General features: G+C 44.9%; 6 protein-coding genes across 12 annotated transcripts; 1 reads left to right on the top strand and 5 right to left on the bottom strand.

Annotated features, from left to right (window-relative positions):
• Positions 1 to 35,404: 35,404 nt before the first annotated feature.
• EOGT (EGF domain specific O-linked N-acetylglucosamine transferase) lies at positions 35,405 to 53,668 on the bottom strand. Of its 5 annotated transcripts, none has more exons than XM_053954043.1 (18): positions 53,508 to 53,668; positions 53,024 to 53,069; positions 51,958 to 52,187; positions 51,514 to 51,614; positions 50,866 to 50,974; positions 50,685 to 50,779; positions 49,495 to 49,599; positions 48,294 to 48,400; positions 46,983 to 47,086; positions 44,357 to 44,449; positions 43,585 to 43,656; positions 43,014 to 43,100; positions 41,850 to 41,918; positions 40,964 to 41,025; positions 39,843 to 39,962; positions 38,773 to 38,875; positions 38,277 to 38,402; positions 35,405 to 36,132 (listed from the first exon to the last, which is right to left on the bottom strand). In XM_053954043.1, exons 3-18 carry the CDS (start codon positions 52,165 to 52,167, stop codon positions 36,079 to 36,081), a joined length of 1,617 nt encoding a protein of 538 aa, XP_053810018.1. In that variant the 5' UTR covers positions 52,168 to 52,187; positions 53,024 to 53,069; positions 53,508 to 53,668; the 3' UTR covers positions 35,405 to 36,078. The 5 variants fall into 5 exon arrangements, with proteins under 5 accessions (XP_053810018.1, XP_053810020.1, XP_053810019.1 ...); XM_053954045.1 differs by having other exon boundaries at positions 51,958 to 52,182; XM_053954044.1 differs by having other exon boundaries at positions 53,520 to 53,668.
• Positions 53,669 to 54,675: 1,007 nt separating this feature from the next.
• TMF1 (TATA element modulatory factor 1) lies at positions 54,676 to 71,760 on the bottom strand. The gene is made up of 17 exons (XM_053953710.1): positions 71,549 to 71,760; positions 68,305 to 69,542; positions 67,341 to 67,444; positions 66,344 to 66,470; positions 65,342 to 65,447; positions 64,559 to 64,701; positions 63,699 to 63,865; positions 63,391 to 63,547; positions 62,844 to 62,936; positions 62,079 to 62,235; positions 61,190 to 61,382; positions 60,873 to 60,942; positions 60,697 to 60,789; positions 59,626 to 59,736; positions 58,941 to 59,087; positions 58,506 to 58,631; positions 54,676 to 57,671 (listed from the first exon to the last, which is right to left on the bottom strand). The coding sequence occupies exons 1-17, from the start codon at positions 71,688 to 71,690 to the stop codon at positions 57,528 to 57,530; spliced, it is 3,318 nt and encodes a 1,105-aa protein (XP_053809685.1). The 5' UTR covers positions 71,691 to 71,760; the 3' UTR covers positions 54,676 to 57,527.
• A 637-nt stretch (positions 71,761 to 72,397) lies between these two features.
• Positions 72,398 to 85,262, bottom strand: UBA3 (ubiquitin like modifier activating enzyme 3). 3 transcript variants are annotated; one of them, XM_053953987.1, is made up of 18 exons: positions 85,179 to 85,262; positions 85,020 to 85,061; positions 82,162 to 82,282; positions 81,138 to 81,218; positions 79,481 to 79,563; positions 78,868 to 78,948; positions 78,224 to 78,267; positions 77,859 to 77,923; positions 76,884 to 77,039; positions 76,663 to 76,765; positions 76,083 to 76,196; positions 75,225 to 75,278; positions 74,762 to 74,798; positions 74,601 to 74,682; positions 73,983 to 74,083; positions 73,773 to 73,836; positions 73,618 to 73,672; positions 72,398 to 73,168 (listed from the first exon to the last, which is right to left on the bottom strand). In XM_053953987.1, exons 1-18 carry the CDS (start codon positions 85,196 to 85,198, stop codon positions 73,080 to 73,082), a joined length of 1,392 nt encoding a protein of 463 aa, XP_053809962.1. In that variant the 5' UTR covers positions 85,199 to 85,262; the 3' UTR covers positions 72,398 to 73,079. The 3 variants fall into 3 exon arrangements, with proteins under 3 accessions (XP_053809962.1, XP_053809965.1, XP_053809964.1); XM_053953990.1 differs by having other exon boundaries at positions 85,168 to 85,186; XM_053953989.1 differs by lacking the exon at positions 85,020 to 85,061 and having other exon boundaries at positions 85,179 to 85,216.
• Positions 85,263 to 87,028: 1,766 nt separating this feature from the next.
• Positions 87,029 to 97,189, top strand: ARL6IP5 (ADP ribosylation factor like GTPase 6 interacting protein 5). The gene is made up of 3 exons (XM_053954088.1): positions 87,029 to 87,390; positions 94,960 to 95,177; positions 95,496 to 97,189. Exons 1-3 carry the CDS (start codon positions 87,215 to 87,217, stop codon positions 95,666 to 95,668), a joined length of 567 nt encoding a protein of 188 aa, XP_053810063.1. The 5' UTR covers positions 87,029 to 87,214; the 3' UTR covers positions 95,669 to 97,189.
• A 1,950-nt stretch (positions 97,190 to 99,139) lies between these two features.
• Positions 99,140 to 105,693, bottom strand: LMOD3 (leiomodin 3). Its single transcript, XM_053953912.1, has 4 exons — positions 105,640 to 105,693; positions 104,944 to 105,271; positions 101,700 to 103,082; positions 99,140 to 99,528 (listed from the first exon to the last, which is right to left on the bottom strand). Exons 2-4 carry the CDS (start codon positions 105,238 to 105,240, stop codon positions 99,502 to 99,504), a joined length of 1,707 nt encoding a protein of 568 aa, XP_053809887.1. The 5' UTR covers positions 105,241 to 105,271; positions 105,640 to 105,693; the 3' UTR covers positions 99,140 to 99,501.
• An 8,661-nt stretch (positions 105,694 to 114,354) lies between these two features.
• FRMD4B (FERM domain containing 4B) lies at positions 114,355 to 239,142 on the bottom strand. Its single transcript, XM_053954024.1, has 23 exons — positions 239,063 to 239,142; positions 172,591 to 172,656; positions 171,828 to 171,922; positions 170,268 to 170,360; positions 167,002 to 167,086; positions 155,551 to 155,607; positions 154,577 to 154,599; positions 141,011 to 141,094; positions 139,753 to 139,818; positions 138,665 to 138,722; positions 137,673 to 137,759; positions 128,331 to 128,407; positions 127,784 to 127,922; positions 127,144 to 127,285; positions 126,884 to 127,017; positions 126,674 to 126,793; positions 125,202 to 125,430; positions 122,506 to 122,562; positions 120,881 to 121,028; positions 119,618 to 119,743; positions 118,144 to 118,949; positions 117,450 to 117,582; positions 114,355 to 115,926 (listed from the first exon to the last, which is right to left on the bottom strand). Exons 2-23 carry the CDS (start codon positions 172,654 to 172,656, stop codon positions 115,806 to 115,808), a joined length of 2,946 nt encoding a protein of 981 aa, XP_053809999.1. The 5' UTR covers positions 239,063 to 239,142; the 3' UTR covers positions 114,355 to 115,805.
• Positions 239,143 to 254,622: the final 15,480 nt, after the last annotated feature.

Raw genomic sequence — 254,622 nt, 5'->3', positions numbered from 1 at the left:
CAGAAAAAAAAAAAAAAGTTAACATAGTGGCACATTAAATTCTCTCTTTTAGCAATAAGAATGAGATATTGTTTGCCAGAAGTTGGATTGTGCTTCCTGAGTTTGTATGAGGTTATGGATATTGGCACCTGAATAAGAAGCAGTATTTTCAGTCACCTGGGCAGACACTCAGATATTTCTGCTGAACATTTTTGTTTAAGGAAATGGATTGCACGAGTCTTCCATTTCTCTGATTTCTGACAGTTCACAGAACCCTGGCTTTCGGATTCCCACAGCACACATTTTTTTCCATTTTTGAGCAAATAGTCTGTGAATTTATGTCCTGGGGGAAACAGTACTCAAACTTAACTCCAATAAAGAGAGCAACCTCCACATTTCAATTATCCTGGAATTAGCAACAAGTATGAAACATCTCAGATACCACTTTTTGTGATTTCAGATGGGCAACTGAATAGCCATTTCAGCTCATGTACAACTTTCCAGAAGCTTTCCCTACCAAAATTGCCATTAAAATATCCCCTCAATGTGCCTCATTTACTATTACCACACAGTTTTAATAGTGCACTGTTTGTAACTCAAATGTAACTCAAATAAAATCAACCATGAGCACTTTGCAGGGTCCTGCTGCTGTCCTGGCCAGCAGGTATTTGCCTTTCAGGTGATGGCCAGGCAATTCCTGGGTGTTCCTGGGGGACAGTTACACAACAAGGAGCCTTTAGTAAGAGACTGGGGGACAGAAAGGTTTTGTCACTGTCACATTGCAGGGAACCTGCCCTCCGAAAATGTAATGAACTGCAAATCCCTTATGGACTCCAAGGGAGAGCTCTCTAAAGAGTGTGTGAGTGCTCAGCTAATTAAGTTCTCCCCCACCAGGACCCCAGTGTCTGTGTCTTTTCATTTTACTTTCTCTATTGCCCATTGGAGGTGAATTGTGATTAGTTTAAAAAGGGATTCTTCTTGGCCATTGATCAGTGTTGTACCCACTTGACCTACTAGTGTCTCTTTAAAGATTGATGAACTGGAACACAAAAGTGGAGCTCTCTCAGTTTAACTGTTCCCACCTGAGTTTCCTGCCCTGTGAGATACGTTTTTAAAGAGGCCCATGGAGTGCTTGCACCATTGGTTCAAATTCCAGGGTTATTGCACACAGAATTTCCATGGCCTGGCAACAGGCAAGACAGCAAAGACAGTCACAGGACTGGTTTACATTAAAAACTGCTTTAAAAATGTGCTACATGTCAGGACCAGAGCAGGAATTTAAGTCTTCTGCTTCATTACTGGTCATTAATTAGATGAGAAACAGCAACACTCATTTAAAGAAAAATATGGGAAAAATTACTTACTGGATTTATATTTTCCCCTCACCAACTGAAACCCCTCCTTGCAAATGACAATTTTTTTTTGGCTAAGATTAGCAAGAGAGGCTGCAGGCAGCCAAACCTTCTCTCACCAAAGGCTACCACCACATCCAAAAAGGAAGATATATTTTTTTAATTTAGAGCTGTGCCTTGCACTAAGCAAACCCCACATGTTTTCACATAATTGTGTACTGCCAATTTAGTCTAATATATACTTTTCAAACCATGGATGAAGTCCTGTCCACCTCTATCCTCCCTTAAAATTGACAGACAATGGCAAAAAATTCACTTTTCTGCTCACAGAAATTGTTTGGTGAGCCAAACCCAAAGGACATTTTCCAGATAGTGCAACCACCCTTATTTTACCTTCCTGGTCCTTTTTCTTTTTCTAGGCTGATGGCTTTGGGCAAATAGAATAGCTACTTGGGTATTTATTTGTTCACCTTCATTCAGATTGTATGGTTTTGAGGAGTACTTGTGAGTACAAAGTGTCTTGTAGCAGCTGTGTGTCAGAAAGACAGAAGAACCCACTTGGAACACTGATATTGCTGCATAAACCAGAATAAATGGCCAGTGGAGTGTATGGTTTATCATTTTAAATTATTTTTACTCTCCAGCCAAAGACAGTTGGTTTCTTAAGCCATGATTTTATCCTTTCTAATTTGACTTCTCAATTGTACTAGAATTCTTAATTATTTCGCTGCTTGCAATAGCACCATCCAATTTATCACCTGAGAACAGCAGCATAGCATAAATAATCTATTGACTTTTTAACCTGAAGGTCTCAGCATTTAGTCTTCAAGAACATGAAAAATTTCTAATTCAATAATGGAAAGTTCCTGTGACGGTCACCCTAAGTGGAAAGTGTTGCTTTCTGAAGTTTCCTGTTCTCTCAGGAGAAGTCAGCAGAGCTCTCTGAAGCTCAAGCCCAGCTTAAGCTCCATTCCAACAGCCTGGAAATAGCTGGAGGTTATCTGGGAGTTATCTGGGTTATCTCCCCTGGAGATCTCACCTTCCAGAGACCCCTGGCCACTCACGTCCTGAGCTGCATGTCCCAAAACACAGAACCACAGCCAGGTCCTGGCTGTGTGTTGAACAGTGTTGAGCAAAAACCATGAGTGAAAGGGAGAATCCAGAGGTTGCTCCCCTGCACATAGGACCAGGAATAACCTGTGCTGTGAGTGGGTAAATTAAAAAATAATAATTATTATTATGACTTTTAATTTTAAAAAAATTATTAGTAGTATTTCTTTAATTATCTCTAAGATCTGCCATGTAATAAAAATACAGACAATTAATTTTCCTTGTCTCATATTTACATTTTTGATTCTGAAAGTCTTGTTCTGGGCAAGAAACACTGACTCCCATCCATTACTCCTAAAAGAGCAAGACTGACAGTGTTTGTTACTCATCTCAGAGACACAAATATTATGTTTAACCAAGAGCTGAAGTAAGATTAAATTAATAAAACAAGGTAAAACAAAATAAAGTCTGAAGCACCAGAGCATCCCCAGCACTTTGCAGTTTGGGAGAGCATTGCTGGGTAGAGCAGAAAGAGTAAAATTTGCTGCCCAAATTGCACTTTACTGTCAAACCATCCTGTGGGAGTTCTACAGAGACATCCTGCTCAAATCATGTCCTGTCTGCCAAGCAATGCTTTACCCAGAGATCTTACAAAGCCTCCCCAGCCCCTTCCATTGCAGGTATGGCCCCCCTGCAAGCTGCCCCTTTTTTCTCAGCACCCAGCTGAGTCTCTTCACACAGGACAGCCCTGAGTTAGCAGAAGGCAAAATCTGCAGATCTTTGTGAAGCATCTCTGTCCCGCCCTAGAAACCAAACAGAGATGTCTAAAAAAGACAGGAATAACTGAACTCCAACCCAGCCATTGGACAATGCATTTGCCACAGAAAGGCAGTGACCCAAGGGCCTGAGGCAGAAGCTCAGCCATGCTTGTCAAATGATGCATTTGTAGCTGCACTGAGATTTGAGAGTCAAGCTTGAAAACCAGCAGGACTCATGAGTCCCTTAGAGTCAAAGCACGAGGACTGTGAAAGTTTTATTCCAGGTGCAGAGCCATACACATCACTGCTCCCACCAGAGATTCACGTGGGACTGCTGTGGGTGCCTGCTCCATTAATATGAGACTGGAAAAAGCCCCGAGTGTGAGACACAGAGGAGCCCTTCCAGCACCAGGCTGCTTGTCTCCTCCTTTAATAACACCAGCTACCACATCTTAATCGAGCAGCTCCTCCTCCCAGCTCCTCCTCTACCCTGTGCACCCTGATGATGCCTCCTCGATATTAAAAGCAGCGTCGGATGAGAGACGGAGGCCCCGAGCCGTCCCTTTTCTCATCATGTATAATTTGTAAAGCTAGACAAAAAATAGCAAGCAATTTAGCCTGGAATTTCGCCAGCTGGGATATTCATAGCACATGTGATCAAACAGCAGAATTTGCCAGTCACTGGGAAAACAATCAGGCTCCGTAACCTGACTTCACCGCCGAGGACAGAGCCTGTAAACATCACTATTGATCAGGGCAGAGCTATTTTCATCAGGCTGCACTGCTCTGGACATGAAACATCTGCAGAGTCAACACCTACACAGCTGAAGTTAGGGCAGATAGCTCCAAGAATTTAACATTCTGAGACATGAGCAATTTCCAAAAGAATTAGCAGCCAAAGACACTATGAAATTACACTGAAAATTGGAGAAAAAGATATCATAAATGGATTTTATGTAAAACTCTGGGTTATGGTACAACTTATTGATATATACAACAAATTAAAACAGCTAATTCATCTTACTACCTTCCACTGATAATTTTTTAATTAAGTTACTTATCTTTATCTACATATTTAAGAATGTAGGTCTTTCATTATTCATCTCTTAAAGAAAATCAATGTTGTCCTGATTTGCTACAGCTCAAACAAGGGAGCAGTATTATCTCTGCTAGGACTGACTAATAGAAAAAAAAAAATTCATTAACTTTATTAGCAAGCCCTAAGAAAATGCTATTGAGCACATTTTCATACTCTTAAAAGTCTGAATTATGAACCAAAAGCTTAATAGTGTTCAGTATGACTAAAAAAGGCATCATGATTTTTTTTTTAATGTTTATAAATAAAAAGGAAAAGGTACAAAATTATTGAAACAGTCTAATGAAATGTTTTGGAAAGTAAAGCCTTAATTGTGGATTGTATTATAAAAACCACTAGCAAAAAAGCTTTATATTCTTGGTTTTATTATTTATCAATTATTATTCTGCATTTTCTTTATTACTCAGACTGGAAGCTCATTTGTAGCACTCGTTAGATGTGAGTGTCTAAGTGCCTATCCACTACACAGTTTTGAAATATTTGCACATCAAAACAGAATCTGGTTTTATACTTGGGATTCTAAAGCTTTATAAAAGACACTGAAAAGAGTAAACTTTGAATCTCAATTTCTGGAGGAAACAGACTTTTTCTAGTCATCTGGAGTGTCCTTTTCTTTTCAAGGTGACCTTAAGTTTCAGATTTGTGAAATGGTTTCCTCTTGTGTTCAATGCTACGGTGTAATAAGTTTTAAAAATGACTATTTATCTTCTTTAATATATTAGTCATATACAGCAGGAGAAGCCTCTGTGGGAATTTTTGCTATCGGGTTTGCACAAGCCTAAGTCAATGCTGATTTACAAAACATAACTTACCCTTAGTAACAAACAATCATGGATATATTTATTGGAATAACATCTTCCCATTCTCCTCCAGCAGCATGTTTCGTTTATCAGTTGCAGTGCTGCAGACTGGGGGATATTTACAGTGACCAAGGCAATTTGAAAGTAATGCTTTTATGTTGCCCATCTTATTACAATTTTGCAAGCCTGAATCGCTGGCATTTGGCAAAACAAATAGATGGATCTGAAAAATGTTAATGAAATGCAAATTAGCCGGGCAGGTGTAAGTTATATTTATGTCAGAGAAGTGAGAATTGGTGCATTGCTCAGAAACTGCCCATTGCAGAAGTTATATTTAATGAAGTTTAAATTTTTTTAGATTTTGCCTTGCTAATCATGACCTCGGCTGCCTGCACCATGTAATGACAATAATGAATAAACATGCTGTGCTTATGAAGAACTAGAACCTAACAAGCTGATCAATTGTTAATTCTATAAAGTGACTAAAACGTGTCTCCACTATCAATAAGTAAATCAGCTTCTATTTGCAGTACTAATGCACCTTGTACATATCCTCCAGCTATCCTGCCCTTCTCTGTAATAATGTAATTATCAGTTTGGTCATATTTAAGTACAACCTGAATGGGATTTGATGTTATTTTTGTCTTGAGGGTGGAAAAATAGAAGGAAAAATTGTTTGGGTATTTAAAGAGACACAATACATTTATGTGGAGGATGCAGATTTTCCACTTGCCCTCCAATTAGTTATAGAAAATTATTCGTTTGAAAGCCAATTATTTTACAGCATTATTCTTAAATCATACAGGCTATTATCAGACAGATATTCCAGAGAAGAAGGCCTTTTTATTATTAAAGCCCTTTTGCTCTAAGCCTCTGTAACAAAGACTTTAAACAAAAGACAACAGTGCTCATTAACTGTAACAGAAGATGTTTCTTCTGTTGGGGGAAAAAAAACATTTAAAATAAGACTAATTTGGCTTTAATCAGGCTTTATTTTTCCTCTTACATTAGGAAAGCACAGAAGGTAGATCAGATCTTTAGCCATAATACAATTATGTATATTCCAAATATGCTCATTGCAAAGAGCTGACTGTCTCCACTACATTTCCAAGCAAGATTTAGCAGCAATAGTTCATCCATTGCTGAAGAACATGTTCAAGAAAAAGGATGTTTAACACATGCAAAACCCAGGAGTTTTGCTTGAATTATCTGTTTTCCTTCTCATTCCTAGAGCTGCCTGCAAAGACACTGTGAGGGAGCAGCTCCCTGTTCATCCACCCAAAACCACCACCCACCTTAGTCTGGGGTGGAACCAGTGAGGAAACCTCACCTGGAGCATTTCACAGATGAATGATACACACTGGAGGGTGAGAAATTATATTTAAACTGGCTGCACTAATTGTATTTGAAGGGGCTGCCCCTTTTTCAGAGTTATAAACAGTAATTATTCTTAATGTTTACAGATTCTGTAACTATTCTTCTGTTGTTAAACTGAAATACATGTCACAAAAATACATTAGAAACGTGGCAAGTAGGAAATGTTCTGGAGGAAAATGCTCTTAAGAGTGTGGATAAGCTCACTATACCAATTAATTTCTAACACTTAACCAAGTGTCATTTCTCAGGTGGCAGGTTGCACTCATTCTGCCAGAAGTTGTCCCACTTCACCTCAGATCCACCTCTCCATGACAATTTGGTGTAGACAGGAGGGATAGTCCCTTTTACCTGCTCCTCTCTTTAATACAATCAGCAGTTTTTTTAAAAGGTATTTGGTCTAACAAAGTTTTGTTGTTCCAGTTCAGTCCCTGAACAGAAACAAATCTATTAGTAAACAAAAACAGAATTAATAATTTCAGCAGCACACCAGAAATACAGGGATAGTTCAGTACTAAAATAATGATTTTGCTTTTTCCTCCTTCAGCCCCAGTTAAGCCCATACTCCACATGACTGGCAGGTATTTCCACAGTTAAACTCTTACTCCAGTAGTACTTTGCAGTTAAATAACCCAATTTCAATTACTCTGTGATGTGCTTCCAAACAATGGAGATTAACTCAGAGGTTCAGAGGCACTGTTTAAGTGAGTAGTGTAACAGGAATACACACACATGACAATCTCTCTGTATTCCACAAAATAACTATTCCTTTTTGAGACTCAGTGGCCTGGTTTATGTGCAGGTCCTCTCGCTGCTGTAGATCTGTGTTTGGGGAAATTTTCATAGCACTTGACTTCTAACCATGGTGCTTCAGAGCCACTAAACTGGCAGTGCTCAGCACAAACAGTGACACAGCCAACACCAGACAGCCAGGATCAGGCTTTGACACCAGCCTGGATCCAAGCTGAGCAATTCCAGTTCCATCCCAGTTTTCCCTGGGGAGGAAGCAATGCCCCAGAGCAAGGCAGCCACAACGCTTCTGTCATTAAGATTACAAAGATTTCCTTCACACTCTCTTACCTTTTCTAGGAGTAAAGCAAATGGGTGTCCTGAGTACAGCCCTGGCATTGCCACAGACCCTGGCACTGGCCAGAGGAGAAGATAACAGCAAAAGAGGAAGAGGTGAACCCTCCTTCCTCCCTAGTAACCCTGCCTGCTGAGCATTTGCCAGGAAATGGGAAGGAAACCAGCAAGGAACATGGGCTCCCAAATGCCCAGTGGAGAGACCATCACCAGCAACCAGAGCTTGTCTATTTTCTTTTCAGAATTGTCCTGGAATCATGGAATGGTGTGGGCTGAAAGAGACCTTAGAGTTCCAAACCCCATCCCAGCATGGGCAGGGACACCTTCCACTATCCCAGGGTGCTCCAAGCCCCATCCAGCCTGGTCTCTGGGCAACCTGTGCCAGGGCTTCACCACCCTTACTGTGAAGAATTTCTTCTCAATATTCAAACTGAACCTGTTCTCTTTCATTTTAAAGCCATTCCCTCTTTCCCTGTCACTACAAGTCCCTGTAAATTATAGGGAACAGAGTCCCAAAGATTAATTTAAGCAGGGCACATTCACCCCCTTACTTGTGTCATAGATCCATACTTCTATTAAAGAACTCAACCACACCTGTTTAATAGTTTAAACATAACCAGAAGTTTCATTTAGGAGTCCAAGCTAAGTTAATTTTGTCAGGAAATTGTGATATGGATTCATTACATTAAATTCTGAAACATGGCATTTCTCTTCCTGTCTCCAACATTATTAGCATCTTACAGTGGCTTGAATTAAAAAAGAAACATTTATTTTATCACCCTGATATCAGCCCGCTGCAATATAACATTTTTGAAACAGGGAAATATCACAGCTTGGCATCATAAATTCAACACTGCAACAAGATAAATCCTTCCCATTAATGTAAACCACTGTACTTCCCAATATATCTGCATCTGCAACACACTTGTGTTTGCTGATCAGACTATCACAAACACACATAACTCTCAGTGAATAATGGAGGCAGCAGGAAAATCCGAGGGTAACTGCTCTCCAGACTAAAGCAGCCACAGCCTGGTCCTTCAAACAGATTCACTCATGCAGGGGTGTTCCTGCTTGTGCTCAACAGCATAAAATACCATCATCCTCACCCCTGGAATCCACATAGCAAGCAAAGGACATCGAGGTACTGTCACTCCTCAATTGCACATGCACAGAATGGATGCTGGAAGCTTTGTTAACTTACATTATATATAAATCCCAGAGATGCACAAAGGAGAGGTTGGGTACCCTGTCAGTTAAGAATTTCTGGATTTCTCACTGAATACTTAAGGTGACAATGAATTGACACAGCAAAAAAAAAAAAAAAAAAAAAAAAAAGAAGCTCACTAAAATTTGTTGAAAAGAAAAATCACGTAGTGCTTCCTACAACAACTCAATTTCCACCTTTTTCCCTTTGCACTGAGATCAACATTCTGAAACTTGTACCAAATGGGAATTTGGCACACAGTTTAGGAAATGCAAACACATGAATTAATAACCTGAATTATGCAAATACAAACCTGAAATTTGCAATTTGTTTTAAAAAGCTGAAAGAACTCCTCTTAATTGGTTTATCCATGTCTAGGCATTACTCAAATGATTCTGGTTTAGCAGTTCTGAGCCTCTTGCAGGCTCAGAAAAACAGCCTGCAAATGCTTTAAGAGCTAAAGCACTGAGTTCTGCTCTCTCCTCTATAAGGAAGAGTTTTGCTGCTTCCAGAACCAGAAAGTCCAAGCTGATTCCATGTTCTTCAGCTCAAAGGGATGTAGCACATGACTGAGTCATGCTTGGCAAGAGGCTGGAGAACAAAAAAGGGGCAAGAGCTCTGCACTGGGGGTTGGGGAGTAAATTCTTTAACCACCTTTTACCATCTTGTAGCACCAAGGGTGGGATTGCTGTCCCTTGATGTATAACCCTTGTTATACTTCACAGCCCATGTAGCACAACTGCTGTGCAAGGAGGGAGAAAACTTGTACTGGTGCTGTGCAGAGGGAAATATCCTTCTAGGAAAAAGACCTGACCCCACCAGGGTTTTTATTCACAGATGTTCCCTGTGAAGTGTAACTGAAATTGAAACACCGCAGAAAGGGGAATAAAAACAACGGGTCACCTTTGGAGTCACGGAGATACCCGGTGCTACTTTCTCTCATTTGAGCTTTACTCTGGCACAGTTGTACCAAGTCTGAGAAAATCAGCCTTTCAGCTCATAGCCTTTCCAAAATAACTGCTGGAAAATATAAAGTAGAGCAAAACGGGTGAAATCCGCAGTCCTTTGTTCCTCCTTACAAGCCTCTTCAGAATAGCAAAGAGGCTTCGGTGCCAGAGTCTGACAGAATCCCCGTCCTTGCAAGCACTCAGGATGCTCTGGCACTGCAAAGCAGCTCAGCCCGAGCTCCTGACCCCAGGTGAAAGTGTGCTGTGATCTCCTGATCTGCAGGGCTGGCACCGGCTTCAAAGCAGCCGCCTGCGTGATGGTTATCACATTTTCAAAGGGGAAAAGAGATGCTGAAGGAGTTCTACCAGACCTTGAGAAAAGGAGTCCCAGGGCCATAAACTCTGAGAGGGAGACAAGGAAAATCCAATAGCTCGGGTGAAAAGTATTTGTATAGGAGAGATCTTTATTCTGAGTGTGCTTCCAAAATCCAGGACAAAACATTGTGCTCAAGATTTTCCTCCAGAGGCTGGAATGAGACTTAGGACTCAAAGGTATCTTGCTGCTCCATATTCATATTGATAGTGAGTTTAAAAGAATAAAAGATTGGTCTTAAAGAGTTATAAAATATTGGTAGTCCAAAGAAAATAATTTTTTGCACTCACAAATTCAAGTTTAGTTCTAGATTTAGAGCTCATTTTTTTAATGGCCAACTGAGGTAGGTGGAATTACAAAACCACAATAATTTAAAGATGTCATAAAAAACTTAATTTTACACAAGGCTGAGAATTAATTCCTTTCTGTTAAGTATTTTACTGTTTACTTCTCCATGTACAATTTTTTCCTAACACTGGAGGAGTACTGGCCAAATTCTGCCCTTTTCACTCTCAGCCCAGTCCTTAATTGGGAAGCTTTCCCTGAGAGAGGACAGCAGGTGCTGGCCTTCAATTAATAAAAGATTGGCATGGGGAGATCAGGGGCTGCTCCCAAGTACCACCAACCAGTTGCCAATTCAGATCCAATCCAGAGCAATCACATCTGGAAGGCAGCACCAGCTAACACCTGCACCTGAGCTGCGAGACCAGGAGAACTGGTGGATCCTTTGCAATTTATCTAAAACTCAGAGAAGTCAACGTGAATTTTTTTATGCAATTTAAATAATATTCCCCAATCACCAGAGCTGGAGCAGCCTTCTAAACTGCTGAAGAAAAGGGCCATGGAATAAGTGGCATGAACCCAGACAATCTCTGCACCCTGGAAAGGCAGAAAGCTCTTTGGTGTTGGACTAAAATCTATCACCAAGTCTCTTGTTCCCTTTTGCCTGTGTTTTTCTTCAATAATTGGGAGATTTTAGCTATCAGAGTATGTCAAACCTGTACCTTCCACAAGCACTGAAGTCACTCAGACAAATATATCAAACATCAATATGAAACTAGAATGGAACAAAGAAAAAAAAAAGTCTGCTACAGCATCATCTAAACATAAGACAGTAAGTAATAGCATTTTAAAAAAATCTATTTCACACAGATGAAAATCATTACAGTTCTCTAGAGACCCTCTCTCTCTCTGCAGCTCCCCATGTCATTTCCTAGCTGGTAAAAATGTGCCACAGGATATCAAAGACGTTACGTTCTTCTAATTTTAATATTCCTCTAATCCAATAATGGCTTGTTTACTGCTTTCTAATTTAAAGGTAATTCATTAGATGTATCCTGTCACGTCTTATTGGCAATGAAGGCATAAGGATCTTGCACTGAGCTCTGAGGCATGTCAGTCATATTGCTAATATTCTGTGTGGGTCCCTCAATGCAAAGGGCTATCGATGCAATGGCACTGATAAGGGACTGTGTGTGTGTAGCTACATGCAAATCACAACCAAAAATATTAAAAGACTTCAGGGGCGAAGTCTGGACCCAAAAATTTATGGTTTAGCGTTGAGAATTCTAGCAAACAGAAATAGAAGTGATTTGAGTGCAAATATTTGTGATAGTCACAAAAGGGTCTTGCACAGCCTGTGGGGAAGCCCCTGCCTGACCTGCAGGGGAATTGGATGAGTCTGCAGCAAATGATGAAGGTTAAGGAAACATTAGACAGAAGAGGCAGCCTGAACTCCAAAATGAACATTTCAGGAGCCAGACCATGCCAGGCAACATCTGTTGTGATTCTCCAAAAGCTACCCCGAGTTTTTGAGTAACCCTAAGGCAAAGGGACAGGAACTGAGGCCAAGGGCTTCAGACCTGCTGGACATGGCAGCACGGAGGCACCAAGGTGAGGGTGAGAGCACAGCGGGAGCCATCGGCACAGTGGGACAAAGCTCTTTTCTGCCTCACCAGCCACGGCAGCATCCCCCTGGCTGCAGGGTGTCCCTCCTCACTCCCACGGAGTCTGTGCCCTCCCCGGGAGCAGCTCTTCTCCCAGCAAAGGAAAGCAATTCACTACAGGTGAGAGCACTGTGTGCCCAAACACGCTGCCCAGGCAGCTCTCCTGCCACAAGGGCTGGGAACTCTCTGGCTGTTTCCACTCTGCCAGCAACCAGCTCAGCCACATCAGCTCTCTCTGTGCCAGGGCACCGATATGCCCATTTTCAATAATCACTTCCCAATAAGTGAAGCCTTTAACCAACCAGACCAGCCACACACGTGTGGTTGCTCAATGAATTGTTGACTATCTCAGAGGAGGACACAAGGCTGAGAAACACAGTGACAGCGTGCCAGGAAACCTCGCCGTTTGCACAGACTGGTGTTACTCCCCAGGAGCACGGCAGGATCACTAGTTTGGAAGCCACTTTGGGTCAGTACGTGTCCAAACCCATCCCCTCATTGGCTGTCGGTGATGTCATGCCCGTGCATTAATCCCCGGTGACTGCAGGTTTAACACCACACGTATCACCCCATCTCTGCTAACGACAGTGACCACGCGCCTTGGAGGAAATTACTCGAGCAGAGAACAAAGCAACTTGTTGAAACAGGCAAAGTCGCATCTCTTAAGTGATTATTTCCAGCTTTTCTTTTGTCAGAGTGAAGTTGCTGGGGTCAGGAGATGACACGTGCCTCGCTGAAAGGAGTGAGTATTGTTAGAGCTCTGTTTTAAAGAAAGTAAATCCTCCCACTCAAAAAGGAGGAAGTGCCAGTGGTGGGAAACCAACTGCTCTGGGGAATGAAAGTATCTCAGGAGCTATAAAATCGGTAGCTGAAATTATAAACACTTTTTAAAAGAAAAAGAAGGGGGAAAAAAGAGTGGCATTTAAAGAGCAAGCTTGACCCTTTGCTAGACCCTCATCCCTGGAGGAACGGGGGCAGTAAATGAATTTCGCGTACACACCCCAGTGCAGAGACAGACCGAACTCGAGGACCAGTCCTTGGAGTGCTCCGGACTGACACTCTCGCAGCCTGCCCAGCCCCAGGGCTCGCTGCAGACGTTCTGGGCAGCGCGAACACCGCAGGCACTGCCGGCACGGGGGTACCCGCTGTGGGCATCCCTCTGCCCGGGGCCGGGCAGCCCCGGCGCCTCGTGGGGAACAGATAAATCACTGTTAGCCCCACACTCGCGGTGATTGCGCTCCGAAACACAAGTTACCTCGCAGCTGAAGCGATGCTTCTCTCCCAGCTGCCTCCCCCCGGCGCGCATCACGCACCCCCCGCCCGGGACGCGCAGCGCCGGCCCCGACAGCCGGGGGGAACCCCGGCTCCAACCCGGTCGGCACCTCCCGGAGGGCAGCCTCAGCTCCTGGCCCGGCCCGCAGATCCCAGCATCGAGCACCAGCCCGGGCAGCCGGAGGGAGCCCCGGCCGCAGCCCAGCCCGGCCCCGCTGCCCGCGGAGCCCCAGCCCCGCTGCCCGCTCCCGCTCACCTGGCCGCCGCCTCGCCCGGGAGCGGCTGCGGAGGCAGGAGCAGCGTGCGGGGAAGGGGAATCACCCACGCGGGAGCGAGGAGAGCAGCCGGCGTTCAGGCTGCCAGGAGGATGCTCCGCACAGACTCCCGCACGTAGCGGCGCAGCGCCCAAAGTGGCTTTGGAACTCCCCTCCCACTCCTCCTTCTCCTCAGAGCCTGCGGAGGAAGCACGGTGTTACGGCTTCGGCGTCTCTCCCATCTCCGCGGAGCATCCTCCCTTGGCTCTCCGCGGTCCCTGACCCCACCGCGCACCGGGAGCGCAGAGCCAGAGCTGCTCGGGCGAGCTGCCCCCTCCTCCCTCCCTCCCTCTGCACCGGGCAGCCGGGCTGCTGCCGCCGGCGAAGATCGCGCTGCCTTCCCGAGACAGAGCCTTCGCTCAGCCCGGGCTTTCAATCGCCTGACGGAGTCCTGACCTTATTTCAGCATCCGAGTGGTCGCTGCTCAGCCGAGGGAAGACGCGGGAGATGTTTCCTAGCTCGCAGCCGGGCCGGAGTTCGCAGCATCTTTCGGAAACACCTGCAACTTGAGAAGGCAGCGGGGGCTCAGGCCGTAACCTCCCCACTCCTCTTACCGCATGTCCACAGTCCTGCGGGTTATCAAAAAATCATCATCTTCACAAATTTGGTTTAAATGTTCAAAATGAAAGCTGGTGTTTCCCTGGCTACAAAGTCAGGGTCACTTTGCCTTTCCAGCAGCCACCGGGAAACGAAGTCTCCTCCTTGCTCTGCCACTGACACTCTACAACCTTTATCCCTCCACTTTATGCCCTCAGATTCTCCCGTAGCTCTGCTGCTCACCTAAATAGTGACGTCCAGATAAATGCTTCGGGGGCTGTCAGGCATTTAAATATGTGTAGAAAATCGAGTCTCATTTCTGTGAGAGAGGGCAGTGTCTCACCGTAGGTAACCACAGGGCTCAGTGCAACAGTAGGTTGATCTCAGCTATATTACCTAAATCCTGTTGTGATACAAATAGTCATCCTCCTGGACAAACATTCCTTTAATTGGAAGAATCACTGAAAAAATGCCTTGTGGAGCAGAGCAAGCTACTTTTATCACAGGAAAACCCTCGCTGGCTACTGTTGTGGAATGGCAAATTGCCTTTCGAGTTGTCTTTGTGCAAGTTCTCTAGTCCGCATGTGAAAAGCAGTAAAAATCCCAGCAGCTTCCACACCACCGGTCACAGAAAAATAATCCAGAAGCAGACTCTCACATCCTGGAAAAATTCACTGAGCCTGAAAGAAAGGGTCCAGATCCCCAGCCTTAGCCCTCCCTCATCTCATGTTAGCACAATTCAGCTATGATCTTTTAATCAGCAGGACTTGCAATATAGTCAAAATTGGAGGGAACAAGCCCACTGCATGAGACCACATCTCTCCATCTCATTCCTTACCTGAGGAGCTTCTTTACCTGTCACCTCCTTGCCTACTGTTCCTGACACTTAACACCCCTCCAGACCTCTAGTGAGCCTAGAAAAGGGGAGAGAGAAAAGCCAGAAGCAGGAAGGAGCTCCAAGGTTGCATAAAGAAATGTGAGATGCAGATGTGGGAGGGAACTGGATGTACTGATGGGAAATGGAAAGATTTAGAGGACAGGAGACACAAATTAGCAGGAAGAAAGGTCTTGTCTTGCTGTCTGGGGTACAATTTGTTGAAAGTAGGCTGGTCAGGACATCAGACAGGAATTATGTAGGATCAACAACCCCCTGATATGTGGATGGAGCAGTTTACCAGCTGTGGGTGCTTTTACTGGGCTGCTGAGCCACAGGAGACAGCAGTTCACAGCTCTCCCTGGCCTGGTGCCGTCCTGCGCTCATAATTCCTCCCCCTCTCTTAGCCTCAGTTTTCCCATCCAGACAGCAGAGACAGCCCCATTTCTAGCACTGAGTTGCTGTCAAAACGAATTAAGAGGTCTAAAGAGTACTTTGAAATGCAGATATTATGCTCACTAGTTTTAATGTCTCCAAAGCGGCCCCCAGATATCTCTAAATCCTCAACATATCCCTGATCAATTCCTGTTTTGCATAGGAGGAAGCCAGGCAGAGGGACAGAGGCTTTAGTCCATCTCTTTTATGTTGTGTTCTGAGGGTCCCCCTGACCTTGCCACAGCTCAGGTTCTCAGTTTTTGTCCCACAGGGTCTGATCCCACCCAAAGCCACATTTTACTGGTGTCACAGAACAAGCTCCATACATGCAGAGCCTCCACACCTGATTATTAATTACTACCCAATTAGTAATAAAGTACTACCCCCCAGAAAGCTATTTCCTCTGGCAAGTCGAGCTTCCATCCCCTCCCTCACCCTGGAGTTGCACCATAATTCTGGCATCCACTGTGCCCTGCAGGGCCCTCCAGAAAGCTTGGGCACTGTGGGGCTGGACTAACCCCCCCTGTATTTTCCTTGCCTTTGCAGGTGCACTGGGAAGGAGCAGGACACAGGAGCTTCTGGTCCCCAGGCCTGTGATCAAATTATCTCTCCCTCTGTCACACATCCTAATCATCACAGCTGGCAGCCATGCCAACAATATTAACGCTGCTGAGTAGCTTTCAGTTTTGCAATTAGCAAGGTTTTCTGCTTCCCTCGAATAAAAAATGGGCTGGTGCTTCTTAGCACTGCATAAATGATACAGAGACATTCAGGGCCTGCCTTGTTGAGATGAACCAACATTAGAAGTGCTGGAGATATTTTAAGTCTTCTGAAGATTAAAATGGTTACAAAGCTTATTATTTCTAAACATGTTTATCCCGCCTCTCTTTTTTTGTTTGCAAAATTAGGCAAAGCACAGTTTAAACAAACAACTATTGTACTATTAAACATTGATTAAAGAAAAGGGTTCCATTTAAATTATTAAGTGGTAAGATAAAAAAGCATCCCTTCTCTTTTGTACGCTACTTTATTCAGAAGTCAAACTTCTGTAGTCTCACTGAATGCTAATGAGCAGCATAATAATGCACAAGGGCAAGAGGGGGCTGAGTAATTAAAAACAGAGGCCAGAAATCAAAGGGCTTGAAATACACTTAAGAAAATAATTCAATTATACATTAGAAACCTGGGATAATCAAGACACATCCCACAGTTTCATTCATCATTATGCCCCAATTTTATATCTCTACTGCTTTGCAGTACACAGGAAGCAGCAATTGGGACTTTCATGTGTGATGCCTCAGCTGGAGAGACAAAGGCAACGTGCACTCAAGTCCCTTCCTCATCTCTGCTCCTTGAAAAAGGCTTCACTTGAGTGAGTAGATTGTCACTTATCTGATTTAGGGAAATATTTTTGGTCACAAGATAATTCTGTATTAGTTCTACATTCCTTTTCTTTGCAGCTTTGCAATTAATTAACGCAAATCTCTGCACCCACCATTTTATCTTCCCTACAAATCCATCTCCCACCACTCTCCTTGGCTCCTTCACCTCTTCCCATGGCTTCAGGCTTGCCTGGTTATCCACAAAAACCTCTGCCAAGCAAAGCAGTGGGCAGCTTTGTCCAGCAATCTGTGTATTTAGCTGGGGTGGCATCATGAGACTCTGAGGTTTTCACGCAACACAAGCTGGGTCAAGAAGTCCCGATGTAGCTTTGCAATGTCATTTTTATGGGTCAAGGAGTCCCAGCACAGCTCCTGGTCTCCAAGACAGCAAAGCAGACTGTAACATTTGTAAGGAATTCCAGTGTCATGTAATGAAACAAGGAAAAATGAGACAGTTTAGTCTTGTTCAGTGACTTTGGAGGATTTAAGTGATTTTGCCTTGTGCAATTTGGATGCAATAAGCAATTATCAAACTTAGACTCATTGCATTGACTCCAGCTTAAAGGAGGCAACTGTAAGTGATGCATTGTCATGGAAAAAAAACAGAAAAAGTGAAAACTAGAGTTTCAATCTGACAAAGAAGAGCACTGTGTTCACAAGCTTTGCAGATGCACAAATTGTTACCTCCTTTTAGTACATAATTAAGGCAATGACAGGAAAAAAACCTTGGAATCAACCCAGAAAAGAAAAAAAATTCAGGAATATTAGCAAAACCAACAGTGACTTGCATATCAGCTTCCTGAGAAATCAGAGTCTGTTTGTCTCATTAGAATTTTTAAAAGTTTAAGCATAGAGACTATGAGTTGTCTCTAATGAGCAGTGGAGTCAAACCAGAAACTGCTGTGCTCCACAAAGCCAGAGGAGCTCCAAGTGCAGCACAGGTCACAGCTTTGAACAGTGAGAAAGGGAAACAAGAACCTCAGGTCGAGTTTTCCAAAACTAGGGGTCTCAAAATGAAAGTTCTGACTCAGCAGATGGGGACTGTTTAGTGTAGTTCCAGCTATTACTGAGCTTTGCTGTGTCTTCCATTCAGGAAGAAAAAAAAAGGCTGCATGAGGAGGGCTAATTTCAACCAGTGTATGACAGCAACTAATGTGGTTGTCTCAAGATTTCCCCAGCCTCATCAGCCACATCTTCCTCAATCAGAAATAAAGCTCTTTTTGAGATTATTCAGCTGCTCCACCAAAAAAGATGCACACTCACTTGTTAAATAGGAGATCATTAAGACAAACAAACCAGCTCATGTCCAACACAGTGGAGCAGTGTTTGCCAAAGGTGGAGAGGGAAATGTGCAAGTTAAGACAGACGTTAAATTTCAATCTACAGTGAATTAGAGAGCAAAATATGCATTTTCCCCCATTTTTTCTAATGAGGAATTAATTTTTTGAAGAGAAGACACAGTCAGACACCTTGCTTGATTTGCAGAGGGAGTGACTGGAAGCGGGGAGCTGCACCCAAGGCAGATCCTGAGCCACAGAGGAGCCCCAGTGCTCAATATTCGTTTCTCAAGTTTGTGGTTGAAATACTCTAACAGATATCTTAGTGACATCCTTTTCCAAGAAACAGTCTGGGGCAGTAATTCTGACAGGACAAGTCAGCTGTAATGAATCTCTTTCCTCAGCACAGATGGGGCCTCGCTTTACTCACATGCATTGCTCCTTCCACTCCCTAAGACTACGTGGAGACAAGAGAAAGCAGCTCTGGCCTCTTATCTTACCTGCCTGAAACAATATAGTGGCAATCAATAAATGAACTACATTTTCTTTAAATATGCAATTACATGGAATAGATTATAGAAGTGACAACACCCCAAACAACTCCACAAACACAGAGCTGGGCTCTGATTTCTATCAATACGAGATGAAAGTCGTGTAGTTGCTCATTTACAGCTCAAAGCTGCATTATTTTCCCTAACTCAGGCTCTATTGGTAGTCAGCTGAACACTCTAAAGCAGAAATACCAACTCATCTTGATATTCCTTCCACAGTAAATAATGATTTACAAAGGAGGGGGGGAAATCTCCCTTCCCCTCCCTCTTTCAATTCATTAAGCTCAACTGTGATAACCAGTGAGGCATACAGGAAAGGGTGAGGTATCTGTGCCTCTGAATATTTAATTCGGGACTAAATGTAATGCACAGCATCCTTGCACCCTTGGGAGTTCAGCAGCCAATATGCCAATGAATATATCCTGACAATAGTGATTTTTTTCTGCACTTTGGAGGCATGAGTGACATTTGCTCACCACATATGTTACATCGGATGCTGAGGTCTACACTTGTGAGAAATTAATCAGAATCCATCTGTTTCCTTCTCATCCTGGACAATTTCATTACAACTTAACCAAAGATTATAGGATTCCCATGTCTGTGTCCCCAGCCCCCAGCCCAGTCTTGGTGTTTCTATACCGAATGATTAAAGCTGCTTAGTTTAAGTAAGGTCAGAATCAATCTTCCTTCCTGTAGGGAAAGGCATAATGCTCATGGGCAGGGTCCAAAATCTGCTCTTAATTACATGTAGGTAAATCCAGAATATCCCTGCTGAACCAAAGGGTGTTCAGATTTATCACGGAGCAGGTTGTGGACCTTGATCTAGCAATACATTTTTCTGGTGGCTGATTTTGGTGGATATCAGGCTCAAAAGGGCACAAAGTCAGTCACTGCAGGTCCTCTGTGACATTTTCATTTACCTGCCCAGGTGGTGAAGGGGGATGGCTCAGCCCATCTGTGGGGCTTAGAGACACCATGACACTCTTGGGAAAGGAAAGTGCTCTGCTTAAAATACTGCCTGCACTTAGGTGGCTTAGAAAATTCTTTGCTTATTTCATATTTACTGGTACCTCTTTAACTCATTGGAGTAGCAAGGGAGAAGTGGACAAAAAGGTTGCTGACTTATAATGCTGACACTTGCACAATGATGGATGAAGAGCTTAAAAGCGGGGGATTCTAGGAGTTCTTTGAACAAGGCACAAATGGCTAAACAAGCCCAGAAGCAGAAATATCCATGAGATTCTAGTACCAAATTACTCCATGACAGTTCCAAACATGAGGCTTCCTGAATGACAGAGAAGCCAAAGCTGTGAAACAAAAAGAGAGGTTTCCATGACAGAAACTGGGCAGAGAGACACAGAGTGGGAGGCCTGGGAAAACCCAGTAAAGAGTAAAAAATGCTCCAGGGATAAGGAGCTGAGAGACAGCTGTAGCACCAGGGGTCTGCAGGTCAGGGAGGCCAAACTTGACTTGAGGGATGAAGGATGCTGGCTGCACACAGTCCCAAAACCCTTTTGCCACTTACCTGTGACTGTGGCAGAGAGACTTCAAGCAAAGGAATTCACCCAGCAGTGGGAGGTGGATGCTGAAGGCAGGTGAGATGTGCAAAACAAAACATCATCAGCAGCCTGAGAGGGAAGCTGGAGAAGCTCCCTGAGCTGCTGCCTCCTCCACTGCTCCCAGCCATTATTCCAGCCGACTTGCAGATACCTGATAGTTATTTTTGAAATGAAGGTGTGTTCAGATCACACTGTCACAGCCTGTCTGTTCAACCAGGAGTTACTTGATCAGGTGTTTTTTTGCTGTAACACAATCACAGGATGCCAGGGCTGGAAACAGGACCTCCATTCCAGCTCCAGGGCTGGATTCTTCCTTGCCAATGAGATATTGACACACTGGGAGATAGCTGTAAAAGAAAAGGAAGATCTTGCATAAATTAACTTATGCTATTTATAGACATGGAGAGCAGCCTATCCATGGGACCATCTGCTAATCTATGTCCCATGGCAATTAAAGTCAACATTTCACTATATCTTCTCCATCAAGGGCTGAGATTATGCACTGAACTCCTTTTTTAGTATAACACTAACCTTGTATCTGTGCTGTTTAGTGTCTCTTTCCTACTTTCCATGGCACTTTCCATGTCCATTCTCTGAGTGCCTGCTGCAAGAAAGAAAAAACTCAGGATGATTTTTATTAATTTATAATGGAGGAGGGAATAGGTTTCTCATGTTTCTTAAGAACTTCTCTGTTTTGATAACAACAAAACAGACATTATGTACTAAATTAATGGATTTATATATTTGATACAAAGTGATCTTCACACAATCAAATTTTATCAATAATTCTTGTTACAAACAAACCACATAGATTTTCAGAAGTAATTTATGATTTTGGACATTATGTTTTTAATGTTCCTACCCAAGATGCTTCCAAAAATTATCAAAAACCTGAGAGCAGACCTCTTTTCTTCAGACCATCTCATCTTCTTCAAGGAAAGCTGAAAGCATGAAAAGTATGGCATCCAAACATTCTGCTTTAGAAAATCCAACTGCAGTTACTGTGCCACTTGTCCAGATTATAGATATAGATAATTTTCTGAAGTAACTTGAAAGCTTGAGTCCTACTGCCTTATTCTCTATCTTTTTATACACAACACATTTTTATTACTCCATGTACTTTTAATAATTTATACTGGGACCATCACTTCAGCAGTTGCATTCACTACATTTAGCAATAGGAGTTTCTATAACAGCAAGGAAGAAAATGCATAAGATTCGATTAGCAGGAGGGTTTGCAGCAAGGCAACCTTACAGCAAGACTGAAGGGCTCCTGCTCAGGCCAAAGATATTATTTTACAGAAATAATTACAGAAATGCATGTTTCATGGACACTAATACATTTGGTTAATTAAAAAAAATAATAATAAAGGCTTTCTTAGCTAGTGAATTGATCAATTACACAAATAAAAACTCGAGTAATGCTCCACCTCTGTCACAGCTGATATTACAGAAAGCTTCTCTTTTCCAGCTGTGTGGGGATGTGTGTGAGGGAGAGAAAGAAATGGAAACATTAAGCAGAGACATAACCAAACCTTATCCCACATTGGTCTGAAGCCTCACTGCAATTAGACAGTTAGACAATTAGACAATTAGAATGATGTGAGCACAGAGCTTTCCCCAGTTTATGCTGAGGAATGGGGAATGATCACCTCACAAATATCCCTTCCCTCCCTCTCTCTGGCTTCCACTTTCCATCACAGGATACAAAACCTGAGCTGTACATCCACAACTGTCCTCCCAAAGGTCCAAACTCTCTGCTCAAAGCCTAAAGGTTATTTTGCAAAGTCGTAGAGAGGAAATCTGGTGTGATACCTTCCCTCAGCACCTAAAAGACATAACAGACCATTACTGGCTACGGATATAACATACACAGAGTATGCCAGGGCAGAGATGTAAGTATTTGTGGAGAGGCTTTAAAGCCATTGTTGTCCATTTTTGCACATTAAAACCCACAAAGAGTTTTATTTAGAGCACTAAATCCTTTCATTTCTCTCTGGCTAGATTTTTTGCTGTTAAAATATTCATCATGCACTCCAAGAATCTCAATGCCAAGTATTTGTTTTATTTTTTATAACCTTTTAAAATAGTTTCTTTAAAATATCTTCAGGTGTACATATTGCTCTTAAAAAAAACACTAAAAATGATTAATTGTAAAACAGAAAAGAGAGAAATGAAGCATCAGGCACTGCTGAGACCTCAGTACAACAAAGGGTGGATTCCACAAAGTTCAGTGCAAAGGGCAAACAGAATGGGCATTTTTTCAAAGTCGGAACCTTTCAAAGTTAAATTTTTTTTTCAGGTTTCACATGAGTAAATGTAACTTTCTATTGCCAATGGGGGTGGGGGACGGAGGAAGGCTTCTTTAAAGGGGATATTTGTGTCAAAGGCTTACATTTACATTTCCCTTCAGATGAACAATATTTTTTCTGAGGTATGTGGCTGGCACAGAGAAAAATCAGTATTTCCTGCCTGAAAATTCCCCTCTAATCTTGATAGCCTGAGGCTGAGCCCAACTCATCCTATAGCTTTTGGGATGGTGGCAGATCAGGCACCTTCTGCCTGGGAAGACCCTTTGGGTGGAGCCTGTGACAGAGCTCAGCTCGCCCCTGGTGCTGTGCTGCTCCTCACCCTGCAGCCTCCTCAGCCAGGGCTGCTGCATGTGATCAAATGCAATCTGGCAGCTGTGAAGCTCGGTTACAAATGCCTGGGAAGAGATTACCTTCAGCTTCCAGAACATTTCTTTTAATCTGAAGAGATGCAGACACCTCCCCTCTTCTCCCCATGAGCCTCTGCTTTATGCATGGAGTCAACCTCATTCTCAACACCACAATTTGAACCATTATGTTTCCTTCTCTAATCCCATCTGGGATTTGACTCCTTCCACAGAAAAAAAAAAAAAATAAAACTAACTTTCATTCTTTCTGTTTCTTCTCACAGAGGAAGGAGTCAGAGTGAGGCACAAATCTGAAAAATTACCCCACACTTTCACCAACTGCTTTGGCACCTCCTCCGGGAGCTCTCTGGCCACTGGTGCTCCTTGGAGGACACAACAGCATCTCCATGTGACTTCATAGAGCATTTGTGCCATTGCTTCTCTGTCCAAAGGGCTGCCATTCTGCATCTATATAAACATAGAAAGCAGAAGTTAATATTTACCAGTGATCGTCTCCCAGGAGCAAGGGATGTGCTTGTACATTGTTATTCCACCTGTTTTGTTTTCTCTCCCAGACACTGAGATTAATGAAAAAAAAGGAAAGGCTGCATTTGTAGACATTGACTACACTATTACTGAACAGAACTTAACACTGAATGTCTGGGTGGCCTGCGTTTGTGAGAGAAAGCATTTGGTTTATTTATGGACAACAGAGAGACACACAGGATTCACTACATCATAGGCTTCCCTAGCAAAATGATGCAGTTAAGGCAAAGTAAAGACATCCCACAACTGGGGAGGGAGCTTATTCTTTTTCAGCAGATTGCTGGTTCTATGGCATATTAGGTATCATTAATGGATTAAATAACTTTTATGAAACATGACCTGCTATTTCCAGAAACAAGTCTCTTAACTTTACCACAAATATTTCCTCCAAACTCTTTGATTTTCATTTAGTGTCTATCTAAAAGGCTAAAGACCCAGGCACTCCACTCAGTTGCACTGACATTATCTTTTAATTAGCAGAGGTCACTTAATGCTTTTAGTGCAATCAACAGTTGCTTTCTTTCCATGATCAACTACAAGAGCACCACAGTTAATGCAGACTGATTAAAACTTGAAAATCCTTTAGTGCAGAAGTATTTCAGGACAAATATAATCAAGCTACTGCCTGTAGATCATTTTCCTTGACAGCTTTGATTGCAGCACCACCAGGAAGAACAATCCAGGAGCTGTGCAAGGCCTCTCTTGTCCCATGGGTCTCACTGAGCCCTGATAAAGCCATGGGTGAGATTAATCCCCAGGGTTATCTCCACCTGCATGTGTTGGACAGCCATTGAGTGCTCCCAAAACCTTGTCTCAGTAGGGGGAACACTAAAATTAGTGCTCACACGTGGTTGATAAATGATAAGTAAAGCTCGCACTGGAGAGATTTGCACAACTCGCTGCGTGGCACTGCAGCTGAAAGCACACATGAAAAATCAGGACTGACCATATTATGTCTTGCAAATGTAAGTCAGACTCCCTCATATGAAGATGAAGCTGGGATCTTTGTCTGATTTCAGTGGACAAAGATCTATTGGGTATTTGGTAGTGAGGAATTGGTCTGAAGTGAACAAGTTTTTTTTGGGAGTCGGGACCATGTTCAGTTCCAGAGAGTGGCAAGTCTTCTATTTCAGTCACCTGCCCTGTTAAGGGACAGATTTTAAAAGCTAAAGGCAGACAGATTGGGCTATTGTCTCCAATATCTAATAATTTTGTTAATCTTTATTATTTTGACCCATTCACAAAGAAAATTATGCCAGGAAACCAATAGTAACCATTCCTTTTTAATCTCAGCATTATATCTGCTACGGAGGTTGCAAAGTCAGTAAAATGAGAAGAACTCTTCCTGTGCCAGTTATAAACTAATGAAGGTTTTTAATCTTGGTAGCTTTTCATTGCTAGACAAGGAGCATATGTCAGAAGACATATCACAAACAACAAAACCAGGATGAACCAGACCAAAAAAAAAAAATAGAGCAAGCATGTCCATTTAAAAAACAATTACACAGAGCTCCCCTGGAATGGCCATATACATCCCCAGACCAGCCGCTTTCATCTCCTCTGCTGCATTTAGGTTATGAAAGGATTTAGTTTCCCAAGAAAAGAATTTGAGACACAAGGAAGGCAGGGCAATTTTAAATTAAACAGCATGACTATGGTAACATCTGCAATAGATTGGATGCCCTAAACACAGTGCAGGAGAGATCTGTCGTCTTATCTACGGTTTGGTAAATAATTTCTCCTACTTCAAGGGTCATTACATCTTCAGCTCTTTCTGTCATCTGTGATTCCACTGAGGGGCTGGAGAATAAAGTCTCTACAGGTGCTTGTGGTGCAAGTGAGCAGCTATAAATAACATCCTGGAGTTCTCTGTGCAGGGTATAAAAACCTCATTCCCAGCCTGACGTGCCTTCATTAGGCACTGACTCCCAGCCTCTGCTGACATTGGATTTGGCAGGTGGTCACTAAGCAGCAATATGAGCCATTAGGGAAAAGGCTTCTCTGTTCCCCCACATCCCCAAAGCTCCATAGGGCTCTCCAGAGAGAAATGGGGATTTGGGGTGGGAGGAAATCCCACCAAGTGGCGTGTTCCCAAAAGGGTGATTCAGCACAAAAACCTCCCTCTCCAGTCCTAAAGCCTGAGCTCCTTAGGTGGGGGATGACAGAGTGTGGGGTGGCAGCAGATCCCCACCGTGGGGTTGCTCTCCCACATCTCTCCCCAGCTGTCCCCAGGCATTGGCTGCAGCCAAGTGGAGCTTGAGGCTCCCTGGGAACCACCCAGAGCCACACACCACGGCTCCAGTGCAGGCTGAGGTGAGCTAAAATAAACCCCTCAGTCTGCCTGGAGACTGCTTCCATCACTGGGGAAGAGATTCAAGGCTGGGGATGGTGCAGCAGCATCTCCCTGCTGATCCCTGGAGAGACACAAGCTTGGTGCTGTACCAACACAAAAAGGAGTCATGAAGAACATAAAGGCTGTGGAGGGGTTCTCATTGTAGGGGAGCTGGTTTTTGGAGAGTGCCAAAAATAAGAGAGACGCCCTAATTAAAGAAAAGTGGGGGGGGAAATCCCAACCAGATTTTGTGTACAAGGCATTAAAACTAAAAGAGCTGAGGAGAAGGTGAAGGGGCAGGCAGAGCTAGACACGTAAGTGGTGCTCAGAGACCTCATGGGACAAGGTTAGGACAGAAGTGACAGCTGGTCTGAAGAAATAGCATTTTAAGATCCAAAACTCTGTCAGGAAAATCCAACCCGTGCGGCCGATAGAGAAGTTCAATAAAAAATGGGCAGGCAGAGAAAGGACACAAGGTACATAAATACATGCTTATTCAATAAAGCAAGAAATGGAACAGCAAAATTGAGCAAACAAGGCTGCCTGGTGGTGGGAGACAGCCTGATTTATTTGCCTTGCTGAGACACAGCAGCGTGGAAAACACAGCAGGGAAACTGTGTTGTCTCGGTAGGAATTATTCAGCAAAGGAGGGTTAGGTCATGGCTAGAGCATCACAAAAAGCCTCTGCAAGCCAAGTTTCCACAGGAAGAAAAATCACACAGACGATGCATAATTGATGCAGATGTACCAGGAGTGCTGAACGCTCTGGGGACAGGGAGGAAAATTATTTAAAAGGGAAAAAAAAGTCAACAAATAGTTAATAATAAAGCAGGAGTGACTTCTAATTACCTGTACAGAACTGCCTACAGCCCTTGCCACAGTGACAAGCTGTTTCTTAGCAACTCGGAGGCAGCTTTTGGAAGGGCTCCTTCCAAGGAGGGAAGCTCCCACCTTCTGGGGACCAAAGTTCAGCAGTGAACTCTGAGTGCACCATTAGGTTTTAGGGGCTGTGGTACATTGTAGGGATGTGTTTTACCTCCTGTAGGAGGAAAGCAGGCATCAAAAATAAAAGATCTGGGAATGTGGACAGGAATCAAGCAGCTCTGTAAAGGAGGATACTGAAGTAATGGATTTGGCATGAGGGACACCCAGGAGTTTCTGGCAGAGGGGGGTGCAGCATCACCTGAGTCAGCAGCACACAGAAAAGTGCAGATTCTCAGGGCCAGATGGTTTCACCCAAAAGCTCTGCAAGGAGACAGCAACAGAGCTGCTAGTGCAGAGATCCTTTCCCATTAAACCCCCTTCTTTGAGAAATGCTCAAGACAAATCCATTTCCCAGCCACGATTTTTTTTTTCCTTGCCAAAAAAGCTGATTATTTTGAGAAGTCAGCAAAAGTTACACACACCTTGCTGAACAACACATTTTTACAGAGCAAAACTGCACCTTTCTACAAGCAAATCTGAAAATAATATGGGAAACTCAAAAAAAAAAAAAAATCACATGATCTTTAAAATCATCTCAGGCACAGGCACTGTGTTGTTGATGAGCCAAAATATCCAGGAGAGAGGGAATATTGCCATGGCTCAAGAACTGGTTAGGAGACAGTCATAGGTGGTTAATTTTTAAATGGATCAAAGACCTGCATCACCATTGATGTTTAATAAATTAATGAGATGGAAAAGTACACAAAGAATAAATGTCAAAGAGCAGAGAGGAGCTAGGAAAATTGCAGGGGTTCAGGAAATCTGCATGAGCAGACATATAGAAAAATAAACACCCTCAGAGCAGCCCTACTCCTCCATAGACATGAGGATTTTAATTCACTGCTTCCAGTGATAATTAATGGTGAAAAAGAACAAAATTAAATGGAGCTGCTTACAACAGACCTGCCTGAACTTTTCTCTGTGGAGTGCTGGCTGGGAGAGTGGTGAGCAGAAGTGTCCCCATCTCCAGTGCCACCAGACCCCTCCTCTCATGCAATCTCAGAGCCACTGAAGTCCCAGGAGGGACGAATTGTGTCTGTGTGGGCAGTGCCAGCCACCACCCCTCATCTCAGACTGAAGGCAAGAGTCCAAAGGATAACCAAAAAATAACATCAAAAACAAGCAGTTGGGGACTGGTTAACTCCAAGAGTAACAGAATATACTGAAGGTTAATTGACACTTGCCCCCAAAGGGGAGAAATTTGGGATTTCTTCTCAGTAATGAGAAAAAGGAAAATAAAAAAAAAAATAAAACAAATAATTTGGGTATCAGGAATTTACAAATGATGGAAAGATATTCTGGAGGACAAAAAAGCTGCATGGAATGTGCTGTACTTACTCCACAACATGTCAGTGTCCAGCAAGACCTTGCCCATGGTGGGATATGCTCAAGGATCTACACAGGATCTGCAGTCACATTCATTTTTATCCTCTTTCACCCAAATGTTCCAAGCACAAAATTTGATACCAGGAAGTAATGCACTGTACTGGTGCATTCAGGAGAAGCCCTTCTCACACAGCAATGCTCTGATGTGTATTGCAGTGCAAATATTCTCCTGAAAGACAGTTTAATAAAGCACTCTCTTAAAAATAATCTGCCAGCAGAAGAGTATTGACTGTGTAAATACGATATTGGAGAGCTGGGAGAAAGTAAATATGGGAACAAGCAAACACTGTTTTGTCAGGAGGGGGCAAACCCCCAAAGCCACAGAAATAAGCAAAATTGTTTATTATTTGCAAAAGATGAGGTAAAAGTGTTTAGCCAAGCACTGAGTCAGTGGGGTCTGGGATGTCCTCAGCCAAGTCCCTCCTGCTGAAAACAAGCTCCTGCCTTGCAGGGATTGTGCTTCCTCCTGCTGTCCCCAAAGTGACAGCAGCATCTTCAGCTGATGTCATTGCACAAAGCTAATACTAAATGCTTTCAAATCTGATCAAACGCTTTCAAATAAAATGGAACTTGCATTAAATGGCCAGAAAGCTGTCAGTTCTGGTTTTTAGTCCTAGACTCTCTCCTGAGGTCCTGACTCAAAAAGAAAACATTGTGGCTATTAAGTAAGTAAAGCTTGATTTATCACACAGCGTTTGAAAATGTTTTCTTTGGAGCATGCACTAACAGGTCAAATATTCCCAACTTTTTCTTTGGCTGGAATGTTAAAAACATGGAATAGACAATGTCCAGGGTTTTTTTGCCACCAAGGCCGTAAGAAGGAGGTTTGGAACATCTGTGTTCCTCTCAATTTACTTAACCTTTATTTCTTTTTTCTTAAGGGAGTGTTGTGATAGTCTGAACTGAACTATCTACCCAGTTTTCTTTTGTTAGGGAAAGGCAGTGCTAGGAATACATTGGTTCTGATGCAGGCATTACCCATGGAATCTGGGGGGAATGACAAGTTTGGCAGCCTTTCAAACACCTCGCCCAGGGAGCAAACAGATTGCTGCAAGAATTCCAATCAAAGCCTCGCTCACACTTCACAATGTACAGACTCGTTTTTCAGCTGCAAATGTTCCTGTTGACAGCTATCCAACTTTGTAATTAGTGACAAGACAGGGAATACTTGGCACTCCAGGTGCACCTCCATCAAAGGGGTCCCCTGGCTCTCACCAGCGCTAGCTCAGACACTTCTGCAGGGTGGGATGTGCTGCCCAAATGGATTTTCACGGAGTCCCAGGAGGGGAACTCCAGGTCTCAGCAGGAGCAAGGGTTCCACCGCACCAAGAGTTGCAGTGTCCCATTCTCCCACCCTCCCTAAAGTGCCACTGAGCCACTTTCTCTCTCAGGGGAACTCTGAGGCCTCAAAACAGCACATGGGGCATCATTTCAGCACGTCCTTGTGCTTTGCTGGAGCTGCAGCACTCGAGCTCTGGCTGCTCAGCTCCTTTCACTGCCCAGCCCCTCTCCCTGCCGAGCCCTCTGCTCCTCCCCAAGCAGGGGATGAGTGCAGGAGATGAGGCCTGGGGGATCAGCATCCCACCCTGCCCCTTCCCTTTCCCTGCTGGAAAGATGCTGACACGGATCCACAAATAACTGACAGCATTAAGGTACCAGGGAGGAGGGTGTTTTGTAAAGCAGAACACAGGCTACTTAAATAATGAATTAAGAGGCATCAAAAATGCGTATGTAAAAGGACAGAGAGGGAAGGGCTGATAGTTTAGACTATGCTACACCACAATGAATAAATTATAAGAAAGGCTGAATACTTTATTAAGTATAAAGATGTCTAGCAAAAGAAACCACTCTTTTCATCCCCCACTGGGTCCCAAACGAAGACAGAGCTGAGCGGGCTCAGCTGGTCCATGAGGTTTTCTTTCCATGTACATTTTCATCTGGACTGAGGCATTTTTATTTAACAGCATCCACCCTGTCTTTAAGCCTTTCACACCAGAGACAGGCTTGCTTATTTTTCTGACGCTGCTGAAGTTCTCCCAGTCATAACAAACTAAGAACACCCAGGCAGTGTGACAGAGATGAAGTGATGGGTAGGAGGCACATTTCATTGTGCTATCAAGGCCTGGGCACAGTAATTGGTGAGGAAACAATTGGGAGCTGTCAGCTCGGAACACACGCCCTGCTGCTGACTGCTGTGCAGAGCCCTGCATGGGTAGTGACTGATAGCCACTGTGGTCACCACTGCCCTCTTACTGGTGCCAGGCTCCTCCCAGAGCCCTGACCAGCACAGCCATCCCTCCCTGTCCCTCACAGCCCCCTCAGTCCCCTCCTGCCTGTCCCAAGGGCTGGGACAGGTTCCTGCACCTGACACATGAACATGATGAGGATTTTAATTACCTGCAAGATGCTCAACATATCAAATGCCAAACATGCAGAGCTGCCCACACCTCACTGCACGTTCAGGGTCTGTCCATGATCCTCACCTGACACAGATCTGTGGAGAATGGCCGAGGGATGATGAATTGTACCAGTCATTTACTGACCTTCGCTGTCCATGGCAGCCTTCCTCTTCTCACAGGATCTGCCCACCAGACAGTTCTGACCTGGTGTTGGTCAGCATGGAGCTCTTTGGGTTAGAAAAGACCTTTTACATCATTGAGTCCAACCATTAACCCAGCAGTGCATCAGTGAAAGCAAAATGAGAGTTTAGGTGTTTCCTCACACATGGGGATGCCAACAAGCCCTGACTCAACTACCAAAGCTGACGAGGGACGCCTTGCTCCTGCACCACATCAGCCTTATTTCAGTGCTTCCATCATATTACAAACCTCACCTGCTTTCCACCCTTCTTGCATGGCAATTCAAACAATTTCAACCCTGTATTAATCTTTACAGCTTGTTTTTGTTTTGCTCAGCTGCTGAAAGCTGTGGATCAGATGTCAGGCAGACAAATCATCTTCCCTGGCTTTAGCCAATGCAAAGGGATAATGCTGGACACCAAGCCCTCCCTGGGCAGCCAGAGCCCTGTGTCAGCTCAAAGCTTCCCAGAGCTGGAAAGAAAAGTCAACCAATCCCATCTTTAGTGACCAGCTGGGGGATAAATTTGGAAAGGTGGCAATCTGCAAAGCTCAAATATTTTTTTAAAAAAACTCTTTGTGGTGATTGCTTTTAAAAAATATACAGAATAACAACTCCATCACTTTTCAATATTTTCTTACTATTTTTCAGGTGTCTGTGGCTCATATTTCCAGGACACCAGGTGCATGTGCACACAACCAGCCTTCCTAGTGAGCTGCACTGGAGAAGTGATGAGGTAGTGGAAGGTGCAGGATATACTGCACGCCTGGGTGATGTGCTGCATAAGTGAAAATCAAGACTTTGCAGCAAAACAGGAATTGCATTAACTACTAAAAGGTGACAATCTGGCACAAAGTGGTTTTAGAACAAAACATGAAGCAGGATTTTGTTACAAAAGATTACCTGAAAATTATTTTCCAAAACCAACTAAGTTGCTTAAAGAAAAAATGAAGAAAATTTAGCAATATTATAGCATCTGAATAATCCTAGACTAAAAGCTAAAATCTCCATGGATTAATTTTTTGCTTCTACAAACAGGAAGGAGGAAAAACAAAACCATGACTGCAGGAGCAGTTGCTTTGTCGTCGGTGAGCAGATTCTGAATCTGAAATGAGATTCCCTTTGAGCGTTGGGAAGGGCTCTAGTGACACCTACTGCACTCTGGTACAATAGGTAGAGAAAGCTCTCCTGCCTTACCTGGAACAGGGTGTCCCTGCAAGGCAAGGGGCATTTCCAGCCTGCAGAGACCCCCGAGGCGAGGCTGGACCCTGCCAGCACGGCACTGGGGCCGGGGTGACCTTCTGCGAGCACCGAGACACAAACACAGCCCCAGCAGTGCCAGGGAGGGAGTAGGCAGTGCCAGCAGATTTCAGCTTCTGAAATGGGGATGATCAGCGTGGAATCGTGGAGTCTGTAAGTCAGAAAGGAGATTCTACATCGAGTCCAACCTTTACCCCAGCATTGCCAAGACCACAACCAAGCCATGTCCCCACGTGTCACGCCTGTGTGTCTGTTCAACACCCCCAGGGATGGGGACTCCATCACTTCCCTGCACGGCCCCTTCCAACATTTGACAACTTTTGGTGAAAATAATTTCCCTAATATCCATTCTAATCCTCCACTGGCACAACTTAAAGCTGCTCCTTCTCTTCCTGTCCCTGTTCCCTGGGAGCAGAGCCTGACCATCCCTGGCTGTCCCCTCCTGTCAGGGAGCTGTGCAGAGCCAGAAGGGTCCCCCGAGCCTCCTTTGTTCCAGGCTTTATCAGTGATGATTGATTTGGTAAAATTGCCCTTTTTTTCTGTATGTTTTCTTTACTGAGACTATTTCTATTCGACTTTGACTTTATTATCAGCTCAGTCTAGAAAATAACTGATGCATTCTCAACTTTCTCTTTTAAAACCCTGGTTGAACGTCATCTTTTGTTCAGTTTTCAACAAACCCAACCCTCAAACACCTGGCAACCAAAATTAACATTCCTGACACTCTTTTGTTCCCAGGTGATGGGGGAACTGAGCTCTAGACAATTGATTTCTCACCCACTACTCAAAAGCTCTATGCACTTTGCATACTACATTAATAAGTACTTTTCTAAAGGCCAAAACAAGGTCTGATTTGAAAAAAAAAGTCAAAAGAACAATGCCACTGTAGAAGTTATACATATTCAAAACAAATTTATTCTCAGTAATAGTGCAATTTACCCTTTTTTTTTCTACTTCTTCTCCTTTTTGATTTGCCATGGAATGATTGGAAAGGGAAGGGAAATCAAGAAAACATAAAGGAAATTAAGATATAGTTTGCTGAGTTTTATTCACCTATCCAAAAGATAATGGTAATAAAAAATACTTAATGTTATATCATATATATTTATTTATTATTTATTCTGTTATATTAATGTACAAAGGTTATTTTTGTACTTTTTGTATTTTTGTACTCTACATTATATTTTTATATTATAAAAATATTTCAGTGTTCCAAAAGAGGACAGCAGCCAGTAAAAAATTACATTTGTGAATGGGCTGTCAGCTCTACTCAACCCTGGCAACACCCCCTTCCATCCTGCCCTGCCCTTTCCTTCATCTCTCCAGCACAACTCCCAGGTCACAGCCCAGTTTTCCAGCCCTGTCCCTTCTCCTCACAGCCCCCCGGTCAGGGATTCTGCTCCCCTCTCCTGGCTCAGACTCAAGGCAATTCAAGACCTTTCCTTTCCCCCTCCTGTACCTCCCTGTGGTTTGTGACATGAATATTTTCACTCCCCTCATTTTTGGCTCTGTCCCAACAAGGTTTCCACACATTTCACTTGATTTATAACCACGTTCCCAGAAGGCTCCTGAGCTCCAAGCTTGAGAATGACTCTCTGCCTGTTTTACCCATCTGAAACCTTACACTTGCTCCTCTCTCATCCCCTGTGTGCATTTCTCTCCCCTCAAACACAAAATGCTGTTTTCAGCTGCACCTGGCACAGTTCAAACTGCAGGGTTTGGGTGAGGCAGCTGGACTGGGCTGGGATGAGCTGAGCCCTGGCACTGACCCAGGAGGAATCTGACCCATTCTGAACAGGGCTTGGAGTGGTGTCTTGGTTTGAAAAGACAGGTGTCTGCTAAGGGCTAAGGAAGGCAGCAGCCTCTCTTGAAATGCAAAATGTAAACCCCCTCCCTGCAAATTATTATAATTTTGACATTAAGGGGCTCTCAGGCAAAGAAATGGGAGTAGGAATAACAGTTGTTTATTAGGAAAAATAGAAATGCAGCAATACAAAACACTGACAGAGTCAGAATATGACCTGACACGCTGTGGGTCAGGGTGGTGGCAGCAGTCCCATTCCATGGGGGCTCAGCCCTCCTGCAGTACCAGCTGGGCTTCTGCTGGAGCAGGATCCTGGACAAGGCTGGAGTTTTCCTCTGAAGCTCCAGGGCTGCTGGAGATGGGCCTGGGCTTCCTCTGGGAATGCAGTGGGCAAAGGCTGCTGTGGTGTTCCAACTCCCAGATTGTATCCAGGTAGGAATGCTTGGCTCCTTCTCTTGGGCGGAGCATCTCCCCATGGGATGATGGAATTTTCTCAGCCATGCAGGGACGCTCACTGGCCCATTAACAGGAGATATCTCCTGGAGGAAGGATTGGTTGTGGAAGAGATTAAAAACCTGCCCCACCTGGTTTTGACAGGTGGCCCAGTGCACAGAAGAGAACTGCCCCACCTCTAACAGGTGGCAATGGAATACACACCCCCAACCACACCTTGCATTTGCAACCTAAGACAAGTGGCTCCCTAGAGCAGAGGCTAGACAAGATTAAGAGCAGGTATTTACTAAAGGCCTTCAACAGGTGCACCTTGGGCAGTCCAAAGCCACAGACAGGGGCTACACCCAAGACTGTTTTTCAGACAATTGTAAGTTTGGTCCATTCACATATCAGGAGTTAATCCTCCACTTACAGCTTCAGGTAATGAAGTCTTCTACCTCCAGTTTACTTCTCCCCAGTTCATTTTTGTTGGTACTTTTCAGGGTCTGAGGCTGAAGGGTGTCCTTGAGTTTCAGGCCTAGAGGGATTGTTTTGTCTGACCAAAAGGTGAAGACAATTAACCAACACTTTATAAGGAGTTCAGAGTTATATGTCAATGCAGTACAGGATTTGAAAAATATAAAAGCTAAAATCCTAAGGCATCAGTAGTACCCTCACACCCAGGCCTGAGTGAAGACTTGAAATGCAAGAATGAGGAGAATTCATGACTGAGCAACAAAACCCAATCTTCTGTGGCCATTTTGGAGTCAAAGCCAGCGGAGATTCAATAGCAGTTCATTTATGTCAGGCAAAAAGCCCAATCCATGATAAACGCGTGTTCGGAAGTGGAAGAGCTCAACTTAAGGCAAACACTGCAAATTGAAACAATTATTCAGTGTCGAAATCAAACATTTTACCCTTCTGAGCACATAAAAAGAGCTCTCAAGGAGAATGCTTTCTTCAGTTTTTCTCCTTAAAAAAAATTCAGGATTAAGAGATAGCTAAAGCCTGAGTTATCTCATTAATGGTACTGGTAAGATTAACAGCAAGAATTAAACAGTTCCATTATTACTTAATGGCTTTTAAAAATGTATTGCCTTAATATTTATAATCAGACTCTTAAGATTAATAATGCTGATTTGCCACCTCCCCATCACAAACCATTTCTCACACTTACCAACTTCCACAGAACTCTCCAAAGGAAAAAAAAGAAGTTACATCTTGAAAAATTCTGAAGTAAAAAGGAAAGAAACCACATGCATCCATAAATTATTTTTTATTCCAAATCCAGCACTTGGTTTACATTGTACAGGAAACACAGGCAATCCCAAAAGCATTCAGGACTTGCAACATTACACAAAGTCCCAAAACTGAATTCATCACACTGATGCCAAGGTGCCCCTTAGACTCTAAACTTGGGTAAACTGGAGAGACCAAAAAAAAATTTTTAAAAAATCAGAAGTAGCAAGGAACAAGATTCCCATGGTCTGTTAGGAAAACTTAACCCAGAGCTATATCCTGCCTTAAGATAAAGTGGCCCAAAAGTCTCATGGATTCCCTCAAATTCCAGCTTTCAGACAGACCCAAGATGGTCCAGATGCTCTTCAAGTCACAATCCAGACCTCTGCTGTTGCCAGACTCCCTCAGGATTTACTGACAAAACCCAAAAATCCAACCAAACCTTCTTCTGCTGCCAAGAAAATTCTGTGCTATTTGAAAAGTTAATCAACACAAACAGTCTTTTCATCTTAGCAATATTAAGGGATAAAGGCTGAATAACATGTTGGCCATCAACTGTTGACCCTGCACTCAAATTTGCTGAAACTGGTGAATGTTGGCAGGATATTTTGCCCTTGGATGAAGTCCCTGGAGCCTCTCCTCCACACATATGTTCAACCATTTGTTTTAGTGATGACTTGAAAGAGCAGCTCCTCATTAGCTGCTCCTGTGCAGACTCCAGCACTCACCCACTGCCTTCAGCATCATCACCTGCACCACAGGAAGTTAAATATATACAAAGATTTTCACAAACCAATCTTCAAATGCCCAGCACTAAAGCCAGCAGTGCATCACCTCTCAATGACTCTTAAGTAAATAGACCTGAATGTCACTTTGGACCTCAGAACATCAGCCTGTCATGGCAGGAGAAAGCAGAGACATGTGGCTCCATGCAATTAATAGTATTTAAAACATTTGCCTCAAAAACCTGGCAAACTACCAAAAATTTTACTCTTTTTTTTTTGAAATTAAAAAGCTTTTTATTAAAAAAATTATGTGCACAGTTCATAATTAAATGTCATCTTTGCTTTGACTTGGTTTCATTCAAACACAGATATTTTACTGGCTTAAGTTTTATACATTTCTTTTACTTTAAAAATCCCACAAGGTAAAAACCCCAACAGACACATACAAATACAGGAAATGGTATTGCTGAAGGGCTTTTTGTTCCCCCACCCCCTCATATTAAGAAGTGCAATTTTGCTTCTATGGTGCTTTAAAGTGAAACAGTTTTCTCCCTCAGTAAAACAACACTCTGCAGGAAGAATTGCACCACATACACAAAATCCATGAAGGTCTCAGCTCTACCCAGCTTCACCTATGCACTGATTAAGGTCTGAGAGATCTATATGAAAATTGTGCTTACAGTAACTCATCCCTACCTGTACAGACAGGTCAGTAAATGCACCCACACTCTGTGAAATTGCTGGGGAAGGGAAGTCAATACCATCTACAATTAGAGCAGTGGAATGTTCGTATTTACCAGAACTCTCCTGCATTTCCATACAAATGTGTGCCTGCCCCAAGCCACCTGAACTGTATGGCTGAACTGCAAGTCCAGCACAGGAATACATTCCCCCAAAAGCCATAACTTAACACAGAACTGTAGGGTTTTATCTCACTGAACTCGATTCTTCTACACATCCTTCTGGCTCCACTTAAGATAAAAGAACTACTACCTGTATTTTCCTCACTAGAACATCTCAGCTCCAGGGGGAATTTCAAAAAGAACTCAGCTTTGGTTTAATATTCCCTTCACTGAAAACAGTGAACTGTGCTACTGGCTTTGGAAAGATTTCATTTTAAAAGCTTTCTGGATTAACTCTTCAATATTTTGAGGAAACAAGAATATTAAAAATTAGGCTTTTAGTGACTCCAAGAATAAGGTTCCTCATCAGTTCCTTTCCTTTCAGCTGCAACTAAAAGACGCTCTATACATTTTATCACTTGTCCTTAAAAAAAACTAGAAGGCCATTCCCTTTAGAATCCTCAAAAAAATCAAGTTTTATTCCAATTTGCTCAAGTTTTCCAATGCAGAGTGCTAGTTTTTGTGAAAAAGTATGAAATACCGAGATTACCTGAAATTTTAAGTACTCAGGAAAATATTTACTTGCTCTGAGACAGAAAACTGACTGAACCTACTGTGCAGACCTCTTGTATTGGAGCATTTATAACTAAAGGGACAAGAGTCAAAGTTTATATTTAAATGCAAAATCATAAAACTGTGCTCTCTAATGTGAAAATGTTTCTAAATTTAAAGCAGAAGCTTGCAGTGTATGTTGAACCTGGATCTATCCCAGAAAACCTTACATGAAATGGGTGGACATATCTTTGTATAAAAAATATTTCAGAATCTGGAATGTAGAAATACAGTGCAAAAAGCCAGAAATAGACTGAAAAATAGTTTGTACATATCAAAACCTTCCAGATTAGAAAGGAATTATAAAGACAAGGTATGGTGCTAAGAAGTTGTCTGACAAATTAACAATGGGTTATTTCCCTCACGGGGGAATTTATTTTTTTATGGGCATGTAGTGACAGAACAGGGGGGAATGGCTTCAAACTGACAGGGAGTGAGTTTAGATTGGGTACAAGGGATAAATTCTTTGCTGTGAGGGTGGTGAGGCCCTGGCACAGGGTGCCCAGAGAAGCTGTGGCTGCCCCTGGATCCCTGGAAGTGTCCAAGGCCAGGTTGGACAGGGCTTGGAGCAACCTGGGATAGCAGAAGGTGTCCCTGCCATGGCAGGGGGTGGAATGAGATGGTCTTTAAAATCCCTTCCAACCCAGGCCATTCTGTGATTAATTAAAAACAGTATTTCAGCCAGAAGTCTAATTTAGAATTCATCATGTTTTACCCTAAATGGCCACTTTGAATGCTGTGAAACATGATTTGCAGCCAGAAGCACCAAATACATAAATTCTTCCACATCAAAGGAGTAGTTTGTAAATTTTGGATGTTCTCCCAGTGTTGGGTGGTGTCCCTAGAAAAACAAGATAAGGACTTTTAGACAGAAAAGATCAATACATCTTCCATTTAAAAAAGCAAGAAAAAAATTGAGGATCTGCCATTTAAATGTATTACTTCTAATCCACTGATCTGCTCTGAGGCAAAAAAATCAGCAAAGGAACTGCATAACAGCCATGCTATGAATGGTTCATGGCCAATTAATTTCATTTCTCTTCTTCCCTCAACCATTAATATCAAATGATTTCTTAATCTTAACAGGGAAGTTAATTTGGCCTCAAGAATGAATATCATATTTCAAATACCAGAACATAGGCATGTAAAGCAGGATAACTGTGAAGTCCTTCAGTTACAGCACCTCACCCTTCCAGTGTGACCATCATTACCTGATCTTGGGGGAATACTTTATTCCTTTTCCTCCAAGTGATGTAATGAATGCCCCTCAGCCTTGCCAAATCCAGGTAACAACGTTCATCTTCACAATTGTATCTAGGGACAAGCAGAAAAAACATATTTACCTACAGAGGTTATGCTGAAGTTACCAGGGTGAAAGAGGAAAAAATTGAAATGTCTGTTGTCCAGTTCTAAGGCATCAAAACCATGGACAAATTCAGAAACAACAGCAAGGGCTGCCTTCTGCTCTCCAGATGTGGCCTTGGAGGCAGTTTGAGGCACATCTGCATGTCAGATATGTCCCTGTCCAGCTGCAGCAGCTCTTGGACATGTGAAAAACAACCCCTGAGTTTCTGAACTTATTTGGAGACTGGACAAAACATTCTGAAGCCAAGACTATGCTGCAAAACACCAGTTCTGCAGCCTTCTCACAGCAGAATTTCCCAGGACAGAGAATTCAGAGCTCTTCTAACAAGCATTCTGGATTTCTGCTTTGTTCTGTAGATTGGAGTGTCTGCTAACACCCCTACTTTGTGATAAAATATGTTTTTAAAGGAAGCTACAAGAGAAATGTAGGCAAAACACAACAACAGAAAACTGACTTTGGCCAGCAAGCTGGTGCTCATGTCCTGAGCTGAAAAAGGAGGATATAAAAACCTCCAGGGGGTTGCTAGCACATAATCAATTCATATCAATAATAGCCCTGGACATGCATAATCAGTTCACCTGGATCACTAAAACATCCTTAGACCTCAGACTCACCAGGGCAGAACCTGAGCAATGAGGTTTTCTCACTGTTTGCCATTTTTCCATTATATTTATACCATGGAAGATCAAGAAATCATAGGCTAAGCCTGTATGATATAATTACACTGTATTTTATAATGAAAGCTTTCTCTGTTTTGGTCCCCAGGAGAAGAGGCTGCCAAATATAAAGTCTAAACAAGGCTGCAAGACAAACATTGATGGTCAAATACCAGGAAGGTATTTGATCATTAACACACAGCAACAAACAGGAGCAGATGTGTGTGCAAGAGAGGGAAGGAGAGACAAACAGACTTACAGCTCAAACACAACAGCCCAGTCTGGCAGAAAGAGCAGGTGGGTCAGGCCAGCTCCATGTATCCCAATGAATATATCAGAGTTGTGGGTAATTCTCAATTGCTCCGAAAATTCAAGCTCCCTGCAGACAACACAACAAAAGTGGTGATGATGTGGCAGCTCTATCCACCCCAGCAGAACATGGGGAAAGCACAAAATTGGCTGAAGGGAACACAGGAAGAGAGAACTGATTTTTCAAGGAACAATACTAAGGATCACAAGTGCTGCAGCCAGCAGTAACTCAGCATGGAAAGAAAAGAAATGCAGGCAGGTTTCAAAACTTCACAAGAATTTCTTTCAAAAATATTTTGGTCAACTTAAAGTTTTTGCAAATTTAAGGGTTTTTCTTCTTGCTTGCCTTTTAAAAAAATGCATCACCTTAAAAAAAACACCAAAAACTAAGAACAAAATACCCCAAACAAAACTTAAAAATCCACCATAAAAGACCTGTTTCTGAACTGCATTCAGTGCAATGTAAAATACACAAATAAACATCCTCCCACTGTCTCTGTTTGGTCAGAAATGGATGCCTCAGCGCTGTTTCAATTTCTCACTCTTCCTACATGATTCATGACAGCTCCAGGTGCAGCAGCTGCTATTTGGGACAGGCATACATTGTTTGGGAACTTTTCCTTCAGCTCATTTCTTCCTGGCACAGTGCCTACTACACCTGGCACACAAACTGACCTCAAGTGGTGTCTTCAGGGACCACCAGAGCAGCAAATAATCAGATTTATTACTGATCACTACACTAAGGCTCATATAAAGTAAGACACTGACATAACAGAAGAGAAACCCCTGTTCACACAGTTATTGCAGAGCAATATGCAGAAAGGTGATGGGAAGACAGCTGGCTTTGGGAGAGGGAACAAAAGGGATTTCAAACCTTGTTCATTGTTCATTCAGCTTTAACCTGAGCCTACTAACCCTAACTAGTGCATTATGGAATGGGTGTGCTCAACCACCTCACCCAACATTTTGCTTCCCAGTCCTTGGATTTTGCCAGGTCAGCCCTGGGGACAGACACAGCTGGCAGCAGCCACAGGCAGCAGCAGCTCACACCAGTTTCTTCCACCAACTCACTTGTACTTGTAGTCCACCACTCTGACCTCCAGCGTTGACACTGTTTTCAAAGCATTCACAAGCTGGGGAGAATAATAAAAAGACAAGGATTTGGTGTCCTCCTTCAGCTAATTGCTCCCTTGCACTCCTGACCTGGTGAAGATAAAACCAACTTCTGTCTTTGCCATTTTACCAGAACACAAACTATGTGCAGCAGTGGAGTAATCAACTGAGGACAGCCCAGCAAAAAAAGCACAAATCCTTTGCTTTTTCTGCTCTGCCACTGAGCTGCTGCATCACATGAGCCTCAGTTTCTCCCTACATAAGGTGGGGATGATAATCCAAATTCATTTTTGTCAGGCTCTAACAGTAAAGAATGAAAGCAGGTATGAAAACATTAAATATCATTTTTCCATGAAAGAAGCTTTTACACAAGTCCACGAAGTTGCATGATTCAAAAACATAAATCAGTATGAAAATTCATTATGTTCTGAGTTCGCAAACTCTGATACAAGGGCTTGTACTTTTCAATCTGCAGGCATTACAAAGGGTTTTGTCAGACTTCAACACTGGAGATGCTATAAATAAAAGGAATAATTTGGAAGTGAAATAATTTAATTTTATCAGAAGATCGGCAGTGTCTGTTTGCTCAGAGGAAATACTTTTAGTATTACATTTGTAGTCTTCTACTGGATATTTAGAAAGGGCAGCAAGGTTTAGTGTCTGGGGTACAGAAATGGAGACTGCCTAGAAGACATTTCAGAACAAATTAATATAAACATTGGACATATTTGTCCAAGATTTGCCAGAAAATAGATGTCTTGGCTGTACCTGGATTAAAAAAATCAATCCAATAAGCAAAATTTAACCGCTAAGAAATATTTTTTAAAGATATAAAGGACCACACCTCATTCTGGTTTAATATTTTCCGGTAATCTGTGCTGCGTGCGAGGATGGTGACTCGAATTTTCCCATCCTAAAAAGAAAGAAGCAGCACTGTATTAGCTAAGAGGCAGCCCTCACAAAAAAAACAATCCCAAACTCTTCCATATTTACTTCTGACAATTATTTGAGCAACTAAATATGTTCCTTCCACATGTAATAAATAGATGGTGTAACTACCTTAAAATGCATATCATATTTTCTGACAGATTCAAAGCATCAAAAACTTTGTGAAAGTCTGACTATTAACCAAGAACTAAATATTTTCTGAAAGATTTACTTTATTCAGTACAAAAGAGCCTTTGTATTACACATTATCTGGCAGTTTTTGAAAGGAGGAGAGCAGCTTTCTGGATGGCTTGTGCACAAGTTCCTTGGGAAAAAAAAATATTTTACTTCTATAACAGCTCCTCCTTTTACCTCTTTTAATGAATTGGACTCACAGGGGTGAGCGTTCCAAGTGAAATAAAGAGATTTAACTGCATGGCTCCCATTAGTGTCAGCAGGAGAAGCATAACTAAATGCCTGTGCAGAGCTCTGAATGTGCCCCTCAGCAATAATATGTGGCTACTCTCCAGCAGACACTTCAACCTCAACTAGCCCAGAGCTGCCCTGGCCACCAAGGCAACGTGCAAAAACCATCAGTGTGAGCAAGAGAGAAGCCCAGAGCAGACAGATGGTGCTGGGCAAGCATGCAAGGACCAGACTGCTCTGTTTTTTCCAGCTCTGATCCGAGCTCAGCAGTATCCAAGGGGATTGATAAAGGGCAAGCTCTGCTCTGCTCTGTGGGATCCCCACTGCTGCTCCATGGAACTCGTGTCTGACTCAACTGGGAAGGACACCAAGGCCTCCAGCACAGAAAATGGACACAGGGATGAGAGCCTAAGGTCAGAAGGAGAATGCTCTAAAGTCTGTCCTACAGAAATAAGACATAAGGGCAACTTCCACAAACATACACAAATGTTCTCTGAAGGCCTTTGCAGGGAAAAAAACAAACCCTAAACATCACAGGAAAGGACAAAAAGTACACAGGTACACCCCCATTCCCCACTGGGTTCAGTTTCCCACTGCTGTTCTCTGGCAAGAACCACCAGCTCCATGTTGCAGCTGCATTGTGCAGTTATCACACCTTGGGTCCTTCCTGGGTGATATTTAATCTGTGTAGCACATGCTGAGAAAAGGCTCGGAACAGCCCCGTGCCGTGACAGCCAGAGATCTGAAATTTAAAAAGGAACTGTTAATATACAAAGTTATTTCGCTCAGAAAACTGAGCTTTGTGATCAGGTTTTTACCATTCTTGTGGAACAAAAGCCCAGTATCATGCACTGTGCTATTCACTGCAACACAAGTGGCACTTTCATTTAGAAAGAAATATAACTCTAGTGCTAGAGCCTGAGTGTGTGAGCTAATACCCTCAGGGAAGTCTGACTGTGTTTAAGCTCTTGTGCTCTGCAAAAATACCAGTTAGTTCACAGTGCCCACCCATTAAAGAGGAATAATTTGCACCTCCTGAGCTTTGACACAGGAGTCTGCACACAACCAGCTGGAATAACTTTAAAATCCCAATCTTTAGGGAAGATCATTCCATTTGGAGATGGAACCTTCACTGCAGCGTATTTCATGATATTGGAGGGACTCCCCAGCTCAGATTCCACCCTGCCACACCCTCCTGGTGGGAATGGATGGACAAAGGGACTCACCAGAGGTGTGTTATAGAACAATCCATATCGCATCCGAGGCAGCAAAGAGAACACGGCTTCTTTAAAGCACACCTGCGAGGGGATCACGAGGAGTTACACCCCACTGCTCCTTCCCCCGGCCCATTCACTGCCAGCCCTGCTCCTAATGAGCCAGCAATTACTGCTCCTGCCAAGGACAGCCCGACTTCCTCGACTTCCTCGGCTGTGCAAATGAATAGAACAAAGATCCCAAAAGAGCTCTCATTTGGGACATGCAAGTGTGGGAAGAGGTGATGAAAACGCCCCAAAGCAGAACAAACAGGGACTAAAGAGAAGGAAACCAGTCAGGGAGTTTACGACTAGATTGAAGAGGCTGAAATGAGCTCTGAATAGATGCATTTTTTGGTGTAATTTTTTTTAAATGATAAGCAGCAGGAATGCCAAGAGTTACAGGGGGAAATAAACACCTCAGGAGGAATCAGAAGACTTCAGAAAGACCATTTGAAAACGCTTAACTTCAGCTGGGAGTCCTGCAGAAGGAAAACCCATTCATAAATACCACCTCTCAGGACACAAAAGTTAGGTCCATCTATATAAAGGATAGACACATCACAGAATCAGGTTACAGTTCTGTCTCTTGTTTCTAAGGTAGAATACTCATATTACACAAATTAAACATGAATGGAAGGTATTAATGCTTTCCTCTGGACACCCCTAACTGCAAGAAGCTTGGGAAGTTGTCATATTTGCTCCCTAGTGACCATGAATTAAAACAAAATATAGAATTCCATACCCTTTTAGAGTCAAAAGTTTTCAAGTGAATTATTTCATAGTCAGTAAATGCCTTCCATGTCTCACTGAACAGGTCACCGTAGCCATATGAACTCTAGGAGGAAAGCAAAAAAAACCAAGGGTGTAACAATTACAAAAATGCATACTAGAACCTCTCTTCATGATTTACAGGTTCTGTATTTGAGTTTTAATACAGTTCATATGTGCAATACCACCACAGGACCCAAGGCAGCCTAGCACAGACATTACACAGCACCAAACTCTGTGTTCGCACTGGCAGGTAACTCAAATTACCTCTCAGGTGGTTAATTTTTAATAAAAACTTCTATAAATTAGCAAACTAGACAATTTCTTCAGCAGCAGATTATAATTTCTGAGTTAGGAGTGAGAATTTCTTACTACTTTTCCCAGAGTCAACAGAACACAAGTTAAATTTGAAGTAACACAAACATAGGGATGGTAGGAGGCCTGAATCTCAACTCCTGAGATTAAAAAAAAAAAAAAAAAACCAAAACCACCAAACACCTGGGAATTCAAATGCAGCACTGAAGTTTGAGGTAAAAAGTCACAACAAGCTTGTTTTGCACTTCCCTGTTTTGGGATTGTCACTTGCATATGGCACATGTATCACAAACTGAAGGCAATGATCTCGTTTGATGGAAGAAACACCTAGGGGGCTTCTGTACAGAGCAGTAAAAAACTTTCCTCTTTGCAGACACGTTCTGTGAGGAGCTTTTAAAGAGCAATCTACTTACTCCCTACAAGGCTTTCCCAGCAGCAGGGGCTCCTGCCTGCAGTCTGTCACCTTTCCTACACATCCCGGGGCTGAGCCACCACCTCTGGCTCTTTGAATGCAATTAAATGTGCCCTCAGTAGCCCTGGTGCAGATTCTCACTAAAGCTTCCTTTCAACTCTGAGGCTAGATCAGGCTGCTTGGAAGGTTGTGTGGGAACATTCTAAATAAGAAATTTGAAAATAGGACTACGAATGATAGCAGGAGAGAAGAGATATCTGGTGAAATGTAAAAGAATCTAAAGGGCACCAGATTTCCTTCGGTTCAAGAAGCCTTCCCTTGCTCTGCCATTAGGTATTAATAAATTTTACAATCCACACTCCCTTCTGGCCATGTATTACAAGAACTGCTCTCCCAGATTAGAAGTGGAGAACTGATGAAAGCACCACTTTCTAACCCTCTCTGCTCCCCTTAAAAGTGCTTTATAAACATTTCTTCCCTGCATTCACAGATGATCTGCACACCAACACCCAGTGGAATTCCTACTCATCTTCTGCTTTGTTTAACCTACATCTAAGGGCATTACTCTTTAATAAGAACAGTAGACAGGAAGTATGGCCAAATCTAATTACATCAAGGAAGAAAAAAAAAAAGAGAATGAATAATAAGCTCAAGTCCACCTTTTGATGAGCACAGTTCATCAGTAGTTGACTGGTGCCATCACCTGGTTTTACATAGCAATGAACTCCAGCTGCCTGAGCAGGTAATGCTCATTTAAATTGATAACAGTGTGGCACTACTTTGAATGGTACATCTGAAAGAGTTATTTGATTCTGCGATATAAGGCAAAGAGTTGCTTTTCAAAGTAATTTACAACGCTGTCTGACACCTGAGCTTTTCAGAAAACCATCAGAGCTAGATTAACAGGTCCTGTGCAGCACCTAGAGAGCTCACTTACCTGACAGATGGCACTGATTTTAGTTTTAAAATACAATAGAATTAGAAAAAAGAGTCTCTTCTAGCCAAACAGGTTTCTCATTAAATAGCAAGCAGAGGGTATTTGCAGTTCTCTATTGAATTTTAGTTATCCTAGCACTAAATGCTCAGGGAAAAAACTCAGCAATTTATGATCACAAAACAGGTGTGGGACAGTGACATATTCAAGAACTGTTATTTCTGGATCTAATTATGCACGTTATCTGGCATATTACAAATTGCCCAGTTGTTTTTTATTTAGTTATTTAGTTTAATACCCTCCTACACACCTTAGACACTGTCCAATAAAACTAGTATTACTCAAACACATGGTTTCGACTCAGCTGTACAGCAAAAACAGCCCCAGTTAAAAACTTGTTTTATGTTATCATGGCAATGTGAGAGGTGACTGAGGGAAGTAACTGCAAGAAGGCTACTTAAAGGAATTAAATATGAAACTCTGCTTTGAGATATTTAAGATTTAATTTAGTTGTTTTCTTTACTACAGGCTGCACATTACTGATTTACAAATATGCAAGACTGCATTTCTTTTTAAATATAGAGCAAACAGTTGAGCAGACCTACTTCAATTTTCCAAGAGAAAAAAACCTACAAAAACCAGTTAAAACTTCAAATGCTACAGGTTAGAAATACTGATCAGATTATTTTTGAGGTCACACCAAAAAAAGGCATAACTATGTGCTAGCAAAGCTGAGCATTCCAACAGCACATGGTTTATCACAGAAAATCTGTTCTTTAACAATTACTCATGCACCTGTATTAAAAGGATCCAGAAATTTACCAGTTCCACATGGCTATGGCCACATGACAGCTAAGGATTGGCTACTAAAACCTTCAGAGCAGCTATAAAGCAGAAATATAACCCATCACAAATATGTTAAAAGCAGAGCAGACTTACAGTGTCCCACATGACTATGTTGACATCAGTACTGAAGGAATTATTGATATGCTGGGTAATGTAAAGATTGACAAAATCACAGAAGTGATGGTACATATTAACACCTGAGAAAGAAAGAATTGTTAGCAAAACACTGCATTACGTGCTCCACTGTCACTGGTTTATGCATTTTTCCTGATTAGTATCCTGCATTTTATATTAAGTCCTTGAATCCTCCTTATACACCCTAAAAAAGGAACCTCTAAAAGGAAGGAATCAAGGAACGAAATCTAAGGTAAAACGTCTTAAAAAAAAAAAAAAACCAAAACAGAGTGGCCCAAAAAAAGAATAATATGAGCTTCATGTGCTATTTCTCTTTACAGTCTGCAGCTGCTTTCTGAAGGATATGAAAGGATCTCCTGCTTTAACACAGCCCAGTCAGACACAAGGAAACATGAGAATTGGCCTTCAGCACAGGTCTGGGCTCTGCTTTAGTGGGGCTGAGGGAAGCTCTGTCCGTGGGACCACAAGACACAACTTGTACTTTCACACAAGCCAAAGCCCAAGTCATCCCTCGGGTCTTCTCTCTTGTTCATTCTTGGTGCACAAAAATCTCCCATGAAACAAAGGAGGGAACACAAAGGAGGGAACACAGCCCAGTTCCAAATGTCAGGCAGTGGCAGGGGGAGAGCAGGAACTGGGGTCACAGCTGCTGTGTGCCACAGGGACAGAGCCCAGCACAGGAGCACCCAAACACAGCTCCCCCCTCTGCAGCTGCTGCTTGTCCACATCCTCAGCACTCTCCCCCACCAACACTGCCCTGCAAACGGTGCTGCACCAGCAGAAAGGCTGGTGAAGCTCCAAAAATGTCAGATTCCTGCCTGGGTGCTGCTCCTCTTGCAACACCACTTCTCTTCCCTATCCTCCAAAGCACGCAGACCCTGCTGCTGAGCACGTACTGCAGGACACAGACACCCGTACTTGGTGTGTCATGGTATGGAACCTGTCATGCAGAAACACAGTCAGAACAGCCTCTGGCACAAAGTCAAACCCCTGCCAAACCACAGTCCAGAGAACAACTGTGCAAGGCAAACTACAGGAAATCGTTCTGATTTTTTTTCTAAATCAACTGTGGGAAATTACAAGATTTTCAAATCTCGGTTTCCAATTTTGTCACTGGAACTACACCAAAAAAGTAACTAAAAATTCACATAATTTTTCATATTACAAGTGAACTGTCATAAAGGCATAATGTAGATGGGCAAGTTGAATATGAGCTTTTTTTACTGCAGTACAAAAAAAAAAAAAAAAAAAACTAAAGATACCAGTTACCTGCATCTAATTTCATGAAGTATGTTGGTTTTTCAATAACAATGTCACACTTCCCATCTTCTAGAGGTCTGAAGTCTAATGCAGTGAATGTCTGGAGTTCTGCAAACCTAGAAAGATTCAATCACACAGAATATGCTTTGACATCAACACATTTAAACAACTGTACTTCATATGTCTCAGATTTAGTAACTGTCCTTCCAGTCCATTTCAGTTAACAGGACTGCTAAAAACTGATAGAGTCTGACAATTAAAATTATTTGAAATTATAATGGAAAGTTCTTCAGGGCTTCTAGAGGTTAAACACTGCCTTTGATCTCAGGAGTGAACAGCACCTTTGATCTCCAAATCAAGGCAGCAGGGATGTAACAAAGAGCTTCAGAGCCTGGATCTGTGGCTCCACACAACTTGATCTGCCTTGCCAGAGACACTTCAGTGAGATTTCCATGCTTTGTTTGGAATAATGAATGTAGAGGCAGTATTTATTGTTCCTGCATCTAAACAAGGATGAGCAGCTGTGATGACAACAGCAGGTAGAGGAGAAAAGTCTTCTTCCTCTGCAACAGTTCTTGACTTAAATTAAACATCAATGAAAAATGGGGGAAAAAAAAGAAAACACAAGCAAAGCATAAGAATGAATTGTGATATGGACCTAAATGGCCCCAGTTCCTTCATCAATTAACTGGCAAGGCAGCTTTGAAGTGCTAGCATGCAAACTGTGATGCTCTGCACTTCCTACTCAGCCTGTGGACTTGGCCCTCCTCACATTCCCAGCCCAGCTTCCCTGGGAATGCTGTGTGAGACATCCACATCATCCTCACCAAGGGCTGTGGGAACTCACACACAAGGGCCAGCCTCAAGGCATCTCACCACAAAACAATCTCCCCTTCCACACACAGATTAGAGGCACAGCACCAGCACCTTGCCCAGAAAACACCTGAAGGTTACAACTTCCAATTGCAAGGTGTTTTCACATCTTTTGCTGCTGCAAATGAGGCAGGACACAATTACACACAGTGTGGTTCAGACTTTCTGCAGAGATGTAATTACCAGAGGTTTCTAATATCAAATCTCAAATTGACCTTAAAAGGAGCAAGTCTTTCCTCAGTATGAAATCCCCTACACACAGCTGGCAATGCCAATGACAAAAATAAAAAGTAATTAGCAAGTGAACTTGGAAGCAGCCTTGAGAAGAGATTCTTACCAAGACTGCAGAGGGCTCTTGCGTTGACCTTCAGCCAAAAATGCTTGAACATCGAGGCTACAATGACCACCAATTTCTCCCTTCTGGAAAAAGTCTTCTTTGAATCTAATGCAAATTAGAAAAAGTCTATCAGCTTTTGTGCAGTCCTGCAATCTCATTTACATACTCAAGCCAGTGCTGCTTAGTCTCAGTTCAGCAAGGCACTTCATACATATTTAAAACCTGAGTATTTTCCTCAGTGTAAATCAAGAATTTCCCACAATTCCCAAATAAAGATAGTGGTGTCCTTGAAGGTCTAGGCATCATCTTAGAAAGCAGCAATAATCCACCCAGGATGTTATTAAGAATTATTTACACATACTCACATAAGTAATTTAATCAAATTTTGCTTCATGACAGTGATGCATCACTGCCATGACAGGACCATCACTGGTTGGAGTTCTTGTTTGTTTCTAACAATTTCTTACTGAAATTTACCTCAGATCTCACAACCCACTTCGCTACCCAAGGATTTTATATGACACATGAAGAGTGAGATGCAAGAACAAATTTCCTGAAAACAAGTTGCCAGCTAAAAGCACTGTCTAAATCAGCTTTCAGGACAGGCTGTGATGATGACAAAACCCATTCTGAAGGGTCATATCACTTTCAGTCATGAACCAGATCAAGACACTGACTTCAAAGACAAGTCAGAGGGTCATGCCAGCACCACTGGTATGGTTTTTTCATCCAGTTTCCAGTATTTAGCTTTTTAATTCAGGATGTAGAAGATCCAGGTTCAGATCTCTCCTCAGTCACTCAGTACCTAAAAATGCAGCTCCTGGATCTGGTATAAAGGCACAGGAAAGGTCTTGGTTCCTGAGACAAAAGCAATTGTATTTTGCACATCATCTGGTCAAGGAAGGACATGACTGAAGACACAAAAACGTCTTCCTCTCTTCCATCAGGGAGGATTTCAATCACCCATCACCATTCCATAAAAGTGAGAACTTGGGTTTTTACACCACCAGCAGCAGCCAGCAATGAAGAGGGGTAAACCTTTACAGGGCTTCAGCAACAAGCCTCTGATCAGCAGTAAAAAGCAAAAAAAGGAAAATCCATAGCAACAAGCAAACCAGCTTTGTTAAACAAATTCTCAAATCCTTTTCCCTGACATCCCTTTTTTGCTATAACCCAGGCAAATCAGAGACCTGTCGTGGTTTCTCTTTACAGCTCGTAAATCAATGTACAAGTTCGTTGCTCTGCAATGCTGAAGGTACTGGGAGCAGGTCAGAGATGAATCCCCCTGTTAAGAGCAAGTGGAATTCCGTCAATAACAAAAATTAGTTTTAAAAACAAGTGCAAAGTATCACATCTATCAGAAATACCTACTGTTGCTGCAGGCTTGCAATGGGTTTTCACTTCACTGAGCCTCTCTTGAACATATCCGAAGTCTGCTTGTTTCCAAAATATCCGCTGGGCTGTCTCGATGTCATTTGCCCTGATGTGTGAAGGAGAGAGGAAACAAATCAAGGTTCTGCTGCTCAATCCTAGTAATAACTTCAACAGATCACATTTTCCCACTGAAAGTGGAACAGAAGAAGCAGCCAGTTATTTTATTGGCATTTAGGATGCCAAAACAGGAAGCACTTATCAGCTGCATGTAAGTGACAATTTAAAGTTATTCTCCCCTAAAAGGGTACACATTTTTTTTCTACATTTTTCCTCTGTTTTTAAAGCTAAGAAAGGAAATACAGCTATTTTAGGAATCTGAATTCAAGGCTAAATCAGAATAATGAAAACATTCTGGCAGGAAGTGCTTTTAGCAGTATTTTCTTCCTTAAAATTTAAATTTTTTAATCATGTTGAAAGGCTCATTATGCATAAATACACACATTATATATATACACAGGTGTCCACAAAAAATCACACTTTAAATTCTAAATATCACAATAATATTTACTTCACACCTATATCAAAGTGAGCACTACACTATTTTTTTTACCACAATGTACAGTAGACATTTAAAATTAAACTTACCACCCAGTTTCAACATAATCACACACTGGGTAACTGAATCTGTTCTCTGATCTGCAAGATTTCTCATAACCCCAGCAGGATTTTAGTTTCTTCAAGTGTTTCTGCAACACAGAATCACGTTTTGCAACAGGAAAATGGGAAATGACTGAAGTTGTCAGCTTTTAAACGACATCTAGCTCATAAATCTTGCATAAAAGGCTTTTGGTTTGGTCTGTTTTCAAACCGAGTTTGAGAAACAACATCCAGATTCCTCATGCACAGCAGAGGCTCCAAGGTGGACACACATGCACAGCAATGTTACTCTTGCCTTTTATAGGTTCTGAGACAAATCCTTTCCCTGACTAATTGGCAAGGAGACCAATTAATCACCATCTTCAACTGCTACAACTCCCAAGAACAAATCACCCCAATTTGAACAAACAAACAGGAAAAAAGCAAACTTACTTTATATGGGCAAAGAGCATCCTGCTTACAGATGTCAGCAATATGCTGGTTATTGTGCAGAAAGTAGGGGATATGCTCATCTGGCAAGTTGATGGCTTTGTAGCTGTAGAATGGCTCTTCTGGAATGTTTGGGAATTCAGTAGGATTTTCAGCTTGGGAATTAGCCAGAATTTCTTGCAGTAGCAATCCAAACACAAGCAACATAAACATGGCAACCTGTGAGTTCTGTGCTTTATAAATAAAATAGGAAAAAAAAAAAAAAAAAGAAATTAACATATCTGCAGCATTTCAGGCACACCGGACAAAATTCAGTCAGAGTCAGACATGTAGTCAAAAAATTTGTACTTGCTTTTCTGGGGTGGTTTCTTTTTCCTGTGAAGACCAAACTTTCACTGAGAGGCCAGACTGCACAACCTCAGGATTATCTTTGAATCATTAGTCATTGAGTGTTATTACGCACTACAAACTCCCAGTCAAGCTAAAATGGGTGTGTTTACTTTAGCTAAATGCCAAGGGATCCTGAGAGTTCAGTGTGGAAACCAAGTATAGAGCATGAAATATCCAGTGAGAAGGGAAAAAAAGTAGAAGAACTGGGGGGGAGGGGTGAGAAAAGAAGGCTTTTTAGTTTTAAAATAAGTATGAAAACAACACATTCTCCATTTTGAACTAATAATTGGCTGAGGGAAAATAGGCAGACAAATAGAGGGTCACAGCTAAGTCTTACAGGATGCCTATTTTTAGTGCTTAACATCATGTTGAAGAAACTTGACTACTGAGTATATTCTATATATAATTTTATATATAATATTAGTGTATTTATATATATACACATGTACACACACACAGGCCCACACATCTGTATACCCTAAAGCTGACTGCATACCTTCCTGCTAATACAACCTTCTCATCTAACACCCCTGCTTTGAACCATTAAACTTCCTGAGGAAAAGAAATGTATGGCCTGTATCTAAACTCCACCTTTTTTGGCGTTATAATTTGCTAAAATTTGCATTCTTGCTTTCAACTGAAGCCTTTAGCAAAATTCCTACGATACAAGTAGTTTTACCTGTTTGGTTTGAGAGGAACCACTTCAATTTCCCAGGTACAGAAACCTAGAGCGGGGGAGGAAGGTGGAGTTAGGTACGTCCTGCAAAAGGAGATTTCCTCAGGGCACTGTCCTGCTCCTAGGGACACGTTCCCAGCAGCGAGAGCAGCTGCCCCAGCCCGGGCACTGCGCTGAGCGGTCACTCGGGTCCCTTTCCCGGCGCACAGCCCGGGGCACGGGTTATTTCACACGGACCACACCTCTCCCGCCACGAACCCGGCGGCGGCCCCAAAACACGCGGTCCTTTCCCCGCCCCTGGGCGCTGGCTGAGGCGCTGTCACTTCGGGAAGGTGCCCGGCATGCTGTGCCAGGCCGTGCATGACAGACCCAGACCCGGACGCAGCCTCGGGCCCAGTCGGACCTGGTGCCGGACCCACGCTCGTCATCCCCGGCACCGCCACCCCGCCCTTGCGCTCCCCTGCCCCGGCACAGCATCGCATCTCACCGCGTGTCTCACCGCGTATCTCAGCCCCGCCGGCCCCGAGGAGCCCCGCAGCCCACGGGACCGGCCGCTCCTCCTGCTCGGCGCTCGCCGCCGGCCTCAATCCTCATGTCCGGGGGCAGCGCTCGGCCCGGCCCCGCCGGGCTCCGGGGAAGCGCCCGCGCGGGTGTGAGGGAGGGGCGGGCGGCACCGCCGCCGGCAGCGGCCGCGGCCGCCGGGACCGCCCCGCGCGGGGCAGCGGGAGCCGGGGAAGGAGGCAGCGAAGGAAGGCAGGGAAGGAAAGCAGGGAAGGAGGAGCCGGCCGGGCCGGGGCGGTGGCGCAGCGCCCGGGCGCGGGTCGGGCTCCGGCGGCGCGGCGCGGCTCAGGTGGGGCCCGCAGCGAAGGGCACCTGCCCGCGGGGGAGCGGCGGCGGAGCGGCCGCGTCTTCCTTCTGCTGCCGGAAATTAAGCGCTGCCGCCCCGGGAGCGGCGAGCGCAGGATGCGGAGGAAAAGGGCCTTTTCCTGCCGCGGCCCGGCAGGAAGCGCAGGCTCCGGCACCCCATTGTTCCAGGCGTCCCCCCGAGCCCAGGCCGGCAGCAGCGGGGCCGGGGCCGGCCCGGGACCGCCGCGCTCACCAACACCCCCAGGCGCACGGGCAGAGGTTCAGCGATGCCCGCCCTGCTCTCCCTGACACACGGCAGCGCTCCCGCCTGTGCACCCTCCTTCGGTCTGACCCAATTCCCGCAGTGACGAGCGCCGGGGGAGGCACAGGCGCCAACACTCCAGAGCTTTGAATCCTCTCGCACAGCCCAGACCTGTTCTCACCTCGTTCCCAGGTGGGAAACGAGGAACAAACGCTCAGCCCGAGTCAGGAAACCCGAGAGAGAACGCGGGCGCCGGCAGAGGTGCTGACCCTGCAGGGACACCGCTTACCTGAGTAAAGGAAATTAGTCTGAATTTCACAATTATCCACAACCCCATCTCTGCTGTGCATTCAGAAATAAACCAGCTCCTCGTACATAAATACCCACGGTACCGCAAGACTTCAACTGGCATCTGTACCTGTATTCCAACTATATCTGGTATCTTCGACCTTAAGTACTATTTTCCTTTCACAGCACTAGGTTCACACCTACCCACCCACCCTCCCCAGAATTATTTTTAAGTCTTTTCTCAAAGAGAACCAGAGCACACTGTTAGCGGAAAATTTTATTTTTCGCTGACCCGTGCTTTTTACAGTTTATACATATTTTACAACTAGAAACCAAGGGGTTTAATTTCACTGTGATAACCATTTCACCTCTTATTAAGGATCATTATAGCCCTTAGTAAAATGTAAGCACATAAATTACAACAAATGTGTAGCAGGAAAACAAAATAGAACTAACCCTTCTCTCACGTGAATTTGACATGGGATTTTGAACATGGGCTCTTGAGTTCCTGAAGGAAGTGAGTACAGAGTGATCTATTCCTCATCCAAACCCACTTACATCCACAGAGGCCTTTCCATCAGCAATTTAGCTCCCTCAGAACACTGCACTGAGTAACCTTTAAATAACATTTCTTCATACTTGCATATGCAGTGAAATGAGAGCTAAATTAAGTTGCTTTCAGGAGGAATGTTGTAAAATAATAGATTTAGACAAAAGTGAGTACTAGAATTCCAACCTAATTCCTTTCATTTTGCACGTTACTCTTCTAGGCAATCTCAGTAAGAGCAATGAATTGTGTTCAAGCAGACATTAATGTTTCTTCAAAACAAGCATACAGCTAGATCAAAGATGAGCAAACCAGGATATTTTAAAGTCTATGTTACCTTCCAACAGCCACTTTGTTTTCTAAGGCTTAGATGATTAAGACACAGAAGGCCACCTGATTCTCAGGTAATATTAAAGGTTGCACTACAAGGGAATATAGAATCCAAAAATAATCAATACAAATATCTACTTTAGTAAAATTTAAAAATCTAATACCTTTTGTGTTATTACATCTAAAACAGTAAATGCTGATTGCATGTTAAAATTTCCCTTTTACCTAAGCTTTTCCTGAAAAACAAGATAGCCCAAGGCATTCTCTGAACTGTCTGTCAGTCCTTCAGGACTATAAAATAATTTATTTTTCTTTGCTGCTGCATTTGTTGGCCAAGATTGTAAAAAAAAAGTGAAAATCAGGAAGTTATCGATTCACTGTAGCAGATAAAAGCTGAACAGAATTTCTGATCTTTGACCATCAAAAAGAGTTGTTTTCTTAAGAAAAGGCTCAACTAACCATTGTACATCATAATTCTAAATCAGTAAAATTCCAGCAAGTGTTTTAATATGGACTGATTTTTGCTTAGGTTTGATTGGTCTGGGGTTTTCCAGAAACTTAGAGCAACCAACCATGCTTTAATATGAAGGTGAAGTGTTAAATCCTAAGGTTTTTAGAAGAAAAATCGTACCACCAAGGTTTCCAAAACTGAAATGAAAACAAGACAGTAATTCCCTCCCACCTCCCAATGAAAAAAAAAAAGGAAGAGAAAAAAGTATTTTTATTAAAGCAGTTAGAAATTTCTATGACAGATGGGGAGTTACAGCAAATTTAAGTGTTCTGGCTCTATGGCTTTGATGAAATCTTCACAGATTAATTGCCTGAATCTCAAATCAGACTAGGATTTTCCATGAACATCCCCTTGCCTGTGTAACTTCAGTGAGGAATAAATCCTGTTCTCCCAGTGAGGAATAAATCCTTAACACCCATAGTCAAGTCATATTACCAAGAGGTATTTCTCCAGAAGCAAGTCCTCATCCTTCACATCCTCTGTGTGTCAGGCCACCAAATACCCAAGCAGGAAAAGAGTTCCCAAATTACAACGTGCACTGGGGAAAAAAAACCTCTCCCAACAGAGGCACTGGTGTGATAAGCAAAGAATTTCAACTGCCCAGTATTTCACACGAGTAGGTTCTGAGATGCAGCAAAATATTTGCTCTCTGGAATGCAGAGAGGAAGACGACAGCTTCTTCTCAGCATTCCCAAGGGTCCCATTCAAACATTTCCTCTGACATTACCAAAAAGGCAGCTCAACTCCAAGTCACGTGAGTGCTGTTTGACCAATACCTTGCTTAAGGGATGGCATGAGAAATACTCTCCAGCCACTGGAGACTTGCTCTATTATTAAGCCACAGTTCAGTTTTACAAGAAGTCTAACCCTTGCTGCTCATATAAAAGGAGCCATGAGATATGCAGCAACTTATTTTTAAAAAATCAGTTTCCTGCATTCTTCTGAACTGTTCTAGCTACTGTTAAAAATCAGCTACTAAATCTAGAACAGATATTTAACAGCTCCGATTTGTGGTGTTAAAAGTTGAACACATCTATCATTACAAGCAGAGCTGCTGTCTCCAGACTGCTCATGAGAGCACAAGCAATATACAAGATGAAGCTGTAATTTGAAGTCTCATCTGAGTCTCACACTCTGCTTTAGAGGACTTAGTGTTAAGTAGTCAGACTAATCTGATTTGTCTAAGAATAATCACCCTGACATGTTCAGATTTTGTAAGCACAAATCTAAGATTTTCATGTCATAAAATATTCACCAGAAATGCTTCAGACAGCAAGTCCCTGCTACTTAGTTATTAAAAATTACCAGATGAGATTTTAGAAAAACTCATATGAACACTTGAGAAAGACTTCTAATGTGATTTTCATAGGTTTACAAAGATTATGAATCAAGGGCTGCTTTAGTACTGCTCATGCCTTCCAGTGCTGTCTCACAAGGTAACAACCATAATTTCTGCTGTTTATGTAAAATGACCCACCATTTAGCAAAAACTTAAATAAAGGGATGACTGAAGAAAAAAAAAATTAAATATTGCACAAATAATTTAACTGCAGACAGAACAGGACACTTAAAGCATTGATTCTTCTGTCAACATATGAACTCTATTATATAGTCACATTTTCTATAATACAGGGCTTTTTTACAAGACATTTAAATTCAGCATTTACATAAACAGTTATCTTTACAGTCTGTCACCATACAATGCTAACAGTTCCACGAGGAATTAATTTTGTCTTTGTTTTAAAAGTTCGTCTATCTGAGTCTTGTACATGTTTTTCACATCTTCCAGATCCAGTCGGAGCTCCTCAGCCTCCTCTGCCTTCTCCCCATACATCTGGAGAATGGTGTTGTACCTCTGATCCAAATCCTGCAAGGACACACGGTGTTATCTCACTGGTTGTTATTTTCAGCTTCAAACAAGCTGCTGCTGGGACAGTGTTTGACACTGCCAGGGGAAATAAGTGCAGCACTACCTCATCAAAGTGTAACCACAGTGGAGCACACAGTAAACTCTTCAAAAGTACTCTGTGCTTTGAATACAACTAGATTTATATTCTAGATATTAAAGGAAGATATTCCAAAGATCAGAAAAATAATTAGTGCTGGCTTCAGAGGACATACTGAAGCACCTTGAAGTTCAGAGTTGCTATAAGCATTAAAAACAGTTAGAAAACTGCACTGTTTTACTACAGGAATGACCAGTTTGGGAAATGTTTTATGAGAAAACTGAACATTCTGTATTCAAAAATTATTACAAAACTCTTCAAATATTTCAATTTAAATTCTTAAACATTAGGATTCAATCATTTGTCCTATTTCCTGTATATCTACCACACATATATATTCAACTTCTGCATCAACCTCAAACCCATGCTATTAATCAAAACCCTCCCTCTACTAAAACATCCGTTCCAGACAAGTTCCTAAATGATAGAAACAAAAATGGTCTCTCGCTGATTTAGCACACAGTCTTATGCACAGCACATGTTTCCAGCAACTGTGTTTTGAAGTGACTCCCTAACCATAGAGTAGGCATTTTTAGATTCTACTATATATATATAAAAACCCCACCAAAACCCAGGCTCTTCAGTCACTTATGCTTAGAAACAGATTTGAATATATTCCTAAACTGATAGGACTACTCCTAAAGAAATGAAATTATTTACATTTTACAATGGATTTACACCAGAAATGCACTTACCTTTAACTGTGTGCGTAGTTTGGGTATTTCCTTCACTTTTTCTTCAAGTTCATCATTTTGATTTGTTAATTTAACCAGCTCTTCTGCCATTATTGATCGAGTTTTCTCCAGGTTTCCAATTTCCAGCTAGGGTAAATACACATAACAAGGAGGAGAAGGAAAGAATTCACTGTATTTAGAAAAACACCATATCAAAATACACGTATAATTAAGGCTTATTCTTAAGCCAGACTGTGAAACAGCACAGATCCACTCTCACTTTCTCCTCAAGTCTCAGTGTCCTGGATATTTTACTTTTCAAACAGATAGGTTTTCTGGATAGGTCATTGCCAAAACAAAAAAGGAACCAACAAACCCTTCTTGTGTTCATCCCTACACAGCTGCGTTGGTTCACAGAATTCTCCTAACACTGACCAAGCTTTCTGAAAAAGATACCTGTAGATGTGAAATCTCTCCTTCTCTTAGTTTTAGTTGTGACTGAAGGTTTTCAATTATACTTGAACCCGATCCCATCCTTATTGCATCATAGAGATTGCTCCCACTGGTAGCTATTGGTCCAAACGAGTGATCATGAGGATCATCCTACAAACAGAAGGTTAGAGAAGCTGAAAATTAGACAAAAAACATGCCCATTTTGGAATCTTCCCTCTCCTAAATATGACATAACTTAAGATTTAAAAAACACTGTGCTAGGCATGCATTTAAATGCTTAAAGCTTGTTTTCAAAACAAAAGCTTGAGGTGAATAGGTACAATTTGGGATAGCTCCCCACTGGCAAGTTCTCCTGACGCTTCTACAGGTGCCATTTAACGTTGGCAGCATGAACTGGACTGACAGGGCACGAGCAGCAGTAGGAGACAGCAGAGTACAGCAGTCAGTGATGCTGCCTAGGGAGCAGGGGTGTGCACTAAATCAGGAGTGCAAGTAAAAATAAATCACCTGCATGTTTTACAATCACAGATATCTTGTAAGCAGATTTAGATGTTTCTGCACAGGATGTTACCTTGTCTAAGGCCAATACACTCTTGAAGAGTCATTTTTTATGCTACTAAAAGTTCTTGAGGAGGAAAGTAAGTGGTCTGTCAAGAAGAAAAAAGCCATTATAGGTGATCTATCCTACCTGAGAGAGGAAAGAAGTCTGAAGACCTGCCATGTCCACCCCACTTATGGAACTGGAGCGGGACATTGACGGTGTACTTGATACAGTTTCAACTGTGAATGACTTTCGGTCCTTAAAAACAAACAGACATCCAATATCACCAGTTAGAAAAATAAAAAAACATTCACAACATGCTAAAAGAAATTGTATAAATAGCCTCCCTTTTTCCACCAACAACTACAGAACACTATGTGATAGATTTTCTACTTGCCCCATACCTAAAACATATGAAAGTTCAACAGCAAAGAATTTCTGTGCTGTAACACAGCCCATCTTCAAGATCTTGGACCTTTCAGGAAATTAAGACAAAAGCTGCAAATTACACTGAAAAAAGGTTCTCTTTCAAGTAGCCAAGAGAGACTCAGAGGCAGTTTTGTACATCCTAATGTATCAAGGAAAGAATATCTCACCCAGAAGAACGTCTCTTAGAATGAATGTTAAGGCCTTTTTCTTCTTTTCAAATAAAGTGTATGAATTAAATTCCAGGACTTTTCACATGCTAATAATTCACTGATACCTCTTCAAAACAGACTGGCCCCTTTTTCCAAGCAGCATCTACAAGCATGCTAACTTCTGAAGGGGAAAGCACTTAGATTTTAGGACTGGAGACAGTAACAAACAAGACAAATAGTTTTACTGAATATTAACTGCTAATTAGTGGTAATGAATTTAATGACTAGTGAGGATTGCTCTGTGACTTGTGACTTCAGCTGGAAAGTATGTGGAACATTACACACTGAAACAAAACAAGAATTCAGTGGAAGCAATGCTGGTAGTCTAAGCAAAGGAAACAAGTAGCTTCAGAAGAAAAAGGATCCAAGAGTGCTCAAAGAATACAGAGGATTAAGACAGCAATCCATATTTTACCTTTTCTCAGGTTAAATAGCCCATTATCCAAAATTTATTTCAGTGAGTCTAACACAACACCTATTTCACTGGAAAGATACTGCCAGGTACTAAAAGTTTCAGGTATAGATGTCTACTAAAATAAAGACAATATCAATAAAACTTATAAATGTTAGGTTTTGGCACCTTCTCCTTTGCTGCTTCTTGGACAAGAACAGCCTTCTTTCTCTCCTGTTCAACCTTCATCTTCTCCATTTCTAACTGAGTAGCCAGCAGCGCCTGCAAAGAGAAATACAAGCTGTTAATCTCCTGCTAGCTCAGATTTCAAGCATAACAGAGATTAAAGCTGAACTAGGCAATACCTTTTCTTTCTTTGCATCTTCCAAGGTTTTTGCATACTCATCTTTGAGCCCTTCTAGTTCAACCTCATACCTACACAGAGGAAGGAAAGAAGTTAAATAAGTATTCTCCATTCTATTCTCTGTAGATTCAGATGCTTTTAAAACAAACAGCTGCAAGGCTACAAAATGTTATGAATGCAGCACTGTTTAATCTTTAGCATTAAACAAAGTATCCTCAGCAACATTCTTGTAACATTCTGCCAACATGTTGCACAGTCATATCAACACTCCATTTCACTACATTCTAAAGAAATGCTGTTAACCAAAATTGAACTCACCTGCTGTTCTCATTTTCCATTTTCTTCAACTTGTTTCTCTCCACTTCCAGCTGAGCCTGAAGCCGGGTATTTTCTTGCCTTAAAAGACTATTTTGAGATTCAGAAGAAGACATCTGAATTTTATTAGCAAGAAGTTCCTCTGTAGCAGCCCGTTCTCTCTCAGCAGCTGCTGCTAGAAGAGTTTGAGACTCACCTAGTAGTAAGGAAAAAAACATGGAATTTAACCTTTTTTGATCAAATATCTAGAATATGAGCCATTTAGTTATATATCAAAATTGAATTTGAGAATTTTTTTATATGCAACCAATCTTTCTTAAAAAATACATCTTGTTTTCTTTTGTAAAGGAAATTAAATATTTTCCACATACAGAGGATCAAAGCAATGCAGAATGAATAGATTTCAGACTCTTTCAGAATACAACTACAGATTGCCTCCAAAAAGGATATAATTTATTTAGGTCCACCTTTGGGCTTTGAATGTATTTTTCATTTAAAACAATAGGTTACTACTGTATCAAACAATATCATCACCTATGCAGTCAGGTAAGTGATTCCAAACTTTACAATTTGGAATCTCAGCATCAGGCTCCATACTGGAATACTTTTAGTGCCTCAGTGCCCTTAGATGCTGTAAGGACATGTACACCTTACCCCCTCCACCTTACAATCTTATGTTACAGAGTGTTTTACAGAGAACCAGTGGATTACCTGTCCAAGAACCTTGGCATAACCCCTCCACACCATTTCCTTACAGGAAAGCATTTGGTGCTCATCTCTCCTGATCCACCAGCTACACTTTGGGCAAGTACTAAGCCCTTTACATTTACCTTGACACATCTCACATCTTTACCCAGAGCCTCACAGCTCAGTAGAAGCTGAACCATCTTACCCAGCCTGTCAGAAAGGTTCTTTTCTAGTTTCTCCCAAGCAGAGGTCTGTGCTCCCAGCGTGGCCTGCAGGTTCTCTATCTGCCGCAGAAGGGGCCGTGTAGCAGAGGTTACACTTTGGCTCAGCTCTTGGTTCCTGCTCTCTGCTTCTTGGAGTCTCTGAAATCACAAATTAAATACAATTTAAATCATATGATGGATTGAAAGGTTCATACAGAATTCATCTAAATAAACAGCAGCTGCTTTACATTCTAAAATTACTGCTTTACAATCCAACATTCATGTGGTTCAAACTCAAAGTGTGAAATTCCAAGTTAAACATTTTTAGATACATAATAGAGCAAGGGCCCAGAAATTCCAGAGCTCTGGACATCATTTGAAACATTTGGCAACAGCCTATACTCTGGCCCTTAAGAACAATAAAAATATTTTTAAGAAGCAGATAAAAGAGTCATTCACAAGTGCATTTGTAGCAATTTTACACAACTATCACAGAATTAATGCCTGTATTTTGTCTCGTATTAAAAAAGGACAGTGTTCCATTTAAGAGGCATCATAAAAAATGATGACATTTTTTCCACTATGTGATTTTAAAAAACATTTCCATTAATATTTTTATTACTCCTCTGTAAAGGACAACCACTGCAGGTAACAAGGAAAATAAAGCCTCTCTTTCAGGCTGTTCATGTCATGGTAGCATTTTATTTTTGGGTTTTTAGAAGTCCTCCTTGCAGATGCAAGTTGGCATCATCTGTTTGTTATAGTACCTGTTGCAGTTCACCAATTTCCTGCCGTAAATAATCTTCTTTTCTTGCTGCCTGCTGCTCTGCACGTTGCAGTGCCAGCCTCAGGTCTGCCACCTAATTAAACAAGAAATTGTTACTAAACTCTTGCCAAAAGTTCTATCATCACCTATTCCTTGCCACAGTCCCACACCATTTTCAAACAGTGTTAGACAGGATATGTTTGTTTACAAGTAAAGGCTTCACTTTTGCACACACACAAGTAGTTACACTGATTTGTTTATCACTAAAAATTCTAAGAGTTAAGAGTACCACAAATTTAACATAGAGCCTCTCAAAGTAATTTCATTTAGACAAGTAAAATGATAAGTACTTTTAAATAAAATTAGTATTTTAAATGTTAGCACAATCACCCCTTAATATGGAACAAGTTCCACAGGGAAGAAATCCTCTGGGTATTTGCTAAGTACACAAAAACGAGTTCCACCTGATCCATTACATCAGGTGTACACAGCACCTCAGGGCAGTCACTTGTTGAACTAAAGAGTTTATTTCTGCATTTCAGACCCACCTGAATTGCCAAGGCTTCCTGCTGCTGCCGAGCCTCCTCCTGAGCCTTTTCCAGCGCTAACCCAAGCTCTTCCTTTGCCTTCATTTCCCGACTCAGGGCTGCTTCCTGAGCCTCACTGTCCTTTGTAGCATTAGCTTTATGAAGATCTGCAAGTTCCCTGGGGAGAAAGAGCCAACCAAACAAATAAACAAACCCCAGTACATTTAAATGCCAACAGCAACTTGGAAAGTAACTTTGTTACTTTTAAATATTTCACAAGCATTGCACAAGAAAGAGCCACAATGTGAAGGTGTGATTGCTTTGCTTACTTGTATGCACTGTCGAGTGCTGCCTGCACACTCCTGTTCCTTTCTTCAAGTTCCTCCACTTCTGCCTGAAGTTTAGTAAGGTCCTTTTCTTGTCTCTCCACAACACTGTTCAGTTGTTTAATGCTGTCTCGATGCTGCTTCTCAAGGTCTTCCTTGCCATCAAGTACCTGTCAGGGCAGACAAGAAACATGAAAGAAACCCCAGGACATGGAGCTGACAACTGACTGCCTGAGGACAGTGACAACAGTGGCAACCAATTTGGGATAAAGTGGCTAAGCCCATCTAACACTTGGCAGAAAGAGAAAGGTTTTGCTTCCCTGCCTTGCCCAGAGGAGGGAGCTGCTCTTCATCACAGCTTCACACAACTCCACATCCTGGGTGTGAAATTTGTAAGGTCTTGACTCAAACTGATCACTAACTGTCCAAATTTTGGTGGTACAGGTTTTCCAGCTCACATGGTAACAGCAGTGCAAGTGCAAACAAGCAGCTGAGAAGATCCCACACTGCAGTTTTACAAGGAATACACACATAAATCACAACTCAGTGCTCCAATAATGTGAGATGGTGAGACCCTGGTACAGGCTGCCCAGAGAAACTGGGACTACCCCATCCCTGGAAGTGTCCAAGGCCAGGCTGGACAGGGCTTGGAGCAACCTGCGATAGTGGAAAGTGTCCCTGCCCATGGCAGGGGATGGAACTGGATGGGCTTCAGGGTCCCTTCCAACCCAAACCATTCTGGGATTCTATGAAATAAAGAAGTCTCCAGAAAATAATAAAATGTCAGTTTATCAAGAGCCCTCCCAAAAGGCAATTTTGCACCTAATATTAAAAGCTTTTAAAAAAATCAACAAATATCTCACCTGTTTTAAATGCTGCAACTCCTCTTCCAATTCCTTAATCTTTTTGTTCTGTTTTGTGTTAATATTTTCTCTCTCTTTCTCTTTGGCTCTTAATTTCTTAATAATGGTGGAATTCTGCAGCTGCTGTTTAGAAAGCTTTTCTCCTGTGAAGAAATTGAACATGAAGCCAGTGCATATTGGTGATATTCTATGGATTCCCTCTATTCACACCAGCCTTGCTCTTTAGTCCCATGAAAATAATACTCCAGTAAATATGGAAATACTTATTCTTACAATTTTTCATGCAAGTTCTTACGTTTAAATCTTTCTTATCCTGAAATACCGTTGCTACACTGAGCTACAGTGAGATAGGATAGGATGTAAAAGGCTTTGAAAATAAAGCGAGCTCATCATGTTAGAAAAAAAAAACCAAACTATCTTCTCATTTACTGTCTATATTTTATTTCCAAAATTAAGAAGTATTAAAGGAGACACTGTAGAAATGCCATGGTCAATGCCCTTGTTAGATTTCTTATGAATGGAACATGGAATGTTGCTCTGCACATGCTGGTTTTATCTCTCAGCACCTTTTAACGCAACTTGCAGGAAGCACCTTTCCAGCCACCTGTACTGCCTGACCCCTCCTGTTGCTCTTTGCTATTCACTAAATGCTTCAACCATTCAGAAACATCCAACATGCTTAAAATTAGCACTTTTTCCCCACACAAAGAAGGCTTGTATGCAAGGCCAGTACATTTCAAACTGTTCTACACATTTTTACTACAAAAAATAGTTAATTCTCACCTTCCTCCATTAATCCTTTGATTTGCTCTTCTTTTTCTTTCAATAATTCAGCAGTTTCATTGGTATTAAGCCTAGTAGCCAATTCCTCTTTAACAGTCTTTACTTCCTAAATAATAGGATAAAATACTTAGGACTGTTGATTAAAATACATGGAGGGAAAAACATGGAGTGAGTTACACTGATCACCTTTTACTTCTGCCCTTCCTCTCACAAGACTTGGCTTGGAAAACAATTTAGGTTGGAAGGGAACTCTGGAGATTATCAGATCAAAACAGATTGTTCAGAGCCTTATTGCACCAAGTTTTAAAAACCTCCAAGGATTGAGACTCTGTAAATCCTCTGTACAATTTTTCCAACTTCCCCATCCATTTAATTTTCTTGAACCTTTTGCAATAAAGAAAAAACAACCTGTCCTATTCACACTGAATAGGATAGTAGCTACTGAATAATTTTTCTAGTTCAACTCACTGCTGTATCAACACAGTGACAAACAGCTGAAAAATATTTGGTTTGCAGCTAGATTTGAGTTTCCTCTTTGCATTAAGCTAGAGCAATGAAATGCTGTGACACCAGGTCAAGAGCATTTAAACCCCATAAACTTTTCCTGTAGATTTCTTTGCTCATTCCAAATCAATCTGTCATCAGCCCTTCATTTTCCTCCCAGTTAATCCCCTAAAGAAGCCCTTCCCATTCTTCACCCCTTCCTCACATCCCCAGGCCATTCTCCCTCACCAATGCAAATACTTATTTGGTACAAGGTGAATGAGAGCACACATTAAATCTCCTTTTTTCCCCAATTAAATGAGTTCCCCAAGTTGGTTCACAGCATGGATGAAAGAACACAGATTTGAACACCAAGCAGCCTGGATGGCTGGAAACAGCTCATGCTGGTTACTAACAGCCTCATGCTTTTCCCTGGGTTAATGTTAGCTGTTTTTCCTCAAGAAAATCAACTGTATAATAAACTAATAAATATTAATTTCATTAAAAAAGCCAAATTACCTTTTTAGCTGCATCTCTCTCTTTGCAGGCTAGTTGGAGTTTCTTCTCAGCATCTGCAATTCGCTGAGCAAACTCCTCTTTAAGAGATGAAAGGCTGCTGCTCTCTTCTTTCATTCTAAACATTTCACTGCATTTAAAAGGAACATTACAGAACAGTTGCAGGGGTATGTGAAACTCCAAATGGTTTGCAACAGGTTGTCTTAAATGCTTTTAAAAAGTATTTTACTTGTATTACACATGATAAGCTAAAGTCAAAAAACCTCACATCTGTATCAGAAGTCCTAATCAAAGACCTTTATTAATTCAGTAGTTTACCTATGAAAACAATTAAATGTTTGATTTATCTTATATGTTTTGTCCCTTGATAAAGTCCTTTTTAATTAACCTTTTAAATTAATAATCTGTATCATATAAAGGGTGAATTATTTCTTTTATTTTTTAAGTTAGGATCAATTTAGTCATTAAACAACAGCACCACATACCTGTACATTTTTTAACTCAATATTTGATCGAGCTGGTAAATACAACTTTCCATTTTTCTCCTTTTAACTTAAAATAAATTAAATAATAATTTCATTTTTTTCCCCTACAACCAGCCCTTCTTCCATAGTTTCCCTGCCTACATTTTAGTCAACAAATTACTTAGTAAATCAGGTTCTTCCCTCTGAATCAGCAAAGTCTCTCTTAATAGCTGAATCCAGTCTTATAATAAAGATCTTTATTAGTAACCAAGACTGATTCTCCACATTTGTCATTCCTATTGCTTGCTTACTGAAAACTCTTTCCCCAGCCCCCTCTCTTGAGATTTTGACTCCAAGAAACATGTCTTTAAAAAAATCCCATCACAGCACAGGCCATCACTGTTGCCACCTTTCACAAACAGTGCACATCCCCTGTAACCTTTGTTCCAGTCATAAAGCTCCTTGTTTTATCTATTGTCTACGATTTTATTACAGCAAAGTCACAGTTACAGCACTGAGTGTATTTTCATACTTACTCTTTGAGGTTATCATAAGCTTCTTCCAAGCGAGCCCTTTCTTTACTAGTGCTTAATAACTGTATTTCCCTCTTCTCCAGCTTCTCAGTTAATGAATCAATCATCTGGACAAGGTTTTATAGATAAAGATCAGATGAATGGGACAATTAAAACACAAGAGGACAGGCTTTCTGTTTCCCCCACCCCATTCCTTCACAAGATTATTTAAAATTGAACTGGTCAATGTTTCAGGAATTTGAGGCACAAGTCAGTGAAGATTACCACGTTTCTGCCACACACCTGAATATAAAGACACCTGTTTTTTTCTACAGAGGTAGAAATCCAACTAAATCAGCACATGTGGCTCAAGTAAGTTCCTCAACAAAATGATCAACAGTGATATTTAATTATACATTAAGTTTTTAACTAGAGCTGATAGTCTATAAAACTATGGCTTACATTAAGCAATAAGACTCCCAATGTTCTTTACATAATAATTTCTACGGGAAGGTCTTTTCTGGGAAACATTAGCACAAAGCAGCAGAATAGCCTCAGATGAGGGAGGAAAACTTTCACTCAGGGTCAAAAGCTCTTGGCTCACATCCTCAAAATAATTTCTTAATACCAGATTTTGGAAAGATTAATATAGATAACTAACAAAAATACAAGAAAATATACAAATGTAAACACCAAGGAATTAAAATAACACATTTGACCTATGAAGCTTCCTGTTTGCCACCCCTACTCACAATTCACAACAATGACAACCAGGTGGATCAAGTGAAACCCACAACTATCTGATCAGAAATTTTACCAGTACTGTTCCACTGCAGGATATCAGGGACAGTTTTCTACAGGGTCAGATAGTTCAGCATCGATTAATTCATTCAAATAAGCTGATATAAGAGATACAGGACAATGTAAGAAAATGTCAGGAGTCTCATTTGCAATTAAAAGGTGTGTTTGCAATACATGTTTTACTTACCTTTTTAAGCTCTTGCTTTTCAGTGTCCTCTTCTACCAGTTGTTCCCCAGCATCCTGCTGGGGTTCGGCCTCCTCCTTCACAACCTGCTCTTCAACAGTTTGCACAGCAGCAACCAAAACAACATCTGGCTGCTCAGAATTAACAGGGGTTGCACTTCTCCCACTCTCTTCCATCTCAGCTTCCTCAGCATGTAACACAGGAGCATCATTCAGGTTTTCAGATTTATTTTTCAGGGCGTCAACTGTTTCTGTCTTTGGCACGGAAGGACTGACAGCAGCAGACGCTGAAGCAGACGCCCTGCCTGATAACTCATCATCTGAATTTATTTCACTGACACTCCTGCTATCCAAGGACTGCACACTGAATGAATCAATTCTTTCAAAAGCATCCGAGGAGCCACAGCTCTCAGTCATTTTTTGGAAGTCATCTAAGCGATTATAATCCGCACAGGCAGACGTGGATAAGAGCTGGAACGACGTCTGCATGAGGTGAAGGCTGGATTTGGAATCTGCAGCTTCTTGTCTGGAACTTACTGAGCTCTCACTTATCACGCTTTCGTGGTCCAGAACTTCAATATCACTCGTTGTGGAAGTGCCTGAGGAGAAGGTGCTGATGGGAGGTGATGGGGTATTGCTTTGTCTGTCCTCAGTCTTTCTCTCCTTCCCTTCCAAACCCAGGTCTTTCGTGCCTGCTCCAAGGGGCTGAGAAGTGCCCTCGGGTGCACCTGCTGCTCCATCCCCTCCTACACTGGATTTTTCAGTAGGACAATCTTCAGGTTCTTCAAAATTTAGAGCAGACACCTTTTTGTCAGTAACTTCTTTTGTGCTTGCTTCATGCTGGGCATCAGATTTAAGCACAGCATTCTCTTCTGATTTCTCCTTGGGAATATCAAGACTTTTCGAGTCCAGGACAGCTTCAGAATCCGTCACCTCTGCCTCTGCTGTCACTGGCCCTTCCAGCTGAGTGGAGTGTTGAGACTCCTTTAAAGTGCTTTTCACCTCCTCTTTGGGTCGCTGTGATTTGGCTGGAGGTTTGGACACCACTGGGTTTTTCTGTATACTCTGAACGTCTGTTGGGGAGAGAAAGGCACTGAAGAAGTTTTCAGATTCATCCACTACCGTCCTCCTCACCGGCTTCGTGATGGCTGTGGGCGATACTGGCTGATTCTGGGGTTCTGTATTTGAGCTCAAGCCCCAGGAAGATGTGTCCCATCCTCCACTTATGAGAGAATTTGTTCCTAAAAAAAACGAAAAAGGGGAGATAGGCAAAAAAACCCACTTTGAAGGCTACAAGCAAAGCAAATGTGGCCTTCTGCTTCCCTAGAGTGAAAGGAATCCAGGCAAAACAACATGAAAAGCTGTAGTTAAGAGAATTATACTGATTTAAAAAGGAGGAAAAAATTACAAGGCCTTAAAAGTTATCTGCAAGTAGCACATAAACACTTCATGCACCATCGCAGAAAACAGAGGGGAAAAGCTTTAAGTATTTGCAGAATTTACACTGTAAGAAGGGTTCTTGCCCTTGAGTTTCTGACAGGCTTCATTCTTCCTCATACACCAAGCATCAGCATGGAGCTGACAATAAAAATCAGCAGCAGCCCAGCTGAGGATTTTCTTCTTCTGCAGAGAAATACTGAATTGTTTGGTTCTGAGGCTGCCCTAAAACATCAACAATTCCAATTATTGTATTTCTTGCAGGTTTTCCAAGACTTGTCAACAGCAAGAACAAGAATTTCAGCATCAAATTTCAGTACCATCTGAAGTAAGGAAGAGTAATCAAAACACAATATCCAATTTTGTACCTACAAACATAATCTGGGTAACATAACTATTTCAGGCTACTTAAAAACAAATTCACTCTATATGGCAGCATCTATTAAAAACACTGAGTTACAATATTTAAAGCTGGCTTCTACTTTCAGAACAGTTGATAGCTGTTGGCCTCAAATCTGAAATCCAGATAATTACTGTTTTCATTGCCCAAAATACTACAAACACATGATTTATTACTACAAGCATCAGACTTTTTGCTACCTTGTCCATGATTCAACAGCTTCAGAAAAAGCTCTGAGTTAACTGTAACATTCAGAACATATTTTGACATCTCTTAAAAACAAGAAGGTTTTCCGTGAAAGACAGATGCAGGCTGATCTTTGCTGTTCTTATGAATTACAGAAGTACCATAAGTACTAAGATACAAAAAAATTTTGAAAGTTTAGACAAGTCTAAAGCTTTGAGAAATCAAGCATGACAAAGTTTTCTACAAACAATTTCTGTATTTTAAGATGACATCAGACTACTTACATGACTGCCAAGCCCTCAAAGGGACAAAGACATCCCAAATTGACCTTTGCTGAGCAACTAACCTGGAAAACATTTTCAGTTGCTACAGCTTTCAGTTTTCAGATATCTCACTGCTGTGGCTTCACCTGGAAATAACCTCCTCCTCCAAATACATATAGTTTTTTTATATATAGTTGTAACAGATTCCAGATGACTTTGTTTCCTATATTTTTATTATTATTATTATCTTTAAGATATTATTTTTGGGGGAATTTTTAATAAGAGGGCTCCTTTTTGCTCTCTCCCTTCCAAACAGCAGCTTAGGGCTGACCATTCCTTCAGGCTCTCCATTAGCCCATGCACAGGGGAGACACTTCCTCATAGCCATGGTAACTTTTCTACCAGCACATTCCCTTCAACAGATGTTGGAGGGATTATGAAGTGGAAGCCACGAAAAGTGGAAATTTCATTTGGTTCATATGGACCAGACTTTCAGCTTCTACTCTGCCGCTCCTGTTGCAGAGAGTGAATCCATGCAAGCCTCTGAAAAGAGCACGATTTCCCCTTTTATATTACTGAGCAGTTTTCACCAATTCTTAGCCCCTCAGCAAAAAAAAAAAAAAAAAAAAAAAAAAAAAAAAAAAAAACCAAACAAACAACAACAACAAAAAAAAAAACCTCCTCGAGAAGCAGGGACATGAAGCTCAGTGCGATAAAAGCAGGACACTGGTGACACCAGCCAGGCTCTGAGCTGAGCCTGCCCCGGCTTCGTGCCGGTGTCACCCGGTACAGGGGCGCGGGAGGGAGCAGAACGTGGATTATTAAACCAGAGGGAGCTCTGAATTACAAAAACCCGGGGCGGCTTTGGGCGGGGGGCAAGGCAAGGGGGAAACACAGGAGGAGGCGGGCGAGGCTCGGGGCCGCGAGGCTCGGCACGGCGGCCGGGGCCGCCCGCCCTTACCGTCACCGTAGTCGGGGATGACGGCGTCGGGCCAGGGGGTCTCCTCGGCCTGGATGTCCAGCACCCGGTCGATGGACTTCTGCGCCTGCGACAGCGCCTGCTTGGCGAAGCTGGACAGCTGCGAGGCGTTGAACCAGCTCATCCTCGGCGGCTCCGCAGCGCCCGTTCCCCGCAGCTGCCCCCGCTGCCGGCGGGGCCGGGCCGGGCCGGGCCGGGCCGGGCGCGGCGCTGAGGGAGCGGAGCGGAGCGGAGCGGAGCGAGGGGCCCGGCGCAGGCGCCGCCGGATCCACGTCGCAGCCGGGCCCGGCGCAGCCGCGTCCGGCCCCTCACGTCCGGGAGGCGGGGCCGGGGCACCGCGCCCGCCCTCACAGCGCCGCCGGAGCGGCGGAACGCTTTAGCTCCGGGGCTGGAAGGGACTGAAAGACCGCCCGGTTCCAGTCCCTGCCATGGGCACAGACATTCTGCTCTAAGCCCCGACTGAGCCGGCCTGGAACACTTCCAGGGGCGGGGCAGCCACAGCTTCTCTGGGCAACCTGTGCCAGCCTCTCACCACCCTCACAGGAAAAAAAATTTCTTCCGAGTAGCTAGCCTAAATTTCCCCTTTTCCAGTTTGTACCTTGTCCTATCCCCGTATTTCCCCTCGTTCAATTTGTTTCCATTAATCCTCGTCCTAAACTATGCAGTTCACAGTTAAAAAATTGCAAACTTCAAACACAGCTAATAACATCAGACTAGAATTCACTGGCACTCCTTAAGCCTCTGACTAAAGCAGCCAAATGATGCCCCAGATTTTTTAATGGCTGTTATAAATCCTCTTGAATGTCCACAGAAAAGCCACAAACTCAGGTGTCTTTCTGATTTTTTTATTAATAAATACCTTAACAGCACCAATGACATTTGAACATAATTTTGCAATGCTGTGCATGGCGGCTGCTTGGGGACAGTGAGGAGACACATCTGTATTTTCATGTACAGTTGATCATTTTCTCCTTCTGTGTTTCTTGAAACAAATACATCTCTTCCATATTTAACACCTTCCATAAAACTGATCAAATCAATACCAAAGAGGGAAATCCTCATTTTAATCTACTGCCTCCTTTGGTTTAAGGTGACTCAGTAAGTCTCAGGAGTGCTACAATTTAAAACCAGATTGTTGTGCATCCTTTCAAAAATATAATTTCTTTGCATCTATGTGTGCACACACATTGAAAACAAGACTTTTGGCCACCTTAAAGTTCCGTGTGTTTGAAAGTACACTAGCATGAACATTTTGACAACAAAACCCAGGAGAAGTGTATTTCTATACATCAGAGGTCTGTACATGAATAAGCATTTATACAAATATAATCCACCAAATATTGGCTTCTACATACAATTCTGAAATATGGTGATTCATTTAGATTCCCTAACCTTCAACCATGCTGGAACTAACAGGAACATTTCAGGCTGCCTTAACCCCCACAGAGTATGTTTGTTTTATAAGGTGGGCACAGATTTCTTTTGCTGTATTTGCACTTTACTTATGAATAAATTAAGTGGTAAAGTGAAGTTTGAACAACATAGTCTGTGGTGTAGTAACATCAGCAACTGCAAGTTCCTGGCCATCCACAAGCCCCAGTTCTGAAACAGAAAGAAAAGCTTAATTAATTTAATTAAACCCATGTGCTTTGCCTTTTCAAGAAGCCCCCAGAAAATTAGAAATGCTATCCCCACAAACCATAAATGTGATTAAATAAAGCTGCAAACAGCTCATTGGCTAAGTTAATATTAATCTAATTTAACCAGGAAACAGACCTTGTTGAGAAATAGATATAAAACTCTACTGGAGAATGTGTAATTTACAGCAGTTATTTGGTTGTTTTGTTGCAATGTTCTGTGCATCTGCCTGCACTTCACTTTTAAACAACTGATATACCTGAGAAACGTGAAACTAAAATTGAATGTGTATTGAATGTAAAAGGACAATGAAGAAAATTCTACTGCATAATGCAAAATAAAGCTAAATATCCACACAGAGGGGTGAAACTGACTTTCTCTAACTTGAAAATCAACACCTGACAGCTCCATACCTTTTAGTGTCTTGGAAAGATTTGGCCTTGTTCGTTCCTCAATTGAAGCTACTGTCTGCAAATTAAAAAAAAAAAAAAAGCCAACATTTTTTTTTTAATTCAGTACATTTAAGTAAATTCAGAATATTGAAGTCAATTATGTATGTTCAGATTACCTGTAAATAAAGTGTTTTATTTCCCCCATACATAGTTGCTGTGATTGCAGGAGATTTCATCTGCCTATATATAAAACATTTAAAAACAAACAAACATAACAAAACAAACAAAACAAAACCAGACAATCAGGTTAAAATACATTTTAAAATTACCTTTTATAAGCAAAAACCCAACAAATTATCAAATTACTCAGAATGGTTGAAACTTACAATGAAGCATTATTTGTTAAGTAATCCAGGATCTCCTGCAATTTAGCTGATGGGGAAATCTCTATGTTTTGGGGAAGCTGGCTGCAGGCTGGACAGTTCTCCTACCATAAAAAAGCACAAGAATACACATTACGTTAAAGATGATTTTAGAAATGCTGTTAGTAAGGTCTCAAAAGTGTTTGTGTTGTGGTTTTTTGAAATTTTAGCTCTAGAAATATTAATAGTTACAAATATTAATGACAAAACCCATTTCCTTCTGAAGTCTGTCACTGATTGGCTCCCAACAGCACCTAAGTATTTATGAATGACAAATTTAATCTGACATAAAATCCAATACTACAAACTTTCAGATCAATTTTTACCATAACCTCTTTTTGAGAAGATCTGCCCATGACATGTCTTAGGTTTGAGGATCTTATTTTGTAGTTCTACTCTGCAGAAACAGCAGACCAGTAACACTGTAGTTTCCACTTTTAGTTTACTTTTAGTTTTACTTTTACGAAGTATTATTATTCAGTGCTAGGGGCCAACTGATTCAATACTGAGGTTCAGAAATACACACAAAGTGCATAAATACAAATCAAGGAAACAACCCTTCAAGCCTTTAATGGCACTAACCTTTCTTTCAGCTTCAAAACTGTATGTATACAATCCATCCACATCGTTGAACACCAAGTAGTTGTTAAGAGGAACATATGCACTGTAATGACAAATATGTCAGTGTTGATACATGGCATTCTGCTGGAAATCATGTCTGTTATTAATAAGAAATTAAATACCTTGTGGCTATTTTAAAAACTTCTGTGGCGCAAACAGCTGGAATGAGAAAAAAAAAATCACCTAGCTCTAGCAGACCTGTAGACATCACACAGTTGTACAAAAAAAATTACAAAAACAATCAACTATAACAATCTATAAAGAGAAAAATAAACATCTGAAGACAGCTGGTAGTTCTGTGCATTAACACCACAGATTTGGCACTAATCTCAGACTATGTCAAGCCTATGTACTATGTTTTTCAATTTTTCTCCCCAGTCTTAAGTGCTTTTACTCTCTCCCAGAGTCATAATATTTATCCAGTCACATACAGTTTCTCTATGGAAAACAGAAATAAGACTGTAAGAATAAACCAGACACATTTAAAAATTACTATTATCCTCTCCAAGTTCTCAATTCCAAATTGTTGTCCCACAAAACTCTCAAGTCAGTAAAGCAGAAGTGAAATGAGTTCTTTCAGCATACCTGCAATTACTGCATTTGTAGAAGCTACTGCTGGAATAATTCGTTTCACTACCCCTGTAAAAACAAAGCATACAGCTCTGGGTTTTCTAAGAAACTCTATTGAGAGATTACTTTTAGACAGAATAATTTCAATAGGTGGGTACAAAGGTACTTTAAAGCGTCCAGGAATTTCTGTAACAAACAGGTAAAATGGCATGCTACTGCAGTACTTGGGCACTTTTTGATTTTAGGAATGCATCAGGAACATTGAAAAAAAGCAGGTAACAAACAAAGAGAACTACTGAACAAACTCTGAAAGCAAGTATTCTGTATTTAGCACTGGAAATTAAACCTCTGCTCTCTTCCTGTTTAACTGGGGAAATGCACAAAGGAAAGATAGTTGAGTTTTCTATTTGGTTAGTGTTTTAAATGCTGATTAAATGAGTGTCAGCATACTGCACTTGCATGTGAACAGAGGCAGGGACAGCAGAGAGGAACAGATGCTATAGACTTAACCAGCCTGAACTGGCACACAATGTTGCTAAAAAAGACAGTCAAGTTCTTTTGTTTCTGCTCTTTGACCCAGCAAGAGTGGTCACCATGTAATGTAAACTGTGGAGCTGCTCCAAGTTAAAAATAAAATAGCAAAAAGAATGTTCAGTTTTATCAGGAATGTTCCTCTGATTCATCATGAGTGCCCAAACATCTGATTTATCATAAAAATATTTGTGCTGGCACAGGAAACAAGCTGCTTGTTTCTGTTTTAAGGGTGAGGAGAACTATCTCAGCACAGCTGCCAGCTTAGTCATAACAAATACAAAGAATGCCGATCTAGCCTAGGTGCAAATGCCACAACTTGGTGAAATGCCATCCCCTTACCTTGGGTGAGTCTGTAGGTAACACCTTTAATATTAAATTGTGATGCTCTCTCTAAAGACTTCTGGTAAATCCACTGTATATGTTCAGGGTCATCTCCATCCAATGCAACACCTTCTACATTAAAGAATTTACAGATAATTTGCAATTATAAAAGTTCTTCAGAAACACAGCATTCTTTTGGTCTAAAAAAAAAATCCCTGTTTTAATTTAAAATCAATACCCCATGAAGCTATTGAAAGCTGACATTTTAAATAACCGAAGTATTACTTTTACAAACATCTTTAGTTTTAACACATCCTATACATAAACTATCATCACTGCACAATTTATAGAGCTGTTACAGGTTACATTTTCATTCAGGAAAGATACTGTGCAGTGTGAGAAACATGAGCAAATATGCAACTGGAGAGTGAGTTCAAGAAGAGAAAATCCATCTCCAGCTCAGAGGAGGCTTAGATTCAATATGACAATGAACCACACAAGGTTATGAGGCAGAATTGTTTTATTAAAAGTATACACCCAACTCAAGTTAATTAAAAGGAGAAATGTTCATTTAGCACCAGTACAATACATTAATTACCTCCAAAAGGCTGTTCCTTTGGCCACTGCAATATCCTGACATACTCAATGCAATGCTCTGGCAGTCTGGGCATGGATGCAATGGTGCACATGGGAAAATTGACCTGGTTGGGCAGGGGATGAAAACCAGAAGAAACCATGATATATTAGGTGTAGTACTAAGAAAAGAAACCAGCAAAGCAGAGGAATATGAAAAAATGGCAGTTTCACTGGTTGAATTACCTGTGGTGGGTAAAGTGCAAGTGTGCATTCAACACACGCTGTCATACCAGGAATAATCACACGGACATTTCCTTTGAAACCTTCTGTTCCTCCATCTATCAGAGGTATGATGGAACTTGGATCCAGGACACCATCTTCATAATGCAAAAATGACATCTAACAAATAAAGGGGGTGGGGGGTTGGGTTTTGTTTGGTTTGGGCTTCTAAACAAGTTGCAGGAAGAAAAAAAACCCCTAAAATTTTACTCTTAAAGGTACACCCAACTATTGAGCGCTTAATATAGTTTATTTTAAGGGTATATAAAACACTACTTATTTGTCAGTGCACAAGACTTTATTAACCACCTTCACCCTCTACCTCTTCCCCTTCCTCCCCTGATAAATGATATTATTTGCTATATATGTTCTTATAGTTCATCAGAATAAATGGTTGCTTGGTTGAAGGTTTGATTTGTTGTTTTGCTTTTGTCTTTTCTTTTTTATTTTAATACAGGAAGATACTCCAGATGATTGTTTTACAATCAAATTCACAATGATAAAACGATACCAGCTTTCTGGTCACTGAATTCTGTAACAGTGGAGCGCCAAATAATGGCATTTACAAGCTGCAGCATAATAAATACTGTTTGGGTAATGAAGAAAAAATTCACAATGGGAGCATCCAGAGCAGCTCTGGAGCTTTCTTTCTTGATTTTCAAAAGCTGACTGCAGACAGCCCCAAGCAATGTAACCTAACTACGAAATTATCCTTGCAGGGCACTGCAGAGATGTTGGCTAACACTTCTCAAGAAAAGGGCAGGGAAGAGAGCCTGCATTTCATCCTGCTCACAGAAAGAAAACAAAAACAGGTATACAGAAAGCTGTGAGTTTCAACAGCCCTCATTCATTTTCATGACACATTTTACGCAAGTATGTTTAATTTTAGTCATTTAAATTCAAGCAATAATCAGGCATTAAGAAGATTGAAAACTTTACCAGCATGCCATTTATCCATCTTCTTGCAATTATAGAGTCCAGCCCACAAACAATAATATGAAACTCTAGGGAGAAAAAAACATTATTCAAAATCTGTACTAATGCAGACATCCTAAGACAAGCAAAGCAAAGTCTTCTGTCCATAACAGGGACAGTGGCAGTAGCTTAGCTATCTCTCCTAGACTACCTGTAGCACAGGTGTATTTAAATTTTTTCTATGTGTTACTTCTACTTCCAGTATATTGTGGATTACTAAAATAATTAGCAAGCAAAACAAACTACCAGGAAAAGCAGTGAGCAGCAACAGCTGCAAGGCTCCCCTAAAGCACCAGTGGGTGTTTGTCAGGAAAACAAATTCCACTTACGTCGATAGAAGCTTTCATCCATGTCTTGAATCTTTTTAAAATATCTGAATGCAAACCCAGTAAAGGAATATATTTATTGTTAAGTTTACTGTTTTCTATTTGCTAACCTAAAGCCAAAATATTATCTAATTTATTACTGTAATTCTATACAACACCTTCTAAAAAACTTTGTGATCTGAGATTAAATTCCCACAGCTGAAGCTGTAACACCTCAGAAAACTAGTAAAGGGCACAATGGAATAGTCCTAAACAGCAAGGTTCAGCAAGTGAAAAATTTAGGAAGCTCAAAATATGTGCTCTCACAAAGTCCTTTATCAGTAAGTGCTGCTCTGTATTTCTAAACCAATGCCTCCTACTAGTGCTTACTCAAAGCTCTCTGGTGAATAATTCCAGTATCTCAGTGAAAATTACAGTATTGCACCTGAATAAAAAGAGTGGAAAAATACAAAATAATTTCTAAGCCTCTCCCATGCAGATTCCCTGTATGTTAATGGCACGGAGAAAGAATTCTCAACTCACCAGCTGAATGAATGTGTCCTTCATTGTATGAGAAACAGGATGGCAGCAAAATACTTTGGATACTCTTACCACCCACAGAGCTTTCTAGGATACTGAAGCCTTCAGGCTTCTCTGGGAAAGGATACGGTACCACAGCACAGTCAGGAATGCGACTGTTCAGGAATTCTGCTGCAACTTCTGCTTTTGGTCGCCCCACATCCTTTGCTCTGGGAAAAACCCAAGCAATTCCAAAAGCTTCATTTTAGCAGATTTGTCTTTCCAATCTCTACGCATTGCAATACCGAATTAAGTGGCTATTTGTTACTTTAGGACAACTTATTTAATTGGATAATATTAAGGCATCCAACCCAAACCATTCCATGATCCTTGTAAAGCATGAGATGTGAGAGTCTCAGAATTAACTATGGTTATCAACACCAAAAACATCCAGTGGTTGTTCACTGTACTAGGATGAAAAAGGTACCAGAAAATCTGAGCTCTCAATCTGTGTGCATTTATTCCTTGGTGTCACCTTTTCCAATAGTCATTAGCTGCACTGGAATGGCAAGGACCATAGGCCGATTTTCTTCATGCCACAAAGCCCAAAATAAGAAGAAATCATATGCAATTTTTAGTTAATTCTGAGTACTATTGTGACATGAAGGTCCAACCAAAATAATGAATATGTTAATATGTTTTATTTAGGTACATTTTAAAAAATCCTTTAGTTAAACTGTGAAATGATAAAATATCACTCACCGAAACAAAAACTGTCGATTAAGGTTAGAAACATCTATAGTATCCATGTCAATAACATGGATCTGTCTGAAGCCAGACAATGCCTGGGAAAAGAGAAGATCAGCTTCATTTAACAGGAAATTAAATGCTCACAAAGCTCCAGAATTTACTCCACATGCCAATAGCAACCTTTGGAGGAACAAATGTATTTGTTCCTCATTGCCATGTACATGGTCATTCTTTGTTTAAAAGGGTTTTGTTGGGCTGCTAATGCTGGTATTCAGACAGATGGAATTAATAACATTCCAACAATCAAAAACAAGGCTCTGCTGAAGGTAATATTGCTTTGGCCTACCTAATGGTAACACAGGGAAGCCAACAGTAGGCTGATCTATAAGGGGAAACTGCAGTATTCCTTCATGGCTGGAGTAAATCAAAAGGGTCCATTGGGAGAAAAAAGCACAGAATTTAAACAAATACCATAAGCACTTCCATGCTTGGCAGGAATGGGAACAAAGTTTAATTCCTTTAAAAGGCTTTTAAAAATTTCCTGTTAAGGTTTGGGACATTAACCATTTTCACATAAATGGCATAAATGAGTCTGGTCTATTGACCCAGATATCACAGTTCACAACAAAGCAGCATTCCTCATGGCATTCAATGCTGAAGCAGATGGCAAACACAAAAATTACCTCCCTATTCAATAATACCCTGAACCTCTGACAGAAGCTCTGCCTCATCTCCATTTGCATGCAGGTCATCACCACATCTGGCAAATAACTTTACAGTAAAATTGCCTTCAAACTCTATTGTGGGTCTGATCTGGTGAAGTAGTAACATCAGTCACACACAAAGAAACTTGTCACAAATAAAGATAAATGTGCACTGCAGTTAAAGGGAAAATATATGCTGTAAAACATGGGGTTTAGAGAAAAGAAATGAGTTGTGATGTTCTGAAGTGACTCTAAAACGTTGAGTTAAATTTTAAGACTTCATCTTTTTATATGTAAAGACTTTGAAACTTTTCCCTTTACCTTTTCTGAACAAACAGAGCTATCCCATGCATAATAAGGGATGCACAGAAATCCTTCTTCTTAAATAGAAATATGGGGAAGTCGAGTAATAGTCCAAACTACCAAACTCAAATGGGATCATAACACTGACACACTGAGATAAATATGAGTGCTTGTGAGGATAAAAACCACAGTAAAAGGGTAATTAAACTTTTGCATTCCAAACAACACTTCCTTGTAGCATTATGAGCATGATTTGTCCTTAGTTGACTTCACTTCCCTAGATCTGGCAATTAGAGAAAATCACCAATATCAGACTGGATATGAGGCTGCACATGGAATTTTGGCTATTCTTCATACAAAGCAGCCTATTGTACCTCAAGACAAGCTTTGAGATAGCTGAGTAAGTAATATGCAACATAGGAATATACCACCTTTCAAGTGCATCCTTCATCTTTATTGTCTGCATAAACATGTATTTTACACATGTTGATTAGAACTTAAAATTCTAGTAGCTATATACAACCAAAACTGCAAAATCAGCCAATTGAAAAAGACAGTTTTGTCAAGAAAAAAAAAAAAAAAAAAAAAAAAAAAAAAAAAAAAAAAAAGAAAAAGAAACAGAGAAGATTCTAAGGAGAAAAGGGTTAAAACACAGTAATTACCAGGTTTTTCAGGAGTTCACATCCTAATCCTCCTGCTCCAATAACTAGCACTTTACATGTGCTTAACAAAAAATCAAGGGCCTGCAGAAAACATAAAACCAAAAATTAATACAATATGTGCTTTACTTCATAACCCTTACAAACATGCTACCATAAATTTTCAGTGCCTAGTGAGTTACAGATAAAGCAATTTTGCATTTGCAGGAGTAATTACATACTGGACTTTAATCAGTTGTGGAGTTCATGCAGTTCCTATATCCCCACTTAGAATCAAGACCTTTGCTGATATCAGAATATTACTTTCATATTACTTTTGACCATGGAAAAAGCAAGGTCCACTCTTATTATTATTTGGTTTAAAGTGACAATGCTTTCCTTCTTCAGATATTTCACTGATGTATAATACAAAATAAATCTAAACAGATAGACAACATTGCTGGACAGAAAGAATTGAAAATGTTAAGTATGTAACTGCTTTCTGTGAACTGTTCTACTTCACCTCAGTCTCCAACTAGTAAATAATGGAACAGTACATTAAAAAGGTGACAGGAAAATACTTTCAACCACAAGCTCTGAAACAAAATGTACAACAGAAGAAGAAAATCAGAAGAAATACTTAAAACAGTCTATCCTAGTACAAATCTTATCCAGTTCTCAAAGTATTCATATTAACACTAATTTCTTCTTTAAGTATAATAAATTCCTCACTGTATCAAATTACTTAAAAATGGAGATTTAAATGCTGTTATTTTTCATGTGAAACTCAAAACCAGCATAATTCATACATTGCTATATATTTATATGATGACAGCAAGCTTGAATTTGACTGCATACAACTTAAAAATACAAACTTATAAAAAGAACACAGTATGTTCTTCTAGGACCTTAGTGTTCAACTGATTAAAACACAAGCTTTTCATGCAGCTTCAGTACACACACATTGCTGGTGGTCAATTAATGAACCTGTTTACATTAATTTGCTACACACTCTACAGATATTTGATTGAAATTAAGTCTTTCTCACTTGAGTGCCTGGCTCGAAATCGGGATGTGTGAATGGTCCAGATCGCTCGAGGAACTTCTTTACATGGTTCCAGCGACCTTCCCAGTCTCCAGAGTCCCCACACCCACCATCAACAGCCATTCTGCACAGAACACAGTAAATTCAGCTGCAAAATCAGACAGGAAAAGCCACACCTCCAACTTTCTATGCAAAGAACACCTAAATTATTGATCATTCATACAAATGGATCTGCATATTCTTTATGCCTCTAAGTTATGCACATGAGCATTTGCATGAGTGGGTTTTATTTGTGGAACTAGAAAGCAATAATACAAATATGCACAGAGGGGAAAAACAACCCAGGCATTTCAATAAACCCACTGATTTAACTGTTACTAGTAAAAGTTGACCTGCAGTTTAAAAAGGGCTCAGTCTTATTACTTTTATTTCCCTCAAATTTGAAGAGGACACCGAAAAGGAGCCTGTTCCTTTAGATTTTGAGGGTGATCATTATTTCATCAGTCAAGTCTTGTATCTTTTTTTGACAGACTGTAACTGCAATTGTGAGGCTCTGAATAAATTACAGTAATGTGCCCCAACATTATCCTCTGAATCGTCAGGGTAGTTTATTTAGACAAATATTTTTAAAATACATGAATCTTGAATGTTCCTCACTCTCAAGTGGTACCATGGAATTGGAACTGCCTCATTTTTCAGGCATCCTTGAGCCTGTGTGCAGTAACAGTCTCACTTGAGAAAAAAAGGAATGTTTGCAGTTATCTTCCTTTAAATTTTCAAGGCAGAATTTTACATCAAATACTCCACTGCCCTTTTCTCGTTTTGCAGGTCACTTTTAATAGTACATCAGTATAGATTTAAATTTTTAACACTTACTGGAATAGTTCAAAATCAGCTCTCAAGTAATTTTCTACTATAAGATAACACCTACTTCCCTATTAAATAAACAGGTGTTCCAATCAATAAATATGATTAGGTCCTACATTAATATAAAACTAAGCTTGTTATAAAAGAGTCAGTCCTGAGTAGCAAAGGATGTGTCACCACTGATAAAGTGTTACCTGCTTTCTCCTATGAAGAATAGGAGTGCTATGAAAAGCACTTGTCTAATAACTCTTGGGTAATGTTTAGAATTTATTATAACTTCCTTGTAACTCATCTCAAAATCAAAAGTAAATGTGGTGAAAACATCTGGAGTGAGTTCCTTTATCTTCACAGAATTCAGAACTTGGACAACACAGTATGCCAATAGCAACTTAACTTACAAGCAATGGATTTTGGAAAAGATTTTCAGTAACAGGGAAAAACTTCCCTAAACTGAAAGAATAAAGAAATCATAATTCACCTGTGATGTCCCTGCCCATGGCAGCGGGTTGGAAGGAGATGATCTTTAAGGTCCCTTCCAACCCAAGCCATTCTAGGACTCCATGATAATTTGATTGCAGACTGAACTCTCCTCATTAACTGCTGAGGGAAGTTACTCACTACATGAGCAGTTAAATAAGACATACAAACATTACTTGAATTCATAAGGGTCTTTTGACCTCAGATGCACTTTTATATATCCTCTAGTTTTCACAATAATGTGAAAATACACATATTTCACATAATGGGAAATGGTGTCAATGAACACAACACCCCCTCAGCAGAACCCCTCATCTGCTGTACACCAGATTTCAGGAGGTGCATTAAGCACTGACTTAACCAAATAAAATGGGTCAGCAGACATCAAAAAAACTGCTTCTATGGATATTATAGTTTTTAGTGTTTCTGGAAATGAGTGTAGAAGCTGTGTTTGGTGACATTAAGAACAATTTTTTTTCTTCTTTTATATAGCCCCTATAAACAGCTACTAAGCAGCAGCATTCCTTTTCTGTTTAGATGTGTATTTTCCTTCCTAATTGATAAAAATGCTAAGATCTAGTTTCACTTTTGCAATTAGACTACAGTTCATTTTTTAGAGGGTTGGACATTGTGGAGATCTGAAAAACATCTGTAACTCAACTGAGATTTCATGTTTTATTTCACAGACAGTTTTCTCAAGTGTTTATTTTTGTTGTGCTGTTACAGCATGACCAGGTATAAGAGTTCAACAACATTCTTATTTATTTCATTGAATTATTTTCATTTTAAATTTTGTTTGAAATATCAGAGCACCACAGTCCTTATATTGCTTTAAGCTCAGACTTTTCCCTGCCACCTTCACATCTCCAAAGCTCCATGCTTTTGGGGGACTTGGCATGCACCCCCTCCCATCCCACATGCCCAGGGAATGCTGTGGCCCCCATCCCGCCACACATGCACTGCCTGCTGACCCTGGGGTAGAGGGACACAAGCACATGGAATGGAATAGTTCAGGGATGGAAGCAGATGATGTTAAAAGATTTCTCAACATTCGTCTTCACGGCCTTTAAGGCAGGTGCGTAGATTTTAAAGAGTTTTAATGTGCAGAGACAACTGTTCTGCAGTCTGAATTTTTAATTTTCAGCCAAAAACTTAAGTCACCTGCTTCTAGCCTAGAGGCCCTCCCAGGTCCCTGACGGCAAGGCAGCTTTTCCCCCTCTCGTCACCAAGCTCTTCAGCACACCATGCCAAGCTGCGAGCCCGCAACTCCCACCCCGCTCCGGGGCAGCCCCTCGCTCCTCTCCCCGGGAGCTTCCTCTCCCCCAGCCCTCGCTGTTCAAGGGCCCTGCCCCACCTACGCCAGCTCTCCTGGGGCTCCCTCCTCCGTGCCCGCGCCTCCCGCGGGCCCCGCAGCCTCCTCCCAGCCCTCAGCTCCTGCGGGGCTGCGGCTCGCCCTCACCTACCCCCGCCCCAGCAAGCGCTGCCCCTGCCCCGCTCGCCCGCAGCCCCGCACTAACCCATCCGCCAGCAGCTCCTCTAGCCTCCTTCTTTTCTTCTCCCTAAAAGAGAGAGAATAAAAGAAGGGTCAGTATCGCGCTACAGAGACCGGGGAGGAGGGAGAGGGGACCCCGGGCCCGGGGCAGGGCCGGCCGAGCACACACATACAGGGCACTTACGGTTCCTCACCATCCGCCATAGTTCCCTCTGCTTCCCACAGTGCCCCGCGAGGGGCGGCGCCGGGCCCGGCGGGCTGAGCGCGGCCCGGGCAGCGGCGGCTGCGGCGACAGTGGCGACAGTGGCGACTGTGGCGATAGCGGCGACAACCGGCGCGGACACACGGCAGGGACACTCCCGGACACCCCGCTCCCTGACACAGAGGCTCCCTCCCGTCCTGCCTGCCCGCACCCGAGGGATCTCCCTACGCCCGCCTCTCTGATGACCACAGAGCCCAATGGTTTGGCTTCAAAGAGACCTCAAAGCCCATCCAGTTTCACCCCTGCCATGGGCAGGGACACCTTCCACTACCCCAGGTTGTTCCAAGCCCCGTCCAACCTGGCCTTGAACACTTCCAGGGATGGGACAACCGTCTGGGCAGTTTCTCTGGACAACCTGTGCCAGGGCCTCACCACCCTCACAGGGAAGCGTTTCTTCCTAATCTTTAATCTTAACCTACTGCCCATCAGTTTGAAGCCATTCCCCTTTGTCCTATCACTCCAGGCCCTTGAAAATAGTCTCTCTCCATCTTTGTTGCAGCCTTCCTTCAGGTACTGGAAGGCCACAATTAGGTCACCCCAGAGCCTCCTCTTCCCCAGGCTGAACCATCCCATATTCCCTCAGCCTTTCCTCATAGCAGAGCTGCTCCGACCTCCTCTGGACTCAGAACTTCCTGGGAGCCATGGAGGGCATCCTCAGGGACAAAGTGCGGACATCATGGTGCCTTAAAGCCTTCAGGACAGCTGGAACCCAAATGTGATCAGGCTCAGGCTGGTTGCTGCCTGCCACAATGGATTTTGTCTTATTAATCCTCCCTGGGCAGGGCCTGGACATACACCAGAACCACATAAACCACATAAACCACATAAACCACATAAACCACATAAACCACATAAACCAGGGACCACACATAAACCAGAACAGTGCAGGCCAGAAAGCTGATGAGCAGGACTACCTTGGGCTGTGCTCAAGTCTTGGGCTCCCAAACTTCAGGGATGTAAATCCTTCACGGATGGAGCTGTGAGAAGCAAGTGCTAGCCTGCTTACATTTGAAGAAGGATTTTGATGCTCGGCACGGTAGCGCAGCCAACCCTGGGTGCTGTGTGATGCACAAACAGCCTGTGCTCGAGCCATGGTGGCTGAAGTGTGAAAGGCTGAAGACATAAATGTTCCAACATGGACTGCTGGGGTCAAAACCCCACAGCCGCTGGCACCAACATTTCTGTCCAAAGGCCTGGTCACCCTGTTGCCCATTTTAGGAGCTCTCTAAACACAGAGTCTGGTTTAGAAAGGAAACATTGTTTAATCTGCGCAGGCGGAAGTTTCCACAAATCAATCAACCCAAGGGGTAAAAAGTTCTATTTATTATATAGTAAAATTTACATGAACCCGCCTACATACTACACATTCTCCGCCCTCCTAATGCATATTTATTTAGGTGATGTAATCTGACGCAATGCCTGAAATCCAAAGTTCTTTTTTTTTCATTAGGCAAATTCTATTGTAGAAATTATCAGAGGGCATCAGTTACTTTACAAAAGGTGAGAAAATTCAGCGTGAAGGCAGAAAATTCAGCTTGAAGACATCAACCCCACTAGCAGAGCCCCCCTGCCATGGGACACCCCGCAGTGCCTCCTTGGCTGGGGCTGACACTTCTCGTGGTGCCCTCCCCACTCATCCCTTGTTTCACAGATGATGCCAAGTGGCTTCGCCACGTGAACGCTCAGCGTGCATCACCACTCGCTGAAGGAACAATGAATTTACAGCGATTATTGACAGCAGCCCCTGTCAGCTGCCAGCCCTGGGCGGTGACACACGCCTGTCGCTCGTGCTGCTGCTCGTTCGCTGGCGGGCTCAGCAGCGCGGAGCGGCGGGGCCGCACCGGAGCGGGGCCGGTGTCGGTGTCGGTGCCGCTTCGGTACCGCTGTCGCTGTCGGTGCCGGAGCCGCCCCGGGGCGGTGCCCGGCGCTCCCGAGCCTGCGCGGCGGCGGCGGCGGCCATGGAGGTGCAGGTGGCCCCGCTGCGGGCCTGGGACGATTTCTTCCCCGGCTCGGATCGCTTCGCGCTGCCCGACCTCAAGGACATCTCGAAATGGAACAACCGCGTGGTCAGCAACCTGCTCTACTACCAGACCAACTACCTGATGGTGGCCGCCGCGCTCGTCTCCATCGTGGGGTCAGTGCGCGGCCTCGCGGTGCGGCCGGCAGGGCCGGGGCTGCGGCGTGGGGTGGCCCCGGTCCCCGGGCGGGGGCTCTGCGACCCGGCCCGGTGCCACAGGAAAGGGCCCGGCCGGCCCAGGGCGGGATGTGAGAGTACGGGGGGCGGGGGGGGGAGCTGCCCTTTCCTTTCCTCCTTTCTCCTTTTCCCGTTTCCCCTCTTTTCCCTTTACCCTCTTCCATTCCCTTTTCCCCATCCCGCCCTTCCTTAAACCTCTGGTGTCGTTTAAAAATGTAGAGGCCTGGTTTACAGCCTCCCTCGGCGGGGGGACTCGGTAGCAGTCGGGTCTGTGATGTGTTGGTGGGGTGTGACCGGCCTGAGGACTCGGTGTGTGTTATCTCCCTTTCCCACGGGCTACTCCTCCAGCCCTGTGCCCGCGGCGGAGGCTGCGGACACCGCGCCCGGCAGAAGGCAGCGATGCTTGGGGTGCGGGATGTCGCTGCTCACGGAAAACGGAGCCGCATCCTGCGCAGCGATCTGTGCTTCTTCCTGAACCTGCCCAGCGGGGCTGCTCAGGCTGAGACACGCTCAGCTTTGAATTAAAAAAAAAAAAATGCACAGATAAATTCTGCTCTCTGTTACTGTTTTAAAGTAATGTTCAGGGCAAGCTGTTCTTATTTCTGAACTAGCTCATACCGAAAAATTTTGCTATAAAATAAAAAAGGTACCCCATCATTTCTTTCTGGTGGGCAGGATTCAGACCTTCGAGGTAGGACCATCTGCTGGTACAATGTTGTGTCACACCCAGCATTCCTGAAGGGAATCAGGAAATAACCTTATAATCTGAATCAAAGGCTATGTGACTCTATTTCAGGTACTGCTCTAGGATCTTTGGTCAGAAAGCTCTTAAGCAAGACATGCAGCAGAAACGATGATTAAGCTTTTAATATGGAAACTGAAATACTCTTCTCAACAAGCAATGCACAAATGCTTAAATTGGAGAGCTGCCCAGCCACCAGGCCAGAGTGGCTTTGGCTGAAGTACATCTTATCTCTTATGTTGCAGAGGCTTAAAGTGATTCCCCTAAATCAATTTTTTTTTTTTTTTTTTTGTGAGGGGTAAGCATTCTGCATCCTGTTAGGGCTTCTGAAGCTGTTGACCCAGCATCTAAGTTGATAAAGATTCTCTAGCTCACGGGGGACTTTGACCTGTGCTCTGTGGAAGGACAGGCTCAGAATTCTACATTTTCTTCTTGATGCATATGATGGTTTTAGGTTCAGTATAGTGGCATAGGCCTTGTTCTTTTTTATTTTGGTGGGGATATGTTGCAGTGAACTTTACAGACTACTAGGCTGGCAAAATGAGACTTCCATGGTCTTGCTGTTCTTCTGCCACTTTGTTCTATATTTGTGTGTTCATTACTCTCATTAGCAGCACGATGCTGTAGCCAGCTCTCAATGAACAGGTAAATCACAGGGTCCCTGGAAAGCAGGGAGACAGCTCTTCTGCCCAAGAAGATGGGGAAAAAAATGTAAATAATGTTGGTATCTCCAAACAGGGTATCTCCCTGTAAAACAGGGATAACAGCAACTTTTACTCACCCTCCTAAATTCCTGCTTTTGAACTCTGATTGCTTTTCTTCACATCAAGAGAGATTTGTCTCCCACTTATTTCCTGCTAATGTGCTGAGGTGGGAGGTGGAGGAGGAAGAGAGCCACAGAAGATGGAAACTAATACCAGAACTGCAATTATAATACCTTAATATTGAGTGATAACCCTCTGTGTTGAAAACTTATGGATGAACAAGACCTGAAGTGGGATCTTTATCTCACATATTTTTTTTATTGCATGTCTTAGAGTCTTTGGTATATGATGAACCTGATTCTTCTAACACGGAAGTAAAATTGGATGGGAGAATAATTCTAAAGGAAATGGGATAATACCTCAGTAGAGAAAAAGTATCCATTTCTTCTAATAAAAATACTTTTCAATTGGCCAGACTGTGGCTTTGGAAGAAAGGTGAAGAAAGTTCTCCTGATAAATTTAAATTGATGACTAAGTTGTCTTTCACTTCATTCTGTAATGGGCAGGAACCCCTGATAAATGATGAATCATGGCTTTTTAGGAACTCCAGGGCTGTGTCCAGGCCTAAGGGCAGGATTATTGGAACCACTAATAAAGTGGTCTTCCTGTGATCAAAACTAAACTTAACCTATGACCAACTTTACCTGCTCATAAGCCATCTAATTATACAGACAGACTTGAAATGCAAAGATAATATTTTCAGCTGTTGCAGTACTGTGGTTGAGCTGGGCTGACACAGAAATTGTAGCCCAGAGCTTTCTTGATACTGGAAATACTTTGTGCTTTTTGCCACAGCTTTAATTTACTGCCCCTCCTACAACAAAGCTGACCTTTCCAGCCTTTTACCCTCTCTCCACAAGGTATGGAATAACCTTACCACGAGCACAGTGGAATTGTAATGATCTTTTCTGCATCGTGTCCCTGCCTTTCTCCCTCCATTTGCCTTCTCCCGTAGCTACTGTTACCTGTAAATTAAGTTGTGCTTTGCAGTAATGCAGATTTTACTTTCAGCCTACAGGACTAGGTAGAAAAAAATAAATCCGTGAACAAGAAGCTAAAATTTGTGAATTAGTGCCACTCCACAAATACGGGCTTGTGGTAGCAGCCACACTCCTTCTCTACAAATTCCTTTAAGAAGGACTCTGGACTTGTCTGCTTTTTCTTTTTTTTCTTTTTTCCCTACAACTCTGTTGCAGTAGACTGCTGATAAAAAACAAGCTCTTGACAAAATTCTGCCCTTTCTCCTAGTTATAGAGGAACTGGACTCCCTGTTCTTACCCTGGGCCAGGGCCCTGTCATTGTGAGTCCTGTATGAATTTTTATTAAAATCGAGGCCTTCAGTGCCTCCCACATCTTGCAACTTCCCTCAAACAGTCAATTTGGTTAATAAGTGAAATTTGTCTGTTCCTCCACCTACTCCAACAAGGCCTCTCTATCATGTAGTTCAAACTTAACTACTTTAAATTCATGTAATTTCATCTAGGCTTTTGTTGCCGTGTACTTGCTAAAAATTAGCTTAAAAATCTGACAGTTTTAAAAAAGCATGCTGAATTTCAGAACGCTGCATCAGAGTGCTCATTCTGTCTTGGAATAATATTCTCCTTGCAGCCTGAGGTTTGATGTCTCTTTCCTTTGCCACTTCTTCAAAACATGTACTGTTCATCTGTACAACCCCAGCAGTCAACAACTGTGTCATATTTTTTTTCCATGTTTCTTCCCCAGATCACTACCTTAGCTGATGTACTTGTAGGGATTCTCTTTGTTGGAGCAAAGGTTCCAGGGCAGCAAAATGTTTAGTTTCTCTCATGCTTGATGAAAGACTAAGAATGAGTGAGCAAAACATGCATAATTTTAAACCATGTTGCATAATAATATTGGTGCATAACTTCATAAAGGTCTGGCAGTTCTGCAGGCAGGAATCTGTCTCCTGTTCTCAAAGCCATGCAAGTGAGCAACAGTAGGTACAGAAGCATTGCTAAATCCATGGATGCTGAGGACTATCCCTCAAGACAATGTGCTATTTATAGTTTTATGTGCTACCAGTAGTTACAGCTGCATAACCTCAGCGAAGCTCAAAGCATGAGGAGAGAGGAGGCAGAACTTTATCTTTCAAGTTATTTAAATTAATACAATTGAGCACATTTTAATGCTCTAACCTGCTCACTGCTTAGGCCATGGTGGAGCAAAAAGATTTCTAAGAAGGAATTTTCATGCTTATTTCAGCCTAACTGAGCTGCTCTAAATTTAAAAAATGTTCTCAATAACTGCCAGTCTCCTACTCAGCGCCTTTGTTCAGACTTGCCTGGTCACAAGTGAAAGAAACAGATGTGACAGCAACTGCTGAATAATCACCCCAAGACAGTCATCTAAAATGGAGATGATATGAGGATGGAGCTATCTTGCTTTTGCTTTTTATGTGGCCTATCCTATTTCTGGGCTTGTGCTGCTGGAGGCTACTTGCCTTACACACAGAATGTGCCTTGCCAAGCTCTTTTTTCTCTATGCTACAGCTGTGTGTCCTCCCCCTCTCCTGCTGTAAAGCTGTGCACAAGTGTGCAGGTATGAAACAACCTGACAAGAAGAGGTGATGTGATAACTCACTGAAAGCAGAGCTTTTTGTGTTTTCCTGCTCCTGTGTGAGAATTCTGACCTGTTTTGTGATGCATGTAGGGCAGTGTCTAGAAATACAAATCTAGTTTAAAAAAAGAAAGTATTTCATCTTCATCTGTTTCTGCTGGCCAGGGGTAGTTGCCAGTACTTCTTCCCACACAACTGCACCCCCAGCATCCCTGCTCTCCAGGCTGCTTCTACCAATACAAAGTGTCCCGTGGTCCTACTTGACACAGGACCTGCAGCCCGTGTCCCTGCAGCCCCCCAGGATGTTTCTTTTCGTGTATTTGTTTTCCCTATCTCTACTTTGTATCTAGGTGGATGCTGAAGGAAGCCTGGTATCTGCAGGGCGGCAGGAAACTGAATCTGGGTGATGGCTTTTCCTTGTCACCACAGAAAACAAAGGACATGATCCAGCTGGGGTGCTCTGGGCTGTTGGCACCCCCAAATGCTATTAGTCCTGCCACACTCACTGCTTTCAGGGTCAGAGAAGTTAGTGGGTTTTATGTCCAACCGTAAAAGAGTTTTTCTTCCCCTAAGTCCTCTGAGCAGTATAAACTCAAGTCACTGTACCCTTGCCATGCCGGTAGTTCTGTGCATTATGTTTTTAGGCATTTGAGGTCTCATAAATCCCTGCTAAAGGGAATTATATTTAGAAAGTATCTTGTAACATACTTAATGGCTGGTCACTTACCTTTCCTCTGCATTTCTGAAAGACTTCCAGCCTCCTCCCCTGAGCACAAATTTGTCCCGTTGTGTTCTGACCTCTGCATAAATAAGGCCAATATCAGTGTTGGTGGTTCAACAGTAAGGTGACTTCTAGACCTCTTACACAGCTCTCTCTTTCCCCAGTCTCTCTTGTTCTAAAATTACATATCCCTGTTTTTTCCTTTTTAGTTTTTAGCTATTGTGTTATTGAGAGCAGCGTTCCAACAGATCTGAGTGGAACTGGATAATGGAGTTCTGCCTTCCTTAAAACTGCCATTGTTGTAGAATTTTCTATGTATGAATTTCTAGGATAATCTTGGACAGTGTTGTAAATTATGCCGTGGGCGAGTCAAGCAGTAAAGGGTGGCTTTGGCATGTGACACCCTATCCAGCACTGTAATCACCAGTAGTGAAGTCTATGGACACATGGCTGATTATTTGAATACTGGTTTTCAGTGGCAACTGCGATCCCCATCTGTGTTCATGTGGCTCTGAATGCCTTCACTTGATACTTCTGTTCACTGTTCCCTTGTACACGTTGGAATGCAGCCCACTTCAGAAAACATGTGATTCAAATCACTTTCCTCAGAAAAGAGGGATCTTCTGAATGCATTCTCCCCCCACCCCTCTTCATATCCCTTACAGCCAGGCAGTTACACAGAACCTGTGTAATACCAGAAAGAAATGTAGAGCAGAGAAGTCTTTGTCTCTTCCTCATAAATATGGAGGGATGGTTCTTCACCACAGGTTTCTGAAGTTGTAATAAGAGTAACGGGAAGTGTAAGGATGATAAGGCTTTGAGAGTATTTTCCAGGCACATGGAAAGTGTAGAGTGGAGCTCTGTCTAGATCTTTCTTGCTTCCAGGATTATCTTGTCCATGGATTTTTAGCAACAAAAAAAAAAAAAGATTGCTGTGAGTTGTGTCAGTTTGGCCATTTCTGCTCCAAGACAGCTGAGGTGTGGAGGTGAATCCTACTTTAAGAATCTCATATGTCCAGTAGTACGGATATAACCCAGGCACCAGTGTGGTCCAGTCATGAGTCACCCTCCTCCTGCTGCAAAGGAGCACAGATGAAACTGGTTTCTTTCCAGAGCAATGCTGTTCACTTTTTCCAGCCTGGAAACTTTAGATTGACAATTCAGAGCTAAATATAATCTGGCTGGCTACAGGGAGTGACTCAAATGCAACAGGCAAGTCTGGCCTGTCAGTGCTCCCAAAAAGCCTGATTGGCTTTTCAGCATGAGTAGCAGAAGCAGGTGGGGAACTACTCTGAATTTTAATCTTTTTCTGTCCAGCTGTCCCATCCCCTGTTGGCACAACTGACTTGAAGAATCAAGAGCCAGTCCTTGGTCTGAAATAATTCTTGGGGGTTCTTCCTGCTCCAGGAAAATGCTCCCTAGCACTGCAGGTAGAGTGTTGGCAGTACCAGTCCAGCAGCAGATTTCTTCTGCATGGGCCGGATGTGAAGCACAGACCACAAACCATAACATCCTCCTTGGCAGTGGGGAGGAGTGGTGAGTCACTGGGCATGGTAGCTTTGGAGCAGCAGGATGAGCTACAAAGTCTGCAAGAGTAAACCTTGAGCATACCTGGTGTCATCGGGGCGCTGTCATGCTGCTGCCATGGTTGTAATAGCCCAGAGGCTTCAGCTGCTGTGTAATCAGATCAGTGCATGGGAAAGACAGAAAATCAGAATGCACATGAATTCACATAACTTAATACTATTTAAGTAAAATACCATAGAGCCTGGACTCTGAGTGAGTACAGAAACAAGCTCAGCAAAGTCATTGCTGAACACTTGGTTCTGAACAAGCTCTAAATACTTGGGAAAGTGGTTTGAGCAGGTGACGTTCTTGCCTTCATCCAAAAAGGGACTTGCTGTTTATAGTCCAGAGCCGATCCACTCAATGGCTTGGTTTGCTTGGAAACTCTGATAACAGTAACAGAGCACAAACCTCAGCAGTGACTCTCTTGCCAGGCCTGGCTCTTCTTCCTGTAAGACCTTTATCATATACTCCAGTTCCTTCTGACTCTCAGGCATGCTTGCTTGGGACTGGGCTTCTACCTGTTGTGCTAACAGTGGTGAGCTACTTTTGCAGGTTCACACAGTTCTTTTGTTTGAATGTAAACCAATAAGAAGGTTTATTCAGAAATGAGAAGTAGTGAAGTAACTTCCTTTACTCAGTGTTCTACCTTTCCCATTTTGCAAACCTAGACAAGATAGCATGAAGAGCTAGTTCATCTGAAGGCCTAGCCTGAGCCTGGTTTTGGTCATGTGAAGGGAAAAGATCAGTCAATGTTTTCTCCATCTGCTGTCTGGATATGCTGACTCTGGGTGTGATATCAAATGAGTTGATTGCAGAGGTAGGAGGGGTCCTGGTGGGAAGTGCTTCTTTGATGTGCTACAGAAACTCATCATCCTGAGCTAAGCTCAGGAAGAGAACATGAAGACAAAGATTATCCAAATTCAACATTAAGAGTTTCTTCTTCAGTTGTACTTTTTATTTTACTTTATATTTAGCTGCTGCTAAGACCTTGGTGAAGGTCTTCACAGCAGCAACTTCCTTTTCAATGCCTTACCTCCCTGGTAACATTATCACTGAGCTGGCTGATCCTCTATGAACACACAAGTCATGAAGGTTCTGAAACTGAACTCTTTGGTTGTTGTTCCTCTTCTCTCCAGGTTTCTGAGTCCCCTGAACATGCTCATTGGTGGCACTGTGGTGGTGCTGGTTTTCCTGGGCTTTGTGTGGATGTCACACAACAAGGATGTACTCCGCAAGCTGAAGAAGCAGTACCCAACCACTTTTGTCCTGGCCATCATGCTGTCTAGCTACTTCTTGATCTCCTATCTGGGAGATGTCATGGTGTTCATGTTTGGGATCACGCTTCCTCTCCTCTGTAAGTATTTGTTCTCTTCTCTGGGGGGCTAGAGGTGTGTGACTTGGGCTTCCTCAACCAAGTCTGCAGAGTCTAAGTCAGCTGTTAACTTTGCTATCTGTGTTTAAGTGGTTCCAAAGCAGAACTGAGGGAGGGGACACAAAGCAGCACAAGCCATCTTTAATGTTATTATTAAATAGGTACCTGTGGTTACTTCAGCAGTCATTGATACATCATCATCCTCCAGTGATGTCACGGTGCTGGGATGTGTCTTAAGTGCTGCAAGAACTATGCATTCTTTGGGTATTAACAATTAATGAGTGTGTTTTTGTCATGCAGTGATGTTTGTCCATGCTTCCCTGAGGCTCCGGAACATACAGAACAAGCTGCAGAACAAGATGGAGGGGATAGGCTTGAAGAAGACCCCGATGGGCTTCATACTGGATGCTCTAGAACAGCAAGAGGATAGTATCAACAAACTGGCTGACTACATATCTAAAGTAAAGGAGTAAGCAGCTGCAACGTGGCATTTCTGCCTGTTGCAGGAGCGTAGTTGCTATTTACTATTGTTCAAGCTTGCTTTCAGTTTATGTACAAAACAGGAAATGCATGTGGTACAGGTTAATAGTTGCAGGATACAGGTATTCCAAGGTCTTCAGGGCTCCTCTAAGAACATACAAACAGCAACTTTTTTTCTATTGTATAGCAAAATGTTCTGGTGTTTACACAAATACATACTAACTTAACCATGTTTGCTTGTCTCTTCTTCTGGGGGTAGAGGAGGAAGAGGTAGAAACCTATGGAATGCAGTCTCTCAAACTGTCTTGTAGCAAATTGATCCATTAAAGCAACATCCCTTTCATCTCAGTTCTAAAATATTGCAGTTTAGCCAGGTTATGCTGGGTAGCACCTGTGAGCCTGGTGGTGCTCAGATGAGCTGGAATGTATCACAAGCAGGTATCTCTTGCATCCTCCAAATCCTTCCCTTGAGTGCTCTGTATTACAGAGACCACATTACCAGCTTAACTGGCACGTGGTAAAACTGCAGTGCTTGAACCCAGTCTGGGTTCCTGTCCTCCCCTCACAGCCCTGAAACAGTCTAAATAGCTGTAAGCATGAAGAATATACATGGCACTGCTAGTCCCAGTAACATTTACCTTCAGGCTCTCCAAAATCCTCATTCATAGAACTGCTCCCCTCTGTAGGAGAGCCAAATAGATAGGTTGGATGAGCTGATAGGTTGGATGAGTTTCTACCCCACTGATGTTTTGAAATACTGCTACTCTAGGACTTACCTGCTTTAGTCTGCACAAGCTGTTTGTAGATGGAGGTGTATGTGTGTGTTCTTGAGCGTGGGTCATCTTTTTCTTTCTTCTCACCCAGAATGCAAAGATACAGGTCAAACATGCATCTGTTGACTCTGTACTTCCAACACTCCTCAAAGGAATAAACTGGATTTCAGGTTTACAAGTAAAAGCAATAAATGTCAAGATACAATTTTTGAAAACCCATTCCAAATTCATGAAGATATTTACCTGTTAAAACTCCTGATGTTGAAAGCAATGTGGGGGATTCTTTTATATATACACAACTTAACTGCCAGCTCTGATGGAATCATCTTGATAACAGGAGCTTACCAACAACAGGGGGGGGAAGTTGTCCAGGTGAGACTCCATTTCAAATATTCTTGCATTTCTCTTTTCTAATCAAGTAATTAATTTAACAAAAAAGCAAGGATCCTTGAAGTTGAAGCTTTTATGTAACTTGCCATGCTGTTTTCATAGTGAACTGTGTAGAACTCTGAACATGTCATTCCATTTAAGTGTTAAGCTGATCAGTATTTATCAAAAATGTCTGTATATTCCAGCTGAAGGGTCAATGGCCTGTTCCTCACTTGTAGCGCATGGTCTTTGGTTTTCAAGAACTGTTTCCACACCTAAACAACATAGTAGCCTATGACTTCATCATTACAGTAGCATTTTAAAAACTGCACAGTTATGAAGAAAAATAAATTCTAATGGTTGGAAACTCGAGCTTGTGCCTGTGTCTGTGGTTGGGGTGGTGGGAGATCTGCTCTCACCCTGTGGCTCGTGCCACAAGCCCGTGCTGGGGATTAAGCTGCTGGCTCTGACTGCTCCATGTCAGCTTTGTCGAGGCCCAAGGAACCTCTGAGCTGAAATGTTCCAGCCTTGCTATTGCATCCTTAAAACAGCTGCTCTACAGAGGTGGTATAGTTACGGTATTTCTTCATGCAGCTTTGGTCTCTTATATAACTCAACTCTACTTAACTGGGATTTCAAATTCCTGTTAATTACCTGAAAGCGATTTCTGCTTCCAGGATTACTGAGAGCTGTACCTTGAGCAGAACTAGCACCAGCTCTGCTGCAGTCCAGCTAATGGTGTGATCTCTGTGCCTACCTCCCTCCTCCTGTGATCACTGAGAGGCTGCTCGGTGGGAGAACATGGATCAGAGCAGAGTTTCACAGGTCATGCTCTATCCACCTTGGAAATTCGTGTTTGGCAGCTTCTGGGTGTAGCAGTAATTGGTGCCTGGCAGCTTGGATTGGAGATTGTAGAGCATTATATATTCCTTTGTGCTTCCCTGTCCCAACTGCTGCAGTCTGAGCTGCACCAGCCTGGCCTTGAAGCCAGTCTGAGAGCAGCATGCTCCAGGAGCTTTCCTGGGCAGTTACTTGGTGCATTTGTCACTTGCTGCTGTGCTCTGTGCAAGGGCTTGGTTGGAAGTACCAAGCTTCTTCCTTTCCTGCTCCTCTCTGTTACAAAAAGAGATTTTCTTGGTTTTTGTCACTTCCCTGTTATATGATGCTTCAAAGCTACTTGCTCTCTCTTAGGCAATACAGAAACCAGCTTTCTCAAGTTTGGGGCATTACATTTGCAAACAGAAGCAGAGCTGAGAAAGAGCTTTACAAGTTTGGAAGGTGGAGATTGGAAAGAGACCAGGTGATAGGTACCAAAAGAACAAGAACAAATGAAAATTTGAACAAGTGACAGTAGAGACTACCTTGGATTCAAGAGCTCTTGGACATTGCTGATACTACAGGACTATTAAAATAAACATGGGAAGGGGGAGCAGGGTGGGACTGGGATTTAGCTGCCAGGGGAAGATTGCTAAGAATTACCACTCAGAGATGAACTCACCTGAAGGAAATCCTGCCAGGAGCTACAAAGCTGTGCCTTTGGATCAAGCAGCCACAGGAAGGTGCATTTTAGCACAGGGAAAGCCTTTGTTCTTTCCCTGCACCTTATAGCTTTAAAAAAAACAAATAAAAAAGCCCCTAAAACAATTGGTCTCTTGTGGATGTATTTCACAAGAGTGTGACTTACCTGTAGCTGCTTTACAACAAAGACAGCAGAAGAACTTAATGTGATCATAAAGAGGGAGGAGAAAAAAAAAAATCACAAAAATATTAAAGAAAAACTGAGTTGTGTATATACAGGTTTTACCCCTTCAAATCCAGCCCTGCAAGATTTGACATGCTATTCACACATCATACTAGGAGGAATTAGGAGTTTCTTAAACCCCTGGAAAAGAGGTGAGGCTCATCCTCCTGCCACAAAAACAGCGTGGAGTGAGACCTAAAATGACATTTCAGTGCTCTCCAAGGTGGCTGCAATTAAGGATTGCAGAAAGAGAGTGGTGAATCACAGGGAATGAACATCACAGTTCCCCAAAGCAGAACATGGCATCATCTTTTAAATGCTGATCAGGTACAATACCCACTAGATATTGTTCTGAAATAGAGGGAGCTTGGAAGGTGTTCGTTGTACCAGAGCAGTCGTTCTGTGAGTGCTTTGTTAGCAATGGAAGTGCTGCACACTTCTTACAGAGAGAGAGCTTTATTTCATTTCTGTTTCCTTAGCCTAAAAAATGAAGCTGTATACATGGAAACCAAATACATTTCTCATGGACAAGAGAGTAATAAAGTAGCATGTGTGTGAAAAGAAAGATAAGATAAAGCACAGCGTGTTCCTGCAGAATCTGGCAGCAGAAGGACAACGTGGAAGCAAAATAGTTTGCTGACAAACTAGAAAGACAAGGTTATTGATGCCTCTGAGAAAATACTCCCACAACAAACTGAAGCCTCAAATCCACTTGGCAGACAGATGGCAGTGGGATTGTTTGATACCTGATGGAAACACTTAGCACTGACTTTTCCCATGCCAGCTGTTTTCAGCACACTTACACAAGTGTGTATCACAAGCTTTGTTCCCAAAGAGTTGAATACACCACCTGGGTTCTGCAGAAAACATCTGCTGAAACAGTTGTAAGCAAAACTTGAGTAGTCCTTATTCCAAGTTGTTTTCTTCAGGTCAGTCTGGTCTCTCACTCCAGCTGCTTTGGCAACGGCACCTGGACAAGGACATGAAGTATTAAGAGGAGGAAATTTCTCAGCCTTATTTATCAGGCCAGTTTAGTCCAATACAAACCCCCAGAAACTAAAATATAACAGCTGGGAACTCCAAGGAGCTCTGGTTGGGAGCTCTCTTTTGTTTGGAATGCCCCACTTGATGTTTGCAATGCTTAAGGTCCAGGAAATCAGTTTGAAGGCCTTGAGTCCCACCACAGAGAGAACAAACAGCCAGCTCAACTCAAGCAGCAAAACTCCATTTCAGAAATAAAGCTGAAGGAATTAAGACAAAAAGGAGTTACCAAGATCAAGGGGGATGAGGAGAATAACACCCTAATGCCCCAAATCCAAGACAAATGGATGACAGAGCCCAAAAAAAGAACCAACCCAAAAAATCCCCAAACAATCCACCAAAACAAACCAGCCCAAGGCCCCAGAACATGTGTCCATCATTTCATCATTCCACGAGCTGTGATAGCAATTGTCATCTGGCATATTTAAGATACACCATGAATTTATGTCTCTATCTTTAACCCCACAGCTCTCATGGATAAAATCCTCCTGACCATTTTGGGGGAATGGCAGGGGTTCAGTATCGCCCCTGGCATGTAGCAGCACCCAGGTTTCTCAGCCATTGCTGTGCAAAATAAGGGCTGTGCCTGGCAGAGAATGAGTGCCATTGTCCTCCAGCCTCCTGAGAGCTGGGAGGGCAGCAGCTCCCACGGCCATGAAGGACCAACCTGCTGCCACCAGCACAATCTGTGAGCTTTCCACAGCAGGTCTTGTTGTCTGGGATGTGGAACCAAAATGCGAACCCTAGACTGGCCTAGAAAGGCCAGAAATGCCCTGAGGAGAGGCCTTGGCTGCAGCCAAGTTGGACTGGCCAGCAGAAACTCAGAACCCCAAACCTTGCCTACAGAACAGAATGTTCAGGATAATCCTGGACCAGAATCTGAGGTCACTGCAGAACCTGCACCAGCCAAATATCAGGACAAACTACTCTGTCTGGAATTACTGAGGAAATAATTATTTCTTTATAGGCATAAATAAAAGCAAAATTAGTCCCACTATATTAAAATGTCAATATTGAAAGAAAAAAAATACAAAATATTACTTGAATATTTTTAACTACAAGGGATTTTCTGTCCTCTTCCTCGAACCTTGGCAACACAAACAGGCATCAAGCTACAAATACATCAGCCAATGATGAATCAATCAATCACTTTAATTCCCTTGAATCAATACAAGGGAATATAACAGGTCAGGAGAGCAAGAGGTTAAATCTGGTGGCCAGCATTTTGAGAAGAAGCCCATGAATTTGGTACCCAAGTGAGAACATACCCAGGAGGCAGTTTTCCGTTTTGGACTGGCATTCTAAAGTCAGGATGATCTTGAGCTCACTTGAGTTGACTACTGAGCCAGCTTTCAGTGGCAAAGTTTTACTTGAAAATAAATATAAAATCCCCTACAATACCACTACTTTCTTCCCACAACCTTGTTCCATCTTCACTGCTGGTGTATCTAATTTCTTTTTTTCCTGTTAGCACTAGAATTTTGCAATTGATCTACATAAGGACAAACAGAAGAATGAGCAGCAAAGGACCACTAAAATAATACACTCCTTGTTACTGGGTGAGGCAGGCAGGAGCAGGGCTGCAGATTGTGAGTCCAGGCTGGATTTCAGTGTGTGCCAAGTGACAGTGCTCTCTTGTGTAAAGTGAGAGCTAAGGGAAAACAGCTGTTGAAGAGAGAAACATGGGGCTCATGGGGGACTAATGTGAAAAATAATTCTGTTGTACTCCTGAAACAACTCTCTTATAATAGTGTGGGCCTGTCATAACAAATACACTATTAGGAGTATAGTAAGGTTTAATTTCTGTGGGTTTGTTCACCTCCTGAGTGAATTTCCTTTCTTTTACCTTGTGGATGCAGCCAGGGATGCACAAGGCTGCAGCCTTGGTGCTTGCAGTGAGTTCCCTGCGCAAGCCATACCTCAGTGCTGCTGGAAAACAGCCACCTGCCCGCTGGGAGTGGCAGCCTGACACAAAAGGGTGGCAATGCCATGCGCAGGTGCATTTGCCAGCCCTGCCAGTGCCCAAAATTTCCAACCAGAGCTCAGAGCACAGCAGGTGGCTCACATTCCCTCCCCTCGGAGGCGCCACTCTGCACTTACCGGCTTGAGATAAGCGACATTGCTCTGGCGGATGTCGTTGAGGAGCTGATCTCTCGGGGTTATTTCTACCAGGGGAGGGGGTCTTCTCCTGGGAATTGGTTTAAGTGTTTTGATGACGTCTTTGAGGTTGGTTTTCTCAGCAGGCTCCACGTACTCTGGCACGGCGGGTTTGCGCTGAGTCTTCTTCAGCTTGACCACTTTGAAGCTGACGGGTTTCTCTCTGCACGGCTGCTCGGGTGCTGGTGGCCTTGTGTTCTCCTGCCTTTTGCTCAGTGACACAGCTGCAGGGACAGAGGGTTTAGGGGCTTGTGGTGGCTCCTGCATCCTCAGCTGGGGCAGTGGTACTCCCAGCATTTCCCACATCCCAGGAGGCAACCCAAGTCCGTTCTCCAGCATCGCTATCAACTCTTTCTGCTCTTTCATCTGCTGCTGCCTTTGTCCCTCTTGCCTCTTTTGCCTCTGCTTGTCCAGGTTCCTGCTGAGCAGATTGGTCACCACCATCCTAGGCCCCGGCAGCTCAAAGTGATACCCCATTTTGAGGAGGGTGTTGTTGGCTTTCAGCAGCCTGGCAATCTCCATCTCTGCCTGGTGGCCCAGCAGGCCCCTCTGGTTGTGGAAGCGGAGCTCCGTCAGCGTCTCGTTGTACTGCAGGCAGCGCATGATGGCCACGATGCCTTTGCCAGAGATGAAGTTGGAATCAATGTTCAAGGTGGTGATGCTCCTGTTCTCCCTCAGCATGTTGGCCAGCGCGAACGCCACGTTGTCATCGGCCCCCACATTGGCCAAGCTGAACGTTTTTATGTTCTTATTCTTTTTCATGGCGTTGACAAAATCTATCAGCATTTCCTTGGGGACGTTTTCTATGTTGTTTAGGTTGAGCTCCTTCACGTCTGGGTTGTTTTTTCGGACTTTCTCCAAACTGTCTTCTAAATTGGTTTGATTTCCTGAGGGCCTGGCACTTAGCTTCATGAAGCTGGTATCCAGCGCTAACTTCTGGGGGATGTTCAATTTTGATATTTTCTTTTCATTTTCCTTAGGCTTTTCTTCGATTTCTTCTGGTTCTGTACCTGGCTTCTGACTTATCTGGTTGATGTGACTGCTCTCATTGGTGTAATTCTCCTTTGTTTCCAATTCAGTCTCATTTTCTTCTTCTTCTTCCTCTTCATCATCTTCCTCTTCCTCCTCTGCTTCTTCTTTCTCATCCTCCTCCACCACTCTCTCCTTATCACTTCTATCTTTCTTTGTGTCCCCAGGTTGTGCTCTTGACTCAGACACGTGCTCATTTTGGTAATGTCTCTCTTTTCCCTCTGTTCCTGGCATCCTCCCTCCAGCCACCTCGCCACTGCTGCCAGCCTCTCCTTCCATCTCCTCCGCAGCACTTCTCTGAGGAAGACAAAACCTCACAGCTGAAATAGTTGCAAAACATCTTTGTTACAATAGCTTTCTGCTCAAATAAACACGCAGCAGCTGGATTTAGATCCCTCTTTGCCCATACAATAGAGAAAAAGCCTTAAAAGTGTCACTGCTGTAAATTCAGGCTGTACTAGTTTGCTTGGGAACACAGGAACAACTTGTTCCTGAAGAGGCTGCAAACCAGTTTCTCATCTTTGCCTACTAAATTAAGTCCTAACAATTAAACCCTGAACCATTAAATCCTAACATATAATGTTAATGATATGTTAAAATGGTCATTGAACCCTTCTGGGGATTAAGAGTTTCTGATCCAGTGTCTCTTTCTGGATTTAGTGTAATCTTTATAATGTCTTTGACAAGAGAGAAAATTTCCTTTGTATGCCACAAAGCACTGGACATGAGGGTGAACCCCTGATGGTTTGCTCAGCCCAAGGAGGAGTGAAGAGGGCACATTGTGACCATTGTGGAGTCATCCAGCACTAGGGACAAGGCCACCTGCTCTGGCAGTCCCAGAGCATCACACCTAAGGCAGCACCTGACTGAAGATAAAATATTAGCTCAGTTTGGAGTCCAGAGATAAGAAACCAGCCCCTGCACAAAGCAGTTGCAGGGCAGTGAAGCTTCTACCATCCAAAGAAATTAGTTGCAAACATCTACCAACTCCAGAGACACTCCTTGCTGAGATTTTTCTTTGTCAAGCATCTTTTTGCAAGCGGTTCCTCCACCACAGAGAAGTCCTAATAAAGCACTAATAAAATCAAGCTATTCCCCTGTGATTTGCACTTTTCAGGCAGGACAGTGTCATGGCTTGTGCTGCACCCAAAGTCAGACAAAATGCTCCTAGCCACTTCTGCCCTTGGGGCAGCGGCTCCCCTTTGCTGTGGGGGTGAATGGGTTTGGGTGGGGATTGTTTGACCAGCTGTGAGCGCAGCAGCCAGCTCCACACCCAGGTTTCAGACTTAACCTCAAAAGTGTTTACAAAATTGTTTCTTTGTGTGTAAGAGTGTTGCAGGAGGAGGAAAAAATCCCACAGATTTCCCCTGGTCTCCAAAGTCAGCCCATGAAACCTGCCTTGGGAAGTCTGGGATGCGCCACACTGGTGTGTATTAGCAAACCACTGATATTCAAAACAAAAGTAAAATAAATCAGTTACCTCAAATTCACTTCTAGTGAACTTCACCTTCAAGTGTGGATGTGTTTCATCTGGCCAAGTTTCAATTCTATTAACCTATTTTTAAGTGTAGCCCCCATCCTGAAAGATATCTAAGTATGACCTTAACTTTATTTCAAAGTCATGGGGATAGTAAAATAATTTTAAGCACTGCATTGAGTAGAGCTGAACTTGTTCAAGAGTTTGTATGCTTGGTTGTCAATGTTTCACCCTGTTAAAATACAATGATTTGGGATTTTTCTCCAGTATGTAATTAATTCTGTCAATTAATAATTTAATTTGTATGACTAATATAATCTTCCATGGAAAAGCAATGTGGTGTTCTTCCATATGCAAAATCAAACTAATTAGAGTTACATCCTCCAAAAATGGTCTTGTGACAGTTTCTCAGTGATTTGCTTTACTCAAATCAGAACTAAGATTTTTTTTTTCTATTAAAAAGCTTACACAAATATTTGGGAAAAGCAATTAAAAAATTACTAACTCTGACATCAGTCCAAGCTGGATTCTATCACTGATGAGGCTTTTAGGATTAATCTACATTTGTTTGTACTCCACCTTATGTAAGGGACAGAAGCAGAGGCAGGTTAAGGTATTAAAGCTACAAAACAGATCCCACTGCTGATGCATAATAAATATTTGTGATTTTTTGCTTGTTACCTCAGAGGGCAAGAGGGTGACAGGAACTCTCTCATCCTCGAGCATGCGTCTGGATGCCTTCTGCCAGTACAGGTAGTCAACCAGGGACCTGTGGTCGAAGCTCCCCGTGGGGGGTTTCTCTGTCTGATCCCTCTGTATCATCCCAGTCGGGATTTCAGGGTCTGGGGCCATGACTTCCATCTCGCTCTGCAGCTCCTTCAGCTCCTCGGGGGACAGGTTAGCCAGGATTTCATCTTCATCAATGTCCTCGGGACACACGTCTTCATCGGAGTTTTGGCCAAGTTCAGACATGTTCATTCTTCCCTCCTTCCTCTAATACTTTTTAAACCTAAAGAGAAAGATAAATTTCAAAGGATTTCCTTTTTTCCCCCCTCACTAGCAGTAGCTGATCTGGTTAAATCGACAAGTTCATGTTTTGGTCATGAGCTGTGGCAGCTCCCAGGCTCAGTGCGGGACACAGCCCGTGCAGCTAAGTCTATATTAAGCTGCACTTGGCTGGATAAAGAGAATTTATGGCGATGCTCCATTTTCAGCAACCTGTCAGCTGTGCAAGCCCTTCTGACATTTCAGTGCAGCTGGTGTGTCCCCCACTGAGGGAGGCAGAAGACAGACATTCCAGAGGATTCCCAGGACACTGCACCGCTCAGGCCATCACCCTGGAACCGCCAGAGCAGGATGAAGGGACATCAGTGGCACCTGTGAGATGTGCAGGTAAAATCCAGCCTCTGGGAAGAATCAGAAAGGTCTCTGTGTCCATAACATCTCTAATCTATCTCAAAAGAACCAAAGGCCACAGGCCCTGCGCTGCCTTTGGCCAGGTCTAGGCCCTGGCTGACGGTCACAGGGGGTTTTGGTGTGAGTGCAGCCACCTTCTCTTGGTGACGTCTCCCAAGCCTCACATCCTGGTCAGGGGAAAGTCCTCCAAGGTGAAAAAAGGTGGGTAGAGCTGGTACAATATGAACCTTGTGCCTGGGGATGGAGGTCCATGCAAGGACAGGCACCAGCCCCTTGAAGCAGCCTGAGTGCTCCCAGGGAAGCATTTCCCATGGCACATCCCTGCTCCCATCCAGGGGCAATGCCATGCCTACTTCTTGACTGGCCTGGCCCTGTCATGAACATCATTTGCACCATCAACTCTTCTTGGCTGACAGTTCATCTCAGGCTCATCCTTCTCCTACTTTTTGCCATTTTTTTTCGGAGTTAATAAGCAACTACAAAGTTTCACCTTGTTACATTTGTAGACCTGATGTAACTCCCCAAAATTCTTTTTTTGTTAGTTGTCCATTTCATCCAAGTGAAATGGATTTCACATTTCATCCAAGTGAAATGGATTTCTTTCTTCAAATATTTTATAGGCTGCTAAATTCACACACATCACCATGTGCATGGTTTCTCTGTAACAGTAAAGTAGCAAGGGTTAGTAATTTTGCTACTCACAGTTTGGGCCGTTCATTGGATTAGGAAGATTTCCTCTCATAATTTCAAATTTTCTTTGCAGGGGTATCAAATCAAATCCTCACCTTGCAAATGCAGCTTCCACAGGAGCAAAACCATGGGGGAGAGGCTAAGAAACTATGCCCTGCCAATTTTTAAACCATATTTCTCATCACAATCTCAACCATGCTCTGCTGAAGTCTGCCAGCAGCAAAATAGGCTCTGCATGATGATGGTGTCTCTTTGCTGTGTTTTGCAAAATGAAACATGGAGTTCTAAGCCCTGTTAACCTCTATTAAAAGTCCATTATCCAAAGGTCCTCATTTGAGTCATGCTGTTACACAGCAGGGAAGAGGGCAAAAATTTAAGAATAGAATAAGTGGCAAAGGAAAAGATAATAAAAGCCCAAGCCAAGAATGCAATGGCTCCATTTGCCCCTTTGGTATTTCAGGGACATCCTTATCCTTGTTTTATATTATGCAGCAGCAAGCACAACAACAGACCCACACATCAATCTATCTGCTCCAGCAGCTCTAACCCCCAGTGATTACTGCCCATAATAGAACCCATAAATGGTTTCCTGATGTTCTCAAATAAATCAATGCTCTTCTGTAGCTGGAATGCTACTCTCCCAGACGATGCAGTTTGGGCCACAGAAGTTGTCTATTCAGTGCTTACTTCTCACTTGCTAATTTCTTGCCTGTAAATAAAGCCCCATGCCACCTTCTTGGGTTTCCATGATCTTCAGCCAGGCCATCTTGGGCCATGGTCTTGTCAGATCATCTAAGTTAAGCAGGGTCAAACCCATGAAGTCCTCTTGAGAAGGAAAACAGGGGCACTGAGAACACTATCAGGTGTTTGAAAACCACTTTTTCTCTTAAGCAGAAATATATCACTTGTCAATACCACGATTAGGAAACTCTATACTGGGAATGATGCCTTCCCCATCAGATGCAGAGCAAGGGGCTTCCTGGTGACACCTCTCCTGGTGACATGGGTGCTAATCCCACAGATTTCCAAGGTGGGTATCATATTTTGCCTACTTTAGGTCTCTCCTCCATAAATTATGTTTCCAGGATGTACTTCCTTTCCTAACATATTGCTTAGTGTTTTGGTGTTCTGGTAACAGCACATTAGAGCAACAAACAACACTCTTGAGGTGAGGACACGCTCACAGTGGGTCTAAAACACTTTTCCAAGTCTAAACTCCCATTTTCTTCCCAAAAACATTTGTTGGTGTTCCCCTCAGAGCTTTCCAAAATAATCACACATTTCTCAATCTTCATTAAGACAGGAAAGCCACTTCCACTGGTGACACTTGCTATTTTCACACCAATTTGACACTGGTTCAGGAATCCCCAGACTAACAAGCTGCTGCACGGTTACCACAGGGCAGAGCTGTGCTGTGCCAGAGCTGCACTCAAAGCCCCAGCAGAAGACAAGAGGTACCTGCAGCAATCACAGAGCAATTCCTACAGGTAGCAGCAGCTCAAAACTCACGCTAAGCAGGTACCCAACAAGCATTAAACAAAAGCACTTCAGGAGCACACTGACAGAAGAAGAGGTCTGCCCTTGGTAATGAACCATTCTGACTCGCTGCTCGCTGTTTGTAAGGCAGGTGCTCACATGTGGATGAACTCTGGAATGAAACCAGCAGCCTCTCCTGCAGGTTTGCTTTACCTCATTGATGCTTTTCTCATTTAAACATTCTCTTCAAAATTTCCAACCCAGCCCTCTTGAAAGCCAAAAGGTTAACAAGTTCTTAGCTTGAATATCAGGAAGGCGTGACTGCTGTGTCACTATTTGACAGGAGGCAGCCCATGTTTTGAGTGCCTAAAACTGTTATATTTTTAAGGTAATTGATGGGACACATACTGTGGCCAAATATTGGAGAGCAATTTCTATAATGTTGGCTTTTGTTTTTTTTCTGCTTATAAATCCCCCCATATTCCTTCCCCTCTATTACCAATCCATGGCATTTCCAAGTGCAACTGGAACAAGCCAGGGAATGTGCCCATGTAACATAACCTTGCATTACTTTTAAGAAACTCGTAGGCTGATGGGAGAGTCTAAAATTGACAATCAGTAGCATACACCAAGCATGTCCAGCAATGCAGTGCAACCCAATACAGGGATTATAAAGGGTCAGATGATGGGATCTTAACAAGAACAACCACTGAGGAATGGGAGCAGTCATAGAGAGACACCCTGTGGGAAAAACACCAAGGGAAAAAAAAAAAAAAAATCACCCAACACATCTCCAAACTCTTCCAGATATAAATATATCAGATTAAGTTTGCTGCTTAAATAGAGTAAGGACATCTGACTTCAGAAGTATTTGCCCAAGACAGGGAGCTGCAAAGTCAAACCCTGTGAGAAGCAGCAGGCACAGCAGGCTGGGTCAGGGCAGGAGGGAGCAGCAGGGATGGAGGTATGAGCCCTCCACTGCTGCCCCAGCTCAACCAACCACCACATGTCACTGTGTTCTCTCATCATCTCCCATGATCTCTCCCATCATCACTGTGTTGATGTCTTGTAATTTCCTCTGCCTCTAGAGAAACAAGCAGAGCTGCATCTCCTGTTTCAGTGGGACCTGGATGCTTCTAATTTGCTCCCTCCAAAAAGAACTTGGTGATTTTTTTCTTTTTTTTTTTAGTTTCCATTTTTAGAGAAATCTGAGAGCAGCTACAGTACCTGTGCAGTAGGAAGCAACCTCTGTCATCATCCACCTTCTTGATTACAGGGAAAAGAAAACATTAACAAGTGTAGGGAGAAAAGGGGAGCATGGAGAAGACTTTGGTCATGACAGAAATCAAGGACAGAACATTTCAGCCTTGTCCGAAGCAATCCTGTAGGGAAATGCATTGGCAAGTCAGATGTGTATGCCTTGGTTCGTATCAAAAAGGGTTAGATGATCAGCAAATGAATTTCTAAATAATTTCAACTGTTTAAACCATTAAAAAATATCAAAATCTCCATGATTTTGGGGTAGGACACAGCCCCACATCTGAACGTTGACACTGAGATTTTGCTGGTGGGGGACTGGGGATGACACAAAAGGCAACCGAGCTGATCTGGCAGTCTGGGCTGACCCAGGACAAACCTTTGCCCCACTCAGAGCCAAAACCTGTTCCAAATCTGACCCCCAAAGACTGACTTTCTGGGCTTGCTTGCCACTGAACAGCACTACGCCTCTCCTGCCATCTCCCAGATCTTTTTTTACTGACCACATTCTAAAGAGGCTGGAGCAGCACCATGTTCTGTTACACAGAGCAGTTCTATGGCTACAGGAGGGAATTTCTTCTCCCAGATATCATTTATAGCACAAACATGGGCAAAATGCTGAAACACTCAGCACTGGTTTCTGCTAACTTGGTATTTTCCTTTCCCAGCTTGTTATTTATGCGACCTTGGTGAAGCATTTGTAAATACCTGAATGTTTTCATCCCTGGGTGGTGGTTTGTTACCTCTTCTTCCCAAAGCACAGTGCTAACAGCTGCCAAAAGGAGTAGAAAACCAGCCCTGTGGTGAATAAAAACAGGTCTGTGAGAGACCATGAGTAATTTTGTTATTTTATGGGGAGCAGGCAATTCATGATGTTTGTTACCTGACCATGACTTCAAGGACTGAGCTACGGCTCTACCTGGGACTTTACACCCATAGCCAACCCAAAAGGTGTCCTGAGCTGCCTCAGTGGGGCTTCACCTGCTTTGGGACAGAGCTGAGGCTGGTTATGGCCATCAAAAGGGGACACTAAGCCCTGCACCAGGGACTGCCTGGGGACAGAGACCCTGGGGCAGCACTGGCTCCTGTCTGACGGGCACAGCTCGCCTGGGCACGAGGCAAACACGGTGCTGAACCTCACACTACCCATGGGCATTGCACAGGGCATTTACCCAAATGTTTACCACTATCAACTTGTTATTCCAAATCTGTGTGCAAAACAGGCTCAGAGATTCAATACTTGCATCAGAAATGCAAGCTCAGACCGTGAGAGAAGACATTAATCTCCCTGAAAACTGTGTAAGGACCTGTCTGTGACAGCATGTGCAATTCAGCAATTATTTACTGCTAACTCTACCTTCATTCTTACAATTTATCTGTGCTCTGAGTTTGCAGGGTAAAAAAAAAACAAAAAACAAACAAACAAACAAAAACCAACCAAAAAAAAAAAAAAAAAAACAAAAAAACCCCAGGAAAACAGGAGTGACAAAAGCCTCATGCTAAAACCAGTGGCTGGAATTAAATGTTAAAATGTACCCTCTCTTTTTAGACCAAATCTGTATTTTCACTCCCAATGTTGCCTGGCAGCACTATTAAATCAGAACTGCAATAACACAATGTCAAGGATTCTTCAAGAAGCAACATCATAACCTTTGCAAGGAGCAATCACCTCCACATTTATATGAAACACTGAATTCATCATAAGCAAATCAGATTAGAAACAGCCTAGGAAACAATGTCACCCTTCACACTGAAATAAGGTTTATCTTTCTTTTACAGCATCCAAACCTAACACAACCCCACACCTCGTGTCCTCCTGCCACCAAAATGTGCCCGCAGGCAGTGATGCTGCAAAGGCCACATGGCCACCTCGTTCTGTACACATGGGGCACGTCCTTCCCTAATCAGGCTGGCAGCAGGTGCAAGGATTTCTTCTAGAGTTACTCCAGCTGAGCCCTGGCTGGCTGCAAACTCTTCTCCATCTGCAGCTCTTTGATGGCACTCTAATGATTAAATAGAAATTGAGACTCCTTCCTGCTGTGCTGGAACAGGGCAGGAGATGTCCAGGGGGGCAGAGCACGTCCCTCTGCAGTCAAGGACTTGCTGAAGGATTTATGGTGAGTCCCTTCATCATAAGGGACAGGCAGGGATAATCAAGGTGGATGGATGGCAAGGAGCTGGCTGCTTCTTGTTAGAAGTCTTGCTTCTGTGTCATTAAGGCCCTGACCTTTGCGTCCTCCTGGGCTACCAGCACTGATCACAACTCACACTGCCCCTTCTTCCAAGGAGGAAATGTCACCTCAGGCTTCATTTGCTCCAGCAGAGCACAGGGTAAAAACTTCAACGATAAATCCTGCCCTGAGCGAGATTTCACTGAGAGAGACTTCACTACTTGTGTGACGTCCTGCTGTAGCTGACACTGCCAGTTTTGTACCTTAGAAATGTATTAAATATGACAGACAAGTAAAAAGGAGATGGAAGAATAGTGTAGAATGCAGAAATCTTCCTAGAAGTCGTGTGAACCTATCCAGACAGTGCCAGGCAAGCGCAGGGAGCTTCTCCCCAGGCTCAGGAGCAGCTCTCCTGCAATGATCCCGAAGCCCAGAAGATGGAGCAAACCTTCAGTCTTTAGAGGATTTCCTACACACGTTTTGGGACGGGCTGGGTCACGGTGAAGGCTTCACACCCACCCAGGAGCTACAAACACTGCTGCTGCATTCTTCACACTTCAGCTGAGCAAGTCCAAGATCATAAATGAGAAGTCAGCGGAAACCTACGAGAGTACCACATTGAGTCTCCTTGGCCAAAGTTTCACATAAGCATAGCCAGGTGAATTTTAAAGATTAGTGATCTTAAAAGATTTTCCTGTGTTGGGGAAGGGGCTCCTGGCCTGAGCCTCATCCCTCCTGGTCCCTGCACTGAGGAATGTCCAACACCAGCCTCCCACGGGGCTCATGGCAACTCCCATCAGTGCTTGTCCTCCCATATCAGAAGATTTTTGTTCAAAACAGCAGAGAAGAAGCAGACAAGTAATTAAAAATATCAGGCATGGCTTATTTTAGCTCAGTGCCCAAATTCCTTTTTAAGGATTCCTGGCAAGGACTGGGTCTTCTTTTTAACTCAAAGCACTCAAAACCACTCCACTACACACAGATTTAAGTGGGGTTTTATTTCCCCTCCACACTCCCATCAGCAGCATCTACCTTCTGAAGAGAGAGATGTTTGTAAAACCAAACCCTGTGGATCTCGTGTTTCACCTTGTTCACCTCCTGGCTTTGTACTGGTATGACCAAGTAAGAATTTCTAGATATTTCTTCATACTGGAAGGGTCAGGAAGGATTCCAGAGGAGCACAGGAGGCAGGAATGCTCCTCTCTTCAACTCTGCTGTCAGGCACTAGATGTCCTCAGTTATCCTGGTGAGGCAGGCTGTGGTTAAACAGCTACACACAGATGAGATAGGAATTCAAACAAAGCACAGGCAATTTGTATTTCAGCTGTGAACAAATAAGATAATGATTACAAATATGTCTTTATTACCTCCTCAGCTGCAGTATACAGACTTGTTTCTGCGAACAGTTGTACATCTGCATCAAAACATCACTCCAGAAATGCAACAAAGCAAGCTGGAAATCTGCAAGGGGCTAAGTTAAAGTTCCTGGGCAACAACTGGCAACAACTGGGTGCAGCAGCTCCCTTGATAGGCAGGAGATGCCACAGGATCGTCATGGGCTTCCTTTCTCTCCCTGTGCCACCCAAGACTGATCCTAAGTAACATATGAGCAAAGTTGGATATTTTTATTCTCTTCTTCTGGGCCTCCTTCTTCACTTTGTATTTCCACCCTTCATAGAAGTTCCTGAGAACAAAACCCTTGCAGAGTCAGGCATGTGGAGAATGACAAGAGGGGCTTGAGAGCTACAGCTCCACCACTCCACTTCCATTTCCAGTTCCTCTGCTCAGCTCTTGCTAGCTGGAAACCGCAACCAGGCTCTGAACTCTGGCCCTAGAGGTTTTATACACAATACCCCCAAATACAGCAACCATCCTCAACCCAAACCCACCTCAAATTCCCATCTTCTCAACAACTTCATCCAAAATCACCCTGGTGCTGTCCCAGCGAGCTGGGAGGCCAGGCTGAGTGCCAGCGTTGTGCCAACACGGATGTGTTGGGCTGAGCTAAATCCTGAACGCTGACAGAAAAGGCAACACAGAATTCTGTGGGTACAGCATTAAAAGAAAGGATTGTAAACAAAGCTTTAAATGGGCACAGGCCTTGTTAAACATCTCATTTCCTTTTTGTAGGAAAGCTTTGATAGTGCTGATTCCATGAGCTCTGGGTAAGGATCTGAACTTGGGACCGCTCAGCTTCCTGCTCAAAGCACTGGTGGTTTGTAGCAGCAGGGAGCAGTCAATGCGTGAAGAACTTGCCAGCAGACAAACCCCAAATGCTGCTTGGAGAAATGCAAAAGTACAGTGTCATAGGAGTAATTTTAATGGGCACACCTGCAGGTTTTTTAAACACCTCTTTTCACCAGCAACCTGGAAATAAGAATAAAATTCAGGGGTGGTTGGGAAGTTTACGGACATCACAAAAAGTAGGGAATGACAACTCTGAAGAGAGTGAGACTGAATAATCTCAACTACTGGGTGACCAGGCTGCAGAAGCAGTTGTTCATCTGACACCCAAGTCACTCTTACAGATAGGTGGGTGTCTCAGGGGGCACCAACTCCAAAGAGGACCCAGCACTTGAGCAACACAAACCCTCAAAGCCACGTTGAGAAAGGCTGTGGAAATTCCTAGCTGCAAGGACAGATGAGCAAGAAGCATTTTCAACAACACAAGGACACCTCCGTATCACTGGAGGGATGCTGAGAGAGCCCATCTTGGCTCCCTCAGTACAGCTGATGGAGAAGCAGAAATTCTGACCTGATACTCTGATGTTTTGGGATCTTTGACCTACCTGGGGCCAACCTTCCTTCAGACGAGATCACTGACGCTCTGCACCCCACCCAACACCACAGGCCAAAAGAAATCAGACCACAGTGATTTACTTCAAAGCCCTGAAATAACACACACTGCACTTTCTCAAGCGCTCAAGGAGAAACAGGAGGAATGCTGAAGTGGTTTTGGTAGCACACTTTTTAGTTTATTGACCTATACAAAATAATAGGTCTAAAAATTCAGGAGTAGTAAAAGAATAAGCAAAAAGAGCTTTCGCATTTCTAGAGGGCTATACAAATATGCAAAACCAAGGAAATAAGTTATTTTTTATTTTGTTTTTGTTCGTTTACTTCCAAATTGCGACTCTAATACAAACAACTAAGTACCAGCTTAACAAGTGTGTCCTTCTGTATATATTACATGCTCTGGAATACTGGTAAAAAACGTCAAAAAAGTTTATCAGAAACCTTTCTATTCACAATATGAACAAGGAGTAACTAATCTTCTGTATAAAAGAACAAAAGAGCACCATTTCTGGAATCCTGAAGCACAGTACAGCTGAGAAACGAGAGAGATTTTACCATATGCAGACGAGTCATCAGGAATCAGGCAGGATAACCCCGTGCCAGTTTGTTCCTACAGATGGATGACCTGAGGTAGGTTTATCCCTCTTGAATCAAGACTGCAGTCACATGTTTTCTCCCTACACAAATGGTCCTGTGAAAAGGCTGTTCTGTCACTCAGGGACTCTGCAACGCACCTGGCAGTTCAGGTGACTCGCGGTACAATCCTAATGCCCCTCATTTTAAGGCACCCACTTGGCTGTTTGTGTTTGCATCCACCTTAAAATACTGGCCACTGCTACCAAATTGTTCCCTGGGGCTCCCCACTGTGGATCCTTGACCCACTGTGGCACAGACACGTGTCACTGTCGCCCGCTGAACAGGGGTCACCGCGCAGCCACGGTGAAAATTTGCCTACTCCTCCACACAGTGAAGTTGTACCATGGAAAGGGCATTAAACGGGCCGTTATTAATTATGTTTTATCACGGAAAAGAGAATTCAAAGTTCACCGCTTCTGTTTCCAAATCCACAACTAGCTATTAGTTTTACACGATGTACGCCGGCAAATTTTTATTCTTTCCAGAACTTGCTCGTGGTGCTAACAAACACTCTTAACAACACCCCAAAAACTGGACAGACTCATTCAAACCTCCATAATACAAAAACTCCAGCCTTCCTTCAAGTAATGTTCCAATACTGATTCAGTCATCCTTTGCCTCACTCACGCACACAGATCTATCCTTCATAAGCCCATGGAACCTCTTCCAGGTCCTCATAAGCCATGGCAGAATAAATTTTCATTTTTTCTTCTTTCAGACATCAGACTTGTGCTCCTATAATTCCTGGTTTTTTTATAAGAGTCTCCTTTTCACATTTTTTTTTTCTCTGAGGTTTGCCTTCAAGACCTTCCAATCTTCCCAAAAAGTGCTTGCTAAATATAAATACTTCAACCAAGTGCTGCATCTGGTCATAGATGAACTGTGGCTTGCCCTGGGCTGTACGGATTCACAAAGAAACGCCATTCGTGGTAAGACTTTGTCAGTTTGCTACAGTCCTCTTAATGCTGAATTCCACCCTTCCCAGCAGAACAGCCCGCTTCCTCTTTTTGTTCCTTTTGCAAGTTCCACCCGAGGTCCGCCTCGGAGTCGCGGCGTTTTGTGCAAGGCACGCAGGGGTAGGAATGAGGGGCTGCACGGGGGCTACACCAGCGTCCCGGGCTTGGAGTCCTCGTGCCAGAAGAGCCTCTGCTCGCTGCTGGGCAGCTCTGCCTCCAAGCCATCCTCCTCGTCCCCGCCCAGCTGGCTCGGCTCCACGTAGGTCCTGCAACACAGACACGGCACCAGGATCAGCCGAGGGTCTTCCCCAGGCCCTTAAATTCATGCACCTCCCTTGGGCTCAAAGTTATGCTGGTTATTTTGAGTTTGCCTCCAAGCACAAACCCATTTTTTGTGCTGTAATCAGTAAAGTTGTGTGCAAGAGCAATCTCAGCTGCTCAAAGCTGTCATAGTATCACAGACTGGTTTGGCTTGGAGGCACCCTAAAGCTCATCTTGTTCCAACATCCCTGCCCTGGGCAGGGACACCTTCCACTACACCAGGTTGCTCCAAGCTCCATCCAACCTGGCCTTAACTCTGTCAAGACTGTTGGGTGTACTGATTGTTTGTTTGCCATGATCACATTAATGCAGAAAATAAAGCAAATTAACAATCAGACAAGTGATTCAGAATGTGGAAAACTAATATCTAATGAACCTCATTTAAATGAAGCTGCTAATACAAGCAGAATTTTCAAAGGTCAATTATAAGAAATTAAAAAATTAGTAGAAACAGTATTTTTAAACACTGTTGCCATAGATATTTTAAATCACTTCAGTAAAACAGCCCATAGCACTTAGCTTAGGGGAAAAAAAAAAGGGATCTAGCAGCAGCTTTTATGTATTCCCTTACACTTTCATTTATTTTAAAACAAACAGAATTAAAAATTCAGTATTTTCACACAAGTCGGTCTGGCAGCAAGCATAAACTGCAACCCACAAAGCAGGAGGCACACGTGGGGTACTTATTACACTGAGCATAAGTGTATTTAAATGTGATGGCATTTGTGGGGGCAGAGTCATTCTCCAGGGCAGGAGCTTTCTGTCCTCACAGGCAAGTGTTCTACAGTGGGGGGGACACGTCAAAAATGCCAAAAATGCAGAAGCAGCAAGAGCTGCAGGATTTCCTGCAAGGACCAAGCAGAGCCTGGGCTCACTGCAGCCCTTGGGAGAGCCCCCACAAGCAGGGGGTGTCTGCAAACAGCAGCACATCCCCCATGGCTCCCAGGTTCAGCTCTGCCAAGGGAGATGCACTTGGCAGAGGTGGCACCACCTCAGACATGAATTTGGAGAGGTGTTTCCTTTCCTTGTTTTTCCAAAAGCTTATCAGCACAAGCACTACAGCTTCAGGAACCCAACGGGACTGTGTCCTGGGAAACTGCTGATGGGGTTCAGGAGAGTCCCCCCCATCAGAGGGACTGGGCTCACTGTGAGCTCTGCCTGCAACACTGCCCAGGGCATCACAGCTACCAGGGAGTGCAAGGTGTTTGATTGTCCTGCACCAGCCACAGGAAAAAGTTGTGCAACCAGTGAGCTCATCCTTCACTACGACTACTCCCCACTTCCTTCAGTGTCGGGGTACAGTTAGTGCTGGTACAGTTCATCTGCTCCACACAGAAAACCTGCCCTCACAACATCAATTTTATAAATACTCTTCATCCTGGCTCTTTGAAATCAAGCTGATTTGCTCAGAAAATTTAAGAGCCAGTGACATGCAGGAGGAAGGGCAGAAAATATATATTCTACTCACCTGCTCTGCAAAGGAAGGTTGCCATAAACATTCCCATAACAGCTGGCGTAGGAGGAATGAGACAACGTATCGTAGTCTGAAAGTCCCAGTGCAAGGGGATTTCTCCAGTTCCCAGCAGTGTTTGTAGAAGATGCTGGAATTTAAAAAAGGATTACAACAAATTACACCTTTCTTCAACTAAATCAGCTGAGGCAAACAAGACAATTTTCATCAGCGATCTCTATGGGGCTTTGCAGGACACAGGCAGACAATGCAAACACAAAATATGATTTACAAGCCCTGTAAGGAGGCAAGCACTGTACAGGTGGCATTCTGTAGCTTTTCAAGTGCTTTCTGACACAGTCAGTGATGCTCACTGGACTGCATTTTGAAAGCCATCACAGCCACTGCATTTACATGGCATGAAGCTTTGTACACTGTTTCTAGTTGCTAAATATACCTGTCAAACTCAAATGCTCTTTGTCCTTCTCTGGGTTACCATGCTTACACAAAGAGCAAAAGGCTGATTTACCCTTAGGAGAAGACAACAAGCAAGACTTTCCTTCTAAGAACAGAACAAGATCCTACTTGGCTTCTCATCCACCTTTCAGGACAGAGCTCTGGCCTGGCTTCACTGAGGCAGTGACAGGGGGCAGAACTGAAAGCACAGCAGGGACTTGGAAAAACACTCGGCACAGATGAAATCAGACATTACCCGAAGAGAAAGACGACACCCGACTGCTCGGCGAGCACGGCGTCTGCAGACCAGCGAAGCCCAAGCTCCTCTGAGATCCTCTGTCAGACTCAAAGCCTGCCTGCAGGCTGTGACCCTGCTCCTTCTGGCTGGAGGCACGCTGGTACCAGCCACGGAGATGCTCTGCTACTAAGGCCTTGTGAATGTTTTTGGTTATGTGCTCCGTTTTAGCAACTTGCTTCCTCGGGAGCCTCAGGGTTGCGTAGGGGTTGTGTGGAACTCTGTCCACCTCGTCCTCGTGGTAGGACCGGAATTCCCTGTACCGCTCGTATCCGTAATGTGCCGATGAGCGGTAGGAGGGGTTGACGCTGTACTGCCCCTCCGTGTCACTCTCATAAACGTATCCCCCGTTGTAATAAACGTCAGGCTCCGTGTACGGGGAGTATCCAGAAATATAGTAATTCGAGGAAGGCTGCTCCTGATTTTTGTGGAAGACACCACTGCGGACATCCTTATGGGCCAGGTTTGGCATGCTTCCTGAACTTGCAGCAGAAATGTTGTGTTTCTTCGACCGTCTTCGACCCCTGGTCCTGTTGTCGAGAGTCTGAGTGGTGTAATAGGGATTGGGAGTGGGTGTCACGCAGTAATACTCTGCACTTGACTGGCTGGTGTAGGATGATCCATCGTCCAGGATCTCTGTGCTGCTGCTCCGCTGGGACTTGGAGAGGGAGAAGGTTGTCTTTTCAGCAGGAGTCTCGGACAGCAGGTGGGTCTGGGATTCCAGACTTCCGCTGCGCTGCCGGCAGTGGTGTGGGGAAACATCTGGCCTAGAACAACACAGATGTTGGCTGGTTAAAGGCAGTCTCACACAAATATACACACAGAGCTGGGGAGAGCACACAAGGACAGGTCAGCTGCCTCCCCAATCCAAGCACAACACAAATCCTGCCTTGTGTTTCCACACAGAGCATTTGCAATGCACAGAAATCAGTTTGGCTGAATTTTTTATTGGCTGCAACAGTAGGAGATCTGCCTTACAATAATCTGTCAGGCTGAGCAAGGTTAATCTGTGACAGGGACACACTGAGCGCTAAGGTCACAGACACACATTTGGTAATGATTTACAGGAGGGCTCCCTCAGCTTTTAGAAAGGAAAAGCCTACACAAGTAACGAGCTTGGAGCAGAACATGGGAAGATGGGTTTCCTTTGGATCTGTCTCTCAAGGCTGCATTACAAACCTTGAGCTCTTGATAACATTCTAAGATTCTTAGCATCTCTCCTTCTCCAGCATGGATGGCCAGCTGTCTTAATAGCACAGATGGAGCTCATATTACAGCTGGCTTCCCATAGGAATGTCTCTAACCAACATTCTGAAAACCTGACCCTGCTGTGGGAAAACTGCACGGCGAACCACCCTCTGCCCTCCTAACACCATCTGTTTTCACTCTTGTGCTTCCCCAGCTAGGTGTGGCACGTAAAGCACGGGTCCCTTACTGCAGGTGGCTGCTGCTGTAGGCGTTGCGGGTGAGCACGGGGGTGGTGGGCATGCTCCTCCCGCCCTGGGGCTGCGCCGGCCGCTCCAGCGTGCGGAAGGGGCTGCTGTGCGTCGAAAGCACGTCCCTGTAGCAAAGGAGACAAGGCCAGTGAGGTTAAACGTCCCACAAGTCACAGCACACCGACTACGGGCACCTGAAGCCTTGGAGAAACAAAAGAAAGGGCGGAACAAACGTAACTGGATGTGTGAGGAACCCAGTTGTTAAATAGGAAGAAAATTCAACCCTTTCCTGTGGTTCAAGGGAGGTCTTTACAGGATGATCAGAAGGACAAGGTGCTGCCAAAGGACAGAACCATTGAGGAGAGACAGCAGGTAACAGAGAGGTAAATTAATTAGGTTTTCAAACTAAGCACATCACAGTTGAATGGGTACATATGGCTGTAATTTGACTTCTGAACTTCATGTGGAGGGGCGTTCTGCTACTCTTGAGGGACAGATGAGAAAAAAAGCAAGACATGGCATTGCTCAAAACTCTAAAACCCTCTCAAGTGTGTCTTTAACAGCCTGCTCAAACAAGACAGCCCAAGAAATCTCAGGATCAGTGGGAATCCATACACTGGGCACAGCTGCTAGCTAGCACCAGATCTGACACGATCTCACAATCACCTGCAAACCTACTGCTCTTGATGTGCTCCAGAGAACTGTTCTAGCTCATAAAGTGCTCAAATACCATTGATTTGGGATGGGCACACAGCTGACACTAATGGTGGAAGCTGTCTGAATCCCAGGAACTCTGCTTGTAAACAGAGAATTCTCCATCAGGCAGACATGAATTATGTCTGCTTTGATAATGCACCTGCTGAAATACTGATACCATCAGAACGGATGGGTAGGGTTTGGTGCTGCCTGAATCCACTAAACACAGTCATCAGGAAAATGACAAGTTGTTAAATGAACACTGAAAAAACCCAGAAACTGACACAAAGAATGACAGCACGAGCAACTCCTTAAATGCAGCCCTTGCTATTGTATTTCTCACCTGTCTCAACCCTCTTCACAAAAACTACACTACTCTGTTTTGAGACACTGTGTCAACTGCTTATACACACTTTTGCTCCTAGCCAGGAAATTCAGCTCCCATCCCCAAACCCTGTAAGCCCAGAAGAGCAAGGAGGCAGTGGGCTCTGCTGGAACGCTCAGCAGGGTCAGGATGCAGCTCATGCCAGCAGGTGCAGAGTGCAGCAGCAGTGAGGTGTGCCTACCTGGAGTGTCTGCTTTCCAAGAGCTGCTCGTTTATGGATGACTTCCTGAGATGAATTCTCTCCACGCCAAGGGACTTTGGTGGGGGAAGTCTTGGCGAAAGCTGTGCAGAGCTAGGTCTCTGTGCTGCCGCAGGAAGTGATTCACTGACTGTTGGAAAGAAATACACACTTTGTTAGAGCAAAATCTGTGATATTTTTGCCCTGTGTGCAGATCTGTGGCCCCTAAGGAGAAGCACTTTGCAGTACAGAGACAATGACAGGAGCTGTGGATCTAGAAAAGACTTCCTGCCTGCACTGAGCTCTCTCCATACAGACAGGACATCGTGGAGGCTCCTACAGATCCCAGCAGCACTGACTCCTATGGAGACTACACCCAGCTTGGGGCTGTGCCAGATCACAGAATGGAACTTCCTGGGAAAACATCTGTTTGCAGAGCAATCCTTTCCACAGCCAAGCAGACAAGCTCAGCCTCTGCAAAGGCCAGTTCCTCTCTCTCACCTTCCAGCGCTTGAAAATGACATTTTAAGAATTAGTTTTGAAACACAACCTGAAAGAGACTGACTTCAAAAGCGACTGAATGAGCAAAGACAACTGACAGACACATTTGGCTGAAGGCAATTGAGAAGATGCTGGTTTGATCCTTGTTCTCACTTTGCTTAGGGCACAACCAGGTCCCGACAGAGCCAACAGGAAACTCCAATTAATACATATAAATGCAGGAAGAGCATCACAGAGAACATGTTCACAAGCCTGGCTCCACTTCTACTTGTACATGCAGAAATCAGGTGTAAATCCATTTTATAGCATTTTAAAATATCCATTTTAAAACACCTGGTTTGTACAAGTCTAAAACTGGGACAAAGTGAGATCAGAATCAGGACTGAATGGAAAAGTGAGTAATAATTTAGATAATGTTTGTCCCCAAATGACGATTATCCAGTTTAAGGGAGAGGCAGGCCAAATCCTTTCCACCTTGTGGAACAGGGTGTGAGTGTGTCTGTGGGTGTGTGTGTGAAATGAGTAAGCTGAGCAAACACCAACCCATGCAAGATGCAAGCTCACTAGGGAACAGATAAACGTAAATAGAGCGTTAGTATCTGTGACTATTCCACCTTTCTCTAAGTTTTATGGTAGCTGTGAGGGCAGAAGGGCTGGGCTAATTCTTCCAATTTGTAAGTCCTTCAGTTCTAGGCCAGGCCCTAGGGACAACGTATTTGGCACTCACAGTGCCCTCAGCTTGCAGGTTGGTCATGTTAAAACCAACTTCCTTCTCTAAAGATGACTCAGGTCAGCTCACGGAGCAGAAACTTTCAAAAACTAATCCATTAGGAGGAAAGACATTCCTGAGTAGCTATTTTTTCCTCTGCTATAAAGTAATTTATCATCAAAAGCCACCAAAATTATAGAATCATATAATGACTTGTACTGGAAGGAACCTTAAAGCTCATCTCATTCCAACTCCCTGCCATGGGCAGGGACACTTTCCTCTAAAAGGTTTTGCTCAAAGCCCTGTCCAGCCTGGCCTTGAACACTTCCAGGGATGGGACATACTAAAGGACATTAAGTCAAAGAAATGTCTCTGAATGGACAAACTTCTTGGGGGGAAAAAAGGATAAACATCATACCATCATCATAGGTGGTTGTGTCTGACAGGGAGCTGCTCTCGGATGGAATTATATCATCTGTGAATAAAAACAAACACTTTAAGCATAAAAGAGTCAACATCAACTTACAAATATCTTAATACAGTTTATTTTCTAGAGTTTCAGAGCCAGCTGATACTTGTAACACTGCAATCCTTACTCTTTAGCCCCCACAGCCGGAAGACAGTCCTGGTACATCATCACTCTGTGTGCTCACTGCAGTTCAGCAAGTGACCCAGGTAATTATCAAAGGAGATTTTTTTTTTTTTCCTTTTTTTAATCTGCAGCAGGAGTCAGGCCAAGATTTACAAAGGTGTTTTCCACCCCACTTCCAACAGATCTCACAGAGTGTTTCGGTGCTTCAGTAGGAGTCAGGAGCCTACACAGACATGTAGATCTTGGCTGTTAGCAGCTAATCTCCTCTAGGTACACCTGAAACCCCACCAGGTAGGTACAAAAAGCCTTTTAAAATTTGGCACTCACTTTTGAATGTTTCATCAGTATACAGATCCTGTTTCAATTAAATTAAGATCAATCCAAAGTAATTCCACTGATTTCCATCAAGGCATTGCAAATTCCAGCAACACAGAAAACGGGAACTGTTGCATGGGCATACTAATTTTTTGTTTCTTTTGCATTTTGTTGCTTATTCACAACACTTCACTGTACCTGTCTCACCTTGATGCTACACAATGAGAAACAGCCTGTCCTCACTCAGGTTTGGAGCAGACCACCAGCAGCAGAGAAATGAGGCTGATCTAGAGATAATTCACCCACGGACAGCTCAATCTCTAGGTTGTTTCTGGCAAGATATGGCACTGGTGGGGTAAAAACCTCCATGAATCTTCAAGCATGAGAGAAAGGAAGCAGCAGAAAAATGACAGTGGCAGCCACTTTGTGTATGACACCTGCTTGTGCCCTGAGCCACCACGAGCACGTGCAATGTACACTGCTCCTGCTGTCACAATTTGCTGCCAGGAAAGCTCTGGTTACAAGAATGTAAAAATGTAAATAGAGCAGCTGTTCAAAACCAGCAGAAATCAGGACTGGCCCCTGCCCTGGGGGGACTTGTCAGACCACCGAGGATGGGCTGCAGCTCTGCTTGCAACCTGACACTGGGAAAAAGCTCCAGGGGAGCTGATTAATGTGGATTTGACCACAGGGTGGTAAAACATGGAACTGGGCCCAGTGTGGGGAGGAACAAAGCCTGCTGAGGAAAAGAAAAAAGCCAGCCTCAAGCTACAGTGCTGGATTCAGGGGGGGTGTGCAATGCTGACATATTCCGATATGGTGACATATCTGAATTTAAATCCCAGGTTTGTGCAACTCCCTGCAATGGAGGAAGAAACTCTGGGCTAGAGAGAGAGGAAAGGGAAGAGAAAGTGGAACACGGAAAGCAGTGCAGTATGTCCTTCACCTCCTATCCTTGGGGCTGGGATGGAAACAGCTATGGTTTGATTCAATAAATCAATGGGACTATTTAGCATATTACTTCCAACAAGTAATTCACAGACTCAAGTGACTCATCATTGCTCAGCCTTCTGAAACCCAGACCTGGAGCTCGAGAGCACTGCTGGTGACCATGAAAAAGTTACACATAAAATCAATTACTGAAGCAGGGGACAGCTCTGCTTCAGGTAAACAAATACATGCTGCAGGGTGAGAGCCTGGGACTGGAAGGGAATGCAGCTCCTGACTGCTGGCTTGGACAACAGGGCAAGAAACTGCCAACAACAACAATGGCACCCATGGATGGATGGATCTCTCTGCTCACCAGCCTTCCTGGTCATTACCACACACCAGGTGCCCCAGGAAATACAGGACCTTCCACAATCAGTATCCAGGCTGGTGAGCAAGAGACTGGAAAAACAGATGTTTCCCTCCCCTCTGTCAATCAGGAACAAGCTGGGCCACATTAAATGCCGATCATCAGCCTTTCAGAATAATGGCTTTGTGATGATGGATAGCCCAGTGACGCCGTGGTGTGTCAGGGGTAAGGATCCAAAACTCCTTCAATTGGCTTGGATACTAACAGGTTTTCACACATTATCCTACAAAGCAGCAAGAATCTCACTTCCCTTAGGAGAAAGGCACTCTCAGAATGGAGGGGCCGAGAATATCTGCTTTTACTGTGCTCATCAGTGGCAAACAGATTTAGTAAAAAAATCTGTTTGCTACTAATTGCATTCATCAACCCCTGAACTTATGAACTTATGACTTGTGGGAAATCAGGAATTTTGAATCAAGAAGCAATGTCCTCCATCCTGCAGAAAACCCTGCCTGCTCTATTTCTGCTGGAACGGAAGCACCGTGGGAGGGACGGGGGAGAGATGTTGCATGTGGCAGCTCAGATGTACAACTGCACTCATCACACCAGGAATTCAGGCATCAGAAAAGCTTCACCCAAGGTGTTGCTGCCAGCCTTTCTGTGCACATCACCTTCAGCCCATACCTGGTGCTGGAACATGTCTGTGCTTGCTCCTAAAACTGTGGCCTACTCTGCCCTCAGCCTACAGCAGTGCACTGCGTTTATCAGATGCAGCAGTTTCATCTTTTTCTTATTTAACTGCCTTGGAGAAGATAAAAACCATATAGAGAAGATGTAAACAAAGTTTCTAAGTAAGCCAAATTGCTCTGTTTCCCTCCTGTTTGCATCAGAACACGGGGAATTCTCTTACCTGGTAGAGCCAGAGTTGATTTCTGGGTTGGTTTTTTGCCACACTTGATTCTGTATTCATTTATGGAGTTTTCGATCTCTTGCAGCTTTTTTACAGCATCAGCATACTCTTGCTTTCTTTTCTTCTTCACGTTTTTGCAGAGGTCTGGCTCACTAGCAAGTTTCTTTGCAGCTTCCACCAGCTTTTGGTGTATGATAAAATTGCTCTCCAAGTCCTGCAAAGTAGGATCCTGCAGAGTCGTGAGATGAGTTATTTCCTTGTACTCCCAGAAGAAATTATCAATGAAAATAATTTTTTTAAAGTTCTATTTTTGTGGTGATGAAGTGAAATCTTGAGCACAAAATACAGAAATACCAAAGTTCATACACAAGACAATCTCAGCATATGAAAGTCTTAGATCTTATTGCTGGTTAGGGTACAATTTTGAGATCTCTTGGGTACGGTCCAAAGTTCTGAAGCCCAGATGACATAACTAGCACAGGCTCTTAAATTCAGGTTTAGGCTGCTAAACCTCCTGCTATGAGTCCAACCCTGAAAACATTGTTCAAAATCTCTCCCTACTTCAGAGAATATAAAAATGGAAATTGGTATCACCATACCTACGTAAGACAGAGTTTCAGGCTTTAATTAATTGTTTGTAAACTACTTTGAGAAGCTCAGATGAAAGGCACTGCAGAAGTGCTAAGCAACATGTTATTAAATCTGGTCAGCAGGATTTTGGTTTAATAGCATTTAAGCAGTCCACAAAATCACTTTGCTGCAGACAAGGAGCACATCAGCCCTGTGAAGCAGGGCAGTGAGTTTCTGGTGAAAGACAGATGCCAAGTGCCCAACACCTACTTACTTGTGTGATACAGCTTGTTAACAAATCTCACAAGGAATGAGGAGGAATGGAGTGTATCCAGAAACTGCAAACATCAGAATTACCCTATCACTCCAGTCAGTCCCTGCCAGCAAAGCTCATTTTAGCTTCTTGAGCAATGCAGGGAGCTTTTACTCAGGTGGAACCTTCATTAGGCCACAGGTAAAACTCCTCCTCCTGTCACCTGTCACAAAACTATGCTCACAGATGATTTTGCAAGGGGGACAGAGCACACCCCTGCCACGTTCTGGGTTCAAACGCCATCCCAACATGACAGAAGTCAATGCTCCAGAAAAGCCATGGGCTGCCAGATGGCATTATGCATCTGATTTTCTCCAATTAGCAGCAAAATATCCATTAAAATTCACACAGCCGTGGCCAAATCAGGTTGGGTCAACTTAAGGCCTTTAGAAACAGCCAATTTTTCTGGTCAGTTCAAAGCATGGCTGAAAGAAGGGCAGAACCCACCAAAATTTCCCACTCCACACAAGCAACTGCCCCAGCTGCCCCCTCTAAAAACACCCAGGGAAGAGCTGGATTATTTACAAGTGGCTTTGGCCACTGCTCTGGCCACCCCAGCCCTGCTGTGCTAACAAGCTGCCACGCTCACCTCCTCACTGGGGAGCAGGTTGTCGTCCAGCTTGAACGCGGTGCCAACGCGCCGCCTCACCTGGGGAGGCTCCTCTCCAGCACCCAGAGGATACTCCTTGGGCATCTTGCCTGTCAGCTCCTGGGGAACAACAGAGAGGGCTCCAGGTAAGGCCCAGTGGGAGAAAAGGGCTCCCACCTGCCCGACCCCAGAGTGAGGTGCAGTTCTCACCGCCTCTCGCAGGCAGATTTTCTTCAGCTCCTCAACCTTCTGAAGCAGTTTTTCCTGAAGGAGTTTCTCTTTCTTCTTTAGTTCCATAATTTTCTCCTTCTTCTGTTCTTCACTGACCTCTGAATCCTGAGAGCCTGGAAAACACTCTGTATCAGAGGATTTCCAGGTAAAGGCCATTTTCATTGTACGGTAATCTCATTTGCCTTTTAACAAACACAAGCCCCATTAAACCTGGCTACTTCATTTATGTTCAGTATTACCTGATGAGATCAAACTGCCATTGCTGGCCATAATAAGCTGGTTCTTGGCCTCCAAGGTCACCAGCTTTGATACTTTTGGAGTTCCCATCTCTGTCAGATCCATGGCAATGTCATCCAAACTTCTGGCTGACGGAATTTTTGCCTGAAGGAGGTAAAAAAAAAAATCCAGCCTCACTGAGTTACCTCTAATTAACTTCAGAACACATCACAGAAGATGACATTTCACACATCATCTCCCACAAAATTAAGGGCTAAAGCAACAGCATCACACAGGTTGCTTGCGGTATGCAAGGGCTGTTTGGCATTCCCTTCCCCTCTCCCCCAAAACCTGAACCATCTCCCAGCTCAAAGTCTCTTCAGCTTTCAAAACAAACACAGGAAAGCAGACAAAAGAAAAGGCAGATTAGACACCCAGACATGGGAATTCCCTCTTCCGTGATTACACTTCCATAGGCCTTAACTGCAGGCAGGCTAAAATAGATCAAATACCAACACCACCACTAACCGACTGCTCAAAAAGCTGACAAAAACTATTTGTAGTTTTTCTCTGGAGAGTAGTTCATCCATGGAAAAACATGCTGAAGGATATACAGGAAAGGTGTTGAAACCCATGCTTGCAGTAAAATGCCTCATAACTTACTTTGCTTTGCTTCCTGTCCAAGTAAAACTGGTGCTGACTGATTGCCATCACCCAGATGGACTTGATCAGGGAAGTGTTTGCATACCAGGTCTGCACCACCAGCCCACTCTGACCAAAGGTCCTTCTTGACACTGAAATTCTGAGGAGGTGAAAAGAAATGCAATTTCAAGACAGGTGTTTGAGATTTAAAGTCCACAATGCCCCTCTCTTAACCAGGTGAGGCTCAGCCTTTATTTTAGGGATGCAAAAATTCAGACTTCCTTCATCCCATCATCCAGTGCTGCTGCAGATTTGGCCATGACAAATAGTCCTCCCCCTGCTCCAAGAACTCCCTGAATGGACACACAGGGAATTTGAGAGGCACCCAGAGCTGTGACAGCCCCAGTCTGCCCCACCAAACACTGGATCAGGATCAGTCCCAAAGCCCAGAGTAAACTCAGGTGTTAGCTCTGAGGCACCTCCCACCCCATCCTCCAACATGTGATGATGAGTTCCCACTCTGGGTAAAGATTAACCCCGATGACAGAACTGCCTCCTCCAGCCTCACCTGCGGGGATCATGCACTTCCACAGCAAACTTCTTCTCACGGAAATAGAGATTTTCCAGCTGTTTCCATTGAAATAGCTAGGAGAATTGGGAGAGAGAAGCAGAACATGGTCACTAAATCACCAGGCCTTTCACCCCAAGGTGATATAATTTCAGCAAATTACAATTCCTGTGTATCCTCAGCTATGCATGGACTGAGCAGTAACTACATTCATAACATCAATTAAAAGAAGCACATAAATATAGGATGCCCCCTCAGTAATTTCACACTCTTACAGACAATGTGTTGCAAATTGAGGATTTTGCCAGTGACAACATCTGCCTCCTTCAATAGAACATTTAATTTCACTGCTAGAAGTTCCCAGAGATCTTGGCAGGGCAGCTAAAGTAATTTTCTCTCTGATTAAACACAAAAATCTCTTTACAAAGTAATTGTATAGACAGCTATGGTCTACTTCCCTGAGTCAGAGCATCCCCAGGGAATGGCAGCAGCTTGGAAAAACCAAGACTTTTCTCTTGTGAAGACACTCTGTGAGACATCCAGTGTGACATTTTGGAGCAGAGGTACAGCATGTACAGAACAACAGCAGCTACAGGAGGAAGCCACCCCCAGCACATCCTCCTGCTGGAAACCCACATATTTCCTGCAAAGTGCCAGCTGGGAGAAGAGATCAAAGTCAGTTGGGGCTTGGCAGCTGCACCCATGGGATCAGAATTTCATATGAATTTGCTCTCCTTTCACAGCAGCATCAGCCACCCCCTGGGGATGAGCCATTGGGGGCTGCATCTGCCCAGCCCAGCCTCGCAGGTTTTGGCAGCACCACCTCCTGCCCTTTTCTCCAGCAGTGCCAGGGTGCCTGGATGCACACGGGGACCCACAGGGTGTCCCCAGGGATGTCCCCCTGACCACGAAGGGCCGCACAGGTGCAGCAGCACGCTGCAGTTTACATCAGCTGCTTGCCAGAGCTGCAGCCCACACGGAGGTAGCGGAGGTGCTTCCATCCAGCTGGGCAGGCAGGGACAGGGCTCAGTGAGAGATCAGCCCTGGACACCAGGGATCCAGCTGAGGCACCCAGACCTTCACAGCAACTCCCTCCTTCCCTCACTGGAGTCTTTCCAAAGCCACCACACCAGAAACCCCCAGGACACACAACATTCCCGCTGGCCTTTGCCAAAACATGACATGCCATGCTACCTCCCAGTACAGAAGCACTTCGGGTTTTGTAAAAAATGACGCATTAGGCTGTGATACATCTGAAACATTTGTAACACAATGAAACATAACCCAGCACATTTGTGTTTCGGGGGAAAAGTGGCTCTTTCAGCAGCCTCTGCCTCTGTTTAATTAAAACTTTCCTAGGAGTACAACTTACTATTAGAACCTGCAGTAGAAAAAGTGAAGCCGAGTGGAAATGCAATTTACTTGAATTAATAAATTATTTTCTACACGATCGTGGAAGTTTCCCTCTGCTGCTTAAGTAAGTTTATGTTTGTCTCACAGCCCTCCTGCCCAGCCACACCGCTGTCAGAAACGCCTCTTTACAACTCTGCACTGAACTTTGAAAAAAAACGCATTTACAAAAACGCAAAAGGAAACAGCCCAAGCAGTCTGCCAGGACACCGAGCAACAGGCGCCCGTGGGTGCTCCAGCAGCGATCCCAGCCGGGATCCCGGCACAGCCGCGGCTGCTTCCCTTCCCCGCGTTCCGCACTCACCTCGCCGCAGCCCCGATCCCGATCCTGATCCCGATCCCGGCTTCCCGGCCCCGCCGGGCAGTGTCAGGGGTGGCATGGGCAGGGCAGAGCCGAGGCGGCCGTGCCGTCCCTCCGTCGTGCTGCTCTGCTTTGGCAGCTTCGCCTCCCACTGCTGACACACGCCTGACATCACCACCCACCCGCTCCGCTGCGACGCCTCCCACACCCCTTTCCCCAGATAAAGGGAAAACCCAACAGCGGAGGGGACGAGGAGGATTCGACCGAGGGGGCTGCACCCCTTGGAGCACCCCGGGTGCCTGTGGGGGCCAGGGGCGTGGGGGCTGCCCGGGGTCTCCGCGGTGCCGTGTCCTGGCCCCGCCAGCCTTGACTCACACCCAGAGGCAACAGGTTCAACCAGAAGCATCATCCCGGCGTTCCCGGCCTCCCGCTCCCACGCTCGTAAAAACCATGGGCGTGCTTCAAACATGACCTCTGGAAAAAAAACTGCCTTGCTGCGCCTCTTATCGTGGCGGGGGATGGCTCCCCGTCCCCTTTATCACTTCCTTCGGGTTTTTCCCCTCCGGATGCGCTCGACATTCCTGAGGGCTGCGGGAGAAGGGGGACCTGTCCCAAGGTGAGGAGGGTCGCGTTTGGCAGGAGGACAAAACGCAGCAGCAGCCCCAGCACCTGGAGCAGCCTCCTGCCCTGGCAGAGGGACATGGGGGTCTGTGCAAATCCGACACCAGGATCACTTCCAGTGCCGAGAAAAGAAAAAAAAAAAGGCGCTTGCATTTTTAAGAAAACCCGCATGGAACTGCCTCAGGATGTGGGTAGAGCTTTGCTCCATTTCCTCCCCACCCTGTGAGATCCATCCCAGCCCAAAAGGAGCTGACGGCCGCCCCAAGCATTCGCAGCTGGGTACATTCAGCACAAAGACATCTCTGCCTCCTTGCCCAAAGTCGGGGATAACTCCAGCTCCCCCCTCTGCTGTTCCACAGCAGCAGAGATGGCAATTGGCATTGTACCCAAGACACATCTTTGCTCTTGAGTACTCAAAAAGTGCCCTGTCCTCAAACTATCTCACTTAAGAGCAATATAAGCTCCTTAGCTATCACCTCCTCTGACAAACCCTCCTAACTCAGCTCCTTGTAAAAAAGGCTGGTGATTAAATCAACAGCTTCAGAGTAAGTTGTGAGCCAGTAATATTTATACAGATGTACATAAAAATAATCCTGAATGAAAGCATTACACTTTTCTGCCTAACGCACTTGGATTCATGAAGACAAGAGGGGAAAAAATGGACTCAATACAAACAAGGACAAAGCAATAAAGTAATAACTTTCTTCAACTGAAATTTTTCTAACTCATGGTCAAAAGGCAACACTCAGGAAACCGTCACTGCTCTAGAGATATCCTGCTCCCTTCAAATACTCCCTACCCTGTACAGACATGTTCCTAAATAATTCCTAATTTCAATCTTACCTAAACTACATGCATATTTAAAGACAAAAGAGTGGCAAAAAAAAAATCTGGAAATCTGGAACTGGTTTTTGAGGGCTGGAAGAACAATTAGGAATAATTAAAATGTTTTTGTGGAAGTTTTGCAATGTATGTTCCCTTTAACCAGATGATTAAGTCCACCTGAGCTAATTAATGTTTTCTTAATAGCCTTCCCATCCATGTAGGTTGTCAGATCCTTAAATGCTCCTGAAAACTACTGAGCATCCCAGGGGCTGCCTGTCTGACTCTGAGCAGAACTTGGCCTGGTCAATGTTGTTTTTCTGATTTTTTTTTTTTTTTTTAGTAGAAGGCGGAGGTGCAGCTCTGATCACATCTCATTACACCTCTGTGCACCAGCCAGACTCCTACCACCCAGCTACTGCTTTTCCAGCCCAGGAGTTTAGGCTTCCCTGTATTTCTACTGTGATTCAATTCCAGATATCAGGGAGCACTGAACAAAAAGGAATCTCCCTCCTTCCTGCACAAAAAGAACGGTAATAGTCTAAGGCAACCCAAATGGACATGGCACGCCTAAGTGTTCAAACATCTTCAAAGCAGCAGCTGGTTTTTTACCTGGCTGATCTTGCATCCAGTTTTGAATAAAATGCAAGTTTGTCCCTGCCTGACAGCAGGAGCAAACTGGCTCAGAAAAGCGGCCCTGTCAGGATGGCAGGCAGGAGCTGGCAGAGACCCTGCCCAAAGAGACACGTGCAGGAGAGCTGCTCAGGCTCCTGGCTCAGTATTGCTGTGAGCCTGATGGGTTTTGTTTAAAAAAGAGTATTTTAGTATTTTTTTACAAAGTTTCTTTTTGCAATGAGATGTAAATGTGGAGAGCAGCTCAGTGCAGGGGCTGTATGGCCACATGATGCTGCACCAGACCACATGCCAGAATTGCACCTGGGACATTCCCAAAGTTAGTGACAAGTTCTGACCAAGAGCTAAATTACCCAAATCTCTGTCTTTCCACCCAAAGGGTCTTTGAGTAAGGTCAGCGTGGAAGTGCAAGCCATGCCACAGTGTTTGCAGCAGCCTTTCCCTCGGGAAGCACTTCCAAAGCACCTTGTGGTACGTGCAGTGCCTGCAAGGAGGCTCAGCAACCAGCACCTCGGGAACTGGCTGGGAACAGCAATCTGCAGACAAATCTGGCAATTCAGAGCAGGGAAACATAAAAGATTTCTGCCCACAGGAATGCACCCCACCCGATGAGGGAAATTACCACCCTGGCAGCGGTGCTGGGAGCAGGCTGCATTTCAGCCCCTCCGCTGCACTCAGCTGTCTGGCACCCTGCCTTCAGCTGGAATCCCGTGTTTCACTGCTGCCCTGCCTGCCCATGGAGGGAGGCACCTGAGGAGATGGCAGCGGAGCCAAACTGCCCCACCTGCAGCAACTTCAGAGGGAAAGAGGCAGACAGCTCCCACCTGTGCCAGCGTAACTCGGCAGAGCTCACCTGCAGGCATCCTTCATCCCTTAAATATTAAGCCAGTCCTCTAAAAATATCTTCAATCATATTTTTTTCAAATACCTTATGATGCTTTTTTGCCTAGTCCTCACTAGCACTGGCACCATGAGACTGAGAGATGTCTCAACATCAAACTGCCCCAAAACATTTGTGTTTTGCAGCAGGCAACTTTTTGCACATCTGGAAAGAACTGAATTTCAGAGCAGCCTCGCAAAAACTCTGTGTTTTTTTAAAGTAATTATGTGAGCTTAGTATCTTCTATCTAAATCAATGGCTTGGTGAGAAATAAACACCATAAAAGAAATCTCTGCCTAATTAGAGCTGCCTGCTGAGAAGGCTGCTCCAATGCTGCTGTGTTCTGAACTATTCAGCAAAGCAGGACAGCAAATTTACATGAAGTAAATGTTCTGCAAGGGAAAACTTTCATCATCAACTTTTAGCAGAGGTTGAATTAAGAAAGAAGTACCATAATACCTCCTCCTCACACCTCAGGAGCAATGCATCCCAACAAAGAGGAAGTCATGCAAAAGTGTCAGGATGCTTGCAAGGATGAACAAAGAGCTCCTGGACAAACTCAGACACAAAAAGACCCCTACAGAGGGTGGGAGAAATACAGAAAAATTGTCTGAGCAGCCAGGGGTCTGGTTTGGAAAGCTAAAGCCCTGAAATATTAAATACAGCCAGGAATATTGTGAAGGTGAAGAGGCCCTGGCACAGGGTGCCCAGAGAAGCTGTGGCTGTCCCCGGATCCTTGGGAGTGTCCAAGGCCAGGCTGGATGAGGCTTGGAGCACCCCAGAATAGCGGAAGGTGTTCCTGATATGTAGCAGGGGGACTGAAATGAGATGATCTTTCAGGTTCCTTCCAGCCCACACCATCCTGTGATCATCACTCCCCATTTCAAAACGAATATATGCTAACAAAAACACTTCTGAGAACACAATGCAGTCAAGACATCAAGCAGTAGAAACGATTTTCTTGGACATTTGAAACAATACCACAGCAAGATTAGTTCTCTTCAGATAACATAGTTAATTTATCACGAGGGAGTCGCCCACAGAAACACAATGAAGTGGGAGAACAAGTCAAAGAGCCAGCAAGCTGCCTTCTCCAGCCCTCAGAGGATCCTCACATACTGGCTGAACGCAGAATAAACTCAACTCATGCCTTAATACATCCTCCATTAACAAGACTTACATTGTTTATCTCACCAGTGAGAAGAATGGGGTAGAGATAAAGGGAGATCTATTCTGGCTTGAAATGACAAACAAAGTCCTGGGACCTGTTTTATACTTTTCCTAATTGATCGGAGGATACTGGGGACAGGATCTTGGCATGCCACCTCACAGCAAGCAGGAGGCACTTCTCCAAGCAGGAGGTGACTCTCAATATTAACTGCAACTGAAAGAGAATATGTTTGCAAAGCAGCAGGACTGCAGAGATAATCCCAGGTCTGAGCTCAAATCTGAAAAAGGGTTGCCAAATGCAGTCTGTTTTAATGCCCTGTGAGACTTCAGGATGAAAATCAAGTGAGCTCAGTATAACCTCCAGCCAGCGTGGAGCCACTGCTTTTATCTACAAAGACAATTTTCATAAATGACACACAAAATAATTCTCCCTTTTCAGTCTGTTACAGAGCTGGAGCACAGTGCTTCCCTCAGTGCCTCAGCTGGCAGTCCTGGGTCTTGGGGAACACTTGGGCTTTTCTAGAAACTGCTCCCAAAGCAACACAAGCTCCCAGGAGTGACTTGGAGCAACAAAACTCCCTTGTCCAAACCATCTCAGGTCATCCAGCAAAATATTAATAGCTGGAGCCAAACCTCCCCAGCCAGCTCTGCACAGACAGACAGCCAGGGCAGGTTCTCCAGGTCCAGCCCCGAGTCACACACCAGCCTCCCCTCACGGATGGTGACGCTGGAGCCCTGGCAGGGCTGGTGATAGGGATCTGGAGATTGCTTCACCCCGGCCTCTCCTGCAAGTTGCTTCCTGTGAGGAGCTCTCAGCCTTGGACTCCACACACTGGTGTTGATCCAATAACAAAATCTTGGGATAACCACTGCGCTCCAAGGCTCGTATTTAGGCGTCTTTGCCTGAAGACCTACTTGGATAAAGCCAAAAGATTTCACTTTTTTAAGAGGGTGGTTATATTTCTTTGGATTTAACTGATCCTCCATTAATGGGTGCAGCTAATGTATATTTTATTTCTATTACAAATAATAAAATTTTATTCTAAATATGGAGTTGGCTCTTGCAAGATGCCTGTGATTCTGTGGTAAAGCAAACACATCTGACAGCACTACAGAAAAGACAGGGAGCAGAATAAATCTCCCTGGTGTGAATTCACTGAGGCACAGCCACCAATTCCTGTTAAAAGCCTCCCATCAAAATGCAGCAGCTTTCCCACCACAATCAGTGTCAGAGAGGTTTGCACACTCAGAGATCACTTGTAGCTTTAAAATTCAGGAAGGCCAACTTGGTCTTCATTAGACTTGGACTCAGCCTTTCCCTCTTATTATTCTCTATTTATCTATCAGCTGCATGTATATTTAAACATCACCAACTGGAGAAGTGGAGAGCACAACGAGGATGCTCTTTCCCAGATGGCTGGGGATAAAGACAACAGCAGTTTTGATCCATGGTATAAACAGCTAGATACCAGCACACGGCAGTTGTGAGTTTGGCTCCATTCCCAAAAAGCAAAGCAAGAAAATTCTGCTAAATCCAGCAAAACTAGCACCACTGCTCCAAAAGACAGGAATAGTTTACATGCCTATTCCCCTCCTGCCTGCTGCTTCAGAGAGACTCCTGGGAGATTCAGGCAAGCTGTCCATACTCCCCTTTCTCTGAAATAAATTCTGATACATTCATAAATATGAACAAACAACAACACTGATTAAAAGGAACTTCTGCCTGCTGCATCACAGGCAGCAGGGCTGTAGTTACACTGAAATAAGCAGCAGTATCTCAGCATTTTAACTCCAAACCCAAGTCTGGATGTGGGTGCCCCTCTAGACCTGATGTCTGCTTTTCCTCCCAAAAGTGATGATTCCAATCACTTATCCGAAGTGCACTTTGTATTTCAAACCCTGAAACATTTTTCATATAAAGAAACTGTATATTTAGCCACTCGTTAAAGTCAATCATGGCTCAGGTCAAGATGTGGCTTACATAATTTTTGTCCCTTTGCACTGACACCAGAAAACTCCTTAAGGATACTACAGCCATATCCATCCCCACAGTTTCAATGAGCTTACATTTAGGCTCCTCTCTCTCACCTTCCCTTTAAATCTCTATCCTCTGTTGTATAATTATAATTCCAGTGAAGCCAACAACTATTCTCATTTCCATTGTAATGCTTCCACTGCAGAGATGACCTCTGGTTTTTATTTTATTTTTCTTATACACAACTCCCGCTGCATTCAAAGACAACGCCTCATAACTAACTGTAGCAGGGTGTGACTTGGTATCTGGGCTCTGCTGACCTTAAAAATTTTTTTAATCTGCCTGGTTGATGTTGTAAACTGAAATCCCACAAGCATAAAAAATGCTTGGCGAAGCAATGCTTTCAGCCAGGCAGGCTCCATTTTCTTGGAGAGCATTGCTGGTCACAGCTGGACATCTTGGCTGCAGAATGATCTTTTCCTGGCTGGAAAATCTTATAGATGTTGCCTAAAATCAGGGAAGTGCTCAAGGGCAATAGGACCTCCTTGATGCTCTCCTTTGACATTCAATGGCTTCATCAAGTTGACTTGATTTACAAAGGGTTCTTCCTGTGTTACTCTCTTTTAGGGCAGGCATGGGAAGAGACACCTGGGATAAAACTCTGTATTTCACTAAACAAAGCAAAGGAAGGACATGAGAGTTCGCCCTTGGCCACACAGGTACATAAATACACCAAAAGAAACCAAGTCATAGCCTGCTCTGGAAAAAGAGAAGATCAAGTTGGAAGCTTGAAGGGGGGATTACTTTTTAACAAGGAAGTTTTGTTAAGCTGTGCTTTTTGGCACCACTACACTAAACGATATCATTTTGCAAATGTAAAAATTCCCTGGCGGGGAGCACAACTTCATGTGAACTCCTGCCCAGATAATTCCTGGGGAAAGAAGAACAGCAAACTCCCAGGTCTCCATCCCCTCATGGCTTAGATGTTTCAGTGAAGACACACTGGGAAGCAGTGGGTTGGAGAAGAATGACTTCCAGTACTTGGCATTTATTCTCAATTCCCCCTTAGAATTGATGAAAACACACAGTTGCTTCAACAAGCCTTCAATTTCACGCAGTTCCCCTTGTTTTCTGCCTGTATCAGTGGAGCCTTTTATGCATCATGCACAAAAAAATCCCCACCTACAAAAGTGAACTGAAAACACTGCCCGAGTACAAGGCCTTGCAGGAACACTACTGCTTCATATTTCTGTAGTTATCCCTGGGGGCTGCCAAAATTCCCACCCTGAGACCACCAAACTCAAGACACACGAGCCAAAGCTCCCAAAGGGAGTTTCCACTATCTAGGAGAGGGAGAGATTTACTGCCTCAGTGCCAGCAGAAATCTTCTTCTGCCTCCAGCCTTTGGTCTTTTGCCCACCAATCTAATAAGCAGCAGCTTAAATGACTATATTCTGACATGCAACACCATACCATGTTCCCCCCACAAAAAAAAAAAAAAAAAAAAAAATCAGATGCAAAAAAACTTACTTTTCTGGGCTTAACTTTGTCTTGTAAGTCGTACTGGCCGATTCCTTTGTAACTTATTCCAAGCCACCATGGGATTCCTTGTTTATCCTGAAAAATGGATGTTTACGTCAACGAAGAGCTACTTAAGAATTAGGCAATTCCAAGATTACAGCCCTTTTCACTCTGTGACAAGCACAAGTAGGTACAGAACAAGGATTTTCTGGCAGACAAATTGACGTGAAGTGGATTGCTGGGGTGAAGGTGGAAACTTTCTCCCTCTGCCTTCTGAGGCAGAGGCACAAAACCAGGTGGTGGCTGTGCAACGTGGGCAGAAAAGCGACAGTGCTGCTGAAACAACGGGGTGTCACTGGCTGGAGGAGTGTCTGTGGAGGGGAAGGACAGGGGACAGAAAAAAACTGTGGCCAACGACTGCATCCACTAAATTCAGGCATGGACAGCCACAGGAGGAGACACCAGCACAAAACACCAGCTTCTCAGGTACCACAGTCATGGCCATGACTCAAAAGTAAGGAGACATCGTCTCTGCTGAGCTCTTCGGCACAAAACACTTTGGCCCCGGCTCTGCTCTACAAATGGGAATAAATGGTGTATTTCCATCACTCTCCAAAAGTACTTCTCAGCATTTCCCCACTCCAAGCACGCACCACTAATCACCTGCCACTTAGGAGGAGTCTTTTCAACGTTCTATTTTTCTAATCTTGATTAATGTCTCTGGGGAATCTATTAACTGCTTCAGCTCTAGAAGTGATATCCAGTTTAATTAAGATGATAGGAATTTAGCTCCTGATAGGATTACATAAGGTTTTACAAAAATTCCTTTCTGCTTTCTGGAAACAATTTTAAAAGTACATTGAATGGGGAAAAATTACAGAGGCTGAAAAATGTGGGGTTCCACACTGATAGAAGGGCACTGAATCATCCAACTGCTCCTTTAGGAATGCAATCCCTCATAATAAACTCAGCAATCACATTATCTATAGTCAGTTACTGACCTTTACTCCATAGTAATGAACTCCATATGTTGGCAAAGCCTCTACCACTTTCATGTACCTGCAGACAGATTTATAGCATATCAGATTATTTTCTCTGGAGGAAGTAATATCTATTAACATATTTTTTTCACACATGCATCCAGGACACGTCATTTATCATCTGCATATTTTGAAGGCCTTAATAGTTGAAGGCTCATGTTTTCAGAAAAAAACTTATCATCTGGGCTTGGGGAAAGATGGGGTATTTTGGCCCAGCTAAAGCAAAAGGAAAATCTCTCATACAACAGAAAAGTCAATCTTTTATCAGAAGATCATAGAACTGAAAGCAAAAATGCTGAACTGAACGTGTAAGCCTTTTGGGAAACATTGGCAGTAAAGACCTGCCTATAATTATTCCATTATGGAGCTCTGGTTACAAAGGATAGGCTCCAAATGAATATATTTATGCCATTGTACAACTGTTTCATGAGGCAATTCAGAAAACCACTGAACAGACCATTTTTCCCTTGTCCCTACTGAAAAAAGACCACAGATTATTGAGACAGATTTACAGGCACTGAGGTACGTGAGAAAGACTGCAAGGAGTCTGCACTGTCCAGCCACGGCCGTCATCTCAAACGTCTCATAACACATCCTACTGCATCTGCTTGTAGGTAAATGAAAAATACAATTCCACAGGGTCACTGGGCAGCTTGGAAGACCTTGATGTTTTGAAAGCCAAATTCTGATAATTTCAAAATTTCTTACAGGACTTAGGGTAATATGCACTCTTAAGAGTTTGGAGTGAAAATTAATTGATGGCAGGCAAGGTATGGAGAAGAGTCTTCCAATAAAGTAAGATCCAAACAATTTCTTTTGTATTTGAGGTACCCAAATGAACTACACAAATGCTGAACTGCAAGCCTGTGAAATATGTCAAGTAATTCCACTTTGCAATGTAACTCAATAAAAAGAGAATCTGACAGACACAAATGATGTTGTTTGCAGGCAATAATGACCCAAAGAGTCTGCCTTGTCACTTCTCAACCAAAAAGAACAGGAGGAAAGTAAAAATATAATCTTCACAAATTAACAAGTGTCATACTCACTGAACAATGGCTTGTCCTCTGGTCAGACCTTTGATTTGTGTATAATGCTCAATTACTCTGTCCTCACTGCAAACCAAGCACAAAACCCAATTTAGAGGCTCAGTGACTTTGTTCATGTGTGACGACATCTGTTGAAGCTCAGCCACCTGCTCAGCATGCAGAGAAGGGTCCCCCTTGCATGTTTCTTGCTCTAGTTTACATTCTGGTTCTTGCTGATTTCTTTCCCACCCTTCATTAGGCAGCACGGAGCTGCCTGGCTGATCCCCACCATCACATCCTGCCTTCCAGACTAATTAACGAACCATTTCGGATCAGCCCGTTCTGCTGAAGATGCTGCTGCAGCAGAAGAATGGTGCTAATTGTGGAAATTCATCTTAATGTTCTAAAGGACCCAAACTTCAAAGGCTGCTTAATGCTCCATATGTAAGACAGAAGAAGTTTAACCAGAGCTGTTTTCATTCCTGTGTATTTCCTCCCCCTGACATTTCATAGGTGAAAAAAACCACACATTTGTCAGCAATGACCTTTTTGCATTTTTCCTATTACATATTTCAACATTTTGTTTTGGAGGAATGTGAAATAAAATATGCATTTCTATGTCAGACAGTTGAAAGCAAAAAAATACCCAGCAGTATTCATTCAGAGACAAACAAATCATAAGCAAGCATGGTATACTTGAAAATCCATCACGTACACATCAATCCTAAAAACAAATGAGGGAGTTGAATTTGCACAAAGGGCATAAATTCCAAGGAAACAATATCACTGATTCATCCTAAACACTGTGTTCCTTTACAGCAAATTCAAGCCCCAGAACTGGAACTGTCTTCCTCTTTCCAGCCTTTCTAGATTATTTTCTTCCCCTGTCCTGTCGAGAGGAGCTGGGTGGGCAGCTGGCAGCCAGCAAGGGTCAGCCCACCACAAAGGCTCCACTGTGTGACAGTTGAAGACTGAGGTGCTCTCTGCAAACCCAGGCCTGGCTGGAGCTCAGACTTCAGCTCCTTCTATTGCAGGGTCCCCACATACTCTGATCCAGCAGTTTCTGACTCAGCAATTTAATCTGAGCAAACTTTCAAGGAGGAATTTGCATCAGTTCTTGCATAATTTCTAATCTTCTAAAAACTGGAAATGCTTGAAGATGAGCAATTAACTCCATGTCCCGGGCTGAAAACTTTTAGAGGAGTTTGCAAACTGCTTAAAAGTGATCTTGTTCTTATCATTCATAGCAATGATTTACATTTTAAATTAAACAGCTCACCAGTAAGCAAGTGATGGATGCTCCTGCAGTGTCTTGGTAGGAAAGACGGGCAGTGTCTTCAAGTCTTTTCTAGTGTTCTCATCACTGAAAAAGCAAAAATGGCCCAGAGTCAGTGCTAGTGAATCACAGATGGACTCATTAGTTTGGGCAGAAGGAAAGGCTGTATTTGCTGCTCACAAACCTGGAGTGCTGCCCCATGTCAGGCTGTCATAGCAACGTAACTCTAGATGCCCTCTCACATGACAGTGATGGATATGGTGTCATGCTCATTATACACACACGTGATGCTCAGGCCACCACGGTATCAATATTTATTTTGCACACCCTCACTCTATTTGCTGAGTGCAGAATGAGCCCTGAAACAGCTGCAGGAAAGCCCAAAAGTAAGGCTTGTACTGCTAAGTTTTGCTCTGTCTTTAACAATACACTTCATGAAGCAGTGTGGTATTCGTTAAATCACAGAAGTTTAACAGTGATCTCATTCAAAGCAAAGGGTTTCGGTTCATACACTTTCAAATATTTCCAGTGAAAATAGTTCTCCTGGAGTGCCCATTGTATAGAAAGTTCAAATATTCTGGACTCTAGGCTCAACCTGAAATGAAATACAGCGGGGATGAAGTATGTGTATGCAATTTGTCATGACAAAACCCGGGCAGAATATTTTAAAACCTATTTAGGGGCATCAGTAAAATGGTTGATATTTTCTCCTCGCACGGTCCATTAATTAATCAGCTGAAACCCGCACGCCCCATTTCGGCAGGATTTCTGCGTGCCTTCGCAGCAGCGCCAGCAAGCACCAACACGACTTTTCTATGCAAAGAATGCACCAGTCACGTCCATCAGCATCTGCCTCAACTTTGTCCAGGCTTTCCTTGAAGGCGTTTTCCTGCTCCCAACCTCTCTTCTCACCAGACTGAACTGTTAAAGAGTTTTCATCAGATCCATGTCCCCCTTTGCCATGGCCACTGAGGATGGAGCTCTGCACATGGAGGACACAGCAACACCCCCCTCCCACGATTCCATCTCCCAGATGCCACATGGAAAACGGAGGAGATGAAAGGTTTTTTTGTTCCTCGGGAGCACGGGGCTAATCGCTCTGCAAGGCTCTTCCCCAGCCCTGACAATGAGCCTCAGCCCGGAGTAAGGGGGACCACCTCTGGGGACAAGGAAACAGTTCAATCAACAGCCCATTTATTCTTCAACGTCTTTGATGAAGTTGCCAAGAAGGGGTCAATTAGCACCGAGGAGTGCTGGTTGCTGCACTCTTCTGCCAGGAATATCCATTTTTCTTTGCAAGCTGGCCAGCACCCAAGTGCCACAAACGGGGACAGCTGGGTAGAAAATCAGGATCTCTCCTTCCAGCACTCAAATACAGGCAATGCTCACAAAAAGCTGAGTTTTATTCACCCTTTGCAAGCCCATTTTGATGGGATCAAAAGGCTGCAGGACATCTCAGCTTGCAGAGAGAAGGTGGATTACCAGGGGTTTGTAGGGTCACATGGAAATGCAGACACAGAGCACGCTCTTCTGAGGCGTCAGAAACCAGAACAAAGAATAAAAAAAATCCACAAAAAACCCTAAAAAACCCAAAAAACAATCTAAAACCAAAACCAACCAGCCAAAAAAAAAAAAAAAAAACAAAAACAAAAACAAAAAAACAAAAAAACAAAACAAAAAAAAAAACCCAAACCCACACAGCACCATAAAGCCCCAAAACAAAACAAACAAAAAAAAAACCAAAAACCAAAAAACCAAAAAAAACAAAACAAACCCCCCCCCCCAAAAAAAAAATACCCCAAAAACAAAATATAACATGGCCTGAACTCCCTCTTAAAGCTGGAAGGTTTGGCCCTCCAACTTCAATCATAGACTCACAGGATAACTGATAATTAAACCACAATTTTCCTCCTATTTTTAAACCTGATTTATCACTGCAATGGCTGCTCTAGCAGGCAGAGTTGGCAGGGAACTACAGTGAAGTAGGAGAGGTTTTGGAAGGAAGTACTAACAAAATAGCTCATTTTTACCAAACAAAAGGGCAGTTTCTGTAAATGCAGATTCTCAGCCCCCTATTCATAATCAGAGGTTTAATGTGTGGTCATTAAACCCCCGTTTAGAAACCTGAGGCAATAGGGAGGCTGATGCTGGGAGGCCAGGGCAGGGGACAGCTGACACCCAGCTGTCACCACTACCCATGGGTGGAGAGGTCCCAAACTCTCCTTCCCCTTCCCCACAGGGCCAGGAGCCTCCCCATCACCAAGAGTCTGCAGAAATGCCACAAATCCTGGCAGCTACATCTCCCATGCTCTGAAATGCCACCTTTTGCAACATTTGTGACCTCCAACAGCACTACTCGCCTTCCTGTTTGGGCCCCTCACCTCTCTGTTTGGTTTTTGGGCCCCTCGCCTCTCTAGATGTGGTTAAGTAGCAACTTTATCCTCATCAATGCCAAAACAAGGGTGCTAGTTAAGCTTGAGTGATGAGTAGCAGCTCATCAATATGAAGATGCCTACCACTGAATTTAAATTTTGAGGGCCAGTCAGCAAACCTGCCTCCAAGCAGGGCCTGTGGGCTCTGAGCTGGGACACGCAGTGATCAAAGGGCTGTCACCACGTCTGTGCCATGACAGGGGGCACATCACTGCAGCACTGACCCAGAACCACAGCCCTGCTGCAGACTGTCAGCAGGCAGAGGCCATGGAGCTGTGACAATTTACAGCAGAGCTGAGCCTTCTCTCCTGCCAACCTACAAACCCATCCAGTTTCTTGCAACAGCAGAGAATACACTGATTTTATGAGGCAAAATTGGCTCCTGGGACTTGTCTTCCTCACAGGACCCAACCTCACACCCTGAGGTTCAGACACCATCCCATTCACGTGCACTGGAAGAAGTCCATCCAAATGGACTTATAAGGCCTGAAACTCTCTGAGAAGCAACATGAGGATTTTTTTCCCCCTGCATAATTGTAAGATCAAGCATGAAACAATCCTAGAAAAATGTAAAAGACCTGGGAGAGACAGGGCACAGCTCCTTGCACGCTGGATGCCTTCTTACAGTGCAGGCTGGCACGAAGCAACCTGGATCTGCTGACTGCACGCCCCAGGATTAGAGTTTGGGATGATTCACAGCTTCAGGGATAATAAAAGCCTCAAATGGTCCTCCCCCTCCTTCCACAGAGTCCATTATCACTTCATCTGCACCAAGCAAGTCTCCCCTTGACCTTCAGGATCACTTTCCCAAGCCCTCTGAGACCCAGCTGCTCCCCAGAGGTGACAACTCCCGATAGCAGGAGCTGTGGTTTGAATTACAACCTGTTCCTGTTTGGTTTCACAACGACCACGAGATGATACAGCAATCCCAGGGCAGACAGCCCCGGCTCCAGATGTCCCACCATCCCCATTATCTGCCAGCCAAACATCCAGTGCTGTATCTGGCATGTCCATGGTTGGTTCTCACCAGGATGAGAACATGGCTGTCGGGACAGGGAGGCCCAACTTGCCTTTAATCTGACCCCTGCTATGGAGGGGGTTTCTGGACTGGTGGTTTTTGGCATAATTTCAATACATAAACTGCCCAGAGTCAATGGGACTGAACATTTTTTGGCAAAAGGTTTGTTTATTCCCCAGGAGGAGAATATAGGAAACTCTCAACTGAAGTATTTTTCCACTATGGAGAAGAATTAAACAAAAGCAGCAGACAGACCCTTTCCTTCCTATTCCACCCTCTAAACAGGAGTTTTCTCTCTGGCAGATACAAAGCAGAACTTGAATCAATCTGGGCAGTGCAAATGGAAATAATGAAAATCTGCATCAGAGCCTGCTCACGTCAAACCTCAACTTGCACTCCTGGTACTGCCCATAATTAATTCTCTGTCCCAACATGATCAAACGTTGGGTAAGATGCTGTCCCCAGCACGCCCAGCTCGTCAGTGCTAGCTCTGTGGAGAAGGAGCTTGACTCTAAAATAACCAGATAACATGATTAAAAATATCTCATTGTCTACCATGCTATCAATAGTACTTCCCAGTTGAAACTCCAGAAGCAAAACAGGACCAACCTCATGAGCTTCCTACACCCTGCTGATGTTACAGTGAAATTTTAGGCATCTTGCTAAAACCCTCCCCAGAAATCCATGAAGGAACCAAGCCAGACCATCATGGCATGCTCTGCCTAGAGCACATTACTGAAAATTAAAGGAGTTACATATTTATGCCCCCAGAAAGTGCGTCTTGACAGCTTGTAATGGAATGATACAACACTCCCTGCCAGGCAAAGATTTACAAAACTGTGCTAATGACAACCATTTGTCAATAGGTTTCCCTGCACTTACTGTCAAAAACCAGCTTATGCCCCTTGCCAACGCAGCTAAGAGCTTAGATGGAGTAAGATGTGGTTAATGAGAGTAACAAAACATGAAGAGCAAGCAACACACCCAGCAGAAAAAGCCATATATTGGACTACAGCATAGAAGCTTATCAGCCCACAGATTCTTTGTAAATATTAACAACTCAGTGAGGACAGGACTTCAGACAACTCTTAACTGACTAAAGCAGGGCAGGTGTGTCTGCCTTTGCTGAATTGTGTTTATAACATGTTATAAGGTACAAATTTATCACTAGGGAAAGTGCATTGTATAGCAACTTTCCTCTATTCTTGGAGATCCTTGACCTCACACAAACATTTTCTCATGTTGCTACAGAATCATTGGAATAAGTCACTCCTTGGTTCTCCTGAATGTCATTATCTTATGTTCACATAAATCTTGAAATGAATTTTAGGCACAGCACAGGTGGAATTTAGAGTGGCCTTGCCTGTAGAAAATGTCAATCAGCCTCTCAAAATTAACCTGAAAGTTATTTCACGGACACCTAAATACCAGCATATTTAAGAATTACACATGAGATTCAGGGAAATGTGCAGCTGCACAGCAAAAGGATGATACACTATTACCCTACATCATGAAGATGATTCAAAACATTTCCACTAGGATTTGTCACCTCACTCTCTTCAAGGTATTTAGAGTTAGCAAAATAAATACTCCAAAACAACACACAATTAGAGCAGACACTTGAAAGCTTGACAATCAAGTGTTTCAGAGGGTCAGATTATTCAGCTGATGTCAGTAACAGCCCTATTTCTTGAGAATGACCACCAAATTCCTTTGCACCAAATTGTACAAGAATATCCTGCGCTGCTGCCCACACCCCAGCCTAGTCCTAAAGTGACCTTCTCAAGTGACCAGACTCAGGGAAACATCACCAAGGTCTCCAAGGTGCTCCCATTCCTTACACTCAGAGATGAGAGCCAGCATGGACCATCCCCTTGTAGCTGGGCTGCTTCAGCAACAGGTGCCTGCTCTGTAGGCTTTGGGTTTGGTGTAAAATAAAGAGCAAGGCATCCTCAGGCCCCTGTCGAGGCTGCTCTGCCCTTCAAGGGAGCACGAGAAACAGGTGTGAGGAGCAGGCAGTGAGGCAGTGGAGAGGAAAAAAATGAGCAGGGTTAAAAGTGCAGGAGAAAAAAGAGGGGGGAAGGAAGAGAGAGCAGAGGAGGTACAGGGAGAGACGATGGATTTAGCAGCTTTTGAGTATGCCAGAGCAGCAGGATCTTGGCAGCAGGATTTCAAAATGTGCTCTCCCGACAAATCCTCTTTTGTGACAAATGCCAGACGTTTCCCATCATTTCCCAGCCTTTCAGTTCATGGTCTGCTGGCACACTCAAGAAAGTTATTTTTCTATTGAAGGGAGCCCAGGATGTGGAAAGGCCATGAACAAGGGGCTCCCATTGGTACAGGACTGCCAGAGCCTGAGCTTCCCCTCAGCCAGCAGGAGCTTTGCTGGGGGCAGGGCTGCAGAGGCTGCCACTTGAACAGCCGATAGCAGCCGCCTGCGCAGAGAGGAATTTGAAGGGGCATTTAAGAGCCTTCCAACCCCATCTGTGAAAAGGACCCTGATAAGCAGTGCAGATGGCTTTTTTAACCCCAGCTTCTTGGACATTTAGGCTGTGGCTATGCTGTGGGTTCCCACCTAGTACAGCTGCAACAGCTTTAGCTTCACAGCTCAAGGAGGACTTCCACCGAACACAAAGTGTGGCTGGGAGTGGACGACCATTCCCCACACTTGGACCAGAGCCTTGGACTCCCAGGCATGACCTTGAGCTCCAGTCCTGTTTCCTGAGCCAAATTTCCCTGCTTCCCAAGCACTGTCCAACTCCCAGGCAGAGCAGCAGCACCTCCTGATCTGCCAGGGTCTGGTGACCCCATACATTGGCTTTTGGAAGATGGGCCAGGAGCACCAAGGAAAATGCAACATTTCTCCCATCAGCTGTATGCACTCAGCTCTCCATATGAGGACATGGTGAGCAGACAAACGGAACATGAGCTGCTCCCAGAGCCACCTTGGCAGATGAGACAATGCTACAACTTCCACTTTGCAGACAAGGAACAGGGTGCCAAGGGAGCAGCTCTTTGTGGCTAGAGAAAATCTGTGACCTGGAGCTGCCCTAAATCCTCAGGGCTTCTTTTACAGCTCTTGATGTGAAACATGAATGTTCTGAAGACAAACCTGTTTGGTCCTTGGACCTACCACCTACAACGGGTGGTGGATCCCATCCCACAGACCTCCTACGACATATCCATGTTTCAAGAGCTGCTTGCTCATACCCACAGCACATGTTAGCAGTGCTCCCCTAACAGACCAGACAAAAGCAGAATGGCTCTGCTTTACCTGGGGATTTACTGCCAAGCAAAAGATGGACATTCACAGTTGATACAACGCTTGAAGGATCCCAAGCCCTTCCTCGCAACAACAGACTGTTATTTCTAACATTCTCACTTTCTTCCTGTTCACACAAAGGTCAGCTTAGCCATATTAGTTGTGGGTTTTTAGCATGTCTGAGTACAGTAGCAAAGTTTAAAGCTTGTTATCACAGCCCCAGCTGATACATGGAGATACATGGAACCACAAGAAAAATAAAGTGTCCAAATAATGATAAAGACCTGACAAATCTGCAAAAGCAAAAAAAGCTGACGTTGAAAAGCTGTCGCTCCATTTCCTCAAAGCACAAAATACACCTCATGTGATACATCTCAGCCACCATGGGAAGGAAAAGCGAAAGATTTACTTTTGTTTTTCTAGAGTGAGGATGTTGTTAAGAATCAGACCATAGCCCAAGCTTCTGCTCACAGCTGAGGGTGCAAGACTGGAAAAAAATCCCTGTAGAACTGATGAAGTCTTTCAGATATTCAATGAAAAGGAAGTGAATACATTACAACACGAAACCATGAAATGTGATTTTTACAATAGAAAAAGGCCATGTATTTTAATACTGAACCTGTACTTAAGGGAATTTCTAGGACAAAGGAAAAGCATCTTTTACCTATGGCTGTCATGATGCTACTCCATGTGACAGCTTCTCCCTTGCATGGGGGACAAGTTGGGAGATGCTGAATTTCCTGGCACCTTGCTTGCCCTGTCTCTCATCTGTTTTGCATGCAGAGCACACACAAAAGACCTCTCTAGGTGGCTGGGTTGTACCCACTCTAGCTCTGCTCTCTGAGTTAAAAACCATTAAAAAAAAAAAAAACAAAACGAAACAAAGAAAAGAAAAGAAAGTACTGTGGAGGGGCTATTAAAGAGGACAAAACACAGTAACCCCTTTTCTGCCCCTATGGAAACTGTACAAACATCGCACATATGAAATCTAAAAATTACTGTTCCTTACCAAACTGCCATAATTATGTGTGAATATTAAGAGTTACATTGCTATATACAAGTAGTAAATCCCATGAGATCAGGCTGTTAAATTACTGCAAACATCCTTTTTTTTTCCCTCTTCATCTAATCCTTTTTGCTCATTTCCACCCACAGTGCTTTCACCTAATTAATCTGCTCCATAATAAGCATTCTATACAAATTCCCTGACGGCCCTTACAGAACTGCTTTAAAATGGGAAATAGTAAAAAACCATTATAATTACATCATTGCAGACTGTATATGCTTTAGTCTGCCATGAATTGGATGAATCTACAAGTAGCACCAGTGGAAAAAACCCAGTTGCTATGAAAAGTCTATACAAGAAATGGCATCTTAAGTACTTTTTCTTTGTATTTGCACCTGGTTTACGTGAAAAATAAAACACCATGAGAAAACAACGTTTTTATCTCATAATTGCTGCCTCAGTGCTCAGGGAGATGGAGCTCAGCAGTTCCCTGCCTGGCTCCCCTCTGCCTGCTGCCTTCCCTCAGCTCCTGCTCTTCATGGCAGACCTGCATGGATTCACCAAGGAAAGCAAAATTTTCACCCTGCTAGAGAAAAATTACTGCAGTCTTCAACCAGCTTTCTCTGAAGAGGGTATAAAATTCAATTAAGCTCTTGGGAAAGTGGGTATCAGATACCTGTCAGTAGGGTGATCATCATCATTGTATGAAATAGATATGAAACATGACTTTCCCTAATCTTGCTTATTTACTACCTTGGTTTATCACATGCTCCCAAATAAAGCAAAATAAATAATCAACCCCCTCAACTAACAGGCTCTGAGTAAGCAGATCTCTGCTGTCTTGTCCTAAATTAGCTGTTTATTGAAAAAGAGGGAGCTGAGGAAAGCACATCGCTGGGTTTGACAGAGAGAGAGTTAATGGTTCAGAGCCAGTGCCTCACCAGGTATTTAAAGAAAAAGTGCTGGGAGTCACAGCTGAAAGGCAAAGCACACAATGAGTCACTTGGCAAACACGGGCCAGGGGCACAAGGGACACAAGGCAGCGCCAGGGCTGAGCACTGATTTACAGCCAGGGAGACACAGCCCACGGGGAGCTGGGGGCAGACTGCAAAAAGGCTGAGGGTATCAGGGCACGGGCATTTAAAAAGTGCATTTGCATGGAAAAGAACATCAGCAACTAAACTACAGTGCTGCTCCAGGCACCAGACTGATGTCCTGAGAGTGAATCCCCTGCTGACCCACCAGCTCTTTTGTATCACCCACTGACACAGGTGTGAGGAAATAGCTGGGGCTGAACAGGATCCAGAACGAGCTCTGATCTTTGGTTGCCAGATGAGATGTCCCCTTGTAACTCATCCCCTTGTCTTCCCACTCCAACCCCAGTCCTGGGTGTGGCCACACCAGGAATTTTCCTGGCAAAATTCCCAGAAACAGGCTGGACAAGCCACCTCCAACAGACCTCAGGTGTGTCCTGTTCCTGAGGGTACTTTAATCTTGGGGTTAGCGGTAGAGCGAGCAGGTGCTTTGCTATCAGACAATTATTAACTTTCCAACAGCTATTTTCTTGCACTGCCCATGTTATCTTTCCCACATTCTTTTCTACCAAGAGATCTTCCAGTTTGCCTGGCAAAATATTCAGCTTCCCAACGAAACACTACCCAAAAATCTCACTCTGAGCACTCACTCTTAATTAAGAGCAAATTGTTAATACTACTTTCTGCACCTAGATCAAGAACTTCACTTTTTTCCAAGTAGGATTTTAAAATCCAGGAGTTTCGGAAACAATTACTCCATAGCCCCAGTTGCAGGGCTATCTCTCTCCCAAACCTTTCCCTTTTACAAACTGCCTTTATCACCCCCATAACGATAAACCCCAGTGCCTCGCACATGTCAGCTATCAGGAATTCATTATTTTGTCTGTGTTATGTTATACCAGTCAGGAGTTATCTTTGCAGCCCACAGGCCAGAATCAAAAACGAATGCGTCAGCTATTTAAAGAAAATAGAATCCCTCCTCCAGCAATTTAATTAACTTCCAGGGAGCATGGCTGGGTTTCAGTCCTGGAAATGGTACTGGGAAAATACAGCCCAAGATTACCAGTCAGAAAATAAACTTTTTTTTTTTTTCCCAAGTTGCTTTCCTTATATAGTCCCTGTAGCTAATCTGATTTTGATAAACATTTTTCCAGTGCTAGAACAGCATTTAGAACTTCTCAGTCATAAAATGTCTCTCTCATCAGGCTACAAAGAAGCAGCATTTTTGAGGGCAGATGCTTAATTTGTCAACTAAATACAGCTAAATCATTTATTTCCCAAGGAGGCCAGACTTTATATGTTGCATATCTACAAGATGAATAATTAACAGACTGCCAAAACATTGTCTCTTTAAAATTCAAATAGAATTCCTAAAATAAACAGAATATGTACATTTTTCCCCCAAATCTGAGCCAGGCCAGAAGTTGCAATTTGAATCACACTGTCTTTCTAAAACCTTTGCATAGAGTTTAAAAGCCAAGATTTCATAAAACCAGGCTTGCAGATTTTTCTGTTTCATTTGCAAATAGGAGAGTGGAGAAACGCAATTAACTCACGCAGAGTTTCAAAACTCCAATCAATGACTAATGCTTGCTTGGGGTTCCTGTTGCAGGAGCTGGGTAAAAAGTGCTGGGACCTCAGCTTGAACACACGAGCAGTCAACTGGAAACCATGGATGAGTCGTGAAAAGCAAACATGAGCCAGTGTTAACATCCTTCCTCTTGAGCAAAGCGTGCCCAGCGCTGCACAGGAAGGCAGAGGGGCAGGAATCTGCAGCATCCCAGCCTTCCTGGGGACAGCAGAGCTGCAGGACTGTCCTGCTCTGCTCAGGGCAGCCCTGACACCATCCAAGGTAGTGGGGAGAGGGATAGCTCACCGAGCATCCCAGTGACATCCTCTTCATCACACACAGCAGGGAATTATCTTGGCTGGGATCACCAGCTGGGTAAACAGGAAAAGGAAATGGGTACATGGTGGCCTGCTGCCACCTCTGTTCCTCATTCCTCCTGTGTCCCAAAGCCAGGTGAGGCTGCCTTTAAGAATCTAGAGTTGGCCAAATGAGGACATGTTGCAGGTGCAATTTTGAAGCATGCACTTTAGTTTTACGAAGATGTCTTCAAAACCAGGGTCCTCTCAAAGTGGGACTTGAGTGCATCATCTTACATAAAGTCTCTCCCCAAATAATAAGGCACAAACGAAATTATCTTTAAGATCTCTTCCAACCCAAACCATTCCATGATTCTGTGAAAAACCCCTGTCCTCTAAGATCCCAGCTCAGGACCTTGGGGTCCTACTGCAAAGCACCTGCAAGGACCAAACCCCAAAGTCCCTGGTATTCCCATGCTGCCAGTGCTACCAGAGTATGAAGCCCCTCCAGAGTGACCTTTGTGGGGTAGAAATCAAAAGTTTTTTACTTTCTCCAAGCGCCCACGTGTCAGGTTTGCTCACTGAAAAGAAACAGATTTCCAAGGAATGCGCTCACCCACTCAGCATGGGGCAGGGGAGGGTGTTTCTCAGCAGGCTGCTGCTCCCTGCCATCAGGGTGTTATCTGAGAATTTGAGCAGTGGATTGGGAAAGAGGTTCCTGCAGAACCACGGGAGTCTGCCGTGTCCGGGCCCTGGTACGGAGCTGACGTCAGTGGGAATGCCACATGGTGACCCCACCACAGGATGTGTCCCCATGGAAAAGCTGCCTATGGGATGTGTGTGAAAAATCAGACAGGAAGAGATCCCCAGCATTGCCTGGACTGGCCCAATCCTCACTTCCACAGAGCTAATCTCCAGGACTTCAGGCAATTCCTGTATTTACCCACGTTCATTCAGCACTAATCCAGTATCAAAAAAATCAACCTGCACATTCTCACGGAAGCAGAGGTGGTGCAAGAGCCACATTCCAAAAGGTGATTCAAAGCAGAATGTCCAAATGACAGTGAGCAGAGAACACACTAAACTCAAGGCACTGCAAAGGGAGGCAAATCCCACTGCACAGGAGCACTGCTGCAGGGACACAGTCTGTACAGCAGAAGCCAGTCCTTCTTCATTAAGATATGCTGGCAATTAAGCCAGTGCTTTATCAGCACTGGCCCAAAGGACCACTTGTGATATGTGACATGGAATTCCTTCACTCCTGGTGTGCTCATGGGGCCTGGGACAGCTGGCTGTGTTCATCTGCCAGGGGGCATAACATATGTTCAGTTTAACAGAGGAAACAATTGCTGCAGCTATTTCCATGCAACTCTTAGCGGAAGAGCTGCATTTGGAAATCACTCTTGTAGCAGAGTACTCTTCCCTACAATTTTCTTTAAATACTTCTGAAGGTAACCACGGGCCATCCACTCCTTGCAACGTGTCCAGGGAAGCATGGAAAACAACCACAGACATGGTTCTTGGGCTCGTGAAGCCATACTTACAAACCTATTTATGGCAAATGATAAGGAGGCTGTGTTAAGGTTAAGCCACATAAGTGAGCTTTGCACCACTAAGGTGGTTTCTAACATAAACCCCTGTTCTTGAGGATCAAGAAAATGGTGCCACCAGTTGCTACAGCTTAACAAGTTACTTATTGTGGAGTCAGCAGTGATTTTCTGGTTATCTGTGCCTAACTGAGCTAAGCTTAGGACATCCCTGTAGAGATCGGGCAAGATAAGGGGTCTTTCTAGAGAAAAATGCAGCATACTACAGGTATGAGCAGTATACTGGGGGGCACAAAGCAGCTCTAAAGCATGAACAGGAACAGAAATGGTCTGCACAGCCAAACCACCTAGCTGATCAAAGACATCTTTTTCTCCCTGCAGGTGTGACAGCATGCCAGCAAACAGGAGGAGGAGGTTTGATGGACTTCACAGAGCGTGTCCTTTGCCAGAGAACGGACAGGCCTTTGAAGGGAAGGGGTCTAGGGACTGGCACTGGCATTTACCTGACAACTGCCCTCTCAAGGGAAAGCAGAGTCACTCTGGCAGTCAAACGTGACTTGCTCCCTGCATTTGGGCAGACAGGTCTGTACTGAACGCTCTCCAAAGCTGTTGTAGCTAAAGCATAAAACACACCTCTCCCCCCATATGGAAACTCAGCAAGCAGTAAAATATTAACGTGACCAAAGCCAATCTTCTGAATCTCTATTTGCCTAGTGAGCTGTTTCTAATGGAAGGTCTTTCCCCATGGCTCCAGCAGGTCCAGGTGAACCCACCTGCTCCCCTCAGCTCCTTATCACAATCAGAGCTGGGTAAGCAGCACCTCCAAGGGGAAGGCAGACCTGATGATGCAGCTTTAAACAGCTCAAGCAGAGCAAGGGGGTCGCACATCAGCCACAACACAACTGTTGGGTCAAGTGTGGGGAGGGAGAGGCCCCAGGGCAGCTGCAGGAGAACATGGCTCACTGATCCCCGGGGCAGCTGACGGCATCCCTGCACATGCTGCCACTGCACGGGCAGGGCTGCGGGCAAGGTCACCCACACGGACCCAAACACAGGTCAGCAGAAGCACAGGCAATGGTTTGCTTGGCAAAAGTGGCAAAGCAGAGGTCTTCCCAGCAGGGAAGTGTGGGAGCTTTCCCCTTCTCCCACTGCGGCACCCACACTTGGGAGGGGAGCAAAGAGTGGTGGCCTGAAACACTGTTTTGACTCAGAGCTTGCTCACAAAAGGCATTACTCACCCTGCAGACTCAGATTTTATCCAGCCCAGCAGCACTTTTCACTTTCTACGGGCACTGCTCGCAGCTGGACTTTACCCCCCATTTGTGATTGTTTGCAATACAATGCCAACACAGAAAAACACATCCATCAAGCACACACCAGTATTAGAAAGGAAAATGTTATTACCTGGAATAGTCCCCTTTAGCTTCCTACAATTGAAAAACAGTGACAGAATTAAAACATGATCTCTTCAAAACCCTCGATTTTCCCAGCATTGTTCACTTCCCCACTCCCACAGCCCTGCAGGCAGATCCTGACCCCCACCACACTCCCTGCAAAACACGGAGCCTGCCTGCATGTGCTCAAGAGCTGGACTTGGCCCTTCATGCTCCCAGCTGTAGACAATCCACCCACAGCACAAATAAAACTGCTTCCAAAACGGGGATGAGTTTCACATTGCAAATCAAATGTCGCTTTTACTGCACAAGAAGTGAAATACAATTCTCCCTCCTCTCCCATCCAGGCAAAGGTTGCCTGTACAGTCAGGTCAGCAGTTGGGAGGAATTGTGCTCACTCGAGATGAAAACAACTGTTCAGGCAGATCAAGCTGCTGCTGCAGCTTTGCTGTGGCACTTTGTCAATGACAATGCAAGGGGGAAATCCCCAATTTTTTAAAGGTAGAATTTTATTTCACAGAAAGTGGTAAATAACTGGAGTTTAAGTCTCAGTAGAACAAAACTAGATTAATGAGAGGGGAAACTGACACTGTATATTTTAACATAACCGAGGTATCAAAACCATATGCTTGGAAAAGGAGATTCACAAGCATAATATAGCTGATTTAGCTACAATATTTACACTTTTCTTCCCAGATCTCTGGAATGTATTTAAATTAGGGTAAGTGATAAATTGAATGGAAACCTGCCCAGATAAATGACTTCCCTTGATTAGCTTTTACTCTTTCAATTTTGAACTCCTCAAATAAATATTTCTCTTACTTGCCTGTGAGAAAAAGAACTCCTATGTGTTCCAGCTTCCCCTCCGCTCCGCAGCCGCGGAGACCATAAACAACCCCGCGGGGGCTCGCCCGTACGGAGCGCGGAAAAAACGCCGGGAAGGGGAACGCGCTGAGCCAAACCCAGCCGGGGGGAGACACTCACCTGGAGCACCAGGGCGGCCAACTTGAAGACGGTCTCGCTGTCCACCTCGATCTGCCCCTGTGCCGGAGAGAGCAGAGCGTGAGCCGGGCCGGCCGCGGGGAAGGGGCACCGGGAGAGGCGGCGCCGGCTCTCGCTGCCGGACCGGCGCTGCCCGCCCCGCGTCCCCCCGCCGCCACCGCGCACACCGCGACACGGCCCGTCCTCCCCGCCCCGAGCCCTGCCCTCCGCCTGCTTGCTTTACAAATCCGGCTGCTGCTGCTGCTGCGTTTCGCGGGATGCTGCTCCGCGTTACTGCGCCCGAGCTCACCGGGACGCGGTCCCGGCACGCTGCCAGCCTTTGCCATGCACCAGCGAAGGGATTTTAATGGCTGGAAGCACACCCGCCCCTCCTCAGGGCACAGAATCAGAGACTGGTTTGGGTTGGAATCACAGACTGGTTGGGACCTTAACAACCGTCTCGTCCCGAGCCCCCTGCCCTGGGCAGGGACACCTTCCACCAGACCAGGTTACTCCATGCCCTGGCATTCAACACTTGCAGGGATGGGGCATGGCAGATACATGGTTGGATGGCACCCAGGAGCACGTATCAGCTCCACAAGTAGCAGTATCTGACAAGATCTGAACCCCTGACACCACCTACAAGAAAAGGTATTTCCCAGCTCATTTCTGTGCTCTCCAGAGCACGGAACCTGAGCTTGGGTGCATCTATCCATCTGTCCCAGCCAAGAGAGTGCCAAGGAATTACATCCATCTCTCCATAAAGAGTTTTATTGCTTACAGTTTTAGGGCCATTCCTTGTTTGTTGTCATTGTGCTACACAGCCCCCTGATGCTAAACCAGCCATACTGATTAATCACAAGGACAGCATAACCGAGTCCTTTGTCCTGCTCAGTCTGCATCCTACAGCTTTCTTTTCTTCCAACTCCACTAGAGCTCTAGAGCAATGTTCAGAGAAACTGCATGGACCCCATGCTGAAAATCTCCTGTGCCTTGAGCCCACCCCAAAACCAGCCCTGTTTTGACAGCACCATGTAGTCAGAAACTTCAGAGGTGCCAAAGCATCAAAACTACATGAGGATCCTTTTTCTTTCGCCTGCTTACAAGCTTACGTACAAACTTTCCAAGTTAGTTTCTTACCAGGAAAACCCCTGGCCTTGGTTCTACTCTGGGACCAGCAGTGACACTGGAAGAGTAAAGGAGATGCACTCTTTTACTCCTGCATCCTGCAAACAGTGGGCAAAGCCCAAAACTATGGAGCAGCCCAGAAACACAGATTTTTCTTATTGATCTTCTGCAAATGCAGATAGTGGACATGATGCCTGCCTCATGTCACCGAGATCCCAACACATCTTTAGTCCCCAGGATCTGTTGGCTGAATGAGGAGACAAAGCAGACCAAAAGCTGAAATAATGCCAAAACCAGGGCAGCAACAAGATCTACAGAATTACATACAGATACAGGGAAATGACATCTCAAGATATATTAGGGCACATCTGGAGCTGAGCTAATTTACCACAGCTGCAGGTCTGGCCCACAGAGACTAAATTCAAAAGTTGAACAAACAAATAATTCAATTTTCATGGAAAGGAAGTGTTTTTGCCAGCTTTGTCAATAAAACATTCCAGCAGCAGCACTCCCCCAGACTTCCCTGACAGGCAGACCAAGAGGAATTTCCCCTTCCCAACAGGTGTGGCACCAGCTACGCAGGAGCAGCCCCCAAAGCATTCCCAGACATATTTTATTAGAAGAAGAGGAGGGGTGCATCACAAGTTAAGAGAAAAAAAAATAGCTTGAAGTGCATCCTTCCTTCAGATCTCTTTCATGTTGGTGCTTAAGAAAAGAGGCAAGATTGTAGCCCAAAAGCTCTTCACATAGGTGCAATTTTAAGGCACTTTGTTACTTCCAGGTCTGTATCAGGTTAGTCTTTGTCATGCACATCTGAGTTGGCTTTTTGAAAGCTTAAATTGCATCTGCCCAAGCAACCTCTGATGCCAGCTGTGGTGGTGAGAGGATTACAGGAGATAGGTCACCCCAGCACCATGGTGTCCTTCACCAGCAGACAAAGAACTCAGATATGAGAAAATGCCATCACAGGGAACCTCAGCTCAGCAGGAAAGGTGAGATCTGGCTCAGCAAAGCTGCCCCTGGACCACAAAATCAGGGAAAACAGGGACAGAAGGGGCCTTGAAAGCTCACCAAGACCACTGCCCTGCCCCAAGGCAGAGTCAGCTACATGGGGCTCATTGCCTTTTAAGCCTACAAGAAACTCAAGGAGATTTAACTCTGCAAAGCCCTCTCGATTTATTGCTGGCTCCCAGATAAGCTCAGCAGCACTCGATGAGCTGCTGCAGCAGAGTCTCTGCTGACCCCCAGCAAGAGCTGCTGCTGGCCTTACAAGGGTGTTTGGGACTTAATAACCAAGCACCTCCTCACTTTTCATCTTCAAAGCACCTCACAGCCATTAACTAATTAGCAATAGTAATTACAAGGCTGCTCTTCTGTGTTTATTTGCTTTTTCCTAGATACTGGCCTTAAGAAACTCCGGTCACTTTACTGCTTGCTATGGCACGGCCACAAGTGTTAACAGTGATCCCACAAACCACTTCATTTAGGGTTTTAGGAGACCAGAGAGAGCATGAAGAAGGACTGGCTTCTCCAGGTGAGGAAGTTTCACTTTGCTTTCAGAGTGAGGCATTTGCTGTGCCAGGGCCCTCAGTTTCAAATGCATTTGCTTAGAAGTTGTAAAGAGTGAAGAGAGTCCTCCCCAACTTGAACTCTTGAAGATGTTGCAGGTGTCTTGACCAAGCAAAGGGGACAAACAGATCACCCCAGGAGCAGGGCTGCCATCGTGTCTCTCCAGCTGCTGCAAACCTCAGAACAGGGTGGACCAGCCCTAGTTATTGTCCCCTGTCACCACACAGCAACAGTGGCAGGAGACTGGGGCCACTCTAAGCAAGGCTCAGGAGAAAAAACCAAAAAAACAACCAACCTGAAGAACAACCCACCCTTTAAAGGGACTAAAAATCACAGGAAAAAAGGTGCAGGGAAGTGAAGGGACTGCCCTGAAATCCTGCAGTAGCTAAGCAGCAGAGCAAGGATTTGAAGCAAAGGATGCCAAAGCCCAGCTCAGCCTGTATTTGACAAGCTAATGCTCTCCAAGTGACAGTGTCTTGGACAATTCCCTCTGAGCCTGAAAGTACTTTTTCATCATAATATAACATTATTTGCCATCTGGCTCGCCAATTGGCCATTGCTGTAATGTAATCCAGGTCTGCCCTGGGCTGTCATGGAGTTTGGACAGCCCTTGGCTTGACACAAATCCAGACAGTGATATGTGTCATTCTGGAGTGCAGGACCGTGACTCTTCCCACTCACTCAGGCAATATTTTGATTTTATAATCATCCTTCAGCCTGGAGGTTAGCAGATGGGGGTGTCTGTCTTAGTATTGCTTTATCAGCAAGGTCAGATTTCAAAAATAGATGAGGAAAATGACTGTAAGAAGATTAATTTGCATTGCCTGCCATTGCCAGGGTAATTCAAGCAGAGACTTCAGTGAGCAAATGGGGGGGCCTGAGAGCCAGGGCAGCCAGTGCTCCCATGGCCACATGTTGAAGATGAAGGTGGAAGGTTTTCCTAGATTTATCCCAAGTGGGAACAAGGTCACCAGCACGAGGTTAAGTAGATGTATGTCATTCAGATAATGGAATCTGAGTCTTCTACATTTGAGATGTAAATGAGTTTAAACAGACTGGTGACTGCAGCTCCAGGGAGGGGATGAAACTGATATTTTTCAATTAGAGTTTGCACAGGGGCCCATCATTTTAACCAGTGAGATAGATTCAGCCAGAAGACGAGTGGCTTATCTAAACACTGAACTTGGTCCAGCAGATTCAGGTGGTGGCTTTTGTCATCCTGATAAACATCAGAGTAATAAAAGGCTGCAGCAGGTGTCCAAACTGGTTGGCAATTACTGTAGAGCAGGAGTAGGTCTCTATCTCAGCATCTGGTTAAGACCAACTCAACCTTCTGTGCCCATGGGCAGAATTTAGCCCCCAGTTCAGATAGGAGCTCAAGTCTTGCTGCACAGACATAGAATGTGATAAAAATCACAAGCTTGGTCATGAATAGAGGAGTGAACCCTCATTAGACACAGCAACAACACTAGAATTTACTGCCATAGAGATACAAGTCTGAAATCCTGATGAAAACTCAGATCAAGAGTGATGATAGTCAGATGAGCATTAACTGTGTTAAGCAAATCTTTAGGCTGTAAACTCAGATTAAAGCAGATTTAAAAAAATAAGCACACACAGGAACTGTCACGTTTAACTCTTTAAAGCCAGAGCAAGAAGTGAAAGCGGACATGGTTTGTTCAAACCACATGTAACCTCCAGAGGTTAAAGGCTGACAACAAAATCATTTCACCTGCAGATTTGAGAGCTGAGATACCAACACAATTGTTCCCTCAAACTAATTCCTTCAAAATTTGTATTAGCCAAAGACACTCCCAAATATACACACACTATGATTGAATAGCCTCGAGACAGCCACAAGACCGAATATAATTACCAGTGATTACCGAAAGGTGATTTAAAAAAATCTGAAAGAAGGGTGCAATTAGTCAGAGGGAAAGAAAGGACCCAAACGTCTCCAAGACGTTCAAACCAAGGCAGGCAATTAGCTGGGTGTGGACCCAGCACAAGTGAACAAAGCAGTGCCAGCGCCCCTGTGCCCTTATCCAGCACCGAGGTGACTTCCCACCAGGGATGCAGCATCCCTGCTGTGTGTCCTGGCAGCCAGAGAGATGGGCTGGCACATCCCAGCAGTGCAGAAAGCTTAGCAGCTTTTCGGTGTTTAAGGCTTTTTTTTTGACAGGCTGGGGAGGGCAGTGGGTGTTGGCCACAACCTGTTACACCACACAAGCTGTGCAGGAGGAACTAGGTCAGGCAGATCCTGTCACTCGCCCTGTCGGGGTGGCTGTGCTGGGGAATTAATTACTGCACAGAGACAAACACTGGCAGCACATTGAGAACCTCCAGCTTTCAACTGCCTGTCCCAATTACCAGCATTCACTCCTACATCGGAGCCCTGGTGGTGTCACCTGCTGCTCACACTGCCCTGCAATGCACTGGAGGCACCATCCCACTCCCTTCTGCATCAGCTGCCCCAGGCTTTGCTGAGCATCTGAACTGGGACTCAATTCCCAAGGACAGAAACTCCGAGCTGGAAAAAGCACAGCAAAGCAAGTGTCTGCCTCCAGCACCTCAGGGAGGTAAAGCAAAGCACAAAAGCAGCAGAATACGAGCTGCTATAGGAGCAAATGGCAGTCTGCTCCTCCTGACCTTCCTCAGAGGAGCACTTCAGATTTCCACCCGTGCTGCATTTCCCCCATGGGGCCCTGCAGCCTGGGTGGCTCAGAAGGCCTCACAGCTGCTTCACAGCATTTAAATGGTCCATGATGTCTTCCATTTCCTGCATGGAACCCCTCAGCCCTTCATACCAAGCACAAGGAAGCACATGCCGAGACCAAACACAGCTCAGTGCATGTGCAGAGGCCGACACAGCACCTCTCTGGCCAGACCTGCTGCTTCCCACCTCAGGGGCTCAGGACAACCCAGCTCAAAAACAAAAGCTGTTAGTGCCTCGTGGTAAGGGACAGCTTCAGGTTTCCCTGTTACGCCCTTTATTTTGCTGTCTCTGCCAGCCACTCTCATCCATTTGCCTTTTGTGCCTCAGCCAAGTTTCACTTAGATGAAACTTCAGGGACAGGAGCAGCTACTCCAGGACTCGCCTGCACAGTGCAGCAGGAACACATTTACTGCTGCTTTTTCCTCATTAATACAAGAGTAAAAGCAGAGAATGGGGAAAGGCATAAAGACTCCCCTGGTTTGCAAGCCAGGTTACATAGCAAGTGTCATTACCATTAACATATAATCACAGCCTTTTGCTTTCCTACCCCCCCATCACGGTGAGATATCAACACACACAGCAACAGAACTGGCTGAGCTGTCACAGCATCTTTGCTCTGTGGCCAGGACATCAAAGGTGCAGGACTCTTCATGGCAATTAACCCAGTTGTTAGTCCCAGGAGGAGGTGACTACATCCAGAGATGTGAGGAACAGAACTCTGGCTGCAAATCAACTGAATCTTCACAGGCAATGGGCCAGCCCAGCTGGGACACAACCTGCACCTCCCCAAGAGCCTCACAGGTCCCTGGGGCACCATCACCCTTGACAGCAGGACTTGGATTGACCTCAGCACTCTCAGAGGAGGCCCTGGACTGTCCCCACACCATGGCCAAGCCCCTCACAGCCCAAAGCCACCAGCACAGCCCCATGTGAGGTCTCTGGGGGGCCCCATGGAGATCTGCCAAACGACATCAGCGTGGGGTCCTTCACCCCGCCCTCCTGTCATGTTTTGTTCACAGGCTCCATCCTCCTCATCTGCTGACGTGCTGCTCTGAAGGCTGGGCCATGGAGGTGGCTGCCATGGCAGAATCCACAGGAGAGAACAGCCCTGGAGGAGCAAAAGGCCAGCTGGTCCTGCTGAACCTCAACCTGAGCTTTACACGTGCTGTCTTTGGGAGCAGAACAGCCAACTCAGGCAATGGACAGAGGGTATTTAATAGCCTTGGCTAGGATCAGACCATGTTACAAGGCTACATGGGAACGTTCCCCTCTCCCTTGAGGTGGGGGAGAATTAGGAAATATCCATTATAAAACTTTCAAGAGCTCTCTGATATATGACCACTTTGCTCCCCATGAGCTGGGAACCAGCCAGACTTTATGCTCACACCAGGGGTCTGTTTCAACAGCTCTTCTTGGTAAGCACTGGTCTTCAGGCTGCCAAGTGCTCACAAGCATTGCTGTTCATGGAGCTATCACAGACTCCTCTCAAAACTTACATTTCCTTTAACTTTTCCTTTTTTTTCTTCTTTTTTTAAAGCAATTCTTACAAGTCCTTGAAACAAATGGGAACTAAAATAAACCCCCCCAACACCCAGAGATACAGAGGAAATGGGGAACACAGCCAACTTGACCAAGATCTTCGTTTACAGAACATATTTTAAGGCCTGGCAAAGACTCAACTGTATGGCTGCAGAGCTATATGGAGGTTAGCCCTAATGCATAATAAACTTGACAGTGCTTTGTTAGCCAAGTAGGGTGTTATTTTTCCAAACTTGGCTGTTTCAAAAGAAGAAAAGACTAGTTTATCTTTCCAAATTTATCACCAGCATGTGCGTGACCGGTTCTGACCCACCTCCCTGAAAGTATCCCAGCTATGGTCATGGGCTGTGCAATAACACACTGAACACGTTACAGAGCTCCCTGTGCAAACACATCCATTCGAGGCAACCACTGCACCAGGCTGCCACTCTCCTGAATTCCAGCTCTACACTGGGTTTCAGACAGCTATAAATCTTAACCCAGGTTCTTGAAGTCAATGATGGGAGAGAAGGCTTTTAAACTGAAGCTGTCACCACTGAAGGTTCTCAGGCAGCGATACTCAAAGCCTTGGAAAAGAGAGGCACGTAAGAAACAAGAGCTCAGATGTACACAAAGCAACTCCAGCCTTTGCATTCTCCCAAAATACATGTGGACAAACGAGTTTTTAAGCAAGTCACTGGAACGCACTTCCACAGGCCTGGATATATAATTATCACCAGCTCCCACCTCCTGCTCGGGGGTCCAAGCTGTTCCTGGCAATGGATGCGACTTCTCCAAGCTCCAAGAGCGTGGATGCTGGAGAGCAGGAGCCAGGCAGCTGCTGGGACCACACAGCACTGAGAGGGCCTGGGGACTGCAGCACCAGACCAGGGGGAAAATGGGCAGCTTGACACGACAGGAGGGCAGGGTGAGAGCTCTGGCAGCATTTGCTGCCTCAGCTGCATGCCAAGGTTTGTGCACTGAGGGGGCACCGGGCGCTCTGCAAGTGCAACAGCACATGTTGTGTTCTGTTCACATGCAAAGGAGGCTTCACAAAAGTAAAAATGAGGTCTCAGCCCTCTTGTGCTTCAGACAAAGGGGTCTCCTTTGCAGAGGAGACTGCCCAGAGAACAGCACAGGTCACAGAGGATGCACCAACCTGGCACGTGCCAGCAAAAGTCCCAGAGGCACAAAGGAGCTTTGACTGTACAGAAGAGCACAGAGGTGGGGGAGTGGGTGGGGAGTAGAAAGAAATATATTTTTGGCAGCTGAGATTTTATTGTCTATCTTGTCCCTTCCTTGCCAAAATGTCTACAGAGATTGCAAAATGCACAAGCCCCAGATTCCTCCAAGTCCTGGCAGGGTGAAGCAGTACCTGATTTGCAGAGAGGAGCAGAGAGATTTGCAGGAAGGAATGCGGGGTTGAAAGGTGAGGAAGAGAATCATGGCTGTGCACTGCAGAACACCAAGCAAGCCTTCACCCTTTTCAGAGCTGTCACACAGGTTTTGATTTCATTTTTTATTACCCATAATCATATTTTGTAATATATTATGTAACTAAGAATATAGTAACATGCTATAGTATTTACCCTACATTTTTATTCATCTGGTACAAGATGGCCAGCACACACTGCCCAGCAGCTCCAGCCTGAACCCAGAGGTGCTGGCCTTCCTTAGGGGGGATTCCATTCTCTTTGATTAGATACAGCCACTTACAGGATTTCACACACAGACATCTCAAAGAATACTGTAAATAACATTTCTGATGCAGCCTCTGCACCTTGTAAGCCAAGGATAAATCCCCTCCACGGGAAGGGCTGGCACAGAACTTTGCCCAAGCCTTTGTCTGGCTCTCTGGTGTGTCCCACGTGCCAGCAGGAGCACTGGTGTGCCCATGGCACATGCAGGGCAGCATCACCCTCTCCCCTCCTTTGCTCAGAAAAACATCACTGTCCTCTAAAGACAGAAGCCAAGTGAGCACAGGTACCCACAGAGTGCTGTGCTGTCAACACATGCCAGTGCTCAGGAATGTCACAAGAGCACTCAAGCATCAGGTATTTGCACCACCCTGGATTTGGGTTTCCCCTATGGGTAAAAGCTCAGTGAAAACTTTGGAAACACCTTTGTGAATGCAAAAAAACACAGCTGACTTTTAAGCAATCTTATCCGCACAGGCTTTAGCACACCCCAGGGATTGCAGCATCTATCCCAAACCACATTCCTGGCCCACACAGAGCAGAGGCTTCATGCAGAGATCCAGGTTAGGATGTTGCCCTGGCAGGGCATCCTCTGGCACTGCCTGTGCACTGGGGAGCTCTCCTGAGCACATGGGCTGGGTGTGGGCTCCTGTTTTTTGACACACTGGGGTTTCCTCACTCCAAGAATACAGCAAGGAAAGGAAAGGAAGGGGGAAAAAAAAAAGCAAAACAAAAAAAGCCAAGCTGAGGCAGGTCTAACCTCCAGGAGCTGGATTAATGACTGAGAAATGCCAGGGAACATTCCTGGCTGTCATCAGTGAGCATCAGCCACTTGCCTCATGGAGCTGGGGATGCTCCCACTCAGACATCCCCTGGCTCCTTCCCTGCCCCACAAAAGAGCCAGCAGCACCAGGGGAGAGGCCAGGCTGCGGGAGCACATCTGAGGGACCTTTGTGCATCCTCCTGTCCCCATCCCAGGGGCTTATAGGTGAGGGTTGGCCCCACGTGCCCTTCAGGACTACCTGAAACCTAGACCAAAGTTTGTCACGTAGAACAGAGTATTTTTACAAGAGTTAATTGGAAGGTTAAAAGCTACTTGAGAGTAGATGAACTGGCTCCTGCTGAAGGAGCCACAGGCATGAGCTGGGCTGTGAAACTGCCAGGACAGAGAGGGCTGCAGGCAGAGCCAGGCCTCCCCAGCACTCCCTGGGTGCTGAATCACCTGGTGCTGCCCAGAGATCCTTCTCTCAGGAGGAAGTGATGCTCCTCATCCTCATCCCTCTGCTGCCCACAGAAACTGGACACAACAAAACTCCCTGCTTCTGGCAGTTTTGTTTGCAGGAACAGGGATGCCACACTTTCAGTTGCTACAATTAGAGCACACACACCTTGCATAGGGAAAAAAAAAGAGCCAGCCTGCCTTCTTTTTTTATACTTATATTCTTTTCTTTTTGATATGCTTTATATATACACATAAACATATATACTGGCACCCAAATGTGTTAATATTGGCTAGGGTTTGTTTCAATAGCAGTGGCATTTTCCACATTCCATCCAAAACCAGACCCATTTTCCAATTCCAAAATTATTTGTGCTGTTAAACTGCTCCAGTTAAGGAGCAGTTTAAGGATGGCTACAAGCTGCCAAGACCCTTCATTTTAAGTGGCAGATATGTCAAATGGAGACTTGCTTTTTAATAACCATAACCAGTGAGGCCCCAAATTCTTTGAGCATCTTTCAAACTTCAGCATGTTGTAAAAATGCACCAATTTCCTTCACTCTTCCAGAAAGCAATTCCTGTACAAAGCACAGTCACAGCTCTGCCATCAACCACTTTCAGGTTTCTATATGCTTTCATAACTGGATCCTGAGTAAGAACCCTCCAAAATCTGAAGCATATTAAAGGGGAAAGCTTTGGCTGGCTACACTGAGCTCCTCCACCAGTCAGTGGTACAGGATTGTTTCCCAAGGAAAGGTTGTAAGAACCAAGTGAACCTCTCAGACTTGAATGATGACTGAAAACAAAAGGCACCAGAGTTTGACATTAACTGGAAATCCCAGAAGCATCAGAGTAAAGTTCACTGAACTGCAGCTGCGTGCAGGGCCATGGCAAAGTTGGCTGTCACGCCACTCTTATTCCAGACCAAGATGTACCTGCAGCAAATCAACCTTATTCCTTAAGGTTTTGATTACCACATCCTGATGTGCCTTTTAAAAACACATATTTTACCAATCTGAATATTTTAAGAAAACAGTGGAAGCTTTTCAACCAGAAAGTAAATACAGAAAATATTCCAACAACTGTTTTTGAGTGCTACTTTATAGGATTTGTTGTTACTATTTACTGTAACTTTACTATCTCACTGAATTAAGGCAGGAAGAAAAGGAATTAGGGACCAAATCCACACCACAGGACCTTCCTCACAGGCCTTTTCTTCTTAAGTCAAGTTTGATTCAAAGTCAGTAAAGAGACACTTGCACTGGGTGTTTGCTATGCAGAGTGTAGGAAAATGTGCCACTGAGCAGAGCCTACCTGGGAAGTTACAACCCAGATTTCAAGTAACTTAAAAGCTTTTGAGTATTTCAGACTCATTGTAGAGCACTGAGCACACAGCAGGGCTGTGAAAGCAGGACTGGGAAACCATCATCAGCCTCATTCATGTGCATGAAGCATCAGCACTCAAGGCAAGGAGAGAGTCAGCACGCTGAGATCTTAACACTTCAATTAGTTCCAGAAATCAGACACAGCTCCTACCAAGTTCTCAGGACTGAGTATGTGGCAGAGGAGCAATAGAAGAAAGATGCACAAGGAGCTCCAAGTCTTACCTGGTGTACACAGGACTTGGCATTCAGAAAAAACAGCTCCACTGTAGTTTTGTCCTTGAGAAAGGAAATGCTTTCAATGTAGAACCTGAAAATTAAAAAAAGAACCAAAACCATGAGTTACTCTCTTGAATAGGTTTCATCTTCCTCCCAAATAATTTTATTTCCTCAGTGTTTTGTTCTCTAGCAATAAAATAGCACAGAGGAACTATGAGCTACTGCACTTAATTTCCTGCCTTTTAGTAGGGAACAAGCAGAAATCACAGCCTGACAGCACACAGGGAACAGGAACTCCTGGTTCAATAGATCCTGGATATCTGATGACTTTTCAAATGAGATGAAAAACCTGAATGATTCAGGAGTGAAGCCCATCCCTCCTCTGCAGGTTGGAAAAAGCCACTCCAAACATGTTGCAGGTGGGGAAGCCAGTCCAACACTCTGCTGGAGGACAGGGGTTGCTGGCAGTCCTGCAGGATCACCTTCCTTCCAGGAGAGCAGAAATGTCAACAAGAACCCTTAACTTTGCTCCAGGTCCAGATGCCCCCACTAAATGCTAGGCAGTAGACACAACTTTTTTACAGCCAAGCCAAGACCTGGACCACCAGTGCCTCAGCAATGCAGATCTCCCAGGGCTTCCCAATGTCCTGTCCTCCACAGCAGGAGGGCTGGATGCCCACACAGGACAGTCAGAACCAGACCAATCTCTCCCATGCTGCTCTTGAGGCTCCTGACAGCCTCAAGCTCCATCCCCTGACTTTTGCACTGGTGATCATCTTGGCATGGATGATTTGTAGGACATTTGAAGAAGTCCCCAGCAGCAGCAGAGAGCACGTGGCAGGGAGCAGTAAAGCTGCTCTCACTGCCACATGTGTTAGGAATGTTTGCAGTGTTTATGCTGTGACTTCAGAAAAGTGATACATTAAATAGTAATTGCTTTAATATTTCACATTCCTACAGCGTGTTCCATCAAATTAATTTCAAGGCACTCTCCAGAATGCCTCTGCAGATAATTTACCCATTTCACAGGCATGCAGCCTGTCCAAGGGGCAGCCCAGCAGCCTGCCCCAGACATTTGAAAAGCTGTTATACATTTCCATGACTCACCTTTCCCCATGAACTCTACAAGCCACAGGTATTTCCACATTCTCTTGATCTCACCTGATATATTTTTTTCCCCAACAGCTTTCCTAAATTTTACTTTAAATACCCTTGAGTGTTTCTCTTCAGAAATGCAGAGCAGAGGGCAGGACTCACACTCTTCATCCTTTCCCAACCTGCTGCCAGACCAGCCCTTCCCAGAGTGGACTTTCCTCAGCCTGCTAAAGCCTTCACTGCACCCTGAAGTGATTTTCCTCAGCTAATGACCTCATTTGCACTTCCAGTTTCTTTCAGCCAGGGTCAGGTGTGGCTGACTTGCCCTCAGAAGCAGGACAGTTCTGGTTCTGAAGAGAGGCAGCTCCCAGTCACTCCTGGTAGAAAGCAGGAAGCTGCAGGATCTATGGATTCAGGGTGAGGGCACAGGGGGGCACTGCCCCAATCCCAGCTGTGTCTCTGTGCTCTGTTTGCTCCGTGGTACAAGCTGTACCTTCTTATCACCCCAGTACAGATGGGGAACACTGAACCACAGAGATAAGGATGTTCAGGGCATGGCAGGCACATTTGGGAACACCATGAAGTGCACATTCTGCTTCTACCTCCAATGCTGTCAGCATTCTTGAAACAAAAATGATATTTCTGAAAGTCCTCAATCTGCATCACAGAGCCCTTCAGCTGAGTGTACCATCCAAAAAAACCTCCATGGCTGGATTGAGTTTATGCCAGCTGGTGATAATTAAAATCTCAAAGGATTATCACATGTTTCCTTATTGAACAGCAAAAGCTCAGGGATGAGAAGAGATGAAGAAAAAACAGCAATCTGGAGATTCCTCCATTTCCAGTAATGCAACTGGAAACTGCAGGTTTTGAAGTGGCTTTTCTGCTGGAATATCTATTTTCTATGGATCAGGCAGTTTCTGTAGTGCTAATTATTTCTGTATCTCCCTCCTCCTGCTCTGCATCTCACTGCCCACCTCCTTGGTTACCTGTTTTGGATCTCATGACCCCACAGTAGTCATGCTTAAAATTCCCTTCTGAAAGTTGATCTCTCCAAGCCCACTCCTCACACATTAACTCCTGCCCAAGTCTCTGCACACCCTGTCCTGTTGAGGACCATCTTGCAACAGAGAGGGCCAAAATGAACACCATGAGCAAACAGCATCAATTCCAACCAAAAGAATGCTCAAATTATAGGATTGCTTTCACAGCTTTCTTGGGCAGCCATAGGTTTTGGCCTCCCAGATCTTGATCAAACATTGTAAATACCGTGAAGAGCCCATCACCCCTTTATAAATGGAGCTTTTTCTTTCTGCTGAGTGTGGAAGATGAGCTCTGGACACCATCACACACCAGCATGTATTCAGCCAGAACAAAGTGCCACTTGTTTGTCCCATTCCCCTGGTGACCAGCGGGGGACATGGGGAGGCACCAGTGCCAACTGACCCAGCTACACAAGAGGCTCTGCCTTGGAAGTGCTTCAAATAATTAAGCACACCAGGCATAAATTTACCCAGATCTGAAAAGCAAATGAGGTCAGCCTGCTCTCACGTTCCCTCACAGACTGGAAGGAAAACAAAAACTCCAACAATATTAAGAATATGATGCTTGGTCTCTTCTGCCAGCGCAGCTCTGTTTCATAGGATGTGGGGTTTTTTTCAGGCCCTTAACCAGCAGAGCTTTGCCAGCAACAGCCCTAAAGTAATGTAATTACATTGGCCAAAATCATAATTTTGCCAGGGATTTTATTCTTTCCTGGGGACTGGTTAAGCTGTGAGCAAAACAGCCATCAGCAATCCCTTTAAAGTACAGACAGCCCTTAAGTAAATAGAAGGAAAAAAGTAAGTAAAATTGTTTGAATAAACTGTATTGCAATTTAGCACACGCAAAGACGAGTCAGGCAAAGAAGATATTTAAAATATGAGGTTTTAAACAGAAAAAAAACCCAAACCCACCCTAGGAATAATGTCCTAGTAGTAGGTTCCAATCTACTTTATTTCATAGTTAAATACAAAAGAGAGCAGCACTTAGCCAGGGTCTAATCTCCTTCTAAAAATAACACATTGCTTTGACATTTATTTCCTTTATCAAATCTGTAATCAGTTCCTTTAAACAAAACCCCCTGGTGCTAAATAAACCCAAGTGGTAATGTTTGCTTGGTGGAAACAATTACTCACCTAACGGCAAAGTACAAAGTTGCTGGCCCTGGTTTCTTGGGCAAGTCATGGTCCAGGACACGGTGATCCAGCTGCAGCCAGACACTCTGACCTCTATGGAAACAGGTCGGGGAGAAGGTTAAAAACTGGGATGGAAAATACAGAAATTGGTTCTTTTCAGTGCCCCTGCTTACTCCAAGTGTTACTTTGAAAAGTTCAAGACTCAGCTCCAAGGCAGGCAAACATCTCATCAAATGCCTTCCTTTTTTTTTACCTAACCCAACCCTTAACCCTGCAAGGCTGAGCCATGGGTGCCCTCCAGAGGCCACACACTCCCTCCATCACCAAGGCAGGCCCTGGAATCCCACTGGAGTTTCTGGGGAAGCCAACAGCTTTCAGATAATCCCCTGGCAGCACTTTAAACCTCACTGTGACTCAGTGCCAGCAACCAAAAACATCCAGAGGAATTTCATGGCAGCTTTTCTGGGGGAAAAAATAAACCAAGTACAAACGGTATCCTCAAGGGATTTACAGAAGAGTCTTTTCCAGCAAGTCAAAAGACAAGGATGTGGCAAAAATATTCCAGGGATAGCCCAAGATGAGAGTGGCTGGTAAAAATAACACAGTGCTGGGGTCAGGGCCCCAGGGGGAGCAGCTCCCATCAGCTCCATGAACTCCAGGGTGTCCCCAGGGCCAGTCCTGCTCCTGCACGTGGGAGGTTCCTCAGCAGGATGGCCCCAAACACGGCTCTGATGGGATTTGTAGGTGGAGGCTTCCATCCAGGGCTGCATAAAAAGTGGCAGTGGAGAGCAGCAGGAACCAGTGTTATTCCCACTAGACAAGAGGTTTATTTAAGGGGCTGTCTTAGTGCACAGCTCCAGGTCCCCACTGCCCTAAGCACCTCTGCTCCAGCTTTTTGGGGGAGCTGAAGGCAACTCCTCTGGAGACACTGGCCCTGCAGCCAGCAGATGTGGGGAAGCATTTCACTGCCCTGCTGAGAGATGAGCCATTGCAATTAATTAACCCAGCTGACTCTGGGTTAATGCCATGAACAGATCTCCCACAGAGCTCCAGAGCCTGGGCAGAGCATCACACCCAGGCTCAGAGAGAGGAAAGTGGTTCCTGGGCAGGACTAACCTCACAGCTCACTCTGCTGGGAAATTTGGGGTTAAAAGGCTCAATAATATATTTGAGATTCAGGTGCAAAGCAGTGGGAGCAATTCATTTTGGAAATAAATGCAAAACCTTTCTGTTGTTATAGAAGTGCAGAGGAGGAAAGTTAAGGGTGTTCACATGGGAAATTATCACTGAATCAGTTTTTTCACTGTGTGAGACAAATATGAAATGTGAAATCATCAGGAAAATATTTTACAAGGATTCTCTGGTTTGTGCCCAGAAGATATTTTCCAAATATTTTCTATTTTGTGCCTTCCCCTCTCCCCAGCCAAGCAGCACAAGAAAAAGGTAGGAAATTCTTTGAAAGAAGTCATTTTTCCATCATGCCAAGCTGCCACAGTATCAGAGATAAGGTTTTACATTGCAATAATGACACAGCTGTTTAAACTAAATAAACACACTCACGTGTCATCGATAAATGTTATCCCAAAATATTCCTTCTCTTTCAGGTTGAAGTGTGAAGCCACCAGATCCAGTAACTCCCGAGACAAAAGTTTGGGCTATTGAAAGAATGAAAATAATTTTATTCATTTCAGTCCAAGTTTTTAATAAAAAAAATTTTTTTTTCTGTGCAAATACATTTAAGTACACATGGCCATGCTAAAACCCTGTTGTACAGCTGAATACAGAAGTGGCATATCAGACTCAGGGTGTCTCAATAGAGCTGTGTGGGATGTGTGGAGCAATTCTGTGCTTAATCTGTGACATTAAGGTGAAGGGCACAGACTGAGTGCTGCTTTCCTCTTTCGGGGGGAGAAGGCAGCATCCCAGGCTTTCCTGCACTTATAGCAGGAAGGATTTTTCAATTAAGAAAATATTGTGTAGTGAAGGATCTCATGCTTTGAGTTCTGTCATGGGGAAAAAAATCCTCAAAACCACAGAGTTTTCTTCCCATCTAAAAGACAAAAAACACCACCACGAGGAGCGTGTTTAATATCCTTTTGGTGAAAGCAAAAAGTGAACGCAGAACTGATGGCAGATATTTTGCCCACGATGCACGGGGAAATCCTTCAGCTAATCCAGGTGTCAGGAGAAGCACACATTGCCTCAGCAGCCTATTCCACTCCTGTGAGTTTTTCTAGCATAACTAACTCACTTCAGCCCCCAAAAGAAAACAAGCAGAGAAATCTGGCACTGCTGCCAGTCCCCAAAAGAGCGAGGTCTGTACCTGAACCAGCAGCTCCAAGTTCCTGTCATCGAGGAGATGCACCTGGCAGTGCCGGCCCTCGGTCATCTGCAAAGACAGCAGCACAGCCTGTCAGGAAGGGCAGCATTCCTGGCTTGCACCAGAGCATGTGAGGCTTGGGGACAAGGGCAGTGTGAAGTGAGTGTCTGATTTTGATGGATAAGGGAATTGACTCTGTACCCGAGCTGAGAGTCCTTCTCCAAGGACTCCATCTGGGAATCTGCCTCAGTGCTCGCAGTTCCTGTCAACTCCAAGCTGGAATTAAGGGTGCTTAGCAGCAATCAGGATCAGATAAAAAAAAAAACCATAAATGCTGTGAGAATTAAATGTGAGGATGAACCAGCCTGGCCAGTACCACAGCTTTGGGCTTTTGCTCTGGTGAGGAGGAGATGACCAGTGACCCAGGAAACCCAGATCCATCCAACCCTCCCTGCAGATGGCTCAGCCCAGACCTGGTCCATTGACCTGTGTCTAGAACAGATGGAGTCTCCACCAGCACAGTAACATTTTCACTTGGGCACCTATTGAAAGTCATCACCTCCATGGGATTCTTACATAGGAGCTGCACACATCAAGAAGGTGCTTGAACTGCATCACTAAGAATGGGATGAGCTTTGCAAGCTCTGATGCTATATCTGAACCACTTCTTTCATGTCACATTTATCTCCTGCAAACTAAGTCTCTTCCTCTCTTTAGGAGGCGAGCAATTCAGAAATAGCTGCCCATTATGCCCTTTTAGTATCTGCCCTTTGAAATCTAATACATTTCAATGAAAGCTTTTACATTATTTAATATCTGTTCTAATTCTGGGCCTTTCAGCAGCTCTAGTGAGGACCAGCTTTGCAACACTCTCTGGGTGAGAGCTGGTGAAGGAAACCTGGCTTTCATATTTGTTCCCCCAGCCTCAAGGTAACTCATTTTCCTGACAGCACAAGCTTCCAGCCGACTATAAATTGTGAGCTGTGAGCAGAAGCCGGGGGTGGTTTGCTTAGACAGGGGCTCCCAGAGGGATTAAACAGTAACACGGGATGGTTTCCCCTTTCACATCCCTCTGGCTCCGCAGGGACAGGGACAAGGACAGTGCTGAGCTGTAGTGCCATCAGCCCCTCTCATCACCTCCTGCCCCTGTGCACGCTGCACACCCAGGCCGTGCAGAGACTTCAAAATAAACACAATTTCTACGTGACTGCAGTACAGCCGCAGAGACCTCGCAGCTCTTCCCCCGGTTTGCACAGCCAGGCTGCCGAGACACAGCTGCCTCTGTCACCGGCCAGCCCTTCTGCCCCGAGCCCAAATCAACAAAGCTCCATTGTCCCAACTAATTGAGCTCATCTTGACCAAAGGCCGACAGGGAGTGCCCTCCTGAGGAGCTCTGCAAGCAGGTCAGAGATGAGCGTCTGCAGGCACAACTCCCCGAAGCGTCCCGGAAAACTGGGCTGCAGCATCCGTGCCCCAGCACCGGCAACCTTCGGCACTGCTGAGCATCACACCAAAACAGCAGTACTGGTACAAGGACCGTTTGCAGAGCGACTCTAGAGGACAGAAATCCCTTCCTTTCTCTGTCTTACTGCTACGAACGTGAATTTGTACAGAAGTGCCAGATGAGCAGTGACACACGGGGCACGCAGCAGTTCAGAGCACAAGGCTGCTCTGCCCCGGAGACAGCAGTGATCTCACAGCTGCATCCCTTGGTGCTGCACCCTGCAGAGCATCATCCCCCAGGCCCTGCACTCCCAGCAAGGTACCACCTCCAGCAATTCATCCCTGGATTCTGGAAGCAGAGCTGCACACCCCAACTCCAGCTTGGGGCACGCTCCCTGAGATTTCTCTGCTGCCCAAACGCAGCACCCAGAGCCCTTAAACCCATTATGATCCACTCCCAGGTCTATTTGTTCCTAAGAGCTGAAGGGCTGCCGTGGCAGGCTCATAACTAAGTTGCCCATTACCATCAATTAATCATTTCATCAGCGCACCCTTCAAGGTGGAGCGCATTTCTGGCTCTGACACACTGTTACCAATCTGCCCATGCTGCGGAGTGTCGGATCCAATAGTGTTTTTAAATCATTCCCCATCTGTTGCCCTGAGATAGCACGAGGGTTGCCATTATTTAATTGTGAGCTGCTTTAGCTTTCACCCAGTGAAATCACATCAATCACTTCTGACTGTTTTAATTGCCTCGGTTGTCTGTTGTTAAGTAAAAAAGGTTTCTGTTAGAGCAAACACATCCACAAAGCCTCGTGCTGAGGAGAAAGAAAGGTATCTGGAAGGATTACAACATAAAAGAAATCACCTGTGCTTCAATTCAGCTATCCAAGGTAACTGCAAAGCACCTTAAAAGTAAATAAAACTCATAACATCCCTAAAGATAGGCAAGATATAATTATCCCTGATTTTATTGATGAGACAACATAAGGAAACAGCTTAGAAGTCTCATTTACAAATATAGACACAAACAACATTTAAAAGCTGAGACACGAGGAATCTTTCCTCAGAAATCACACATCCACTTCCCAGAGTGCTGGAAAGCTCAGCCAAGAAGTTGCAGAAGATGCCATGGTGCCCAGTGACAAAGCACTGTGAAATGCCTTTGCTGTGACAAACCTGGCAGCCCCCACCTGCATCCCAGGCTCGTGTCACCCCAGGAACACTTCATCCCATGGACAAAGCCACAGGACAGCAATGTCCAGAGCCATGAAATGCCTGTGGCTGTAGCTCCAAGAAGAGCTGCTTGCACCCCTCTGCCCCCCCCCAACCCATTCCTGAACACCCGAGGGCTACATTCCTGCTAAGACACCTCCTCCAGCCAGGATGAGACACAGGGATACTCACTGTGTGGCACCACAGCCTGCTCAAGGAACACAGATCTGCTGGTGTGACCATCAGCTTTGCATCTGTAGGCTCCAATCCCAAAACAAAGCCTGGACAGTCTGAGCCCTTCTCCTCCTCCTGCACACCCAAAGCTTCAGCCCCAGCACCCTGGTCCCTGCAGCTGTGCAGGAGCTCACTCCAAGTATCCCCACCCCATTCCTGATGGGGCAGAGAGCACATCACTTGGCTCACCCTGTTCTTACGATCAGATGAAAATCACTCCAAATTACTACCACAGGGAAGCACAAGCCCATCCTACATCAGGAATGTCGCCCACCAGAGAGGTCATCTCCAGGAGAGAATTCTCTCCTCGCATCCAGCTGCCTCCCTGTGCAGACAGGGCTCTGAGGCACAGGGCAACACTCACATTTCACAGCCCTTTTCTGTACAGGAGGTAGAACCAAAAGCTTTGGAAGCTATTGCAGCTGCAAGCTCACCTCATAAGCTTTGGAGTGTCCATCCCCAGGAGTGACATGACTGTGGCACAGCACAGTCACAGGTACCAATAACCTGGTCCCATTCTCTTGCATGGAGAAAAGCTGGAGAGCTTCATAAAGAGGCTTCCATCACTTTCAGCAATGGATTTTGGCCAGGGAAAGGCGCCTCCAGCTCAGCAGCTGGAGACTCTTGAGCTCCTGGAGCCAGAGCAAAGGACTCCTTTTTAAGTCCCCCAATGACACTGGTGTGAATTATTTGATTTATTCCCCACAGCACATCCGCTTACAGGTCTGTTTCCTCAGGCTGTGGGAAGGGACTTGTGGTGTGTCCCAACTCCCAGGGCACCAGGCTCCTCAAAGACCCAAAGCCCTGGAGCCCTTGCTAATACGTTTCCTTTCATCTTTAATTCAGGACACCCTGCTAATCTGAACAATATAATTGATTTTCTATGTGTTGGACCAATCCATCATGAGATGAGCACAGCTGTCTGCCTCAGTCAAGAGATAGTGTGAACAGTCTTGAGATATTTATACACACACACATCTGTTTTCAGCTTATTCTCATTGATTTGGCATTGTCTGTACAAATGAACAGTTTCTGCAACATGCCCCCAAATTGGTCATCTCAGCGGTTATTTTTAAAAGCCTGCTAATATTTGAGCTATTATCCAGTAAAAGAAGTAGCAGCAGAAAATTCACAAAGCATCTCTGTGTCTCATCTCATTCCCAACAGGAAATTAGGAGAGACAGTACACAGCCCTATTTTTGGTAAAACCATACTGAGAGACTGGGAAACAATAAAAATCCAGCATCCCAAATTCACTTGTATTCTCTGTACACAAGTAAGCAGCAAAACCTCAAAAACAGAGAGGATTGAAAGGAGACAAACATTTTCCACTGTAGAAATGCAGTTACATCAAAATACTGCAGTTCTCCTAATTTACAGGCTATCAGCAAGAATCTGATTCACCCAAATCTTCAGTAAAACAGGCAGATAATGAAGGGAAACAAACAATTCTCAGAATACCCATGTGTGGAAATTAAAGCATATGGTGAGATTGTAGCTGTACATAGAAAATTAGCATTATCATAAAGGTTTCATTAGCTGGGAGGAAACAACATGTTGTCCTCCCTTTTTGTCACAAAAAAATATGACAAATTCTCCACCTAAAATCAAAGCAGATTTTCCAGAACATCCATCCTTTAAAAAGAAAATCAGCAAGGCAGAGAAAAAAACCCTACTTCTTGGCTACTTAGACCAATTCCCTACAATATCCTGAGCCTGAATGTTTATTTGGGGAAAAAAGCACATGCAGGATATTTATGCTATTTCTCTTGGACAGAAACATCCTCCTTATGCAAAGCTGGTTGTTACATGCAATATTTTTAGACATCCATGTGTGTCATTCCGTTAGGGAAAAAATAAGAAAAAGAGTAATTAGACAGGGTGTAAACAGGAAATAAAAAAAAAAACCCAAAACAAAAACAAAACAAAACAAAAAAAAAAACCATGACACCATGAAGCCAAAAAAACCCAAAAACAAAAAAAAAAAACCCCACACACAAAAAAAAAAAACCAAAAAAACCCAACCCCCCCCCCCCAAAAAAAAAAAAACCACCAAAAAAAAACCCAACAAAAAAAAACCACAAAACTGTCAGAATAACACATCTCCTGAAGGGAAGCTTAGGAATAGAGAATCACGATGGGTCTGGGTTAGGAGCAAACTTCAATGTGTTGTATTCCCTCCAGGTCAGATTTCTCCCTCTCAGAACTGGGAACGTTACAAAGAAGTCACTTGGCTTATCTGTCACTGACTTCTATTTTTAAGCCTTTTTTTTTGTTTTAAGGTCTAGAGAAAGAAAATAAAATTAAAAAAAAAAAAAAGAAAAAGAGACAACAAACTCCAAACCTTACAAACTCTCTGGCCAAAGAAGAGAGGATTACACGTAAGCTGCACATAATTAAGACAAAACTGGGAGCTGTGTCTGCCAGTGACAGGCTCAGAGCCCTGTGCCTGCATCCCAGCTGCTCTCCCTGGGGATGTGCCACGGTTTGGGCTCAGCAGCCCATGTGTGCAGACACACTGCACCACTAAGTGCAGCCTGCCCAGGGACAGGGTGGCTGAGCCAGGCTCCTCAGCCACCTAAATACTCATCAGCAGAAGCTTTAAAATCATCCACATCCAGCAAGGCTTCACACCTTTAACGCTCTGAATTCCATGAGAAGTCTTTTGGAAGGAGCAAACCTCTCGCCCCAGTTTTCCTCTTTCCTTCCTCCTAAGATAAACCCTTTTGTTCAGGCCTTGGTGCTCCTGTGTGACACCAGGGATTTGGTCCTGGATGCACTGAACTGTGCATGTTATTTCCATGGGTTCCTGGCAGGGTAAATATGTGAAATTAAACTTCACTGGCAGATGAATAGCTCCAAAAGATATTTTATAGGCAGGAAAAAAACACCTACACTGATGCATCCAGTGATGAGAGAGAAAGGGGAACCATTTTCACTACATAAATGGTCAGCACACAGCCTTAAACCTGCAGTTTGAAAAGTGAGAAATTGGACTGTGGCACATCATTAGTACATAGATGATAAAAACTGGCTCATTTATTCCTGAAACAGGCACACCACAGTGGCTCAGGCAGTCTGAGCACTGAAGAAAATGATACAGATAACAGAAAGCAAAATTCCCTCTCCCAGAAGGCAATGCTGGCCCTTTACACACTGACTTCACAAAGCCTGTGCCATGAGGGCATCCCAGAATGCTTCCATCCTGCTTTAGGCAGTGGCACAGAGGCAGCAGCTCTGCTTTCCAGGTGCACAAGCCTACAGCACCAGCCTGGATCTTGAAAGGATTCCATGTCCAAATCCCTACCTGAGCTGCACTTAACCACCCATTAAAGCATCACCAGTAATTTCTTGTAAAGGTTCTGTTTTTTTAATCCAAACTTCTCTTCTGTAACTCATAAGCCTGTAAGAGATTTCAAAGCTTAATACTGAAGCCCCTACACTTCAGATTTTCATTGGCATTTAAGTGGGTTTTTTCCTTTGGTTCTGAAGGCATTTAGGATCAGCTCCTCAGCTGCCTCAGATCAGCACTGCTTCACTGACTTTGGTACAACCAGCCAGCTTATGTCTGGCCCTGAACGTGCACAGCCTGATCAAAATGTGAAATCCCATGCAAGAATGTCTTGCAATAAGGAGCTGCCCTAGCCAGGCACATCTCAGGAAAATAAAAGCCTTTGCCTGTCCTTCTGGAAGGAAGGGGCCTGCATGCAGCTGGGGGGAAGAGGGAAAAAGTTATGATGGTTTAAATGACCTCAGAGTTTCCTGGTGTGTCTGTTGGGAGAGCAAAGCTTCATCATGTTCCAGCACTTGGAGTCTCTTAGAACTTGAAGGAATGAGGAGGAAAATAACAGACAGAAGTTTGGGGCTATACCAGCATTGCTGTGGAAGCTTTTTAAACAATCTGCACAGGTCTCCAAAAACACCATGATGCACATCCTGGGGAGCCTGTGTGCAACCCCACAGATCTGCCCTGACCAGTGTGGGTGCCATCACTCAGTGTCCCATGGTGGGAGGTGCTCAGGGTGAAACTGATGGATGAGGATTGGAAATGCTCCACTCTCCCACGAGTGAAGATCTGAGGAAGGGAAGCATTGCCCCAACCCACTGTCACATCCCACCCCACTGTGTGCCTCTCCACCAGCTCCTTTGCCTCAGAGCAGTGCAGTCCTCCCCTCTGGACTCACTGATACCTCCTGCAATGCCCAGTGGGTCAGCTTTGGGTCCAAAATCTCGTGTTTCCCCAGTCTCTGCTCACACCAACCAGGGTGGGTTCCTGCCACAACACCACAGTCTGGCTCACACAGACAAAAAACCTGCAGTGATCCCTTCGAGCGCAGTGGCAGAGGTCCCACCAGCTTTATGGGGGCAGACCATGTCTCCAGACATACTGCCTCTCCTTCCTAATCTTCAAGTCATAAAGAAGCCTTTGGCTGACGTCCTGTCTCCAGTGCAGTCAATTAATTTTGCCATTAATTTTAATAGGGTCAGGGTTTTGCCTTAAATCATTTGTTATCTCACTATTAACCTTCAACAGAAGCCAGTATCTGCTTAATGTTAAATAGCCAGTGATGCTCCACAGTGGCTGGCTCCATCTTTCATCCTCTGTGCTCTGGCAAACCATCCTGTAGGACCAACCAGGTAACTCCAAGTGCCACCTCCATCCCTCCCAAGGGCTGCAGAGGCCACCTGGGCTCTGCACACTCACGAGATGTTTACCCACAGCAACTGTAGGGACTGTGCAGCAGAATTCCCAGGCCTCAGGATATTCTCTTTCTCAGGACCAGCCAGGAAGGGACAGACACTTAAAGCCATAACTGAATGACATGCACAGAAATGTTTTAAGATGAGACAGGCTGGAGAAAAGTGCCAGCTTTGCACTTTGATGTCCCTTTGATGATGCTCTACATGGAAATGTTGGCTCTGCTGAAGTTTGGCAATGAGCTGGAGATAAAACACAGTGACTGGAACAGGGGGCTGAGAGGCTGCCTGGGTTGCATGGCACCTTCCTAAAATAGCCATGAGAGCTGGAGATAGGATGAAAAAACTGGCTCCTGCAGAGCATCAACTGACTTTCATGTAAGCCCCACCAGCTGAGCCAGTGAAAAAGTCTGGCACAGGAACAGCCCAAGTGCTCTCCCTCACTGCAGGCACTGTGGCTTTGCCAACAGACTTTCCATGCAACCCTCCTTTTCCCCATTTATTCTATTATTCCTCATTGCAGGGGATGGCAGATCTAAGGGACTCTTTCATTCACTCTGTTGATGGCTTGTACAGGATGACAGGCACATTCTCTTGGGGTCATAAGAAAGATCCCACTCACCAGAGCAGGTTGTGGGGCTCTAAATCTCATCCTCTTCTCCCAAAATCCTCTGAAATAATGTGAGCATGCTGTAATAAGACCCCCAAAAACTGAACAAAACCAAAGAACAGCGATAAATTAAAATCCAGGAAACAAATTAATTAAATCTTCCTCAAAATGATAAATCCAGTAACCCAGCCAGGAGTTAAAGCCCTTTGCCAAGAGAAAAATATAAACAGCAGAACTGCAGCTTCTTGCTCCCAGCCAGGAGTGTGCAATGTAAAAAACTCACCCCTCTCCTCCCCATGAGGAAATCTTGCAGTGTGGCTGCGTTTCCTGATGGCTTTTCCTGTACTTGCCTTTGCTCTGTTCCCCTGGGGGTGCAGGGGTTGTTCACTGTGCACCAGCAGGGGATGAAAGCACTCAAGTGCACAGGCAGCATCAGCCCCACTGCAGGAAGCAGAGGGAAGAACTGCTGCTCAAGTCTGGCTCTGCTGGCCCCAGACTTCCCAGCTGCCAAGCAGCACCCAGCCAGCATTTCACCTCTCCTGGCACTGCCAAAGGCCACAGGATCTCTCTGGCAGTGTTATGACAGATTCTGAGTCCCTCTGATAGAGAGGGAGAGGTTGGCTATTCTCTTGAAGGATCAGCACCTTTATTGCAGGAGTATTCTCCTTAAAGGTGTCTGAAGCTGACAACTGAACAGGTCATGTCATTCCAGGGGTGCTGACATTCCATTCCTGCCACTTCGCAGTGTATTTAAAACAACAGCGAGAAAAGAACAGGCAGGCAACTCTACAGCTAATGCTATTAAAAAAAACTATCTGGAAAATTAATAGGAAACAATCAGTAGAAATCTGCCACAAATATCAAGTCAATGAAATCCAACATCTGCTTTCCTTGGCAGCACACAGCCAGTGAATTTGTGTCTGCTGGAGACACACTTATCACCAGCAGTGCTGAGACACTGCAGGCAGGTCATTACTGCACACAGCCCACGGGGGTGGTTTGTTCCAGTGCAATCTCCTGGGAATCCAGGGGAAAAAGGTCTCCTGTGGGATCAGAGTGCTTTCCTGATGCTACCTGACACAACAAGTGCAGGGGCTGCCCATGAAGGAGCACTGCCTGGAGGCAGCAGCATCCTCTGTCCCTGAATAAGCAGTGTCCACAGTGGGGCAGGACTGGCCAGCTGCCCTCCTGTGACCTGTCCTGACCTTTGCTCCTCAGCCAGGAGGCAAAGCAGTTAAGCTCCAACTTCTTTGCTTAAGTCCCTACAACACGAATCTTAGGGTTTATTCTGTGCAGAGCTTCTGGTAACTCCTGAGTTTTACCTCACCCCAGAAGCCATCCCTGATTCACTCGAACAAACTCAGCTTTCCCTGTTGCAAGAATAGTTACAGAAGATGAAAAATACCCTTATAGAAGAGTAGTTTCACATCCCTGGAGACCCACATCCTGCCCTTGATGCCTTTTTGCCTCTCCCAGCCCTGAAGCTCTCCCCCATTTCTGATGGCTTTTCACAGAGGATGCTCCTCTGTCCTCTCCAGCACCTCCCTGCTCACCCCTGAGTTGGGTTTTTGAGGGAAGGCTCCCAAAGCAGGAGACACATGCAGAGCAAGCCCTGACCAAATAATTGCCATCCCCTCCAGGCACAATCTCATTCTCTAAAGTAATCTTGAGTCTCTTCTTCTCCTGCCCCATGTAGGTCCCTGCACCCAGCTTCCCCCACTGGACTTTTCCAACCACTCATGCTTGGCAACAGCCCCTCAGGAAACGTAGATGCCAGCTTTGGACTGACATCAGGTAAGAAGGAGATGAAAAATAATTTAAAAAGAAGGCTAAAGAATAAGTCCTTTAAATCTGCAACTCTTTAAAAAAATTGCAGAGAGCAAATAAATAAACCAAGAGAAGTCACAACAGCGGGTAAGCGCTGGAGCAGGCAGCGAGCAGCGTTTCTGTGGAGGCGAGGAGCCAACATTCCCAGTGCCAGCAGCTTGCCAGGCACTCAGGGGGCTGATCCAGATGGTTCCACATTTCACTTTTAAAGCAAAACAAGTGCTTTGGATCAAAGGCTCTTTCTCAGCAGCCGTTACCCCCCAGCTCTGTGTGCACTGCTGCATCTCCAGGCCACCTCTTCCCAAGGGTTTTTTAGGGAATAAGAGAGGAGGGGACCTTATGAGGAGATATTTAATAGTTGCACGCTGAAAGGAGTTACTGTACCAGGCGCCAACTGCCTTTTCTTGGGACTCATGAATCTGTGCTTTGTTTGGGTTAAATCATATCTCAGAGCAGCCCATAACGGTAATCTCTGCAAAGAGCTTTCTCTCTAACCAGAAGTTAGAGATCTTTGCTCCAGCTGCAGCAAAGTTACCAGAATCCAGCTTGGATTCAGCCCTTTGCTGAAGCAGCCAAGGCAGCATTTACAACAAAGGCAGGAAAAAGCAGCTGTAAATGCTGGGATAAACAAATAGCCCCTTATCTCCTCAATGGAGTGCAAAAGACGCAAAGAAATTTTTATGGACTGATCCTTCAAGGTGACGAGAAAAGCAAGCAGAAAGGTTTCAACCTACCCCACCCCAAACTTTCTCTGCTCTGTGCTGCTTTCTGGCTCTCTGGGGCTCACAGCTCCGAGCTCTGCACGATGTTTAACTCAGGACACACTGCAAGAGCACTTAATAACATTATCTGTCACTGCTAAGCATCAGAAATTAAAATACAGCCTCTTACCTCCACATTACACAGCCTGCTGGTTTAAATGGACGTGAGAAACCCAAGAAGTACTCCCAGCGTGCATGCACTAAGCCTTCATGTTTTCTGTACATCTGAGCTGGGGGAAGAAGGGAGACACGATCCCGGACTTCTTCCGTTGCCATATAATCTGAAGGAAATGACCTTCGTGTTTGTTGCTTTGATTACAGATTCAGAAACAAAAGCCCTTCCAGAGTGAGTCAGGGGACACAAGGGGTTGAAACGGGATTGTTAAAAATGGCAAAGCATTACAATTGTGGGTTGGTTTTTAGTTTTTTTTTCTTGTCTGTGATATTAACCCCTTTATTATAAAACAAAACTGAATGAACAAGCAGGAGTTACTGACCAAAGGCGTAGCACAGGTGCCAGTCCTGGGGCAGTGAGACACCTCAGTGTGGGATCATGATGCCTGTGTCACTGCAGTGGCTGAGGACCCCCACGCTGGCAGCTCTGTGCTCGCTGGGAGCTGCCATCTCACCTCCCCCCACACACTCCTGTCCTGGGACAGGAGGGGAGACTTTGTGTAGAAACCTGGCACAGAACTAAAACTTCAAGCCACCCCCAGTCTGAACCCCTTGGAGCAAGGCTGAGCCCTGTGGCAGCAGGGACCAACCATCTGAAGGGATACAGGGACAGAGATAACCAGAGCTCTCTGCTCGGCACAGACACCCTCACTCACCCCATAAACTGATAGCTCCACTGTCCCTCCCTGCAAGAGACACCCCCAGGTACAGTGTTCCACTGGACTTCCCAAACTGCTCTCCAATGCACTGGTCTGCTGCTCTGATGTGGGTGCTGCACCCTGGGGAGGGAACTGAGAGCATAGACACAGTTCACACCCTTGGCCATCAATGTGAACTTGATCCTGCTCCACAGGAGTGCACTTAGCTGCTGCTAGAGGAGTAAATCATCTACCTGCTGTTCTGCTGCTCCTTTGCAGGCTGTTCTCTATGTGCCAAACACTGAGTTCTACTTTGATTCCCTGATTCCTTCCCCACTGGCACATCAACCCACACGGCTTCACACACCCCCTGGCTCTGACACAGCAGCACAAACTGTGTAACTGTGTCAGGCAGAGCACAGGCGTCACACAGGCACAAAAACAGCTCTCCTCAAAGAAAACTCAAACAACTGACACTGCTTTCACTGAAAATGGAAAAAACAGAACAACAAAGAAGTGTGCACCCAAACCCAGGAAGCTGGAACTTCCAGAGTTCCAAGCTGACCTTCAGGCAGGTACACAAGAGGCACAAAGTCTCAAATTTACACATGCATACTTCAAAAATCTGAATGCTCTATTCAGTTATTTATGCTCTCAACTGAGCAGTCACCATGCACACAGAGGACAAACTACGAAGACTCTCCCAACCCAATTTTTAAAATCCAGGGATCTATTTTAATAGAAAAAAAAAAAAAAAAGTTCAACACCTGGAACAAACTAACTTGTTTTTTCCAAGAATGAAAACAGGTCAAACTTTGGACAGCAACAGCTCAGAGATGTGGCTCCCTCTTCTCAGAGGTCCTGAGGCCCCTTGGCCCAGCTGAAGTCCCCCAAACAGGAGGCTCTGTGCCAGGTGTTTGAGGCCAACAACAGGTTCCATGAAGCTGCAGAGCACTGTGTAAGGATACAGCCTTCCTGGGAGAGAAGCAGCACTCACACAGGGTGAGTCAGCCCTGCTCCCCTCCTCTCCCTAAATAACCATCAATCCAGACACCTCCAGGGGGCACCTACCCCAGACACCCGGGATGCAGTGAGGTGCCAGAGGTGTCTCACCCTCCTTGTTTAATTCAGAAGAACCAGCTTTGATCAAATAACCCCTTAAATAGCTGCAGACAAAAGAGTTGTCTTTTTTCTCAAAGTTATTTTGTAAAAGCCAATGTTCTCATAGTCATGAGACCACAAAAGCTTTCCACTCTATGCTCAGTATCACAGGTTTCATGAAAAAACCATAAGCTGGCCCCACATCAGGCAGGAGGGTGCCAGGTCAGGTCCAGCCAGCTGGTCCAGACTGCACCAGCAACCTAAGAGGTGGCAGCGAGACAGTTTTGGGAGAGGATTTCAGAGCAACAAACTTGCATTTGTCTCCAAAACAGACTCCAAAGCCCCAAAAATAAGATGGAAAATAGACAGTGAGTCATGTTTCCTTAGAGAAATGATGTGAAGGTTACCTGGGTGGTGCCAGCTTCTGCCCTGCTGGGATAACCACAATGACAGGAATAGCTGGAGGAGGCAGAGCACAGCTCCTTGGAGGATCTGTGGCTTCCAAACAAACACAGACAAGGGCTGCATAATTCAGCTGTACAGGGAACTTACTTTAACTGAGAAGAATTAGAGTTTAACAGAAATACAGCTCACCTGTAAGATGTAGGAAGCTGTTGGAGTTGAGCACAGGGAAATTCTGCAACTCTGAGGCACAAATGAGTTTGGGAACAGCAGTGCCATGACCCTTCACTGAAGGGTGACACTACAGGGAATACAGCACACCCCAGCCCCCCCAGCAAGGTGAACAGATGCACTGAGCTTGACACAAGAGAGGAATTACTGCCACTTTCACTATGGCTTAACAAACACCACCCTGCTCCAAACCTCACACCCTCTGCCCAGCCCACATCTCCCTGCCCAGAAACCACTGGCCCAACCAGAGGTGATGCCAGGATGCTCAGGAAGCAGCACATCACCAGCAGTGCCATGGGTGGAAGTGCAGTGACTTCTCCAGCCCCATTCCCAGCTCTGCTGGCACCACACTCCTGTGCCTGATGGCCAGCAGGGAGATGCACACTGGGGCACCCATCCCCAGGACAGCACCTACCCCACATCAGCTGGAAAAGCAACAGAAACATCACAGTCTTAATCCTAGCATGGCTTGGACTGTCAAAGATGACTTTAAATGGCTAAATCCAGCACATTCAAACGTTTCTCAGCTCTTTGATGACACTTGTTCTCCCCATCTCCTTCCCCAACACACCACTGCTGCATGTTTAAATGAATGACAGATCAATTAGTGGGGAAAGGTGTACATGTGTATTTGTGTGTGGGAGGGTATTTAAGCTAATATATTCCAGCACTGATAGCTTTATCCTCTTTGCAGTCTCTGAGAATGAACTGGCCTCCATCTGTACAGAAGATTAGCAGAATTACTAATCACTAATTATGACTCAGAGGTTTTAAGAGCAATGCAGACTGTACAAGGGGTGGCCTGATTTTCAGAAAATGAGGGGACAAAGATAGCACAGTGTTATTTTAAGCACATGGACAGTCCATCCAAGATCACAAAGCACTGCCAGCAAAAGGGGTGACAGAGAGACAACCACTCAGGAGGATGAAAATGAAGCTTGGAAAAAACAGCACGTGCTTGAAACACTTTTAATTTATCTTTCCATACAGTTTGTGTCCAGGCAGAGCAAGCTGGCCAGCCTCCCTGCAAAGGCCAGAATGGAGATTTATCCAGGCAAGCTCATACAGTGATACCTTTGTGCAGGACTTGCTGCCTCTGAGAAGTGGCGCCAGCAACATTCGAAATCTAACGTATTTTGTGAGCTGCGTCACATCGAAGAGGAAAAATATTTATACAGGCCCAAGTGGTTTGTGAATAGAAGGCACTGTTTGAAACTGGCACCGTGACACCCCGAAGGAAATGAGATGAAGTTCACAGTCTGGTTGTGAAGTTTGTCAGTGAGGGAAGAGGGAGAAGCCATAAAAAAGAAATCATATTTTTGTTTGAATCAACTCTCTCAAACAGAAAACGCTGTATCATGAGCTCAGATGGAAATGTATCTGGCAGAGAGCTCTGGAACGCTGCTGTTGGAAGTGTGCAGAGCCAAGTTTAACTCTAAGCTGTCAGGAGGCAGTGCCCCTAAGTCCCGGCCATGGGGACACCTCCCCATGCCAGCTTTGGACACGATGGGAGTTTCAGCAGTGCCAAAGCTCTGCAGGTGACATAGGAGCAGCATCACTGCATTAGATCAGGTCCCTTCAAACAGAAAAACAGCTGGATGAAAGCAGCCAGAGCAAAGCTTTTCCAGGGTAACCAGAAATCCCCAGTGCACAAGTTGAAATCTTTGAAGGAACACAGACACATATTCAGTGTCCTCTAAAAAGATTTTCAAGCTCCCTCTGCAAAGCCCTGACCTGTAAGAACACCTGAGATGCTTGTGCTGAGCATCACTCTGGGGGTCTGTCTGGTGTGGAACAAAGGTCTGCCCTGACAACGCAGCCCCAGCTTTGTGCTCTCCCTCACCACTCCAGCACTGCTTTTCATCACTGTGAAAAGAGAAAGGAAAAAAGGCACCTCAATTTGTTGTCAGCATTTTTCATAATGGAAAGTTAAGGTGTGGTAGCAGAGGAAGCATGGTGCTCACTATCCAAACCAACCACGTTAGCACTGGAGGAAACAGAAGTCAGCCACTTCCTCTCCCACCCCAGGTACCATGGGCCAGACACACAGACAAAGCTGATTTCTTGTGCTTCATCAGCAACATTTTTTCTCTTCATACAGAGGAAATGACCTTTCAGAGGTTAAAAAGCACTTTGTCCAAAAGACCCATATGAAAAGTTTACACTGTTATGCCATAGTTTATCAGCTAATTACTGTGCAATTGGTAATTTCAGCTACTCCTGAACTGCTTAATCACAGAGATGCTCCCATATCTGGCTGTACATCCAGCAGATCAATCACAACGTGCCATTCTATTCTGCAGGGAGTTTGGGAACAGTTTTCCCAATTTCTTTAAAACTTTGCATGGAGCAGATTGACTGACACACATTTAACCCTGACTCTAAACCACTCACTTGACTAGTTTTTGATTTATAACAGTCAGCTGCATCATTAAATAGACTTTGATGCTATGTCTCATTCCTGCTTAACCATACTGAGCAATCACTGTGCTGTGGGATGTACTGGTGGCAACTGGCATTGATATATCAGAGGAAAACTTTGTGTCAATACCCCAATGAAAACCAGGCCAGTGGTAATGCAGGTAACTAAACACAGGATAAATGTTGATTCTAGAAGTCTTTGGCTTTGCAGCTGCTTATTAACCTCATTTATATAAAAATTTCATTTGCTTTTACTGCCCTATAATTAAATCTAAGACAGGTGGCCTATAAACCCAGCATGTGGAGGGTCCTGCAGGAAAGCTTTTTTTGAGAATAGTATCAGGACACCTAGAAATGCCATGTTGTCCCATCTTAGGCATTAGGAGGGGCTCTGGGAAGACCCCCCCCAAAAGCCATAGTACTATGTGCCAGAACTCCACAACAAAATACAGCCCTTAGTCCTTTCTCTGGTAGGAAATGGGAGCCCTTGAGTAAAGGTTTCTATGCCAAATTCTCATCCAGGAATTTTCCCAAGCCCTAACAGCCCCAAAAATTCATACTGACTTGCTGCTGTTCGAAAAAAAGACCTGTGCCAGCTTTTCTATCAGCTGTCTCTGCAAATCTGTTATTTCTAGGACAGGCTTTAAACGCTCCCTGCCATGGACAAGACAATGTTCCTTGGCACACAACCCAAGGGCTCAGAGAATCAACTCTCACACTGTACAGCCCCTCTCCTCGTGAGGATCTGGGGTTATTTCAGAATGAAACAGGACACCCCAGCAGTGCTTTGGCTCACAACCTCCTCCAGATGAATGGGCTCTGAAGGGCTCTGAAAGCCCTTCTCTTTTGGCAGGTGGGACAGATGATGGAAATCATCCTGGAGCAAGGATCAGCTTGAGGAAGTGCCTGGGGTAGCGGTGAAGTTGCTGTGCCAGTGAGCAGGTGAAACAACAGGTAAAACCTTGGGAAAGGTTTCCCACATACACAGGCTAGAAACACAAAGGCTAAGGAGAAGGTGACTGACAAAGGCTGGTTTGTGCTTGCTGGGGTGGGTTTTAGTTGTGCTTAAAGCTGCTAAGGCAGGTAAGGGCTTTATGCTGGCAGAGAGGATTTGAGCCTGCCCTGCCAGCCAGTGCTGCCCCGTGACCACCTCTGCACCTGCCAGCTCCCAAACACAGCTGGGGACCCTGCTCAGACACACAAAGGTGTCTGTGGCTTGTCTGTGCTGCAACTCAAGCTCAGATCTCCCACCAGGCTACCAAGCATTCTGTATTTTAAAAAGGCTAAAAATCCCCCTCTCCACAACAACACATGTAGCACCCCAAGGAGAAGGAATCCAACTTGCTTTCCTTTCTCCACAAAAATGTACTGATGATTAAATAGAGACTTACTGGCAGCATCCAGCTCACACTAAAATAGCCACTGGCCCACAAAATGTGACCCCCAAATACTGATCAAAGCAAACTGATGTTTCCAGGGCTGATCAGCAGCACAAGTGCCTGTCACCTCAGCCTTCCCTGCACGTCCCTCACATGCAGCTCAGTGGACTAAGTTCTGCCTGATCTCTCATATCATGCACAGTCCAGAGAACCCTCAGAGAGGGGAAAAGCCCATGTTTAGCCAAAAGAACCTCTATATGAAACCCATTTTATTTTTCACATGTGGAATATGAATGCAAAGGAGCTACAGAAATGAGCACTCTCCGTGAAGCCAAGGTGGGAAATGTTAAGCACCTGTCCAGGAGTTAATTTTAATAAGAACACAGGGCAAAAAGGTGTTTTCATGTGGCTGCAGTAACTATAGGACTTCTGGGGAAAAATCTGAGAGGACAAATAGCATCCCTGGCAGGTAGGAGTGCCCTTTCTACAAAGAACGGGAACAGAGGAAAACATTTTGCTCAAGACAATGCAGGATTCGTGATAATGATGGGACACAAAATCTCACACCCAAGATTAGAGTCCTGTCCTACAGACACTGCAATATCCACTTCCTCAGAGAAATAACCCCATGGAGTGCTCTGCACTGCTTCTGTTGCTTCTGTGCTGCTTCACTGAGCCTGAGGTATAGAAATGTAACCCAGGGTGGCCCAGAGTTCCTCCCTGTATGCAAGGGTCACCCAGCCACTCTCTCTAGCTGTTTCCATAGCTTGAAATACTTAAAAAATTAAGAAAACCAATTTGATTCAGGCTCTTGCAGGACTCTGGTATCTGAGCAGTTGGGTGACATTTAATGCTGTGTGCTCAGTCCTGCACTCACTGGACACAGCCAAAGGTTTGAGCAGCTGAGAGCCAAGACTACAGCACAAAAAGCAAAGTGTTACATAGCCCAACAAGGAAGAGCTGCAGGGCATTCCTTCAGCCATCTCACTTTAATACACCCCAAATTACCACTAGCAAATTCCTGATGTTAAAATGTTAGAGCTGCTTTGCTCCTGCCAGGTTTCACCTACCAGGGAAGACTCTCAGAGCAGCAAGTGGGGAGCAACAGGTCCCTGCATGTCCCCAGCAGGACAAGTTGTGGGCAGAGGGGAAGGGGCACTCCCTGACCACTTCCCTGGCTCAAGGTCTGCCTGGTAGGATGAGAGAAGGACCAGACTTCTCTTTTCACCCATTTTCACATCCCCACTTTCAGACACAGGCACATGTCAGTGATGCTTTTTCATAAAGAAAAGACAAAGCAACCACTAGGACACAGTAAGATTGGGCAGAGATACAGCTACACTTTGCATGGAAAAAATCTCTTTTCACCTCAAGCCAGCCATCAGAGTATGGCAGCTGAACAGGCTGAATACAGCTGTTGTCTGAGCTGGTCCTCACCGAGCCTTTATTCCAGCCCTGGAGGGATGGGGTTTTACCTCCACGGGGATGCAGTGGAGAGGGAAGGCAGTCTAAGCTACATGCTCTTTATGTGAATGGACCCTGAAAATAACACCCACACAGCACAGGTGTAGCTGGATTTTACTTAGAGAGGAAGAAGAGAGTCAGGGCTGCATCCCACCACATCCCTACAGGTCAGTAAAGGTGGGCAAAGGAAGAGCAATGACGCCTTTACTCCTGCATTCCCTAACTGGCCATGATCCATATCCCCAGTGACACCTGTGTCAGACACATCACACAGTGTTTCCATACATGATCTGCCCAGGACACATTCAAGCACTGGTACATCTACCACTGTAAAGCTGCTCTCCCACTCCTGAGCCTACCCTAAAGCTAAATACCAACAGATCCCTTTAGGATTAAACAGGCACAGCTGTCCTCTTAGCATGACTTTCCCATGGAGGTTGCATCCTGGTGGCTCTGGAGAATGTTTGCTACGAGCTGTGTCATTCTCTGTATTGCAACACACCAGGGAAAGGGGAGAAGCTGCTTTGAAACATCCACCCTGATGTAGCAAACACACACAGCGAGGCTGAGAGCAGGCACAGCACAAGTTTACATGCAAGACAGAAACCCATACACAAATAAATAAATAACTGCCAGCAAAAGCAGACTCGAGAGAGTGACACCACCCTCACTGCGACTGGGTACCACAATGACTGCAAGTACAGGGCTGTGTTTAAGGAGAGCCCCCCAATTGCCATTCCCACTGCATCCCTCCCAAGCAGCAATCCCTCTGCCATGCAAAGGACTATCACGTTACAAGCTGCCACTATTCAGTGACACGAACACAGCAGAAAAAGCCACGGCCAGTCTCTCCCATGGGAGGATCATGCTCTGAGTGCACAGAGAGCAGCTCCTGGAGCTCCAGATCCCAAGGGCAAGGATGGTGACAGCAGCAAGAGGGGCTCCCAGGGGGTGTTATATGGGGGGCAGCTGGCTGCCAAAACACTTGTAGATTGACTGACTGATAAAACATATTTGGCACAGAAAACATCTCCCCCAAACCCTGAACGCAAGCACAGAGCTGGCACTTTGAAAGCAATACCGGGACCAGCTCAGAGCCGTCCAGGATCCTCTGAGCACCTTCCCCAGCGCTGCCTCGACGCTCTTCACCCCATCGCAGCCACCTCGCACGGAGGAACCAGCCCGGAGAGAGCACACGCACCGGGGCAGGTGCCGGGATGCCGCTCCAAGGAAAAGCTGGGACGCTGAGCTGGGTTTTTTTTTTTTTACCTGGTAGACATCGCGGAGGCCACACCAGGCTCGCAGCGCCTGCCGGCACGCCCGCAGCCGGGCCGCGTACCACCGCCGCAGCGCTGCCACCGTCACCGTCCACACGAAGCGGCTGCCGCTGAACAGCAGGTCCTCCACCCCGCACATGAACACCGAAGCCATGAGCCGCTCCGCTGGCAACACAAACCCCCCGGCCCCGCTGGCTGCCGCTGGCTGCTGTCGCTGCCTCGCTCAGACGCCTGGCATGAGGCTGCCCGGCTTTATTCGGCGGGCGGCGGGCAGGGCTGCTGCACAGAGCCAGGGTCAAGCCTTAAAACAAACTCCTCTTTCACGGCGCTTCCTGGGCAGATTCCCAGGCATGCCCCGGCTCCTGACGCCCAGCCAGCGGCTGCAGTAGCTCAGCCCTACCAGCAGCTCACACAGCAGCCTTGTCCTTAGCAGCTTATATAAAGCTCTGTTAAGCTCCACTAGCTACCACTATGTTTTCTAATTAAATGTTAACCCTTTTGCCGTACGCCCTGACAACAAGCCCATTTGGATGCTGCGGAAGGAGAGGAAGGCGCTCGCTCAGCGCTGCCGCACTTCAGCGAGCTGGGCAGGCGCTGCACACACGAATCCCGAGCTATCTGCCTCCAACACCTCATTATCCGCTATACAGGGAACAAAGCTGTCATCGTTTTCTCGCGGCTGAGCCCGTGCTCAAATTATACAGTAGAAATCCTACTTGAAAAAGGCACTTCTGGGAACCAGCAAGTGGAGGAAAGCCGGGAGGGGGGGGGGGTAGGAGGGGAGGCTGGCGAATCAGTCCTGCAGAAATAGAATAGCTTGGAAGAGATCTTAAAGTTCATATTGTCCCAAACGCCCTGCTATGGGCAGGGACACCTTGCACTAGACCAGGTTACTCGGAGCCCCATCCCACCTGGCTTTGAACACAACTTGTGCCAGTGTCTCACAGTACAACAGATGCACTAACTTCTCTTCCAGCTCTGACTGTGGCAATACCGACAGCACAGAGCCATCCCTCTGTTCAACACTTCCCCCTTGGTTGTTGCATCATATGGGTAAAACACCCAAAACGTGCTTAAGAGATGATTAAACTCTACTCTTAAACTAACTCCATTAACACAGCACTTGCTGCATGAGAAAAACAAAGCTGGGCATTGTAGCCGAGCTCTTCACAACAGCCCGCAGCAAATAAACACTGCAATAATAACCCACAAGAGACTCCAGCCTTGCCTCGAGACAGTTTAAAATTAAACAACACCCTGCCCTTCTGGGGCTTAAAGCGTTAAAGCTCCCAAGCCGAACCTTCCATTTGAGTGCTCTTCCCTATTACAATCTAAGGGAGGGTGGAAGACAAAGGATGATTAATCTTTTTTAAAACCCCCTCCTCAGAGGATTTGACACTTTCTAAGTTTTTTGGGACAGAAGCTGCGTGCTACCATCAGCACCTTGTTGAAGAAACTATTCAAGGTGGAGATTTTTGGCTAAAGTCATCAGCAAGGCTGACCTGTAAGAGTAAACTCGTGTGCAGTGCAATGAATGGAAAGGGGCCGGAACAGCCTGCACACAGGCTGGGTGCGAGAGCTAAATCCCACCAAGCTTCCCCAAGGGCACTGCCTGCCCGTCCCAAATGTCCTCACAGGAGGAAGACACCTGCGTGCCCACAGCACAGTGGAAGCATTCACAAACCCCACTTCATTCCTTATTAATCAACCTGCTCCGAACTGCAGGAGCTCGCACGCCGTGAACACTGCTGTGGCAGCTGGGTGATGTAATTCTGCAGACAGATGACTGCCTGCATGTTTGAGACAGGCTCTGGACCCGTGTCTCCAAGATCTCCGTCTTCCCTTTCATGCATAACAGAGTGAAAGCAGCCCATGTCCTCTTGCTGCTGGTATCCCTTGGCTGTGCTGTTGCCAGGGGGTTTTGGTCACTCCAAGTCTTGCTTTCACATGGGGAAAACAACGACCATATTTCAAATGGGTAAGAAGCTGCTACAAAGTGAGCCCAAGCAGAGGAGGATATGGCTTCTTGTAACAAGAGATAAACAAAGATTTGGGCTCTACATTGAAATCTGGCATCCATATTCCCACTCCAAGGGTTTTATCATCCCCTGGAATTACTTAGAGACTGTAGCCACAAAAAAAAAAAAAAATCTTCCTCCTCCTCCAGTGCTGCCCACCACTGTGTTTAGAGGACTTTGACAGCAATGCACAGGTACCAAATAGAAAAGGTTTCCCTCTTCCACTGGGAGAGAGTGGTGACAAATACCCATGGGGTTATTCCAATAACCTGAGCCAGTACCAGTGCCAGGCTTGGCAGCAGGGAATTGCCATTCCCTCACAGAACACTGCTTTGGAGAGGAATCAGCCAGGAAAATCTCCAATGGCATCCATTCACTGCGGTCAAGTCATATCCAAATTTAAACACAGAGATAAAAAAAAAAAAAAAAAAGATCCAGTTTTCAAGGGCCATTTCTAAAAGAAAAGAAAAGGACCCTTGTAGCTAAAGAAACAGTGCAGGGAACTGTCCTGCGCCAGGAAAATCCAACCAACCCACTAGGAAAAGTTTACGTGGTTTTCTGCTGTGCCTGCTGCTCTCAGTGCCTTTTTGTTTTGCCTTTTCCCCCCCACTGCCTAACTAGATAGAAAAATAAGGATGATGATTTTCTCTTTTAACAGAGCAGAGCAGATTTGTGCTAGGTGTTTTTGGTTTTGGGTTTGTTTGCATGTTTGGTTTTTTTCAATTGCTCTGTGATCCATGGTATCTTTACACTTAACTTACATGTTCTGCACAGTTATTCTTTATGCTTCACAAGCTCCTGTGAGCCTGAGCAATGGCCTCAGATGCTCCATCTCAGAAGGCAGAGCCAGAGGTACTCAGGCCTTCCCTCCTCAGTGTTCCCAGCTGCTTTTCCCATCAATATTCCCATCACTTTGCCCAGGCTTTATGTTCCTACAGCAAAGTTACAGCTCCATGGGTAGGCTGGAGCAAGGCAAGAACCTTGTCTCCACCCTGATTCAGGGCACATGGACTTCAAAGTCCAGTCTCATGAACAGAAACTTCACCCATTTTTTCATCCCTAGGTGATAAAACAAGTAAGAATTAAGTCCCATCTGGAGTTCACCTTCCCAGCTGACCCAAGTACAGGAGTGTACTGTCCCTTGAACCTGGACAGTGTTAAACCCACACAGAAATAAAAAGAGCAAAGGAAGTTTGTGATGCAAAGAGCAGCTAAATGCAATTTAGGAAAATTTTGGTGGAGTTAAATGCAGCTGATGAATTATCCATTCACATCAGTCTTAGTCTTTTATTGACTTCCACTCTAAGAACCTGACTGCATGTGGGTTAGTTTGAAATACCTAAATAATACCCAGGCTCCTTAGAGTCAGAACAGAAAACAAAATTCAGCAAGGGAAAGCCAGCAGGATAAATACCCAGGTGGTTTCCAAAGGCTGTACCATCCAGATTTCTATTCTATGAGGAGAAGGAGGGGGGGAGAGCTCTCAAAAAATGTCTTTGTAGATATATGTACCACTGTCAGGGGAGCACAAGAGACAGCTACTGCAGATCTGTTTGATGTGCAGTCATATGAACAACACAGCATTCATTGCTGATAGGGAATAAGCCTACACAACAGTGATCTAAGGAGAATGTCACTTTAAAAGGCAATAGAAAATTTGACTGTGGCAGACTCATGCTTCTCCTCACATTATTGACTGCAGATCCAGAATAATGAGTAATAAAAAGAACAAAGGTTTGCTACCAACATAATAGGAAAAGATGATCCCAAGTGGATTCTCAGGCTTCCTTGCATGTTATCTTCTATGCCAAAATTAATGGAATGAGGCTTAGCTGAATTGCTGCTCCTCTTTTCAAAGTTGCTCATATGAAGTTCACATGAATAAAGAATTCATCTGCCTGTGAGGCCAGAGGACAAGAGCATCAATCTGCTTTTAAATCTACAATGCAGTATTGCTCCTAGATAGGACTTTTGATTAGGCATACAGGAAAGGACACACACACAACACACACAGAGTCCCTGGTGATAGCAAATGAAATTAAAGCTTTGATCATTTTCAGTCTCTGAACCTTCCACAAAAAATGGTGAGTTATTGTGCAGATGCATAAAATGTCTAATTCTGCAGGCTTGCAGATGTCTGTCCTAACCAGAGCTTCAAAACATGCTCTAATCCATAATCTGCACTCATATTGATTACACCTGATTGCAGCCAAACATTTGTAACGTTCTGTAGAGCGAGCAGTAAAGTTCAGGGAACACAAAAAATAAACCCACAGAGAGCCCTCACAAAGTTATGAGAGACATTTCTGTTTCATGGCACACACCACTATTGACATCTGCTGTTACCTCAACTTCAAGGGCTCCAACCCTCAAGCCCTGACCCCCTGGTGGGCTCAGGGCAATGAGAAGCATCACTGAGGTCCGTGCTAAAACCCAAAAACTTCCTTGTCCTCCGAATTCCCACTGGGAACCAGCTGCAGTCCCAGTTCATCCTGCTTCACCCAGACGTGTTTCTCCGTTCTGTACAAATCTCTGTGCAGATCTGCATAAAAATCTTCCCATTTTGCTCAAATTAGAAGCCAACAGCACACAATTTCACTGCCTTTAAAAATAAACTTAAGAACTGCTCAAAGGGGCTGTTTTGTAGGCAGTTGCATGAGCATGAACAACAGGATTACTTGGGAATTAGGACTTTCAGACAATGCTGAAGGCTGCATATTCCCTACAACTTTATTTTTTAAATTCCTGTCATGAACCAAGCCTGTCAAGCTGTGAACATTAATGCAATTAACCCCAAATAAAGATGAAGTGACTTTTCAAAAATCGGTTTTGCTACACACTGGCCCTTAATTACCTACTTATATATAAAGTGAAATGCAGACATTGGGCACACTCTCTTTGATGTTCTAACCTCTCAGTACATAAGATGCTTAAGCAGCAGCACCAGTGCACAGGATAAATCTGTAATCCAACCTGCCCTGATCGAGAGCTTCTGATGCAAGATTCAACTTCTGGTAAAAGTGTTTGCAAACCAATTTGGTTCTTTGAGATTATCAAAAAGAATTAATCATAATGTGCCTCTAACTAATGTACTTAATCCTTCATATAGCACAAATATGGGGACCTGTCAGAATTTAAGTCTACACTTCCACAAAGATTTATTTACTGCCATTCACATTTATCAAACTTTAATTTAGAAAGAATGAAAGGGTCACACTACTCTCCTTTAAGGCTAACAACAGCATCCAGTGTAGCTATTTATTTATCAGGTTCTACACCAGGAATTTCAATTCCCAGCTTTTGCCCACTGAACTGCACCTATGTCAAATGCCTGGTGTAGCTGAAAGCCACAACTACACCCAAAATGATCCACAGCTCCAAAGGGAGGTTGATACCTAATGCTCTCCTCTCTGGATGAGGCACAGCCTCTAAAATTTTATTTTTATATAAGTACATATAGCCTCTAATAAGCTTATTTAACAGCACCCTTACATATTTCTAAATGAGGTGCTGATGTTTTCCCTCCTCTCACAGAGCCTGGGCTGTACTATGTTGCTCTGCACTAATAATATAAACATAACACCGTGATGAACACATTTTTAAAGATGAACAGCCACTGTGCCAGAAACATGAATTTCCTGCAGTCTGGATTCCATAGTAAACTAATTAGCACTTCACATCAGAAATGAAGTGCCACACTCTTTTAACTTTATAAATGATTAAGCAGCTGCTGTCTGATTCCTCAAACAGCAAATTTCATACCTGCCATACCCAGAACTACAAAATCAGGTCAGGTTCAAAACAAGCAGCAGATGCTCCAGTTTCACAAGTCAGGGTTTATCATCTTGCACTACCACGCTATCACCATCAGAACAACATCACCCAGTTTTCAGAAGACAAACCTAGTTCCTCCAGTACCCTGTGGCCAGTGCAGCAGGGCTGTAATTTAGCACAGCTCCACTGGCTTCAGTGAAACCTCACGTGTCCAAACACACAATCAGGTGGGGATGCTCAAGGAGGCTACGTGACATCTGGCAGCAGGACTTCTAATAGCAGGTCACTATTAACATATACCTATGTACAAATTGTATTTAAATTTGTATAAACATGTATTTCTAAGGCGGGAGAACTTCACAGCCTCCAAGTCAGTTTGCACTGAAAAGATACCTAGTAGGGAGAAACACCAGACCTGTGGGGAAAGAAGGATGAGGATTTGATCTCCAGCTGAAAAAGGATTTGTCTCTATCACACACAACAGAGCCTGTGAATGCTTTCTAAATACAGGTTTATGTCCTTTCTCATGGGTGATGGCCAGCAGAGCAGGATGGGGACCAGCAGGAAAGCTGATATCTACCCAGTCACCAGCACCACTGTCTGCACCTCTCTGGGCACAGAGACCTGCCCAGGGATACAGCACAGCAGGTCAGGATGTGACACTGCCTTCCCTGCTCCAGGACTGGGCAGGACCTTGGAAAATCACCCTCTTGTTCTCTGCTTTGTGGGAAGGGCTTCCTCCTCAAGGAAAGCTCCTTCAGGAGGGGAGAGTCACCACCAGTGACATGGGAAACCATCCTGCTCTTGGTTCTACTCCCAGGTCACATCTGGAGGAAACGAGAGATCAAATGGCACAGGGTGGAAACCTGGAGCATCCTCAAATCTGCAGAGATTGGCACCACCAACAGAGAGGGCTTCACCCAGAGCCTCCCTGAGACAGAGCTGCCAGAGGAAATGATTCAGCCCCACCAGCCCCCTGTGAGAGGGAGGACACCCCCACCCCCAGCTCAGGGCTGTCCTTCTGGGAAGCATCCATGGGAAGTGACAGCACAGGGGGGAGAGACTGTGGCTGCCTTTGCAAGCTGAGGCAGGAAAAGCAATTTCTCTCCAAGCTGCTGATTTGACCTACCTGAAGGTGCTGATTTCACCTCACTGCCTCCTAACCAGGTGCTAGCCCAGTAACAGGTCACTGTCACTCCCATGCAGGCTGTGCTGTGCCTCCTACCCCAATACCAGCCCTCAGAGACAGTCCCCGAGCCTGAGAGGGGAAAGGAGCCTCCAAAGAGGGACTGAGACCCTGCAGAGCAAAGGGCAAGCAGCTATCACACCCCATGAAAATAAATTCCAGAAAGAGACCAACACCCTCTGCATCTCCAATCTCAGTGATTGCCTTGTACCTCTACCTTTCCCAAACTGGCAGTGGGGGAGTAATAAAGTGCACAAAATATACTTTCAGCATCCTAGTTTTGGAGGCAAAACTGCAACATCTTCTGGGCACTCACACACCATGCTGACAAGATTTCTACCTCCTGTGCCCCATTATTCAGGTGAGTCAGTCCAGTCCCTTCGCCTCCCACCCAGACCTGCTGCAGCAGTTTCCCAGCAGCTGGAGCAGTGCCAGATCCCTCTCTGTGGCTGGACACTCCTCCTGCCCATCGCCTTACTGGAGCCATGAAGTGCTTCAGGGTCTTATCAGAGACGTGGCAGGTTCACAGTCTGGAGGACCAAAGGCATCCAGGCAGGTGACACATCCAGCCTCACTGGTTTGTCCCACACTCCCCTGGCTGCAGGAGGGTTTCCTCCCCAGCTCGGGTCACTCAGGTGGCCACCGTGCTCCCTGACAGGTGCCACACCTGCCCAGCTTCCCTCAGGCACCACCGTGGATGCTGCCATTGCCCTGCTAATGTCCCAGACAAACATGGGGCAGCGTCTCCTTCATTTTGAGTTGCCAAGGAGTATTAAAGGGAGCTTGGAGAAGCCAGGTAATTATTTCTGGATGAAGTATTTCACAGTAGATAGAAGTACGTGAGGAGCGTGGAAACCACGGCTGCCCCAGCTTTATGATTATTTTATAGCCTCATTAATCTGTGGCAAATGGGGCAGAATTAGTACATAACCTAAATACTGGGCAGAGATCTACAGCTCTGTAAGAGGAAGCATAAATGAGATAGTAAAGTTTCAGCATTTTGCATGATATATATGGACACGGAGAGAAAAATAAGAACCCAAACCTACCAGTTTCCTGACAAGAATCTTTTAAAGAGTGAGAATAAGTGATATCTAAGTCTTATAATTATATCCTCAGTGCATCCATTCTCTTAGGATGAGAAACTCAGGATGCTGTAGCCTCCAGAAAAATCATGACTCAGAGCAATGCTCTGCCCTTGATTAGACTGTATGGGTCATGCCTAGCCCAGGGAAGGCGTACCTAGGAAAGGACTTACCCATCCCTATGTTCCTGCTCAGATGTCAGAGTTCAGATCACTGCACTCCATCAAAATGAACCAAGACAACATCTTGGATGCCTTTGTGCTTCTTCTCCCTATCCCCAATTCCAAACCCAGCAGAGCAGGATTCACTTCTGTGTCCATTCAGCATTTGGCACAGCAGAGCACCAACACTGATACGAGCATTCCATCAAAATCCTTGTTTAAAGTAACCCATCCCCACGGCTGCTGGCTGGCAGAGGCTGGCAGGGATGAGGGCAGCAGCACAGCAGAGCAGCTGATGCTCTCCCAGGGCCACCAGCACCCACCTCACCTCCCCCCGGCCCCAGCCCCACCACTCCAGCATGCCCAAGAGACATCCTGTGGACCTGTGGACATTTTTATCTGGGATTTGATCCTGCACAACCTGAAGACAACAGATCTTGTTGCACCTGCTATAGGTGAGGTCAGTTCAGATCCTTTCGAGGCAGAGCTGTGCATTTTCCCAGCTAGAATCACCAACCAGTGGAAAGAGAGAACACTTGTTAATAGAAGAGACAAAAATAAATTGGTACTGTAAGTCTATATAATAAATTGCCAGCACTTTTGGTGCTATGGACTGATGTTTTCTGTGAACACAGGTCTGCTGCAATTGTACTTCCAGAGCTAGGAAACACAAAAACAACATTTCACAATGTCTCATCTGTTGCTACAACAATTAGTGCCTCATTTTATTAACAAAGTACCAGTAAAGTGCTCATTTGCCAGCTCTGGGCAAATAAATGGGCAATAACCATCTAAAATTTGAAAGGAGGCAGGTTGGGATGTCTTGTTGTTAGACCAGATGAGCTCTGGTGTAAAGCATCTCTTGAAGGTGAGCCTGGTTTCAGGGTGGCTGATTGTGGCTGTGGAGAAGGAAACAAGTTGAGCAGCTCAGGGCATTTTCCCAAAGAGGGGTCACTTCGTGGCTGTGGGGGTGCAAGGAGCAGCTGATCCAAAGGAGAAGGAGAAAGAGCAGCCATTGAAAGGATGTTTTCATCCTCAGAAGGCATCCAAAACAAACAAGCAGCATGCCACGGGCTTGATCCAAAGCCCATTGAAACCAGTGGAAAGCCTCCAGCTGCCCTCAATAGGCTCAGGGGGAGGCCGGGCATGCCTTGGGAGCCCCACATGCTGCCCCACCAACAAACACACCGAGCCCAGTGGGGCCTCTTCACCTCCTGCAGCTCCTCCTGCCACTGCTGTTCTGCTCTTCTCAGCCCCAGCAGGCATTCTGCAGTCATTAGCTATTCAAGCCACCCAAATGATATTAAATATACTTATATAAAAATATTTTTTTTTCTACCCAGCCCCAGGAACTCATACAGGTTGTGAATCTACTGCTGATGTAGCTGTGGCTCACAAGATCTGCACCAAAAACCTGAACTCTGCTTCTGTGCTTCACAAGGTTCCTTCTGGAGCCACCACACAGCTCAGTCCTCCCCCAGTTGCCACCCTTGTGTTTGCCCTGGAGCTTTCCTGAGTTGGACAAGAAATCTGCACTGATGCTACAGAAATTCCAAGTTCTTCTCACCAAGACAGGTCAAGTTTAGACAACACATTTTGCACGTTCAAGCTGAGCAAGCCTCCTTCAAAAGCCATGAGTCCTGATCCAATTTTCCCTCCCTTTTGACGAAGAAATCCCCAAGACAGAGGCCAGCAGTGCCAGCAGCGCTGTCAGATACTGCAGGGTGGGAGCAGTGACGTTGGGAAATGTCAGAAACACAAACAATGAGAGAGGAAGAGGGAGGGAAAGGTGGAGGGGACAGCTGGGATGGCCACGGGGGCTGAATCAGCCCGTTGAGGTCAGCAGGACCTCGCCCCTGCGGGAAGCAGGGTGAGGTGTTGGGCACGGAGCCCTGTCCTGCCAGGTGAGGTTCACCCACAGCTCCCCCCGCTCTCACAGCCCCACCAGACACATGGGGCACAGCAACTGCCCCCTTGGCAGCACATCTGTCCCCACAGCTGGTGGCCATGGCCACATCCACAGGAAAAGCTGTGCAACCCCTTATCCCAGTACTTGTGGAGGGTGAGGACAGCGGTGCAGAGGCAGGGGTGTTACCTCAGCCCACAGCTCAGTCACTCATTTTCGAGTTAATTGGGGAGAACAGAAGGGGAGAGGCCATGGTAAAGCCCATTCTCCCCTTCTGCCAAAGGGCTGTTGATAAAACAGGCTGTTAAAACTCAATATACTTCGGATCCAGTGTTCTGTTCTGTTTTTTAGCTCTTTTGAACTTTTCCCTCAGTCACCTTGGCAAAAAGGGAGGCAGAGCAGACATGCTGAGACTGGGGCTTTAGCCCAGCCAGGCTCCCCACAGTTTCCTAATCTCTCTTCTGGCCATCCTGCAACAGCATCAACTCCCCAATGGAGGTCAATCTGAGACCATCCATCCATACACTTTAAAAGTTATTCCTGCTATAATGGGCACAAATGAGAATTCTGCATTTGTTAACAATTATCCCAGGCACTAACTTCAGTTCCCCCCTTGCTTACAAAGGAAACAATGCAGACTGAGAACTGAGTAGTACCTGTTGGCAGAGAAATTTTTTAATTGATGGATAAGAGGGATTAAAATGGCTCCCTAAAAGAAGAAATTCCATTGCTTGCCTCTTCCTGCCCCCTTGGGATGTAAAGCAGACTTGAGAACTGCCCTTGCCATTATCAGAGCTGTGATTCAATCAGCTTTTCATGGTCCTAATTAACGGGTATTTGTTTTCATGGGTGTGATTCCCCACTTGCCAAGACTGCAGAATCATAATGTATTTTTCCCTTCCTCCTTGGAGAGGACATGAGACCTTAGCCAGGCAAAGGAAGCCATTTGGAGCAGGAAGAGGATGCTTGGAAGTAGAGCTGGGGTGCTTATATTAGGCCCTTTCGGAGGTCAGAAGATCAAACTGAGTTTTTTTAAAAGAAGTCTGCTGTTCTCATTTACATTAATGGGCCAAATTGTAGCACAAAGGGCCCTTTGCCTGCCTCTTTGAGCAGGTCACTCTGTCCTGCCCAGCTGGACCTGGAGGATGCTCCCCAGAAACCCAACTCCCATCCTGTGCATGTGGCTGGAAGGGGACATCCAGCCCAGGGAAGCCAGAGCACCTGGTCCTCCTCTCCCTACAGTTCCATCAGGAGGAAGGAGAACTTTCAGCTACTTCTGACTGGACCCTGCTACACCCACTTTAATTCCCTCCTGCCTCATATACCTGTTCCTCAAGGCAGGCAGCAGCTTTTGGGTGGGAGCAACTCCAGGACTAGGGTTTTAGAGGGTAAAGAAAGCACAGCTAAAGGCTGAAAGGGGCTCAAATGTCCCATAGGCTGCCTGCAGAGACAGCAACATTTGCTCCTCAGGGGCACAGATAGAGGGGACTGTCCCCCCATCACAGCCCTGCCCTTCCCACCCTCCCCAGGCACTCAGTGGCCTTGGCAGGGACATGAGGGTATCTGTCCCTTCTGCAGAGACAGCAAGCTCCTTCAGCACACAACTAACACACAGGAGGGGAAAATAAATTCTGGGGTTCAAAAACAAATCTAGCTGGTGCTACATTTTCAAATCCCGGGGGAGTTAAAAAAATACAAAAAGAGTTACATTGATCATCCTTTCCCCCCTCCCCTGCTGCTGAATGTTAAATCAAATAATTCTTCCCCCCACCAAGAACACAGCAGCCACGAGAATACAATTCCTGCTTCTGTATTGCTAAGTGATGCACTGGCCTTACAGCAGGTAAAATTGTAGCACAGCACCATCTGTTTCCCAATATGCTTGCTGCCAGCTTCCATTGCAGGGATTTACTCCCACAGCCCTTCCAAGGCAGAGCTGAGCTGTTGGGCAGAGCATCTGTCACAAGAGAAAGGGATCTGTCATCTGCCCACTGCCTATTTGGGACACAACCTACTGAAAGGTAGGGACAGAATATTTATTTTCTGTCACACAGCACAGGCTCAGTGCCAGCTCCAGTGAATAGCCCTTGATGATGCTACACATCCTTAAAATATTGCAGGGGAAGGCACATTTTCCAGCTGTTTGTGCCTTGTGCCAGAGCACATTTAGATCAGCAATTTCTCTTCTAAATATTCTGAGGGTTGCTGCAAATTTTCCACTATGATTAAGTAGAAGGAGAAAAGCAGCCGACAGTTCCACATCTTTAGATTGAAATTCAAGGGACTTGTACACAAGTACTTGTGAAAGCCTCAGATGTCAGTCAAGCAGCTTCCAATCTCTTGTGTGTGATGGTTTCAGGCAGATCTCAGTGACCAAAGCACCAGGGAGCTCAGTACAGAGCAGACCCCAAGGGTGACCGAACCCCGGGGGTGCCAAGCCCCAGTGCTGGGGGTGCAGAGCCCCCCCAGGGCTGCCCCATCTGCAGCTCTCTTCAGCTACTGCTGGACAGACTGGCAGGCAACAGAGCAAAGCCCACAGTCCAAGTCGACCCAAATTCCTGCTGTTCTCCCTGCAGAGCAGCTGGTGGGGCTCTGTGCTCAGCAAGGGGAGCAGAGCCCTCGGCAGCGGGAGCAGCTCTGGCTGCTGCAGCAGCACGAAGTGTTCTGGGGCTCTGAGGTTCTGGTACAGGTTCCGGCACCTGGCCCAAGCCAGGCAGCATTCCCGGTTAAGCCTCCATCCCCTCAACGCCCACGGTCAACACCATGTCCAAATGGCCAGCTGACCCCCCAGCCAGCCCAGCAAAGGGAGCCACACCAGGAGCAGGTCTGCCATGAGCAGCACCCCTGCAAAATAAACTCGGGAGAAGCCTCTGAATATCCTTCATGCTCTGTCACTTCTGATCCAAGCTCCAGGAGCACCTCCACCAACCACTGGGACATCCCCCAACTCCTAAGGTGGTAACAGTCTCCCACATTCAATCAACTCATCAACTCAAAGAAGTTCCTCTCACCTGAGACTCAGGAGACAGGCACCTCCTGGAAGGGAAAGCTGCTTGCACACCTCACCCTCTGCCACACGCCATAAAACCCCCCTGCAGCTCTATCCGACGCTCCGCTCAGTCCCCCCACCTCGGCTTGGGTCTTCTGCACAGCCTTGCCCGGGTGGCTGTCGCTGGCCGAAGGCTGCTGGCCACACACCAGGGCACCCGAGCTGGTGGCTGCAGGCAGGGGAATTCCTGCAGCACCGGCAGAAGCGGCCAAGCACCTCCCAGGGCAGCCGGGACAAGAGAGCGCCTGTCAGCAGACGAAAGCAATGAGCAAACTGGTTCAGCCTGTTGCTGCCTCTGCTGAGGGCCAGCTCGGCACGGGAGGTGTGTAAGTCATGTGTTTGCTCCTGCCCCAGCTTGGAAAAAAACAAAAAAACCCAAAAACAACAACAACAAAAAAAAACCCAACAACAAAAAAACTCAAAACAAAACAAAAAACCCAAAAAGCCCAAAAAACAAACAAAAAAGAAAAAAAAAACCAAACAAAAAAAAACCAAACAAAACAAAACAAAAAAAAAAACCAAAAAAAAAACCAAAAAAAAAAAAAAAAACCAAACCCAAAGTGGTTTCGTAGGATTTAAGACTTTCACCTAACTACTTTCAAAGAGGTTATGTGATGACTGAAATAAGGACAAAGCAAGACCTAGAATTTCAGTGCCAAAGTTGTAACAAAACAAACCCTTCCTCCCCCCAGATTTTTTTTTTTTTTTTACATATAAGCACCTCCTCTTCTACAGCCCTAATTTTATTGTTCAGTCAGGAATGGGGAGTTTTGTTTCCACTTCTCTGCCCTCCAGCCCCATCAAGATATCAGAGGCTGCAAGAAATCAAGACAATAGCATCACTTTACAAACAACCTGCCCTCATCTCCCATGGAAGGAAAGGAGAGGAGCCACCAATGCTTCAAAAAGATCCAGCTGATCTGGAAGTACAACCTGTTATACTCTTCTTACACCTTAAATATCTCAACTCCCATGGTTGCAGGTTTCAGTAGCTGCTCTGTTGCCTAAGGGATGCACCACACCAATGCACCCAAACACACAGCAACCAGCTGTGCACCAAAACACACAGCAACCAGCTCTGAGCCAAGGGAAAGGCTGATTCCCAGCCAAGCCAGCCTGGCACAGGAGCCACTGGCCCACCTTTGGCTGTGGGACTCCCCCTTGATGCCATCAGAAGCACAATCTCACTTCAGTTCTTCAAGAGAGCCCTAACGAGCTCAGATCCTGGGATGCTTTTTCTCATTTCTCCCAGTAAAATGATTTCCTAGGGAGAAGTCACTGGACACATCATTCTTCATCACTTCAGCACTGTTAGTGCCTGTGCTTTGCTGCATTTCAGCCCTGTGGCAGAGACCTGATTGGGAGAGATTCACCTGCTTCACTGTGCATCCCAGAGGTGTGTGTGAAATCAGCACCCCCAAAGGAGCCACTGCCTTGCCTACAGCACCCAGAACGCTCCACTTGGAGATTTTGACATTCTGGATTTAAGACATCTTAAAGCATCTGTGCATGAGTGCACTTCTGGCCTGTTGTTGGACTGCTCTGCTGGGAGAAACCTAATCAATTTATCCTCACAGCTCTCCAGCCTTTGCTCATCCTCAGTTTTATACGCCGTGTATGGATTTCATCCTTTTCATTATTTCACTGTTTCTGCAGGGATACTACAAGGCAGAGTATCTATTTTCCCTTGCAAAAATCTCATGCATCCTAAATGGAAACATCTTTCCAGACTTTTACCCACAGTCACACAGAACAACCTCCATGTCCCAGCCTGTAACAGCAGACAGGGATTACAGAAAACACCAGGGACACAGCCAAGACCCTGGTGCAGACTGAACCACAGCACAGCTCCATGGTGACATCCCCGTGTCCCCCAGCCCAGCAGCCACTCCTGCTGCATGCCTTGGTCCAGTCCAATGCAAACCCTCCTTGCTTAGCATCTTTTAGGTTCATCTCTGCGTAATCCTTCCCTCCATTAGGCTAATGAATGAAGTGTTTCCAAGGAGCAGAAACACACTTGTTACCAAATTACAAGAGTCAGGCTGAAGCAGATCCTTTAAACAAACACATCCTGACTAAGCTCTTCCAACCCTGTTTACCCAATCTCCCTCCTCCAGCCCTTGGGCATCCCCAAAAAGCAGCAGCACTTTCCTGCTGCAGGACCGGTCTTTCCATGGCCCAGGGCACTGGCGACTGTTTCAAGCCTGCCCTTATGCAAGGAATCTGTCCAATTCCCCTCCTGGGTGAATTCTGCTGGGCTCCCCTCCTGCATCCACACACCTGTTCTTAGAGAGGGCAGCTCCAGAATTAAAAACATCCAACGCTGCCAAAATCTCCTGCTCTCCCTGGCTTTTCTCCTCTGCAGCTGCAGCATGCATGGCTTACAGTTTTGGGGGCTCTCACCCACAAAACTCAAGCCTAGGGGAGGTGCCCACACTTCTTGGGGAGCCCCGGCCCTCGAGGACTCCAGGGTTGCCAACCTCCTCTCAAAAACTGTATTTTTAATCCCAGAGATCACAATGATGATGGTGGCAGGACTTGCACCGGTTTCAACCCTCCCCACATCACGATTGCTACAATGTACAAGCAGCCAGAGAAATACAGGATGAAAAAGCCCGTCCCGAAGTATTTCAGCCCTATGGACACGAAGCAAAGCCCTTCCCAGTGCTCACACGATGTGGCTGGCACAGAGGGGTGCCAGCGCACTGCGAGCCTGTCCCACGACAGAGAGGAACAGGAGGCTCCCAGCACCAGGCACAGCAGCAGGGCACGCACTGCCCCAGCCCACCAATGCACTCCTGCAGCCGTGCAAAGCCTCCCCACAAGCTTATTAGATTTTATTATATAGATACCACGTCCCCACAGATGCCTTCCCACCTCCCACAGCAGTGATGCTCCTGAGGAAAGGCGAATTTTCCCCTCTCACTCAACACCCACTGATCGGCCGTGGGGAGATTCCCACCGGGAAGGTGGAGCAGCACTGGGCTGAGGTTGAAGGGATTCTGCTGATCAGAAATTTGGGGATGGCGCGGATGGAGAGCGGGGATGGCCGAGCAGGGAGTGATTCCTGGATTTATTCATTTATTCGTGCCGGGCAGTGCCTCACTAGAGGGCAGCCAGCACACGGCTCCCACAGCCCAAACCTCCGCAGCTCGGAGAGCTCAACACAAACTGTGAGTTTGTGGGCCCCAAATTGGGCAACTCCCTGGGGGCTCCCCTGGCAGGGGAGGCCCTCCCAGAGCAGATCTGTGTCAGGAACGAGAGATGCATTGGACTTTTTTGGTCTTCAGCTTCTGTTTATTGTTATCTTATCAAAACTTCAGCACGCTGTCTGCACCAGACTCTGTGTGCATGAAAAACAGCACAAAAATGGCCAACAATCTCTTGTTGCAAGGCCTTTTAAGTCTAATCAAAAACTAAGCTACCCAATTAAGAAATGACACCTAAATTATTTTCCTTTCTAACCCAATAACTGACCCCTAAAGACCAGCAATGCAGATGTTTCTACCCAATTACAAGGTACCACCTAAACCCAAAAAAGAAAAAGGAAGAAGAAGAAAGAAGAAGGGAACTCAAGACAACACCCTATATCCTCCATCTTGAACCCATCTACAACATACTAAAAATCCTAAAACCTAAATTTCTCACCCATGTGACATACTAGACTACTCTCTACAATCTATTTCACACTTTTGTGGTTTCTAGTTTACTTTGAGGCTTTGGAAGTTTTCTCATTAAGTCAGTGCTACCCTGGGGGTCAGGACACCCCAGAGCAGACAGAGAAATATTCCCAGTGCCCTGGGTTTCCACAACAAACGGCACTGCAGGATTTCAGAAGGGACAGCGCGCCGAGCGAGGGATAAAACACTTTATTAATGCTGCTCTGTGCATGTGGTGTGGCTCACACAGGGACTCTCAGAGGTACATCCTTGCTCCCAGTGCCCTGACTGCTCAAATCTCCTCACCACCTCCAATATTAAACCCTGCTTTTCGTGGTTTTCCCACTAAAGTGCCAGTATTTACTGGACAACGCCGTTTTTTCAGCAGAACCTCTAAATTTTTCTCCACAACCCCAGGAGAAAGAGTCAGAGAGTTATTTGGCTACCTACAGAGGGGAAAAGCAGCAGTTCATAAAAAATCCCAGCAATTCACACACACACACCAAAAAAAAAAAAAAAAAAAAAAAAAAAAAAAAAAAAATCCAGGCCCTAATTTTATTTTATATACCACACAACTATAAATCAATGAACCAACAGCACCACAGGAGAGTTCCCCTTTCCCATGGGAATACCCAGGACCTCACTAGCTTCATTCCTTCATGCCAGAAACAGCGAGATCAAACCCCAGTGCTGGGAGATCTGCTCTGCATTTTAGGTATTTACAGTAAATGCTACCATGGTGCAATTGCCTTTGTATGGCAACAATACCTTGTCCTATTAGGAAATGCCATGGGAATAGGGATTTAATGTAGATAGTGTAAGTTCTCACCAAGATTTAATAACCTCCACTGGGACTGATTTGCTTAGAACAATAGTTAAACAGATCAAATATTCCCAGGGGACCCTTCTCTGATCAGCAATCTGATCCAAAACTTCCTGGAGCCTTTCCAGGCTGGGTCAGCCCCTCCAGTGCCAACAGATGGTTCTGGAGGGGCTTGAACCCAGCACAGCCCTGGGGATGACCCCATCTCAGCAGGGACTGCCCTTCAGTCAGTTTTGCTCCACATTTTAACCAACCAAATTCAGTTTTTTTATAGATGAAAGTCTTCACAAATTGATCTCTGTTAGAAGAAAATTGGTCTCGGACTAGAAAGGAACATAATTTAAAATATACTGCCAAAAAGAACAGTGGTTTTTAAGAAGAGGACAATTTTCCTCCTTATAAGTTGCTCTCAGTTCTTCAAGGCCATTGTGGTCCCAATTCCATACCCAGATCCCAAATGTCTCCTTGCTTCAAGGAGTGAAACAAACCATATCCAAGAATTCCCCTGTGAGAAATCACTCTTGCCCATAGCCACCATGTAATTAATGGTTTCCTGCTCTGTGTATTCTAAGAGCACATTGGCAAGCTGGAATTTGTTTCATACACATTTTTTCCAATCTGTCCCTTAATCCACCTGAACTGCTAGCAAGATGACAGGACAGAGGTCACCCTTCACTCTGTTGCTAGAAAGTGAGCCACTGTGGGAAAGAATCTGCAGGGCAGCACATGAAGTCACTGCCTGAGACACCTGCAGCAGCTTAGAAACTTGGACAGAATGAAGAATTAGCCCTTTTCCAGGATTGCTGAATATCATTACTCCTTTCCTTGAACAGGGATTTTCACTTATGCACACTTATGTATACACCAGAAATGAGAAAGCAAGATGGCTTGTGTTAAAGACCATCCAAGGACTTTATAAGCCATACTTACATGCCAAAACTTCATATTGGATTTTTTTTTTATTTTACTCTCCAACTCCAGTAATTTAGCAGCACATATTGATTTTGAAAGACTGAGCAAAGCTAAATGAGCAGGATGCAGGGGCAGCCAGGAGTAACTGCTGAGCCAGAGAAAGGACTAAAAAGAATAGGAAGAAAAATAATATCACTTAATCAAAAAAGATTAAAGAGAGTCTACATTTTCCCTCGTTTGAATGGCAAACTTCCCATCAGATTAAAGAGACAACTTAAAACCAGAATGTCTTCCATCAGAAGTCTGGGTACCAAAAGGAAACCAGCTCATATTGTCCAGAGGCTCAAATATTATTTCAGTTTATTCTAAAAAGAGAAATCTATAGAAAAAAAAATATGATATATGTTTTCTTTTTCCTCAATTAAAATAATTTTCTGGCAGTGGTTTCCTGCCCAGTGCAGGAGCACAGGCACTGCTGGGACTGACACAGGACTCATGACCCACTGTGGAGGCAAATTCCCCCCCAGCAGTGCCAGCTCCACTGGGATACACGGGATCAGCCCTTCCTTCACCCTGCGCTGGGGGACTCACACCAGGAGAGGCTGCAGCTCAGGCTCAGGGCATCCTTTGAGGTGAATATTAAGTTCTCCATGTTCTGGGTGGGCTCCTGGGAAAGCTCCCACCTTCCCAAAAGTGAGCTGGGGACAAGGGGACAACACAAACTCCCCCCTCCTGTCACACAGCACAAGCTGCCCATCCTCTCCTTGAGCAGAACTGCATTCTACATTCTAAAACCAGGAGAAAAAGAAACAGTGCATGGGGACAGGATTAGTGTTCAAAATTAATTAACAGATAATGCCCCAACAAATGAGTTTCATCCCAGTTTATTCCCTCCATCCCACAGGGAGAACATCCTTCTTATCAGAGCAGCAGAGAAAGTGAGGAGAAGCCTAATAAAAAGACAAGCTGTACTTCCGAGAGTTGTTATTTTTAACTAATTCTCCCCGTTTTGTTCCACGTTACTTTAATTAAATGGCTGAGATTGTAGTAAGAGCCCAATCTTGCACCAGCACTAATCTGCAGTGCCCCACAAGGCAATGAGGGGCTTGGCTGGAGCTGCTGAGCACAATTTCTCAAGAGGCTGTTTTGATACACAGCACAGCTGGGAGCCTGTGCCCTATTACCCCAGGAGAGGAAAAATCCGTGTTCCTGCAGAGCTGTGACTCTGCTCTGAGTGCCAGGGGGTGTTCCATTCTCCAGGTGATGCCTCCTAGCCAGGCACCTGTGCAGCACTGGGGAGGTTGACAGCTCTTCATTTCTTCTGGTCCCTGACACCTCCAGAGGTAGGAGTTTGGTGATTTCTTTTGGGGTTTTGGTAGGGGCGTTTTTTAAGAAATTGTCTGATATTTCTGCATCCAGAAGCACTCTTCTAACCAAAGCATTGCTCTTCTCTGTTGTAGTTAAATAAAAGCTCAGGCTCTACTAAAGATTAGATCTAGCAAAGCCTCCGAAACAAGACACTGTTCCTAAAAGCCCATGAGACAAAGCCAGGGCCTGCCCCAGGACCAGGGACTGTGAGAAGATGGCAGTAAGGTCCCTCTCCAACACACATCCATATGTACCCAGTGGTGGGCCAGTTTGCAGGGTACCACACCCAAACTCACAGTTACTGGGGCAAAAAGAAGGAAAATATTTTGCGAGGGGTGCAGAGGTTCAGCTGGCAGCAGGCTCCACACCCAGGCTCCCACAGCATCAGGCACTTCAGGATTAGAGGCACTCTCCCCTCCAAGCACGAATCCAATGATTTCACTTCATCTCTGCACCAGCCAAATGAGTCCCCGATGCAGTCCCATGGGGTTCCCAGTGCTTGTGATTTTCCAAGGAGCAGGGCTGGTGAGTCTCCAGCCCTGACAGCCTGCAGGACCCTCTGCAGCACTGAGGGTCCCCCCTGCCAGAGCCTTGGAGCAAGAGTCAGGGGGACCTTGCTGGAGAAAGGACCCTATGCCTTAGCTAGGGGGTCTCAGGTTAGAGACTTCTGTCTCCAGTTTGGGTTCTGATAAATGATGTTCTCGGGCAATAATCACTAATCCTGTAAGAGGAGACCTCGATGACAACAGCAGTGAGTCATCCCCCTTGCGTATCAGCCCCCAGTGCCTTCCACTCCCCTTTCCAGGGTTTGATTCAAAACAGTTCCCATCTGTTTTCAAAGCTTCTTATCTCTTTGCTTTAGCCTGCAGCTCACAAGTTTACTCTTTTTCCCTTTCCTTAGGGAAAGGCCACCTACCAGCATGGGCAGTGGGTTCAGGCAGCACTGAGGAATGAATGGATGTGGCTTCTGTAATCCTTGGTCTGAGTGATCTCTGCACCCTGAATCACACTGCTGAGCCACTCTTTGCAAGTGCTGTTCAGCTGAATTCAGCCTGGAAAAACATCTATTCCCTTCACCACCTATGAAAGTTTATTTTCCTTTAGTATGAACCATAACATATAATACAACCTAGAAGATGACAAGCAAAAAGAAAAAAAAAATTGGACATGTTTTAAATGGCCATTAAGTTCAAAATATAAAAAAAATACCAGCTGTTGGTTCTGCTCATTTTCTGGGACAGGTATGGTAAAAGAAAAGGATGTTGGAGGAAGGCATTCAAAGCTTAAGCTGAAAGGGAAGGTGGCAGAGGAAGCAGCCCCCTCCAGCAGTGAATTACTCAACCATATCACAAATGCAAATGTGGACAATCCTGCTAAACAGGCTCAAAGCAATTGAGTCTCATAGTGAAGTTCACTGAAACTACAGGAATTTGCCCTCGAAACCTTCCTTCAAGTACCCATGTCTGCACTTAAAGATCATAGGAGGCATCTAATAGATAAAATTATCGACCTTTCGAAAGCTCGCTTTAAGCTGCCTACAGGGAATCACATAATTATGGGATGAAAGATAAAGCTTTGTCTGGGATAAGACAGCATAAAGCAGTGAGAAATGCATTATACAGTTATCCTCATCTGGGCTTCTTTCCATCTGCCTTCTGAGGTTCCTGTTTCCAGGATCTCCTCAGCTGCTCTGAGATTCACAAGGGAGAGCAGCTATTGCAATACCAACACTCCAACAGTTGGGACTTAAAGATTTAAGAAAAGAAATCAAAAGCAAAGGGCCACAACCCTTTAAGAGCTGCAAACATCATGGAAATCATCATTCCCCATCTTCTGTGATCTGTCATTCTGTGATTACCAGGAAGGGCTGGAGTTGCAGGAGCATCTAAAAACACCATGGGCAGACAGTAAGGGAGTATAAAAACCCATTCTTAGGGCACAGAACAACCACTAAATGACAGGGGTTAGGGTAAAAGCTTCCTCCAAGGACTGGCTCACCCATAGTTGTTCTGAATCGAGATGCAACTGTCAGCTGGCTCCTGTCCCTTAAAATTACTTCCATCTGCCTTCACCCAGCCAAGCTTCTGGCATAAACAAAGCCCTCACAACCAAACATCCTCTCCCTCCACACCCCACCGTGCATTCCATTCTGGGAAGAGCAGATTCCATGCTGACCTACAGCTCTGCAGACAAGCTTCAACACTCCTGGCCTGTTTTCTTTTGGAAGAGAGTGGGGGCAGTGGTCTCCCAACAGAATCTTTCTTCCCTTTGCAGGGGAACAAGTAGAGGCTGGCTGTTCCCTGTGTCCTACCACCTTCACTAAGAGACAAAAGGACATATCCCACACCAAAATTTACAGCAAAGCTACCCAGCACCTAGCAAAGTCCCAGGCTTTTTCCATGTTGGACCTGCTTCCATCCCATCCCATCTTCCTGTCATCCTGTGGGAGAAGGGAGCTTTGTCCACAAGACCTCCCAAAGCACCCCCAGGACTTGCTGTGTGTTTTGAAGAACTCAGTCAGATTCAGAAGAACAGAATCCATTCTGCTCCAGGATGCCAGAGCTGGACTTGACATGTATTGGGCTGAACACAGTGATACTCACTGCTTCAATGCAAAAGACCACATTAAACCTGATTGATTTTGCCATCTTCTCACAGACCCCACTCCTTTATTATAAAGGAAGTGAAGCACAGACCTGACTGCACACACAAAGCCAGTTCCAGAGCTGGAGCACATCCCAGCTACATCCCAGCCTCATCCAGAGCTGCATCCCCTCTACCAAACAGTCCACTGCACTGTCCTTAAGCATATAAAAAAATAAAGCCTGCAGTAATCCTTCTTTTGCCTCTTTTTGTTTTGGTTTTGTTTTGTTACTGTATGCTCCAGTTGCTGTTGGAAAACAATTTCTGATTCAGGCTCTAGGTACATTTAACAATTCAACTAATAATTGTATTTTATTTCTCAGACTATTAGCATGTAATGGAGCAGCAGCAGCCTTGGCTCCTGCTGTCTGGGAAGAGAGAGAATTTGTGCCAAGGGCTAAGTGCATTGCCTTGGGTCAACTGGTCCCTCCAAATCCCAGAGTATGTTATCTTGGGAGTGGGAATTCACCCACTCTGCTCTCAGCAGGAACTGGTGCTTCCAGTAGCTTTTCAAAAGATAAAGAAATATCAGTGTGTTTCCTAGTACTTTCTCCCCTTCTGTAGTCCTCCCAAATAATAGAAAGCTGCTTAAATGAGATGTGCACACTCACAGAACAAGTTAATTAATGGTCTCAGCCTGAATTGGTGAAACCAGCATGCCTCGAGCAGTGATTTAGCACTTCAACACTCACTGCCAGACTTTCACCTTCCAAGCGGTCTTTAATCCCCCATATTAACATTTAGCTCCCTGCTGAGGGGCCTCTTCCAAAACCCAGCTCTTTGGGAGCTTGTTCTCAAGACAGAAGCATCCCAGGTTCCCACTGAGCTCAGGAGCTGGAGTGGGGCTGCAGGGCTGGGAGGGAACTGGCACCGCACTCCGACAGCAGAGGGATGAACATCTGCAACATCTGCCCAGCCCCACAGCAACTGACAGGAGAGCATGCACAAGATGAGCTCTTCAACCCCAATGAGACCAGCAAAGAGCCTCACTTCTGAGGTACCAAAGTTCCTACAGAAGCAGGCTTAAAATTAAAATTCCTTCCTGCTGAATGAAACCGGTTCTGATTCTGCTTCATCCTGCCAGCACCTTCTCTTGCAAGATGTATTTTCTTATATGATAGAAGAGAGCAAAGAGAGGAGGAAACATTTCTAGGAGCTGCAGAGTTGTGTTTATCCAGCACACTCAGGTTCTGCTTTGCAGCAATCACTGTACCCAGGACCTGCTGCACACACTGGGGTGGACTGTGACTGCTCTGAAAACCCAGCCAGGGTCAGTGACAGCCATGGAGAGCATCACTTCTGCCTGGGACAGTCCACACAGCAGAGGTGACAAGGACAGAGAGGTCTGAGCTGTGCACCAATCTCAAGGAGCCTCTGCTGCAGGCCTTGCAGAGGTCTCCTCCTGCAGAGGCTGAGCCCAGGTGGGGCTCATGGGCAGCAGGCAGAGAGAAAATCCAAGAAACTGATGGAGTCCTCACCCCTGGAAATGTTCAGAAAACATGTAGGTGTGGTGCTTAGGGATGTGGTTCAGTGGTAGAGCTGGCAGTGCTGGGACAGTGGTGGGACTCAATGATCCTAGAGAGCTTTTCCAACCTCAGTGATTCTGAGATCAGACTCAGGGAGCAGAGGGAGGACTGGAGCACAGCCAGGTCCTGCTCGGCCCATGAAGGGGTGAGCACCTTCCCCTCTTGCACAAGACTTGTCTGATCCCTGAAGACACAAAAACAGATGGGGAAGATGAAAACCAGGGCTCTCCCCACTCAGCCAACCCCAGTCCACCTCCAGGAAGAGCAGAGCAGGCACCACCCCTGTTCTCTGCCCAGCTGCAGCACAGCCCCTCTTTGCTGGGACCCAGCCAGTTACAGCTGGGTCAGGCAGGGGACACGGGGACAGCAAAGCCCAAGTGATGCAGCAGAGCATTTTGGCACCTCTGAGCAAAGCCAGCCAGGGAAGCAGTCACGTACAGAAACCTACTCCAGCACTCCCCAGTTCTTATCCAATTATGATATAATTCTTTCCTCTCCCTAAAGGATTAAAGCAACAAAGAGGGAGCACAAAGGGAGAGGTGGGAGGACTGCAGCAGCATGAGGGAGATGAGGAACCAGGGGCTCCTGCCTTTGATGTCTGGATGATCACATCATTGCAATTACTATGTCAAGGGCTCTGCAGTGTCACTGGTAAATAAATCATCCACGAAAATTAAATGTGCAAGGAGCTTGCACCACTAGTCACAGCAGGTAAAAATGAGAAGTCAAAGCATTTCAAACAGAGGAAAAACTCCAAAATGCTAGGAAAGCAAAGTAGCATTTCAGATTATTTCTATGACAAATATAAAATCTGTGTAGATGCCTGCACATGGAAGATAGAGACTTTAGATTCATCTACTGTTCTTTGGGAAATGAAGCCATTATTTAATCATGTGTACTCCTATTGCAGACAGAGAGAGGATAAAGAGCTCATTTGTCTTGTACAAGAAAGAATCTGGCACTTGATACCTGTCCTGCTATAGCATTGAAAACTGTGCAATACACTAATTATTCTCCTTCATCACAAAAACCACCTGGGTCTTCTCTCTTGCCCTCCCCTGCTGCCACAATGAGGTGATTTGTGCCACACCACGGTACCACAGAATTTCACACCCTGCTCTATTTCAGGAATGATCCAAAGTAAAATTCCATCCCAAGCACCTGATGATCAGTTCATTTGAGTTCCCTGCTATGGCTGATGCTCATTTCCCAGAGGAGTAAACAGATCCATACAAAGATGTTTGCTCAAGATCGCTGGTGCCAGGAGCAGGCAGAGCCTCCACCCACCCTCCTCAGCCATAGCTCCTGACAAACACCCCAAACCCCAGCGAGCAAATGGAGCACTGCAAACATCACTGACAGCACCTGAGAACAGATGGGATGGAGCAGGGGGTCAAGCCTGACTGACAGACATTCAGGCATTCTCTTTCCTCTCATTCAGTCTCTCCAGGCTCAGCCAAGTCCAATTTCTTCTCAACTGTTTGCCCTAAGCTGCCTCATCCTTCCCTCCATGCTCTCCCAGCCCAGAGGTGCAGCTCCAGAAATGCTTTCTAAATGCCTGTTTTGCAATTCAGAACATCCCTAAACTGTTCCATCAGCTCAGTATTTGCCTGTAATCCCCTTTGGATGTGAAGTGTTTATACAGTATTACTTGCAAGATTTAGCTCAGAGATAATTAATTCAGTTCTGTGATTTTTGGCTTCATTTTGATTTTTGGGCACCAAAAGAAAACCTTTGCTTGAATCAAAGCACTTAGAAATCTGACAAACTGATTTACTGACCTGAAGAGAACTTTTTTTTTAAATACAAATTGGTTCCACTTTTACCCACCCCCATTTTTGTTTAAACCCACCTACCGATGGTGGGAGCACAAATTCTATAACCACATGCTTAACTGCTGTATCATGTTTATTTTAATCAGAGCCCATCCCATTCCAGTTGCAAGTATTTAAAGCCCAGAGTTGGAGTGGGAGAGCAAATTAAAATGAGAAAAGCAGGAGAAGTGATGGCACCCACCAACATGAGCAAGCACAGCACGTGTCACTGCTCTGCAGCCTCCCGGGGCAGGGGATGCAAAGGATAGGAGGGAATGGCTTCTGACTTACAGAGGGCAGGGCTGGATGGGATACAGAGAAGAAATTCTTCCCTGTGAGGGTGCTGAGGCTCTGGCACAGGGTGCCCAGAGAAGCTGTGGCTGCCCCTGGATCCCTGGAAGTGTCCAAGGGCAGGCTGGATCAGGCTTGGAGCAGCCTGGGACAGTGGAAGGTGTCCCTGCCCTTGGAACCAGATGATCTTTAATGTCCCTTCCAACCCAAACCATTCTATAACCACAAACCCACTATCTATTGGCTGAGGTGGGTCACAACACACAACAGAAACAAGTAGTTCCCTTTCATTTGAATTTGTTAATTGTGTTCTAATCATTCAAGCCATACTTTGCTGTCTCCAGCAGTATCAGTAAAATGCTCCAAGTCTGAAAGCAGTCTTTAGCTACTGCCAGGTTGAAGCACCCATCCCTGCAGCCCCAACCTCCACTCCCCTGCTATCCTTTCACATGAAACCTGACACTTCAGTGACATCTAAAGGGTCTCAAACTGCCCTCCAGCAGGAGCTACCAGCTAACAGCACTGTTTCCCTGCAAGAACTGTTTAAAATTGCCGCACCTCTAATTTCTCAGACTGATGCAGCACCAGAGTTGTGAGTCTTCCCACCCACATGACCCCGTGACAACAGAATGCTCCTAAAAAGTAATTTATCCTCAGAACAGAGTCATGAAAACCTTGCCTGACAGAAGCCTTATTGCTTTTGAACTCAACACGAGTTACATTTTCACAGCTATAAGTAAACAAGATTTCATCTTAGTAATAGATCACAGATCGCTTTACAAACAATCCGTGAATCCTCACAGATCAAACTACAACAAAATAATGATTCACTCAAGTCTAAAAGAGTAAAACATACCTGACACAGGCAAAGGGAGGGTATTTCAGATTACTGCTGTCCCACTGGAAGCAATGGGTGGGAAGTTGCTCACAGATTTCTCCAGTCCTTAGCCCGAGGTGTGACACAAATCAAGCCCTTCACAAACTTTACAGGGGCACTGAAGCTGTGTCACACCAACTGAGAGCAGCTCAGCTTGATGACCAGCACAGCAGACAAAGCATCCCAGCTGGAAAACACATTAAAAGCTCCAAAACCCTGCAAATGGCCTTGATCAGTTTTCCCCAATGGGACTACTTTTGCAGCAAAAAATAGATTCATTATTTATAGCAGAAAAGAAGGTGGCTGGCTGCAGCTGAGGATGCCACTTTGGATTTAGCAGATATCCTGATATGGTGCATTATGTAAACAACACCTACACACAGGAGGCTCCTCTCACCACAGTAAGAAGTTTTCCATAAGGAACAAAAGCTTCTCCCTTTTAATTTCAGCAGAATGAGGGTCTGGATTCTGAACTGTCTATGAGTTTGATGGGTGACAGCCAGCTTTGGTTCTCTCCATCTGAAGTTCTCCAAGCTGTGCACACACTCCCCAGTCCAGCCACTTTCCATTCAATGACCATGACTTTAATTTTTCACACTGCGGTGGGCAACGTCCTCAGATTTGCACTCCCACACCATTTACAGTCAAGGGACATGAATTCAGGGCACACAGTGTGACAAAGGACTGTCTGAAGTAGGGCTTTCTTGAATAGTTTAGAAAACTGGGCACCTCAGCCTCTCTAGGACTTGACATGAGAGTTCAAGCTGTTTATTTGCCATTAGCAGGCACCAAGCCATGGTGCTTTGCCTTGACTGCTGGACTGCCTATCGTGACATTTGTAACACATTCTTTGCTGGGTGACCAAAAGCAATTCCCTGCTCCCCAGGGATGCCTGATCTGATGCTGCTACACTTCTGACAACACAGCTCAAAGTCTTTGCAAAGCTTGTAAAGGAAAGGCACAGGAAAAAAAGAGAGAACATGAAAGAAATTTAAATGTAGCTTTAATTTCCTGGTTTTAACTGTATGCCACAATTAGGGTAACACAAATAGAATTGCAATACAATGCTCCTGTGAGCAGTCTTTGGGAAGGGGATGCTCTGAGCTCAATCTCCATTTTCTGTCCTGAGTGGCTTCACAGAAATGAAACCAGGTACTCTGCACAGCCAGATAACTGCAGTCTGGCTCAATACTTCCTCCCAAACGTTTTAAATGTTTGCCCCAGTGAGAAATATGGCATATGAATTCAACACAGTGTTTATCCTATTCCTCTGCCAGAGGAAGAGAACCAAGAGAAGAGCTTGCTCCCTGTATTGCTTTTATGCATCACTGTCAGCAATTGCATGGTGAGACAAAGTCCTTTCAAAAAAGAAAAAATCCAAATGTCTATTTTGGGAAATTCTCATCCATCACATAGCATTAGAGATACTCAAGGGACTCTGGCTTTATGTGATTTAACATGGAGATTTGCACCCCACCCCACCTCCCTATTTTACGGTCTTTTGTGGCATTATGCTTTGAGGTTCAGTAGCTCCAAGTGGGGCTTCTATTTAAAACCATCTTTACTGCACAAAATTTTGTTACATGACCTTTTTTGAAAAATACATTTTTGGACAAAAAGGTGTCAGATGACCTGCTGACTTCTGAGACATGCAGATGCAATGAGCAAAAAGTACAAATCCTGCTGGTTTGACTCAGAAAAAGGCAGCCTCTTAAAGTTTAGAAATACAGAACATCAAATTGTAGAGATGAAAGAACAGTTTAAATTAAAATATTAAAAATCCACATCTACTGGCAAAGGAGCAGGGGGAAAAAGACAAGCTTGACACGTGGTAGCAAAAAGTGGGAAATTCTTCCTTTTAGCTTATGTGGGTAACATTAAAATACACACACACATAATTACTCAGATTTTCCCCTGGGAACCCCAAATTTATGCCTGGTCTGTACAAGAGAACAACACAGCTGTGACAGAGAACAGACCTGTAATTATGTCTCTGTTGTGCCATCAACAAGCCCAGCATTCATGAACACACATCCCCAAGGACACGAATCCCTCGCAGACACAGTTGAAAGCTCATGTATCTCCTGCTTGCAGCCTCACCTTCTCCTGCATTTCATTTTGGGTTTGATTATTAGATGCCCACAAGCACCTATTAAATAGACAGAAGAAATCCTGGCAGAGCAAATCCCAGCCCTGCTGTCAGACAGGTCCAATAACCCAGGAACAAAGACTGCGGCAGCGCTCGCTCGCCGCGCTCCTGCCGAGGCACGCAGGCATGCAGGAGCAGGGATCCTGCAGGAAATGGCACTTGCTGGCCTTGGTGGCACACTGTCACTTTAGTGGCACTTGTTCCCCACCTCTGTTTTCACTAGAGGTGCAAAGCGTGGAGCTGTTGTTGTGGCGGGAGGCACAACACCCACGGCAGTGTCTTTTAAACAAGGGATGTTTAAGGGATAGCCCAGGTAAACCCTGAGGTCTCTTTGGAGGGGAAAACAAAAACCCACCTCTTTGCAAATCAGGGGCAGGAAAGCACAACTGCCACAAGGAGCTGGAGACCAGGTGCAGCAGCAAGTGAATGTCACAAACTGTCCAAAGCAGGGGCGTTCCCGTTGTCCCTAGGAGATTGTGTGGGAGCAGGAGTGGCCAACACCTGATGCCTGGCAAGTTGCTCATCCACCTGGGCCAGGCACTCACCCTCAGGAAAAAGGGATTGTCCTGAAATGTTAAATGTCCAGGGCAGAGCACCACAGACATCCGAAGACACTCTAAAAACAAGAAGTGTATTTTCTACAGCACCATCATATTCCTCATTTCTTGCGACCGTGACCTACCCACCTGTGCAGGCAAAGGACCCCCATTACCAACAAATCAGAGCAGTAATGAGCTTTCTGCCCCAAAAACCACATCTAGCCATTCAACAAAACACCCAGCTGCAACATCTCTCTGCTGCTGCTATTCCTTACCCTGCCCTAAACGAAGGAAAAGGCAATGAAATGCTTTCTTGGACATGCCCTGCAATATGCAATCACTGCTTCTGGGCCAAGGAGATGTCAGCAGAGGGCTGACCTGCTCTTCATATCCATTGACACAGGCAGAACACATGCCACAAACATCCTCAAAAAACAAAACCTTTTTGGGAAAATCAGTGCTTGCTGCTCTTGCCTGCCGGCAGAATGTATCTTACATACCCCGTGCAGGTTCCCATTGCATGGCAATGAAGTTTCACATCCTGTAAATACACAGCTAGACATGAAAATATCAACTCATTTTGTGTATCTTCTCACTCTTCCCTTTACAGCCAGTGCCAGCACCGTGGTAATTCAAACACTGTGACTTGGGATTCCTTTCTGGCAAGTGCCCACACTAAATTTAAATAAGGCAGGCTTGGCCTGAAGCCAGCCTACAGAAGGTGGGTTTTCCTTTGTCTCAGCAATGTAGGAAGCAAAACAGCTACAAAGAGAGCCAGAGACCACATTGTGATGAGGATGAGGAGGTTGCAGGGGGAGAAGAGAGAAAGATTAATCTGAAAATACCTTGTGACCATTTCCAAAACAGAGAGCCTTAAACAAGGAGGGAAAAGTTGGCTTGAGAGCAAAGATTGTATGGAGCAGGTGAAATAAATGGGAAGATTTCCAGTGAGTGGATCACTGCAGAACAGCAGAGCCATTAAGCAATCTGTATCCCCAGAGCTGCACTCCATGCCCAGCAGCACCAGGATAATGTGGTCGTAACTCAGAGAAGCATCAGCAAACAGCAGTTTTCCTACTCCCTGTGTAATTTAGCAAAAGCACAGACACTGCTCTGTCATATTTCTCTTCCCTCAAAGCAGCAGCATTCCTTGATCTGGGGTTATTTTGGTGCTGGTTTGGATTTTCTTTCAGAGAGATCTCTGGATTAAGCAACCTTTTTATTTAAATAGCAGCCCAGGTTCATTGGTTCAGGGTAACTCTGAAAGCCAGATAGCTCCAAACAGTGTCAGATTTCAGTAACAGCTTGAATGAGAACACCTTGGCACACATCCCTGCACAGCAGCATCGATGTGCCTGGAAAGCCTTGAGAATTAATACCCCATTTAACACTACCAGGAATTTAGTGGTCAGTTTTCAGAAATACAGGGACATCAGAAGATGACAGTCTCCCTACACACAAGGCTGTGCCACCAACACAGCCACCTGCAAAAGCAGCTAGATTTATGGGAATTCCTGGAGAGCAGCTGTGCAGTTACCCCTGCCCACAGATGTGCTCCTGCACACCCATGTGAGCTGTGCACCTTCACCTGGGACACACCAACAGCAGGTCTTTGCCTATTAAGAGAAATTGCTTTTAAAGTGAGGCACTGAGAGATATTGTTATAAAGTTCATGTTTCATCCTGGCTCAGGGCCTACATTTACACCCCCTTTTGGAAGGAGAGGACTGAGATCAGTAGGTCTGCAGCTACAGAGCAGCACTGGACAAGTATCTGCCTGTCAGCTCCCCAAAGTCACGGGGATTCCTCCTCCTCCTCTGCTATTTGCATTCATTTCATGCAGCACCAATTCATCCAAACCTCCTGCTTTACCACACTCTGATCTGGGAGCTGCACCCACCCCATGGCCACCTTCTCCCCTGCTGCCAGCACCTCAGGAGTGCTGGGATCCCCCAGGAAAAGCAAGCCAAGGCTTGCCTGCCAGGTAAGAGCACCTACAGCCACCGGAGGAGGTCGTGTGCCCAAGCTCCTGGCAGTGCCTCTCCTCCAGGATTTGTCACCTCCCATCTAATTCTTAGCAAGCAGGAGAGCTGCAGAAAGAGTGAGCTCAGGTGCTGCACTGCCTGACAGTGCCCATGTGAGCAGCCCAGGCTTTCACCCAGAAACAGAAACAGTTTTTTAGCCAGAAACACCCTTGTCAGAACAAGGGGCAGAAGTTGTGTGCACTGCAGAGCTCTGCATGCATCTAATACACAGCCAGCTTGATGGTAGCAGTTCTTCTTCTTCACGTGGATCTTTAAGATCCACCTTTCTGCCCAGCTGTTGTTTTAAGCTAGACCCTCCCTGCTCACAACGTAAAACCCAAATAATCTGCACAGCAAAAAATGAGAAGGTACCCAAGGCTATTTTGCAGAAGTGGAGCCTCAAACCCTTTCAGAGACAGGCAGTTGTTTTCTGGGCAGGCATCTCAAATGAGCACCCCCCTACTCATGCAGAAGAGCTCCCCTTCCCTCCTCTGCATGCACCAATTTCATCCTACTTGTGTGCACAGACAGGAATCAAACTGGAAGATAAGAATCCCCTGGCAGGGATATTGTCTGCTTTACTTATTCAATAGCTCTGTGAGCCAACTAGGGCTTTGTTTGCTAAGCAATGACAGAGTATTCAAATTATGCTTATTAAAACCATTCAGTCAAGACATCATGTCTTTAGAAATACTGTTTGGTTTATGTTACAGCTTTTTTTTCCCCCTCCCTGAATTCAGCAATTCAGATTGTTCCTCCAGCAAGCCAAACACACAGATGATTAAATTCTTGCACCTCCAAAGCATAAAGGCATGACAATATTTGGCCTTTTCCAGAGCAAGTTCTGAATAAATTGGAGTTTTACCAGGACTCAAAGCCATTTGGATACTTCTGGACACAAGCCAGTTTCTAACCAAGTTGAGAAAAAACTTCTTGGGAAAAACCATCCCAACACACAGTGAACTTTTGAAAATCAGCTCATGAAGGAGCTGGTGCTGCCAGGAGATAGGTATTAAACTACCCAATTTATTCAGACAATTTCTACAGGCTTCACTCAAGACTTTTTGTATAAAGTTTTCATCACATTCACACTGGCAAAGCTGAAAGGGCATTTAACACAAGAATTTCATGGTAGTGAATAGCAGCACAGGGGCACTAAATCACAAACATCACAAACTTGTTAACGCTCCCAGGCAATTGTACCGAGTTAAAGGTGCTTGTTGCTTCTCATTCAAACAACCCCTGTGGTTTTATTGTCTGGGAAGAGGAGTACCTTGCTTTGGGACAGCAATTTCTTGGGAAGCAGTGGCTCTGACTGGTTCTGTGCCACAGGTAAAGCCACCCAGATCCCTTCTCAACAAGGGATCTTTGCTCTTCCCCACTTGCCCTGCAGCCACCCCGTTCTTGTTTCCAGCAAGCTCTTGGATTATCTGCATTAAGATAGACTATAAATCCCGCGGTGGCAATGTGCTCACCCCTCCTGAGCAGCAGCTGAGGGGACACATTTATCAACAGCCCTGAAGCAGGGACAGGAGAGCAATCCCTGAAGCAGAGCACAGCCCTGACAGAGGGAAAGCCCCGTTTGTGTCACTCCAGCACCAACAGCAGGGTCTGTCGAGGCTTTGTCTTGGGAAGCAATGTCCATTTAGTCCCAAACTAAGGAATCATCCACGGCTTTATAACAGCTTCCCACCTTCTATCACCCAACTAGTTGTTAATAAGGGAAGTGCAGCAATCCAGGACACAAGTCAGATAAAACAGTTGTGGAGTAACTGGCCTGGGACCTTACAACTGTGACAGGCACATCCTGCCTGCACCAGAGCCTCTGACCAGCTTGGAGGGGAATCCTGGAGACAGGAGGAGAAAAGCCAAACAGGAGAAGGGCAAAGAGCTTCTGGAAATGTTTTGACAACAGTTGAGAACCACCACACTCTCGTGTTACCTTTAACAAGTTTCTCTGAGTCAGCTCCCTCCCTTCAGCCTAGAGCAATCCTCACAGCTTTTTTTCCTTAAACACAGCGTTCCCTATAGGCTGGGAGCTAATTTATGGCAATTCATTAGGCTGTTCTAACTCGGGCAACAATTCATGCTGTAACTTTCTCAAATGAATTCTTCTCAAAAACACCACCCCACCCTGGCAAAAAGTTAATTAAGGATCCCTTTACCTGCTCTCTGAAGATCACAGGGCAGATGCTGTCAGACAGGTTTGCTTTCTGTTATTACCAATTTCAGCAGCAATTCACCTCTCCTAATCCCATTCTGAGTATCAGGTACTCACACAGACATTAAAATGAAATAAAGAGGATTACTGTAACCACCCAGGTAGCACCATTAGTTGGGACAGAGCTTGCACAGAGGACAAGACACAACTGAATGTGTGAGGATGCCCTAAAACCTGGAGGACGTGCTATTCCTCTGAAGCCCTCCTGGACTTCCAAATATTTGCTTGAGGTTTCCTTTAAATGCAGAGTTTCCTAGTGGAATGGCAAGCATGCAGAATACATTCCTCTGCTAAGTGTCTTCTTCAAAATTTGGGTAAATACCAGCACATTCCTGCCCAGCTCACACAAACAGTTTGGATTCTAATGGCAGGAGCAGAGTCTGAAAGGACATCTATGGCCTTGCTGCTGGTTTTCACCAAAACCAAAGACAAACTGATTTTGTGCTCTGTTAATCAATGTAATTAATCTCCCCCAGTGAACACATTTATCCCAGTAAATGGTTGCTCTAAACTGTATTATTTAGACAAAAGGGGAGCTGTAACCATGCCAGAAGGTTCTTACGGTTAAAAGAAGTATCCTGCATGAAAAAAAAGCAATGATTTGTCATAATGAAGCCATTGCTAATGTTATATTAGTGTCATATTAGTCCTGAGAATTTACTGGACAGTGGTAAATTTGAATTTAATTAAATTTTTCTTCCTGTCTTTCCCCATCCTCCCTTTGGACATGGGTGTCACAGCTGCAGAGAAATTACTGGCTTGAAATAATTGCCCAGTGAAAAGGCAAACACAAAACTTTCAAAACCTTTTGTCCTTGAGAAGGGCACAAAGCACCATCAACAAATCCCTTGGAATCCTTCCTTCCACCAGGGTAAGGTGCTATGCCTTACCCAACATCCTGCTTAGGCACAATACCAGGCACAAAAAATTCCAGTTTCAAGCAAAAGAAAGTCACCACAGCCCAGAAGGTAAGTGACACATGGACACTGTAACAATACAGATATATTTCTTACAGCCAAGTCATTAGGAGAGAGATGTTAATGCTGAGGAATTGCATTAAAACTACAAAAAAAGTCCACCCCCTTGGATCCTGTCAGTATGGCTGGGCCAAGATTTATGTGCCTCAAAGCCTCTGCTCTGCCCTGAACACTCTGCTGGCTTTTCAAGCCAAAACCATGGGGTTTTTTTTTCAGGCCATCCTGGGGTCTGGCAGGGATTTTTATCTACAAATCTCCCACCACAGCATCCCCAAAGCTGGCTCCTACCTGCTTCCTCAGCCCTCTGTGCCATCACTCCTCCTCACCCCGTGCCAAGGAGTTCTCTGCCCCATCCAACATCTGTCATGGGTTTTCTGCCCTGTGCAAACCCCCTCCTTCTTTGATGTTCATCTGCAGCCCCAGCCTGTGCTGTAAAGAGCCCCTCGACTCAGAATTGCAGCCCTTAAACTCATTTACTCTGAGTTATTACACAAGCTACAAGAAGCTGCTCACATAAGAGACACCTAAAGCAAGGAAGCTTTTCAAGCAGATCTTTCCAACTCCTCAAAAACACAGGAACAACAGATTTTGCTTTGTTTTTAATTTTCCATTAGTTTTCTCCCTATGCACAAATATCTTTCATATTCCATGCAGAATTAACCTCTGAATTTAAAGTCACAAGCCTTGGGATCCACCCCTCACATTCCACAATTGAAGGTAAAGAAGGTAAAGGCTTGCAAAGGCTTGCAGAATTTCTCAGGGTACAAAAAAACAAAAACAAACAAAAAAAAAAGTGTTAGGATGAGCTAATTCCAAAAGGCCTTTCCTTCTTTTTCTGGGGAGTAAATGATACTAAAGTAACATGATAACCAGCATCAGGACTAACCCTGCGAGCTCCAGAACCCAGACAAAACCTGGCAAAGAGCCAGTGCTGTCAGAGACTGAATGGGACATGAAAAGTCCCTCCAGCCTCAGGTGATGGGCACTGCTGCTGAAAGCACATCTTCCACCTGTTTTAGCCCCAGAGGAAGAAAGCAGACTACACACAGATGTTATCATTCATCTACTACAAACTTCCTCATCAGACACCACCTCCTCCTCCCAAACCTTTCATTCTTTTCCAAAAGCATTATCAGCTGCTTTGGGCAGAGCAGTACCTAGAGTGTTATCATCAGACATCTTTTTCTCTACAACAGGAATTTCCACTCCTGGCTGCTCTGGGAGGTGCAGCAGCCCTGAACCCCCTCCCCAGGCTTGGGAGAGGCCCTGTGGTTCGATGGCTCCAGGGCACAGGCCTGGGAAGTGCTGGGTGGAAGAGCTGGCGATGATGCCAGGCAGAGATCCCCCTCCCCTCCATCCAGAGCTCACCCACACCCCTGCAGCACAAACCTGGCACCTCCTGAGGCTCAGCACTGCTCTCACATGGTGCTCAGAGTGGTGCTTTTACCCAGACAAGTTTTGCAGAGGGAGGTGACAGGCACAAGTGATAAATTGCCAGGAAAATCCATTTTAACCACTTTAACAGCAGGATGATCTTGGCACCCTGGTGAAGCAGCACCAACAGCCCTTTAGTACCAAATACAGCACAAGCACACGTGGTTGTAAAATACACCCTATGCCCTGCTGTCCCCTGTAGGATGCTCAGAGGAAGCAAATATCCCATTTCCTCCTTATTCTCTACAGTTAATTCTGTAAAACAATCTGAGTACTTCTTCCAGCAGGGTGAACAGGCTGCTGCAGGAACATCCCAGCAGCACAGGCATGGTACCTCCTGTGTCAGACCCACCAGTATGTTCTACATGGGAATGACTGGAGCTCATACCTTGGCTCCATCTCCTCCTCCTGATTTCAAGACTAATCCTGTGAGAAAGGAACCAGGATCTACATTTTTGCAAATAGCTTATTGGCCATTTCCTCTTGACTCCTGGTAATTCTGCACAGCCCCACTTTGCAGCCTGAGGATACAAACCCATGTGGGTAAAGGAAGCTCATACCTAAAATCTGGGGGTGTGAAGGCCAGACTCCAGTGCTCTGCAGCTGGACAACACAACTAGGTCAGACTGTAGTTTCTGACCTTCCTCCTCTACTCTGCTTACTCCTACCTCCCTGCTGTGCACTGAAGGCACTTACCTGCTCCACCACTGAGTAAAGTATGCCCACTGTTGTTTAAGATTAGCTGTTACAACACACCTGGCTAGGCCAACACACCACAGTTAATCAGGGATTCCAAGTATCCAAGATTTAAAAGGCTGGACTGCAACTTGGAAATTGCTGACATATTTAAAAAAAAAAAATTAAATGCAACTTCTGGCACCTCAAAGCAGAGGTTTGAGCCTGCAACCTTCGTAAGGCATATCTCTAAAAGACTCATCATACAGGAGTTATGTTGGTAAACTCTCAGGAGGCAAGTCCCAGGCTGCATCCTCCCACCCTGGGCAGCCACATCTATCCCTGCACTTCCACAACTGAGAGAACAGAACACATCTCCCAAGCTTATCCTCATGTTTCTGCACAAGTAAGGGCAAGGAATGACACCTCTTTCTTTGCTGATACAAAGAGCCATAAAAGCAAACACCTCTCTTCTCCCCAAGCCTGCAGCAGGACTGCACCCTCTCAGCACAACAATGGCCAGACTTGGAATCTCAGGTTACCTTTCACTCATCTGGACTCTCTGGGTGAGTTTCTAAGGGTGCAGTGCCAGGCAGTTCATTCCCTGGAGCATTTCCACCCTGCTGCTCCCCACTGAACACTGCTTGCTTTGGTCCCTCCTCTGCCTGCTCTCCCCAGCTCAGTCCCACCCATGGTTCTCTCACTCGACTGAGTTTTGTTGCGTTCTTTTTTTTTTTTTTTTTTTTTTTTTTCCTTCCACCACATTTTATTTTAGGAGGACAGGACTACAGAGCACCACCAGTATGCAAAAACAAAACCAAACAAGTACAGCTCTGCAGAGGAAGTGCCAGACACACAGTCTGGCACACAGCACACCCTGCCACTCTGTACTCCAACAGCAGAGCTGGAGACAACAACTGTTAAATCAAACTGGGAGTCTGACTCCTGGTGCCACTGAAATCCCACGCAGCTATGCTGGAGACAAGAGCAAAGATGACACACTCAAATGTATCTGAATAAACATTTGTATCTCAGCTGCTGCAAAGCCCAGGCTCCATTCAAGTATTATGGAGGAGTTTGGAGCAGGGAAAGGGATTTCTCAGACAGGGAGGTGTAGCTTGCCCCAACAAGCATGTGATGCTCTGACAGGGTGTAACTACTGAAAGACAAGATGTTAATGCACTGCTAACAGAACTTTCTGTCATTAAGCATCAAAGCTACGCACACTGGGTTAAAAAAAGAGGTTCAGGCTGAGAATGAGGAGGTTAAAATTAGTCTAAACACCATCTCCCCTGTGTTTAAAGTGGAAAGAACCAAGTCAGCAGCCAAGTTAACTCCAGACAGCAAGAAACCTTCAAAGTACTCCAAGACAGGGTTAAAGATGGATTTATACACACAGAGCAAAGACCCTTCTCCTCCCTTCCAAACCCACCTCACACCCACATGGCTTTGACCCACATCCTCCCTTGACTAGGGGTGGACAATCAAGAAATCTCCATCCCTAAACACCACTCATAGTGCGTCCAAAACCAACTCTCCAGTGTGCAGTACTAAAGCAGTGGTCACTAAAACCCTTAAAGATGAGCAAGGGTTGCACAGGAGAAGCAAGATCTTGTATCATCCCAGTAATCTCCAGTATGCACACACCCCTCCTTCTCTCCCCTCCCTTCACTGTCAGGCTGAGTGATGAAGCCCATGGTTTTCTCTCCTTCCCCAGTGATCATCAGGGATCATCTAAGGGATAAACTGAACAAGCCTTGACTCTGGTGTGTTTATCAGGTTCGTGCCATTACCTACAGAAACAGCTGGCCAAGTTTCCTGGTGTCTCCTGAATGCCCCAAACTAACACAACATAATTACATCTCAACTTCATTTCACCTTCTGATTCATGGAAACCCATCAATAGATGACTCCTCTCTCGTTTCCAGCAGATACTCACAGTGATTTTCTTGTAAGTGCAGTGAAGGCAAAAACACAGAAAAGGAGTTCTGCTGCTGCCAAGAGAGGCAGACTCACATGGTCAGCACTAGGAAATACTGACAGATAAGCACATAACTCTGCCAGATAATGCATCAGCCTCAAGGCTGCCAAGCAGACACCTCCTTGGAGCTTCCCATTTCTGCCTCCCATGTAAGCAAAATCAGGTGGGGCTGGAGAAGGGTTTAGGAAAGGTTACTTCTCCAAACTTTCTCTTCTACACAACAGTACAGACCAATCAGAAAAAGATGCAACTGATTTTCAAGGTGTTGGAGACAACAGCACAGTTAGAAGAAATTCTGTTGCCTTGGTTTAAAAATTTTTTTTTGAAAGCGAGGAGGATGAACCAAGTCCAGGCATTCAGAATCTGCATCAGCTACACAATACACACACATCTCTCCAACCCACTAACAAGGATGCTTACAATCAATGCCAGTTGTGCTTTAACTGCTAAAATGTTAGATTCTATGAGCTCTCTGCTAAGCTTTTTTGACAGTGGAGGAGAAACAAGTGATTTGAAACACTTGGTCTATTTTACCATAAAATTGAGTAATATGGTACCCATTAGAAGGATTCCTACTGCAGCACATCCCTGTGCAGTTCCCACGCTTCTCAGTTCTGCTCCATGTGCAGCTATCCTATGTGGTGTACTCGTGTTACTGAGAAAGTTTATTAAGATTTTGGTCATTTAAAATTTGTTTTTAGCCAGGCCCTGCTGTCATGCAGCATTCCTGCAAACAAAGACACTTCCCTGGTATTATGCACAAAAGGGAACTCGGTGTCTGGGGAGTTAAATATGGTTAAATTGCTGGATCTGCAATCCAGAGGGGCTTCCAGTTTGTTTTCTAAACACAGAACAGAAGTCTAAACTAAGAGAAAGTAGGGATGAAGTGTGAGAAGAAAGTAAGAAGCACTGTCCATGCCTTAGAGACAGCCTGGAGATCCTCCCAAGCTCCAGACACACATTTTTCCATCATTATCACCTTCAGAAACAAACACCACGATAAAGCATGTCAATGTTTAATCTTAAACATGCACACCCCTACTTTTTTTCCCCCCCTTTTGAGATTGAAGATATTTTACCTTTATAAGAACTGCTTTCTTTCCTGGTTGGACTCAGCCCCTTGCACAACAGCTACCAGATGTGTACATCTGCTTTCCATAACATCCAAGCAGGACTGTAAAGAAAGAAGGATGCAGGACCCGTGTTCCCATAACCTACACATTTAGCACTGCAATGCCTCCAGAGGAATTCTGACACACTAAACCCATCAGTGTGCTGTGATCTCAGCCCAAGGCTGCATTTCAGATGCCAGCCTCCTTCTGTGCCATGCCCAGTCCATAACGACTCTGCCTAGCTGCTCTCCTCTCCTTTCCTCCTGTTTTTCTAGACCCTTCTCCAGCTTTCCAACCTGAGTTTTCCTCCTGTTCTATAGCATCCTCCTACTATATCTATCACCCTCCACCCCTTCCTTATGTTAAACCCAAGCACAATGAGCATGACCAGCCAAAATCATTCCACAGGTTCTGACTACAAAGCAACAGCCTCTGCCATGTTCTCAGGGCCAGGGCAGGCTGACTGCAGTAAAAACACTCCCCAGAAATATCCACTGACTATTTTTATGACTTTCAGGTTTCCCTCTAAACTAGACAAAGTGGTCTCTGTCCCCAAATACTTCTAATGCCTCTCCAAGTGCTTCTAGGACTAGCTGGGAAAGGATGTCCAACTTCTGCTGATCTGTTTAACATACTATTTAAAAATAATTGAATATTCCAGGCATCTGTTTCCTAATCTTATCCTTCACTTCAAAGAGGGGAAAAACCAGCCAAATCATTTATTCATAAAGCTGGAACACCTGGCAACTGGTATTTCAGTAAAACTGCAATTTCATATCTCTAAAAGCACATAAATATAGTATTCCAGTGAGGTACTTATTTAAAACTCCAGCCAATTCTGGTCTGAAGATTCCCATTCACTTCAGGAGGGTCAAGATTTTGTCAACTTCACATCTTTTGTTGCTTGATTTTCCATAAGAATTTTCAGGATTGAAAGCCTTGAAAGCAATCTCTTTCTTGGGAAGTTCTTTGCAGACAGAAATGTTCTATGAGCTCTTTTATTTTGACACCACACAGCAATAATAACTAAGATGATGCAGTGTCTGTGTATGTGCTTTGTTTCTGCTTTCAAGTACACTGGGTTTGTTTTCAAGGCAACACAAGGTAAATGGATTTGTTTCTAAACCATCTCTCCCCTACACTGCGATCTGAAAAAAATAAAGGATTAATTGTATGAAAGAGATTTATATACAGGGAGATTAACCAGCCTATGGAACTCTCTTTCAAAGGAACTAAAGATAGCTCAGACATTAGCATGAGAAAAACTGTGGGGCTACATTTCTTACATATATTAAAGGGTTTTACATGTCCATCTCCCAGTGCAAAGGCATGGCCAGCCAGCAGAGGCTGCCCAGGCTGTGACCACTGGAACTGATCACTGCTGATCAGTAACTGCAATAATCAATCACCTGCATTCTCCGAGGTCAACAAGCAGCAGGTGAAATGGTTCTTTTGGCTCAATAACTCGACCACACCACCTCAACACACACCTAAAGGGTCTGAAAAAGTTCAGATTTGAACTTGAGGAGTGCAGCAGTGATCAGTCCCGTCCTGGCAGAGGAATGAAGGACCTGGCTGGTTTGGGCCTTCGTGCATTTGAGTTCTGGGGCATCTTGGCAAACACTCTGGGACAATAGTTTTTATAAAAGTTTGTTAAATTGACAGATAACCCGAGTAGAATTGTTTTCTTCTACCCCTTCAGCATCCCCCTTCTTCTGCACTGAAGTTTTGACAACTGCAGAAAATCTGAAGCTTTTGTCAGCTCTACATACAGCTGACCTACTGAGAGTTTAGGCTCTAAACAAAGAGGCCATCACATGGAAGTATTTCCTTTCCTGACACTGCCCTGTAAATAGTCTACACAGAAAACAAAGGACCAAAATTACAGTTTGCATGTATTCAATGTGCACTCTATGTTTTTCAAAAATTACTAGAATTCTGAAGGAATTATGGTTTAAAGGCTTGTTGCGTTGCTTTAAATAGCGAAAGAAAACAAAAATCCCTCCTTTCTCTAACCTATATCATTGAAGCACAGAACTGTTAACCATTGCTGAAAGCACTGGTGCATTATGACTTGGGGCAAGAGGAAGGCTTAATGCTTTGAAATGGCTGCAACCAAACAATAGCAGCTTTGCCTGAGGGTTTCCAGCATTACATTGGAGGCAAATTTCGCAGCCTGTTCAAAAAATAAGATATGCACGCTCCAAACTGGCCAAGGAATTGTTCCTACTAAACCCTGTCACTACTGGTGACATACACTAGATAAGGATGTAAGGATGTCCAGCGACCTATTTCCTGCCCTTGACTCTTGACTGAGCCATTCTCAGCAATTAGTTTTAAATATTGACCAATCTTGCAGCATATGGTATGTGCTGGTTTATCTGAAGCCTGATTACAAATGTGAAGGTGCCAAGCCCAAGCCTCCTATCATTCCTTCTTGTGATGATAGGGTGGTCTAAAAACCTTGATCTTTCTTTATCTCCCTTGCAGTGGTGTGTGCTCTGCAGCTGTCCTCGGCTGCTCAGAAACCCTTAAAGCAAAATTCAGCTGCTTTATGAAAGCTGTTGTCTGCAGGCAACTCTTCACAGTCACTCTGCAATCAGTTTCCGTGTTAAGCACAAAAACTGTTTGACTGTGATTATCTAGATTGAAATAAACACAACAGGAGTCAAAACATAGTATTAGCCCCTTAGAGAATTCACTATGTTATTCTGTATGTTTTGGTATACAATCCAAGAGGAAAGGTCTGAAATGTGATTTAACCACGTGGTTCTCACAGCAAACCAACTCAAGAAGAGCTGTAACTTCTATTGTCACACAAAACACACAATGCCTTTCCTTCTCCATGGCACCCTTGGAAGGGGTGAGCAAAGCTGGCTCCTGTCCTGGTGTGCCACTCCTCTGGGCTGGCTGTGCCACCCAGCTCAGACCTCAGACAGGCAGAGCCTGGTGCTGCTCTGAGCTGGACCTGTCACCTGAAACCAGCACAGACTGGAAGGGGCACTGGGCAGCACCAGCACAGTGCAGGAGCCAAGTGAGCAGGAAGGATCTCAGCTCCTCTCACCCATGGACCTGGACTGGCTCCAACCACTAACTCAAATATATTCCCAATAAGAACGAGAATCTACACAGAAAAGTCAAAAAATTAGTGGCCTGAGCATGGTCTCATTGTTAAGTCAGGCACATCCAGTCAGATGAATAAAGTCAACAGCCCCTTCAGCTTTGTTCCTCTGGACAGTACAGCCAGGCCAGGCTTACAGGAACTAGTGCCACCCTCTTGGGGATGCCACCTGACAACCTCAGGACCCAGAAATCATTTAACACAGATTATAGCTCCTCTTCTACTGGTTTTCCCAGGCTGGCCTGTGCAACAGCACATCTAAATAAAAGTGTTCTCTGAACCCTGGGATCGAACAGCTCTGCATGACAGCCAGGGCACACTGCTGTCCAAGGCTCAGTGATCACCAAGGCCATGGTAGCCAGTCCCAGAAGACACAGGAGTGCAGGGTGCTAATTCAGAGCTACCTTCCTGTGCCCAAAATCACACATCAGCCCACTCTCAGGAGTACAACCAAGGTTTCCTTGGTTTCCAAACAGCCACGACTCCCCCCTCCCTTTTTGCTACTCTTCATATTCATGTAACTGCTGTAGCACAGCATCCTGGAAGGGAAAAAAAAGCAAACAAAAGACATTATAGCCAATTTGTATGGAAAATCAATTAAGTTCAGACATCTCATTAACCTTCTAACCTGCTTATCCCCCAGCTTTAATTTACACTACTGCTTGCAAATGGATTTGACACATTGGCCCACCACTTCCCTGGGAAGGTGCAACAGGCACGAAGAGAGTTCTTGGATCCCAGAATACTCCATTTATCCAGGTCCTTCCCTCCCTCCTCCCTGGCATTCACTCAATGCTAAGAAGCATTGGAGGAAGAAAATAGGATACAGAAAATATGCAAGAGCCCTTTCAGAATCATGTGAGCCCTGCAGTGGGCCTCCTTTTTTTACCTTCTGTTGCTTTAATTACCAGAAACTGTGAGCAGAATTGCCTAAACCAAGAATGCCCAACCATGGCCACATCAGCAGAGTCCCACAGTGGTGGCAAAGCCACACTCACGGGAGTCTTCTCACACCACACTTCACTTCCACACTGTCACAAGACTGAGCCAGGTAACACACATTGAAAAATCACTCATAGGTGGTGCGTGGAGTTCTGTTTTTTTATGTTATAGCACAAAGTCTAGGAAAGAGCCACGATTTCTGTAGCTGAGATGCATTTGCAACCTTTACTCTGGGGATCTCTACAGTAATTCCATCTCACTGCCCAGAAAACACCCAGCTTCAGAGAGCACAACCCCAGCATTCCCACAGGAAACCACAGAAAAATGGTCACCTGCATCTAAAACCTCAGTAATTCGTTCAGTCCTGCCATGTTTTCATAATTATGGAATTCCAGGGCTTGTTAACACACTGAAAGGTTTCTGTACAATCTCTTTTGACTAAGATGACATGCATATTTCTAATGGACTGAGGAGCAAACTCTTAAAAGGGTTTTCACATGTTCAGTACAGCAGAATCAAACTAAAAGGATCAAGTCTGATGTGGCTGCACCCATTCAAGTCCAAGGGAATCAGCAAGATGAGTCTCCCTGTACAACAGACCAATGCTTGAAATCCATGCTGTTGCAGGAAAGATAAATCTTTCCAAGGCAACTTCTTGGTAACTTCTGCAAATAAGCTCCTCAAATGGAGGAAAAGGGGGAGCTTCAAGAAAGCAATTTTTAAAAAGCAGAGAACACAAGTGAAAATATATACATTTTTCTAGACATATGTTCTTGCCTCTGTATGAGGCAGGCATTACTAAAGCACTGCAGTCTTCCCCAGCCTGCAGACACAACTCTCCAGCCAGTGCCCCTGCGGCTGCTCAAAGATTTCCCAAGTTATAGCCAAGTAAAAATTGATTAAAGCCTTGACTACTTCACTGCAGCTATTGGGAATCCAGCAAAAGTTGCAAGAATGAGCTCAGCTGCTCTTTGCTTCCCATTAGGCTAAACTCTAAATAAAGTCAGTGCTTAAAGAACACAATCCCCTAAAGGAAAAATCAACAGCCCCCCTGGCAGCAGCTGTGCTCTGCCCTGTTCCAGCAGAGACACAAATACTTTCATATGGATCTGTGTCTGAAAACCAACACAGCACAGAAGGGGAGGGCTGGACCCTTTTGGAGACATTGCTCTAACAAGCTCCTAACCTGCTCTCTCCCTGGATCTCACCCTCTGGCACTCTCAAGCTTGTTTCCAGGAGCGATGTGTTCAACACTAACAGTTTTCAACTGCATTCAGCAAAGGCTGTGCTCATTTAGCCAAGGACCCACCTAATCCCATCTATATATATATATATATTAAAAAAAAAAAAAAAAGGCAGCAGTGAGGTCAAAGGTAAAGAATGACCTTATTCTATATCATAGCAATGATAGGTTAGAAAGCCCAGTCTGAACACACCCAGTGCTCAGTGTAATTGAAACTGGTATCAAGCGCCAGGCAGCCGGAAATCTCATCCTTGTTATGCAGCAGGTCCTAAGTGAAGTTAATTTCAATTTAGTTTAAACCCATGGAATGGAAGTCAAATTTAAACACTCAAGGGAAAAAAAAAAAAAAAAAAAAAAAAAAAAAGGAGCATTTTCTCAAAATAGGTAGATCTGGACTTAAAAATGCCACAGGGGAGAGGGAAGATGCCTGTCAGGGTATCAGGTCTGCAGAGAACCCGCGTTAAGGACGGGCGGAAGAAGGAGGCGAGAGGAAACACACGGAGAACAATACTGGGAAAGGGGCTATTCTGGGCAAGAGGGAGAATGCGAGGCCAAGCCGGGCAGGGAAACAAGTGTAACAAAGGCAGAGGAAGGGCTTCCTCGCTCCGCAGGCAGAGATTTCTGTCCGACTGCCTGCCCACATCCCTGACGGACCCTGTGCCGGGGCTGAGCCCAGCGCTGCTCGACTCCTTTCTCCAGAGGAATGAAGGGGCAGATGCCCAGACCTGTGTGTCTGCGCTGCCTGGCACAGTGAAAGATGCTGGGGATGCTCTCAGCCCCCACAGCCCGGTGCTGGTCATCGCCCCAGCGAGAGCAGCTCCCGTCGGCGATTCTCAGCCCATCACAGCATCCCATTGGGAATTTCACCCTCCCCGAGAGACTCCGGCTTGGCTTTCCCTGGCGGTCCCGAGCTCCTCCAGACCCCGCACTTGAAGCGGGCGGTCCGCACGGGGATGTGCCCGCTCGCACTGCCACGGCGGGGGGACCCTGGGCATCGCTCCCCATCCATCCATTCATCCATCCATCCATCACCCGCCGGACCCGCATCCCGCTCGGAGAACAAAGCACGGCCCTTCCCCGGCCGGCCTTACCTTGGCGGGGGCTCCGCGGTGCGGGCAGCCCGGGAGGGGGCTGCCGGCCGAGCCCAGCCCGGCCCCGCCGCCGCCTCTCCCCCGCGCATCCACCCGCGGCGGCCCCGGCCGCGGCTCCGCAGCGCCCGCCCGGCGGGGCAGGGCTTAGCGCCGGCCCCGCTGCCCCCCGAGCAGGGGGAGGGCGAGGGCAGCTCCGCCCCGGCCGCGGGGGGACCCGGGCAGCGGCAGCCGCTCCCCGCCTGGGTGTCCCCGTGCCCCCCGCTCTCACCCCTCGGAGCGCCGCAGCCGCCTCCCCGCGCTGCGCAGGGGACGAGGCAACTTAGAGCATCCCGGTCCTCAACTTCAGCAGGAGCCCGCGCGGGGAGGGATGGCCCGGCCCCGCTCCCCACAAACACGAGTGGTCACCAGCGGCAATTCCCCGGGAAAGCTCCCCCTGAGCCGCCGTGGATCCTCCCCTGCCTTTGTTTTGCTCCCGAGCTCAAGCCACAATACCGACACAAGCCGTGTGTCATGTCCTCCGAGGTGATGGATGGTGATTTCTCCAGGGCAATGCTAAAGGGCTGGATTTGCCTAAACCCAGCTACCTCTGTTCATAAGGAGCCTTTGTCATCCTCGCGATGTGAAGCAGAACAATAAGATGTGCTCAGGAGTACCCATGCTGGTATGTTACAAACGGGCTCCTAATTACCATATTGAAATGAGCTGCCTAAAGTAATGAATCGCAGCCTGGCTATTGTTTGGGGGGTGTCAGATCAACTGGAGGTGCTGGCAAGCGGTGCTATAAACCAGGCTCGCCGTCGGCAATAAACAGCAGCATAGTGAGTTCTGTATATGCCACAAAACAAATCACTGCAGCTAAAACAGCATTTGTGTGGCGAAGAAATTCACTCTAGCATTTTGCAATGAATGAGTATTCTACTATTCTAGGAGAAATCACACAAGTCTTTGTTCATTCATTTGACCAAAATTAAGAGGCTTACAATAGCCTCCTAGGAAAATGAGGTTTTTTTTTTTTTAATGGCAATTGAATTATAGCAAATAATGGTTATTAGCCCCAGAAACACAGGGTCTTCCTATTTATCACATCTACAGACTGCAGAGCCAGACTACCTGGTGCTTTTCTGAAAGCAGAGCAATAAACACAGCTTGACTCTCAAACATATTTTGCATTCATCTCCATCTCCGCTGCACAGCATTCCCTGGCTGTGTCTCACCCATGCCATTTTACAGCAATGATCTCTTCGTGCTCTCCTGGTACTTGCTGCATCAATCATGCTAATGATGCTCATTCTCTTGCCTCTCCTCCCTCATCACTGCTTGCACCCCAGGGCCCCAGTGCCTGGTTTTTGCTGCCATCTGAGTTTCCTGGCGTTTTCCTTTCCTTGAGCTCCTCTGGGGTTGTGGTTTGGGCACTGAGAAGTGTTCCCAGGTATTTCCCACTGCCAGGAAGGTGACAACGTTTGCCTCTTCTGCTCCAAACGGGCACAGGCCAAGAGCAATGCAAGAACAGCTTTAGGTCATCAGGCATTGTACATCACCACCCATAGCTTTCTCCTGTATTTTCCGCATATTGCAACTTCCTTCTGCCTGTTTTACTTCAAGTTTCCTGCACATTCATGTGATAGATAGTTTTTCTCCCTAGAAATACCTAACATATTTTAGTTATGTATACCTCTGTACCAGTAGTCTCATCCCTGTCTGATTTCCAGATACCATCAACCACCAGCTCCCAGTGGGCTCTGTACTGCAGAAGATGAACAATTACTATGCAATATCTCTAAAAAGATTGTTCTATATCACAAGAAATCACTGCCTACTACTTCAGCCATCCCCTCCTTCCTGCATCCCATACTTCATTAGGGGAAATTACACTGACAAATATTTTGATGTGATGTATGCGTCCATTTGCCCTCCACAAATAATCCTAAATCAAAATCTAGAGCAGAGGAGCAAGCTTCCTCTGAGCAGAAAAGGTCAGCCAATATTTATAGAGGCTGAAATAAACACTCTTTATCTGGTTTATAGCTGTATTATAATAAAATCAAGAGCATGTAGAAAATACTGCTGCTGCACCTGAACAAAGTACGTGTAGAAAATGAGTGATAGCAGCGCACAACAGCACAGAAGACCTTCCAGTGTGATTGATGAAGGAATGCAGGGCAAAATTCTCCAGCTGAGTAACCTCTGCTGGCATTGCACTTGACCCTGAGACACCAAGCCACACCAGGACCTCGCTGTGGGAGGTGTCTGACAAACCTACAACAGCTCTTCCCCTCAGGAGCAGAGAGCCAGAGACATGAAGGACAGAGAGAGAAACCTGCAGATGTGGTTTGCTCAGAGTTTCACAGCAAGGCACAAAGAATTTCTTCTACTCTCAACCAAACTAGCTCAGACTACAGCTCCCAACAGATGCCTCAGGTTTGGTGAGAAATTCCACTTCTGGTCCGTAATGGGGAGCAGAACTCAAAGACTCAACAACAAAGTCCTTTTGCCTTCTTTGTCCAACAGCTATTTACAGAGTTCAAAACTCCAGGGACTGAACACTTTGCAGCACAATTAGTCAACACATGTACATATCTGTTTCCTGAGGGTTTGCAGTCTGAAACAGAATCCCTGCGTTCCTAGCCCTGAAACATTATTTTTCTGGATATCAACTTTAGAGTAAATCTCTAAAGGCTATGGACATGAGTCAGATTGGGGAAAATGGCTGAATTTATTCTACCTTCCTTATGTGAAAGGCAGACCCAGCTCTGACCATACCTCTTTCCAAAATCCCTTTACAGCAAGGAAAGAATATTAATGTTTTAAAAGGTACTTTGCCTCTCTGCTGAGATCTTCCACTGCTGCTAATCTGTACAAACTGCCAGAGTGGGTATCATTTATTATTTAGGATGAACAGTGCAATGCCAGGCTAAATGAACAGCTAGTCCAACCCATCACAGCTTTCTTCTGGGAGACCCCAGTAAAGACAAGCTGTTTATGTAGCTTGGCACTGACACACACAGATCCTGAAGTGATGAATCACTTGAGGAATGGTGAGGCACAAACTTGCTGTATTTCACGGCCTCTGCACAGCCAGCGTTCAGCCAGCAGATGCTAACAGCAGGTACCCAGTTTTTGGGGGATATAGGTGGAAGAATTGCTGTCTTGCTGACACAAAAAAATCATCTTTCAGGTTCCTCTGGAGCTGGAAAAAGATGAAAATCACTCCAGCAATAAACCACTTTCCATGACTAGAGGTCCCTCTTTGCAGCTCAACTGAAAAACCAGAATATACTCACAGACCAAATCATCCTGCTTAGCTCCAAATGCTTTTACTGCTGATCTCAGCTAAGTTGGCTGATTTTATCCTAACACCAAGATGAGCACTCACATGCTCAGCTGGAGCTGCACACCTGAGGTGGAGCACAAACCTCCAGAAGAGAATGAGAGCAAACAGCTTGGATGGGATATGGGATCCAAGTGGTGGCATTTCAAATACGTTCATAAACCTTTACAGTATGGGCACAAAATATGTTAGAAACAACTCAAAGCTGACTGTGGTCAGCTCCAAATTCCCACAGCCATCTCATAGGAGCTCCAGGAATGCCACAAGCCACCTGTTGTATTACAAATCTAAACCAGAATGTGAAGATCCTAAAAGATCCTGCTCAATCCTAGTACAAATCCGGATGCTCTCAGCTAAGATGTTTGTCCAGTTATAAGGTTTTTCCCCCCCTGCCTTTCAGAACAGTTCTGCTGAGCTGGTCAGCAAAGTCCTAGTTCCACACATTTCACTTGTGCAAACTGATTTCCCATTTTCCTGCCCCACAGGACTGGAGTAAGAGGCTGTACAGAGCCTTCAGGTGGCTGTGCAGAGCTCAGTGAGGATGACTGCCTGGTCACTCCTGAGCATAGGCCTTCTCCATAACAAAAGGAGATTAAAAGAAAGGAGGAAGGATGGGAGGGGATTTCCTCTGCCTCTCCAAAATATCCTTTGGTCTGTTCCTCATCAAGACCTTCTGCAAGCAGAATCTATTTGTGGGGTGTGATGTGGTTTAAGTGAACATCGTAGGAGACAAGGGGTTGCTGGCTTTTCTCTGTTTTCAGATTCATATCACTGAGTAGTCACATTTGTGTATTTTTAGAACAGGAAATGAGGTAAATAAAATGCAGAAAGATAGAGTAAAATGATGTCATTTACCTTAACTGCCAAAGCACACAAAGTGGTATTATAAAAATACACCAGCAGCTCCAAGTCCTGAGAAGCTCTTTGTAAAGCCAACTTCAGATGTCATGATTCAAGTCCAAGGTCCAAATTCAGCAAACACATTTGTTAGATGCTTAATCTCAGCTTTCTCTGGGGCACCAGTGCACTCCTGATATTTGCACCAGCCAGGTTTACAGAGCCTGGCACAGCTGAAGTGTCTTGCTCTATGTCTGCACCATTATATAACTCCTGCTCTGTTTTCAGGTGTAGGTTTTTGCATATTGTCCACAATAATGAACCACATTTTCCTGATTGTTTCCTTTTGGTGCTTTAAAAAACTCCTTGGCCAAGCTCACATATATTAAATTATTATAAACTCAATATATTAAGTTGTTTTTTGAGTTAACCTTTGTCTTAAATTTACATACATTGATGTCATTCTAAGGTATTAAACTACATAAAGACATTACTTAAACATGGGAAAAAATAGGATTGCTAATTATGTCCAACAGTAAGCCTCTTAAATATTGCTGCACAATCTTTATTTTTCATTTAAATGTGGCTCTGTTCGCAGATATTCTTCTCAAATACTATAAAGGCAATTAGAATTGGTAATGACTGTAAATACCATTAGTCCTGGTAATTTGCTCTCTCCTACAAGTCTGACACACCCGAGGTCCCACTGCCAGCTTTAGTCTCCCATGTTACAGAGAGACTTGTGATGGTCTTTTCTGGCCTTCACTCAACTTTACGGGCTTAAAATTAAGGACCTAAAATTTCAAGACCAGGCTGGATGGAGCTCTGAGCATCGTGGCCTAGAGAAAAATGTCCCTGCCCAGGGCAGGGGATGGAATGAGTGGATCTTTCATCTCCCTTCCAACCAAACCTTTCTATGATTCTATGAAAATTAGCTAAATGAGCCTGAGATTTACCCATGCCATCACCCTGCACCTCTTCCATAACTTATTCCATATCCTATTTCCATATCCTATTCCCCATTTTGTCTGTTTGTATTGCAAATGAGATCCTGTCTCCTACACACAGAACTGAGAATAGCTGAGCTCAGAGACTGCAGATAAGCTCTGCAGAAGGAGACAAAAATTTTTACAAAGTTTAGATTTCTAGGCTCCTAATTTTTCCAGTGTTTCTCAACAGAAGGCAGTTGGACAAAAAGGACAAGAAGCACAGCCAGGTCCTACACAGGCTCTCAGAAACCTTTACCCCATGTTCAATAGTAATACCCTCATTGGAGGCATGGGTGTTGCTCCTGTTATCACTAAAACTGTTCTGACAAAAATGATGCTTATTCTGATGGCTGACAGCACAATCTGCTGGGCTTTTCTTGCATTTCTCCCACTTCATTATTCAGCAATCCTATTCCTGTTTCCATAGAATTAAAGGCAGGTTACCAAAGGGAAAGAAACTCAAATTTTCTCATTACAGCCCTTCAGTCCAGCCACGCTGCACTCCCCCCACCACGGTGTGGCATCCAGCAGTTTCTGAGATTCTGCTTCTGAGCATTCCTCTGCAGCTCTGTGTACTTACTTCCAAATGGTAGAAAGATTTTACACTGATATTCCTGATAAACCTGTGCATTCAGAATGTTTTGAAATATTCATTAGTTTTTTTAAAGATAGACTTAAAAAAACAATTATCCAATTTGTTCCATATCCAGTTTAAAATCTGGCCTTCTAGAGAGATCATCATGTATTAAAAAAAACCACCACTCATTGTCTCCTCAGGAGATCCAGAAGCACATTACTAACATTATCCATTAGTATTAGCTGCTTCTCTTATTTTTTATAAATGGAAATAGCCAAGGGTAAGAAAGGGGAACAGTCTGATGAGCCAGAAATCTGCACTCCTGAATCCCACTCCTCCTCCTCACAAATCCATCCTCCCACACAGATCTCCTCTCTGTGTCTCCAGCCCAAAATACCTCCAGGACTTCACTTAGTTTGCTTTTCAGTCCTTGCTAAGCTTCATATTGTGAACATCACCAGAGACCCAAACATCAATCACCCTCACCATGGACCACAGCAGTAGAGGAGGCTCATAAAAGGTGAGTCTGCTGGGCTCTTCCATCAGTCCTGAAGCACTGCTGTGCTGGAGGCTCAGCTCCCAAGGATGGGCAGGGCAGGATGCAAGGACAGCCACTACACACAGGCCAGAGCTGGTTCTGGGATGCAGGGCAGAAAGGCTGCTTGCAAAATGCTGTTTATGCCCTCAGCACTTCACCTCTTAGCTTCTCTTCCTACAGAATATTTTAAAATGTGCACAGGCCTGTTCTCCACCACTTTATTGCCCTGTGATCTTGTTTGATCACTAGGGAAGGGCTGTCAGGTTTTTTCTTGATGCTTCAAGAAAATAATTGTTTTACCCTTATATAGGCTTTCATATATCAGAGACAGAACTTAAGGCTTCTATAGAAGGGACATTTGAACTTCTATCTCCAGGCACATTTGCCAGCTATAAACCAGAAGCACAGCCACTCTGCTGGGTGTCAGACACATCTTGATGGCTACATGGATGGTTTATGTGAGGGCTTTTGTTTTGCTTTTCCACCAGCCAGTCTAGGAAGACACATTAAAATGGAAAACAGCATAACACTAGAGGCATTTAACCAGCTAAAAATATTATCAGAGGTCAATGGACATAATTCTGACAAACAGAGTCCTGCTTGTTGGATCCTGTTTATTTGATCATAAGAGCTGAAACTGCTCCAAAGGGTTTTGTTATGGTGGTGTCAAGGAGAAATAGTGACATTGAGCCCATGAGATTTGCTCTGTCTCTTCAGTAATGCAACCCAGCTCATACTGTGACCCACTGAAAATGAACTTGCTGACCTTCCATCAGCTCTCCCAGCCTCCAGAGTGCTCTTCAGGGGTACTCTGAAATGACTTCTGGTGAATGAGTGAACTGTACAATTACACCCACACAGAGTCTCAGCCTCTCCACATATCGAGGCACAGAACCTACAGACATGTCCATCATGCAGCTCAGCTGTGATTCTATGACTCTGACGTGTAGCTCCATGAAGATAAAGCCATACATTCAATGTAAAAAAACCCAGTAAAAATTACTATGGTAAAGCTCCCATAACCCCCCCCCAAAAAAAAAAAAAACACAGTAAAAATTACTATACTAAAGCTCCCATATGCCACAGTTCAGTAGCATGTTTAGCCTCTGATTCAAATCCCACCCAACCTCAACAAAAAAACAAGGCTTGCCAAAGAAGCTGAGCTCCTTGATGTCTCCAGACACTGCATCAGGAAGACACAGTCAAAATTTCATTTCTGCACTGCAGTGGTGGCAAAAACACTGCACAGAGGCTGAAGAATGAGGGAAGTGTTTGCCATGGAAGAACATGGTACAGGTGATCTTACCTTCGGCAAAGAGAGCATCAGGGAGCAGAGAGGGCCAGCAGGTCCCTAAGGATGGTGCAGAGCATCACACCACAGGAGCAGGGATCCTGCCAGCCAAGGCTCTGCCCTCGGGTACCTGAGCAAGGCAGGGCCATAGCTGGAGCTCAGGAAGCCAATTCACATAGGATATGGAATCATGGTCAAACAAGGAGTTGGTTCCCTGTGGCAGACTCCAGGCACAGCTTTGCTCCTCCAGCATGGTTAAAGAGAAAAGCTGAACGCTCCTGGCTGAGTTTAAATGGGCAGGCCCATGGGAAAGGGTGGGGCACTGGGTGGGATTGCTTGAGGAGGTACAGGCTAATCAGGACCCTGCCAGAGACTCTTTAAACCAGTTCTGTGTCACTTCCTACGAGCATTTTAAAGCTTATTCCACAGCAGGAATAAAGTCTGCACTTTCTGCAAATATTCATCTCCACTTTCTCCAAATATTCATCTCCACACATGATAGTGTAGGCATCCCCAGGTCCAGCAGGTTGACAGAAGAGGTCAGAACAGTGCTTGGCAGGGGGAATTCAGACAATACAGAAGGTGTCTGTGTATGAGAAAGGCAGGGGAACTGGAGACTGCATCAGGCAAAAACCTTAAAGCCAGCTCTGATTCTTAACCTCTGACTTGAGGGCACTGTAAGTGCTTCAGAGAGCTGGGAAGCATTGCAGTGAGGCCACTTGAGTCAGTCAGCCTTCTTTTCTTCTCTTCCTGCAACTGAGAATAGTGCTTAAAGCCAGAGGAAAGTTTTGTTGTTTTCTGGCCTGTGCAAGTTAGCACAGAAGACTGGTTTTGATAGATTTTTATGTCTAGAGGAAAGCTGCATTTACACCTGTACACCTTATACTGTATAAACCAACAAAATCTGTGATTAGACCACAACATGTCAGGGCATCCAGAAAATATCCACAAACATTTGCCTCATTAAAACTTGAGTTACCTGGGCTCCTACACCTGTAAATTGTAAATTTTGTAAATCCCACCCTGCAGATTCAGAAAACTTTATCCACTACTGGTATAAAATTTGTCTGGGAAGGTACAGAAAGTACACAGGATCTCACAGCAGCAAGCCTTTAATTACACCTGGTAATCACCACAGTGATTAAATTGTCATCAGTTCTTTGCTGGTTCCTCTTTAACCTCCTTTATCTGCACCCATCGTGGAAGGAACCTGGATCAAAGGACTAAAAGTGAGGTGGTGACTCACTGTCCTTCATTTCAGGGGTACAGTTGTATTAAATCACCTTTAATTCTTAGGTGAACTTAACGTGTTACAGTTTAGAAAATGACAATTTCATGTGAAAGCATTAGAACACTTTGGGTTGTGTTTAGTGAATATCATCTTAGATCTAAATTTCCTGCTTTCTTAAGCCGTAAAAGGTTCCAAATCCAGTGTTCTTCACACAGAGCCATTTATTCAAATCTCTGACTAACCCTGCCACCTGTGTGCCACTTGGCTACTTTTTTCCCATTAATAATCGTTCACTCTCCAGATATGGAAATTGTTGTATCTTGATCTTAACTGCAACTTGATTTGTATTCACCAGAGCAAGTGGATAATCCACAGGAGCCTGTGTTTAAAAATTGCTGCTAAAATCAGGGCAGCCAATGCAGAGCAAGGGTAATCTCAGGGTGGGTTTCATCCATTGCCACAACAGCCCAGTTACAGAACATCCACTCCCACAGGAACCAACAGGCCAAGAGAGACATAAACAAACAAAACAAACACAATAAATTGGATACCCAGCCCACCAGCAGATTAAGTCAAGAAGGAGAATTAAGTTGTTTGGGTTCTCATTTAAAAATAAATAAATCAAGTCTCCCAGTCAATCTGCTTAATGTCTGATTGACATTAAGTAGATAAGCAGTGATTTAACCTTATGGGGTAGATTTCTTCCCATGATGCAGAGGTTGTGTCACACTTGGAAGATGACAAAGAGAGTTTTTAAATTTCCTGTCCTACCACAGGCCAGCTCTGTATTTGCTGGGAGATGGGGATGCTCCTTGTTTTTATGTTTCAGATGCTCCTGGGGCATTCTGACAGGGACCAGCAGAGTGGAAACAATGCTGTCAAATGGCACAGCAGTGCTGTAAATAATTCCATGCAGGGAAAGATCGCCTCATTTCAGGCAACACTGAAAGGTTTAATGTGGGATATATTAATCTGGTCATTCAGGATTTCCCATTCCTGGGAGCCACTCTCCACAGCTCCTTGTATTGCACACCCTCAGTGGCTCCAGGAGTGCCAGCAGAGCCCAGTGTGCCAAATGATCCAATGCCCCAACAGCCCTCAGGTTTTCTGCACGGTGTTTTATTGTGCTGATTTATCTCTCCATTTCTTACAGACTGATTGAGCTCAAATTGACTCACACAGCTGAGCTTCCCCAGCCACTTGCCAAGCAGTTCTGCAAGAGGTGATTTTTCATGTTGTGTTCAGATGTCAGTGCAGGGCCCTGCACCTGCTCCTGCCTTAACCCCTGGGTTCCAGGGGATGTCCACCCTTGATTCCTTCCAGGACTGGGCATCTCCTCTACCATCCCCTTGCCCTTCCACGCAAGATTAACCCATGCAGCACCCTGTTCTTATTAGTTTTGCCCTCTTAACTCTCCCCTCACTCCTGAAATAAATAAGTGCTAAGCCCAAACTGCAAAGTTTGGAATGGTTGTTATGGCCTTTGAGCATTTTGTTTCCTGGGGCACAATTTTCTAATTTTGTGACAGAAGGTGTTTTTTCAGTGCTGTTGACAGCTCTGTCCACAAAATCAAAGCACCTTAAATACGTTGTTAAGATTTTCCTTTGTTGACAGCTGATGGCCCACAATGCCAATATAAAGAGATCAGCACAATCCAGTTCAATCCATTAACTTATTAAAATCGTCTCTGGGGCAGATGTCAGGCAGGCCAGGCACCCTCAATGCCTGCTGAGGCAGCAGCCAGGACACTTGTGCCATCCAGCTGTGCTGAGACTGTTTTCAGATTGAAGCAGGTTGGTATTTCCATACCTTCCAAAGTTCAACCCAAACTAGTCAGACCAAAGCTGCTGATGTCCCTGCCTGTGCTGGGAACTTGTTGTCACCGAGCTGCAGCATCTCCCTCCTCCTGCACCAGCGCTGACACCAGCCCAGTGGCAGCAGGCTGAATCTTATGGCACAACCCCACTAAAAACATTGGAGTCAGGTTACCTGATAGCAGAGAAACATCTCTGTGTTTCTCCCACACCTCCTTGGAAATCATTCCTGCAGGAATCCCCAGTATGGCCTCTGCTCTGCGGCTATCTTTCCTCCACAGAGCAGTTTTTCATGGCATTGAGGAGCCCTCCTGCTCTCAGTATCCCCCAAGCTTTGCTGGCTGATGTAAACACCCTCCCACTTCCATCCTGCTTTCCTGGCTCAGCTGCCACTTTCCATCTTATCTTAAAGCCTTTTAATTCCAGTGTTATTCCCTCACTCTCTCCTGTAATTCATTTAGCACACAGCTGCAGAGATATGAGTCCCTGCTCTCCCCTCTCACTTGGCTCTGCAGATGGTAAAGGTGTTTTCCATCCTCACCTTTGTCACCAGGGAATGTCTCTGATTCATTGCCAGGTCACCTCTGCAGTCCCCCAGCGTCACCCCACTGCAGGCTGCTCACGAGCCAGCTCCTGAGAGGCTGTGGCTGCTAACACAGCACCTCGGGGTGCATCAGCTTGGGCTGGCTCAGAAGTGGTGATTTAGGAGCTGGCTGAAAAGATCTTCTACCCCTACACTGCAAAGGGAAGCAGGATGTTGGGGTAGGCTGTTGTTCCTCATCCCAAGGAGCCCTAAAAATCCTCTCTGTGCCATTTCTCATGGAGCAGGGATTGCCCCTGCAATTCCCAGCCCTCCAAACACCACACATTTGGGTCGCTGAGTTTCTAAACCTCATATGGCCTGTAAGTGACACCTAAACACTCCAGCCTGCACACATGAGGAATGCATGAAGTGACAGAGGACAAGGAGCTCTGGGGTGTGGAGAGCACAAGAAACAATGTGGACCTGCTTTGCTTTAAGAGGCAGTGGTGGAAAATCTGGGAGAGGGGAAAAGAAAAGATGATGTAAAAGGAGTTAATTTAGGCCTCATAGGAACAAAAGTGATAAAACATAGACTCATTTAGGACCAATAATTTGGAGAGGGACAGGAGTGTACATGCCTGCAGCATCACCTGGATTCCTTTGGAATGGTTAGGGTTCCATCAGGAAAACTGCAGCAGAAACCTGAGGTGTGCTCAGCCAGCAGAGCACAGGTCTGCTCCTGCCATCTGTGTATCCCCTCAGAAGGGCTCGGAATTTGAATTTCAAATGCCAAATGTCTACAGTGACTGGGTCACCAGGAAATTACCAAGCAAGAAACATTTGTGAAAATAATTTTGTAATGTTTTAACAATCACCATAACATTTGGGTAAGAACTCAACCTGTTGGCAGGCAATTTGCAGGTGGAAAGGGATGAATAAATTACTCCTGGCTAATTTTTTTTTTTCCCCAGACTATTTCACAGCTGTTAGCTGAAATTCCAAACCATTTATTTTTGTTTAACATCCTAACAAAAGAAATATAATTCAGACTTAATACCTCTAGGAAATGTGTCCTGTGATGAACCTCTTTTGCTGAAAATCATGTGATGTGTCTCAATCACCCAGTCTTTGAATGAGGAACTTTTGCTTCCTGGTATCTGCAAATATCAAGAGGAGAATTTACTCTGGATTTTGTGTTTCTAAACTTAGCAAATCAGGGATGAATTTCTTTTTCTCCAACAAAAAAAAAAAAAAAAAAAAAAAAAAAAAAAACAAAAAAAAAAAACACCAAACAAACCAAACCCTTTCTTTCTGTAAAAATTCAATTGTTTACAATGTCTTGAAGGCAGCAAAGCCACAATAAAGAGCAAGAAAGAAAGCAAGGCAAGTGTGGAAATTTCCATTATAGAGACAGGTTCCCTTGGACAGCCAAGGACATGATTTGTGGCCAGTTGAAAAAAAATACTTTGAGAGGCATCACAAAAGCTCTCATCTTGCATGCTTGAGGAGCTGAAATTGCCCCTTTCTCCTCCCTCTTCTCCGCACTGTACTTCATACAGTGTTTAATTTCAAAGGTCCTCCGGGGCCTGGCCTCTGGCACTGTGACTAAAATGAAATGTTCTGGCTGGGAGCTGGGGAGGGGGAGCTGGGAGGGCTGGGGAACAAAGCTCATGGGGAGAGGCTCCCAGGCTGTCACCGCCCGGCAGACAGCTAATTAACAGTAGACTTGAGCAATTAACAGCCGTGAAGCCAGACAGCATTGCCTGGGGAGCTCTAAGAAGCTCTGAGTGGGGTCTGTGGGTGCGCGACAAATGCTCATCCCAAATGATCGAACCTCGGTCTTACAGGGCAGAGCTGCTCCTGCCAGGATGCTCCTCACCAGCAAAGGCCAGGGTGGTTTTTGTAGACACCAAAGCTGGTAGAGATGGCACAAACCTGTGCTGACCTCCTCATGTTTTTTCTGTAAGGTCCCTGCACAGGTTTAGGAGGTAGAAATTCCTTCACTGATGCAAACAGGGAGTGGGTTTTGCTCGTGGCAAAGAGTAACACAGGAAAACCTGTGATTTCTCCCCAAAAGCCAGGCGTGCTTTATCAGTGACCACCTGAGCCTGTTGGTGGCTATCTCCCTTCCACACACCCAAGTGCCTCAGCAGATGGGGCTTTGAGTATTTGTGACTTTGATGGTGCAGTGCTTTAGTGAAAAATTTAAATAAATCAGAGCCCTGTAACACAGATGATGTTTCATTTTGATGCTCCATGATGTGAAGTTGTGTCATTAAAGCTTTATTCATCCAGATGGATGGAAGCTCTGTCCCTGGGAGGGCACCCAGCAGGTTCAGCACTCCATGAAACTGCTCATCCTCAAATCCCAGCACGGGGGCCGTGCTTTTCCTTTCGCTCTCCAGTAAGCAGAACAGGACTGTGATAAAGCCAGATTTGCTGCCTGATCACCTGGCATGACTAACAAGGGTGTATGGTTGGAGCAATTTATCCAGAGCTGAACAAGCTGAGAACCTCCTGGTTCACATCCCTGTCCTTGGCTGGCCGTGCTGGACAGCAGAGACACACAAGGTGTGTGTGCAGCATCCTCAGAGACAGACAGACTCCAAACCCACAGCTTTACCCTGCAGACTAGCTACAACATAGGGACAGCTTGTCAGTGTAGACAGTTCAGCTAGGGAAGGGAATGTTACCTTTAAAATTCCCTTGGGACTGACTAAAAATGCAGCCTTCCTCCAGAAATCTTCTTATATACATTTATCTCTTTGCCAGGGGCAGCAGAGCTCGGGGTGGGACTAAACATGCACTCTGCAAATCACACAGGGCTGCTGAGCTGTGGCACAGCCAGCAGGGCTGATAAAACAGACCCTGAAATCAGAAATCCACATTATCCCCATTGAAGTACAAATTGCTCTTTACATTCTCCATGATCATATAATGCAGAAAAGTTCATTTTCATTAGTTTGCAAATAGCTTGTAAGAGCAGACATTTCCCCTTGCATACTGAATACTTGGAATATTTGCATATTTAGGTAATGACAGTATTTTTTTATGCAGTAGCTTTGCTTGTGGTCATAAATCCGTAATGCACTTCAAGGCTGTATTGTCCCCCAAAATGTGATGTACTTCAGTTTTTCCAAGTTATGAGCATGCATCTGCAATTCATTAACTGAGCAACGCATTTTCCATTTCACAGTCACTATCTTTGTATGACCTCTTTGGTGTGATGACTCAAACATATTTCATAAATTATTAATGGAGATTACATTATTGAGAGAGGAGCTGTGTAATTAGTTGGAAGAGTGCTCAGAATTGGGGTTGTGGGGATCTTCTGAAATCAGAGAGGGAAGGCTGTCAGGAAGACTTCACAGGAGGAAGAAAAAAGCACAGGAAATTTAAACCCAGAACATTTTCAGATAACTCCTCTCACATTTTCAGACAAAAAAAAAAAAAAAAAAAAAAAAAAAAGGAAAAAAAAAAAAAAGCCTTGCTTGCAGCTCATAACTCTTTCTGTGAATTTCAGCTGTCAGATGCTTTAGAGACACAAACCTCCATCTCCCTGTGGCCCTCTACAGGAAATACAAGTTTTGAGGGAACTGGGACTTCCCTGTCCAGCACTGTGAAGATGCTCCCTGTGCATGGGTGCAAAGGTGGCACATGGACTGGCAGGTGAGCCTGAAGGACTGGCAGGTGAGCCTGAAGGACTGGCAGGTGAGCCTGAAGGACATGTACCCCAGTTTGGGATTAGCTGGTCCAGAAAGGACCTGCTGTCTCTGCCCTGGTGTCTGCAGTTTCAGAGTTATCTCAGTAGCTGATTTTCTTTCTTGCACTTTTCACTTTTCTTTCTTGCAGTTTTCATGCACTTTGCCTTGCCCAGCAGCCTTAAATGTCTCAGAGTAAACAGGTTTGCTGAGCCCATGCAGCCTCAGTTTTGTCTAAATCTAACCAGCGAGCTGTAACTCTTGAAGTAATAAACATTATTGGTGTTCTGATAAACGGGAGCAGTGTGGCAGAAAAATCTGTCCATTCTAATCCATGGAAGGGCTCAGCTTCAATCATATCTTATTACTTTCAGTGTATTCAATCTTCATCTCAAATCATTCAGTGGCAGTTTAATCAATATGTCAAAATCATGCACAATTCCTGCTGCTTAGGGAACAGCTTACATCAAAAGGGGTTTCTGGGCTGTGTTCTGGAATCAGGCAAATAATTAAATCAAAGAATGAGTGATAGAAACACTCCTTAAGGAACTTGATTGTTTTCTTTATTATTTATCTGCATTTCCTGGCCTAAACTTGAACATAACACTGAACTCCAAATAATCCTTCAAATCCTTTCCACACATTAATTCTGAAGGCATCACTGCAGTCCAGGTAAGTGCTACAGATATGTCTCAGAGCAGGTAATCAGAGCAGGGAGAATAGTCTGGTCA

This window comes from Vidua chalybeata, chromosome 12, assembly GCF_026979565.1.
Source record: "Vidua chalybeata isolate OUT-0048 chromosome 12, bVidCha1 merged haplotype, whole genome shotgun sequence".
NCBI classification, from domain to species: domain Eukaryota; kingdom Metazoa; phylum Chordata; class Aves; order Passeriformes; family Viduidae; genus Vidua; species Vidua chalybeata.
Note: the sequence above shows the minus strand (reverse complement) of the source record. Positions and strands in the feature narration are given on the sequence as shown.

Bases quoted from the DNA above. Each gene is read 5' to 3' on its own strand.
- ARL6IP5 (XM_053954088.1), top strand. From the start codon at position 87,215: ATGGAGGTGCAGGTGGCCCCGCTGCGGGCCTGGGACGATTTCTTCCCC. The intron at 87,391-94,959 runs GTCAGTGCGCGG...TCTTCTCTCCAG, and splicing joins GCGCTCGTCTCCATCGTGGG to GTTTCTGAGTCCCCTGAACA. The intron at 95,178-95,495 runs GTAAGTATTTGT...TTTGTCATGCAG, and splicing joins GATCACGCTTCCTCTCCTCT to TGATGTTTGTCCATGCTTCC.
- TMF1 (XM_053953710.1), bottom strand. From the start codon at position 71,690: ATGAGCTGGTTCAACGCCTCGCAGCTGTCCAGCTTCGCCAAGCAGGCG. The intron at 60,943-61,189 runs GTGAGTTCAATT...TCCTCTGTGTAG, and splicing joins ATGGAAAATGAGAACAGCAG to GTATGAGGTTGAACTAGAAG. The intron at 60,790-60,872 runs GTATTGCCTAGT...TTCTCTTTGCAG, and splicing joins AAGATGCAAAGAAAGAAAAG to GCGCTGCTGGCTACTCAGTT.
- FRMD4B (XM_053954024.1), bottom strand. From the start codon at position 172,656: ATGACCGAGGGCCGGCACTGCCAGGTGCATCTCCTCGATGACAGGAAC. The intron at 137,760-138,664 runs GTCAGTAACTGA...TCCATTTTTCAG, and splicing joins TTCATTACTATGGAGTAAAG to GATAAACAAGGAATCCCATG. The intron at 128,408-137,672 runs GTAAGTTTTTTT...CAATTCTCCTAG, and splicing joins ACAAAGTTAAGCCCAGAAAA to CTATTTCAATGGAAACAGCT.
- EOGT (XM_053954043.1), bottom strand. From the start codon at position 52,167: ATGTTTATGTTGCTTGTGTTTGGATTGCTACTGCAAGAAATTCTGGCT. The intron at 38,876-39,842 runs GTAAGTCTGTTT...GCTTGTCCCTAG, and splicing joins TGGGCTGTTGTGTTTGAGCT to ATACAATTGTGAAGATGAAC. The intron at 36,133-38,276 runs GTAAAACATGAT...CCTGTGGTGCAG, and splicing joins ATTCAAAGTGGCCATTTAGG to GTGATGATGCTGAAGGCAGT.
- LMOD3 (XM_053953912.1), bottom strand. From the start codon at position 105,240: ATGAACATGTCTGAACTTGGCCAAAACTCCGATGAAGACGTGTGTCCC. The intron at 103,083-104,943 runs GTAACAAGCAAA...TGTCTTCCTCAG, and splicing joins TCACCCTCTTGCCCTCTGAG to AGAAGTGCTGCGGAGGAGAT. The intron at 99,529-101,699 runs GTAAGTGCAGAG...GTCCTTGTCCAG, and splicing joins ATGTCGCTTATCTCAAGCCG to GTGCCGTTGCCAAAGCAGCT.
- UBA3 (XM_053953987.1), bottom strand. From the start codon at position 85,198: ATGGCGGATGGTGAGGAACC. The intron at 78,949-79,480 runs GTGAGTGATATT...GGTTTTTCCCAG, and splicing joins AATCGACAGTTTTTGTTTCG to AGCAAAGGATGTGGGGCGAC. The intron at 74,084-74,600 runs GTTAGTGCCATT...TTTTTATGGTAG, and splicing joins GTTTTGAAGCTGAAAGAAAG to GAGAACTGTCCAGCCTGCAG.